This window comes from Bombina bombina, chromosome 3 (assembly GCF_027579735.1).
Source record: "Bombina bombina isolate aBomBom1 chromosome 3, aBomBom1.pri, whole genome shotgun sequence".
Taxonomy (NCBI): domain Eukaryota; kingdom Metazoa; phylum Chordata; class Amphibia; order Anura; family Bombinatoridae; genus Bombina; species Bombina bombina.
Window position 1 is genome coordinate 176,264,321 of NC_069501.1, and position 271,604 is coordinate 176,535,924.

General features: G+C 40.2%; 1 protein-coding gene across 1 annotated transcript; it reads left to right on the forward strand.

Annotated features, from left to right (window-relative positions):
- The first annotated feature begins 76,671 nt into the window (after positions 1-76,671).
- ZNF654 (zinc finger protein 654) lies at positions 76,672-230,492 on the forward strand. Its single transcript, XM_053706032.1, has 8 exons — positions 76,672-76,810; positions 91,978-92,123; positions 94,425-94,506; positions 139,734-139,869; positions 156,059-156,261; positions 157,221-157,360; positions 226,658-226,799; positions 227,921-230,492. The coding sequence occupies exons 1-8, from the start codon at positions 76,679-76,681 to the stop codon at positions 230,186-230,188; spliced, it is 3,249 nt and encodes a 1,082-aa protein (XP_053562007.1). The 5' UTR covers positions 76,672-76,678; the 3' UTR covers positions 230,189-230,492.
- The last annotated feature ends 41,112 nt before the right edge of the window (positions 230,493-271,604 follow it).

Sequence of the window (271,604 nt, forward strand, 5' to 3'; positions counted from 1 at the left end):
GTGTAACAGATTTTGGGTGTCAAAGTTAGAAAAAGTGTGTTTTTTTCCATTTTTTCATTATATTTTACTAAAACAAATTAAAAGTCCATTTAATGGCAAGAAAAATGGTATATAATATGTGTGGGTACAGTAAATGAGTATGAGGAAAATTAGAGCTAAACACAAACAATGCAGAAATGTAGAAATAGCCCTGGTGATTGAAAAATGTTCTGGTCCTTAAAAGGGACACTGAACCCAAATTTTTTCTTTCATGATTCAGATAGAACATGCAATTTTAAGCAACTTGATAATATAATTCTATTATCAATTTTTCTTCGTTTTCTTGATATCTTTATTTGAAAAAGAAGGCATCTAAGCTAAGGAGCCATCAAATTTGTGGTTCAGAACCATGGACAGCATTTGTTTATTGGTGCTGTCCAATCAGCAAGGACAACCCAGGTTGTTCACCAATAATGGGCCGGCATCTAAACTTAAATTCTTGCTTTTCAAATAAACATACCAAGAGAATGAAGAAAATTTGATAATAGGAGTAAATTAGAAAGTTGCTTAAAATTGCATGCTCTATCTGAATCACAAAAGAAAAAATTTGGGTTCCGTGTCCCTTTAACCCCTTAACCCCTTAATGACCGAGGACGTGCAGGGTACGTCCTCAAAAAAAAGGCAGTTAATGCCTGAGGACGTACCCTGCACGTCCTCGGTGTGGAAAGCAGCTGGAAGCGATCTTGCTCGCTTCCAGCTGCTTTCCGGTTATTGCAGTGATGCCTCGATATGGAGGCATCCTGCAATAACCTTACACGGCCATCCGATGCAGAGAGAGCCACTCTGTGGCCCTCTCTGCACCGGACATCGATGGCCGGTATCGTTGGTGGGTGGGAGCCGACTTGGGAGGCGGGTGGGCGGCCATCGGTGTTCCCTGTGTCGTCAAGGGGGGCGGGATCGGGGGCGGGCCGTTAGGGGGCGCGCACGGGCGCGCGCGCGTGCACGGAGGGTGGCGGGCGGGCGCGTGCACGGGGCGGGAGCGGGTGGGAACCGCTACACTATGGAAAAAATTTTTGGTAACAAATGGCCAAATCTTGTTTGTGCAAAAGCACAAAAAGAGATCATGGAGGGGTGGGGGGTTGGTTTTGTGTGGGGGGAAGCTACACTGCAGAAAAATTTAATAAAAACTAAAAAAAAAACATTTTTTCTGCTAAACTGGGTACTGGCAGACAGCTGCCAGTACCCAAAATGGCGCAGATTAAGTTAGAGTGGGAGGGTTATAGAGCTGTTTGGGGGGGATCAGTGAGGTTGGGGGCTAAGGGGGGGATAGTACACAGCAGCATATGTAAATATGCTTTTTAAAAAAAAAAAAAAAAAAAAACATAGCTTTTATTTTAGTACTGGCAGACTTTCTGCCAGTACTTAAGATGGCGGGGACAATTGTGGAGTGGGGGAGGGAAGAGAGCTGTTTGGGAGGGATCAGGGGGTCTGATGTTTCAGGTGGGAGGCTGAGCTCTACACTAAATGTGATATTAACCCTGCAAGCTCCCTACAAGCTACCTAATTAACCCCTTCACTGCTAGCCATAATACACGTGTGATGCGCAGCGGCATTTAGCGGCCTTCTAAATACCAAAAAGCAACGCCAAAGCCATATATGTCTGCTATTTCTGAACAAAGGGGATCCCAGAGAAGCATTTACAACCATTTGTGCCATAACTGCACAAGCTGTTTGTAAATGATTTCAGTGAGAAACCTAAAATTGTGAAAAATTTAACGTTTTTTTTAATTTGATCGCATTTGGCGGTGAAATGGTGGCATGAAATATACCAAAATGGGCCTAGATCAATACTTGGGGTTGTCTACTACACTACACTAAAGCTAAAATTACCCCAAAAAGCTCCCTACATGCTCCCTAATTAACCCCTTCACTGCTGGGCATAATACACGTGTGGTGCGCAGTGGCATTTAGTGGCATTCTAATTACCAAAAAGCAACACCAAAGCCATATAAGTCTGCTATTTCTGAACAAAGGGGATCCCAGAGAAGAATTTACAACCATTTATGCCATAATTGCACAAGCTGTTTGTAAATAATTTCAGTGAGAAACCTAAAGTTTGTGAAAAAATTTGTGAAAAAGTGAACAATTTTTTTTGTTTTAACGCATTTGGCGGTGAAATGGTGGCATGAAATATACCAAAATGGGCCTAGATCAATACTTTGGGTTGTCTACTAAAAAAAAATATATACATGTCAATGGATATTCAGAGATTCCTGAAAGATATCAGGGTTCTAATGTAACTAGCGCTAATTTTGAAAAAAAGGGGTTTGGAAATAGCAAAGTGCTACTTGTATTTATGGCCCTATAACTTGCAAAAAAAGTAAAGAACATGTAAACATTGGGTATTTCTAAACTCAGGACAAAATTTAGAAACTATTTAGCATAGGTGTTTTTTGGTGGTTGTAGATATGTAACAGATTTTGGGGGTCAAAGTTAGAAAAAGTGTATTTTTTTTCAATTTTTCCTCATATTTTATAATTTTTTTTATAGTAAATTATAAGATATGATGAAAATAATGGTATCTTTAGAAAGTCCATTTAATGGCGAGAAAAACGGTATATAATATGTGTGGGTACAGTAAATGAGTAAGAGGAAAATTACAGCTAAACACAAACACTGCAAAAATGTAAAAATAGCCTTGGTCCCAAACGGACAGAAAATGGAAAAGTGCTGCGGTCATTAAGGGGTTAACGACCGACGACGTATGCCATACGTCCTCAAAAAAAAAGCACTTAACGACCGAGGACGTATGGCATACGTCGTCGGTTTAACAGAGCACTGGAAGCGATCAAAATCGCTTCCAGCTGCTCTAACAGTATTGCAGGCTTGCCTTGAGGTCTAGGTATCCTGCAATACTGTTCCCGAGTGCCGGGACCGGATTGATCACTCCCCCACGTGGAGCCCGGCAGTGTTTCAGAGCATCGGAAGCGATCGGACACGCTTCCGATGCTCTGCTTGTGTGCTAGGTGCCTCGGTGGGTCGAGGCACTTAGATATTTGTAAAATAAAAGTAAAAAAAAAAAAAAAAAAAAAAACGAATAAAATAAAAAAAAGCCCTAAATAGCCCCCCCCCCTCCCCCTTCACTAGGCATCCAAGATGGCGATGCCCAGTGCATCATGGGGCCTCTGGGGGTGTCCCTAGCCTGCATCATCATAGGGGCAAGCTAGGGTCACCCAATCTGAGCCTCCCACCCTAAAAAAAAAAATAATAATAAAATACCCCATTTGTCTGATCATGTCAATATTTGTAAATATTGACTATGATCAGTGTGGATCTCCCTCCCTCTCCTCACTTGCCATTTTGTTGGAGAGAGAGAGAGACCTGTATTTAGCAGAGAGAGAGATTTATTTCTTTTATTTGTTAAAAAATATAGAACCAAAGGCTCTTTTCAGAGCCATTAACCCCTAGCTTGCCAGTGATCACTATATATCACTGGCAGTAACATAGGTGCACTTTTTTTTGCTGCATTTTGCTGTCTGTGCATTTTTTTAGGGGTTAATTTTGTTGTTGTAATTTTTTAAAAACCCAAAGGCTCTTTTCAGAAACATTTAGTTAATTTAATTTAATTTTCAGAGCCATTAACCCCTAGCTTGCCAGTGATCACTATATATCACTGGCAGTAGCATAGGTGCACTTTTTTTTGCTGCATTTTGCTGTCTGTGCATTTTTTTAGGGGTTAATTTTGTTGTTGTAATTTTTTAAAAACCCAAAGGCTCTTTTCAGAAACATTTAGTTAATTTAATTTAATTTTCAGAGCCATTAACCCCTAGCTTGCCAGTGATCGCTATAAATCACTGACAGTTGCATAGCTGTACTTTTTTGCTGTCTGCACATTTTTTTAGGGGTTAATTTTGTTGTTGTAATTTTTTAAAAACCCAAAGGCTCTTTTCAGAAACATTTAGTTAATTTAATTTAATTTTCAGAGCCATTAACCCCTAGCTTGCCAGTGATAGCTATAAATCACTGGCAGTTGCATAGCTGTACTTTTTTGCTGTCTGTGCATTTTTTTTAGGGGTTAATTTTGTTGTTGTAATTTTTTAAAAACCCAAAGGCTCTTTTCAGAAACATTTAGTTAATTTAATTTATTTTTCAGAGCCATTAACCCCTAGCTTGCCAGTGATCGCTATAAATCACTGGCAGTAGCATAGCTGTACTTTTTTGCTAGTTAATTAATTTAGTTAATTTAATTTAATTTTCAGAGCCATTAACCCCTAGCTTGCCAGTGATCGCTATAAATCACTGGCAGTTACATAGCTGTACTTTTTTGATGTCTGTGCATTTTTTTAGGGGTTAATTTTGTTGTTGTAATTTTTTAAAAACCCAAAGGCTCTTTTCAGAAACATTTAGTTAATTTAATTTAATTTTCAGAGCCATTAACCCCTAGCTTGCCAGTGATCGCTATAAATCACTGGCAGTAGCATAGCTGTACTTTTTTGCTAGTTAATTTAGTTAATTAATTTAGTTAATTTAATTTTTTTTAGTAATTGTTTTCTGTGACAGATACAAAAATGTCACAGAAAAGATATAGTGCTGAGGAGGCGTATGCCATCCTTGCGTCAGAGTCAGATGCCTCTATTTCTGACTCAGACCCCAATTTTGACCCTGCCATGTGCTCAGATACATCACTAGATGCAGTCTCAACTGATAGTGATGTATCTGTGGCTGCTAGCCCCCCTGCCAGCCCCCCTGCTACCCCCCCTGCCAGCCCCCCTGCTAGCCCCCCTGCCAGAAGGAGGCGTGTTGCTGCCATTGCTGCTGAAGAGTGGGTAACGCCTCATCTCCAGAGGCCAGATATCCCACCCTTCACAGCAAATGCTGGCATAAATATAGATGTGGCAGGTTTTAGCCCCCAGCAGTTTCTTAAAGTGTTTCTGGGCGATGATATATTGGGGAACATTGTCGCCCAAACTAATTTATATGCCCATCAGTTCCGTGCTGCAAAGCCTGAAACATATTTGGCAAAGTAGCAATGGGCCCCCATCAATGTGCCAGAATTCAAAAAATTCTGGGCATTGACTATGCTGATGGGCATCATAAAGAAACCCTCCATTCGCTCCTACTGGAGTACTAGCCCCATCTGCTCTACCCCCATTTTCTCCCAGACTATGTCGAGGAAGAGGTATGAAATGATTCTGCATTTCATGCACTTCAGCGACAATAGCCTGTGCCCCCCTAGGGAGCATCCCCAATTTGACAGGCTGTATAAAATCCGCCCCCTGATAACCCACTTTTCTGCCAGGTTTGCAGAGGCTTATACACCTGGAAGGAATATATGCGTTGATGAATCCCTAATGAAGTATAAGGGAAGGCTGGGATTCAAGCAGTATATTCCTTCCAAACGCTCCAGATATGGGGTAAAGGTGTATAAGCTCTGTGACAGCGAGACTGGGTATACTCAGGCCTTCCGGGTGTATGAGGGAAAGGATAGCCACCTTGACCCTCCAGGTTGCCCAGAACATATGGGAACCACTGGCAAGATTGTCTGGGACCTGATATTACCCCTAATGAACAAAGGGTATCACTTGTACTTAGAGAATTTTTATACAAGTGTCCTTTTGTTCAAGCTACTGTATTGCTTTGATACAGTAGCTTGCGGTACAATTAAAAAGAACCGCGCAGGTTTCCCAGGACAGCTTGTACGCACCCGGCTACGAAGGGGGGAGACCTCAGCTCTGCGCCAAGAGGAGCTGTTGGCACTGAAGTACAGAGACAAGAAGGATGTATACCTTCTTACCACCATCCACACAGAGAGGACGGTGGCGGTTTCTGTACGTGGCAGAGCTGAGATTATAAGGAAGCCAGTGTGCATCAAGTCTTATAACCGGCATATGGGTGGGGTTGATCTGGCTGATCAGCTGCTGCAGCCCTACCTAATTATGCGGAAGACAAGGGCCTGGTACAAAAAGGTTGCAATTTACCTAATGCAGATTGCAACCCACAACGCTTTTTTGTTGTTCAAAAAAGCAAACCCCAGAGTTAAAAAGACTTTTTTACAGTTTCAGCTCCAGATTATTACGGGGATTTTGTACCATGATGCACCTGCTCCCCGGGCGGTGATGGGAGAGAGCAGAGTTGGGGCTACCCATTTTATTTTTAAAATCCCCCCTACTGCCACAAAGCAGAAACCACAAAAAAAATGCAGAGTCTGTACCAAGAGGGGGAAGAGAAGGGACACCATATATCACTGTCCTGATTGCCCTGGGCAGCCTGCACTCTGCATTGGGGACTGCTTCAAGCGGTACCATACAATGGTCAATTTTTAAAAAAATAAATACATTTGCTGTTACATATATATATATATATATATATATATATATATATATATATATATATTTTTTTTTTTTTTTTGGTTATGTTTACAGTTAGATGTTTTTTTGTTTTTTTTACTTTTACTGTGCCAGATTTTTACATTTCACTACTCTATTTTTTTCTAAAATTGGGCCTGTTTTTTTTTAACCAAAACCCCTGTCAAACCTATGCATGGGGGACATAGGTGTTCTCAGGGTGCCTTGCAGAAAACAACCTGAAGTATGTTTTTGTAATAACTTACAACAGTCTCTCCTAAATTATAGTCAAAAAGCAATGTGTTTGTAAAAATGAAAATTGAAAAATTACCACCATACACTTTCTCCAATTTTTTGGGCTAAAACGGTTGATTCAAAGGCATCAAAGCACACCATATACAATACCTTGGGGTGTCAAAATTTAAAAAATATACACTTTGAATGCAATAAATAAAAGTGGGGTATGCGATAGGCCCCAAACTAAAGATAGGCCTATCAGAAGAAATACTCTCATTTTTAATAACTAAAATCACAAGTCATAAAATTGTAACATAACCTTCCCAAAATCCTGGCAAACCTATGCATGGGGGGCATAGGTGTACTCAGGGTGCCTTGCAGAAAACAACCTGAAGTATTCTTTTGCAATAACTTACAACAATCTCTCCTAAATCATAGTCAAAAAGCAATGTGTCTGTAAAAATGAAAATTGAAAAATTACCACCATATACTTTCTCCAATTTTTTGGGCTAAAACGGTTGCTTCAAAGGCATCAAAGCACACCATATACAATACCTTGGGGTGTCAACATTTAAAAAATATACACTTTGAATGCAATAAATAAAAGTGGGGTATGTGATAGGCCCCAAACTAAAGATAGGCCTATCAGAAGAAATACTCTCATTTTTAATAACTAAAATCATGTAACATAACCTTTCCAAAATCCTGGCAAACCTATGCATGGGGGGCATAGGTGTACTCAGGGTGCCTTGCAGAAAACAACCTGAAGTATTCTTTTGCAATAACTTACAACAGTCTCTCCTAAATCATAGTAAAAAAGCAATGTGTCTGTAACAATGAAAATTGAAAAATTACCACCATATACTTTCTCCAATTTTTTGGGCTAAAACGGTTGCATCAAAGTCATCAAACCACTCCATGTATAATACCTTGGGGGGTCAACTTTTTAAATATAATCACATTTATGGAAAACAAATAAATTGGGGTATGTTAAAAGACCCCCAAAAAAGACGATAGGCAAAGAAAATATGTTAAATGTGAAAAAAAATCACAAACACATGTCAGACATTTGGCATTGCACCGCCCAAACAAGCCACCAAGCCTATGCATAGGTGGTATCACTGAACTCAAGAGATGTTGGTGACCACATATTGGTGTCCTCTTTGGTAGTAACACATAACAGGAGCTGTGAATCCATGTCTAAAGTACAATGTATGTGAAAAATAACACAAAGAAATGAATGCCCAATAGTTTGACAAAGACTAGTGGTTGAATTAGTGTATGGAAAGTGTTAAAACACCTGCATTTGAAATACCCTAGGATGTCTACTTTTCAAAAATATATGGTTTTATGGGGGTAAATTACATAGGCCGGCTTCAGAAATGTCTTAAATAGAACATGGGTGAATGGGATGTGAAAATGGGAAGTGTAAAAAATGGAATGCGCTTCCTAAAAATAAGGCCTTCTAGCCCCCAGAGAACCCAACACACCTATACATGGGTGGTATCACTGTACTCAGGAGATGTTGTTGAACACATATTGAGGTGTTTTTTGGCAGTAACACATAACAGGAACTGAGAATCCATGCCTAAAGTACAATGTGTGTGAAAAACATAATTTATGCTTACCTGATAAATTTATTTCTCTTGTAGTGTATCCAGTCCACGGATCATCCATTACTTATGGGATATTAACTCCTCCCCAACAGGAAGTGCAAGAGGATTCACCCAGCAGAGCTGCTATATAGCTCCTCCCCTAACTGCCATTACCAGTCATTCGACCGAAAACATGCAGAGAAAGGAAAACCATAGGGTACAGTGGTGACTGTAGTTTAATGGAAAAATTACCTGCCTTAAAGTGACAGGGCGGGCCGTGGACTGGATACACTACAAGAGAAATAAATTTATCAGGTAAGCATAAATTATGTTTTCTCTTGTTAAGTGTATCCAGTCCACGGATCATCCATTACTTATGGGATACCAATACCAAAGCTAAAGTACACGGATGACGGGAGGGACAGGCAGGCTCTTTATACGGAAGGAACCACTGCCTGAAGAACCTTTCTCCCAAAAACAGCCTCCGAAGAAGCAAAAGTGTCAAATTTGTAAAATTTGGAAAAAGTATGAAGAGAAGACCAAGTTGCAGCCTTGCAAATCTGTTCAACAGAAGCCTCATTCTTAAAGACCCAAGTGGAAGCCACAGCTCTAGTAGAATGTGCTGTAATTCTTTCAGGAGGCTGCTGTCCAGCAGTCTCATAGGCTAACCGTATTATGCTACGAAGCCAAAAGGAGAGAGAGGTAGCCGAAGCTTTTTGACCTCTCCTCTGACCAGAATAAACGACAAACAGGGAAGACGTTTGTCGAAAATCCTTAGTTGCCTGTAGATAAAATTTCAGGGCACGGACTACATCTAGATTGTGTAGCAGACGTTCCTTTTTCGAAGAAGGATTAGGACACAAAGATGGAACCACAATCTCTTGATTGATATTCCTGTTAGTGACCACCTTAGGTAGGAACCCAGGTTTAGTACGCAGAACTACCTTGTCTGAATGAAAAATCAGATAAGGAGAATCACAATGTAAGGCAGATAACTCAGAGACTCTTCGAGCCGAGGAAATCGCCATTAAAAACAGAACTTTCCAAGATAACAACTTGATATCAATGGAATGAAGGGGTTCAAACGGAACCCCCTGTAAAACATTAAGAACTAAGTTCAAACTCCATGGTGGAGCAACAGTTTTAAACACAGGCTTGATCCTAGCTAAAGCCTGACAAAAAGCTTGAACGTCCGGAACTTCTGACAGACGTTTGTGTAAAAGAATGGACAGAGCTGAAATCTGTCCCTTTAAGGAACTAGCAGATAAACCCTTTTCTAAACCTTCTTGTAGAAAAGACAATATCCTCGGAATCCTAACCTTACTCCATGAGTAACTCTTGGATTCGCACCAATATAAGTATTTGCGCCATATCTTATGGTAAATCTTTCTGGTAACAGGCTTCCTAGCCTGTATTAAGGTATCAATAACTGACTCAGAAAAACCACGTTTTGATAAAATCAAGCGTTCAATTTCCAAGCAGTCAGCTTCAGAGAAATTAGATTTTGATGTTTGAAGGGACCCTGGATCAGAAGGTCCTGTTTCAGAGGTAGCGACCAAGGTGGACAGGATGACATGTCCACTAGATCTGCATACCAAGTCCTGCGTGGCCATGCAGGCGCTATTAGAATCACTGATGCTCTCTCCTGTTTGATTCTGGCAATCAATCGAGGAAGCATCGGGAAGGGTGGAAACACATAAGCCATCCCGAAGGTCCAAGGTGCTGTCAAAGCATCTATCAGAACCGCTCCCGGATCCCTGGATCTGGACCCGTAACAAGGAAGCTTGGCGTTCTGTCGAGACGCCATGAGATCTATCTCTGGTTTGCCCCAACGTCGAAGTATTTGGGCAAAGACCTCCGGATGAAGTTCCCACTCCCCCGGATGAAAAGTCTGACGACTTAAGAAATCCGCCTCCCAGTTCTCCACTCCCGGGATGTGGATTGCTGACAGGTGGCAAGAGTGAGACTCTGCCCAGCGAATTATCTTTGATACTTCCATCATTGCTAGGGAGCTTCTTGTCCCTCCCTGATGGTTGATGTAAGCTACAGTCGTGATGTTGTCCGACTGAAACCTGATGAACCCCCGAGTTGTTAACTGGGGCCAAGCCAGAAGGGCATTGAGAACTGCTCTCAATTCCAGAATGTTTATTGGTAGGAGACTCTCCTCCTGATTCCATTGTCCCTGAGCCTTCAGAGAATTCCAGACAGCGCCCCAACCTAGTAGGCTGGCGTCTGTTGTTACAATTGTCCAGTCCGGCCTGCTGAATGGCATCCCCCTGGACAGATGTGGCCGAGAAAGCCACCATAGAAGAGAATTTCTGGTCTCTTGATCCAGATTCAGAGTAGGGGACAAGTCTGAGTAATCCCCATTCCACTGACTTAGCATGCACAATTGCAGCGGTCTGAGATGTAGACGTGCAAAGGGTACTATGTCCATTGCTGCTACCATTAAGCCGATCACCTCCATGCATTGAGCTACTGACGGGTGTTGAATGGAATGAAGGACACGGCATGCATTTTGAAGCTTTGTTAACCTGTCTTCTGTCAGGTAAATCTTCATTTCTACAGAATCTATAAGAGTCCCCAAGAAGGGAACTCTTGTGAGTGGAAAGAGAGAACTCTTCTTTTCGTTCACCTTCCATCCATGCGACCTTAGAAATGCCAGTACTAACTCTGTATGAGACTTGGCAGTTTGAAAGCTTGAAGCTTGTATCAGAATGTCGTCTAGGTACGGAGCTACCGCAATTCCTTGCGGTCTTAGTACCGCCAGAAGAGCACCCAGAACCTTTGTGAAGATTCTCGGAGCCGTAGCCAATCCGAATGGAAGAGCTACAAACTGGTAATGCCTGTCTAGAAAGGCAAACCTTAGATACCGGTAATGATCTTTGTGAATCGGTATGTGAAGGTAAGCATCCTTTAAATCCACTGTGGTCATGTACTGACCCTTTTGGATCATGGGTAAAATTGTCCGAATAGTTTCCATTTTGAACGATGGAACTCTTAGGAATTTGTTTAGGATCTTTAAATCCAAGATTGGCCTGAAAGTTCCCTCTTTTTTGGGAACCACAAACAGATTTGAGTAAAACCCTTGTCCTTGTTCCGACCGCGGAACCGGGTGGATCACTCCCATTAATAAAAGATCTTGTACGCAGCGTAGAAACGCCTCTTTCTTTATTTGGTTTGTTGACAACCTTGACAGATGAAATCTCCCTCTTGGGGGAGAGAATTTGAAGTCTAGAAGGTATCCCTGAGATATGATCTCTAACGCCCAGGGATCCTGGACATCTCTTGCCCAAGCCTGGGCGAAGAGAGAAAGTCTGCCCCCCACTAGATCCGTTCCCGGATCGGGGGCCCTCGATTCATGCTGTCTTAGGGGCAGCAGCAGGTTTCCTGGCCTGCTTGCCCTTGTTCCAGGACTGGTTAGGTCTCCAGCCTTGTCTGTAGCGAGCAACAGCTCCTTCCTGTTTTGGTGCAGAGGAAGTTGATGCTGCTCCTGCTTTGAAATTACGAAAGGAACGAAAATTAGACTGTCTAGCCTTAGGTTTGGCTCTGTCTTGAGGCAGGGCATGGCCTTTACCTCCTGTAATGTCAGCGATAATTTCTTTCAACCCGGGCCCGAATAAGGTCTGCCCTTTGAAAGGTATATTAAGCAATTTAGATTTTGAAGTAACGTCAGCTGACCAGGATTTTAGCCACAGTGCTCTGCGTGCCTGAATGGCGAATCCGGAATTCTTAGCCGTAAGTTTAGTTAAATGTACTACGGCATCTGAAATAAATGAGTTAGCTAACTTAAGGGCTTTAAGCTTGTGTGTAATCTCATCTAATGGAGCTGATTCAAGTGTCTCTTCCAGAGACTCAAACCAAAATGCTGCTGCAGCCGTGACAGGCGCAATGCATGCAAGAGGTTGCAATATAAAACCTTGTTGAACAAACATTTTCTTAAGGTAACCCTCTAACTTTTTATCCATTGGATCTGAAAAGGCACAGCTATCCTCCACCGGGATAGTGGTACGCTTAGCTAAAGTAGAAACTGCTCCCTCCACCTTAGGGACCGTTTGCCATAAGTCCCGTGTGGTGGCGTCTATTGGAAACATCTTTCTAAATATCGGAGGGGGTGAGAACGGCACACCGGGTCTATCCCACTCCTTAGTAACAATTTCAGTAAGTCTCTTAGGTATAGGAAAAACGTCAGTACTCGCCGGTACCGCAAAATATTTATCCAACCTACACATTTTCTCTGGTATTGCAACTGTGTTACAATCATTCAGAGCCGCTAACACCTCCCCTAGTAATACACGGAGGTTTTCCAGCTTAAATTTAAAATTTGAAATATCTGAATCCAGTTTGTTTGGATCAGAACCGTCACCCGCAGAATGAAGCTCTCCGTCCTCATGTTCTGCAAATTGTGACGCAGTGTCTGACATGGCCCTAATATTATCAGCGCACTCTGTTCTCACCCCAGAGTGATCACGCTTACCTCTTAGTTCTGGTAATTTAGCCAAAACTTCAGTCATAACAGTAGCCATATCCTGTAATGTGATTTGTAATGGCCGCCCAGATGTACTCGGCGCTACAATATCACGCACCTCCCGAGCGGGAGATGCAGGTACTGACACGTGAGGCGAGTTAGTCGGCATAACTCTCCCCTCGTTGTTTGGTGAAATATGTTCAATTTGTACAGATTGACTTTTATTTAATGTAGCATCAATACAGTTAGTACATAAATTTCTATTGGGCTCCACTTTGGCTTTAGCACATATAGCACAGATATCTTCCTCTGAATCAGACATGTTTAACACACTAGCAAATAAACTAGCAACTTGGAAATACTTTTCAAGTAATTTACTATAATATGAAAACGTACTGTGCCTATAAGAAGCACAGAAAAAGTTATGACAGTTGAAAATTAATAAACTGAAAAGTTATAGCATCAAATCTTTGTAAAAAACACAATTTTAGCAAAGGATTGCTCCCATTAGCAAAGGATAACTAACCCTGATAGCAGAAAAAACATTTTTTCACCCAGTACCTCAGAAAATTAAACGATTTTACATGCCAGCAAAAAACGTTTAACATTAATAAATTGAGTGTTATTAAAAAGCCTGTTGCTAGTCCCTGCAAATTAGGCTAAAGTTTTATGCATACAGTATAATTCCAGTGAAGTGCCATTCCCCAGAATACTGAAGTGTAAAATATACATACATGACAGCCTGATACCAGTTGCTGCTACTGCATTTAAGGCTGAGTTTACATTATATCGGTATGGCAGAATTTTCTCATCAATTCCATTGTCAGAAAATAATAAGCTGCTACATACCTCTTTGCAGATTAATCTGCCCGCTGTCCCCTGATCTGAAGTTTACCTCTCCTCAGATGGCCGAGAAACAGCAATATGATCTTAACTACTCCGGCTAAAATCATAGAAAAACTCAGGTAGATTCTTCTTCAAATTCTACCAGAGAAGGAATAACACACTCCGGTGCTATTATAAAATAACAAACTTTTGATTGAAGGTATGAAACTAAGTATAATCACCACAGTCCTCTCACACATCCTATCTATTCGTTGGGTGCAAGAGAATGACTGGGAATGGCAGTTAGGGGAGGAGCTATATAGCAGCTCTGCTGGGTGAATCCTCTTGCACTTCCTGTTGGGGAGGAGTTAATATCCCATAAGTAATGGATGATCCGTGGACTGGATACACTTAACAAGAGAAAATAACACAAAAAAATGACTACCCAAAAGTTTGACAAAGACTGGTGGTTAAATAAGTTCATGGAAAGTGTGAAAATACCAGCATTTCAAATACCCTAGGGGGTCTACTTCTCAAAAATATATGGTTTTATGGGGGTAAATTTCATTGACCAGCTTCAGAAATGTCCCAAATAGGACATGGGTGCATGATGACCGATGTGAAAATTCCAAGTTGAAAAACTGGAATGCGCTTCCTAAAAATAAGGCCTTCTAGCCCCCAGAGAACCCAACACACCTATACATGGGTGGTATCACTGTACTCAGGAGATGTTGTTGAACACATATTGAGGTGTTTTTGGCAGTAACACATAACAGGAACTGAGAATCCATGCCTAAAGTACAATGTGTGTGAAAAATAACACAAAAAAATGACTACCCAAAGGTTTGACAAAGACTGGTGGTTAAATAAGTTCATGGAAAGTGTGAAAATACCAGCATTTCAAATACCCTAGGGGGTCTACTTCTCAAAAATATATGGTTTTATGGGGGTAAATTTCATTGACCGGCTTCAGAAATGTCCCAAATAGGACATGGGTGCATGATGACCGATGTGAAAATTCCAAGTTGAAAAACTGGAATGCGCTTCCTAAAAATAAGGCCTTCTAGCCCCCAGAGAACCCAACACACCTATACATGGGTGGTATCACTGTACTCAGGAGATGTTGTTGAACACATATTGAGGTGTTTTTTGGCAGTAACACATAACAGGAACTGAGAATCCATGCCTAAAGTGCAATGTGTGTGAAAAATAACACAAAAAAATGACTACCCAAAAGTTTGACAAAGACTGGTGGTTAAATAAGTTCATGGAAAGTGTGAAAATACCAGCATTTCAAATACCCTAGGGGGTCTACTTCTCAAAAATATATGGTTTTATGGGGGTAAATTTCATTGACCGGCTTCAGAAATGTCCCAAATAGGACATGGGTGCATGATGACCGATGTGAAAATTCCAAATTGAAAAACTGGAATGCGCTTCCTAAAAATAAGGCCTTCTAGCCCCCAGAGAACCCAACACACCTATACATAGGTGGTATCACTGTACTCAGGGGATGTTGTTGAACACATATTGAGGTGCTTTTTGGCAGTAACACATAACAGGAACTGAGAATCCATGCCTAAAGTACAATGTGTGTGAAAAATAACACAAAAAAATGACTACCCAAAAGTTTGACAAAGACTGGTGGTTGAATTAGTGCATGGAAAGTGTTAAAATACCAGCATTTGAAATACCCTAGGGTGTCTACTTTTCAAAAATATATGTTTTGATGGGGGTAAATTCCATTGGCCAGCTTCAGAAATGTCCCAAATAGGACATGGGTGCATGATGACCGATGTGAAAATTCCAAGTTGAAAAACTGGAATGCGCTTCCTAAAATTAAGGCCTTTTAGCCCCCAGAGAACCCGACACACCTATACATGGGTGGTATCACTGTACTCAGGAGATGTTGTTGAACACATATTGAGGTGTTTTTTGGCAGTAACACATAACAGGAACTGAGAATCCATGCCTAAAGTGCAATGTGTGTGAAAAATAACACAAAAAAAATGACTACCCAAAAGTTTGACAAAGACTGGTGGTTAAATAAGTTCATGGAAAGTGTGAAAATACCAGCATTTCAAATACCCTAGGGGGTCTACTTCTCAAAAATATATGGTTTTATGGGGGTAAATTTCATTGACCGGCTTCAGAAATGTCCCAAATAGGACATGGGTGCATGATGACCGATGTGAAAATTCCAAATTGAAAAACTGGAATGCGCTTCCTAAAAATAAGGCCTTCTAGCCCCCAGAGAACCCAACACACCTATACATAGGTGGTATCACTGTACTCAGGGGATGTTGTTGAACACATATTGAGGTGCTTTTTGGCAGTAACACATAACAGGAACTGAGAATCCATGCCTAAAGTACAATGTGTGTGAAAAATAACACAAAAAAATGACTACCCAAAAGTTTGACAAAGACTGGTGGTTGAATTAGTGCATGGAAAGTGTTAATATACCAGCATTTGAAATACCCTAGGGTGTCTACTTTTCAAAAATATATGGTTTGATGGGGGTAAATTCCATTGGCCAGCTTCAGAAATGTCCCAAATAGGACATGGGTGCATGATGACCGATGTGAAAATTCCAAGTTGAAAAACTGGAATGCGCTTCCTAAAATTAAGGCCTTTTAGCCCCCAGAGAACCCGACACACCTATACATGGGTGGTATCACTGAACTCAGGAGATGTTGTTGAACACATATTGAGGTGTTTTTTGGCAGTAACACATAACAGGAACTGAGAATCCATGCCTAAAGTACAATGTGTGTGAAAAATAACACAAAAAAATGACTACCCAAAAGTTTGACAAAGACTGGTGGTTGAATTAGTGCATGGAAAGTGTTAAAATACCAGCATTTGAAATACCCTAGGGTGTCTACTTTTCAAAAATATATGGTTTGATGGGGTAAATTCCATTGGCCAGCTTCAGAAATGTCCCAAATAGGACATGGGTGCATGATGACCGATGTGAAAATTCCAAGTTGAAAAACTGGAATGCGCTTCCTAAAATTAAGGCCTTTTAGCCCCCAGAGAACCCGACACACCTATACATGGGTGGTATCACTGTACTCAGGAGATGTTGTTGAACACATATTGAGGTGTTTTTTGGCAGTAACACATAACAGGAACTGAGAATCCATGCCTAAAGTACAATGTGTGTGAAAAATAACACAAAATAATGACTACCCAAAAGTTTGACAAAGACTGGTGGTTGAATTAGTGCATGGAAAGTGTTAAAATACAAGCATTTGAAATACCCTAGGGTGTCTACTTTTCAAAAATATATGGTTTGATGGGGGTAAATTCCATTGACCAGCTTCAGAAATGTCCCAAATAGGACATGGGTGCATGATGACCGATGTGAAAATTCCAAGTTGAAAAACTGGAATGCGCTTCCTAAAATTAAGGCCTTTTAGCCCCCAGAGAACCCGACACACCTATACATGGGTGGTATCACTGTACTCAGGAGATGTTGTTGAACACATATTGAGGTATTTTTTGGCAGTAACACATAACAGGAACTGAGAATCCATGCCTAAAGTACAATGTGTGTGAAAAATAACACAAAATAATGACTACCCAAAAGTTTGACAAAGACTGGTGGTTGAATTAGTGCATGGAAAGTGTTAAAATACAAGCATTTGAAATACCCTAGGGTGTCTACTTTTCAAAAATATATGGTTTGATGGGGGTAAATTCCATTGACCAGCTTCAGAAATGTCCCAAATAGGACATGGGTGCATGATGACCGATGTGAAAATTCCAAGTTGAAAAACTGGAATGCGCTCCCTAAAAATAAGAGCTTTTAGGCCCCCGAGAACCCGACACACCTATACATGCGTGGTATCACTGTACCCAGGAGATGCTGCTGAAGACATATGAGGGTGTTATTTGGCAGTAACCCTTAATATTATCAGTAAATGTATTCTTAAATTGCTATTTTGTCAAAAAATCAAATTATTTTTTTTTTCCCCCCAAACTTTGGCATAGATTGGTGGTAAAATGGTTGCATGAAAAAAGTCAAAATACCCCAAGTTTAATACCTTAGGTTGTCTTCTTTTAAAAAATATATACATTTGAAGGGTTATTCAGGGATTCATGACAGATATTGGTGTTACAATGTAACTATCGCCAATTTTGAAAAAACATGGTTTTGAAATAGCAAAGTGCTACTTGTACTTATTGCCCTATAACTTGCAAAACAAGCAAAGAACATGTAAACATTGGGTATTTATAAACTCAGGACAAAATTTAGAAACTGTTTAGCATTGGTATTTTATGGTGGTTGTAGATGTGTAAGAGATTTTGGGGCTCAAAGTTAGAAAAAGTGCATTTTTTTTCATTTTTTCCTCATATTTTATATATTTTTTTATAGTAAATTATAAGATATGATGAAAATAATCATATCTTTAGAAAGTCCATTTAATGGCGAGAAAAACAGTATATAATATGTGTGGGTACAGTAAATGAGTAAGAGGAAAATTACAGTTAAACACAAACATCGCAGAAATGCAAAAATAGCCTTGGTCCCAGATGGTCAACAAATTGAAAAGTGGTCTGGTCACTAAGGGGTTAAGGGGTTAAAAAAATTGTCAAACTGTTTCCAGTTATTTGTATGTTTCAAACAAAATACTTCTATTTTTCTTTTGGTTTAATAAAATGTGGCAATTTAAAATGTTGACTGTTGGGGGGTTTTGGTGGAAGAATAAGTATATTCAAGTGTTTTTAGAAGAGGTTTGAAGCGGACACAAATATTCTCAGTAAGAACACACATTTTAAGGGACTGAGCTTTAAATGTAATTTTAAAAGTTGTTTGGTGCTTATCTACAATACATGATATTATAGGTTACCAAGAGTCTTTGAAAGGAAAGTGTACTGTAAAATTGTATCCCCTTTAATTTCTTCCCAATTATCTATTTTACCTGCTAGAGTGTATTAAATTGTTTACACGTCGCTCTTTTAAACTTTATTTTGGCCTTTGAAATAGATGATTTTGCCTGTGGTAACCCACCTATAATCAAAATTTCAACTATAGGAAAACTATGTAAACATAGCCAGCAAAAGACATTAACACTCCAAGTGGAGGTAGGAGAGATAAGTAATAAAATGTTAATTTTCCGTTTTTCTCTAAGTACTCGGCTTTGGTATAAAGAAACAAGATAAGGAAGCATGTGTGTGTCAGTGATAAAATAAGGAAATCTTATTTACCTGAAAGATGGATATGTTACGTATATATATATATATATATATATATATATATATATATATATATATATACACACACACTATGAGTAAAGAAGGACTAAATGACATACATTACTGTCACTTTAAAGAAAGGGAAATTTGCACACAAAAACGTTTTAGAGAGAACAAAGTTCCTCTCATGTTTATTAGCTGCAACTTTCAGGTGTCAGAATTGGATATCATTTACAAGGATAAAAGTGATATATGTGACATACAAATAAGCAAACAGTATGGAAACAAAACAAACATATATACAAAAGAAATTGGAATAAATACAGGAGGATACTAACTCCCAGGGTAAAGAGGTTAATACGGTAAATATGTATACAAATGATAGCTAACTACCGTAAACAGACCAAACATGGGGGTACCACTTTTGGGAGGTACCCCCATGTTTGGTCTGTTTACGGTAGTTAGCTTCCTGAAAGCTTTGAAATTAAAATAAACAGCTTTAAATTAACCTTTGTCCATGCATTTATTTTTAATATATTAACCCCTTAACGACCGAGGACGTGCAGGGTACGTCCTCAAAAAAAAAGGCAGTTAGCGCCTGAGGACGTACCCTGCACGTCCTCAGTGTGGAAAGCAGCTGGAAGCGATCCTGCTCACTTCCAGCTGCTTTCCGGTTATTGCAGTGATGCCTCAATATCGAGGCATCCTGCAATAACCATTTTTAGCCATCCGATGCAGAGAGAGCCACTCTGTGGGCCTCTCTGCACCGGACATTAACGGCTAAGTTCGTTGGTGGGTGGGAGCTGGTGTGGGAGGAGGGTGGTGGCCATCGATGGCCTTTGTGATGCGGAGGGGGGTGGGATCGTGGGCGGGGACGACCGGGGGGGGGCGCGCTCGGACGCACGCACGTGCACGGGGAGGCCGGGCGGGCGCGTGCACGGGGAAGGAGCGGGTGGGAACCACTACGCTACAGAACATTTTTAGTTAGAAGTGGGGATAAAGGGGGGAATTTTATTTGATTTGGTGATTGGTTTGGCTGGTGGGATATTGGACTGTGGGGGGGAAGCTACACTACAGAAAAAAATAAAAAAAAATAATAAAAAACATTTTTATTTGCAAACTGGGTACTGGCAGACAGCTGCCAGTACCCAAGATGGCCCCCAATAAGGCAGAGGGGGAGGGTTAGGGAGCTATTTTGGGGGGATCAGGGAGGTTGGGGGCTAAGGGGGATCCTACATAGCAGCATATGTAAACATGCTAAAATGTTTTTTTTTTAATACTTTTTATTTTAGTACTGGCAGACTTTCTGCCAGTACTTTTTTTTTTTTTTTTTTTTATCAATTTTTATTAAAACATGATAGCTTTGTGCTTTTTATAAGCTTTACCAAATTGTGCTATGTGTGATCACATAAGTATACTCCATTTTCTCCTCTAAATGGAACACATTCGTTTTTGACATTATTGACAATGCACATTTTCACAAAAATTGCAGCATAAGCAGATTTGTATACAGTTATGGATATACCCCAGTCTGAAATTCTCTGGGCACACATTAAAGGGACAGTATACTGTAAAATTGTTTTTCCCTTAATGTATTACCAATGACTTGTTATACCAGCTGTAGAGTATAGAATGTATGAGAAATTGCATTTTCAGGTTTATTTGTGTATATGAAATTGCTCGTTTTGTGCTTTGAAACCACAACTTTATGAAATGGGTTGACCTTGCAAGCAAAATCAGATCTCATTATTTTATTACTTTGTGTACACACACTTGATTCCTTATCCTGTGTCTGTTTGTAAACAAAAGTCCAATACTTAAGAAAACAATGGAAAATTATAATTTTATTAGTTATCTTTTCTGCACCCCACTGGGAGTGTAATTTCTTCTGCTGGCTGTTTTTACATAGCCTGCCAATAGCCTGGACTTAGGTCCAGAAACTTTCAGCATAGGTGGGGATATCACAGGCTTAATTAGCTATTATAAGGGTAAATTAGTTACTTGTAAACAATTTAATACACTCTAGCAGGTAAAATGGATCATTGTGAACAAATTAAAGTGTAGAAAATATTTGGGTAAACTGTCCCTTTAATTAGTAAAATATTAATACTGGCAAAGGGAAGCAAATCTACTAAATAAATAAACTTGTCCCATCTCCTCTTATTGCTCCATATAACTGTTTAATACTTATTTTATTTTATTTTCGCGATTACAGTGATTATGAAACTTTTTGCAAAGTCTTAGCTGCACAGTGATAGTTTTCAGTGAAATCAAATAAAAAAACTCCCTCTAAATTTTCCAAGTTTAACATTATTGCATGTACTGTAGGAAATTTGTGAATAGATAATAAACTCCAGTTGTCAAGCCCTATAAAACAAGATTGAGATCCATTCGGATTCATAATATTGAGTAAAAACACTAATTAACTTAAACAAGAATACTTTTAAAATGTTACCTGTTGGAATACACAGTTTTTGTATGTTGCCACACTTGCTTTAAGGTCTCTGCTAGGGTTGCCACCTTTAGTTCAGGCCAAACCCGAACACTCTATACACTATGTATAAAAGCACAAACACAAACTTGCACATAGATATTCACACACTATCTCTCACACTAACTCACACTCTGACACACTCAAAGACACTAAAGCTAACACACACTCTGTCACAGACTAACACACACATTCTCTTTCACAAACACAAATACACTCACTCTTTCACACACAGAAAGAACCTGGCAAACACAAAGAGACAAACACACTCCCACACAGAGACACACTCAGACACACTCCCACAAGAGAAAAATAACTATTTCAGTAAGTTGCAAAAAGCACAATACCACCTTTTTTGGCTGTGGCTGTTTCCCACCAAACCCGTCTGACTCAGCTTATAACCCGGACATACAAAATGGAAACTAAAACTGTCCGGGCCATTACTGGACAAGTGGCAACCCTAGTCTCTGCATATACCTAATATGTCATAAATAAACCCTGCTTGTCCTCCACACAAAATCAAAAAAGTCTAAATTCTGTATCTTGGCTGCAGTTTCCACGGTAAAATAAAACAGGTCTGTAAGCACCATTCAGACTAGTCATAAATATTTTCTTTAATTCCTTATAGTCTAGGAATACTAAAGATCTCTGTGTGTTGTCACCTTGAATTTAATCAGTTAAGGCTTATTTAGGCAAAGCCTCTATAGTTTAGATTATATGGCACCAGGACCATCAAATTATTGAATGTTTGTTAAACTTTTTCGTATCTTCTCATCTATGACACTAAAATTATCCAGGATTCTTTCCTGTAACACTATAATGTGTAACATTCCTTAAGCCATTCCATGTGTGGATCAACACATCTATCACAGAACAGATCACAAAGTTAATGTATATGAATAATTGTAGATTTTCTGACTGGCCCCCAGACACACAAAATTCAATAATACCAACATAAATGATTGTAGACACTAAATGCCAAATAAAGTGTACATAAAAAGTCTTATTAGCTTGCTGAATACGGCATGGTTTATGCATTCCACTCAAAATATATCTCTTATGTCCAATCATAAATTTAACAAACCTGTCCACATAAGTGTGAAGTGATTTTTACAACTTCACTTCATAAGTAGATTCCTATGTCCACCTGGTAATTTACAAACCCATATCATCATCACTCTTAGACTATCACATGTAAACACCAATTCCCTTACCCTCATCAACAATTCGATCCACAAAATTTATACCACTAGAGTCAACTTTTCACTCTAGAAAACAGTTTTCATTTCCTTTATAGAATTATTTTCTTATTTTTCTAAATGTTTTCAGTTTTAGACTTGTGCTTTCATTGATTTCTGATAGTTTTGCTCCTTTATCTCCTTATAATTTTAGTTCCCATATGAACTCTTTCTATCCATGTTCCATTTTCTAATTATCCAAATAAAAAGATGTTTTATCCCCTGGCCTTATAATTCATTTTTGTATTTTTTTTTTATGCTGGATCAAATAAATAGGTTATTGAAATGGTCGCCCCAGATTCACATAACTAGTTTTCATGAACACCTGGCTTGCTCTTAAGATGTACTTAAGATGGCGGGGACAATTGTGGGGTGGGGGAGGGAAGAGAGCTGTTTGGGAGGGATCAGGGGGTGGGATGTGTCAGGTGGGAGGCTGATCTCTACACTAAAGCTAAAATTAAAGCTAAAATTAACCCTGCAAGCTCCCTACAAAGTACCTAATTAACCCCTTTGCTGCTGGCCATAATACACGTGTGATGCGCAGCGCATTTAGCGCCTTCTAATTACCAAAAAGCAACGCCAAAGCCATATATGTCTGCTATTTCTGAACAAAGGAGATCCCAGAGAAGCATTTACAACCATTTTTGCCATAATTGCACAAGCTGTTTGTAAGTAATTTTAGTGAGAAACCTAAAGTTTGAAAAAGTGAACAATTTTTTTTTATTTGATCGCTTTTGGCGGTGAAATGGTGGCATGAAATATACCAAAATGGGCCTAGATCAATACTTGGGGTTGTCTACTACACTACACTAGAGCTAAAATTAACCCTAGAAGCTCCCTACATGCTCCCTAATTAACCCATTCACTGCTGGGCATAATACACGTGTGGTGCGCAGTGGCATTTAGCAGCCTTCTAATTACCAAAAAGCAAAGCCAAAGCCATATATGTCTGCTATTTATGAACAAAGGGGATCCGAGAGAAGCATTTACAACCATTTATGCCATAATTTCATGAGTTGTTTGTAAATAATTTCAGTGAGAAACCTAAAGTTTGTGAAACAATTTGTGAAAAAGTGAAAACATTTTTTTATTTGATCGCATTTGGCGGTGAAATGGTGGCATGAAATATACCAAAATGGGCCTAGATCAATACTTTGGGATGCCTTCTAAAAAAAAAATATATACATGTCAATGGATATTCAGAGATTCCTGAAAGATATGTCAGTATATTTATGAAAATCTTAGCAGTATTTTCCAAACAATGTGTGAGTATATGGCAGGAATATATTTAACAATCTTCCTTTAGACTGAGCCCACAATCAATATACTTCTACTAAGACAACAAATAAAATTAATATAAATACCTGAACTCTTTTATTTAGATAATATCCATGAACATATTGAAGTATATTTGCAATAAAAGGAAATGAAATAACTTTTTATGCGCTTGAGAACTATTTAAATATGCTATTCAAAATTCATACATGCTTATCTTAAAAACCCACCTTATTTATAAATAACCTTTAACATCCAAGCAATACAATTTTAAACAGTGTTCTTAAACAATAGGATAATATATATATTCTGCTATTTAACTGCAATTTATCCTAATACAATATTGACTTAAAACACCAGAACTTTCACAGATAAATCACTTAGTCTACCAGATACAAATTTAAACAATACCTAGGCTGTGATTACCAATTTAAAATACAATTTATTTATTTGACTCTGCCAGGCCCAGCAATAGTAATTGTTTACTTTAAATGCTTGCATACAAATTGGTAGGCTAAGAGCTATCTAGGACAATGACACACAGTTTAAAAGTATAATCTGCTCTTTAAATCTATTAACTGTAAAGGCTATGCATATGACTTATCTTACAAAACCCAGAAAACTGTATCTTTAAACTGCAGTGACTTTAAAATATCACATGTAATTAGCAGCCCTTTTCTTATACTCTATATATACATTACCAAAATGATATCCAACTTCAAGATTTTTTCACACCTCATATAAAATAAGTGTAATTGCAATGGAATAGGAGAAGTATGGCCCACTTTGTTTTTATAGTTTGACTGTGTCCCACGCAAAACAGTTTCAGTCAGTTACAAAACTCTGCAGCCAGTGTCTGTCTTCTTCCTTCTGCATATAACTTATTGTCTAATCATAGGTGTGAAATATGGGTGGCCCTTCGAAACCTTGTCCCTCTATTGGATAACTTGAATATCCCATTTCCAACAGCCAAAAAGCTTTCTGGCTGTAGTTCTCTCATGGCAACACCGGGTGGCATCACAAACAGACACAGCAACATTTGAAACAACTTAAATCACTATTTCTATGAAATGGTTATTCATTTTATCATAATTTACTGCAACAACTATTCACAATATTTGTTTTGGATAAGTTATATCTTAATGAATTTTCTGATCATTTTGATATGAAACATCACATATATCTAACATTATATTAAAATAATTTATATTTCATTTAGCCTAACAAAAAAAATGTATATTTCATAGTCATATCACATCAAAGTAACTTCCATATCTTCATCTCACTATATTTTACAAGATGTATTTAAAACTTTATAAACATTTATTGCACATTCATATGATATGACATTTCATTTCATGCAGGCATTCCATCTGAAATAAAGTAATAAATGTCATTAATTATTTCTTTCCAGGTCCACAAGTATTTATTTATATTCTTAAAAAACACAGAGGTTAAGTAAGATCTTTTATGTTTTCAAAACATATATATCTTGTATTTATTTTCCTAGTATATTTTATTTGAAATCTAACTACAGTTGTTTTCAATTCATGTGCTGTTATCCTAACGTTCTAACTGCCCTTTCAGTAACTTCAGACTCCCTGTCTCCCACTCCACATGGGGTCCCCTGCACCAAAGGGCAAATGCTGAAAATCTCACATGACTTGTCACCTGAGCTAGATTCCTAGGTATATTGGGAGGGGTAAATAGATTTTATCTCACATTCCCAAGCAATCATACATATGGTTTTCTGAAACTGTGGCTACATTTTAATTAAACCAAATGTTGTATTGTCAAGCCTTTGGAGACATCCTGGAGATGTGTATTCAGAATTTTACCTGTGCTAATTGAAGAAGTGGGGGAGAACTCTTAGAAATAATCCTTTGTTTTACACACCATGTGCACATCCACAGCTTTATTAAATAAAGATAAATATACTTCTATATATTATTTAATAATATTTCAAATACCTTGACATAAATCCCCCTTTCCAATTCAAAAATAGGTATGACACATGTATTTGAATTGGATCAAAGTTAGTGGTATTTGGTGAGGATGTTGACCGTACACGTCATGGACAGTCTTCTATGTAGAAAGTTTGTTATTTTGAGCCTTCATGTTTATCAGTTAGGCATATTTAAACTACAGTATGTCTTTAGTTCATTTGGGGATATGACACTTCATTCTCCCTCTATGACTTGTAGTTGGGATCTAGGATGACATGCCCGCAATTGATTGATATGGACCCATTTATCTATGAAACTTTCATTTTTGGGGATCCTTATTTTATAGGCTACTGGAGATATTTTGTCAGTAATGACAAAAGGACCTTTCCATGAGGGAAGAAATTTCTTCTCCCTAACCTGATCTCTTCCAAAGTTATAAAGATAAACTTTATCATTTATTTCATATTCCTTTTTGGACGTTTTGAGATCATAGTATGTTTTAGTGGCAGTTGCGGCTCTTTCTAAATTCCTTTGAGCAAATGCAAATGCATATTGCAGGTGTTTTCTTAAGTTCTCCACATATTGATGTGTATTGGCAGCGTTTATCAAGTTTTGGTCTGATGTACGGTACAGCAGATGTTGAGGTAAAACCATTCTTCTACCAGTCATCAGCTCAAAAGGTGACATTTTGGTAGCACTACTTGGAGTTGCTCTTAATGCCATTAAGACTAGAGGTAGTTTTACATCCCAGTCTTTACCTGTTTCACTCACAAACTTTTTGAGGATTTTAACAATGGACTGGTTGTAACGCTCTACACCACCACTTGAGGCAGCTCTATAAGCAATATGGAGCTTTCTTTTAACCCCTAGTATTTTCCACATTTTGGTCATCACTTCGCTAGTGAAGTGGGTCCCCCTATCTGATTCGATTCTTTGGGGCAAACCAAATCTGGAAAACACATGGTTGATGAGCAATGCTGCACATGTTTCAGCATTATTGTTAGGTGCACTAATGCACTCTACCCATTAGTGAACAGGCATGTCACTGTTAACATGTACTTGTTACCTCTTGATGACCTTGTTACCGGACCAATAAAATCAATTTGTATATCTGACCATGGCATTACCCTCCCCCTTTTCTGCAATGGCGCTCTATGCGTTGGTGCAGTGGGTTGAAACTGTGGGCAGATTAAACACCCTTGACAGTAGGTTTGAACATCTTTCAACATGTGTGGCCAAAAAGCATAATCACGTAATATTTCATATGTGAGTTTGGCACCACGATGACCAGATGTGGGAGCACCATGGGCATGTTGAAGCATTAGACCTCTGAACTTGGTGGGTACTACCCACTGCTGGATGCCAGTTTTGGAAGTTCTAATTAACAAACCATCCTGTAACTTGAATTGTGATCTAGATTTTATTAAGATTCTAAGATCTTCCTTGCCAATACAATCATCTTTTGAGATGGGGTTGCTTTCAGGATCTTCTATGTGTTTATAGAAGATGCCTACAATGGGGTCTTCTTTTTGACTAGTGATCAGGTCCTCACTAGGAGAATCCTGACTCCATTGTACCAAGTTAGGCTCACTCTGTTGTTTTGCCTGGTTTCTGGTAATGGCTTCTACCTGGATTGCACCCATTAAGTGGTCAATATTAAGGAGTTCTCCAGTTATGGCTCCTTGTTTGGCTAACGAATCCGCAAGATCATTGCCTTCCTTATCAGGACCTAGAACTCTGGAATGACCCTTGGTCTTTTTCCAGTGTATGGTTAAATCATTGGATACCACCAGATTATCAATCTCACAGAACAACTTGCCATGCTTGACTGGTTTGTTATTGCTTTTCTGCATGCCATTTCTTTTCCAAGTTGGCAGGTATTCAACAAAGCTGTCACGCACATAATTCGAGTCAGTTATGATCACAAATTCATTAATACCATGTTCAATAGCCATTTCAATGGTTTTGAAAACAGCAGTTAGTTCAGCAACTTGACTGGATCTTTGTCCAATGTTGAAACCTATAGATATATTTGGGAATCCATTTGCCCCCGTTATACCAATGCCAGCGACTAATCTGCGTTCATTATCAATAGTGGCATGGTAAGAGCAACCATCAACATACACCCAAGGTAATGTTTGACAATGGTCCTCATTGTATATTTTATATGGGGAAAGCAATTGTTCCTCCAGAAAATCATCTCCTGATAATTCTTCCCCAGGATCTCTAGCAGTACAGTCGTGGAGCTCAGCAAGCCCCTGTGCAACTGGATTCTTTTTATTCTGCTTGTAGCGAATTTCTAATGGCCAGCCTTGTAAGGAAAGACTCCACGCTGTTATGCGGCTATTAGACAAATTCCCATCTCTTATTCTGTCACTTTGCAAATATAGCAAAGGCTGGTGGGCTGTTTCTACAATAATTTTCTCGCCCTGTATATAGCTGCGGAAATTTTGTAGAGCCCATACAGTAGATAAGAGGGCTTTTTCGCAATCGCTAAACTTTATTTCTACTGGGGATAGATTTTTGCTCGCATAAGCAATGGCTTTGTTCAAATTATTATGCTTCTGGTATAAAACAGCACTCATGCTTATATCTGTGTATCCTGTCTCTAAGAAGAAAGGTTTACCACCTTCAGGGTACGCTAAGCAAGGTGCTTGAGTGAGTTTTCTCTTCAGCTCTCTGATGGCTGTATCTTGAGACTCACTCCAGTGCCATTTCACATCCTTCTTTAGAAGAAGTAGTAGTGGTTTAGCTAATTCCGCATAATTATCAATGAATTTGCGAGAATAATTTGTCATACCCAGGAATGATCTCAATTCCTTTAAGTTAGTTGGGTTTTTAGAATTTACTATAGCTTCCACCTTTTTCTTTTGGGGATTTAATCCTTCAGAGGTAACTTCATGTCCCAAGAAGTTTACACGAGTGCGGCACTATTGAGCTTTTTGTAGGGATAATTTGACACCTGCCCTTTTAAGTTGGCTGAGGACGTGTTTAAGCTATGCGATGTGTTTTTCAAAGTCTGTGCTTTTGATTAAAACATCATCAACATAAGATAAGGTCCCCCTTTCCAGTGTGTCAGGCATAGCCTTATGCATGAATACAGCAAATTCATGTCCAGAATTTATGTATCCAAATGGAAGTCTCTGGAATGCATATTGGACCTTTTGGAAAGAGAACGCTAGCTTATATTGGTCCTCTTCATGTACCTTTATGATCCAGTATCCCTGTGCACAATCAATAGCAGTGAAAATTTTTGATCCCTGCATTTGTGCTAGGCACTGGTCAATGTATGGTACAGGCCAGCCAGACATGTATACTCATTTATTTAGCTGTCTTAAGTCAGCACACAAACGCCATTGTCCATTGGGCTTAAGGACACCAAGAATAGGATTATTATAAGAGCTGTGCACCTGTCTGATAATACCTCTTTCTTCCAAATTCCTTATGAACTCTGCAAGAGAATCATATGAGGCTAAGGGAAGTCTGTATTGTTTGACAAATACAGGTGGCGCATCGGGATCTGTTTGTATTCTTGCAATGTGCAAGTCTGTAGTACCACAGTCATAAGAATCCTTAGCGAAAATATCCTTGTATTCCATTAAGGAGTTCTCGCAGCTGTTGGCGTTCGTCATCGCTGGAACAGCCATTAGCTAAGGATATTTGCTCTTCGACTATTTGCTGAAATCCTGGAAAGATTTCAGGCTGTCCTATTTCATAGGCTTCTTCCAACCTAGAGGTGAGATCCCCTTGATTATAGTTTACATTGCTCCCATGACTCTGGGTATTGGGGTAATCTTGCTGTTTGATTGGCTGATCAAACACTAGAGAGGCTTCTTCAATTTTACAGATGCCTTCCTCTGAGCTGAAGGGATAAATAGACTGAACATTAAATAGACCCTCTGGCATAGATGCGAAGGATTGTTCTATTAATTGTTCTTCAGTTAGGTATCCTTCAGGTATTAGCCCAATTACATTATTCTGGAATCCAAAAGTGTAATAACTTGATTTCAGCTCATATCCTATGGTAGTTCCCTTGGATAATGTTATATCCTGTGGGGTCATGTTATGCACAATAATATGTATTGGAACAGTTCCAATATTCACCATAGGAGTGTAGGTTACTGTGACACCCAGATTTTGTATTCTATGGGAGAGGCAAATTAGTGTTTCAGAAGTTTTTAATTTCTGACCTCTCTTTACCTGTAAGGGTAAAAGAAATTTATCAGCCCCAGCAGGAATTATAACATCGCTAGATACCTGCATATTCACGGCATATGGCAATTGCTGGTTTGATTTCAGGGCTGCATTTTCATCCTGAAATACTTCAGGGTCCCCCTTTAACCTGCTCCAGAGGCAAGAATTAATCAAATCTATTTGTATGGCATATCTATGTAAGATATCATTGCCAATGTATATTTGATTATGGGGAGTATTTAAAACTAAAAACAGGTGCTTCACTGACTTATTACCAATAGAGATAGATAATAAGCACTTAGCTGTGATGTTATAGCTTTCAGACCTGTCATCCAGGCCGTTGACACTGTGGTCTTGGGGAGAAAGATATTTAATCACTTCAGGTTCAGCTATTTGCGTTAATAAACCTTCGCTTACATAGCTAGCTTCCTGTTTTAAGTTTATTTTAGCATTTTTGGTTTTACCAAGGTCATGCACTTGTATAGGGATAAATAGATCCTCTTTAACTCTCTCAATCCCTGTGAGGTATTGAGCGTGGCCTCCCCCCTTAGGGATTTTATGATCCCCATTGTGGAGTAATATGGTTAATACATTGCCATCTAGGGAAATATTCACTATCTTTCCAGGCGAAATTTTAAAAGTATTACCATCAGAGCCACTAAAAGGAGTCTGATCATCTATTTGTAGAATAGTGATTTCAGGTACAGAGTTATTCCTGAAATGAATCTCCACAGCATCTGGTTTCTCTTCCACCACGTGACAGCTATGTCGGGCGCGAGATATACCAGATTTTTCATAATTGATAGGCCGTTTAACTTGTGACCAAATTACATTATTTATGCAATCAATTATGGTGCTTAATCGCTTCAGGAGATCACTACCAATAATTAAACGATCAGTTGGCAGATCCACTATAATGACAGGGTGTCTTATGACCATGTTCCCCAATTTAAATTTTAACCAGGCAGTACCGTAGACTTTTAGGGAGTCACCCCCAACACCTATTAGAGAACCGTGAAATTCTTTTATTTTAGGTTTGTGGGGTGTTAGCTCATTTAGCTGTGTGTAGTACCTGTGGGATTAGATAGTTGCCTGTGACCCAGTGTCAATTAATCCCCTGATAGGGTTGGAGACTGAATCTTGCAGCTCAACTAATGCATAATATCTTCCTGCAGTTTCTACCATTTCACACATAAAGTTGGCGTTAGCATACATTTGTGGGCTTCGCCACGTGTTACCTGAGTTTGCCATGCTTTCTGATGCAGGAGAATCTTCATACCTACCTGTTTCCTCTATGACAGGTTCGGCTGGATTCTTGTGTACTGCATCTGTGGAGATAAGGTTAAGAGAGTGCTGCAAAGGAAGAGATTCGTTAGTTTTTTCCGGATGAGGTTGCCTGTCATCACAGCTAAATTGTCCGTTTTCGGTCTGTGGGGAGAGAACATGATTAGTATCATTGATATTTATTATTACATTTTGTATATCTCTCCCCTCCCCCTCAGGTGATGCTGCAATATTTATGACTGTGCCTGTGGTCCACTGCTGACCACTGGCTGTACCCCTAAAAAAATATTGTTCGGTTGCTGAGCCGTAGATTTTTGACTCATATTAGCGATTTGTTCGCTCAACCGATTTAACTGGGTAAACAGCATATCTACCTGATTGTACAAGTTACCTCTACCCCTGGGCCTATCTCTTGGTGCCCCATTGTACTGATTCTTGGACCATTGGGTTCCCTCAGAATCAGGGCCGTTATTTCTATCCTGGCGTGGTTGCCCCTGGGGTTCAGCTTGTTCAGCATTAGTACTTTGGGCAGCATTATATACCTGGGGTGTCTGGTTACCCTGAGAATATCTTCGCCGTCTATTGTATCTACCCTTGCGTGGATACCAATTATTTGGTGTGTATTCTCTTTGTGAGAAATGATTCACCTGATTATGTCCCCCACTTTGGTTATAGTCCCCCTGTGCCTCAACCTGTGTAATGGAGGGGGCAGAGTTAAACCTCTGTGGAGATGGCCTGTTTTGACTGGCCACCTCTGCATAGGTCTTCTTTTTAGACTCCAAATTGAGGGGGTTAGGTGACACCCTAGTTTCTGCTACAATTTGGGGTTTTGACTCCTTTTTCACCCCCTGTTCACTGGATTGCTGATTAGAGTATAATTTTGTACTCTCTTTGATCAGCCATTCCAATGAGCAGTCCTCATCAAAATCTCTAGCTAAGTTAATTTTGATGGGTGTAGGCAGTGCTTCAAAAAATAAATTTACAAATTCTGAGCCGTCAAATTTGGGATTATCTTCAGCCATACTGTACGCATTTTTCAATACAGAAAGGAATTCGATTAGACTCTGATTCGCACGACACTTTAAACCATATACCGCTATCTTCGCGGCAGTTTTAGTGCGATATTGCCCGAATTATTTTCTGCATTGTCGTTTTACCCCATTCCAGGAATGAATATTCATATCCTTTAGTGAAGCAAAGAATTGCTTACTGTCAAATACCCAAGGCAGAAATTCAATTTTCAATTTCTCACTTGTAACATTCATTATAGCGAACGCATTTTCAAAAGCCTGTAAATGATCAATTACAGATGTTGTTCCCTTATTGGAGAATATAGGTACTGCGCGTTGTACGAAGGTGATTATTTTATGGGAATCATAGACTTTATCAGACTTGTTTTGGGATTCTCTGTTAGATTTTCCCTCCCCCGCATAAGCTGCGCTACAGAAATCCTCTGGATTTACATCCTGGGGGGATTGTCTATTCGGGAAATCTATTTCTGACCCGTTAGGGGTCATTTGTCTATACTGTTCCATATGTTTTTGTACCTCGTCCCTGACGCGTTCGCTAAAGGAGTTAGCATTATCTGCATTATTCTCACTGCTAATATAGGGGTTTTCATTATGGCGATATGACCTTTTTACATCGCTTAATTCTCTCTGGCTTTGCGCAAGCTGTTTATTTAAATCTTGTATCTGCGCGATTAAGTCTGTATTATGCTTATCTAAGGTGGTTAGGTTTTGGGCAAATTCATCCATTTTATTTTTGGCTATTTTTAAACCCTCTTCGCGTCTGCGCGAGGAACGAATACTATTTTCTAGCTCCTGTATTTGCAATCGTTTGTCTGTGACACAAAACAACATTTTTTCAATAATGCATATTAAAAGGGGCCAGCATTTTAGTATTAGTTTGTCTCGCTTTTTGAGAGCCTTGCATTGATTAATCATGAATAATTCCTGGAAGAATTCATTCTCTTCATTCCACATATTATTATTAACGGTAATATTTTTAGCCCTAGTTTCAAAATTATCCACAAAATCACTTAATTCACCAGCAATATTTAACTTCCCTTTAATGTAACTTAAGATATCTTTCTTAAGGACCTGACCTTTAGTAATGGGTATTGTAATGGGACCAATTTCATCGCTATGTATAGAATTAAATGAGTCACTTCTGGCTACAGACATTATTGTATTGGTTTAGTATTTATTTAACTAAAACGCTAATACAATGTTTGCCAATAAAAAGAGAGAAGAAAAAAAAATTATATTTAAAAAAAATATATATATTATTAATTTTGAAATATGAAAAATTAATATTTCGAAATATGAAAAATTAATATTTTTGATTAACTTTGAAAATATGAAAAATTTATATTTTTGATTAATTTTGAAATATGAAAAATTAATATTTTTATTCATTTTTCAAAATTAATCTTTAATAATATTTCAAGATATTAATATCAATCTCGAAATATGAAATTCAATATTTCAACTCTTCAAAAATTATATCTTCAAAATATTAATATCGAAATATGATTATTTTTTTTTATAATAATTTCTATTTACTTACAAATATATTATATCAAATATGATGGAATATTAATAAATCTCAGCAGTGCCTCCAATTATTATGTCAGTATATTTATGAAAATCTTAGCAGTATTTTTCAAACAATGTGTGAGTATATGGCAGGAATATATTTAACAATCTTCCTTTAGACTGAGCCCACAATCAATATACTTCTACTAAGACAACAAATAAAATTAATATAAATACCTGAACTCTTTTATTTAGATAATATCCATGAACATATTGAAGTATATTTGCAATAAAAGGAAATGAAATAACTTTTTATGCACTTGAGAACTATTTAAATATGCTATGCAAAATTCATACACGCTTATCTTAAAAACCCACCTTATTTATAAATAACCTTTAACATCCAAGCAATACAATTTTAAACAGTGTTCTTAAACAATAGGATAATATATATATTCTGCTATTTAACTGCAATTTATCCTAATACAATATTGACTTAAAACACCAGAACTTTCACAGATAAATCACTTAGTCTACCAGATACAAATTTAAAATATAGCTGCAAGCAGCAATAGAGGTGGCCAGCGCATTATTTTTGCAATGCAATATAAGTAGTTATGTCACAAAATAAAGCTATATAACAACTGTTTACAGTTCTAACATAAGCATTTGGAAAAAAAAACACATTTTCGAAATGTTTGCGTTTTTTAAAATGGCTGCCACACCATATGACCTATACTTTCAACATGAACAAATGTAACTCTACGTGACAATATATGGTTATACAGCAAATTTCACAGTTTTAACATAAGCGGTTGGAAAGAAAACACAGTTTCAAAATATTTGCGTAAACCAATATGGCTGCAACAGCTTGTGACTAATTCCTTCATCATGAACAACTGTGAGTCTAGGTCACAATATAAGACTGTACAGCAAATTTCACAGTTCTTACATAAGCAGTTGCAGAGAAAATAGACTTTCGAAATTTTCGCGTAAACCAAGATGGCTGCCCGATCGTAAGATATACAGCCTCTATATTATGCACAATAGTGCTCACTATAGATGTCAATAAACATGGCAAAAATAAAGCATTTTTGTAAAACGGTTTTTGTTTTATTATGAATTTAAATATATTGTTAAGCAATTTTGAACAATTCAAAATGGCTGCCAAACCACATGACGTATCAACTTCTCTTGAACAAATCTGAATGTTAGTTATAAGATAACTCTATAAACAAAATTTCAAGTCTGTCCCATAAGCGGTTTCGGAGAAGAAGATTTTTATAGTTTTTAAAAATGGCGCATACGAAACAAAATGGCCACCAAGCTATGCAATGTATGGCTTTCAAATTGCACATACTAATGCTCATTATGACCTCTACAATTTGCAGAAGTTTCATGAAAATTTGCAAATGTTTTATTTCACGAAGGCGATTGCGCAATGCGAATTTTAACTGCAATATTGTCTTTAAGGGTTATGACTATGTGAAATCATGTGTCTATTACACTGTAATATTGTTAAATATTGTAAAACTAATGTATAAAGTGCAAAATTACTCAATTAAATGGCAATAAAAAGGTTAATGTCTTACAGCAGCCATGTTGATTATGGAAAAATCACAATTTTAACAATCTTGGTAGAGGACCTTGCAAGGAGCATACGTGCAAAATTGCGCTTTATTGCACTAAGCGGTTTAAGAGAATAAGATGTTTAAAGATTTTCGCAAAATGCAAGATGGTTGCTACATCATGTGACCAAGTCACTTCTGTTGAGCAATGGAAAATCTAGGTCATAGCATCTCTAAGCACAGCAAGTTTCAAAGTTGCAACATAAGCAGTTCCAGAGCTAAAGATTATTAAGCAGTTCTCGAAATTTGTCGCAAAAAACAATATGGCTGCGTAACCTTATGACCTATGTGTTAATTATTGCATGAGATGTAGCATTGCAATAGGCTGTACCAGCATACCTGATTTCAAGAGTTTAGCATAAGTAATTTGTGTTCTGTGAGCAATTGACTCAAAAGAGGAAGTATTGAATTACAAATAATTACCATAAACATAAAACCAATATTGCTGCCGCATCATGTGACTGATTCTCTCCTAATGAGCAATTATGAATATAGGTAACAATATAAGACTGTACAGCAAATTTCACAGATCTTATAAAAGCGGTTGCAGAGAAAATAGACTTTCAAAATTTTCGCGTAAACCAAGATGGCTGCCCGATCGTAAGATATACAGCCTCCATATTACGCACAATAGTGTTCACTATAGATGTCAATAAGCATGGCAAAAATAAAGCATTTTTGTAAAACGGTTTTTGTTTTATTATTAATTTAAATATATCGTTAAGCAATTTTGAACAATTAAAAATGGCTGCCAAACCACATGACCTATCAACTTCTCTTGAACAAATCTGAATGTTAGTCATAAGATAACTCTATAAACAAAATTTCAAGTCTGTCCCATAAGCGGTTTCGGAGAAGAAGATTTTTATAGTTTTTAAAAATGGCGCATACGAAACAAAATGGCTGCCAAGCTATGCAATGTATGGCTTTCAAATTGCACATACTAATGCTCACTATAGACCTCTACAATTTGCAGAAGTTTCATGAAAATTTGCAAATGTTTTATTTCACGAAGGCGATTGCGCAATGCGAATTTTAACTGCAATATTGCCTTTAAGGGTTATTACTATGTGTAATCATGTGTCTATTACACTGTAATATTGTTAAATATTGTAAAACTAATGTATAAAGTGCAAATTTACGCAATTAAATGACGATAAAAAGGTTAATGTCTCACAGCAGCCATGTTGATTATGGAAAAATCGCAGTTTGAACAAACTTGGTAGAGGACCTTACAAGGAGCATATGTGCAAAATTGCGCGTCATTGCACTAAGCGGTTTAGGAGAAGAAGATGTTTGAATATTTTCGCAAAATGCAAGATGGCTGCCACATCATGTGACCTAGGCACTTCTCTTGAGCAATAGCAATTTCAGGTCATAGTAGCACTAAGCACAGCGAGTTTCAAAGTTGTAACATAAGCAGTTCCAGAGCTAAAGATTTTTAAGCGTTTGTCGAAATTTGGCGCAAAAAGCAATATGGCTGCCAGAGCATGTGACCTATGAGTTCAATTTTGCATGAGATGTAGCACAGCAATAGGCTGTACCAGCATACCTGATTTTAAGAGCTTTGCAAAAACAGTTAAGCAGTTATGGGCAATTGAATACAAAGCTTGGCGGAATAAAAAGAATAATAATAATAATAATAATCCGAACAATAACAATAGGTTGTCCTGCAACTTTGTTGCTGGCCACCTAACAATACCTAGGCTGTGATTACCAATTTAAAATACAATTTATTTATTTGACTCTGCCAGGCCCAGCAATAGTAATTGTTTACTTTAAATGCTTGCATACAAATAGGTAGGCTAAGAGCTATCTAGGACAATGACACACAGTTTAAAAGTATAATCTGCTCTTTAAATCTATTAACTGTAAAGGCTATGCATATGACTTATCTTACAAAACCCAGAAAACTGTATCTTTAAACTGCAGTGACTTTAAAATATCACATGTAATTAGCAGCCCTTTTACCAAAATGATATCCAACTTCAAGATTTTTTCACACCTCATATAAAATAAGTGTAATTGCAATGGAATAGGAGAAGTATGGCCCACTTTGTTTTTATAGTTTGACTGTGTCCCACGCAAAACAGTTTCAGTCAGTTACAAAACTCTGCAGCCAGTGTCTGTCTTCTTCCTTCTGCATACAACTTATTGTCTAATCATAGGTGTGAAATATGGGTGGCCCTTCGAAACCTTGTCCCTCTATTGGATAACTTGAATATCCCATTTCCAACAGCCAAAAAGCTTTCTGGCTGTAGTTCTCTCATGGCAACACCGGGTGGCATCACAAACAGACACAGCAACATTTGAAACAACTTAAATCACTATTTCTATGAAATGGTTATTCATTTTATCATAATTTACTGCAACAACTATTCACAATATTTGTTTTGGATAAGTTATATCTTAATGAATTTTCTGATCATTTTGATATGAAACATCACATATATCTAACATTATATTAAAATAATTTATATTTCATTTAGCCTAACAAAAAAAATGTATATTTCATAGTCATATCAAAGTAACTTCCATATCTTCATCTCACTATATTTTACAAGATGTATTTAAAACTTTATAAACATTTATTGCACATTCATATGATATGACATTTCATTTCATGCAGGCATTCCATCTGAAATAAAGTAATAAGTGTCATTAATTATTTCTTTCCAGGTCCACAAGTATTTATTTATATTCTTAAAAAACACAGAGGTTAAGTAAGATCTTTTATGTTTTCAAAACATATATATCTTGTATTTATTTTCCTAGTATATTTTATTTGAAATCTAACTACAGTTGTTTTCAATTCATGTGCTGTTATCCTAACGTTCTAACTGCCCTTTCAGTAACTTCAGACTCCCTGTCTCCCACTCCACATGGGGCCCCCTGCACCAAAGGGCAAATGCTGAAAATCTCACATGACTTGTCACCTGAGCTAGATTCCTAGGTATATTGGGAGGGGTAAATAGATTTTATCTCACATTCCCAAGCAATCATACATAAGGTTTTCTGAAACTGTGGCTACATTTTAATTAAACCAAATGTTGTATTGTCAAGCCTTTGGAGACATCCTGGAGATGTGTATTCAGAATTTTACCTGTGTTAATTGAAGAAGTGGGGGAGAACTCTTAGAAATAATCCTTTGTTTTACAGACCATGTGCACATCCACAGCTTTATTAAATAAAGATAAATATACTTCTATATATTATTTAATAATATTTCAAATACCTTGACAGATATTAGTGTCCCAATGTAACTAGCGCTAATTTTGAAAAAAAGTGGTTTGGAAATGGCAAAGTGCTACTTGTATTTATTGCCCTATAACTTGCAAAAAAAGCAAAGAACATGTAAACATTGGGTATTTCTAAACTCAGGACAAAATTTAGAAACTATTTAGCATGGGTGTTTTTTGGTGGTTGTAGATGTGTAATAGATTTTGGGGGTCAAAATTAGAAAAAGTGTGTTTTTTTTCTATTTTTTCATCATATTTTGCATTTTTTTATAGTAAATTATAAGATATGATGAAAATAATTGTAGATTTTAAAAGTCCATTTAATGGCGAGAAAAACGGTATATAATATATGTGGGTACAGTAAATGAGTAAGAGGAGAATTACAGCTAAACACAAACACCGCAAAAATGTAAAAATAGCCTTGCTCCCAACGGACAGAAAATTGAAAAGTGCTGTGGTCATTAAGGGGTTAAAATGGTGCTCTTTCATATACATTATAGAAATGTTTATGGTTTCCAGTCATTTTAAAGGGACAGTCTAGGCCGAAATAAACTTTAATGATTGAGATAGGGCATGTAATTTTAAACAATTTTCCAATTTACTTTTCTCACCAATTTTGCTTTGTTCTCTTGGTATTCTTAGTTGAAAGCTTAACCTAGGAGGTTCATATGCTAATTTATTAGACCTTGAAGGTCACCTTCAGAATGCATTTTAACAGTTTTTCACCACTAGAGGGTGTTAGTTCATGTTTTTCATATAGATAACACTGTGCTCGTGCACGTGAAGTTATCTGGGAGCAGGCACTGATTGGCTAAACTGCAAGTCTGTCAAAAGAACTGAAATAAAGGAGCAGTTTGCAGAGGCTTAGATACAAGATAATCACAGAGGTTAAAAGTATATTAATATAACTGTGTTGATTATGCAAAACTGGGGAATGGGTAATAAAGGGATTATCTATCTTTTAAAACAATAAAAATTCTGGTGTAGACTGTCCCTTTAAGCAAATACATATATTTCTATAGAGACCCTATTATTTAGCAATACTTTCTAGGCAAAATGCAGAAACTACAGTGAGCTGGGACAATGCAAATGCTTTTCTATTGGCTTATTAGAATTTAGATTTGAAAAAGGTCTTGCTATTGGCTAATTCAAATCAGCTAATAGGGGTTGACTGATTTAAAATCAGCCAATCAGAATTAAGTGGTACCCTTATATAGGGCTAGATTACAAGTGGAGCACTATATTTGAAGTTAAAGGGACATTAAGCACTAAATACATGCTAGATAGAATGATGCATTCAAAGAAAAGATTAGTTCATGATTAACATGTAGATGTATTTTTTAAAGTTTCATTAGTTGTTTAACCCCTTAGTGACCAGACCACTTTTCAATTTGTTGACCATCTGGGACCAAGGCTATTTTTGCATTTCTGCGATGTTTGTGTTTAACTGTAATTTTCCTCTTACTCATTTACTGTACCCACACATATTATATACTGTTTTTCTCGCCATTAAATGGACTTTCTAAAGATATGTTTATTTTCATCATATCTTATAATTTACTATAAAAAAATATATAAAATATGAGGAAAAAATGAAAAAAATGCACTTTTTCTAACTTTGAGCCCCAAAATCTCTTACACATCTACAACCACCATAAAATACCAATGCTAAACAGTTTCTGAGTTTATAAATACCCAATGTTTACATGTTCTTTGCTTTTTTGCAAGTTATAGGGCAATAAGTACAAGTAGCACTTTGCTATTTCAAAACCATGTTTTTTCAAAATTGGCGATAGTTACATTGTAACACCAATATCTGTCAGGAATCCCTGAATAACCCTTCAAATGTATATATTTTTTAAAAGAAGACAACCTAAGGTATTAAACTTGGGGTATTTTAACTTTTTTCATGCAACCATTTTACCACCAATCTATGCCAAAGTTTGGGGGGGAAAAAAAATAATTAGATTTTTTGACAAAATAGCAATTTAAGAATACATTTACTGATAATGTTAAGGGTTACTGCCAAATAAAACCCTAATATGTCTTCAGCAGCATCTCTTGGGTACAGTGATACCACCCATGTATAGGTGTGTCGGGTTCTCGGGGGGCTAAAAGCCCTTATTTTTAGAGAGCGCATTCCAGTTTTTCAACTTGGAATTTTCACATCGGTCATCATGCACCCATGTCCTATTTGGGACATTTCTGAAGCTGGCCAATGGAATTTACCCCCATCAAACCATATATTTTTGAAAAGTAGACACCCTAGGGTATTTCAAATGCTGGTATTTTAACACTTTCCATGCACTAATTCAACCACCAGTCTTTGTCAAACTTTTGGGTAGTCATTTTTTTGTGTTATTTTTCACACACATTGTACGTTAGGCATGGATTCTCAGTTCCTGTTATGTGTTACTGCCAAAAAACACCTCAATATGTGTTCAACAACATCTCCTGAGTACAGTGATACCACCCATGTATAGGTGTGTCGGGTTCTCTGGGGGCTAAAAGGCCTTAATTTTAGGAAGCGCATTCCAGTTTTTCAACTTGGAATTTTCACATCGGTCATCATGCTCCCATGTCCTATTTGGGACATTTCTGAAGCTGGCCAATGGAATTTACCCCCATCAAACCATATATTTTTGAAAAGTAGACACCCTAGGGTATTTCAAATGCTGGTATTTTAACACTTTCCATGCACTAATTCAACCACCAGTCTTTGTCAAACTTTTGGGTAGTCATTTTTTTTGTGTTATTTTTCACACACATTGTACTTTAGGCATGGAGTCTCAGTTCCTGTTATGTGTTACTGCCAAAAAACACCTCAATATGTGTTCAACAACATCTCCTAAGTACATTGATACCACCCATGTATAGGTGTGTCAGGTTCTCTGGGGGCTAAAAGGCGTTATTTTTAGGAAGCGCATTCCAGTTTTTCAACTTGGAATTTTCACATCGGTCATCATGCACCCATGTCCTATTTGGGACATTTCTGAAGCCGGCCAATGAAATTTACCCCCATAAAACCATATATTTTTGAGAAGTAGACCCCCTAGGGTATTTGAAATGCTGGTATTTTCACACTTTCCATGAACTTATTTAACCACCAGTCTTTTTCAAATTTTTGGGTAGTCATTTTTTTGTGTTATTTTTCACACACATTGTACTTTAGGCATGGATTCTCGGTTCCTGTTATGTGTTACTGCCAAAAAACACCTCAATATGTGCTCAACAACATCTCCTGAGTACAGTGATACCACCCATGTATAGGTGTGTTGGGTTCTCTGGGGGCTAGAAGGCCTTATTTTTAGGAAGCGCATTCCAGTTTTTCAACTTGGAATTTTCACATCGGTCATCATGCACCCATGTCCTATTTGGGACATTTCTGAAGCCGGCCAATGAAATTTACCCCCATTAAACCATATATTTTTGAGAAGTAGACCCCCTAGGGTATTTGAAATGCTGGTATTTTCACACTTTCCATGAACTTATTTAACCACCAGTCTTTGTCAAACTTTTGGGTAGTCATTTTTTTGTGTTATTTTTCACACACATTGTACTTTAGGCATAGATTCTCAGTTCCTGTTATGTGTTACTGCCAAAAAACACCTCAATATGTGTTCAACAACATCTCCTGAGTACAGTGATACCACCCATGTATAGGTGTGTTGGGTTCTCTGGGGGCTAAAAGGCCTTATTTTTAGGAAGCGCATTACATTTTTTACACTTCCCATTTTCACATCCCAAGCACCCATGTTCTATTTAAGACATTTCTGAAGCCGGCCAATGTAATTTACCCCCATCAAACCATATATTTTTGAAAAGTAGACATCCTAGGGTATTTCAAATGCAGGTATTTTAACACTTTCCATACACTAATTCAACCACTAGTCTTTGTCAAACTATTGGGCATTCATTTTTTTGTGTTATTTTTCACATACATTGTACTTTAGACATGGATTCACAGCTCCTGTTATGTGTTACTACCAAAGAAGACACCAATATGTGGTCACCAACATCTCCTGAGTTCAGTGATACCACCTATGCATAGGTTTGGTGGCTTGTTTGGGCGGTGCAATGCCAAATGTCTGACATGTGTTTGTGATTTTTTTTCACATTTTCTTTGCCTATCGTCTTTTTTGGGGGTCTTTTAACATACCCCAATTTATTTGTTTTCCATAAATGTGATTATATTTAAAAAGTTGACACCCCAAGGTATTATACATGGAGTGGTTTGATGACTTTGATGCAACCGTTTTAGCCCAAAAAATTGGAGAAAGTATATGGTGGTAATTATTCAATTTTCATTGTTACAGACACATTGCTTTTTTACTATGATTTAGGAGAGACTGTTGTAAGTTATTGCAAAAGAATACTTCAGGTTGTTTTCTGCAAGGCACCCTGAGTACACCTATGCCCCCCATGCATAGGTTTGCCAGGATTTTGGGAAGGTTATGTTACAATTTTATGACTTGTGATTTTAGTTATTAAAAATGAGAGTATTTCTTCTGATAGGCCTATCTTTAGTTTAGGGCCTATCGCATACCCCACTTTTATTTATTGCATTCAAAGTGTATATTTTTTAAATGTTGACACCCCAAGGTATTGTATATGGTGTGCTTTGATGCCTTTGAAGCAACCATTTTAGCCCAAAAAATTGGAGAAAATGTATGGTGGTAATTTTTCAATTTTCATTTTTACAGACACATTGCTTTTTGACTATGATTTAGGAGAGACTGTTGTAAGTTATTACAAAAACATACTTCAGGTTGTTTTCTGCAAGGCACCCTGAGAACACCTATGTCCCCCATGCATAGGTTTGACAGGGGTTTTGGTTAAAAAAAAAACAGGCCCAATTTTAGAAAAAAATAGAGTAGTGAAATGTAAAAATCTGGCACAGTAAAAGTAAAAAAACCCAAAAAAACATCTAACAGTAAACATAACCAAAAAAATATATATATATAACAGCAAATGTATTTATTTTTTTAAAAATTGACCATTGTATGGTACCGCTTGAAGCAGTCCCCAATGCAGAGTGCAGGCTGTCCAGGGCAATCAGGACAGTGATATATGGTGTCCCTTCTCTTCCCCCTCTTGGTACAGACTCTGCATTTTTTTTGTGGTTTCTGCTTTGCGGCAGTAGGGGGGATTTTAAAAATAAAATGGGTAGCCCCAGGGGGGATGCTTCCGGGCAGCGACCAAGATGGCCGACTTACTTTAGCACTCTGAGGACTCACTGATTAATCCGCTGTAAATCAGTGTATAGAATTCTCATCTACAACTCAGAACAACGAGGACTACCTAATAATAGCACAAGGAATATCTAGATCTGCCTATAAGTCTTTCACTCAAGTGCTGAGGTACTGGAACGGTGGGTCTGCAGTGGCAACGTGTGTGTTTTTGAGGCCTTCACCTAACTCCCCCGGTGAATCCGGGTACAGCAGCTGATGTGAGCTGCATAACAAACATTGTCCAAAACCGGCATTAAGGATACTGAGCTAAAATTACTTGGTGCAGGATAATGACTACTATGGCAATAAGAATCGACCTGCTTCTGGAGGAATTGTGTATCAGTATGGAGGAGCACTTCCACAGCCTCCTTAGAGACATTGAGACCTCATTTGCTCCATTGCGGGCAAACCATGCAAGCAGCAGCATAGAGACCCTACCCGCTGTGATGGCGTTCCCGCGGGAGGTCGACTCTGCAGTTAATAACACGCTACCTACCCCTGAGACGTCTTCCGAGTGTTGTCTCCCGATGAGGGAGATCGGACATGTGGAGCGGCTGCGGCAGCTAGAGAGAGCGGAACAGGTGGGGATTTCCAAGTTCCGGAGGGAGTTAGGGGTAGAGAATCCCCTTATCTACGAATGTGATAACAGCGGTGCAGCCGCGAAGATTGATGGCTTTCAAGTCTATATGGTGGAGCAGACGGTCGTGAAATTATCTGGTGAACATCCCATGGGCCTTGGTCTGTGTTCCAGCGGGAAGGCCCGCTCACCGAACTGGGACATTAATCCTATCTCCACCTTTCACTTCAAAACAGGAGTGGGATGATAGCCACGTAAGGAACATATTTCAGTGCAGTGGAGTTTTACTTATTCCCCTAACGATTAAAACATCTTCCTCCATGCAACTAGGGGCCTATTGACCTTTTGCTGACTGCAGAATTATGGTCTTACTACAACTGCTAGATGTTTTAGACCACCAGACTGTATGCATATGTTAAAGTTAGGGTAACTTTGGACACTGATTTCACGCAACCATTGGCCTACACAATTAGTCAGTTATTTGCTTTTACTTTTAGTTTTTATGCTTTACACTGATCACCAGGTTTGTAAATATGTTTCCTTGTGATAGACGCGAGGTGATGCTGCACAATATCCCATTTTTTGCTTAATCTGCTTTAGGGACCCCCAGCTATCCAATCTGTTGAGTTTGCTCATGTTATATAGCGCCTTACTAGGTGGTCTGATATCAGGGGTTGATTATTCACAAACGGCAAATTTTGAATACCCCTTGAGTTTTGCTTCCCCCCCATAGTCATAGTAAAATTGGCTTTCTTATTAATATAACCTATGTTTTAATTAACATGCTAGACATCTACTTAACAGATGAGTGGAAGTGCACCCCATGACTACTCTACCTAACTCTTTCTCCTAATACTTATACCATGAGATTGTGGCTGAGTAGTATAACAGCCGCTAGCCAACCCCTAGTAGTTCATTATAACTTTGCAGGTCTCCAGATTCAGTTCTACACTTTGCGCCATGCTCCAATATCCTAGGTGTACTTGTTGCCATATTCATGCATTGTTTCATGATCTCCTAATTGCAGTCAGTTATTTCTTGCAAATCTTTTATTTTGATTTGCACAACTAGCTACATCTGCTTCTCAGTATCTGTATATAATATTTACAGTCCATTGCAGGTAAATACTAAGGGTCCAAACGCAACCCTTTAAGTTTGATACTTGATTCAAATCCCCTATATGTCTTCCCCACAAGTCTGTATTGATACTAGGCTTATAAGAGAGATCATTATTTTATTGCTTTGGTATATTCTGTTTGCTATGGGGAATTCCTGTTAATAAGTTTTATTCAGTTATAGGGGTTAATATCTATAAGCTGTGTATTATCCTAAAAAAGATTAAAAACAGAGATTCCTCATTTGGGATCCAAAAGTGGTCCCTCACGGCTGTAGATTGCCCTCTTAGTGTTGTATCTTTTCTATGACCATGAGAGGTCCAAGAGTGGCCTCATAAGTTAATCTGAGGGCTGATAGTGGGAATGGGCAAAGAAAAAAGAAAAAAAAAAAAAGAGAAGGAAAAGGAAAAGGAAAAAAAAATGGGAAAAAAAAAATGTGTCTTCTAATTCTGCAATTGCCTTATATTCATGTTATGTTTTTCTGGTTTGTCTCCTTTTTCTTGGACATATGAATCTGACTTATCTGTATAAACTGAACTGATATTTTTGCTTTGTATGCCCTGAATTGAATCTCAATAAAAATGTATTAAAAAAAAAAAAAAAAAAAAAAATGGGTAGCCCCAACTCTGCTCTCTCCCATCACCGCCCGGGGAGCAGGTGCATCATGGTACAAAATCCCCGTAATAATCTGGAGCTGAAACTGTAAAAAAGTCTTTTTAACTCTGGGGTTTGCTTTTTTGAACAACAAAAAAGCGTTGTGGGTTGCAATCTGCATTAGGTAAATTGCAACCTTTTTGTACCAGGCCCTTGTCTTCCGCATAATTAGGTAGGGCTGCAGCAGCTGATCAGCCAGATCAACCCCACCCATATGCCGGTTATAAGACTTGATGCACACTAGCTTCCTTATGATCTCAGCTCTGCCACGTACAGAAACCGCCACCGTCCTCTCTGTGTGGATGGTGGTAAGAAGGTATACATCCTTCTTGTCTCTGTACTTAAGTGCCAACAGCTCCTCTTGGCGCAGAGCTGAGGTCTCCCCCCTTCGTAGCCGGGTGCGTACAAGCTGTCCTGGGAAACCTGCACGGTTCTTTTTAATTGTACCGCAAGCTACTGTATCAAAGCAATACAGTAGCTTGAACAAAAGGACACTTGTATAAAAATTGTCTAAGTACAAGTGATACCCTTTGTTCATTAGGGGTAATATCAGGTCCCAGACAATCTTGCCAGTGGTTCCCATATGTTCTGGGCAACCTGGAGGGTCAAGGTGGCTATCCTTTCCCTCATACACCCGGAAGGCCTGAGTATACCCATTCTCGCTGTCACAGAGCTTATACACCTTTACCCCATATCTGGAGCGCTTGGAAGGAATAAACTGCTTGAATCCCAGCCTTCCCTTATACTTCATTAGGGATTCATCAACGCATATATTCCTTCCAGGTGTATAAGCCTCTGCAAACCTGGCAGAAAGTGGGTTATCAGGGGGCGGATTTTATACAGCCTGTCAAATTGGGGATGCTCCCTAGGGGGGCACAGGCTGTTGTCGCTGAAGTGCATGAAATGCAGAATCATTTCATACCTCTTCCTCAACATAGTCTGGGAGAAAATGGGGGTAGAGCAGATGGGGCTAGTACTCCAGTAGGAGCGAATGGAGGGTTTCTTTATGATGCTCATCAGCATGGTCAATGCCCAGAATTTTTTGAATTATGGCACATTGATGGGGGCCCATTGCTGCTTTGCCAAATATGTTCCAGGCTTTGCAGCACGGAACTGATGGGCATATAAATTAGTTTGGGCGACAATGTTCCCCAATACATCATCGCCCAGAAACACTTCCAGAAACTGCTGGGGGCTAAAACCTGCCACATCTATATTTATGCCAGCATTTGCTGTGAAGGGTGGGATATCTGGCCTCTGGAGATGAGGTGTTACCCACTCTTCAGCAGCAATGGCAGCAACACGCCTCCTTCTGGCAGGGGGGCTAGCAGGGGGGCTGGTAGGGGGTCTAGCAGCCACAGATACATCACTATCAGTTCAGACTGCATCTAGTGATGTATCTGAGCATATGGCAGGGTCAAAATTGGGGTCTGAGTCAGACATAGAGGCATCTGACTCTGACGCAAGGATGGCATACGCCTCCTCAGCACTATATATTTTCTGTGACATTTTTGTATCTGTCACAGAAAAAATGTACTAAATTTTTTTAAATTAAATTAATTAACTAAATTACTTAACTAAATTAACTAGCAAAAAAGTACAGCTATGCTACTGCCAGTGATTTATAGCGATCACTGGCAAGCTAGGGGTTAATGGCTCTGAAAAGAGCCTTTGGTTCTATATTTTTTAACAAATAAAAGAATTAAATCTCTCTCTGCAAAAAAACAGGTCTCTCTCTCTCTCCAACAAAATCGCAAGTGAGGAGAAGGAGGGAGATCCACACTGATCAGTGTCAATATTTACAAATATTGACATGATCAGACAAATGGGGTATTTTATTTATTTTTTATTTTTTTGGGTGGGAGGCTCAGATTTGGTGACCCTAGCTTGCCCTATGATGAGGCAGGCTAGGGACACCCCCAGAGGCCCCATGATGCACTGGGCATCGCCATCTTGGATGCCTAGTGAAGGGGGAGGGGGGGGCTATTTAGGGCTTTTTTTTTTTTAACATTTTTTTTTTTTACTTTTAACTTTTTATTTTATAACTAACTAAGTGCCTAGACCCACCGAGGCACTTAGCACACAAGCAGAGCATCGGAAGCGTGTCCGATCGCTTCCGATGCTCTGAAACACTGCCGGGCTCCACGTGGAGCAAAACCGGAAGTGATCACTCGTGGGGGAGTGATCAATCCGGTCCCGGCACTCTGGAACAGTATTGCAGGATGCCTAGACATCAAGGCAAGCCTGCAATACTGTTAGAGCAGCTGGAAGCGATTTTGATCGCTTCCAGTGCTCTGTTTAACCGACGACGTATGCCATACGTCCTCGGTCGTTAAGTGCTTTTTTTTTGAGGACGTATGGCATACGTCGTCGGTCGTTAAGGGGTTAAAAAGTGACAAAATAAGTGTAAAGTTTTAGTGTCTATAAAACACTGGGAGCTGCCATGTTGTAACTTGTGTTACCTTCTCTGCTGTGGCAAATTAGAGTCAGTTATAATAAATAGGTCACTAGAGTGTGCAGCCAATGGCTGTGTGGTATATAACAGTGTTCTGCGCTTCCATTTCTAACAGGAACTGAAAAGCTCACAATTTCAGAATGGAATTACAGGCAAAGAGGACAAAATAAATAATGAAAGTATATTGCAGAGTTGTTTTATTATATACAATTTATCATTTTATATTAAACATCTCAAAATGTTTAATGTCCCTTTAAGTGCAATGAGAAGACAACCTTGAATTTGCATTGCATGGAAGCTTAGCGCTCATAAGAGAGGCAATGGGAGCCTCATTCTGATGCCGATAGACACAACACAGAACCTAGAGCAGCAAAGGGGGTAAGACGTGCATCATTGGACAGCATATGAAAAATATATATGTACATAAATTTATACATATATATTTATGTTTTTATATGTGTATATAAACATATTAACACATAAATATATATGTTATGTATATAAGCATTTAGTTATGTAATACTACATTATAATGCAACTATCTTTTATAACACAAATATCTATTTTAAAAATATATACAGTAAACTCTCAGTTATTCAGAACACACGCAACCAGAACTCTCAAGCAACCAACCACACCTTCGTTTCTCTATAGTGGGCTCTCAAAGGTGAAAGCAAGCCCTTTTCATGCCACCAGACCCTACATAACTGCTCTTAAAAGTTGTGAGCACAAGGCAGTCTGAGAATTAGACATCGCGCTGCCACTGGGTGTCCGGGACTGAACGAAGGCAGGATTAATATTAATTAATAATTTGCTTTTTTTTTTTTTTACTGTATTTAGATATTAACATCAAGTAAATACAGTGTTTATAGTATGGGTTATACAACCTAGTTAGGCCTATTTTTAATAGTAACTCTCAAGCAACCAGAAACTACACTTATCCGGAATCTAACAATCCCCATGGGTGCTGGTTAACTGGGAGTTTACTGTATTTACAATAATAAATGCATCAAACAAGAATATCTATATTTTAATTTATATATTCAATACTTTACATACATGACCATGCATTTTATTTCAAAGATTGTAGATATAATGTAGTCAGCCCTTGCATTGCTATTCAATATTTAAATAGTTATGCGTGTATATTGCATAATGGTTTAAGTATTGCATATACATTAAAATGTATTTATGTTAGCTTGTGTTTATTTGGTGATAACATTGATATATATATTCATCAACAAACTACAAGAAGAGAACAAGGACCAACAAAAATGACTTATGGCCTTGAACAGATAGGGAATCAAGCACTCTTTTAAAAATTTAGAGATAGAGGAAATAATCTTACTCCAAAATCTATTTCTTAATGAAAATATATGAAATAAATCTCTGACCAGTATAATCACAGTAAACGTAGATAGTTTTATTAATAGTAAGAAAAATGTCTTAATATCCAATACGTAGCAGTAAGCTAAATGAAAACAGGCCTACGGTATATGTTAACATCACAAAGTGAAATATGTTGAACAACCAACTCGGTACATGTGGCCAAGTAAAAACCCTGAAGATGTGCACATCTTTATCACAACACTGGCAAGAATGCAATTCAAAGTTACCTAATAAATTACTACACCCAGGCTGTACACGGTACCCAAGATAATTCAAGGGATAGTTACCGGACAGGTAAATTATAGGGATCTAAGTAATAGTAGGTGCTTTGAAAAGAGATTAGGAACATCAATCATTGCAGTATATCAGCAATTACATAGAAATGCATATGAATATGAAGAAGAGTAATTGCAATAAATTTTTAGCAATAAGATAGAGAGTGGAACATATAAAATTAATCTTCCATATTGAATTGCCTAATATCCGCAATTACATAGAAATGCATGCACATGTATAAGGAGAATTCTTGCAAAGGATAACAAATGAATCTTGGAAAGTGCTGAAAAAACAAACAAATCACACCAGGATGACTTTCCACATATAGCGGTATTGCTTTCAGCATCAAACATAGCATACATCCATAGGCAAGCAAGATGGAATAAGCGCTGTCAAAGCTGCAATCAGGTTAGTAAAGCATAGAGTGTGTTAGAGCTGCAGGTATTGTATAATAAGCGGTAATCCAGCGGGATAAGCGACAAGAGTCAGTCCAGGCTAACCCCCCACACATTAAATAGATGAGCAGCTGTGTTCCTTTACTTAGCAATGTCAATGCACTTATCTGAATCAAAGAATGTATATATATATATATATATATATATATATATATGTTATAATATTCAGTGTCATTATATTTTTACATAACAGGCATGCAGTTATGTAGTGACAAAAGAAATGTATGCTTACCTGATAAATGTATTTCTTCTACGATATGACGAGTCCACGGATTTCATCCTTACTTGTGGGATTTATCCTCCTGCTTACAGGAAGTGGCAAAGAGCACCACAGCAGAGCTCTATATATAGCTCCTCCCTTCCCTCCACCCCCAGTCATTCGACCGAAGTTAGGAAGAGAAAGGAAAAGTCAAAGGTGCAGAGGTGACTGAAGTTTATAAAAAATATAATATAATCTAAACCTGTCTTAAAAATGACAGGGTGGGCTGTGGACTCATATCGTAGAATAAATAAATTTATCAGGTAAGTATAAATTTCCTTTTCTTCTACAAGATATGACGAGTCCAAGGATTTCATCCTTACTTGTGGGATACAATACCAAAGCAACAGGACACGGATGAAAGGGAGGGACAAGACAGGAACCTAAACAGAAGGCACCACTGCTTGAAGAACCTTTCTCCCAAAACCAGCCTCAGAAGAAGCAAAAGTATCAAATTTGGAAAAAGTGTGAAGAGACGACCAAGTCGCAGCCTTGCAAATCTGTTCAACAGAAGCATCGTTTTTAAATGCCCATGAGGAAGCCACAGCCCTAGTAGAATGAGCCTTAATTCTTTCAGGAGGCTGCTGTCCAGCAGTCTCATATGCCAGACGGATGATACTCTTCAGCCAAAAATAAAGAGAGGTAGCCATAGCTTTCTGACCCCTACGCTTTCCAGAAAAGACAATGAATAATGAAGATGATTGACGGAAGTCTTGAAGTCTTTAGTCGCCAGCAAGTGAAACTTCAGGGCACGGACCACGTCCAGGTTATGTAACATACGTTCCTTCTTAGAAGAAGGGTTAGTACATAATGAAGGAAGAACAACTTCCTGATTAATATTCTTATTAAAAACAACCTTAGGAAGGAAACCAAGGAAACCTTATCAGAATGAAAGATAAGATAAGGCGAATCACATTGTAATGCTGAAAGCTCAGAAACTCACGAGCAGAGGAAATAGCAACCAAAAACAAAACTTTCCAAGATAACAACTTAATATCTATGAAATGCATGGGATCAAACGGAACCCCTTGAAGAACATTAAGAACTAAATTTAAACTGCAGGGCGGGGCAATTGGTCTAAACACAGGCTTAATTCTGGTTAGAGCCTGACAAAAAGACTGAATGTCTGGAACCTCAGCCAAACGTTTGTGTAGCAAAATTTACAAAGCAGAATTTGGTCCCTTTAAGGAACTTGCTGATAACCCTTTCTCCAATCCTTCTTGGAGAAAAGATAGAATCCTGGGAATCCTAACCTTACTCCATGAGTAGCCCTTGGATTCACACCAAAAAAGATATTTACGCCATATCTTATGTAGAAAATGAAGGTAGCACACGATTTCTAAGGCAGAACCTTTTATTAGAGCAACGTTTCGGGGCTCCTGCCCCTTTCTAAAGCTATATCTTATGATAGATCTTTCTAGTGACAGGCTTACGTGCCTGAATCAAAGTATCGATGACTGAATCAGAGAATCCCCGCTTAGACAAAATCAAGCGTTCAATCTCCAGGCAGTTAGCTGCAGAGAGAGTAGATTTGGATGTTGGAAAGTACCTTGAATGAGAAAGTCCTGTCTCATTGGAAGTTTCCACGGAGGCAGAGAGGACATGTCCACTAGATTTGCATACCAAGTCCTGCGTGGCCACGCAGGCACAATTATAATTACTGAAGCCCTCTCCTGTTTGATCCGAGCAATGACCCGGGGAAGGAGAAGAAACGGTGGAAAGACATAAGATAGGTTGAACGACCAAGGCACTGCCAAGGCATCTATCAGTTCGGCCTGAGGGTCCCTCGACCTGGATCCGTATCTTGGGAGCTTGGCATTCTGTCGAGATGCCATTAGATTCAATTCCGGTCTGCCCCATCGGAGAACCAGAGAGGCAAATACCTCCGGATGGAGTTCCCACTCCCCCGGATGAAAAGCCTGTCGGCTTAAAAAGTCAGCTTCCCAGTTGTCCACTCCTGGGATGTAGATTGCTGACAGATAACAAGAGTGGGCCTCCGCCCATCGAATTATCTTGGATACTTCCGTCATTGCTAGGGAACTTCTCGTTCCTCCCTGATGATTGATGTAAGCCACAGTCGTGATGTTGTCCGACTGAAATATGATGAATTTGGCTAAAGCCAACTGAGACCACGCCTGAAGCGCATTGAATATTGCTCTCAATTCCAGAATATTGATTAGAAGTAGAGACTACACCTGAGTCCATACACCCTGAGCCCTCAGGGAATTCCAGACTGCACCCCAGCCTAGTAGACTGGCATCCATTGTCACTATCACCCATGAGGGTCTGCGGAAACACGTCCCTTGGGATAGATGATCCGGCGACAACCACCAAAGAAGAGTGTCTCTGGTCTCCTTGTCCAGATTTATCTGAGGAGATAAATTTGCATAATCCCCATTCCACTGTCCGAGCATGCACAGTTGCAGTGGTCTGAGATGAAATCGAGCAAACAGAATGATGTCCATTGCCGCCACCATCAATCCAATTACCTCCATGCACTGAGCCACTGATGGCCGAGGATTGGACTGAAGGGCTCAGCATGTAATTAGAATCTTTGACTTTCTGGCCTCCGTCAGAAAAATCTTCATGACTATAGAGTCTATCAGAATTCCCAAGAAGGGGACCCTTGTCTGTGGCATTAGTGAACTCTTTTCCAGATTCACCTTCCATCCGTGAGCTCTCAGAAAGGACAACACTGTGTCTGTATGAGATTTTGTTAGATGATAAGTCAACGCCTGAATCAGAATATCGTCCAGATAAGGTGCCACTGCTATGCCCCGCGGTCTGAGGACTGCCAGAAGAGATCCTAGAACCTTTGTGAAGATTCTGGATGTTGTGGCCAGCCCGAAGGGAAGAGCCACGAACTGAAAATGTTTGTCCAGGAAGGCAAACCTTAGGTACTGATGATGATCCTTGTGGATAAGAATATGAAGGTATGCATCCTTCTAGTCCACGGTAGTCATATATTGACCCTCCTGGATCATTGAAAAAATTGTTCGAATGGTCTCCATCTTGAAAGATGGGACTCTGAGAAACTTGTTTAGACTCTTGAGATCTAAAAATGGGTCTGAACGCTCCCTCTTTTTTGGGAACCATGAAAAGATTTGAGTAAAACCCCCATTCCTGTTCTAGTCTTGGAACCGGACGAATTACTCCCATAGTAGAGAGGTATTTTACACAACATAAGAACGCCTCTCTTTTTATCTGGTCTACAGACAATCGTGAAAGAAGAAATTTCCCTCTTGGGAGAAAATTTTTGAATTCCAGTTGATACCCGTGGGTCACGATTTCCAGTGTCCAGGGGTCCTGAATATCTCTCGACCAAGCCTGGGCAAAGAGAGAAAGTCTGCCCCCTACTAGATCCGGTCCCAGATCGGGGGCCGCCCCTTCATGCTGTATTGGTAGCAGCAGCGGGTTTTGTGGGTTGTTTACCTTTGTTCCAAGTCTGGTTGGGTCTCCAGACGGACTTGGTCTGAGTAAAATTCCCTTCCTGCTTGGTGGAAGATGAGGAAGAAGAGGGGACTCCTTTAAAGTTCCGAAAGGAACAAAAATTATTTTGTTTACCCCTCAGTTTAGAGGTTCTATCCTGAGGTAGGAGATGACCCTTACTTCACGTAATGTCAGAAATGATTTCCTTCAAGTCAGGCCCGAATAGGGTTTTCCCCTTGAAAGGAATAGCCAAAAGCTTTGACTTAGATGACACATCAGCAGACCAAGATTTTAACCATAACGCTCTACGCGCTAAAATAGCAAATCCAGCATTCTTAGCCGCCAATTTAGCAATCTGAAAGGCGGCATCTGTAATAAAAGAATTAGCCAGCTTAAGAGCCTTAATTCTATCTAAGATATCCTCTAAGGGAGTCTCAGTCTTAAGAGACTCTTCTAAAGCCTCAAACCAGAAGGCTGCCGCAGTGGTAACTGGAACAATACAGGCCGTTGGTTGTAAGAGGAAACCCTGATGAATAAACAATTTCTTTAGAAGATCCTCCAATTTCTTATCCATAGGGTCTTTAAAAGCACAACTGTCTTCAATAGGAATAGTTGTACGCTTCGCCAGGGTAGAGATAGCTCCCTCCACCTTAGGGACTGTTTGCCACGAGTCCCGAACAGTGTCAGATATGAGCTACATCTTCTTGAAATTAGGAGAGGGTGAGAACGGAATACCCGATCTGTCCCATTCCCTCTTAATAATCTCAGAGATTCTCTTAGGAACTGGAAAAACATCAGGGTAGGCAGGTACTTCTAAGTATTTGTCCATCTTACACAATTTCTCTGGTGGCACCACAATAGGGTCAGAGTCATCCAGAGTCGCTAAAACCCCCCGAAGTAACAGGCGGAGGTGTTCAAGCTTAAATTTAAAGGACATGGCATCCGAGTCTGTCTGAGGTACCGCACTTCCACAATCAGAAAGGTCCCCTCTCAGACAAAAGTTCCCTGACCCCCAAATCAGATCCCTGTGAGAGTAGATCGGAAATAGCTAATAAAGCATTAGAGGACTCAGTATTCACATTGGCTTCTGTCCTACTGCGTTTACCCTGTAACACTGGCAACTTAGATAATACCTCTGTAAGAGTAGTTGACATAACTGCAGCCATATCCTGCAGAGTAAAAGAATTAGACGCGGTTGAAGACCCAGTCGTCGTTTGGGTGGGCGTTAAAGGTTGTGATGCTTGGGGAGAAGTTAGCAGTATACCCTGATTCTCCTCAGACTGAGAATCATCGTTAAACACATTTTCTTTACATAAAATTTTTGCTTTGCACTGCAAGGCCCTCTCAGTACATCAGAGACAAAAAGTTTGAGGGGGTTCCACAGTGGCATCTAAACACATAGTTTCCTCCTCAGTGTCAGACATGTTAAACAGATTAGCAATCTTATAATAGACGTTCTTTTATTAAGAAAATTTTTCTCTGAATTCAATTATAGTCAAACGTTAATGCAGAAAAAATTACTGTACTGCGCCTTTAAATTTCAAAAGCGCCACTATTTTTCTGAGACGTTCAAAAACGTGTTCTTTTGCAGTAAATTTATTTGAAAATGATCAAAAACACTCTAACAATATTGCATCCACTTGCTGAAATATTGCAAACCAATAAAATAACGATGTTAACAATTAAAATATGTTTTATTTTTAATTGGGGCCCTGCATCACGCCACAGCTCTGCTGTGGCGCCTACCTGCCCCGGAATGCGACCGCTGCTGCTCAAGAAGCTTTTCAGGCCCCTTTGAAGTCCGGAAAACTTAGGCCTCACCAGAGAACAGGACTCTGTCGCCCATGCGATCCAGCTGAACTGCACGTCTGAGCACGCAAATAGGTCCCGTCCACCGTGGGCGTTTGCAAGTACGGTAAGACCCGCATGGGTCATAACAAAAAAATTAAACATGTCCCCTATAAGCCATGTGCCCTCTTATAACCACTCGATAAGTAAGTGAAAACGCTGCCCAATATGTCAGAACACTTCTTTAAAAGCACAACTGTCTTTTGATACAGAACCGCAACTCCCAGCATCAAAGCCCCTCTTTATCAGACAAAAATCTTTAATATACTTTGGTAATAAAGAGAAAGGGATTCCAGGTACATTTCTTTATATATGTGTATACTGCTTACCCCTCCCCATAAAGGGGAAATTATCAGCCTGTTCTGTGCATCAAGTCTCCCAGAAACAAAAAGACTGAACATACCTCAAAGGTGCTTGTAGCAACACACCGGTTTCTTACACTACCTTCAGCAGCTGTGGGAACCATCATGGATCTTAGAAAACGCTTGCTAAGATCATCAACATCAGGGCAGGAAGAATCCTCACTCTTCCTGAGAAAAATAGTACTCACTGGCACCATTTGAAAATAAAAAAAACTTCTTGATTGAAGAAACTAAACTACCACCTCACTTTACCTCTTCCTATTACTATACAGGCAAAGAGAATGACTGGGGGTGGAGGGAAGGGAGGAGCTATATATACAGCTCTGCTGTGGTGCTCTTTGCCACTTCCTGTTAGCAGGAGGATAAATCCCACAAGTAAGGATGAAAGCCGTGGACTTGTCATATCTTGTAGAAGAAAATGTGGAACAAGAGAGTTCCACTACAAGAATGCAATTCCAGCATTCTATGCCCAGATCAATAGGCAAGAAATTTCCAGTTTCAAAGATAAAAACATAATTTATGCTTACCTGATAAATTCCTTTCTCCTGTAGTGTAGTCAGTCCACGGGTCATCCATTACTTATGGGATTATATCTCCTCCATAACAGGAAGTGCAAGAGGATCACCCAAGCAGAGCTGCTATATAGCTCCTCCCCTCTACGTCATACCCAGTCATTCGACCGAAACAAACGAGAAAGGAGAAACTATAGGGTGCAGTGGTGACTGGAGTTTAAGTTAAATTTTTTTAGACCTGCCGTAAATAACAGGGCGGGCCGTGGACTGACTACACTACAGGAGAAAGGAATTTATCAGGTAAGCATAAATTATGTTTTCTCCTGTTAAGTGTAGTCAGTCCACGGGTCATCCATTACTTATGGGATACCAATACCAAAGCTAAAAGTACACGGATGACGGGAGGGAAAGGCAGGATCTTTACACGGAAGGAACCACTGCCTGTAGAACCTTTCTCCCAAAAACAGCCTCCGAAGAAGCAAAAGTGTCAAATTTGTAAAATTTTGAAAAAGTATGAAGTGAAGACCAAGTTGCAGCCTTGCAAATCTGTTCAACAGAAGCCTCATTCTTAAAGGCCCAAGTGGAAGCCACAGCTCTAGTAGAATGAGCTGTAATCCTTTCAGGAGGCTGCTGTCCAGCAGTCTCATATGCTAAACGTATTATGCTACGAAGCCAAAAAGAGAGAGAGGTAGCCAAAGCTTTTTGACCTCTCCTTTGTCCAGAATAAACGACAAACAGGGAAGAAGTTTGACGAAAATCCTTAGTTGCCTGCAAATAAAATTTCAGGGCACGGACGACGTCTAGATTGTGCAGAAGTCGTTCCTTCTTTGAAGAAGGGTTAGGGCACAATGATGGAACAACAATCTCTTGATTGATATTCCTGTTAGTGACTACCTTAGGTAAGAACCCAGGTTTAGTACGCAGAACTACCTTGTCTGAATGAAAAATCAGATAAGGAGAATCACAATGTAAGGCCGATAACTCAGAGACTCTTCGAGCCGAGGAAATAGCCATTAAAAACAGAACTTTCCAAGATAACAGCTTGATATCAATGGAATGAAGGGGTTCAAACGGAACACCTTGCAGAACGTTAAGAACTAAGTTTAAGCTCCACGGCGGAGCAACAGTCTTAAACACAGGCTTAATCCTAGCCAAAGCCTGACAAAAAGCCTGAACGTCTGGAACTTCTGACAGACCTTTGTGTAAAAGGATAGACAGAGCTGAGATCTGTCCCTTTAACGAACTAGCAGATAAACCCTTTTCTAAACCTTCTTGTAGAAAAGACAATATCCTGGGAATCCTAACCTTACTCAATGAGTAACTCTTGGATTCGCACCAATGTAAGTATTTACGCCATATTTTATGGTAAATTTTCCTGGTAACAGGTTTCCTAGCCTGTATTAAGGTATCAATCACTGACTCCGAGAATCCCCGCTTTGATAGAATCAAGCGTTCAATCTCCATGCAGTCAGCCTCAGAGAAATTAGATTTGGATGTTTGAAAGGACCCTGAATCAGAAGGTCCTGTCTCAGAGGCAGAGACCAAGGTGGACAGGACGACATGTCCACTAGATCTGCATACCAGGTCCTGCGTGGCCACGCAGGCGCTATTAGAATTATCAATGCTCTCTCCTGTTTGATCCTGGCAATCAATCGAGGAAGCATCGGGAAGGGTGGAAACACATAAGCCATGTTGAAAACCCAAGGTGCTGTCAGAGCATCTATCAGTACCGCTCCCGGGTCCCTGGACCTGGATCCGTAACAAGGAAGCTTGGCGTTCTGGCGAGACGCCATGAGATCCAGATCTGGTTTGCCCCAATGCTGAAGCAGTTGGGCAAACACCTCCGGATGAAGTTCCCACTCCCCCGGATGAAAAGTCTGGCGACTTAGGAAATCCGCCTCCCAGTTCTCCACGCCTGGGATGTGGATCGCTGACAGGTGGCAAGAGTGAGACTCTGCCCAGCGAATTATCTTTGAGACTTCCATCATCGCTAGGGAACTCCTTGTCCCTCCCTGATGGTTGATGTAAGCCACAGTCGTGATGTTGTCCGACTGAAACCTGATGAACCTCAGAGTTGCTAACTGAGGCCAAGCTAGAAGGGCATTGAAAACTGCTCTTAATTCCAGAATGTTTATTGGAAGGAGTCTCTCCTCCTGAGTCCATGATCCCTGAGCCTTCAGGGAATTCCAGACAGCGCCCCAACCTAGCAGGCTGGCGTCTGTTGTTACAATCGTCCAATCTGGCCTGCTGAAGGGCATCCCCCTGGACAGATGTGGCCGAGAAAGCCACCATAGAAGAGAATCTCTGGTCTCTTGATCCAGATTTAGCATAGGGGACAAATCTGAGTAATCCCCATTCCACTGACTTAGCATGCACAATTGCAGCGGTCTGAGATGCAGGCGTGCAAAAGGTACTATGTCCATTGCCGCTACCATTAAGCCGATTACCTCCATGCATTGAGCCACTGACGGGTGTTGAATGGAATGAAGGACACGGCAAGCATTTAGAAGTTTTGATAACCTGTCCTCTGTCAGGTAAATTTTCATTTCTACAGAATCTATAAGAGTCCCCAAGAAGGGAACTCTTGTGAGTGGCAATAGAGAACTCTTTTCTACGTTCACCTTCCACCCATGCGACCTTAGAAATGCCAGAACTAACTCTGTATGAGACTTGGCAGTTTGGAAACTTGACGCTTGTATCAGAATGTCGTCTAGGTACGGAGCTACCGCTATTCCTCGCGGTCTTAGTACCGCCAGAAGAGAGCCCAGAACCTTTGTAAAGATTCTTGGAGCTGTAGCTAACCCGAAGGGAAGAGCTACAAACTGGTAATGCCTGTTTAGGAAGGCAAACCTTAGATACCGGTAATGATCCTTGTGAATTGGTATGTGAAGGTAGGCATCCTTTAAATCCACTGTGGTCATGTACTGACCCTTTTGGATCATAGGTAAGATGGTCCGAATAGTTTCCATTTTGAACGATGGAACTCTTAGGAATTTGTTTAGGATCTTTAAGTCCAAGATTGGTCTGAAGGTTCCCTCTTTTTTGGGAACCACAAACAGATTTGAGTAAAACCCTTGTCCGTGTTCCGACCGCGGAACTGGGTGGATCACTCCCATTAGTAAAAGGTCTTGTACACAGCGTAGAAACGCCTCTTTCTTTATCTGGTTTGCTGACAACCTTGAAAGATGAAATCTCCCTTTTGGAGGAGAAGCTTTGAAGTCCAGAAGATATCCCTGAGATATGATCTCTAACGCCCAGGGATCCTGGACATCTCTTGCCCAAGCCTGGGCGAAGAGAGAAAGTCTGCCCCCCACTAGATCCGTTTCCGGATCGGGGGCCCTCACTTCATGCTGTCTTAGGGGCAGCAGCAGGCTTTCTGGCCTGCTTGCCCTTGTTCCAGGACTGGTTAGGTTTCCAGCCCTGTCTGTAGCGAGCAACAGTTCCTTCCTGTCTTGGAGCGGAGGAAGTTGATGCTGCTCCTGCCTTGGAGTTACGAAAGGCACGAAAATTAGACTGTTTAGCCCTGTCTTGAGGCAGGGCATGGCCCTTACCTCCAGTAATGTCAGCGATAATTTCTTTCAAACCGGGCCCGAATAATGTCTGCCCTTTGAAAGGTATGTTAAGCAATTTAGATATAGAAGTCACATCGGCTGACCAGGATTTAAGCCACAGCGCTCTACGCGCTTGAATGGCGAATCCGGAGTTCTTAGCCGTAAGCTTAGTTAAGTGTACTATGGCATCAGAAATAAATGAATTAGCTAGCTTAAGGACTTTAAGCTTGTCTATAATCTCATCCAATGGAGCTGAGCTAAGGGTCTCTTCCAGAGACTCAAACCAGAATGCCGCCGCAGCCGTGACAGGCGCAATGCATGCAAGGGGTTGTAATATAAAACCTTGTTGAACAAACATTTTCTTAAGGTAACCCTCTAACTTTTTATCCATTGGGTCTGAAAAAGCACAGCTATCCTCCACCGGGATAGTGGTGCGCTTAGCCAGAGTAGAAACTGCTCCCTCCACCTTAGGGATCGTCTGCCATAAGTCCCGTGTGGTGGCGTCTATTGGAAACATTTTTCTAAATATAGGAGGGGGGGAAAAGGGCACACCGGGCCTATCCCACTCCTTGCTAATAATCTCTGTAAGCCTCTTAGGTATAGGAAAAACGTCAGTACACACCGGTACCGCATAGTATCTATCCAGCCTACATAATTTCTCTGGAATTGCAACCGTGTTACAATCATTCAGAGCCGCTAATACCTCCCCTAGTAATACACGGAGGTTCTCAAGCTTAAATTTAAAATTTGAAATGTCTGAGTCCAGTTTACTTGGATCAGATCCGTCACCCACAGAATGAAGCTCTCCGTCCTCATGTTCTGCAAATTGTGACGCAGTATCAGACATGGCTCTATTATTATCAGCACACTCTGTTCTTACCCCAGAGTGATCGCGTTTACCCCTAAATTCTGGCAATTTAGATAGTACTTCAGTCATAACATTAGCCATGTCTTGCAAAGTGATTTGTATGGGCCGCCCTGATGTACTTGGCGCCACAATATCACGCACCTCCTGAGCGGGAGGCGAAGGTACTGACACGTGAGGAGAGTTAGTCGGCATAACTTCCCCCTCGTTGTCTGGTGAAATTTTCTTTACATGTACAGATTGGCTTTTATTTAAAGTAGCATCAATGCAATTAGTACACCAATTTCTATTGGGCTCCACATTGGCCTTTAAACATATTGAACAAAGAGATTCATCTGTGTCAGACATGTTTAAACAAACTAGCAATGAGACTAGCAAGCTTGGAAAATACTTTTCAAATAAATTTACAAGCAATATAAAAAACGTTACTGTGCCTTTAAGAAGCACAAAAAACTGTCACAGTTGAAATAACAATGAACCAAATTAGTTATAGCAACCAAATTTTCACAGTAAATGCATTAAGTTAGCAAAGGATTGCACCCACCAGCAAATGGATGATTAACCCCTTAGTACCCAAAAACGGATAACAATTTAATATAAACGTTTTTATCACAGTCAAAATACACTCTCACAGGTCTGCTGTGAGTGATTACCTCCCTCAAAACTAGTTTTGGAGACCCCTGGGCTCTGTAGAGACGTCCTGGATCATGGAGGAAGAAATAGGAAGACTGTGACTGAATTTTTACTGCGCAATAAAGCGCTAAAATAGGCCCCTCCCACTCATAATACAACAGTGGGGAAGCTCAGTAAACTGATTTTATTCAGAAACAAACGACAGCCATGTGGTAAAAATCATGCCCATAAAGTTTTATCACCAAGTACCTCAGAAAAAAACGATTAACATGCCAGTAAACGTTTTAAAAATAAAATTATGAAATGTTATTAATAAGCCTGCTGCTAGTCGCTTTCACTGCAGTGGAGGCTCAAATATTACTTAAATGTATACAGTATTTTCTTAGTGAAGTTCCATTCCCCAGAAATACCTCAGTGTAAACATGCATACATATCAGCCTGATACCAGTCGCTACTACTGCATTTAAGGCTGCACTTACATTACATCGGTATTAGCAGTATTTTCTCAGTCAATTCCATTCCTTAGAAAATAATATACTGCAACATACCTCCTTGCAGGTGAACCCTGCCTGCTGTCCCCTGTTCTGAAGTTACCTCACTCCTCAGAATGGCCGAGAACAGCAAGTGGATCTTAGTTACGACCGCTAAGATCATACACAAACTCAGGTAGATTCTTCTTCTAATGCTGCCTGAGAAAAAACAACACACTCCGGTGCTGTTTAAAATAACAAACTTTTGATTGAAGAAATAAAAACTAAGTTTAACAACCACAGTCCTCTCACACGTCCTATCTATTAGTTAGGTGCAAGAGAATGACTGGGTATGACGTAGAGGGGAGGAGCTATATAGCAGCTCTGCTTGGGTGATCCTCTTGCACTTCCTGTTAGGGAGGAGATATAATCCCATAAGTAATGGATGACCCGTGGACTGACTACACTTAACAGGAGAAAATATAACTTTTATTGAATAAACAAAATAGTTAATCGTAAACACATACAATGTTAAAAACCGCAATGTGAGATCTTGCCTCATAACAAGTGGTGCGGTGATCTCAATTATTCATATACCGTTGCCTTTATCATATGATATTGGGAGTCACCACCTACCAATAATAAATTGTATGAGCTATTACCCTGGGTGGTTTAGGTTGGCGAGAGATCAAGGTACTTATTTCACCTGTGTCCCCCAATGTTTACTTCTAGTAATATGCAAGATGTAAACAAATAACGTAGCATATACACCCTGTTCCAAATTATTATGCCAATGATATCTTTCTCATTTACCTAAATAATTGATGTAAACAACAGTCAGCATAATTCTCATGTTATCAACTATTAAGAGTACAATTCAAATTTTATTGAACAAACCTCCTAATGTTAACAGTATTTTTTTTTCAAAATAAAAAACTTACAAAGCACTGTTCCAACTTATTAGGCACTGTAAGTTTCAAAACACTTTATAGGTTGTAAAAAACCTTGAAATTGTCATTTCTTGTGTTTGCAGCATATTTACTGAAATCAAAAGCTATTTCAATCAAACTTTGAACAACATTTTAACTTTTTAAACATTTTAACAGGTCACGTTACATTTTAACATAGGACCCCTTATTTGATAGCAGCTTCACAAGTCTTGCATCCATTGAACTTGTGAGTTTTTGGACAGTTTCTGCTTGAATTTGTTTGCAAGATGTCAGAATAGACTCCCAGAGCTGCTGTTTGGATGTAAACTGCCCCCCACCCTCATAAATCTTTGCTTGAGGATGCTCCAAAGGTTCTCAATAGGATTGAGGTCAGGGGAGGATGGAGGCCACACCATGACTTTCTCTCCTTTTATCCCCATAGGAGCCATTGATGCAGAGGTATTCTTTGCAGCATGAGATGGTGCATTGTCATGCATGAAGATGATTTTATAATGGAAAGCATAGTTCTTCCTTCTGTACCAGGGAAGGAAATGTTCAGTCAGGAACTCCACATACTTTGCAGAGGTCATCTTTACACCTTCGGGGACCCTAAAGGGGCCGACCAGCACTCTTCCCATGATTCCAGCCCAAAACATGACTCCACCACCGCCTTGCTGACGTTGCAGCCTTGTTGGAACAGGGTGGCCGTCCACCAACCATCCACTACTCCGTTCATCTGGAACATCTAGGGTTGCACGGCACTCATCAGTGAACAGGACTGTTTGAAAATAAGTCTTCATGTATTTTTCTGCCCAATGCAGCCATTTCTGCTTGTGAGCATTGGTTAGTGGTCGCCGAATGGAAGGTTTATGCACAGTTGCAAGACTCTGGAGGAATCTACACTTTGATCTCCGTGGGACTCTAGAGGCACCAGCAGCTTCAAATATCTGTTTGCTGCTATGTAATGGTATTTTAGCAGCTGCTCTCTTGATCCGATGCATGGATCTGGCAGAAATCTTCCTCAATATGCCTTTATCTGCACAAACCCGTCTGTGCTCTGAATCAGCCACAAATCTCTTAATAGTGCGATGATCACGCTTAAGTTTTTGTGAAATATCTAATGTTTTCATACCTCGTCCAAGGCATTGAACTATTTCACTCTTTTCGGCAGCAGAGAGATCATTTTTCTTCCCCATATTGCTTGAAAATGGTGCTCTGCTTAATAATGTGGAACACCCTCCTTTAGTAGTTTTTCCTTTAATTGGGCTCACCTGGCAATCTAATTATCACAGGTGTCCGAGATTGTTTTCAGTGATCAAAAGAGCCCTGAGACACAATGCCATCCATGGGTTAAACTGAAGAAAAAAAATATTTAATCTTTGTGACACTGAAATAGAATTTGCATAATAATTTGGAACAGGGTGTACTGAGGTTAAGGCAGTGTTGCACACTCCGGATGTTGATACTGCGTTGAAATATACTTATTATAGTTCACAATCAACTCTCAATGTGTTGATCCGCAACTAGCCATGTTGGCCTAAAGCAGTATAGCATAGAGAATAAATTAGGTAAGGGTCTAAAAGTTAAGGTTGTGTTATGCTTTTACACGTGTATTTGTGACCCTTGTGTGTGAGACCGAGTGATATGGTACTTAGTTAACATCCATTAGGTTCCTTCTAATCTCTGTATTACTCACACTCCAGCAGAGTTAAAATATTGTGAAATTGCTAATTAGTTACTTTGTACCTCTCTGCTTATCCTTATAGCTCACTCAATTTCACATATGTGAATCTTACACGGCCTAATTTCTACTAGTGCAGTTAGGTTACTTCAATGTATCGGATGTCAGTCCTAAGTAATTGCAACTTTGTTGCCAAACTGTAAATAGCCAGTCTTACATGAGTTAAGGTAATGCTATATTACCATATATCTTAAATTCGTAATTGTGATAAAGTAAGTTGTAATATCAGGAGGTAAGTATTCAACGTTTATCACATAGGGTAGGATTTTGCTAATAATTACCAAACGCACATCTTGCAGATTGCTTTTTAGTAATGACCATTCTCATTTATATTTTTCAAGCGCACATCTTGCAGCTTGATTTTATAATAATAACGGTTCTTTTTAAATACTACTTCATTAGTGATCATTGGGGTTCCATGTACATGTATACAGTTCCAACTTGAGTTTAAACACACGGTTATGCATTCACATTAAGTGCCCAGCTTTACATTTAAATAACCCAAGTTGAATTAAATAGTTACCCAACGCACATATTGCAGTTGCGGTAACATCACTGCGTTATATTTAGTCTGATGTATAATCCGTAACTACTGCTCATAGGAGCTAAACTCTGTCAACTTTGTTATTTTATAGCTAGCTGCTATGCTGGTACTGTCTGCATTTAGCTGGCTGTTCGTATCACACCACAATATTGTTCTTGGACCACCTCTATTATTATTTAGACTATAGTATATCTGTTAATAGGGTAAGCTCAATGGTAAATCTCTACAATGCACACATAAATTGAAAAAGAGCGTCCTTTGATACTGCACTGATGCGTTTCGCCCATTATGGCTTTCTCAAAGGCAGCGAGCCGCCCATGGTGCCGGAATTTAACTATCGTTAAACTGGAAGTCCCGCCTTTTGTGGTTGCTTATTGGATCCCTGGGATGTCCGTCATTCTCGGTTTATACTCTAAAGGTGGTATATACCTTCTTTGTTTATCAATTAAGTTATCCTTGTAATAAATGTGCTTCGTGGTATAGATCTATCATTCAAATTACGTATTGTACAGCAGTTGTTAAAGTGTGTCTTGTTAATAATATTTCTAAATAAAATTAGTTATTGTTGGGTGTATTTATCAAGTACTATTACCGCAGCTCACTCATTTTGTCATATTCCCATCTTGTTTAATGGTCCACTAGTTATTTAGGAGTATGTTTGCATATATACCTGTCAAAAAATCGGTTGGTACCTATGCATTTTATTTGTTATATCATCCGAGTTATAGGTGCCAGTTTAACACTACAGATTTGTGTTCCCCTAAATATATGTGCTAGACTTGTGAGTTAAATAATGTGAAGCATCTTTTAACCATACTTATCTGGTTAAGTGAACATTTTCTAGTGCCTGTATACATAAATGCAGCGTGATGCTTTGTGATGTTAGATGTGTTTAATTGATCTTTCGTCAATTATATTTGAGCGTTTCAAACATTTGTCCTCAAGTGTTCTGTGTAAATGAGGGCACTCTGCTGGTGACAAATAATAAGGATATATATATATATATATTTAAACATGGATTAATAAATTTTTGAACTTTTATTTAACACCGGTCTGAAGAGGTATCTCCAGCAAATACCTGAGAATGCTGCATCTACACTGACCGGATATACTCACTCTCCATTGTGCCGTACCTACTGAGGTCAGAATCTGGAGCGGAAGCACGCTAAGACGCCGGGGAACAAGGTGAGAGAGGATTAGTGGCGCTTTCTCTGAGACTTTGTATCAATATATAGATAGATAGATAGATAGATAGATATAAGGTTAGATTAGAAAAAGCCAGCACAATCTTGGTAAAAATTCAAAATTTTTATTCAATTAATCTAAAAAAAGGTTCAAAACAGCATCAAGAAAAATAGCTCTGTCTGATGTGTTTCGGCCAGCGGCCTTACTCATAGACATACTACAGTCAAAAAGAATCAACCTCAGCACTGTCAATATAGGCATATAACAAAGTCATGTAAGAAAGGCTCTGGATTTGAGCAATATTCTGTGTTAACGACAACTGGTCTGTATAGATGGAACATGTGTGAGTGTAACTCAGCTCTTACCCGTGTCTTCCTTCTGCGTCTCGGTTGCTCAGGTCGGTCCTAAGGAGAGTCGCTAGGTGGGTCTGCTTTCGATTCAGGTATCCGTTCTGCACCTCTGTGTCAAGCACCTTTGCTCGCTGTGCTCACCCGCTCGTCTCCCTCTTTCAACCGGCAACCGCTGATGACGTCTTTCAGCACTGTAAGTGTCCCTCTCACCCCGTTGTCTGTATGCAGCAAATCCTTCTGTAGCCTTTTAGGTCTGTATTGGATAACAGAAATAATAATAATATGTGCAACAGAATATGGCATTTAACTTTATCCATTTCTATGGAGAGCCATGAAATTAAGGAGCTATTTGTTTGTATCATTTAAAATATTAGTAAACTAACTAGATGTTACAAGTGTTTATTCACCCCGCATATGAGTGCAGTAAGGGGTTAAATGATCAAACATATGCTCCTTAATGAGGCGTGGATTGTTTAGGGAAGGTAGCTTGAAAACCAAGCAATCAGTGAGCAGGGTTCAATGTTTTAATTAACCTATCAAGAAAGAGAAGGTCTTTTAAAAGTGTGTGCAAGCTGTGTTCTCATTATGCTATGATTACGGCTCTTGCCGAAACATGTTAGCCATAAGGACATTGCATGTGCCACTGACTGGTGGTTTCTGATTATGTATGTAACTTTTTAAGCTGTTCAACTCCTTGAATAAAAGCTAAGTTTTATTACACCATTGGATGGACCGGTGATCCTTGTTTTCTTTAACTTAATAATAGACATACTAAACATGGCATACTAGTATGTCTATGAGTATGGCTGCTGGCTGAAACATGTCAGACAGAGCTATTTTTCTTGAAACTGTTTTGAACCTTTTTTAGATTAATTGAATAAATTTTTTGAATTTTTACGAAGATTGTGCTGGCTTTTTCAAATCTTACCTTTTGGAACTATTTCCCCATGATGCCGAGCACCTTTAGATTTTGAATGGTAACTTTCTGTGATCCTTCTATTTCCATTGGTGGACAAGTGGTCACATGTGAGTAAGGGGGCCGGGACTTACACGCAGATGGAGTCGGAGTGCAGACGGAGTCGGAGTTAACACAGGAGGTATTGTCCAGATGTGCAGCCGTACTGGATTCTGGATCAGCGTTCCCCCACAGAAGAGTTAGAGGTAACGTTCCGGACCGAGGACAGTTACTTACCAACGTGTGTACTGCAATATGCGGTAAATGCCAAGGGAGAGTTTCTTGTATCCAGTGTTTCCGGATATAAGTTTTTTCCTTTCTCTTGGGGGATTAAGGCTGTTAACAGAGGACGGCATTTGCATTCACTATAACGCTGTGACACAATGCAAGACAACCTTGTTACTCCTGTCGGAGATCCATAGTTTACCCCTCCTCATCTTGACCACCTGGAGATTGAGCACCAGCTCACTCTGGAACTTTTTTGCTTTATATATATATATATATATTATTTATTATTATTATTATACTTTATTTATTAAGCACCAACATATTCCGCAGCGCTGTCCATGGATACAATTCATTTAAATAAAACAATACAAGACTTGTAAGATACAGGACAAAATTTACAAACACATACAGGAGGGATTGAGAGCCCTATTCCCGTGGGAACTTACAATCTAGAAGGGAATGGTAGGAGGTTGAGAAACAGGAGATGAGGACTGCAAGATTGAAAAGGATGTTAATACAGAGTTAGATGAGGGAAATATTAGGTAAGTGAAATTATTGTATTATTGAGTTGGGTGGTAGGCTTCCCTGAACAGAAAAGTCTTCAGGGAGCATTTAAAGGAAGAAAGATTAGGGCAAAGCCTGACAGCACGAGGGAGAGTGTTCCAGAGGGTAGGTGCTGCACGACAGAAGTCCTGCAGTCTAGCATGAGAGGAGGTGATAGTTGCGGATGCAAGGAGAAGGTCATTGTTGGATCTTAGTGGACGGGCTGGAGTATACTTGTGTATTAGAGAGGATAGGTAGAGGGGAGCAGCATTGGTGAGAGCTTTGTATGTAAGGGTGAGAATTTTGAATTTAATTCTGCTGTGAATGGGGAGCCAATGAAGGGACTCACAGAGAGGTGCAGCAGATACAGATCGACGGGAAAGGTGGATCAGCCTGGCAGAGGCATTTAGGATCTATTGAAGGGGGGAGAGGCGGGAAAGAGGAAGGCCAGCAAGTAGGTTGTTGCAGTAGTCAAGTCGGGAGATAACAAGGGAGTGGATTATTTGCTTTGTGGTGTCAGCGCTCAGAAAAGGGCAAATTTTGGAAATATTGCGTAGATGATTGTGGCAGGATATAGAAAGCGATTGGATATGGGGGATGAAGGATAGGTTTGAGTCAAGTGTGACTCCGAGGCAGCGGACTTGGGGCGATGGGGAAATGGTGATGCCGTCAACAGGAATAGAGAAGTCAGAAGTCGGCGTAGAGCTTGAGGGGGGGGGATAAGAAGGAGCTCAGTCTTGGACATGTTAATCTTTAGGTGGTGAGAGGCCATCCAGGAAGAAATACCAGATAAGCAGTTGCTGACATGAGAGAGGACAGAGGGAGAGAGAGCAGGGGTGGAGAGGTAGATCTGGGTGTCATCAGCATAGAGGTGATATTTGAAACCATAACTGTTGATAAGTTTACCCAGCGAAGAGGTATAGATGGAGAAGAGTAGAGGACCCAGAACAGATCCTTGAGGTACTCCAACAGACAGAGGCATAGGAGAGGAGGAGTCGCCGGCAAATGACACAGAAAAAGACCTGTGAGAAAGATAGGAGTGAATCCAGGAAAGAGCTGTGTCACAGAGGACAAAAGAGCTAAGGGTCTGTAGGAGGAGGGGGTGGTATATATATATATATACACACATATACATATATATATATATATACACACACACACATATATATATATAAAACTCCTCCTTATGAGGTGTCCTGAATTTGAGTCTGGGAAATCTGGTCACCTTAGTTTAACCCCTTTGTGGGGATTAAACATATAGCAGCATTGCTATTGTGAAAATAACATGCTCAAAGGGATTAGGACGTGTCATTTTAACACTATAACGGTTCTTTAATGATATAAATAAGACTGGACTTTAATTAAGAGCTGCTTGTTTATACCCTTAAAGGGACATTAAACACTAACGGCTAGATTACAAGTTTTTGTCGGTAAGGCTTGAGAGGCTAACGAGCAGTTTCAGATCACCGCTCACCTACAAACAGTGCTGGAATTACGGGGTTTTTTAAACCCGGCGTTAGCCGCAGAAAAGTAAGCGTTGAGCAAAATTTAGCTCCACATCGCACCTCAATACCAGCGCTGCTTACGGTAGTGGTGAGCTGGTAAAACGAGCTCATGCACGATTTCCCCATCGGAATCAATGGGTCAGATTCGGCTGAAAAAAAACCTGAAACCTGCAAGAAAGCAGCGTTCAGCTCCTAACGCAGCCCCATTGATTCCTATGGGGAAATACTTTTATGTCTACACCTAACACCCTAACATGAACCCTGAGTCTAAACACCCCTAATCTTACACTTATTAACCCCTAATCCGCTGCCCCCGACACCTGCATAATATTATTAATCCCTAATCTGCCGCTCCGTACACCGCTGCCACTACATTATACTTATGAACCCCTAATCTGCTGCCCCCAAATCGCCGACACCTACATTTTATTTATTAACCCCTACTCTGCCACCCCCAATGTCACCGCAACCTAACTACAATTATTAACCCCTAATCTGCCGCCCCCAACGTCGCCGCTACTATATTAGTTATTAACCCCTAAACCTAAGTCTAACGCTAACCCTAACACCCCTCTAACTTAAATATAATTTAAATAAATCTAAATAAAATTACTACAATTAAATAAATAATTCCTATTTAAAACGAAATACCTATAAAATAAACTCAAAGCTAGCTACAATATAACTAATAGTTACATTGTAGCTAGCTTAGGGTTTATTTTTATTTTACAGGCAACTTTGTATTTATTTTAACTAGGTACAATAGTTACTAAATATTTATTAACTATTTAATAACTTCCTAGTTAAAATAAAGACAAATATACCTGTAAAATAAAACCTAACCTAAGTTACAATTACACCTAACACTACACTATAATTAAATAAATTAACTAAATTAACTACAATTAATTATAATTAAATAAACTAAAGTACGAAAAAACCCCACTAAATTACAGAAAATAATAAAATAATTAAAAAAAAATTAAACTAATTACACCTACTCTAATCCCCCCAAAATAATAAAAATCCCTACCCTATACTAAATTACAAATAGCCCTTAAAAGGGCCTTTTGCGGGGCATTGCCCCAAAGTAATCAGCTATTTTACCTGGAAAAAAAATACAATACCCCCCCAACATTAAAACCCACCACCCACACACCCAACCTTACTCTAAAACCCACCCAATACCCCCTTAATAAAACCTAACACTAAGCCCTTGAAGATCACCCTACCTTGAGACGTCTTCACCCAATCGGGCAGAAGTGGTCCTCCAGACGGTCAGAAGTCTTCATCCTATCCAGGCAGAAGAGGTCCTCCAGACGGGCAGAAGTCTTCATCCAGACGGCATCTTCTATCTTCATCCATCCGGAGCGGGTCCATCTTCAATACATCCGACGTGGAGCATCCTCTACTTTCCGACAACTAACACTAAATGACGGTACCTTTAAGTGACGTCATCCAAGATGGCGTCCCTTCAATTCCAATTGGCTAATAGAATTCTATCAGCCAATCGGAATCAAGGTAGAAAAAATCCTATTGGCTGATCCAATCAGCCAATAGGATTGAAGTTCAATCCCATTGGCTGATCCAATCAGCCAATAGGATTGAGCTTGCATTCTATTGGCTGATTGGAACAGCCAATAGAATGCGAGCTCAATCCTATTGGCTGATTGGATCAGCCAATAGGATTTTTTCGACCTTAATTCCGATTGGCTGATAGAATTCTATTAGCCAATTGGAATTGAAGGGACGCCATCTTGGATGACGTCACTTAAAGGTACCGTCATTTAGTGTTAGTCGTCGGAAAGAAGAGGATGCTCCGCGTCGGATGTCTTGAAGATGGACCTGCTCCGCTCCGGATGGATGAAGATAGAAGATGCCGTCTGGATGAAGACTTCTGCCCGTCTGGAGGACCTCTTCTGCCCGGATAGGATGAAGACTTCGGACCGTCTGGAGGACCACTTCTGTCCGGTTGGGTGAAGACGTCTCAAGGTAGGGTGATCTTCAAGGGGTTATGTTAGTTTTTTTTAAGGGGGTATTTGGTGGGTTTTAGAGTAGGGTTGGGTGTGTGGGTGGTGGGTTTTAATGTTGGAGCGGGGGTTTCCAGGTAAAAGAGCTGATTACTTTGGGGCAATGCCCCGCAAAAAGCCCTATTAAGGGCTATTTGTAATTTAGTATAGGGTAGGGATTTTTATTATTTGGGGGGGCTTTTTTATTTTATTAGGGGGATTAGATTAGGTGTAATTAGCTTAAAATACTTGGATTTATTTTATTATTTTCTGTAATTTAGTTGGTTTTTTTTTGTAATTTAGATCATTGTAGTTAATTGTATTTAATTGTAGTTAGTTTAGGGAAATAATTTAATTATAGTGTAGTGTTAGGTGTAATTGTAACTTAGGTTTATTTTTATTTTACAGGTAAATGTGTCTTTATTTTAACTAGGTAGCTATTAAATAGTTAATAACTATTTAATAACTATTCTACCTAGTTAAAATAAATACAAAGTTGCCTGTAAAATAAAAATAAACCCTAAGCTAGATACAAATGTAACTATTGGTTATATTGTAGCTAGCTTAGGGTTTATTTTATAGGTAAGTATTTAGTTTTAAATAGGAATAATTTAGTTAATTGTAGTCATTTTACTCATATTTATTTAAATTATATTTAAGTTAGGGGGGTGTTAGGGTTAGACTCAGGTTTAGGGGTTAATACATTTAATATAGTTGCAGCGACGTTGTGGCTTGTGGGCGGCAGATTAGGGGTTAATAAATGTAGGTAGGTGGCGGCGATGTTAGGGACGGCAGATTAGGGGTTAATAAAATTTAACTAGTGTTTGTGAGGCGGGAGTGCGGCGGTTTAGGGGTTAATATATTAATTAAGGTGGCGGTGATGTCCGATCGGCAGATTAGGGGTTAAAAATTAAATTTAAGCGTTTGCGATGTGGGGTGCTCAGTTTAGGGGTTAATAGGTAGTTTATGGGCGTTAGTGTACTTTTTAGCACTTTAGTTAAAGGGACACTGTACCCAAAATTTTTCTTTCGTGATTCAGATTGAGCATGAAATTTTAAGCAACTTTCTAATTTACTCTTATTATCAAATTTTCTTAATTCTCTTGGTATCTTTATTTGAAATGCAAGAATGTAAGTTTAGATGCCGGCCCATTTTTGGTGAACAACCTGGGTTGTCCTTGCTGATTGGTGGATAAATTCATCCACCAATAAAAAAGTGCTGTCCAGAGTACTGAAACCAAAAAAAAAGCTTAGATGCCTTCTTTTTCAACCCCCCCCCCCCAAAAAAGAAAAAAAGTGGTTTAATGTCCCTTTAAATTGTTACCTGGCCAAATTATATATTTAATTTTTTTATTATTATTATTTATTTTTTGGGTTTGACTAAACTAAATAGGGTATATGAGATTGAAATCCCAGGGTTTTTTTAATTTAAAAGTGAAATACATTTTAAGGCCTGAATTTTTTTTTTTTAAGATCTCTACATTGGTTTTATCTTCAAGTAAATAGCTGTTCATTTGACAGATTAATATAAACTTTAAAAATTTACTGATTTCACCCTCAATGCAACCTGAGTGGAAAAGGATAAGATGCGTATTTGGAATGGTTGTAGGTGTACACGTTATCTGACACACGGGGTATGATATCAATTTCAAGGCTCAGGGAAACAAGAGGCAATATTCAGCCATGAATTGAAGAAAAAAAAAGAAAAAATTGCTTTCTGAGAGACACATGTGAACTATGGGACAAGTGAATAAACACTCTGTAAATTGGGTGTCCCAGTAAAATACATATTGCAAGTTACAGCAATGCTGACATGATAAAAATGTGTGTAATTCTTGATGTTTACTTATATGGGACTTTAGATACTCTAAATTGCACCAAGCACACTCACCTTCTCTGGGTCACCAGCACTTACAAACCAGTCACCAGCACTTTAGTCATAGCAGCTAAGCTCTGTGCTCGCCCTGCGCGCTCTCTCCTCATTGGTGCGTTCTCAAACGGCTTCAGCGCATCACGTCCTGCTACCATGGTAACGGAGACAACTATCCCGGCACAGCCAACATCCGGGATATTGTATTTAATTTACGGGCTTCAGGGAGCCGCTATTGCAATGCATGAGACTCCCGAACTTCCGGGAGAGTTGGGATGTCTGTAAATAGGTCACTATAGTGTGCAGCCAATGGCTGTGTGGAATATAACAGTGTTCTGCACTTTCATTTCTAACAGGAATTTAAAAGATCACAATTTCAGAATGAAATTACAGGAAAAGGGGACAAAATAAATAATGAAACTTTATTGCAGCGTTTTTTTTATACATCTATGATTTATCATTTTATATTATCATCTCAAAGTGTTTGATGTCCCTTTAACTACATAACATTTACAACCCAATTCCCAAAGGGGGACTAAAAAGCAAACTGTCACCAATCTTTTTCTTATAAAGGGTAAAATATGTAAAACACACTTTTTACAACAATTAACCATTTACATGACATTGAAGGTATTAATACATTGTCACTTAATATTAAAGTGATGATAAACTTTTCCCTTTGTTTAATTATTATTATTATTGGTTATTTGTCGAGCTCCAACAGATTCTGCAGCGCTATGTATAAACAAATACGGAATGTTAGAGATATTTTAAATGGTGATTAATTCAAATTTCCTCGCGCTCTGGCCGCCCAATAACAAAAGGGCACTCACACATTTTTTTTTTAAATTGTAGCTAGATTTGCGATTGGAGAACAGTTCAAAACATTAGCTCACAAAAAAAAAATAAAAAAATTTCAAATAGGTGGCCGGAGCGCGGGGTATTCAAATTTCTGTGCTACATTAAAAAGTAAGTTACAGCACATCTTTATTACAACTGATGAATTAAACTCTGTCTAAAAAATACTGCTAATATTCCAGATCTGTTTATACAAAGGGGAAAGTTTTACCATCACTTTATCGACCAGCTTCGTATAGGGTACGGCACATGTCGTTAATGGGTTAATATTTGAATTAAAGGAAATATGTTTACATTTGGTTGCCACAGAGCAGTAACAAAGTTGCATCACTATTCTTTTCATGTACTTTACAGCAGTGATTTTCAACCTTTTTTTTGCTGTGTCACACATTTTTTTACATAAAAAAATCCTGTGGCACACCACCATCCCAAAATTTAAAAAAATCACATATTGTAGCCTAATACAGCATGCATACATTATATATATATATATATATATATATATATACACACATACTGTATGTATTGTGCTGTGATGCCATGCCTCCTATAAACTATACCTGACATTGACATTCATTCACAAACAATCATAATGATTGTCTGTGAATGAATGTCAATATGTCATGGTTGTAAATTATGCCTGATGAGCCTGTCACATACCTACCAATATTTCAAAATTTGAAAGAGGGACACCCGTCCACTGGGAAAAAAAACAAGCAAAATTTAAAAAATATGTCACACCGTTGTCAGTTTGCTGCGGCACACCTGAGGATCTCTCATGGCACACTCGTTGAAAAACACTGCTTTACAGAGTCCCTACACCCTTGGCTGCCTGAGTACACTGGGTCAGATTCATTTTCACACAGAACTATTTTATAACGTTTAAACAATCGTCTACCAGAAAGGGATAACCAATGTTGATTTTGCATTATATGGCGATAGGGTACTTTAAATATCATCTGGGAACCATAAACATCAAAAACAATTAGTCACGTGTACTACAGACCTGGAAACACATTGCATTCTCAGCCTAACCTATTAAACACCAGTCGCTTTTCAATTAGCTCACACATAAATAACTCAATACCCAGCTCCACCCACTAGAAGCATGTTTATGACAGGTAATTGTGGAAGGTAGTAATGACAGCTGAGAGCACAGCCAATAATAGGCGGCCATACCGTGATGTCACGTCTTCTGGATGCCGAATGTTGACGGATATTATAAACGTCCAATCAGTTATGAGCTCCTCTATTTCTTTCGCCAATCATTCAGATGATATTAATGATTGATGGCCTTGCTTACCAATAGCACAATGGAATGGGCGGAGCAGGAAGAGGAGGGGGTGGTGCGGTTGCCCAGTGGTAGCAGTACGCGCAGGTCGGAGATAGCAGCATGGCGGAAGATGAGAGTGATCAGGAGTCGGAGAGGCTAGTTGAGGAGCTTGAAGCCATCGTAGAAGAACAATATGATTTTTTTGGGGCTAGCGGATTGTGGAGTCGCGAATACTGCCGCCGCTTCTGCGAGGTGAGAGATGCCTGAGACAGAGAGACTGGTTATGGGCAGAGAGAATTGGCCAGTTCACTCTTATTTTTCATTTCTTACTATCCTGGAATGCCGAATAAGAAAATGGTGCAGGTACATGACAGGCATGTGCTGGGGCCTTATAAAGACAAAGCAAATTAATTAGTCTGAGTGCCAGTTTCTAGTCACTGAGCAAGTTACACAGCTCACCTGGGCCTCCCTAATAACAGTATAGTGGCTTACCTGGTGGTTTTCATTAATACGGCTGTTTGTGTTAAAAGGACATGGGGAACAAGCAGATTTCTGTCTCGCTTAAAAGCGTGCAATTAGCTCATTAATAGCTAATGAATAACTGGCCTTTCTAGCTTTATTTTACTCAAACATATTTTTCTGCCATGCATAGCAAAATACTGAAAAAAACGTTCATTTGCTTTGTCTTTTCTTGGGAAAACGTTATTTAAAAGATGCAATTTATATTGAAGCGAACACATGAACTACTTCCTACTAATTCTCACTGGAAACAACTCCTCCCACAGTTACATTGGTAGAAAAGGAGACACCCCAGCAAGCTTGAGAAGAAAGTATTCATTGATTGATTAAATGGGCATGAATCCCAAAATTAGTCTTTCATGATTCAGTTAGAGAATATAATTTCAAATAACTTTCTAATTTACTTCTATTATCTAATTTGTTTCATTCTCTTGTTGTTTGTTGAAGGAGCAGCAATGCACTACTGGTTTCTAACTTAACACATGGGTGAGCCAATGACAATCGTTGTATATCTGCAGGCACCAATAAGCTGCTAGAACCTATGTTCTTTGCTGCTCCCGAGCTTACTGAGATAAACCTAGCAAAGGATAACAAGAGAATGAAGTAAATTGGACAGTTGTTTAAAATTGTATTCACTATCTGAATCATGAGAGAAAAATGTTCCTTAAAAAAAAAAAAAGCCTTTAAAATGTTCTCTTTTAGAAAGGAAGGAAAAAAATATTGCATCCTCCAGTTTAAGGTCTTAACCAAGTTAACTTTTATTTTTCAAATAAAGATATACAGCTTAACACATTAAAGGGACACTAACCCCACATTTTTTCTTTCATGATTCAGATAGAGCATGCAATTTTAAGCATCTTTCTAATTTATTAATATTATCAATTTTTCTTTGTTCTCATGTTATCTTGATTTGAAAAAGCAGGTTAGGAGCCGACCCATTATTAATTCAGCACCTCAATAGCGCTTTCTGATTGGTTTGCTACATTTAGCTACAAATCAGCAAGTGCTATCCAGGTGCTGAACAAAAAATGGTTCGGCTCTAAAGCTTACAGTACTGCTTTTTCAAATCAAGATAACATGAGAACAAAGAAATTGATAATAGGAGTAAATTAGAAAGGTGCTTAAAATTGCATGCTCTATCTGAATCATGAAATAAATAAATTGGGTTTAGTATCCCTTTAACTATTTGCATGTAAAATAAGTGAAAGTAAGCTGTATGTTTGTGCACATCTAATACCTGGTGGGATAAAAACACAACATAGATGTATTTTGATGGTATAAGATAATCATAGGCTCACTAAGTTTCCCCATATTTCCTGTAAGTGAAAGCTTAAAATATCTTGCTTTTAAAGTCACTGGTGTATTCTTAAACTGTTGTCACTCCTCCCCCATGAAATGTTATTTTCTTTAGTGTAGTGACACATAGAGCTGTGCCACCCGCTCTATATGTTGATGTAAATGTGCGCTTCAGAGAGGGTAACATTCATTTCTGCTCTTAATACTCCCTTTGTAATATGCAGTACAGCCAGGGGAGTAGGGTGCAAATAAAAAGTGAAACTAATAAGAGCTCCAATTGTTTAATATTACGTCATTGGGACTCCCTTTGAACTGTATTGCACATGCGTTAATCCTTTAGGGCATTGTCTCACAAATGTGGTCCTCAAGTACCCCCCAACGGGCCAGGTTTTCATTATAGCTGAAACAGTGCACAGGTGAAGTAATCAGCTTATGGGTGAGAGCAGGTTAGTAACCATGGTGTTACTCATCAGCTGATTACTTCACCTATGCACTGCTTCAGCTTCAATAAAAACCTGGCCTGCTGGGGGTACTGGAGAAACACTGCTTTAGGGATCCAACTCTGGGAGAATGTTTAATTGATCACATGTTTGTTTAGACTTACCACATATAAGAGTGAGTTCTGTGGCTTATGATTGGGTGCCAGTGCAAAACACCAGAAAAGTAGACTAACACAGGTGGGGGGGGGGGGGGGTAACATTAGTAAGTTTTACTAACAAGTAATATATAACCGATTTTAAAAAGACAATCTTATAAATCTATGCAACAAACTTAATTCTCTCAGACTACATATAACAAACAGGCACACAATCCCTTTTAATTAGTTTTCAGATTAGCCTTATACTTATACAGAAAAAAAAGCACAAAATTGGAGACTTTTGCAAAAACTCTCCCAGATGGGCTATATAAATGGATCTACAAAACATTTATGCAAAGTAAAATCTAGTGTACAATTTCCCTTTAAATAGATGAGTTTTTCTAGACAATGTATCATTTCAGTAGCCCTTCTGGAGATGGACCATAGGCCTCATCTTGAGTATTGTGTACAGCTCTGGAGGTCCTAACTAGTAATCTGTAAAGTGGAATAAGAAACTTACTATTTTTTTCTGCAAATACCTATACAATCAAACATTCTACCAGCTGTGCTGCAGAACTACATTCTGTGTGTTTATTCGCTCATTGACCCTAGTGGAAAATTAAAAATGCAGATTAGAGATAGGAAAGTCAAAATGAAACTTGCAAGAATCAGAGCATACAAAATCAATTGTATTTTAAAATGTGCTTTGTTCTCTTGGTATTCATTGTTGAAAAGAATACACACATCCTACACTAGTTGGAGCTTGCTGGTGATTGGTTCCTGCACACATTTGTCTCTCGTGATTGGCTAACTAGATGTGTTCAGCTAGTTGCCAGTAGTACATTGGTGCTCTTTCAGTAAAGGATAACAAGAGAATGAAGCATATTTGATAATTAAGGTACATTATGTATGACTAACACCTCAATATTTTATCTGACTCCAAGGTTTTATATATATATATATATATATATATATATATATATATATATAATTTTTTTTTTTTTTTTTTTTATCAGCTACTATTTTAACATATTGGTCTAAAACATACCATACATTGATCAGTATTGCTGCTGTGCCTATAATTCATTGCCATTTAATAGCTTCATTGCATTGTTAAACTTTGGTTTGCCACAAATTTGAGTTTGTCATGGTGGCTGCATAAAAGACATGGATAAATTTTTTTTTAAATAGGCTTGGATTCTTGCAAAAAATGTTTTGTACAAGCCAAGTGCGAACACTTTCTTGATGTATATACAGTTTGCTCAAATATGGCTAGTTACTTACCTTTGTTGGATGGGCCAATCTAGACTTCTTACTGGAGTAGACCAAGGCTTGCCACTGTCGTATTTATTTCTTTTTTGCAATATCTTATCGCCTCTGCTTAGAGCATTTAGGGAGAGTTTTTTTTTTTTTTTTTTGGCAGGGCTAGACGACTAAGTGTGCAGTGTGTACCTCCAATTCTCAGAATAGAAAAACAAGAGTAATTTTAAAAGGAAGGAGTTTTTAGTTTGCATAATTCAACATTTTAAATTACAATTTCAGAGTGATTCAAATCCCTTTTATTTGTCGTTTATACTCGCACAATAAAGCTGTAAAGTTTCTTATTGTATCTGATTTTTTTTTTTTTTTGATTCCTTGACTTTTCTCTTATGTACTGCGCTTTTCTTTGAATAATTCCAATATTTATTACAACTGCCAAGAATTTAATCTGTTGATATATTTAACCCTTTGGCTGCTAAGCCATTTCCCACCTGGGTGCTAATATTTTATTTTTTATTTTTTTTTGTTTTTTTTTTTAGACCCCAAGACTTACACTGTTGGAAAGGTTAGGTGATTACCTTTCCAACAATGGGTCTTGGGGTCTGTAGCTGCTTAGATGCCTGAGATACAGGCTTCTAAGCAGCATGCCCCCTCCTATACTTAACATTGTTAAGTATAAATAAAGTTGCGCAGTGATGTCATCACGTAATTGTGCGTGACTTCACTGCGTATCACGTGAAGCCCCGGCGATGCCTGTCACTCTACAGGCACGATCGCCGGGGTAGGAGCAGTAAGGAGCCCCCAGATCTCCCTCAAGGTGGGAGAGTGCTCATGACGGCTCTGAGCTGTCATTAGCACCAGAGTGAGAAACTCTGTGACGGCTCAGAGACGTCATTAGCACTCAAAGGGTTAAAGGGACATTCAGGTCAAAGTTGAACTGTACATAGATTTATATCTTTGAAGAGAAACATTTATGCAATATGCATGTATTGGCAATAATGCTTCTAATAAATTATTACTTTTTTCTCTTTGTGCATGTGAAGCATGGCTAGATATTCTCGGTGCTCCAGCATTTTATAGACTGCAGTGGCTCAGCTTGAATGTCAGCAATTAACGAACAGAGCCGTTACTGGATGGTTTAAGCACCTTAGACTCGCTGAGTAATAGCTTTTATTAGAAGCATGTTTGCTAATACATGTATATTACGAAAATTCTTCTATTCAAAACTGAAATGCATCCATGTGGATTCCATTTTTTTTGGCTGGAATGCCCCTTTAATGAATATTCCTGTGACAATTGTGCAGTTAGCTTAAAGGGATATGAAACCCAGAACATTTTGTTTTTGTGATTCAGACAAAGCATACAATTTTCAAAAAGTTTCCAGCATCAGATTTATGTATGTATTGGTAATAGAAGAAACATGGAAACTTTTTTTTAAATGTATTCTCTATCTGAATCGTGAAAGAAAACATTTTGGGTTTCATGTCCCTTTTTAAATGCACTTTTTTCTTTTTTGTTTGTCCCAAAGGGATACTAAACCCACATTTTTTTTATTTCATGATTCAGATGGAGCATGCAACTTTCTAATTTACTCCTATTCATTTTTCTTCATTCTCTTTCTATGTTTAAAAAAGAAGGCATCAAAGCTAAGGAGCCAGCCATTTCTTTGGTTCAGTACACGGACCTTGTTTAATGGTGGGTGTATTTAGCCACCAATCGGCAAGCACAACCCAGGTTGTGAACCAAAAATGGGCTGGCTTCTAAACTTACGTTAATGCTTTTCAAATAAAGATAGCAAGAGAATGAAGAAAAAATGATAATAGGAGTACATTAGAAAGTTGCTTAAAAACAAATGTTTTATCTGAATCATGAAAGAAAAAAAGTGGGTTCAGTTTCCCTTTAAAATCGCACGTTTAATTTCCTTTTTTTTTTTTTTTTTTTTTTTTTTTTTTTTTTTTTTTGTGGAAACTAAATTTTTGTAACCTTTAACTGTATAAACAAATGAAAAGGGTGGTTGTTCTGTTCGAAAATATGTTTGGTTTTTGGAAACTGCAGTGCATATTAATTTTAATATAGTAGCTATTCACTAATTAGTAAATGGCTCAGGTTTGTTTTGTTTTACATCCCAGATATTTTAAAGGCACAGAAAACTTAAAGGGATATGAAACACAAACAAAATTGTTTTGTGATTCAGACAGAGCATACCATTTTAAAAATGTTTCCAATTTACTGCTTTTATCAAATTTGCTTTGTTCCCATGATATTCTTTGTTGAAGAGTCCTCGTGGGTCATGACATGGGCTGGCGAGTGTGTATATAAAATGACAAATTCTATAACACCTGGATGTATTAATATTTATGTGGCCAAATATAGTTTGATAAATACCTGTGCTCTCTAACTAAACATTAAAGGGATTGAAAGATAAAATGTGCATGGGTGGATTTCAGTTTGAAATAGATGCATTTTTGCAATACACTTTAATTAGTTCCATTATCCTAATAAGTTGTTGTTTTTCTGCAGCATACGTACATATGCACCAGTCTTAAACATCCCACCTTCTCAGAGGGTCAGCAGTATGACGTGTCATGGGCTGCCTAGCCATGCTGTCTGTCCATTTTTTAATGTTTACCAATAATTTTTTTTGGTTTTAATACTTAGTAGTGTGTATTTTTTCATGACTTTCAGCAGTAGGCTTGTATGACACAAATTACTTTAGAAGCCAAACACACCACAGCCATCTCTCTGAGCAAGAATGATGTAGGGACTCACAGGATATGTGCGTAAGCTGCTGAACAAGGGATTTATTTTTTTCCTTTAAGCACATTTTTACAAAAATGTTTACATTTCAAATTGAAATGCACCCATGCAGATTTCAATTTTGACCTTTTTATCCCATTACAATTTAGGATCCTTAGAAACCGAATTAACGGTATTAGCAGTATATTGCAATTTCGGTGGCTATGTCAGCTGACCAGAACTACATAAATGATCTCCAGTATAGTTAGTGAAGAAAAAGCTCTGAATTTGTACAATTAATAGTAAGGATTTTCTGTTTGTATGAGGACAGCACATAACATAAAATACATATGTTATATTACTTAAATTACTTATATTTAAAAAAAAAAAAGAGTTGAGCGCAGTCTTACTGTTGCATAGATAAATATCGCTTTATTGCATGTACTGTGACTGAAGCCAAGCACGGAGACTTTCTAATTTACTTTTGTTACCAAAATTGATTCACTCTTTAATATCCTACTGCATTACAGGGAGCAAGCTGAACACATCACATGAGGCAATCATAACACCCATAGGTGTGCAGCTACTAAGCAGCTAGCTCACAGTAGTGCGTTGCTTTTATTGAACCTACAAATACCAAGAGAACAAAGCAGATTAGATAATAGAAGTTGATTAAAATGACATGCTCTGTCTGACTTTACTGTACCTAAAGAAGCTCACATGTGAATGGGGAAAAAGAGACAAGCTATCCTTAAAAGGACATTATACAGTAAATGTTAGCTTGAATAGTGCATTCAAGGAAAAGATTAGTCTGAGAATAACCTGTAGATGTATCTTTTTAGCCCCTTAAAGACCAGCAACGTATCCTGTACGTCGCTGGCCTTTCTATAGGGGTGTGATTTTAAATATTTTGGCAAGCTTGCAGGAGGGAAGGAGGGTCTAATAGCACGGTCTTACCTGCACTATAGCAACCAGGTAAACCCTTAAAGGGATAGTAAACCAAAAAATTTCTTTTATGATTCAGATAGAACATACAGTTTTAAACAACTTTCCAATTTACTTCTGTTATCAAATTTGCTTCCTTTTCTTGTTATCCATTGCTGAAGGAACAGCATTGCACTACTGGCAGTTAGCTGAACACATCTAGTTAGCCAATCACAAGAGACAAATGAGAGCAGGCACCAATTAGCAGCAGCTCCCACTGCTGTATATGTGCGTATTCTTTTTCAACAAGGGATACCAAGAGAACGAAGCATTTGAAAATAGAAGTGAATTTAAGTGTCTATATGAATCAGGCAAACTTAATTTTGACTTTCCTATCCCTTTAACTACTGGCGTCGTACAGAGTACGTCGTGGTCATTAAGGGGTTAACGCTGACATGTTGTAACTTAGAGTGTGCAGCCAATAGCTGTGTGGAAGGTGTTCTGCACTTTCATTTCTAACGGAATGAAAAGCTCGGAATTTCAGGAAAAGGAAACAAAAGTATATTGCAGCGTTTTTTATATGTACAATGTATCGTTTTATATTACCATCTTAAAGTGTTTAATGTCCCTATTAATAAAGGATGTGTAAATAACAAGTATACCACAAACTCCACCTATAGACAGAGATGGTTAATAATCAAGATTTTTATTGAATAAATATGCACACTTTTTATGATTCAGATAGAACATGCAGTTTCAAAGTACTTCTGTTATATCATTTGCTACATTCTCTTGTTTTCCTTTGTTGAAAAGCATACCTATAAAGGCTCAGGAGCACCAAAGCACTACTGGGAGCTAGATGCTGATTTGTGGCTACACATAAATGCCTGTTGTCACTGGCTTACCCAATGTGTTGAGCTAGCCCCCAGTATTGCATTGCTGCTCCTTCAACGAAGGATACAAAGCGACTGATCAAATGTATTAGTAAACTGGAAATTTGTTTAAAATTGTATCGTCTATCTGAATCATAAAATAAAAAAAATGTGGTTTATGCCCCCTTATATCTCTACTTTCTATGTTTTTTTTTTTTTTTATTTTAGAAAATGTTTGCTGTGAAGAGGAGGCATGCTGTTTCTGCAGACACAAATTCACAATTGTGAGAACTACAAAACCAAGTATATTTGATAATATCTTCTAGTTAGAAAAAAAATGTCAAATAATCTTGAGCTGCAACCAATAAACAATATAATTTATTGTGAAAATCATTGTTCTCAACTAATCTCATTCGATTAGTTGGTCTCTGCACTGCAAAAGCTGTTTCCGATAAACTCCTGCACATTGTATTGTGTTTTTATGGTTGTGTCCTTCGCTTAAAGGATGTTTACTTTTCACCTTTTCAGGACCATATAAGTTTGTTTCAGCTTAGAAGTACTCCTGGCTTATGTGGGTCAGATCACCTGTGCAACCCAGAAATAATAGGAGTCGTCATTTGGATTTATATTAAATTACAGACCTGCCAAATCACAAAGACAGGCCTTTTGGTACACAATTTTTCTCCCGGTGATCTACATATATCACACGGTGTGCTGAAGACCAGTGAGAACAGCGAGGAAGAGACTAAAGAGGCGCTGCATGAGGACATCAACATAAACCTCAAATTAGAAATAAAGTCCAGGCTTACTTTGTTGAGGCCCCTTGCCAAGGAGGAAAACCCTTTGCATTGTTGGAGAGCTAACAAAAGATAAATATCCTACTTAAACACCCCAGGCACCTTCTCTGCTGCAGGTGTTCTATCAGATTTTGCTACCTTATCAGAATTTGCTACCTTTCAGTGTGCATGCTCTGTATTACGTAATCGCACTTCACATATGTTTAAAAGGAATGTGTGCAATGCGATTGTTATCGGCAGCATGCACACTGAGTGGTAGCAAATTCTGTCCTGTCGGATTTTGCTTCGGCCAATAAATGCACGCATGCCTAGTTCCATCACTTGTCACAGTGGAATATGTGCCCTGCGCACAAGATATAAATAAAAAATTACACATAAAAATGTATTTCTTTGTGCACATAGTCTGAAGTTTATATTTGTAACAGTTTGTGGATTTTATGTTAAGCATAGGAAAAATGGTATTAAATTTTTTTTTTTTTTTTTTTTTTTTTTTTTATCCCATTCATCAAAATTTTTTTGCAGATTAATAGAACATGAAATTGTTGGTTGCTGTCCTAAAATAATCTTACAGAAACTTCTGGTAGAGGATAACATTGGATAACATTGAGAATGGATTAATATAATTCATTAACAATAAAAAGAATACAGCCATGAATATATAGCATTGCATCTTAAATAGAAAGCTATCTTTACATTGGTTTTTTTTCCTCAGCATTTTATTTTTATAAAATGATTTAAATATAAAAAGTATCCTCCCTGCTTTACACTAATCGTATACCATTATATTTGGAGCAGTAGAGCGCCCTTATAGTAATTTCTGTCCTGTAGTTAAAGGCATATTAAACCCCAAATTTTTCTTTTATGATTCATATAGAAAACGTATTTAAACAACTTTCTATTTTTCTTCTATTATAAATTTTCCTTATTTTTCATGGTATCTTTAGTTGAAAAGCAGAGACTTATACTGAAGAGCCGGCCCATTTCTGGAGCTCTAAATAAAAACAGTTTTGCAAGAACACTAGAGGGCAGCACTATTTTCTGCCAAAATGTGCTCCAGGTGCCTACCTACTAGGTATCCAACACAGAATATCATGGGAATGAAGAACATTTTAATAGAAGTAAATTGGAAATGTCTAAAATGTTATGCTCTGTCTGAATCACAAAAGTATAGTTTTGGGTTTCTTATCCCCTTTTTAAATGATTATTACATTTATATTTCTATCCTGCATGTGAAAGAAGCAATTAGTTACTTTTTGATATTGAAAAATCTAAGAACATGGAGCATGATTTTGTACTTAAAGGGACAGTCTACATTTAAAATTGTTTTTGTTTAAAAAGTTAGATAACTCCTTTTACTACCCATTCCCCAGCTCTGCACAACCAACATTGTTAGATTAATATACTGCATAACATTTAAACCTCTAAATTTCTGCCTGTGTCAAAGGCTCTATTTACAGCCTCTTAATCAGATGCTCTTGTATTTGCTTTTCACAACAGAAGACTGCTAGTTCATGTGGGCTATATAGATAACATTGTATTCACGCCCGATAAGTTATTGAAGATTTAGCACAACACAGTACTAACTGCAACTCAATAGATAAGTCATGTGATCAGGGGGCTGTCAGAAGATGCTTAGATACAAGGTAATCGGAGGTAAAAAGTATATTAATAAAACTGTTAGTTATGCAAAACTGGGGAATGGGTAAAAAAGGGATTATCTAGCTTTTTAAAACAATAATTCTATTGTAGACTGTCCCTTTAAAATATATAAAGCTTAACAGTACATTCTGTTGCTGCATTTAAATGGGCATTGCACTCAACACACACAGGCCTAGGTTACAAGTAGAGTGTAAATATGGTGTCCTAAAATCACTAAAGCGCAATCCATAGCACTCAGTTTTTACTTCCATATTACAAGTTAAATGTTCGCACTCAAGCGAAAGCCTTGGGCGTGCCAACATTTGGAGATTGGTAGTGCGGCGGTGCTAAATCCCTCACTTAATGGACTATTATGGGGTATGCTGCAAAACTCAGATCCCTATATGTCAATGTTAAAGTGAATCTTAGCGTTTTACAAATGCTAGGATTTACTATTGAAACAAAGGGCACTTTCATTCATGAAGTATAAGATACTTCATGTAGAAGGCTCCTTTATTTGATTCAATCCATCGCCGTTTTTAGCTGCTACAGCAGCCCACGGCTAAAAAATGTTTTGCCCAAGAGGTGACGTTTTCACCTTTTAGCCAATATCTGTGCGGTAAATCAGGCTTGGCGCCCATGGGAGCCGGATTTACCGCAATGCTATTAGCTTTGAGTTGAAAACGTCAGCTCTTAGCCAAGTTTTTTTGGTTTTTTTTTAGCTGTGCTCTGCTGTAGGAGCTAAGAGTGGCTATCGATTTAATCAATTAAAGGAGCTTTCTACATGAAGTATCTTATACTTCATGAATGAAAGTGCCCTTTATTTCTTTCAATAGTAAATCCTAGCGTTTGTAAAACACTAGGATTTACCTTAATTTTAAAACATTTATTTTTATAAGAAACTTAACATTAATATTATTATTTATAAATGAGTGTAATACTTTTAATATATATTTTTTTTTTTACATCAGTTTTGCGATATTATTCCCCCCCCCCCCAACACTTTACTTCATGTCTCCAGTCACTCCAAACTTTTAGTGCTACTATGGGTTGCACTTGATATTGTCGTGTCCTTGCTCTCTCTAAATAAAGGACACAGTAAATGTCAGTCACACTAATATTCTCTGGTAAAACTGTTTATAATTCACGTGTAATACCAGATTGTGTTCTACAGGGAGTGCAGAATTATTAGGCAAGTTGTATTTTTGAGGATTAATTTTATTATTGAACACGAACCATGTTCTCAATGAACCCAAAAAACTCATTAATATCAAAGCTGAATAGTTTTGGAAGTAGTTTTTAGTTTGTTTTTAGTTATAGCTATTTTAGGGGGATATCTGTGTGTGCAGGTGACTATTACTGTGCATAATTATTAGGCAACTTAACAAAAAACAAATATATACCCATTTCAATTATTTATTTTTACCAGTGAAACCAATATAACATCTCAACATTCACAAATATACATTTCTGACATTCAAAAACAAAACAAAAACAAATCAGTGACCAATATAGCCACCTTTCTTTGCAAGGACACTCAAAAGCCTGCCATCCATGGATTCTGTCAGTGTTTTGATCTGTTCACCATCAACATTGCGTGCAGCAGCAACCACAGCCTCCCAGACACTGTTCAGAGAGGTGTACTGTTTTCCCTCCTTGTAAATCTCACATTTGATGATGGACCACAGGTTCTCAATGGGGTTCAGATCAGGTGAACAAGGAGGCCATGTCATTAGATTTTCTTCTTTTATACCCTTTCTTGCCAGCCACGCTGTGGAGTACTTGGACGCGTGTGATGGAGCATTGTCCTGCATGAAAATCATGTTTTTCTTGAAGGATGCAGACTTCTTCCTGTACCACTGCTTGAAGAAGGTGTCTTCCAGAAACTGGCAGTAGGACTGGGAGTTGAGCTTGACTCCATCCTCAACCCGAAAAGGCCCCACAAGCTCATCTTTGATGATACCAGCCCAAACCAGTACTCCACCTCCACCTTGCTGGCGTCTGAGTCGGACTGGAGCTCTCTGCCCTTTACCAATCCAGCCACGGGCCCATCCATCTGGCCCATCAAGACTCACTCTTATTTCATCAGTCCATAAAACCTTAGAAAAATCAGTCTTGAGATATTTCTTGGCCCAGTCTTGACGTTTCAGCTTGTGTGTCTTGTTCAGTGGTGGTCGTCTTTCAGCCTTTCTTACCTTGGCCATGTCTCTGAGTATTGCACACCTTGTGCTTTTGGGCACTCCAGTGATGTTGCAGCTCTGAAATATGGCCAAACTGGTGGCAAGTGGCATCTTGGCAGCTGCACGCTTGACTTTTCTCAGTTCATGGGCAGTTATTTTGCGCCTTGGTTTTTCCACACGCTTCTTGCAACCCTGTTGACTAGTTTGAATGAAACGCTTGATTGTTCGATGATCACGCTTCAGAAGCTTTGCAATTTTAAGAGTGCTGCATCCCTCTGCAAGATATCTCACTATTTTTGTGTCAAGTCCTTCTTTTGACCCATTTTGCCAAAGGAAAGGAAGTTGCCTAATAATTATGCACACCTGATATAGGGTGTTGATGTCATTAGACCACACCCCTTCTCATTACAGAGATGCACATCACCTAATATGCTTAATTGGTAGTAGGCTTTCGAGCCTATACAGCTTGGAGTAAGACAACATGCATAAAGAGGATGATGTGGTCAAAATACTCATTTTCTAATAATTCTGCACTCCCTGTATTGTTAGTGCAGGGCTGCAATATAGGCCACAATGTGGAAAATAAAATTTAAATTATAAGTAAAGGATAAATGTTTATCAGTCTATTTTGACAGTACTTTGAATACCTGTATAACCTCTCGTGAGCATGTATGCTTGTAATTAAAGTTTTATTTACTGTAAACAAGGGTATGACAACAAGTCTTTGTGTTTTAGTCCTTTTGTTTTTTTGGTTATTATGTAAAAGAAATATATGTACAGTATACTAAAGGTTTTTTCCATTTCTTAAAGGGACATAGTACTCTAAAACTTTCTCCACTTCAATGTGTTTCTAGTGGTCTATTTTATATTTGCTGGAGTGTTTTTAATAGTTTGCAATCAACCCCCTTATCTTTATTTGTTGTTTGAAATGGCTGTTTTGCCTGTAGACATTATTGCCTACATTGAAAATATGAATAATGTATTCTCTGTAGAAAAGTAATGTTAAAAGGGCCAAATAGCTACAATAAATCTTACAGTAGGGGTAGGAGTGAGACTGTTTGTTTGTTTTATTTGAATTTCTTTGTGCCAAGCATTATTAGGATTTTCAATACCCAGGTATGTTTAGACATAGATAACATTAGCAGGTCTGCTTTACCTGCAAGTTCTTCACAATGACATACCCATACAAATGTTTTGCAACGCTTGTTGAGCATTTGCCAGATAAGTTAGCAGGTGATAATTACCTTCATAACAGAAACCTGATATGTATTAGCATGCCACACTTGCATAACATATGATAGTTGCTTCTACTCTGCGTGGCAGCACGAGAATTATTACACTTTTTTTTTTTTTTTTTTTTTTTTTTTTACCCAGGTAGCAATTGTGAATATACAGGCTGTATCCACTTAGCCTCTACCTTCAGCACAGGAGTTTGGGAGTGACAGTGTAACCTCATGTGTACAAGCACTACATACTTTGCAACACTTGTTGAATAATTGCTCTCACTAGTTTAAAACACTATAGATGTTGAACACATCATATGACTTTACAGCTATACCTAAAAATACAAGCCACACATCCCAGTTCTATACCTACATAGTGGCAGTACATACTGGCGTGGTTTTTAGTGGAATTGTTACCACCCAGTCTTGATCTTCATGTTTCAACACACCCTTGTTACCCACTTTGTCTAGAGATTTGTGGGCGCTTTGATACTTAAACATTAAAGGCAATAATATTATCAAGTACCACACTTGCCCGTTACCAGGATGTTGTCTCGCATTGTTTTTTTAATTCTTTTTGTGTGTTCTCTTATTTTAACCAACATAAAAAGTTACATTTTAAACAATCAGAAATTTCCTTGCCTCTTACGTCTGGGCACAGAGTGCTGTAATTGCATTCCTTCTGTGGATTTCTTCTTTGTGATGAAATATCTTCCTTGTTTACATAGAGCTGTTCAGGTGATACTTGTCAGCTATTTACAGTTACACTGCATTACTTTTATGTGATTTAGAATATGGGTATCATGTCCCTTCAATTTCTTGCTTTTGGCAAATTAAAGGGACAGTAAACACCAGAATTTTTGTTTTTTAAAAAGGTAGATAATCCCTTTATTACCCATTCCCCAATTTTGCATAACCAACACAGTTATAATAATATACTTTTTACCTCTGTGATTACCTTGTATCTAAGCCTTTGCAAACTGCCTCCTTATTTCAGTTCTTTTGACAGACTTGTGTTTTTAGCCAATCAGTGCTTGCTCTTAGGAGCTTCACGTGCCAGAGCTCGGTTATCTATATGAAACACATGAACTAACACCCTCTAGTGGTGAAAACTGTCAAAATGCTTTCCGATTAGAGGCAGTCTTCAAGGTCTAAGAAATTAGCACATGAACCTCCTAGATTTAGTTTTAACTAAGAATACCAAGAGAACGAAGCAATATTGGTAATAAAAGTAAATTGGAAAGTTGTTTAAAATTACATGCCCTATTTAAATCATGAAAGTTTTTTTGTGACTTTACTGTCCCTTTAATGTGCTCAATGAGCCCTATATAGGTAGTCCCACTATGTTTGCTTTCACTTTTTTCTTTCATTATTATTTGTTTTTATTTGTTTGTCAGGTTGTTGAAGACTATACTGCAAGATGGCAGGTCCCTTTACCCCAACTTCAAGTACTTCAGACAGCTCTCTGTTGCTTCACATCTGCCAGTGTGTCTTTCCCAGCTGAATGTGAGCACACACAGTGTGTTTTGAGTAGACTAGCTTTGTAAGTACGGTTTTCTATTATAACTTGTGCCTAGAGCCATCATTATGCATGTATTGCATTACATTATTCAAGTGTAATTTTTTTTTGTGTAATCAGAAAAAAATTAATTGGTGTTTATGGTACATTCACAACCTTTTTTTAATTTTTTTTTTTGTCATTCAATGTTAAATTTAAAAATATTAGTTCAAGTGATGAACACTCAAATGTAAAACTTACTTTAGTAACTTATATATTTTTTTTTCTTCTTTCCCCTGACGTTTTGCCATTGTCAAAATCATGGCATTTTTCAATGTAAATAAAAGCATTATATTTTGCTTTTGATGTTGGTAACGCATGTTCAAAAGATCCTGTGTGGGTTTTTTTTTTATTTTTTTTCATTGAAACATGCCAAAATGCCAGGATTTTGATTAGACAATGGTGAAAACGTCAGTGTGGGGGGGGAAAAAGGTCTTAAAGGGACACTATACCCAAACATTTTCTTTCATGATTAAGGTAGAGAATACAATTTTAAACAACATTCCAATTTACTTCTATTACCTAATTTGCTTCATTCTTTAGATATACTGTAATGAAGAAATAGCAATGCACACGGTGAACCAATCACAGGAGGCATCTATGTGCAGCTACCAATCAGAAGCTACTAAGCATATCTAGATATGCTTTTCAGCAAAGAATATCAAGAGAATGAAGCAAATTAGATAATAGAAGTAAATTAGAAAGTTGTTTATAATTGTATGCTCTTTCTAAATCATGAAAGAAAAAATTTGGGTTTCATGTCCCTTTAATGTCTGGGCTGCCGGAGCTTGCAATAGCAAAGTAGCAGTTGTATATGTTACTAAAGTAAGTTATAAAACTATTTTTAGATTTTAAATCGAACGTAAAAAAATAAAGGTTTTAAATTCACAATTACTTTAAAGGGACAGTCAACACCAGAATCTTTGTTTATAAAGAAAGATAATCCCTTTATAACACATTCCCCAGTTTTGCATAACCAAGTTATAATACACGCTTTACCTCTGTAATTACCTTGTGTCTAAGCTTATGTTTACTGCCCTCTTATTTTATTTCTTTTGACAGACTTGCATTTTAGCCAATCAGTGCTCACTCCTAGGTCACTTCACGTGCATGAGCTCAGTGTTATCTATATGAAACACATAAACTAATGCCCTCTAGTGGTCAAAATGCATTCAGATTAGAGGCAGTCTTCAATGTCTAAGAAATTAGCATATGAACCTCCTAGGTTTAGCTTTCAACTAAGAATACCAAGAGAACAAAGCAAAATTGCTGATAAAAGTAAATTGGGAAGTTGTTTAAAATTACATGCCCTATTTAAATCCTGAACGTTTTTTTGGACTTGACCTTTTTAACATTCTGGTGCAAAATGGTTATAGTTGGATTTTAGTTTCTGGACCCTCTTTAGCTGAAACTGTATCTGCTTTAGTGTTTATATTTTTTAGATAGAGAGATTTCTTTGTGTAAAAGTGCAATACAAAGATCTGTACAAATCTCGATGTTTGTGTCTTGCACTTTCACACAAAGAAATGATAGATTTGATTTTATGTTTAAGCATCCTTTGCCAAGCTTTTTTTTTGCATCTTTCCTATTTTCTATCACAAGTCAAATTAGGGATACCTATAAATTTGATTACATTGATCAAATAAACAGTGTATAGAATGTTCGTGGGAAAAATCAACATTTTTATTTAAATTTTATGGAAAAGGCAAAATAAACAAATGCAATTTTTGTCTTGTAAAAAATAGTATGAGATATTAAATTTAAAGGTCAAAATTGAAACGTGCATGGGTACAAATAGAAGTCTTTTTGCAATTAACAAAAATGCTTCTAGTAAAAGTTATAACAGTTGCACTAGTATTCAAACACCACACCTTCTCAGAAAGTCAGTGGTGACTTGTTTGACACATTACGCTTCCATAGAAGCAATACACACAGTCTCTAGCTCTGAGCTTTAATACTGGTGCACGGGATCTCACAGGATATGTACATATGCCGCAGAAAAAAATAAACTTCCTTGATGAATTTTTGCTAATGATGTATATGTATATATATATATATATATATATATATATATATATATATATATATATATATATATATATATATATATATATATATATATATATATATATATATATATATATATATATATATATATATGAGCTTCTATTTAAAATAGCATAAATATTTCTTCTTTCTATAGTAACGGTATGAACAGGTCACCTTGGCAACGTTGTTCATTTAAAGCTGCGCATTGACTTTTTTTATTTATTTTTTTATTTTAAGGAGTCTATTTGAGTTGCTGCTGTTTTTTGGGAAAGATGAATTCTACGAAGTTCCTTTAAAAGAGATCCTGGGTTCAGTTCAGGTAATTCTTGGGATAGTTGCACACTTATATTTTACTTTTTCTTTCTAAAAAATATGGTTGTCCAACGTAAAGTCCCACATGCTATAGTGGAATTTTTCTTTTGGAATGTCTTATCTAACCTTTCCAATTTATTACGTTGGTGAAAGAGTGAAAAATGTCACCTGAAAATTCAGTACATAACTTATTCATAGTCCTGTAATCTGGTATATTGTTTGAATTATGTACATATCAGAAGAAAAACTTGCATTGGTTGTTAAAATAACACAGCATATTTCTGCTCTCATACACCTGTTATTGTGTCTAGCATTTTTTATTGCATTTCTTGTTCTTGCCATCTCGCTTGTAGCAAGTGAAATGATTCCCTGCATATTCATATTTTTATATTTTTGTACAACAAATGCCAAATATGGCTGCTGGCAGCGGTATTTTTGCTGATTTCGAGGCTGTATTTCTTTGTGTGAAAGTGCAAAACACGAAAATCTGTATTTGCACAGGTCTCTTTTACACAAATCTGGCTCTGAGAAGAGCAGAATGCTCTCCTTCTCTTTCTCTTCTCTCTCGTGGTTTTTTTATATTTGTGAACCTTTCCTACTCTACCTTTACCTGCTCTGCCTATGGACACTATTAATTATGTCCTTCTGTTCACTCTTAATTCCTTTACAAAAAACACAAAGTATTCTCCTGCTTTCCCTATTTTAGTGCCCTGTGCCTCCTTTTAAAATATCCTCGGTAATCTTTCTCTGCCTGTGCCATCTTTCTTTCATGTAATTGGCAAGAGTCCATGAGCTAGTGACGTATGGGATATACAATCCTACCAGGAGGGGCAAATTTTCCCAAAATCAAAATGCCTATAAATACACCCCTCACCACACCCACAATTCAGTTTTTACAAACTTTGCCTCCTATGGAGGTGGGGAAGTAAGTTTGTGCTAAGATTTCTACATTGATATGCGCTTCTCAGCATTTTGAATCCTGATTCCTCTCAGAGTACAGTGAATGTTAGAGGGATGTGAAGGGAGCATCACCTTTTGAATGCAATTCCTCACGAGAGAGATCTATTTCATAGGTTCTCTGTTATGGTCGTAGATTCATCTCCTACCTTCCTCTTCAGATCGACGATATACTCTCATATTCCATTACCTCTACTGATAACCGTTTCAGTACTGGTTTGGCTATCTGCTATATGTGGATAGGTGTCTTTTGGTAAGTATGTTTTCATTACTTAAGACACTCTCAGCTATGGTTTGGCACTTTATGTATTTATATAAAGTTCTAAATATATGTATTGTACTTATATTTGCCATGATTCAGGTTTCAGTATATTTCCTTTTGCAGACTGTCAGTTTCATATCTGGGAAATGCATTTTTTAGGAAAATGTATTTCTTACGTGGGGTTTAGTCTTTTTTTTTCAATTGACTGTCATTTTAAAGTCACGGGCAGAATTAGGCTCCTGAGGGCGCAAAATGCCAAACTATATTGCGTCATTTTTGGTGCGAAGTTACATACGATGACGCAAATTCGTCATTTCCGGCGTCTTTGTCGACGCCGAGTCCTTTCACAAGGTTTCGTCTTCAATGACATGAGTGTGTAATTTCTGGATGTTAGCGCCAAAATTTTTTTTGGTGGGTCATACTTGCCGCTAAATATTTTCATTATTTTAAACCCCATTCCTAAATACCTCTTGCCTGTTTCTCTATCCGAGGGCTATGCTGTTTGCATTTTTTTCCCATTCCTGAAACTGCCATATAAGGAAATTGATAATTTTGCTTTATATGTTGTTTTTTCTCTTACATTTGCAAGATGTTTTAATCTGATCCTCTCTCAGAAATCACTGTTGGAATCCTGCTGACTGATATCAGTTCTACCAAAGCTAAGTACATTTGTTGTAATCTTGTGAAGATTATATCTCCAGCTGTGGTTTGTAATAAGTTTTCATGATAAACTTTTACATGCAGAGAATGTGTCCATCAGTAATAGTACATTGGAGAAGTAGGATAAACCTAAAAAAGATGTGTAACTAGAAAAGCACTCTGCATCTCTTATTGAGCCAAAATGGGTTACTGATTGCTAGAATATAGGTACTTGAGTTGTGTGTGTGTATATATATATATATATATATATATATATATATCTCCAGCATAAAAAGGCACTCACTGGTTAGGTAAAACATAACATTTAATTAGTTACATTTAAAAAACATGACGTTTCGGAAGCATTTCGCCCCCTTTATCAAATGTATGATACAGCTTGAAAGTGTTACAAAAGCAGTATGTCCCCTTATTAATCCCATCACCTTATATACCCATGTGTTGTTCCATTAGACGCCGAGCCACGAGTGCGGCCCGTGTACCATGCCAGGCGGAAGTGACGTCATCAGCGTGAATTACGCTCAGACGTCCGTTGCCTAGGGGATATACAGACGCGGTGAGAACGGCCAATAGCATGGCTCAGATACCTGTTAGTAAACAAAAACATAACAATCAGTTTAGGTGCCGCATTAAATCTGTATATACCCGGTGGCGCATAATGGACACAAACATTAAAAACATATATGATTTACAATTTACAATTTAAAATTTAAAACAGATCCATCGATCCAACTATACAAATGGAGGACAGAAACAGGATATGAATAGTTTGATGTGTACTCTGTCATCAAATAACAATTATTGCTGGAATTAAGGCTAGATTGACTTCCACTTACATGCAGTGTACCTATCTAACTACTATAGAGGTAAACAGATCCCCAGAGGTTTTAGGGTTAAAAATATTCCCACTATTGGGCGATCCAATCCTGAGTTCTGTCGCAAATGGTGCTCAATACTCAATAAATGTTCATACGATTTGGTTTTATTAGTTATTGAAGAGGTTACCAGGTTAGAGAACAAAATGAAAGTAGAGATTGAGATTATTGAATCTCGTGGTTATGAGACCATGGTTTAAATACAAAACTCAGGATTGGGTCACCAAGCTGGACACACAAGTCAAAAAATATAAGAATGATCTTATTTCCTTTAAAAATAGAAAACTGGCTTCTGTGGAGTGTGATTACAGAGAAAAACGGGTCTATAGATGGCTCTACGGCAAGGATCAGGATGCACCTAGAACTAGACGCAGATATATTAAACCAAAAAATATCGCTGGTACTATTGACACCAGTGGTGGGGACTCCTCTGAAGGGGACGCAGCTGATGATGTAAACATCACACAGGCCCCCAAGTCTAATACGGCTTCTTTTTCTGGGGTTATGACCAGAGCAGCCGCAAAACCACCACTGATGCCAAATGTAGACAGAGAAATAAGAGACCCCATATCAGAAGGGGTGGGTACAACAAAAAAGCGAAATTACAAGAGGAAATAGACATTGTGTTCAACCTCAGTGATAGGCGTCTCACTGAGATTGAACATAGTGTACTCAATCGTGGTCTGTCCTTCATACCAACTCCTAACCATGACAAATTTCATAAGATTGTTGATGTTCACAATCTACAGAGAAAGTTGAAATTGAAAGATTTTTTCAAAGATAGAGTACAGGACAATTCCACTGAACATACGTTTAGACCTAGATCCACTTTTGAACCTGCCACCACACACTCTTCTATTAAAGGATATACCCGTATGATTTGCCATGATATCGATAAGGATAATGATAAACCCCACTTTCCCAATTTGACACCTAAAGAATTCAGGGCTATCAAGGACCTCAGTGATGATCAAACTATCATCATACGTCCTGCGGATAAAGGTGGCGGAATCGTCATTATGAATTATGACGATTACCGTCAAGAAGCCAAACGCCAACTTGCTGACAAGAATGTATACACACGCCTTAGAGGTAATCCTACCATAATGTTTAAAAAACTAGTTGATCAGTCCCTGAGATCTGCAGGTGAAGCCTGCATTCTGAATGAGAATGAAGTAGCATTCCTTACGGTTGATTTTCCAATAACACCAGTCCTGTATTTGTTGCCCAAGGTTCATAAGACACTAATTAATCCCCCTGGCAGACCAATTGTTTCTGCTAGGGGTTCATTGTTTTCAAATATTGCTAAATACATTGATCATCACTTACAGCCAGTGGTAAAGGATACTTTTGCATATTTGAAAGACTCACCTAGTCTTATAAAATTTCTCACCACATTTGATCAGTTACAGGTTGGCGACATCCTGGTTACCATGGATGTTGACAGTCTGTATACCTCCATTCCTCATGTGGGAGGTGTGCAGGCTGTCAGGTCTGGTGGTGGGATCCCAGCATTATGATGGCCCCCCCATTGAGTTTCTTTTGGAACTCTTACAAATTTGTTTGGAGAAAAACTATTTTAAATTTGAAAAGTATTTTTACCTGCAGATCTCAGGGACCGCTATGGGGTCTAATATGGCCCCTACATATGCCAACCTTTACATGTCCTGGTACGAACGGTTTGTTATGCGACCCCAGGACATGGTAGAGGTGGCATATTACACCAGATATATAGATGATGTTTTCCTTATCTGGCGGGGCACTGCTGACAGTTTGAGATCTTGGGTTGATGGACTAAATAGCTTGACACTTCCAATCAAATTTAAAATGGAATATGATGTTGATTTGGTCCATTTTTTGGACCTCAACATCTTCAAAGTGATCAGTGAAGGGGTCTGTAGATTTGGTACATCTTTATATACCAAGCCTACAGACAGAAACTCCCTATTGGAAGCTCATAGCTATCACCCAACACATCAAAAAAATGGGATAATCGCCTCTCAGCTCACTCGAGTCCTACGCAACAATACCGAGGCATGTTATAGAGAGACACAATTGGACGAGATGTCAAATAAGCTAATTGCACGCGGATATGATGATGAGCTGGTTAAGGAGATTAAGGATAAAGTGGTGAAACGCTCAGAGGGTGCAGTAGTCACCATGAAGAACAATACCATACCAGATGAGAGTCTCAATTTTATCACCACCTTTGATCCTATGCACCAAGATGTAAAAAATATGGTTTCCAAACACTGGGACTTGATCAACACCGACAAAACATTACCATTTCTGCATAAACAGCCCCCTAGGGTTGTGTATCGTCGAGCGAAAAATCTGAGAGACCTATTGGTTAAAACTGACCCCATTAGGTGTTATGAAGGGACCACCTGGTTGAAATCAAATAAGAAGGGTTGCTTTAAATGTGGGGACTGTGTAACCTGTGACAGCATGCTGAAAGGAGCAACATTCCAACACCCACACACCAACAAGCGATATAAAATCAACTATAGACTGTCGTGTATGAGCACCTATGTAATTTACATGTTGATTTGCCCATGCTCCCTTGTTTATATAGGCAAAACGGTCACTACTTTTCGGGAACGGATGGCCAATCACCGCTGTGCGATTAGAGATGCCCTCGATAAGGGTAACTCCGATCAGCCAGTTGCGCGCCACTTTGCCCGTTGCAAGCATAGTGTCTCAAGTCTTAGAACTATGCTTATAGACCATGTGCCACCATTGACAAGGGGGGGCAATAGGGGCAATCGACTGCTCAGACTGGAGACCAGGTGGATTTACATGCTGGATACCCTGGCACCGAAGGGGTTGAACACCATGCTGGACTTTTCACCATTTTATACGGAATCTTAAATGTCCCACTAATGTGACTTTGGACTTCTGACATTGACCTGATGCCTATATCCGTGCTTATTGTATGCCTCAAATTGATATGTCTTATAGGTCTCTGATACATGTCCTCTGGTATCAGGGTTTCTGCCATACTCTGGGATACATGACTATAGTGGATGTGTACTAGTGAAGCAGCTATGCATATTTATTGTCTGATAGCAGAATATGTTGTATATGCTATATTAGACATGCTAGCCTTAATTCCAGCAATAATTGTTATTTGATGACAGAGTACACATCAAACTATTCATATCCTGTTTCTGTCCTCCATTTGTATAGTTGGATCGATGGATCTGTTTTAAATTGTAAATTGTAAATCATATATGTTTTTAATGTTTGTGTCCATTATGCGCCACCGGGTATATACAGATTTAATGCGGCACCTAAACTGATTGTTATGTTTTTGTTTACTAACAGGTATCTGAGCCATGCTATTGGCCGTTCTCACCGCGTCTGTATATCCCCTAGGCAACGGACGTCTGAGCGTAATTCACGCTGATGACGTCACTTCCGCCTGGCATGATACACGGGCCGCACTCGTGGCTCGGCGTCTAATGGAACAACACATGGGTATATAAGGTGATGGGATTAACCCCTTAGTGACCAGAGCACTTTTCCATTTTCTGTCCGTTTGGGACCAAGGCTATTTTTACATTTTTGCGGTGTTTGTGTTTAGCTGTAATTTTCTTCTTACTCATTTACTGTACCCACACATATTATATACCGTTTTTCTCGCCATTAAATGGACTTTCTAAAGATACCATTATTTTCATCATATCTTATAATTTACTATAAAAAAAATGATAAAATATGAGGAAAAATGGAAAAAAACACACTTTTTCTAACTTTGACCCCCAAAATCTGTTACATATCTAAAACCACCAAAAAACACCCATGCTAAATAGTTTCTAAATTTTGTCCTGAGTTTAGAAATACCCAATGTTTACATGTTCTTTGCTTTTTTTGCAAGTTATAGGGCCATAAATACAAGTAGCACTTTGCTATTTCCAAACCATTTTTTTCCAAAATTAGCGCTAGTTACATTAGAACACTGATATCTTTCAGGAATACCTGAATATCCCTTGACATTTATATATTTTTTTTTAGTAGACATCCCAAAGTATTGATCTAGGCCAATTTTGGTATATTTCATGCCACCATTTCACCGCCAAATGCGATCAAATACAAAAAATTGTTCACTTTTTCACAAATTTTTTCACAAACTTTAGGTTTCTCACTGAAATTATTTACAAACAACTTGTGCAATTATGGCATAAATGGTTGTAAATTCTTCTCTGGGATCCCCTTTGTTCAGAAATAGCACACATATATGGCTTTGGCGTTGCTTTTTGGTAATTAGAAGGCCGCTAAATGCCACTGTGCACCACAAGTGTATCATGCCCAGCAGTTAAGGGGTTAATTAGGGAGCTTTTAGGGAGCTTGTAGGGTTAATTTTAGCTGTAGTGTAGTAGACAACCCCAAGTATTGATCTAGGCACATTTTGGTATATTTCATGCCACCATTTCACCGCCAAATGCGATCAAATTAAAAAAAACGTAAAATTTTTCACAATTTTAGGTTTCTCACTGAAATCATTTACAAACAGCTTGTGCAATTATGGCACAAATGGTTGTAAATGCTTGTCTGGGATACCCTTTGTTCAGAAATAGCAGACATATATGACTTTGGCGTTGCTTTCTGGTAATTAGAAGGCCACTAAATCCTGTTGCGCCTCACACGTGTATTATGGCTAGCAGTGAAAGGGTTAATTAGGGAGTTTGTAGTGAGCTTGCAGGGTTAATTTTAGCTTTAGTGTAGAGATCAGCCTCCCATCTGACACATCCCACCCCCTGATCCCTCCCAAACAGCTCCCTTCCCTCCCCCACCCCACAATTGTCCCCGCCATCTTAAGTACTGGCAGAAAGTCTGCCAGTACTAAAATAAAAGGGTTTTAAAAAAAAATGAATTTTTTTTTTTAGCATATTTACATATGCTACTGTGTAGGATCCCCCCCCAAAACCGCTCTCTAACCCTCCCCTCTGCCTTATTGGGGGCCATCTTGGGTACTGGCAGCTGTCTGCCAGTACCCAGTTTACAATAAAAAGTGGTTTTTTTTCTCTTTGTTTTTTTTTTTTCTGTAGTGTAGCTTCCCCCCCCCACTTTGCTGATTATTTTATTTTTCGATTTTTTAATCTTTTTTATTTGCACATTTTCTGCAGTGTAGCGGTTCCCACCCGCTCCCTCCCCGTGCACGCGCCCGCCCCCACCCTCCCGTGCACGCGCGCGCGCCCGTGCGCGCCCCCAGCCACCCCCGCCCACGATCCCGCCCCCCTTCACTTCCACAGGGCCATCGATGGCCGCCACCCGCCTCCCGGTCCGGCTCCCACCCACCAACGCAGGTAGCCACCGATCTCCGGTGCAGAGAGGGCCACAGAGTGGCTCTCTCTGCACCGGATTACTTAAAAAGGTTATTGCAGGATGCCTCCATATCGAGGCATCACTGCAATAACCGGAAAGCAGCTGGAAGCGAGCAGGATCGCTTCCAGCTGCTTTCCACACTGAGGACGTGCAGGGTACGTTCTCAGGCATTAACTGCCTTTTTTCTGAGGACGTACCCTGCACGTCCTCAGTCGTTAAGGGGTTAATAAGGGGACATACTGCTTTTGTAACACTTTCAAGCTGTATCATACATTTGATAAAGGGGGCGAAATGCTTCCGAAACGTCATGTTTTTTAAATGTAACTAATTAAATGTTAAGTTTTACCTAACCAGTGAGTGCCTTTTTATGCTGGAGATTTTTTGATATTTTTTGAAGTGCACCCTGGGAGCTGCTATTATTTATGGAGTGCCTTTTCTTTTGATCTCGGTGTGTGTATATATATATATATATATATATATATATATATATATATATATATATATATATATATATATATATATAATCTCTCTCTCTCTCTCTATATATATATCTTTCTATATCTCTATATCTTTCTCTATATCTCTATATCTTTCTCTATATCTCTATATCTTTCTCTATATCTCTATATCTTTCTCTATATCTCTATATCTTTCTCTATATCTCTATATCTTTCTCTATATCTCTATATCTCTATATCTTTCTCTATATCTCTATATCTTTCTCTATATATATATATCTATATATCTTTCTCTATATATATATTTTTTTTTAGTATCCCATTAAGGGAAAACATGGAGAGGTTAAAATTTCAATTTTATTGGTTTTCACTTAAAATTGGGAAAGACACCATTAAAAACAGTAGTGAGATCTAATCCACCAGGTCAGTGAAAGCTTCTTTGCTCGGTAGAGATTCGGCTGTGTGGTATTAACATTGAGTATAATAATTAAATCTGATATCAAATTTGACCAAGTAGGGTGGAATGTATATTAGGTCAACCTAGTACTCCATTAAAATCTAGTAGGATAGATGCTGGGTATCCAGTGATTATAAGTGTGGTGGTGTTATAGAGTTGCTTGAGTATAATAGTCAACTGAAACACCCAGCAATGACTGTCTCAAACTAATCGTTAATAATATATTGGGTAGAAAAGAGTACAGATTGGTCCAAAATACCAACTCCAGTTTAATCTACCTTTAACCTTGGGCAAACCGTGTTGCCTGTATTTGTAGCTCAACTGTATTATACAAATCCACTGTAATTATATTTGCATTATGGTACATTTACCCATTATAGTTCCAAAATAAAGTGTTTTATAATCCCTCCTATAAAATGGTTGCAACATATAAGGTCAGCCCTCTATGATTGAAGTGTTGCAGTTGTAACTTATATATTAAGAGAACACCTGTGTTACATGATGTTGGTCAATTTCTTACACTGTATGTTGTCTGCTGAATTAATAGTCAATTATCAAGTAACTTAATTCAAATAGTAAGACAAAATAGTTCTAAGTTTAGTCCTGTTGACTGTGTAAATCTGACACACTCTGCGTGACAGCTATTAACTGCACGTAATTGCTTAGAACCACTGAAGTTAAGAAATAATTATTTTTAAGGTACAACTTAATAGCTGCACTAGGTTAAGTAAAAGTGTTAGATCACTTGTGGTTCAGAGATATAGGTGTGTTCGATGATGTTATAATAGTGTACGATATCAATATATATCTAGATAAAATATGTTCACTATTGTCACAACAATATTGGATGTACACTCTTGTGCTTGGCTAAGTGACCAAAGTATCATACATTCCTTTCTTCTGTTATGTGTGATCAGTCCACGGGTCATCATTACTTCTGGGATATAACTCCTCCCCAACAGGAAATGCAAGAGGATTCACCCAGCAGAGCTGCATATAGCTCCTCCCCTCTACGTCAGTCCCAGTCATTCTCTTGCACCCAACGACTAGATAGGATGTGTGAGAGGACTATGGTGATTATACTTAGTTTTTATGACTTCAATCAAAAGTTTGTTATTTTACAATAGCACCGGAGCGTGTTATTACTTCTCTGGCAGAGTTTGAGGAAGAATCTGCCAGAGTTTTTTACTATGATTTTAACCGGAGTTGTTAAGATCATATTGCTGTTCTCGGCCATCTGAGGGAGGTAAAGGCTTCAGATCAGGGGACAGCGGGCAGATGAATCTGCATTGAGGTATGTAGCAGTTTTTATTTTCTGAATGGAATTGATGAGAAAATCCTGCCATACCGTTAAAATGACATGTATGTATACACTTCAGTATTCTGGGGATGGTATTTCACCGGAACTACTCTGTTAAAGGTCACTAATCCTTTTAATAACTATTTATCATGTTAAACGTTTTTGCTGGAATGTAGAATCGTTTACATTGCTGAGGTACTGTGTGAATAAATATTTGGGCATTATTTTCCACTTGGCAGCCTTTTTTGCTTTTATTTGTGACAGTTTCGTTTCTCTTCACTGCTGTGTGGGAGAGGGAGGGGCCGTTTTTGGCGCTCTTTGCTACGCATCAAAAAATTCCAGTCAGTTACTTTTATATTTCCTGCATGATCCGGTTCATCTCTGACAGATCTCAGGGGTCTTCAAACTTCTTTGAAGGGAGGTAAATTCTCTCAGCAGAGCTGTGAGAATTCTTATAGTGACTGTGAATAAAAACGTTGCTTTGTATTTTTTATGTCAAATTTAATTATTGTTATTTTACTAATGGGAACAAACCTTTGCTAAAAGTTGTGTTGTTTTAAAGTTTGATGCTATAACTGTTTTTCAGTTCATTATTTCAACTGTCATTTAATCGTTTAGTACCTCTTTGAGGCACAGTACGTTTTTGCTAAAAAAGATTATAACCAAGTTGTAAGTTTTTTTTGCTAGTGTGTTAAACATGTCTGACTCAGAGGAAGATATCTGTGTCATTTGTTCCAATGCCAAGGTGGAGCCCAATAGAAATTTATGTACTAACTGTATTGATGCTACTTTAAATAAAAGTCAATCTGTACAATGTGAACAAATTTCACCAAACAGCGAGGGGAGAGTTATGCCGACTAACTCGCCTCACGCGGCAGTACCTGCATCTCCCGCCCGGGAGGTGCGTGATATTATGGCGCCTAGTACATCTGGGCGGCCATTACAGATAACATTACAAGATATGGCTACTGTTATGACTGAAGTTTTGTCTAAATTACCAGAACTAAGAGGCAAGCGTGATCACTCTGGGGTGAGAACAGAGTGCGCTGACAATGCTAGGGCCATGTCTGATACTGCGTCACAGCTCGCAGAGCATGAGGACGGAGAGCTTCATTCTGTGGGTGACGGTTCTGATCCAAACAGATTGGACTCAGATATTTCAAATTTTAAATTTAAATTGGAGAACCTCCGTGTATTACTAGGGGAGGTCTTAGCAGCTCTCAACGATTGTAACACCGTTGCAATACCAGAGAAACTGTGCAGGTTGGATAAATACTTTGCGGTGCCGGCGAGTACTGAAGTTTTTCCTATACCTAAGAGACTAACTGAAATTGTTACTAAGGAGTGGGATAGACCCGGTGTGCCGTTCTCACCCCCTCCAATATTTAGAAAGATGTTTCCAATAGACGCCACCACTCGGGACTTATGGCAAACGGTCCCCAAGGTGGAGGGAGCAGTTTCTACTTTAGCTAAGCGTACCACTATCCCGGTGGAGGATAGCTGTGCTTTCTCAGATCCAATGGATAAAAAATTAGAGGGTTACCTTAAGAAAATGTTTGTTCAACAAGGTTTTATATTGCAACCCCTTGCATGTATCGCGCCGATTACGGCTGCGGCAGCATTTTGGATTGAGTCGCTGGAAGAGAACCTTAGTTCATCTACGCTAGACGACATTACGGACAGGCTTAGAGTCCTTAAACTAGCTAATTCTTTCATTTCGGAGGCCGTAGTACATTTGACCAAACTTACGGCTAAGAACTCAGGATTCGCCATACAGGCACGTAGGGCGCTGTGGCTAAAATCCTGGTCAGCAGATGTTACTTCTAAGTCCAAATTACTTAATATACCTTTCAAGGGGCAGTCTTTATTTGGGCCCGGTTTGAAAGAAATTATCGCTGACATTACAGGAGGTAAGGGCCACGCCCTACCCCAAGACAAAGCCAAAGCTAAGGCTAGACAGTCTAATTTTCGTCCCTTTCGGAATTTCAAAACAGGAGCAGCATCAACCTCCACTGCACCAAAACAGGAAGGAGCTGTTGCTCGTTACAGGCAAGGCTGGAAGCCTAACCAGGCCTGGAACAAGAGCAAGCAGGCCAGGAAACCTGCTGCTGCCCCAAAGACAGCATGAACCGAGAGCCCCCGATCCGGGACCGGATCTAGTGGGGGGCAGACTCTCTCTCTTCGCCCAGGCCTGGGCAAGAGATGTTCAGGATCCCTGGGCACTAGAGATCATATCTCAGGGATACCTTCTAGACTTCAAATTATCTCCCCCAAGAGGGAGATTTCATCTGTCAAGGTTGTCAACAAACCAGATAAAGAAAGAAGCGTTTCTACGCTGCGTACAAGATCTGTTATTAATGGGAGTGATCCATCCGGTTCCGCGGTCGGAACAAGGACAAGGGTTCTACTCAAACCTGTTTGTGGTTCCCAAAAAAGAGGGAACTTTCAGGCCAATCTTAGATTTAAAGATTCTAAACAAATTCCTAAGAGTTCCATCGTTCAAAATGGAAACTATTCGGACAATTTTACCCATGATCCAAGAGGGTCAGTACATGACCACTGTGGATTTAAAGGATGCTTACCTTCACATTCCGATCCACAAAGATCATCACCGGTATCTAAGGTTTGCCTTCTTAGACAGGCACTACCAGTTTGTAGCTCTTCCATTCGGATTGGCTACGGCTCCAAGAATCTTCACAAAGGTTCTGGGTGCCCTTCTGGCGGTACTAAGACCGCGAGGGATTTCGGTAGCTCCGTACCTAGACGACATTCTAATACAAGCTTCAAGCTTTCAAACTGCCAAGTCTCATACAGAGTTAGTTCTGGCATTTCTAAGGTCGCATGGATGGAAAGTGAACGAAAAGAAGAGTTCTCTCTTTCCTCTCACAAGAGTTCCATTCTTGGGGACTCTTATAGATTCTGTAGAAATGAAGATTTACCTGACAGAAGACAGGTTAACAAAGCTTCAAAATGCATGCCGTGTCCTTCATTCCATTCAACACCCGTCAGTAGCTCAATGCATGGAGGTGATCGGCTTAATGGTAGCGGCAATGGACATAGTACCTTTTGCACGCCTACATCTCAGACCGCTGCAATTATGCATGCTAAGTCAGTGGAATGGGGATTACTCAGATTTGTCCCCTACTCTGAATCTAAATCAAGAGTCCAGAAATTCTCTTCTATGGTGGCTTTATCGGCCACACCTGTCCAGGGGGATGCCATTCAGCAGGCCAGACTGGACAATTGTAACAACAGACGCCAGCCTACTAGGTTGGGGCGCTGTCTGGAATTCTCTGAAGGCTCAGGGACTATGGAATCAGGAGGAGAGTCTCCTGCCAATAAACATTCTGGAATTGAGAGCGGTTCTCAATGCCCTTCTGGCTTGGCCCCAGTTAACAACTCGGGGGTTCATCAGGTTTCAGTCGGACAACATCACGACTGTAGCTTACATCAACCATCAGGGAGGGACAAGAAGCTCCCTAGCAATGATGGAAGTATCAAAGATAATTCGCTGGGCAGAGTCTCACTCTTGCCACCTGTCAGCAATCCACATCCCGGGAGTGGAGAACTGGGAGGCGGATTTCTTGAGTCGCCAGACTTTTCATCCGGGGGAGTGGGAACTTCATCCGGAGGTCTTTGCCCAAATACTTCGACGTTGGGGCAAACCAGAGATAGATCTCATGGCGTCTCGCCAGAACGCCAAACTTCCTCGCTACGGGTCCAGATCCAGGGATCCGGAAGCAGTTCTGATAGATGCTTTGACAGCACCTTGGAATTTCGGGATGGCTTATGTGTTTCCACCCTTCCCGCTGCTTCCTCGATTGATTGCCAAAATCAAACAGGAGAGAGCATCAGTAATTCTAATAGCACCTGCATGGCCACGCAGGACTTGGTATGCAGATCTAGTGGACATGTCATCCTGTCCGCCTTGGTCTCTACCTCTAAGACAGGACCTTCTGATACAGGGTCCATTCAAACATCAAAATCTAACTTCTCTGAAGCTGACTGCTTGGAAATTGAACGCTTGATTTTATCAAAACGTGGTTTTTCTGAGTCGGTTATTGATACCCTGATTCAGGCTAGGAAGCCTGTTACCAGAAGGATTTACCATAAAATATGGCGGAAATACCTATACTGGTGCGAATCCAAAGGTTACTCCTGGAGTAAGGTTAGGATCGCTAGGATATTGTCTTTTCTACAAGAAGGTTTAGAAAAGGGTTTATCAGCTAGCTCATTAAAGGGACAGATTTCAGCTCTGTCCATCTTGTTACACAGGCGTCTGTCAGAAGATCCAGACGTCCAGGCTTTTTGTCAGGCTCTAGCTAGGATCAAGCCTGTGTTTAAGGCTGTTGCTCCGCCATGGAGTTTAAACTTAGTTCTTAGCGTTTTACAGGGTGTTCCGTTTGAACCCCTTCATTCCATTGATATAAAATTGTTATCTTGGAAAGTTCTGTTTTTAATGGCTATTTCCTCGGCTCGAAGAGTTTCTGAGTTATCAGCCTTACATTGTGATTCCCCTTATCTGATTTTTCACTCAGACAAGGTAGTTCTGCGTACTAAACCTGGGTTCTTACCTAAGGTAGTCACTAACAGGAACATCAATCAAGAGATTGTTGTTCCATCCCTGTGTCCAAATCCTTCTTCAAAGAAGGAACGTCTTCTACACAATCTGGATGTAGTTCGTGCCCTCAAGTTCTACTTGCAGGCAACTAAAGATTTTCGCCAAACTTCTTCCCTGTTTGTCGTTTATTCTGGACAGAGGAGAGGTCAAAAAGCTTCTGCTACCTCTCTCTCTTTTTGGCTTCGTAGCATAATACGTTTAGCCTATGAGACTGCTGGACAGCAGCCTCCTGAAAGAATTACAGCCCACTCCACTAGAGCTGTGGCTTCCACTTGGGCCTTTAAGAATGAGGCCTCTGTTGAACAGATTTGCAAGGCTGCAACTTGGTCTTCGCTTCATACTTTTTCCAAATTTTACAAATTTGACACTTTTGCTTCTTCGGAGGCTATTTTTGGGAGAAAGGTTCTTCAGGCAGTGGTTCCTTCTGTATAATGAGCCTGCCTATCCCTCCCGTCATCCGTGTACTTTTGCTTTGGTATTGGTATCCCAGAAGTAATGATGACCCGTGGACTGATCACACATAACAGAAGAAAACATAATTTATGCTTACCTGATAAATTCCTTTCTTCTGTTGTGTGATCAGTCCACGGCCCGCCCTGTTTTAAGGCAGGTAAATATTTTTTAAATTATACTCCAGTCACCACTTCACCCTTGGTTACTCCTTTCTCGTTGATTCTTGGTCGAATGACTGGGACTGACGTAGAGGGGAGGAGCTATATGCAGCTCTGCTGGGTGAATCCTCTTGCATTTCCTGTTGGGGAGGAGTTATATCCCAGAAGTAATGATGACCCGTGGACTGATCACACAACAGAAGAAAGGAATTTATCAGGTAAGCATAAATTATGTTTTTATCGATTACTGATTATTCAGGGATACCTAGAACAGCTAGAGCTATAGTACCATGATTGTTGTAGCACAATTGGCCAACTGTGTATAGTTAAATGCAAAACTTATTTTCGTTTTTTAGATTGTATTGTAACAAATTAGATATATCAAAGGTTAATGATGATTGAATTAGGTATAACTTATTGCGGTCTGATTAAATAAGCAAGTGGTTTGCACTCGAGAGCGCAAAATTGTCTAAACTCAGTGTTAAACAAAATATCGGAACCGCAGTTACACTGCTGTATTAGGTGCCAAGTATTTGCCCCGATATTATTACAAATTACTCTGAGCCCTCTACCCCTTAAGTTAAAGAACCATCAGTTAGATTAATTTGGATATCAAAATCACTATGATTAAAATTGAGGATCCCAAATCCTCCAACAACTACCTTGTAATAGTAATAGTGCATTGCCTGTTGCTGTTCCTTTAACATCTAATGTACAAGATATATCTGTGAATTTATAAGAATTTATTTCTGATTCTATTCAGGCGGCTTTGTCTGCCAATCCCGCCTTCTAATAAATGTAAAGGTCTTTTAAAACTTATCATAAAGTTGATGAAATTTCAAATGACTGATAACATACTGAATTATCCTCCTCTGATGAGGATCTATCTGATTCAGAAGATCCTTCCTCAGATATTGACACTTACAAATTTACTTATTTATTTAAATAAAGTACATTCGTTCTTTGTTGAAGTGTTAATTATATTGGATCTTGAGGAAACTAGTCCTCTTGATATTAAAACTAGTAAACGTTTAAATTCTGTTTATAAACCTCCTGTGGTTATTCCAGAGGTTTTTCCAGATCCTGATGTTATTTCTGATATGATTTATAAGGAATGGAATAGGCCTGGTGGTACTTTTATTCCTTCTTTAAGGTTTTTAAAAAAATTGTATCCTTTGCCAGCAGTTAGATTGGAGTTTTGGGAAAAGTTCCCCAAAGTTGATGGGGCTATCTCTACTCTTGCTAAACGTACTACTATTCCTATGGAAGGTAGTACTTCTTTTAAAGATCCTTTAGATAGGAAACTTAAATCTTATCTAAGGAAAGCTTATTAATTTTCAGATCTTCTTAAGCCTGCAATTTCTTTGGCTGATGTTGCAGCTGCTTCAACTTTTTGGTTGGAAACTTTAGCGCAACAAGTGTCGGATCATGATTTGTCTAGCAATTGTTAAGTTGATTCAACATGCTAATTTCATTTGTGATGCCATTTTTGATATCATCAAAATTTATGTTAAATCTATGTATATAGCTATTTTAGCTAGAAGAGCTTTGTGGCTCAAATCTTGGAATGTTGATATGACTTCTAAGTCCAGATTGCTATCTTTCTTTCCAAGGTAATGATTTGGTTCTCAGTTGGATTCAATAATTTCAACTGTCACTGGGGGAACGGAGTTTTTATGCCTCAGGATAAAAGACCTAAGGGCAAATCTAAAGCTTCTAACCGTTTTCATTCCTTTCGACAAAATAAGGAACAGAAACCTAATCCTTCCCCCAAAGAATCTGTTTCCAATCGGAAGCCTTCTTCAAATTGGAATAAATCCAAGCCATTTAAGAGATCAAAGCCAGCCCCCTAGTCTGCATGAAGTTGCGGCCCTCATTCCAGCTCAGCTGGTAGGGGGCAGATCAAACTTTTTCAAAGATGTTTGGATCAATTCGGTCCAAAATCATTGGTTTCAGAGTATTGTCTCTCAGGGGTACAGAATAGGATTCAGAGTAAGACCGCCTGTTAGAAGATTTTTTTTTTTTTTTCTCACACATTCCAGCAAACCCAGTAAAAGCTTAGGCTTTCCTGAAGTGTGTTTCAGACCTGGAGTTATCAGGGGTAATCTTGCCAGTTCCATTTCAGGAACAGGGTCTGGGGTTATATTCAAATCTATTCATTGTCCCAAAGAAAGTCCAGTTCTGGATCTAAAGATTTTGAATCAATATGTAAGAGTACCAACTTTCAAAATGGTGACAAAGGACTTTTCTGCCTTTTGTTCAGCAAGGGCCTTATATGTCCACAATAGACTTACAGGATGCATATCTTCATATTCCGATTCATCCGGATCACTATCAGTTCCTGAGATTCTCTTTTCTAGACCAGCATTACCAATTTGTTGCTCTTCCTTTTGGCCTAGCAACAGCTCCAAGAATCTTTTCAAAGGTTCTCGGTGCCCTACTCTCTGTAATCAGAGAGCGGGGTGTTGCAGTGTTTCCTTATTTTGACGATAGCTTGGTACTTGCTCAGTCTTTACGTTCTGCAGAATCTCACACAAATCAACTATTGTTTCTTTGAAGACATGGTTGGAGGATCAATTTACCAAAAAGTTATTTGATTTCTCAGACAAAGGTAACCTTTTTAGATTTCCAGAAAGATTCAGTGTCCATGACTTTGTTTCTAACCGACAAGAGAAGTTTGAAATTGGTTGCAGCCTATCGAAACCTTCAGTCTGTCATTACCTTCAGTAGCTTTGTTCATGGAAGTTCTAGGTCTTATGACTGCAGCATCGGACGCGTTCCCTTTTGCTCGTTTTCATATGAGACCTCTTCAGCTTTGTATGCTGAACCAATGGTGCAGGGATTATACAAGGATATCACAATTAATATCCTTAAATCCCAATGTTCGACTTTCTCTGACTTGGTGGTTAGATCACCATCCTATAATTCTAGGGGCCTCTTTCGTTAATCCAACCTGGACTGTGATCACAACAGATGCAAGTCTTTCAGGTTGGGGAGCGGTTTGGGGATCTCTGACTGCACAAGGGGTTTGGAAATCTCAAGAGGCGAGATTACCAATAAATATTTTGGAACTCTGTGCGATTCTCAGGGCTCTTCAATTCTGGCCTCTGTTGAAGAGAGAAACGTTCATTTGTTTTCAGACAGACAATATCACAACTATGACATGTCAATCATCAGTGTGGGACTCAGTCCTCAAGCTATGAAAGAAGTGTCTTGGTTACTTGTTTGGGCTGAATCCAGCTCCTGTCTAATTTCTGCGGTTCATATCCCAGGTATAGACAATTGGGAAGCGGATTACCTCAGTCATCAGATTTTACATCCGGGAGAATGGTCTCTCCACCCAGCTGTATTTTATCAAGTTGTTCAGATGTGGGGGCTTCCAGAAATAGATCAGATGGCATCTCATCTAAACAAGAAACTTCCCAGGTACCTGTCCAGGGATCCTCAGGCAGAAGCAGTGAATGCATTGACACTTCCTTGGTGTTATCAACCGGCTTATATTTTCCCGCCTCTAGTTCTTCTTCCAAGAGTGATCTCCAAAATCATCATGGAGCAATCGTTTGTGCTGCTGGTGACTCCAGCATGGCCTCACAAGTTTTGGTATGCGGATCTTGTTCGGATGTCCAGTTGCCAACCTTGGCCACTTCCATTAAAGCCAGTCCTTCTATCTCAAGGTCTGTTTCTCCTGTTAAATGTGGTCAGTCCACGGGTCATCATTACTTCTGGGATATTAACTCCTCCCCAACAGGAAGTGCAAGAGGATTCACCCAGCAGAGCTGCTATATAGCTCCTCCCCTCTACGTCACCCCCAGTCATTCTCTTGCACCCAACGAATAGATAGGATGTGTGAGAGGACTGTGGTGATTATACTTAGTTTCATACCTTCAATCAAAAGTTTGTTATTTTATAATAGCACCGGAGTGTGTTATTCCTTCTCTGGTAGAATTTGAAGAAGAATCTACCTGAGTTTTTTCTATGATTTTAGCCGGCGTAGTTAAGATCATATTGCTGTTTCTCGGCTATCTGAGGAGAGGTAAACTTGAGATCAGGGGACAGCGGGCAGATTAATCTGCAAAGAGGTATGTAGCAGCTTATTATTTTCTGACAATGGAATTGATGAGAAAATTCTGCCATACCGATATAATGTAAACTCAGCCTTAAATGCAGTAGCAGCAACTGGTATCAGGCTGTCATGTATGTATATTTTACACTTCAGTATTCTGGGGAATGGCACTTCACTGGAATTATACTGTATGTATAAGACTTTAGCCTAATTTGCAGGGACTAGCAACAGGCTTTTTAATAACACTTAATTTATTTAATGTTAAACGTTTTTTGCTGGCTTGTAAAATCGTTTAATTTTCTGAGGTACTGGGTGAAAAAATGTTTTGGGCACTATTTTTTTCCACTTGGCAGTCGTTTTATTTAATTTATGACAGTTTACTGATCTCTCTCACTGTTGTGTGTGAGGGGGAGGGGCCTTTTTTGGCGCTTTTGCTACGCATCAAAAAATTCAGTCAGAAGTTCACTGTCTTCCCTGCATGATCCGGTTCATCTCTACAGAACTCGGGGGTCTTCAAAACTTGTTTTGAGGGAGGTAATCACTCACAGCAGAGCTGTGAGATTGTAGTTGACTGTGATAAAAAACGTTTATTTCTGTATTTTTTTTCTGCTATCAGGGTTAGTTATCCTTTGCTAAGAGCAATCCTTTGCTAAAATTGTGTTTTTACAAAGATTTGATGCTATAACTTTCAACTGTCATAACTTTTTCTGTGCTTCTTATAGGCACAGTACGTTTTCATATTATAGTAAATTACTTGAAAAGTATTTCCAAGTTGCTAGTTTATTTGCTAGTGTGTTAAACATGTCTGATTCAGAGGAAGATATCTGTGCTATATGTGCTAAAGCCAAAGTGGAGCCCAATAGAAATTTATGTACTAACTGCATTGATGCTACTTTAAATAAAAGTCAATCTGTACAAATTGAACATATTTCACCAAACAACGAGGGGAGAGTTATGCCGACTAACTCGCCTCACGTGTCAGTACCTGCATCTCCCGCTCGGGAGGTGCGTGATATTGTAGCGCCGAGTACATCTGGGCGGCCATTACAAATCACATTACAGGATATGGCTACTGTTATGACTGAAGTTTTGGCTAAATTACCAGAACTAAGAGGTAAGCGTGATCACTCTGGGGTGAGAACAGAGTGCGCTGATAATATTAGGGCCATGTCAGACACTGCGTCACAATTTGCAGAACATGAGGACGGAGAGCTTCATTCTGCGGGTGACGGTTCTGATCCAAACAAACTGGATTCAGACATTTCAAATTTTAAATTTAAGCTGGAAAACCTCTGTGTATTACTAGGGGAGGTGTTAGCGGCTCTGAATGATTGTAACACAGTTGCAATACCAGAGAATGTGTAGGTTGGATAAATATTTTGCGGTACCGTCGAGTACTGACGTTTTTCCTATACCTAAGAGACTTACTGAAATTGTTACTAAGGAGTGGGATAGACCCGGTGTGCCGTTCTCACCCCCTCCGATATTTAGAAAGATGTTTCCAATAGACGCCACCACACGGGACTTATGGCAAACGGTCCCTAAGGTGGAGGGAGCAGTTTCTACTTTAGCTAAGCGTACCACTATCCCGGTGGAGGATAGCTGTGCCTTTTCAGATCCAATGGATAAAAAGTTAGAGGGTTACCTTAAGAAAATGTTTGTTCAACAAGGTTTTATATTGCAACCGCTTGCATGCATTGCGCCTGTCACGGCTGCAGCAGCATTTTGGTTTGAGTCTCTGGAAGAGACACTTGAATCAGCTCCATTAGATGAGATTACACACAAGCTTAAAGCCCTTAAGTTAGCTAACTCATTTATTTCGGATGCCGTAGTACATTTAACTAAACTTACGGCTAAGAATTCCGGATTCGCCATTCAGGCGCGCAGAGCACTGTGGCTAAAATCCTGGTCAGCTGACGTTACTTCTAAATCTAAATTGCTTAATATACCTTTCAAAGGGCAGACCTTATTCGGGCCCGGGTTGAAAGAAATTATCGCTGACATTACAGGAGGTAAAGGCCATGCCCTGCCTCAAGACAGAGCCAAACCTAAGGCTAGACAGTCTAATTTTCGTTCCTTTCGTAATTTCAAAGCAGGAGCAGCATCAACTTCCTCTGCACCAAAACAGGAAGGAGCTGTTGCTCGCTACAGACAAGGCTGGAGACCTAACCAGTCCTGGAACAAGGGCAAGCAGGCCAGGAAACCTGCTGCTGCCCCTAAGACAGCATGAATTGAGGGCCCCCGATCCGGGAACGGATCTAGTGGGGGGCAGACTTTCTCTCTTCGCCCAGGCTTGGGCAAGAGATGTCCAGGATCCCTGGGCGTTAGTGATCATATCTCAGGGATACCTTCTGGACTTCAAATCCTCTCCCCCAAGAGGGAGATTTCATCTGTCAAGGTTGTCAACAAACCAAATAAAGAAAGAGGCGTTTCTACGCTGCGTACAAGATCTTTTATTAATGGGAGTAATCCATCCGGTTCCGCGGTCGGAACAAGGACAAGGGTTTTACTCAAATCTGTTTGTGGTTCCCAAAAAAGAGGGAACTTTCAGGCCAATCTTGGATTTAAAGATCCTAAACAAATTCCTAAGAGTTCCATCGTTTAAAATGGAAACTATTCGGACAATTTTACCCATGATCCAAAAGGGTCAGTACATGACCACAGTGGATTTAAAGGATGCTTACCTTCACATACCGATTCACAAAGATCATTACCGGTATCTAAGGTTTGCCTTTCTAGACGGGCATTACCAGTTTTTAGCTCTTCCATTCGGATTGGCTACGGCTCCAAGAATCTTCACAAAGGTTCTGGGTGCTCTTCTGTCGGTACTAAGACCGCGAGGAATTTCGGTAGCTCCGTACCTAGACGACATTCTGATACAAGCTTCAAGCTTTCAAACTGCCAAGTCTCATACAGAGTTAGTACTGGCATTTCTAAGGTCGCATGGATGGAAGGTGAACGAAAAGAAGAGTTCTCTCTTTCCACTCACAAGAGTTCCCTTCTTGGGGACTCTTATAGATTCTGTAGAAATGAAGATTTACCTGACAGAAGACAGGTTAGCAAAGCTTCAAAATGCATGCCGTGTCCTTCATTCCATTCAACACCCGTCAGTAGCTCAATGCATGGAGGTGATCGGCTTAATGGTAGCGGCAATGGACATAGTACCCTTTGCACGCCTACATCTCAGACCGCTGCAATTGTGCATGCTAAGTCAGTGGAATGGGGATTACTCAGACTTGTCCCCTACTCTGAATCTGGATCAAGAGACCAGAAATTCTCTTCTATGGTGGCTTTCTCGGCCACATCTGTCCAGGGGGATGCCATTCAGCAGGCCGGACTGGACAATTGTAACAACAGACGCCAGCCTACTAGGTTGGGGCGCTGTCTGGAATTCTCTGAAGGCTCAGGGACAATGGAATCAGGAGGAGAGTCTCCTACCAATAAACATTCTGGAATTGAGAGCAGTTCTCAATGCCCTTCTGGCTTGGCCCCAGTTAACAACTCGGGGGTTCATCAGGTTTCAGTCGGACAACATCACGACTGTAGCTTACATCAACCATCAGGGAGGGACAAGAAGCTCCCTAGCAATGATGGAAGTATCAAAGATAATTCGCTGGGCAGAGTCTCACTCTTGCCACCTGTCAGCAATCCACATCCCGGGAGTGGAGAACTGGGAGGCGGATTTCCTAAGTCGTCAGACTTTTCATCCGGGGGAGTGGGAACTTCATCCGGAGGTCTTTGCCCAAATGCTTCGACGTTGGGGCAAACCAGAGATAGATCTCATGGCGTCTCGACAGAACGCCAAGCTTCCTCGTTACGGGTCCAGATCCAGGGATCCGGGAGCGGTTCTGATAGATGCTTTGACAGCACCTTGGACCTTCGGGATGGCTTATGTGTTTCCACCCTTTCCGATGCTTCCTCGATTGATTGCCAGAGTCAAACAGGAGAGAGCATCCGTGATTCTAATAGCGCCTGCATGGCCACGCAGGACTTGGTATGCAGATCTAGTGGACATGTCATCCTGTCCACCTTGGTCTCTACCTCTGAAACAGGACCTTCTGATCCAGGGTCCCTTCAAACATCAAAATCTAATTTCTCTGAAGCTGACTGCTTGGAAATTGAACGCTTGATTTTATCAAAACGTGGTTTTTCTGAGTCAGTTATTGATACCTTAATACAGGCTAGGAAGCCTGTTACCAGAAAGATTTACCATAAGATATGGCGCAAATACTTATATTGGTGCAAATCCAAGAGTTACTCATGGAGTAAGGTTAGGATTCCGAGGATATTGTCTTTTCTACAAGAAGGTTTAGAAAAGGGTTTATCCGCTAGTTCCTTAAAGGGACAGATTTCAGCTCTGTCCATTCTTTTACACAAACGTCTGTCAGAAGTTCCGGACGTTCAAGCTTTTTGTCAGGCTTTAGCTAGGATCAAGCCTGTGTTTAAAACTGTTGCTCCACCATGGAGTTTGAACTTAGTTCTTAATGTTTTACAGGGTGTTCCGTTTGAACCCCTTCATTCCATTGATATCAAGCTGTTATCTTGGAAAGTTCTGTTTTTAATGGCGATTTCCTCGGCTCGAAGAGTCTCTGAGTTATCTGCCTTACATTGTGATTCTCCTTATCTGATTTTTCATTCAGACAAGGTAGTTCTGCGTACTAAACCTGGGTTCCTACCTAAGGTGGTCACTAACAGGAATATCAATCAAGAGATTGTGGTTCCATCTTTGTGTCCTAATCCTTCTTCGAAGAAGGAACGTCTGCTACACAATCTAGATGTAGTCCGTGCCCTGAAATTTTATCTACAGGCAACTAAGGATTTTCGACAAACGTCTTCCCTGTTTGTCGTTTATTCTGGTCAGAGGAGAGGTCAAAAAGCTTCGGCTACCTCTCTCTCTTTTTGGCTTCGTAGCATAATACGGTTAGCCTATGAGACTGCTGGACAGCAGCCTCCTGAAAGAATTACAGCACATTCTACTAGAGCTGTGGCTTCCACTTGGGCCTTTAAGAATGAGGCTTCTGTTGAACAGATTTGCAAGGCTGCAACTTGGTCTTCTCTTCATACTTTTTCCAAATTTTACAAATTTGACACTTTTGCTTCTTCGGAGGCTGTTTTTGGAAGAAAGGTTCTTCAGGCAGTGGTTCCTTCCGTATAAAGAGCCTGCCTGTCCCTCCCGTCATCCGTGTACTTTAGCTTTGGTATTGGTATCCCAGAAGTAATGATGACCCGTGGACTGACCACACTTAACAGGAGAAAACAAAATTTATGCTTACCTGATAAATTCCTTTCTCCTGTAGTGTGGTCAGTCCACGGCCCGCCCTGTTTTTTATGGCAGGTAAAAAAAAAATTGAATTATACTCCAGTCACCACTACACCCTTTGGCTTCTCCTTTCTCGTTGGTCCTTGGTCGAATGACTGGAGGTGACGTAGAGGGGAGGAGCTATATAGCAGCTCTGCTGGGTGAATCCTCTTGCACTTCCTGTTGGGGAGGAGTTAATATCCCAGAAGTAATGATGACCCGTGGACTGACCACACTAAAGGAGAAAGGAATTTATCAGGTAAGCATAAATTTTGTTTCTCCAACATAGGTGTGTCCGGTCCACGGCGTCATCCTTACTTGTGGGATATTCTCTTCCCCAACAGGAAATGGCAAAGAGCCCAGCAAAGCTGGTCACATGATCCCTCCTAGGCTCCGCCTACCCCAGTCATTCTCTTTGCCGTTGTACAGGCAACATCTCCACGGAGATGGCTTAGAGTTTTTTAGTGTTTAACTGTAGTTTTTATTATTCAATCAAGAGTTTGTTATTTTGAAATAGTGCTGGTATGTACTATTTACTCAGAAACAGAAAAGAGATGAAGATTTCTGTTTGTATGAGGAAAATGATTTTAGCAACCGTCACTAAAATCCAGGGCTGTTCCACACAGGACTGTTGAGAGCAATTAACTTCAGTTGGGGGAACAGTGAGCAGTCTCTTGCTGCTTGAGGTATGACACATTCTAACAAGACGATGTAATGCTGGAAGCTGTCATTTTCCCTATGGGATCCGGTAAGCCATGTTTATTAAGATCGTAAATAAGGGCTTCACAAGGGCTTATTAAGACTGTAGACTTTTTCTGGGCTAAATCGATTCATTATTAACACATATTTAGCCTTGAGGAATCATTTATTCTGGGTATTTTGATATAATAATATCGGCAGGCACTGTTTTAGACACCTTATTCTTTAGGGGCTTTCCCAAATCATAGGCAGAGCCTCATTTTCGCGCCGGTGTTGCGCACTTGTTTTTGAGAGGCATGACATGCAGTCGCATGTGAGAGGAGCTCTGATACTTAGAAAAGACTTTCTGAAGGCGTCATTTGGTATCGTATTCCCCTTTGGGCTTGGTTGGGTCTCAGCAAAGCAGATACCAGGGACTGTAAAGGGGTTAAAGTTTAAAACGGCTCCGGTTCCGTTATTTTAAGGGTTAAAGCTTCCAAATTTGGTGTGCAATACTTTTAAGGCTTTAAGACACTGTGGTGAAAATTTGGTGAATTTTGAACAATTCCTTCATGTTTTTTCGCAATTGCAGTAATAAAGTGTGTTCAGTTTAAAATTTAAAGTGACAGTAACGGTTTTATTTTAAAACGTTTTTGTACTTTGTTATCAAGTTTATGCCTGTTTAACATGTCTGAACTACCAGATAGACTGTGTTCTGAATGTGGGGAAGCCAGAATTCCTATTCATTTAAATAAATGTGATTTATGTGATAATGACAATGATGCCCAAGATGATTCCTCAAGTGAGGGGAGTAAGCATGGTACTGCATCATTCCCTCCTTCGTCTACACGAGTCTTGCCCACTCAGGAGGCCCCTAGTACATCTAGCGCGCCAATACTCCTTACTATGCAACAATTAACGGCTGTAATGGATAATTCTGTCAAAAACATTTTAGCCAAAATGAACACTTGTCAGCGTAAGCGCGGCTGCTCTGTTTTAGATACTGAAGAGCATGACGACGCTGATATTAATATCTCTGAAGGGCCCCTAACCCAGTCTGATGGGGCCAGGGAGGTTTTGTCTGAGGGAGAAATTACTGATTCAGGGAACATTTCTCAACAGGCTGAACCTGATGTGATTGCATTTAAATTTAAGTTGGAACATCTCCGCATTCTGCTTAAGGAGGTATTATCCACTCTGGATGATTGTGACAAGTTGGTCATCCCAGAGAAACTATGTAAAATGGACAAGTTCCTAGAGGTGCCGGGGCTCCCAGAAGCTTTTCCTATACCCAAGCGGGTGGCGGACATTGTTAATAAAGAATGGGAAAGGCCCGGTATTCCTTTCGTCCCTCCCCCCATATTTAAAAAATTGTTTCCTATGGTCGACCCCAGAAAGGACTTATGGCAGACAGTCCCCAAGGTCGAGGGAGCGGTTTCCACTTTAAACAAACGCACCACTATACCCATAGAGGATAGTTGTGCTTTCAAAGATCCTATGGATAAAAAATTAGAAGGTTTGCTTAAAAAGATGTTTGTTCAGCAGGGTTACCTTCTACAACCAATTTCATGCATTGTCCCTGTCGCTACAGCCGCATGTTTCTGGTTCGATGAGCTGATAAAGGCGGTCGATAGTGATTCTCCTCCTTATGAGGAGATTATGGACAGAATCAATGCTCTCAAATTGGCTAATTCTTTCACCCTAGACGCCACTTTGCAATTGGCTAGGTTAGCGGCTAAGAATTCTGGGTTTGCTATTGTGGCGCGCAGAGCGCTTTGGTTGAAATCTTGGTCGGCTGATGCGTCTTCCAAGAACAAGCTACTTAACATTCCTTTCAAGGGGAAAACGCTGTTTGGCCCTGACTTGAAAGAGATTATCTCTGATATCACTGGGGGTAAGGGCCACGCCCTTCCTCAGGATCGGCCTTTCAAGGCAAAAAATAAACCTAATTTTCGTCCCTTTCGTAGAAACGGACCAGCCCAAGGTGCTACGTCCTCTAAGCAAGAGGGTAATACTTCTCAAGCCAAGCCAGCTTGGAGACCAATGCTAGGCTGGAACAAGGGAAAGCAGGCCAAGAAACCTGCCACTGCTACCAAAACTGCATGAAATGTTGGCCCCCGATCCGGGACCGGATCTGGTGGGGGGCAGACTCTCTCTCTTCGCTCAGGCTTGGGCAAGAGATGTTCTGGATCCTTGGGCGCTAGAAATAGTCTCCCAAGGTTATCTTCTGGAATTCAAGGGACTTCCCCCAAGGGGGAGGTTCCACAGGTCTCAGTTGTCTTCAGACCACATAAAAAGACAGGCATTCTTACATTGTGTAGAGACCTGTTAAAAATGGGAGTGATTCATCCTGTTCCATTAAGAGAACAAGGGATGGGGTTCTACTCCAATCTGTTCATAGTTCCCAAAAAAGAGGGAACGTTCAGACCAATCTTAGATCTCAAGATCTTAAACAAGTTTCTCAAGGTTCCATCGTTCAAGATGGAAACCATTCGAACTATTCTTCCTTCCATCCAGGAAGGTCAATTCATGACCACGGTGGATTTAAAGGATGCGTATCTACATATTCCTATCCACAGGGAACATCATCGGTTCCTAAGGTTCGCATTCCTGGACAAACATTACCAGTTCGTGGCGCTTCCTTTCGGATTAGCCACTGCTCCAAGGATTTTCACAAAGGTACTAGGGTCCCTTCTAGCTGTGCTAAGACCAAGGGGCATTGCTGTAGTACCTTACTTGGACGACATTCTGATTCAAGCGTCGTCCCTTCCCAAGCAAAGGCTCACACGGACATCGTCCTGGCCTTTCTCAGATCTCACGGATGGAAAGTGAACGTGGAAAAGAGTTCTCTATCCCCGTCAACAAGGGTTCCCTTCTTGGGAACAATTATAGACTCCTTAGAAATGAGGATTTTTCTAACAGAGGCCAGAAAAACAAAACTTCTAGACTCTTGTCGGATACTTCATTCCGTTCCTCTTCCTTCCATAGCTCAGTGCATGGAAGTGATCGGGTTGATGGTAGCGGCAATGGACATAGTTCCTTTTGCGCGCATTCATCTAAGACCATTACAACTGTGCATGCTCAGTCAGTGGAATGGGGACTATACAGACTTGTCTCCGAAGATACAAGTAAATCAGAGGACCAGAGACTCACTCCGTTGGTGGCTGTCCCTGGACAACCTGTCACAAGGGATGACATTCCGCAGACCAGAGTGGGTCATTGTCACGACCGACGCCAGTCTGATGGGCTGGGGCGCGGTCTGGGGATCCCTGAAAGCTCAGGGTCTTTGGTCTCGGGAAGAATCTCTTCTACCGATAAATATTCTGGAACTGAGAGCGATATTCAATGCTCTCAAGGCTTGGCCTCAGCTAGCGAGGGCCAAGTTCATACGGTTTCAATCAGACAACATGACAACTGTTGCGTACATCAACCATCAGGGGGGAACAAGGAGTTCCCTAGCGATGGAAGAAGTGACCAAAATCATTCTATGGGCGGAGTCTCACTCCTGCCTCCTGTCTGCTATCCACATCCCAGGAGTGGAAAATTGGGAAGCGGATTTTCTGAGTCGTCAGACATTGCATCCGGGGGAGTGGGAACTCCATCCGGAAATCTTTGCCCAAGTCACTCAGCTGTGGGGCATTCCAGACATGGATCTGATGGCCTCTCGTCAGAACTTCAAAGTTCCTTGCTACGGGTCCAGATCCAGGTATCCCAAGGCGGCTCTAGTGGATGCACTAGTAGCACCTTGGACCTTCAAACTAGCTTATGTGTTCCCGCCGTTTCCTCTCATCCCCAGGCTGGTAGCCAGGATCAATCAGGAGAGGGCGTCGGTGATCTTGATAGCTCCTGCGTGGCCACGCAGGACTTGGTATGCAGATCTGGTGAATATGTCATCGGCTCCACCTTGGAAGCTACCTTTGAGACGAGACCTTCTTGTTCAGGGTCCGTTCGAACATCCGAATCTGGTTTCACTCCAGCTGACTGCTTGGAGATTGAACGCTTGATTTTATCGAAGCGAGGGTTCTCAGATTCTGTTATCGATACTCTTGTTCAGGCCAGAAAGCCTGTAACTAGAAAGATTTACCACAAAATTTGGAAAAAAATATATCTGTTGGTGTGAATCTAAAGGATTCCCTTGGGACAAGGTTAAGATTCCTAGGATTCTATCCTTCCTTCAAGAAGGATTGGAAAAAGGATTATCTGCAAGTTCCCTGAAGGGACAGATTTCTGCCTTGTCGGTGTTACTTCACAAAAAACTGGCTGCTGTGCCAGATGTTCAAGCCTTTGTTCAGGCTCTGGTTAGAATTAAGCCTGTTTACAAACCTTTGACTCCTCCTTGGAGTCTCAATTTAGTTCTTTCAGTTCTTCAGGGGGTTCCGTTTGAACCCTTGCATTCCGTTGATATTAAATTATTATCTTGGAAAGTTTTGTTTTTAGTTGCAATTTCTTCTGCCAGAAGAGTTTCAGAATTATCTGCTCTGCAGTGTTCTCCTCCTTATCTGGTGTTCCATGCAGATAAGGTGGTTTTACGTACTAAACCTGGTTTTCTTCCAAAAGTTGTTTCTAACAAAAACATTAACCAGGAGATTATCATACCTTCTCTGTGTCCGAAACCAGTTTCAAAGAAGGAACGTTTGTTGCACAATTTGGATGTTGTTCGCGCTCTAAAATTCTATTTAGATGCTACAAAGGATTTTAGACAAACATCTTCCTTGTTTGTTGTTTATTCCGGTAAAAGGAGAGGTCAAAAAGCAACTTCTACCTCTCTCTCTTTTTGGATTAAAAGCATCATCAGATTGGCTTACGAGACTGCCGGACGGCAGCCTCCCGAAAGAATCACAGCTCATTCCACTAGGGCTGTGGCTTCCACATGGGCCTTCAAGAACGAGGCTTCTGTTGATCAGATATGTAGGGCAGCGACTTGGTCTTCACTGCACACTTTTACCAAATTTTACAAGTTTGATACTTTTGCTTCTTCTGAGGCTATTTTTGGGAGAAAGGTTTTGCAAGCCGTGGTGCCTTCCATTTAGGTGACCTGATTTGCTCCCTCCCTTCATCCGTGTCCTAAAGCTTTGGTATTGGTTCCCACAAGTAAGGATGACGCCGTGGACCGGACACACCTATGTTGGAGAAAACAGAATTTATGTTTACCTGATAAATTACTTTCTCCAACGGTGTGTCTGGTCCACGGCCCGCCCTGGTTTTTTAATCAGGTCTGATAATTTATTTTCTTTAACTACAGTCACCACGGTACCATATGGTTTCTCCTATGCAAATATTCCTCCTTAACGTCGGTCGAATGACTGGGGTAGGCGGAGCCTAGGAGGGATCATGTGACCAGCTTTGCTGGGCTCTTTGCCATTTCCTGTTGGGGAAGAGAATATCCCACAAGTAAGGATGACGCCGTGGACCGGACACACCGTTGGAGAAAGTAATTTATCAGGTAAACATAAATTCTGTTTTTTTCCATCAGGATCTCAAATCATTAAATTTGAAGGTATGGAAATTGAACACTTAGTGCTTAGTCATAGAGGTTTCTCTGACTCGGTGATTAATACTATGTTGCAGGCTTGTAAATCTCTTTCTAGAAAGATTTATTATCGAGTTTGGAAGACTTACATTTCATGGTGTTCTCATAAATTCTCTTGGCATTCATTTAGAATTCCTAGAATTTTACATTTTCTTCAGGATGGTTTGGATAAAAGTTTGTCTGCAAGTTCCTTGAAAGGACAAATCTCTACTCTTTCTGTTTTATTTCACAGAAAGATTGCTAAACTTCCTGATATTCATTGTTTTGTGCAGGCTTTGGTTCGTATCAAGTCTGTCATTAAATCAATCTCTCCTCCTTGGAGTCTTAATTTGGTTTTGAAGGCTTTACAGGCTCCTTCGTTTGAGCCTATGCATTCTTTGGACATTTAAACTACTTTCTTGGAAAGTTTTTTTTTTTTCTTTTGGCCATCTCTTCTGCTAGAAGAGTTTCTGAATTATCTCATGTGATTCTCCTTTTCTGTTTTTTCATCAGGATAAGGCAGTTTTGCAGACTTCATTTAAATTCTTACCCAAGGTTGTGAATTCTAACAACATTAATAGAGTAATTGTTGTTCCTTCCTTGTGTCCTAATCCTAAGATTTCTTTGGAGAGATCTTTGCATTCTTTGAATGTTATAAGAGCTCTGAAATATTATGTTGAAGCTACTAAAGATTTCAGGAAGACTTCTAGTCTATTTGTTATCTTTTCTGGTTCTAGGAAAGGTCAGAAGGTTTCTGCTGTTTCTTTAGTTTCGTGGTTAAAGCTTTTGATTCATCAAGCCTATTTTGAGTCGGGTCAAGCCCCGCTTCAGAGAATTACAGCTCATTCTACTAGATCAGTTTCCACTTCCTGGGCTTTTAAGAATGAAGCTTCAGTTGATCAGATTTGCAAAGCTGCTGCTTGGTCTTTGCATACATTTACTAAATTCTACCATTTTGATGTATTTGCTTCTTCGGAAGCAGTTTTTGGTAGAAAAGTTCTTCAGGCAGCTGTTTTAGTTTGATTCTTCTGCTTTTGATTTAAGTTTTTTCCTTTCATTTATGAGAATAAACCTGTATTTTGGGTTTTGAATTAATTTTTTCAGCGGAAAATGGCTGTTTTCATTTTAATCCCTCCCTCTCTAGTGACTCTTGCTTGGAGTTCCACATCTTGGGTATTGCTATCCCATACGTCACTAGCTCATGGACTCTTGCCAATTACATGAAAGAAAACATAATTTATGTAAGAACTTACCTGATAAATTAATTTCTTTCATATTGGCAAGAGTCCATGAGGCCCACCCCTTTTTATGGTAGTTATGATTTTTTTGTATAAAGCACAATTATTTCCAATTTCCTTTGTTGATGCTTTTACTCCTTTCTTTATCACCCCACTACTTGACTATTCCTTAAACTGAATTGTGGGTGTGGTGAGGGGGTGTATTTATAGGCATTTTAAGATTTGGGAAACTTTGCCCCTCCTGGTAGGATTGTATATCCCAGGGGTCAGCAACCTTCGGCTCCCAGATGTTTTGGAACTACATTTCCCACAATGCTCAGATAGCTTAAAGAGTGTCTCGGCATCGTGGGAAATGTAGTTCCAAAACATCTGGGAGCCGAAGGTTGCTGACCCCTGGATATCCCATACGTCATTAGCTCATGGACTCTTGCCAATATGAAATAAATTAATTTATCAGGTAAGTTCTTACATAAATAGTTTTTTGCTTTCACTTCCAGTAGGCATCTTCTTAAATTCTCTCCAGGTCCTCATTACACTCCACTGACATGGTATTCTCTTTTCTTTTACAAGATACGATGAGTCCACGGATTTCATCCTTACTTATGGGATATCGCCTCCTGGTCAGCAGGAGGAGGCAAAGAGCACCACAGCAGAGCTGTGTATATATAGCTCCTCCCTTCCCTCCCACTCCAGTCATTCTCTTTGCCTGTGTTAGTGATAGGAAGAGGTAAAGTGAGGTGTTAGTTTAGATTCTTCAATCAAGAGTTTATTATTTTTTAAACTGGTGCTACTTTATGCTAGGGTGTAGCCTAGACCAGATCAGTCTCTTCTGTAAAAAGAGAAGCATTTGGTGTCTTTAAAGCAATGGGAACTTGTGGGACATAATTCTCACTGCGCCTCCAATACTGTGATGCTGCCCTTTTGTGATGGCCTAAGCTGCATTTAACTCAGGCCTGAGGAAACAGCCTTTGTAGCTGAGAAACTAGTTGCAACTGTTTTTAAACAATTGTTTTTATATTGGGGTGTTGTCAATTCACATCCCTTGAATTTTTAAATAAATTGTTATTTTTATGGAAGTCTAAGTCTGATCGTTTGTTTGGAGATATTGGTGATCATCCTGCTGCAGGATCAGTGTAGCTGGGTCACTGTGATTCCCCAGCCTGCCTCAATCAGCACATAGGTGCTGCTCCCTTTGTGAGTATACAATCTTCAAGTTTGTCCATTTGTGCCATTTATATTACATTATTGCACTAGGAGGTGCTCCCCCATCTCTTTTGATTTCTTGTTCAGATTCTACATTTGTTTCCATTGAAGCTCCATCATCCAATTGCTGGATCAGTGTAGCTGGGTCACTGTGATTCCCAAGCCTGCCCCAATCAGCACATAGTTGATGCTTATTTTGTGAGTATTTTTCTTGCACAAATTCTATATTTTGTTTATTATATTGCACTAGGAGGCGCCCTCTTTTCTTTGTGATTAATTTCCACAGATGTTCGGTTGCTTTGTTTGTTATAAGAGGAGCTGCCCATCAAGCCTTCTATCAAGTGTGAATATCATACTACCATCCATACCTGGACTTTACCAAAAGAATTTCTTAAAGATTTCAGGACTATATTGAGTATCAGTACATGTTAAATAGCTGAGGCCAAGAATCCAGCTAAGTTATTTCCACTAGGTGTATGGTTTGAAATTTGTTTTGTTGCACATCAAATGTTGTTAACTAACTAATATATGTAAATAGCGCCCCCTACAGTTGGATACCTAGGTATCAACAGGTTTGGGTACTTCTAGGGGAATCAGGGGCTCTGTCTGTGAAGAGCTTTTTTCCCTGGTGACATTTAGTTGATGGGCCATGCTGGTATGGTGGGACTCCTCACAAGGCCGTCAGTGACCGCAACTTTATTGCAAGGGGTTAATATGGCTGTTATATAAATCGTAATGTGGCCCAATGGAATTTCAAAAGAAGACTACAGTGTGTTTCTTTCTCACAATGGGTTGAGAACTTATGACGCATACTCGGATTATATTTTAAAAACAAAGAAAAAAGCTTGATTTATTTCTCCCGGTGTCAATGAGTAATGGCGACCGGGAGCCCGAGTAAGGTGCCGCCCACGATGGACGGAGTTGGTTTTCCCGCCGTTGGTTGGGCTCTTTCCCCCTTACAAGGCACGTTCAATACGGAGTGCCGGGGGATGAAGTGCTACTTTCCTGGTCCAGTAGACCAGGAAAGTAGTTGCTCTGTTATGTCAATCGGTGCATACATATTGATAAGGGGACAGTTAGCAACTTGGGAGACAGCACACAAATAAAAAAAATTATGTTGCTTTTACCATTTAAAGGGACAGTAGACATAGTTTTTGTTTTATGAAGCTAATCTGTTATGTTTATCATAATATTTTCAGCTCTCTTGATTTAGCTCCTACTTTGTGTCTTAGGATGCTATATAGGGTACTTTAATATTTAAAGAAACAGTACCGTTTTTTATGTGTCAATTTATTCCCCTTCTAAGGCTTTTGCTCTTCAGGGTCTATTGACTCTGGTTAATCCATGCCACTTTTTATTGTGGGTCTAGGATTTTTATGGCTGCATGCAGTGCTTTGCGGTTCCTTTCAGATTTTATATGGAATTGTGTCACATGACATCGCTTGTTTCATGTTTTTAGCGATGTGTATTAACAGCAATGTTAGCTTTTTATTGGATTGTTTCTGCACAAGAAATAAGGAGTTTATTAAAAAAAAAAAAAAGAAAAGAAAACAGTGTTTTCCACTTTTTCTTAGCCCCTCTCCTCTTAAAGATATTTCTATTGGAGTATGATGACGATGGTCATTTTACCACATTCCTACAGTGCCCACGACATATTAGGGCCCACATGGTGTATTTTTGTGGTCTAGTTTGGGGACCTGCAACCTGGAGTGTTTGCATGTTCAATCCCACATGCTACTGCAGTGTCATTTTCTCCTGTCCCTCATGCATCCTGTGTTTTATTACAAGTGGAGGGCTCTGACTTTTTTCTAGTATGCAATTTTTTCATAAGATATACCCTTCTCAGCTAAGGAGGCTGGATAGTCATTCCTGGGGTTAGAATGGCTTCAGCTGGACTACGAGACTTGCTACTTCCTAAGAGGGTAGTTGCTTCTTTCAAAGATTCAGAAAGGGTTGTACTCCAGGGCTTCCAACCACTTTCAGCTGTGTCACTGTCACTAGATAGAAAGTCCTATGGATAAATCCAGGATATGATTAAAGTTTGTTTGCTAAATTCGACTTTTCTGCAGACCACTAAATTTTGCTGCCTTTCGAATTTTAAGGGAACCAACCCTTCCTCTCATTCTAAACTGGAAGATATCTATTCGCAAGCCAAACCTACCTGGAGACCTAATCAGTCTTGGCACAAGAGTAAACAATCCAAGAGACCCGCTGCTGTTCCCAAGTCAGCATGACGGGTTGGCCCTCGATCCGGGACCGGATCTCTAGTAGGGGGCAGACTGTATTTCTTCATCCGGACTTGGAAGAGAGATGTTCTGGATCCCTGGGAATTAAAGAGTGTCTCAGGGATACAAGCTGGAATTCGGAAATTCTTCCCCTAGAGGAAGTTTTCTTCTTTCTCGATTGTCTGTAGTCCAGATACAGAGAGAGGCGTTCTTATGCTGTGTAAGAGACCTATCCTTCATGGGAGTAATTTGTCCCGTTCCAATTCAGGAACAAGAGTTTTATTCAAATCTGTTCGTGGTTCCCAAAGAAGGAGGGACTTTTCAGTCCTATCTTAGATCTTGGGAGTCTAAACAAGTTTCTCAGAGTTCCATCATTGAAGATGGAAGCTATTCGTACAATTCTTCCATTGATCCAGGAGGGTCAATTTATGACTACTGTGGATCTAAAGGATGCATATCTTCATGCTCCTATCCACAGAGATCATCACAAGTTCCTGAGGTTTGCCTTTCTGGACAAACATTTCCAGTTTGTGGCTCTTCCTTTTGGTCTGGCCACGGCACCCAGACTTTTCACAAAGGTTCTGGGGTCGCTGCTGGCTGTTCTGAAACCGCGAGGCATTACAGTGGCGCCTTATCTGGAAGATATTCTGATCCAGGCGTTGTCTTATCAACTAACAAAGTCTCATACCGACATTGTTCTGTCCTTCCTGAGGACTCATGGGTGGAAGGTAAATTTGGAGAGGAGTTCTCTAGTTCCACAGACAAGGGTTCCTTTCTTGGGAACTCTAATCGACTCTCTATTCATGAAAATATTTTTGACGGAGGTCAGGAAATTAAAGATCCTGAACACATGCCGAGCCCTTCAGACAAATCCTAGGCCGTTAGTGGCTCTGCATGGAGGTAATTGGATTGATGGTGGCGGCAATGGACATCTTTCCATTTGCTCGGTTTCATCTCAGGCCTCTGCAACTGAACATGCTCAGACAGTGGAATGGAGATTATACAAATTTGTCTCCTCAAATATATCTGGATCAGGAGACAAGGGACTCTCTTCTATGGTGGTTGTCGCTGGATCATCTATCCCAGGGGACATGCTTTCGCCGACCCTCATGGGTGATAGTGACAACGGATGCCAGCCTGTTAGGGAATTCCAGACTGCTCCCCATCCTAAGAGCTCAGGGGGTCTGGACTCAGGCGGAGTCTCTCCTTCCCATCAATATCCTAGAGTTGAGAGCAATATTTAATGTGCTTCAGGCTTGATCTCAGTTGGCTTTGGCCCAATTCATCAGATTTCAGTCGGACAACGTAACGACGGCCTACATCAATCATCAGGAGGGAACAAGAAGTTCCTTAGCGATGACAGAAGTAGCCAGGATTATACAGTGGGCGGAGTCTCACTCTTGCCATTTGTCCGCAATACACATCCCAGGGGTGGAAAACTGGAAAGCAGATTTTTTGAGCAGCCAATCATTTCATCCAGGAGAGTGGGACCTCCATCCGGAGGTATTTGCCAACCTGATTCTCAGATGGGACAGGTCGGAGTTGGATCTCATGTCATCTCGCCAGAATGCCAAGCTTCCGAGATACGGGTCCAGGGATCCTCAGGCCGAGCTGATAGATGCCTTGGCAGTGCCTTGGTTTTTTAGCCTAGCCTATGTGTTCCCTCCATTTGCTCTCCTTCCCCGGGTGATTGCTCGAGTCAAACAGGAGAGAGCATCTGTGATACTCATAGCCCCTGCGTGGCCTCGCAGGACTTGGTATGCCGATCTGGTGGACATGTCATCCCAGTCCCTGTGGAAGCTTCTATTGAGGAAAGACCTCATTCAGGGACCCTTCCATCATCCGAATCTAGTTTCTCTGCAGCTCACTGCTTGGAGATTGAATGCTTCTTTTTATCTAAGCGAGGGTTTTCTGATTCGGTCATAGATACCTTGATTCAGGCACGTAAGCCTGTTACTAGAAAGATTTACCATAAGATATCGCGTAAATATCTTTACTGGTGCGAATCCAAGGGATACTCATGGAGCAGGGTTAGGATTCCCAGGATTTTGTCTTTTCTCCAAGATGCATTGGAGAAAGGGTTATCCGCAAGTTCCTTTAAAGGGACAGATTTCTGCTTTGTCTATTTTGTTATACAAGCGTCTGGCAGATGTTCCAGATGTTCAATCTTTTTGTCAGGCTCTGACTAGAATCAGGCCTGTGTTTAGACCGATTGCTCCTCCTTGGAGTTTGAATGTAGTTCTTAATGTTCTTCAAGGGGTTCCGTTTGAACCTATGCATTCCATAGATATTAAGTTATCATGGAAAGTTTTTTTTTTATTTTTGGTTGCTATGTCTTCTGCTCGAAGAGTATCTGAGCTTTGAGCATTACAATGTGATTCTCCTTATCTTATTTTCAATTCTGATAAGGTGGTGTTAGGTACTAAACCTGGTTTCCTTCCTAAGGTTGTTTCTAATAAGAATATTAATCAGGAAATTGTTCCTTCCTTGTGTCCTAATCCTTCTAAGAAGGAGCGGCTGTTACATAATTTGGACGTGGTCTGTGCCTTGAAGTTTTACTTACAGGCCACTAAGGATTTTCGTCAATCTTCTTCCCTGTTTGTTGTGTTTTCTGGGAAGCGTAGGGGTCAGAAAGCTACGGCTACCTCTTTCTTTGTGGCTGAAGAGTATTATCCGCTTTGCATATGAGTCTGCCGGACAGCAGCCTCCTGATCGAATTACTGCTTATTCCACTAGGGCTGTGGCTTCATCATGGGCATTCAAAAATTATGCTTTTGTTGAACAGATTTGCAAAGCTGCAACTTGGTCTTCTCTTCACACTTTTTCCAAAGTTTCCAAATTTGATACTTTTGCCTCGTCCGAGGCTGTTTTTGGGAGAAAAGTTTTTCAAGCAGTGGTTCCTTCTGTTTAGGTTCCCTGTCTTGTCCCTCCCTTTCATCCGTGTCCTATAGCTTTGGTATTGTATCCCATAAGTAAGGATGAAATCCGTGGACTCATCGTATCTTGTAAAAGGAAATTTATGTTTACCTGATGATAAATTTGTTTTTTACGATACGATGAGTCCACGGCCCACCCTGTTTTTTATATGACAGGTCTTTTATTTTGTTAAACTTCAGTCACTTCTGCACCTTGGCTTTTCCTTTCTCTTCCTAACTTCGGTCGAATGACTGGAGTGGGAGGGAAGGGAGGAGCTATATATATACAGCTCTGCTGTGGTGCTCTTTGCCTCCTCCTGCTGACCAGGCGGCGATATCCCATAAGTAAGGATGAAATCCGTGGACTCATCGTATCTTAAAAAAACAAATTTATCAGGTAAGCATAAATTTCCTTTTTTTTTTTTTGTCAGTTATATACTTATATTTACTTTGCCTATAGTGATCGTACAGCAAAAGCAGACACCCTTTATGGCAGTTTACTCTCTCCATACATCTTGTGGTCAGTCATCCTGTGCCTCTTCTTTTTCCATATGTTTGTCTACTGTGTGTACCACTTTTTTTTTTTAACCTTATGAGCAATATTTTTGCTATTTACCTTCTTTGGCATCTGTTTCTGCTTCCCTTTAGTTTACCACCTTTTCTATATTATCTTTCCATGTGCCACTATGCATTATCCTTATGCTATTTCCCTCGTTAAACTTTTCAAACTGCTTTTTTTTATTTTTATTTCATAGTGCTGTGTATCTTCTCATCCACTCTGTGCAAATAATGTACTACACTCCTCTTCTTACCAGCACATTGTGCTTTGGTAGCCACTTGGTATATATTTAGTAAAATATGTTAGTCATTGCCCCTGTTGGGAGACTTACTAGGCACTGCCATCTTTACTTTGGGAAAATGAAATGTAATGTTTCCATCTTAATGGGAGGAGAGTCCACTGCTTCATTCATTACGTGTGGCAATTAAGAACCTGGCCACCAGAAGGAGGCAAAGACACCCCAGCCAAAGGCTTAAATACCTCCCCCACTCCCCTCATCCCCTAGTCATTCTTTGCCTTTCATCACAAGAGGTTGGTAGAGAAGTATCTGAAGATTAGGAGTAGTCTCCTATAGAGGGTAGTACTCTTCACAATGGGGCTGGGGTTTTAAGTAGTCCTGTCAACCTCTCAGTGAGAGCATGGGTGAAAGTTAGAGTCCGGAGATGCAGGGAGTGTCTTTCTGTGAAACCATCCAGACTCAGATTAACAGCTCCATAAGCAATCCGCGTTGAGTTCGCTGCCTGCTTTTTGCTCTCAAGTCCATGTCAGGAGCGACACTACTAACCTGTCACACACTTGAAAAGCCGTGTACCTGTTCCACAACATAGATTCTGGTAAGATAGTTTCATTTATACATATATGAGAACTTAAAGAAGACAAGGTCACAGTGTGTCTCCTTTTATCTGTATAGAATTAAGGGTTAATACCCCCGGAAGGGAGGTTATTGAAGGGGGGGGGGGGGGAATTTGTGCACAATATGGTCTACTGTTTGATGCTGAGACATGTGAGATGAGGCTCTGTCATATGTGCAAACAGTTTTTTTTCCGGGAGATATGGTGCAGCCTTTTTTGGCACGTTTTCTCTTTAGTGCAGGGGCGGTCCTGCATGGCACTCCATGTGACTGGGTGTGGCCTCTTCAGCTTCCTCTACCGGTGGTTGCAGGAGACAAAGCGTGTGGGTTTTTTTTTTTTTTTTTTTCCTTTGATCTGGGTCATAGGAGGTGGTGAGTGCCTGGCCATTGGGTGTAAAGGTGCCGTTTAATTTATATCTAGTCCGTAATAAAGGCGCAAGTTATGGAGGATTTTGATATGTTAGAGGGTACACCCTCTTTAATTAAACCTAATAACTGTGTCTATTGTGAGGAGTTCCCCGGTGCTCCGCCTGCTCAACTCTGTTCCACATGCTTTGATAAGATTGCTATATCTAAAAAGATATTTAGTACAACTGAGCCGTCCACCTCTGAGGGCTCTCTTTCACGCTAGGTGCGTTCCCTACATTCATCTCCGATTGCACATGCAGCTCCCCAGGCTGATACTAATCCTCCTGCGGGAGGGGCCTTTTGGCCGCCAGATTTCGCGTAACAGTTGCAAACGGTTGTTTCTGCGGCCTTTAATGCCTTACCATGCCCTGCTAAGCGAAAGGTGAATCATATCTATACGTCCCAGGGGTCATCTTCTCCGCTGGATGTCTCTGATAGATTATTCGCTGATGGAGACTTCAACTCTTCGGAGGACGCTCTTTCTGGGTCAGAATCGGCAACATCTAGGCCTCCGTCTGCGGAGGAGCCAGATTTTAAATTTAAGATGGAGCATTTTTTTCGCTTCCTGGTAAAGGAGGTGCTAGCTACGTTAGAGGTCCCATAGGTGAAACTGCTGTAGGAACCTTCGATGCTTAAACTAGAAGGGGTTTACGAGGACAGGGTGGTACCACAGACCTTCCAGTCAAAATGGCTATTATTATGAATGTGAGAAACTTGGCCCGTCATTTTCCCCTCCCTTCTACTTCTTTTAAAAAGCTGTTCCCCGTCCCAGACTCTCAGCTCGAACTATAGGGGGGTCATTCCCACGCTTGCTAAGCATAAGACTATCCCGCTCGAGGATAGCTCTTTGTTTAAGGTGCCCATGGGTAAAAAAATTGTAGTCCATGCTAAGGAAGATTTTCCAACTCGCAGGGTTCCTTTTTCAACCAGCAGCGGCAGTCGCTGCGGTTGCTGGATCTGCTACCTATTGGTGTGACGCTCTGTCAGCTATGGTTGAGGTGGAGACCCCACTCAAAGAAATACAGGAACGAATTAAGGCCTTAAGGGTAGCTCATTTTTTCATCTGCGATGCAAATATGCAGATTATTCGCCTGAATGCCAACACATCAGGTTTTTCTGTTCTGGCCTGTTAGGGCTCTGTGGTTAGTCGTGATCTGTGGACATGACTTCCAAATCTAGATTACTTCCCCTTCCGTTTCAGGGGAAGGTTTTCTTTGTTCTAGGTCTGGACTTCATCATATCCACGGTCACAGGAGGCAAGGGGACATTCCTACCGCAGGATAAGAATAAATCTAAGGGGTCTACTTTTCGTCCCTTTCTTTCAGACAAGTCTCAATGCCAGCAGCCTACCACGATAACTAGCAGTCCAAGGAATCTTGGAAACCAGCTCACTCTTGAAACAGGTCCAAGCAGAGTAAGAAGCACGGAGAGACAAAATTGTCATGAAGGGGCAGCCCCTGATCAGTCTCTGGATCTTTTTGGGGGACAGACTATATCCTTTTTTCGGGGGCCTGGATAAGAGATCTTCAGGACCCTTGGTTTCTGGAGGTCATAGCCCAGGGCTACAGGATAGGATTCAAGACTCATCCACCCAGAGGCAGATTCCTCCTGTCAAACCTATCTTCAAGACCAGAGAAGAGCGATTCCTTCCTAGGTTGCGTGAGGGATCTCTCCTCTCTCTGAGTTATCGCCCCAGTCCCTCTAGCAGAGAGAGGTCTGGAGTATTATTCAAAACTTTTTGTTGTTCCAAAGGACATGTTTCGCCCAATTCTGGACCTTAAGTGCCTAAACAAGTTTCTGTCAGTCCCATCGTTCAAAATGAAGACCATCAGATTGATTCTGCCTCTAGTTCGAGAGACTATTTATGACAATACACCTGAAGGATGCTTACCTTCACGTGCCAATCCACAAGGACCACTTAAAGTTCATGAGATGCTCATTTCTGGACCAACACTACCAGTTTGTGGCCCTACCATTCGGTCTGGCGACTGCCACAAGGGTCTTTACGAAGGTTCTAAGAGCGCTGCTCACAATTGCGAGAGCCAGAGGTATTGCAGTGGCTCCTTATCTGGACGATATTCTGGTCCAGGCTCCGTCCTGCAGTCTTGTGGAGGATCAATTGATGGCTCTTCTCCTTCGATCCCATGGTTGGAAGATAAACTAAGGAAAGGGTTCTCTGGTCCCCAGCAACAGGGTGGAATTCCTGGGTACGATAAGATTCCATATCCATGAAGATTGTCTTTACGGGCCAGAGACGTTCCAAGATTGCGTCCAGCTGTCTTGCCCTTCCGACCTCCTCCAGGACATCTGGTCAGGTGTATGGAGGTGATTGGGCTCATGGTATCCAGCATAGATGTCAATCCATTTGCCAGGTTCCATCTCAGACCTCTTCAGTTATGCATGTTGAGACAATGGAACGGCGATCACTCAGACCTATTCCCAACAGATTTATCTGGACAGCCGAGTGACGGAATCCCTCTTGGTGGACCTGCCCGGGACAACCTTCTTGAGACCATCCTGGGAAATTGTTACCATGGACGCTAGTCTCAGGATGGGGTGCTGTTTGGGGTGCCAGAAGGGCACAGGGCAGGTGGACTTGAGTAGTCGACTCGGTCAATAAATATTCTGGAACTTCGGGCGATATTAAACTCTGAGGGCTTGGCCCCATCTGGGGTCGTCCCGATTCATCAGATTCCAGTCGGACATCATTACCTCAGTGGCTTACATCAACCATCAGGGGGGAACTAGAAGCTTCCTTGCCATGAGGGAAATATCTCAGATTCTGGAATGGGCAGAGACCCACAATTGTTCGCTCTCAGCAATCCACATTCCGGGTGTGGACAACTGGGAAGCAGGTTTTCTCAGCAGACAATAGTTTCATCCGGGGGAATGGTGTCTCCATCCCGAGATGTTTGCAGAGATCTGCAACAGATGGGGGACGCCGGAGATAGACCTCATGGTGTCCAGACTCAACTTCAAGCTACCCAGATAAGGGTCACGCTCCAGGGACCCCCAGGCAGAGCTGATAGACGCCTTGGCGGTGCCTTGTGTGTTCAACCTAATTTACATTTTTCCACCTTTTGCCACTCCTTCCTCAAGTGGGTGTCCCGCATCAAACGAGAGCAAGTGTCGACCATTCTGATTGCTCCATTATGGCCACGGAGGACGTGGTTTGCGGATCTGGTGGGGATGTCAAAGTCTCCTCCTTGGAGGTTACCCTGTCGCAGAGATCTGCTAGTTCAGGGTCCTTTTTCTTCACCAAAATCTAGATTCTCTGAGGCTGACTGCGTGGAGATTGAACGCCTAGTCTTGGCCAAGAGAGGCTTTTCTGAGAAAGTGATCGATACTCTCATCCAAGCCAGGAAACTGGTCAGCGCATCTATCATAAGGTTTGGAGGACCTTCTTATCCTGGTGTGAGGAACGTGTATATCCCTGGCACAAGGTTAGGGTATCCAAGATTCTGGCCTTTCTCCAGGATGGTCTGGCCTTTCTCCAGGATGGTCTGGACAAAGGTCTCGCCACCAGTTCCTTAAAGGGACAGATTTCGGCTTTATCGGTGCTCTTACACAAGAAGCTTGCGGAGCTTCCTGATATTCAGTCCTTGGTTCAGGCTCTGTTTAGAAATTTGGCTCCTCCTTGGAGCTTAATCTTGGTTCTTAAGATTTTGCAGGGGGCTCCGTTTGAGCCTATCCATTCGCTTAACATTAAGATTCTTTCCTGGAAGGTTCTATTTCTACTGGCTATCGCATCAGCTCGCAGAGTCTGAGTTAGCGGCTTTGCAATTTGAGCCACCATACTTGTTTTTTTCACCCTGATAAGGCTGTTCTTCGCATTGGTTTGGGGTTTCTCCCTAAGGTTGTGTCGAATCATAGCATCAATCAGAAAATAGTAGTTCCTTCTTTGTGTCCTAACTTTTCTTCGTCAAAGGAGAGGTTGCTTCATAATTTGGATGTGGTTTGAGCCTTGAAGTTTTATCTTCAGGCCACGAAGGAATTCAGACAGTCTAAGTCTTTGTTTGTTGTGTATTCAGGGAAGCGCAGAGGGCCTCTTCACTGTCTTTTTGGTTGAGGAGCATTATCCGTCTGGCCTATGAGACAGCGGGACATTAGCCTCCTCAGGATTACGGCTCATTCAGCTAGGGCTGTGGCCTCTACTTGGGCTTTTAAAAACGATGCTTCTATGGAGCAGATTTGTAAGGCGGCGACTTGGTCCTCTTTACAAATTTTTATGTTTGCTTCGGCGGAAACAGCTTTTGGGAGACGGGTTCTAAAGACTGTGGTGCCCTCAGTTTAGGGTCCGCCTCCTTTTACCCTCCCGTTTTTTTTTTTCACTCAGTGTCCTCTAGAGCTTGGGTATTTGTTCCCAAAAGTAATGAATGAAGCAGTGGACTCTCCTCTCACAGATGGAAATTAAATTATCAGGTAAGCATAATTTGTTTTTGTAGCCAGGTAGGAACAAAACAGTCAGCTATAATTCCAGCAAACTAAACATTAAGTAGTTGTTTGAAGGAGGCAATTTAGCAGCAGAGTGAAGGTCTAATCGAAGGGACTTTAGGACCCCCAATATTAGGGCACCTGGGAAAGTACAATGAATACGCAAAAAATATACAAAACATTAAAGTGATGTGAAGATTAAACTTTCCCAATTTAGATAAAGCATACAGTGTCATTTCGTACTTTGAATATCTAGAGTTAAGTTAGAATTCAGTTCAAATTAATCTGAATTTGAAAAATATGCTTTAACTCCCATTGTTTTTGTAGGAATGCCACAGCCTGCTTAAACGATATGACAACAAAGACCTGAGGTTGGTAGTTGGCATTATTAAAGATGGAGGACCATGGGAACAACCTGTATTACAAGCAATTCTCAAGGGAAAATCTGAACCACAAGATACAGGTTGGTTTTAATTGCAGCATGCCATTTGTTAAAGCTAAAAATATTGATTTAATATTGTGCAATGTTGTATCCTAGTCTATTTTTATACTTAAAAGGACAGGAAACCCACATTTTGTTTTCTTCCCTGATTTGGATAGAACATACACTTTTTTTTTTTTTTTTTTTTTTTTTTTTTTTTTATTGAAGAGAGCTTGGGCATACATCATGTAAACATTTACATACAGACAATTTGAAATTGTGTAAGAACACACTTAATACATTCACAATAGATATTGTAAGGAAAACAAATGATACTCAACAAATGAGAATAATAGACCTGGATTGCAGGAAAATAACCCTATGAGCTGGTTTGTTTCATGTCTGTATACGACTATGAAGCGGGCTTCCACAACATGAAATATATTGGGTTATAATAAAAGAATACATGAAAATTCATTCCAGACAGACATGGCAAGTATCGACTGTCATGTTCACCAAGATTTTCTCATTATCTGCTACCCGAGCTCTCTTATTTTTTTTTTTTTTAAATATATTTTTATTGAGGAGAATAGATAACATAACATACAAGATACATTTCAGACAATATAAAAGTAATGATCCAATATAATTTACAGTCGTCAATGATAAAAAAAAAAAAGGGGTCTCCACCGCCCTCCGCCCTCTCACTGGTATAGAAATCCCCACTCCCCTCTCAGTGAAGCAGTCAGCATAAGCTCAGTTTGAGCAAATGGCTTCAGAATCTGCTTTTGCTGATCAATATTCAACGTGCTAATTGATTCCCGCCATTTATTCAGAAAATGTCTGAGTCGTCTGTTCGTGTCTATTTTGGTGTCTAGCTGTTCTACCATTAGCTGATGGTGTATGCATCGTTTGAACACTGTAAACGATGGAGCCTCTGTCAGGGTCCATACTTTCAGAATGACTTTCCTAGCCACCAGAATTATTGTAGTGAGTAGCGGCCTCAGCCTGGGCCTTAGTTCTTCCCAGTCGAGAAGGCAAATTTGTTTGATTCCAATATCAGTTCTGACTGCTAAGGTATTGTTTATCCAGAAGACCACCCTGCCCCAGAACTGTCTCACTCGGGGGCATTTAAAAAAATAGTGAAGGAAGTCGGGGTCTCCCAATCTGCATTTGCTGCATTCATTTGCTATGTCAGTGTGCCACTTGGTCAGTCTGCGAGGCGTCAGATAGTCCCTATGCAACATTCTGACCTGTGATTCTCTAAACGTCATAGACAGTGTCGCCCTTCGTACTGTTTCTAAGCTGCCCTGAATCATGGTTGTTAAATCTTCTTCATCTACATCTTTACTCCATATGTTTACTAGGGTCTCTAAATTTTTAGTTTCGGTCTTCCCAATTAATGATTTGTATATACCTGAGATTGTAAATCTGCCTAACCTAAAGGAGACCACGGAGGGGTTGAGAGCATGGGATTCCCAAAAGTGTGGGTCCATGGTGATTAATTGATTGACATAGTGCCTCATCTGTAAATAGGCATAGAAATGAGTTTTAGGTATTTGAAATTGGTTCTGTAGGTCGGTAAACGATTTAATGCTCTTTGTATTCAGATCCAAGGAGTCTCCCACTGAGCGCAGGCCCACCGCCTCCCATAACGCAAAGGGAGAGGTGTTTATCCCCGGAGGGAAGTCAGCATTCCGCCTCAGCGGGATCATTCTGGATGACATATAGGTCCGGTCCATATGGCGCAGCGTTAGCTGCCAGGCCTTTAGCGTGTCTCTATAAAGAAAGTTGCCTTTTATTTCCAGTGGAATCTTGCTGAGTTGAGCATGTGATAGGTAGGTTAGACTGTGGTCACCTGTGGCAGAATCCTCTAGTGCAGTGTCATAAAAATGACAAGTGTTCAGTTGCCAATCTAACACTAGGCGGTCCAAGGCCGCCCAATTATATAGTCTAAGGTTGGGTAGTCCCAGTCCTCCCTGAGACGGGGATGCGTATAATTTTGCAATGGCTATTCTTGGTTTACCCCCTTTCCAAAGAAAACTCGTGACGGCTTTAGTATATAGAGCCAGGTCCTGCTTTGTTGATAGGAAGGGTAACATCAGGATGGGGTATAAAATTCGTGGTAGAATCACCATCTTGATCAGGCCCACTCGTCCCGATAGGGAAACAGGTAGCCGTTTCCGTCCTTCTAGCGTTTGTTGGATGTCCTTACAAACCCGGGAGAAGTTATTATGATATAAGGTATCAATGTCTGTCAATAAACGTATCCCCAGATAGGTCATATTGGGGGTGGCATCTTTAAATGGGTAGGCAGTAGTCTGCACAGGATGCTTTCGTAACCATAAAATCTCTGACTTGCCTTCATTTATTCGGTACCCCGAAAAAGATCCAAAGGCTTCTATTGTTGCTAAAATTTTCGGAATATGTTTTGCCGGGTGCTCTACAAACAGAAGCATATCATCCGCATAAATAGCTAAATGCAGGTTTGCTTCGCCTATGGCGATGCCAGGAAATACAGTTCGCAGTTTGATAGCCAGAGGCTCCAAAGCAAGATTGAAGAGGAGGGGAGAGAGGGGACATCCCTGACGAGTACCTCTCTGTAAAACAATGCGAGGAGAAAATAGACCATTTGCCATGACATGAATCCAGGGTGTCTCATAGACATTGCAGATAAATCTCAAAAAGGAGCCTGAGAAGCCAAAGCGCCGTAATGAGTCGAACAGGTGACTCCATACCACTCTGTCAAAGGCCTTCTCTGCGTCAAGTGACAGCAGGAAGGCCTCTGATTCATCCTGTGTTCTCTCCTTTATTGACCCACCCTTGAAATGTGCAATCGCATGTAAAACACGCCTGACATTGGTTACTGAGGATCTATTGCACATGAACCCAGTCTGATCGGGGTGTATGATCTCTGTAAGAATAAATTTTAGCCGGTCCGTCAAGATTTTCATCAAAATCTTGTAGTCGGAGTCGAGAAGGGAAATGGGGCGATAAGATTCAGGTAGTTCTGGGTTTTTTCCAGGTTTTGGTATCGGGGATACATGCGCCATGGTAAATAATTTTGAAGGGGGAGTCAACTCTTTGTAGTATGAGTTATACAACTTAGTCAGAGTAGGGGTGACTTGAGTTTTCAGTGTTTTGTAAAATTCTATGGGCAGCCCGTCTGGGCCTGCCGCTTTACCATTAGATAAAGAGGAGATTGTTTTCAGTATCTCCTCAGGAGAGATGGCTGCATTTAAAGCCTCTAAGTGTTCCTGATTAATCTGCGGTAAGTCTAGGCCTTCCCAGAAGGAAGAGATAAACTCCTCGGAAGGAACCCTCTGAGAAGAATATACATCAGTGAAGTATTTAGCCAGGACATCCACGATTGCTTGAGGAGACTTATGAGTTTTATTGCCGTATTTAAGAGCTGCAATAGGCTTGCGCGTTTCCCGTTGAGATGTCAGGGAGGCCAGTAGTTTGCCTGATCTGTCACCCCCTCGGTAATACTTGGCGTTAGTTTTGAGAAGCTGTGTCACTGCTTGATGATGCAAAAATGCATCCAATTCCCCTTTACAAGTAAGATATTTGTCTTTTGTTGAGGGATTAGGATCCCTGCAATAGGTCTGGTAGGACCCCGTCAAGTTCTCCTGTAAGCTTTGTAGTTTAGCCTGAAGTTTCCTACGTAATGTGGCAACATAGGAAATGACATTTCCCGTTAACACTGCTTTGGCTGTATTCCAAAACAATTCGGGTGTATCCAAATGGTTCTGATTATCCGTATAGTAATCGTTCCATGCATGGACCAAATATTTGATGAAGGCATCTGAGGTGCAGAGATAACTCGGAAATCTAAGCGTGTTCTTGTTCGTGACAATAGGGCCCACAGAGAATTCCAATTCGACTGGGGCGTGATCTGAGATCACCACGCTATGTATTTTGGTTCTAGTGACCTTCGGAATTATGTTGGGGGAGATCATAAAGAGGTCAATGCGAGAAAGTGTTGGGGTCGCTCTAGATATGCAAGTAAAATCCTTGCTTTCCGAGTTTCTCAACCTCCAAATGTCTACCAGTTGTAAGGAGTCAGTGAGTCTGGAAAACACTTTCTTTTCAAAGGTTCCCTTGCCGTTAGGCCTCTTTCCTGCCCTAGGGCGATCCGGGTCTTGCATTCTGTCGCATAAAGGGTTTGGGGCCAGATTGAAGTCCCCCCCTAATACCACATCCATGCCTACATATGGGGTCAAGTCCTGGACAAGTTTGGTCCAAAATGCGGCTGACTTGCAATTTGGTGCGTAGATATTGCAAAGTACCAATATTCTTTGGTGAATTTTAACCTGCACTATCAAGTATCGCCCCTCCGGGTCCTTGTGTGTAGTCAGTATCTCAGTCTGGCCTCTTTTTCCCAGTAAGATTGCTATGCCCCTGCTAGCTCTAGTGTGTGATACATATTCCACCGAGCCCACCCAATCTCTTTTCAATCTCTCGTGTTCCTCCTCGGAGAGGTGGGTCTCCTGTAGGAACGCAATATCCGTTCCTAAACGTCTCAAATGTGTCAGGATCATGCTCCTTTTAGTGGGGGAGTTAATCCCCCCCACATTCCAGGACATAAGTCTTACCGTCATTTAGTGATCAAGGGATAGTCCTAGGTCTCCGACTTCCTCCATATCCTGATCTGAGGGATAGAGGGCGGGGAGAAGGGGGATAGAGAGAAAGGGAAAAAAAAAAAAAATAAATAAAAAAAAAAAAATATATATTTCATCTCTTCCACAAACACAAAAAAAGTACTCTACATCAACCAATCCAGTTACACACAACCCAGCTTCGGGAGCTAATAAGGTATAACACCCTCTAGAATGGGGATTTTGTATCACATCTCTACTGTCATGAGCATTTAATCTAATGTATTCCGGACACGCCACATCCGGCTGTTGATTCAGTGTTCCATTCCTTGAGGTATAATTGACTAGCATGTCTATTTGAAAACTGGGCAATGAGTTCCAGACAATTCTATAGGTATAAGTGGGTATGTAACAATTGAATAAATATGATTGATATAAAATTGGGTGCTGTTGTTCCCTTGGTTGTAACAGTAGGGAAAAAATACTCTTAAGCTGTATATAATGTAACCCTAGGCTAAACAACTTGGAGTCAGTCCCTTCAAAGTGTAGAGCAAACAGTTCAATCTCACAGTGGCTAATAGTTGAATGAGTGACCGCATCACCAGTGACCAGTATAACATAAAATAAAAACATAACATGATAAACAATCTTAGCTGCATAACTAAACATATTGGTGCAATACATAGGCATGGTTAGTTTGGCTCAGAGTTAACCCTTTTCAGGGCCCTTGCAGTATTTGTATCCCAAACTTCTTCCCCTGCCCTTAGCATTTCACTACATCGTGTACCAGAAATCTGAAGCATCGTACCTGAGTACATTATAGTATACAGCTCTTTGGAGTGGGGGTTTCTTTTTCTATCTATATCATCATAAATATTTAAACTATTAGGTTCCAGGTACGCCACATCTGGGCATTGAGCTATAGTGCCACCCCTTAAATTGTCCTTAATTAGTTTAGCTATGATATAAAGAGTGGGTGGTGGGTTACAGCCAATTCTACAGGCGTAGATAGGTAAGCAGCAGCCATATGGGTGCGGCTGACGCAGGAGCAATTCCTGCTGTTCTATTGATAAACAAAGAAAAAGTAAACTCTGGGGTACCCCATAAGGAGGTTTTGAGCTCGGGGTCGGTATTCTAATTCTGTTAGGGAGCCCATCCAACGATCTTTCTTTTGGAGAACAATTAAAGGGAGTGGTCATCATTCTGAATGCAACCAATACTATACACAGAAAAATAGCAAAATAATCAAACTTATCTGTAAAAGTATACATAACAATATAACATTTAAAACCAGTGATCAGATTCAGGGCTAACTCCCCTTAGGGTGTAAGCTGTGATATTACTCTAGGTGTTCACTCCTGATTTTCATCCCGGATCTGAGCGGGGTGATCTAGGTGAGTTTGCTCCCTCTCCCTCCCTGCTGACTCTCAAATACTCTATGGCTTCTCTCGGGGAATCAAAGAACTTGGGGCCAGAGGAGGTCAAAAGCTTTAGTCTAGCTGGATACAAGAGGTACACCTTCCTACCTTTCCTGTTTAGCTCTGAGCAGATTGGGGAGAACTCCTTGCGTTTCCTCATAAGCTCAGAGGAGTAATCCTGAAAAATCAGGAGTCTAGTGCCTTCAAACAAAACTGGGGAGGTCTTTCTGTATGCACGCAGTAACTCTATTTTAAGCTGAAAATGTAACAGTTTAACCATGACCTGCCTAGGCTATGTATTTCCCCTCTCTTGTTGCCTTTCTGGGCCCACCCTGTGCGCCCGTTCCACACTACCCTTAAATATTGCTGGGGTCAGTTTGAGAAGCCTAGGCAAAGTGTCTTCCACAAAGCATATGAGGTCTTTAGGCTTAACGTTTTCAGGTACACCTATAATGCGCAGATTATTGCGGCGCGACCTATTCTCTAGATCCTCTAACCTCTGGTGTAAATTTATGTTTTGCTTCAACAAGGCGTCTAGCTGGGTGTCATGAGTTACTGAAGTGTCCTCTAGCCCTGAGACTCTATCCTCCATTTCTGTAAATCTAACTGAGAACTGCTTCATTTCCCCTGTCAGATGGTCCAGCCCTTTTTGCAAACTCTCTATTTTTGGAAGGAAGATGGAGGAGAGCTGCTGAACCACCACATGCGTGTCTATAGAACTTGTGTTGGGCTCCAGCACACTAGAAGGTGCTTCCTGTAGCTGGTCAGCAGCTCCCCTGCCCTTGCCTACATTTTTGTTTTTGCCCGACATTCTGCCACTAGACAGAAACCTATCCATGTACTGGCACAAAACAACACACTTTGTATTAGTAGCAGACAATTAGGGCAATGAGCAAGAGAAAGACAATAAACACAAAGAAATAAAAAGGAAAGTAAATGGACAAAGCGCAAAAATACAATATTCACTGTTCACAAGTTTCACAATTATTTGGTTTAGCTCTCCACCCTTTTGGGAGCTCCTGTACAAAGTCCCAACTTTAACTGTTCAGTGTTTCTTTGTGCCAAATCCTGGGCAGTTGAGATTATTAGGGTAATAAGCTAGTGTGACTTGGGCCTGATGTATGGCCTTATCCCCAAGAAGCAGCTAGGTTGTCAAAGTCACTCTCAGGCCAGAGCCGGTGTACTATTCCTGTACCCCGCTACACACCCAGTGTCCAGTATTCCCCTTATAGCACAAATTGGCTGAGGTTCCTCACTGTGCTGTATTAACACTGAGAGCAAGCTGTGATTCCCTGGCCCAGTGTCAGACAAACAAAGAGTTTTATAACTGCGTGTGTGGGACTCATGTGTGGGAGCGTGAGTGCTACGTTACCCTGCCTTCTCAGTTTGATGTCAGGAAGAGATCCTCCTGTGTGGGAGCCTGTCAGAAGCATTCGGTTGTGATCCTTCAGAGACTTCTTATGCGCCTCAGTTAATCCGCAACTTGTGGGGAGGGAGAGCACTCTGCTGGCTGCTGCCTGTCCGTTAAGATGGCGACCGGGCTTTTCGCGCCACTAACTTGCGCTTGGTGTGGCCATTAGAGATGGCTCCATTCGTCTCTCCCGGTCCCCCAGACTTGCCACTCTCCTCGGGGCTTCTCCGGTAAGTGTAGTAGGAGGCCGCAGGTCGTTCCGTTCAGCGCAGGCAGTTAAAGGGGCAATCCCACCGGTACCAATGGCCGGTGACTACCGGGCAGACAAGCCTTAGTCGTGTTGTTCTGTTTTTGCCCTATGTGTTGGGGGTCCGATCCTCAGTGTCCCAATTGCCTCCAGGGGTCAGTTCGGTTGTCTCCGCTGTCTTCCAAGACACCGCAAAGATATTTACAAATGCACTTCTCTGTGCTGTTGTGCTTGCGGTGGGGGTAGATGTGATTTACCAGCATCAAAAACGCCAGGCACCAGATGTACCAAGGCTAGTATGCATTTGGGCTTGTAAGGAGCAGCAATGTCACTTAGTTAGGTATATTTTTAATGGCAATGCCACTTTCAAAAGAATTCCAGCTCCGGAGCTCTTTCTCTAGGCTGCTCACTCTTCAGCCCGCCCACCGGAAGTCATCAGCTCTCTTATTTTTAACTTTCTAAACTAAACTAAACCTAAAACAAAACTGTAGATTAATATTAGTATGTATACCTGAATATGTTGCCCAGCACAAACCATTAAATTAAATATGGTTGCAGGTTGTAGAGACTCTATACTTTGCAAAGACATATGTGAGTCAAATATTCTTAGTAGGGATCATGTTATTAGTTGGCAACTCAAACTTAATGCGGTTATTCATCACAGTATATTAACTGCAACTGGATGTTTCTGATGAAGGCAGATTATGTTGTAATTTAAACACAACCGTAAAGACATAAATAAAAAGAACAACAATATGAACTGTTAAGCATAGCTACATAACTTTTTAATCTAAACTGAAAAAACTAAAGAAAACTGTAGCTTAATTAGTAAGTATACCTGAATATGTTGCCCAGCACAATAAATTAGATATGATTGCAGAGACTCTATACTTTGCAAAGACATATGTGAGTCAAGTATTCTTTGCAGGGATCATGTTATTAGCTGGCAACATGGTTTCCTGAGCAAATTACAATTGGTAAACTCACTACCCTACATCTCATCTCCACAAACGAAGGCAAGTCTGAATAAAACCATGTTAACATAAGCCATGTAGTTATCGTAGGTGTTCAGATGTTAGTGAACAACAGTCACAGCAGCAATAAAAATGCAGAAAGCTTTTGGCTCTACATAATAAAAGAAACAGAATAAAAGTGATATCCTCAGGGATGGAAGCCACTTAAATGTTCCTAACATATATGGTCATTAACATGCTAGTTTAACCTAAGCACTGTAGTAGGGCTATATTCTGTTCGTTATTCTGTAGGTTGAGATCCTGTAGGAGAGGTCTAGGGGGCCCCACTAATATAAGAACATACACTTTTAAACAACAATTTACTAATATTATCAAATTTGCTTAATTCTCTTATTATTTGCTGAGGGAACAGCATTGCACTACTGGCAACTAGATTAACATATCTAGTCAGCCAATCACAAGAGACAAATGTATGCAGGCACCAATCGGCAGCTAGCTCCCACTATGGTAGGATATGTGCATATTAATTTTCTTCAAGGAATACCAAGAGGAACAAAGCACATTTAAAAATAGAAGTGAATTTAAGTGTCTTAAAATGACTCTATGATTCTTGCAAGTTTCTTTTTGACTTTCCTATCCTTTTAAGCCACACACAGTATATTTTTATGACAAAGTAGATAAAAATGTTTTCTTTCATGTAATTAGCAAGAGTCCATGAGCTAGTGACGTATGGGATATACATTCCTACCAGGAGGGGCAAAGTTTCCCAAACCTTAAAATGCCTATAAATACACCCCTCACCCCACCCACAATTCAGTTTTACAAACTTTGCCTCCCATGGAGGTGGTGAAGTAAGTTTGTGCTAGATTCTACGTTGATATGCGCTTCGCAGCAGGCTGGAGCCCGGTTTTCCTCTCAGAGTGCAGTGAATGTCAGAGGGATGTGAAGAGAGTATTGCCTATTTGAATTCAATGGTCTCCTTCTACGGGATCTATTTCATAGGTTCTTTGTTATCGGTCGTAGAGATTCATCTCTTACCTCCCTTTTCAGATCGACGATATACTCTTATATACCATTACCTCTACTGATTCTCTGGTTTGGCTGTCTACTATATGTAGATGAGTGTCTTAGGGTAAGTAAGTCTTATTTTATTATGACACTCTAAGCTATGGTTGGGCACTTTCTATGTAAAGTTCTAAATATGTCTTTAAACTTATATTTGTCATGATTCAGGATAATCAGTATTCCTTTAAAATCCAGACTGTCAGTTTCATTATTTGGGATAATGCATTTTAATTCATTTTTTCTTTACCTTGAAAATTTTCAATTGATCATTTTTTCCTGTGTGCTGTTAGGCTCGTGGGGGCAGAAAATGTTTCTTTTTATTGCGTCATTCTTGGCGCAAAAATTTCGTCATTTCCGGCGCCGTAGTTGACGGCGGAAGTTGTATTCTGTTAAACGTCATTTTTGACGCATGTGTATTCAGACATTTTTTTGCACCAAAAAATGTGGGCGTCGGTTCTGGCGTCAGAGGATGTGGCGTCATACTTGGCGCCAAATATATGGGCGTTGTATTTAGCGCCAATAATGTGGGCGTCATATTTGGCGCCAAAAAATGTGGACATATTTTTTGTTTCACTTTTTTTCCTCACATTATTTAAACCTCACTTTTTTATTGCTTCTGGTTTCTAGAAGCTTATTATTTTGCATTCTTTTCCCATTCCTGAAACTGTCATTTAAGGAATTTGATAATTTTGCTTTAAATATTGTTTTTTTTCTATTACATATTGCAAGATTTCACTGTTCCTGATTCAAAACAATCTTAAGAGAATTCCTGTTGATTGAGTTCAGTCCTACCAAAGCTAAGTTCATTTATTTTAAATGTTATGAATGTTTCTTTAGCTATGGTTTGTAATAAGTTATCATGATAAACTTTTACATGCAGAATCCATTAGTATTTATGCTTTATATATTACCATTCTTTTTACATCTTATGTACAAGAAATATTTAGAAGATTTATAAGAAATATTTTTCTGATTCTATTTTAAAGGCTTTGTCTGACATCGTGCCTTCTAATAAAATTTTTAGGTCCTTTTCAAACTTCTTTTTTTAATTATTGAAGTTTCAATAACCAACAACATACTGATTTATCCTCTGATGATGTTTTTTCTCATTCAGAATTTTCTTCATCAGATATTGACACAAACAAATCTACTTTTTTATTTTATTTTTTTATTAAAGTACATTTGTTCTTTGTTGAAAAGGTGTTGATTATTTTGGATATTAAGGTAACTAGTTCTTTTTCTAGACTAGCTAACACTATTTCTGCTTATTCATTCTTCTGTGTTTTCAGAGGGGTTTTTTTTCCAATTCCTCATACTAGGGAATGGAATAGGCTGAGAATTTTCTTTTATTCCTTCTTCAAAGGTTTTAAACTATATTCTTTTCCGGCAGTTAAATTCAATTTGGAGGGTTCTCCAATTTATTGGGGCTATCTCTACTCCTACTAATTATGCTATTGTTTCTATAGCAAAATAGTATTTCTTCTGTTATGTGTGATCAGTCCACGGGTCATCATTACTTCTGGGATATAACTCCTCCCCAACAGGAAATGCAAGAGGATTCACCCAGCAGAGCTACATATAGCTCCTCCCCTCTACGTCACTCCCAGTCATTCTCTTGCACCCAACGACTAGATAGGATGTGTGAGAGGACTATGGTGATTATACTTAGTTTTTATAACTTCAATCAAAAGTTTGTTATTTTACAATAGCACCGGAGCGTGTTATTACCTCTCTGGCAGAGTTTGAAGAAGAATCTACCAGAGTTTTTTACTATGATTTTAACCGGAGTAGTTAAGATCATATTGCTGTTTCTCGGCCATCTGAGGGAGGTAAAAGCTTCAGATCAGGGGACAGCGGGCAGTTGAATCTGCATTGAGGTATGTAGCAGTTTTTATTTTCTGAATGGAATTGATGAGAAAATCCTGCCATACCGTTATAATGACATGTATGTATACTCTACACTTCAGTATTCTGGGGATGGTATCCACTGGAATTACTCTGTTAAAAGTACATTAAACCTTTTAATAGGTATTTATTATGTTAAACGTTTTTGCTGGAATGTAGAATCGTTTGCATTTTCTGAGGTACTGAGTGAATAAATGTTTGGGCATTATTTTTCCACTTGGCAGTTTGCTTGTTTTAATTGTGACAGTTTCGTTTCTCTCTCACTGCTGTGTGTGAGGGGGAGGGGCCGTTTTTGGCGCTCTTTGCTACGCATCAAAAATTTCCAGTCAGTTACTCTTGTATTTCCTACATGATCCGGTTCATCTCCTAAGGTCGCATGGATGGAAAGTGAACGAAAAGAAGAGTTCTCTCTTTCCTCTCACAAGAGTTCCATTCTTGGGGACTCTTATAGATTCTGTAGAAATGAAGATTTATCTGACAGAAGACAGATTAACAAAGCTTCTAAATGCATGCCGTGTCCTTCATTCCATTCAACTCCCGTCAGTAGCTCAATGCATGGAGGTGATCGGCTTAATGGTAGCAGCAATGGACATAGTACCCTTTGCACGCCTACATCTCAGACCGCTGCAATTGTGCATGCTGAGTCAGTGGAATGGGGATTACTCAGACTTGTCCCCTACTCTGAATCTGGATCAAGAGACCAGAAACTCTCTTCTATGGTGGCTTTCTCGGCCACATCTGTCCAGGGGGATGCCATTCAGCAGGCCGGACTGGACAATTGTAACAACAGACGCCAGCCTACTAGGTTGGGGCGCTGTCTGGAATTCTCTGAAGGCTCAGGGACAATGGAATCAGGAGGAAAGTCTCCTGCCAATAAACATTCTGGAATTGAGAGCAGTTCTCAATGCCCTTCTGGCTTGGCCCCAGTTAAAAACTCGGGGGTTCATCAGGTTTCAGTCGGACAACATCACGACTGTAGCTTACATCAACCATCAAGGAGGGACAAGAAGCTCCCTAGCAATGATGGAAGTATCAAAGATAATTCGCTGGGCAGAGTCCCACTCTTGCCACCTGTCAGCAATCCACATCCCGGGAGTGGAGAACTGGGAGGCGGATTTCCTGAGTCGCCAGACTTTTCATCCGGGGGAGTGGGAACTTCATCCGGAGGTCTTTGCCCAAATACTTCGAAGTTGGGGCAAACCAAAGATAGATCTCATGGCGTCTCGCCAGAACGCCAAACTTCCTCGCTACGGGTCCAGATCCAGGGATCCGGGAGCGGTTCTGATAGATGCTTTGACAGCACCTTGGAACTTCGGGATAGCTTATGTGTTTCCACCCTTCCCGCTGCTTCCTCGATTGATTGCCAAAATCAAACAGGAGAGAGCATCAGTGATTCTAATAGCGCCTGCATGGCCACGCAGGACTTGGTATGCAGATCTAGTGGACATGTCATCCTGTCCGCCTTGGTCTCTACCTCTAAGACAGGACCTTCTGATACAGGGTCCATTCAAACATCAAATTGATACCCTGATACAGGCTAGGAAGCCTGTTACCAGAAGGATTTACCATAAGATATGGCGTAAATACCTATACTGGTGCGAATCCAGAGGTTACTCCTGGAGTAAGGTTAGGATTCCTAGGATATTGTCCTTTCTACAAGAAGGTTTAGAAAAGGGTTTCTCGGCTAGTTCATTAAAGGGACAGATCTCAGCTCTGTCCATCTTGTTACACAGGCGTCTGTCAGAAAATCCAGACGTCCAGGCCTTTTGTCAGGCTTTAGCTAGGATCAAGCCTGTGTTTAAAACTGTTGCTCCGCCATGGAGTTTAAACCTTGTTCTTAACGTTCTACAAGGAGTTCCGTTTGAACCCCTTCATTCCATTGATATAAAGTTGTTATCTTGGAAAGTGTTATTTTTAATGGCTATTTCTTCGGCTCGGAGAGTCTCTGAGTTATCAGCTTTACATTGTGATTCTCCTTATTTGATTTTTCATTCAGATAAGGTAGTTCTGCGTACAAAACCTGGGTTCTTAACTAAGGTAGTCACTAACAGGAACATCAATCAAGAGATCGTAGTGCCTTCCCTGTGCCCGAATCCTTCTTCAAAGAAGGAACGTCTTCTACACAATCTGGATGTAGTTCGTGCCCTCAAGTTCTACTTGCAGGCAACTAAGGATTTTCGACAAACGTCTTCCCTGTTTGTCGTGTACTCTGGTCAGAGGAGAGGTCATAAGGCTTCGGCTACCTCTCTCTCCTTCTGGCTTCGTAGCATAATTCGTTTAGCCTATGAGACTGCTGGACAGCAGCCTCCTGAAAGAATTACAGCTCATTCTACTAGAGCTGTGGCTTCCACTTGGGCCTTTAAGAATGAGGCCTCTGTTGAACAGATTTGCAAGGCTGCAACTTGGTCTTCGCTTCATACTTTTTCCAAATTTTACAAATTTGACACTTTTGCTTCTTCGGAGGCTATTTTTGGGAGAAAGGTTCTTCAGGCAGTGGTTCCTTCTGTATAATGAGCCTGCCTATCCCTCCCGTCATCCGTGTACTTTTGCTTTGGTATTGGTATCCCAGAAGTAATGATGACCCGTGGACTGATCACACATAACAGAAGAAAACATAATTTATGCTTACCTGATAAATTCCTTTCTTCTGTTGTGTGATCAGTCCACGGCCCGCCCTGTTTTTTAAGGCAGGTAAATATCTTTTAAATTATACTCCAGTCACCACTTCACCCTTGGTTTCTCCTTTCTCGTTGATTCTTGGTCGAATGACTGGGAGTGACGTAGAGGGGAGGAGCTATATGTAGCTCTGCTGGGTGAATCCTCTTGCATTTCCTGTTGGGGAGGAGTTATATCCCAGAAGTAATGATGAACCGTGGACTGATCACACAACAGAAGAAAGGAATTTATCAGGTAAGCATAAATTATGTTTTTCCTTAGATGGTTGTATCTTATTTATGGAAAATTATTTAGTTTCAGGTACTTTTCTTGGACCTGTGATTTATTTGGATGATGTTGCAATTGCTTCATTTTTTTCTGTTTACTTTAAGTTCAAGTATCAGATAATGATTTATTTTAGCATTGTTAAAGGGACAAAATTTACTAGACTAGGTTGGAGTCTCAATTTGGTGCTGAGGGCTTTACAGGCTCCTCCGTTTGAAACTATGCATTCTCTGAACATTAATTACTTTCTTGGAAAAGTATTGTTCCTTTTGGTTATTTCTTCTGCTAGAAGAGTTTTTGAGTTATCTGCTCTTTTTTGTGAATATCCTTTTCTGATTTTTCATCAGGATAAGGCAGTGTTACTTCCTGATATTCATCATTTTGTTCAGGTTTTGATTTGTATCAAACCTGTCATTAAGCCAATTTCTCCTCCTTGGAGTCTTAATTTAGTTCTGAAGGTTTTTCAGGCTCTTCTATTTGAGCATATGCTTGCTCTGGACATTAATTAATTTCATGGAAGGTATTGTTCTTTTTGGACATCTCTTCAGCTAGAACAGTTTTTGAATTATCTGTTCTATCTTGTGAATCTTTTTTCTGTTTTTTTTTTTTTCATCACGATAAGGTGGTTTTTGCTGTCCTCATTTCAATTTTTACCTAAAGTTGTAAATTCTAACAAACATTAGGGAGGAATTATTGTTTTCCTAAGACTTCTTTGGTGAGATTCTTACTTTCTTTTGATATGGTAAGAGTTTTTGAAATTCTATGTTGAAGCTATTCAGATTTCAGAACGACTTCTAGTCTATTTTTTATCTTTTCTGGCTTTAGGAAGGTCAAAAAGCTTCTGCCATTTATTTTAAATTTTTGATTCATCATGCTTGCTTGGAGTCTGGTGGATTCCCGCCTCGGAGGATTACGGCTCATTCTACTAGGTAAGTTTCTACTTCCTGGGCTTTTTAAGAATGAAGCTTCTGTTGATCAGATTTGCAAAGCAATGACTTGGTCTTCTTTGCATACTTTTACTATGTTCTACCATTTTGATGTTTTCTATTCTTTAGAAGCAGTTTTTGGTAGAATGGTACTTCAGGCAGCTGTCTGTTTGATTCTTCTGCTTATAATTTCAGTTTTTTTCATTATAAAAATTTAAACTTTTTTTGATTTGGGTAGTGGATTAATTTTTCAGCGGAATTGGCTGTCTTTATTTTATCCCTCCCTCTCTAGTGACTCTTGCGTGGAAGTTCCACATCTTGGGTATTTATTATCCCATACGTCACTAGCTCATGGACTCTTGCTAATTACATGAAAGAAAACATAATTTATGTAAGAACTTACCTGATAAATTCATTTCTTTCATATTAGCAAGAGTCCATGAGGCCCACCCTTTTTTGTGGTGGTTATGATTTTTTTGTATAAAGCACAATTATTCCAATTCCTTTTTTTTTTTATGCTTTCGCTCCTTTCTTATCACCCCACTTCTTGGCTATTCGCTAAACTGAATTGTGGGTGTGGTGAGGGGTGTATTTATAGGCATTTTAAGGTTTGGGAAACTTTGCCCCTCCTGGTAGGAATGTATATCCCATACGTCACTAGCTCATGGACTCTTGCTAATATGAAAGAAATGATTTTATCAGGTAAGTTCTTACATAAATTATGTTGTTTTTTTTGTTTTGCAGTGGATAAATATCTAAAATCGGAACATCATCTCTTTATCGAATTGCGTGTCAGATACCTCATTGCGTGTGAGCGCATTCCAGAAGCAATGGCCCTAATCACAACTTGTTTAAGTCATCCTGAAGTCAGTAAAAATCTGTACTACCATCAAGCTTATTTTATGTGTCTTCATATTACTCGATTAACAGAGCAGCTACTGCAAGAGGTTTGATTTTATTGTTTGTGTTTCTAAAAACCTTAAGATTACAACAAGTGATGCACGTCATAACTAATAGATTAAATTCATTTCCCCATTAAATAAAATGTTGTTTGTATTCCAGTAGCCAGGCACTACTGCCTTTTCTGCAGGCTTCACCATATCTTTGAAGGTGTATGGCTGAAAATGTCATGATTCTTTCAGTAGTCTGCCAAACTAGAGATAAAAACATTATCATTGTGCAAAGATTGTTTTATACGCATACAGCTAATTGGTTTACCAGTGCTGGATACATTATTTGGATTCAAGAGAACATACTTTCCATTGTTGGGAAATAATAAAAGCTATCAAAACTATAGAGTTTTTAACTTTTCAAAAATAAAAATTGTAAAATATATATATCCATTTTAACATAGTACACAGTTTTGTTAGTTGAAGATGATTTGTCTGGATAGAAAATAGTGTTGTACACACATTAGGGCTGCATATTTGGGGATTGCTTTTCATTTTTATGGAGTATTTCCAATAAAGTGAAAATTAAATGTTCATGATTCAGATAGCGCATGCTGTTTTAAACAACTTTTCAATATACTTTTGATTAAATTAGCATTGTACTCCTTTTTTTTTTTTTTTTTTTTTTTTTTTTTTAATCCTTTGTTTAACAGCAAACCTATGTAGGCTGAGGAGCAAGAATGCATTGCTGGTGACTGCACATATATTCCTTTTCATTGACTTGTGCAGTGTGTTCAGCTACGTTTCAGTAGTGTAAAACTGCTTCAGAACCTACCTAGGTTTACTCTTCAACAAAAAAAAACACTTAAGAGAATTAATCAAATTTGACAGAAGTAAATTTTAAATTTGTTTAAAATTGCAAGCTTTGTCTTGATCATTAACGTTTAATTTGCATGATGGTCATTTTTAATTCTCATGAACATATTTACATTGTTTTTATCTTTGTTTTTTGTTAGCATGTGCTGAGAATAGACATTGGTGATGGAGTGAAAATTATCTGCAACACTGAAAATGAAGGAAAAACTGCTTTGGCATTACAGTTAAGTGAAGCATTCCTCATAACACAGTTACAAAGTGGAGACATGTATTGTGTTTGGTAAGTGTGTGACACTACACAAATGTATAAAGCCAGATCTGAACCTCATTCTTGCTAGTTATTTCCTATACTACTCTACAGATATCTTAAAGGGACCCTTAACACTTGTCTTCTAATAATCCCCAAAACCTACTTTTTCTTATAAATAAAAATAAAATAATCACTGTTGTTTATTTTATCTGTTCCTCTTACCCCAAACTTTTCAAAGGGATTGTTTTGAAATAGTGTTGAGCCAGTGCCAAATTTCCTATGTAAGCTGCCATATTGTAGCGTGCGTTACAGGGCTCAGTAGTCACATGACACAGCATATTGGCTGTTACATACAGTACTTAGAGAAATATAACATTTGCCTGCAGCGTGTGAGCTGCAGTGAGACACATTTATTTCTCAGTCAGGGTGTAAATAGATTTAATTTGCCAGTCTATTGTATATAATACACATTATGCAGCAAATGCTAAGTGCATTACTTATGTTTCTCTTGTAAGGTGTATCCAGTCCACGGATCATCCATTACTTGTGGGATATTCTCATTCCCAACAGGAAGTTGCAAGAGGACACCCACAGCAGAGCTGTAATATAGCTCCTCCCCTAACTGTCATAGCCAGTCATTCTCTTGCAACTCTCAACAAGCAAGGAGGTCGTAAGAGAGAGTGGTTAAATATAGCTAGTTTATTTTCTTCAATCAAAAGTTTATTTTTAAATAGTACCGTAGTTGTGCTATTTTATCTCAGGCAGTAAATAGAAGAAGAATCTGCCTGAGGTTTCTATGATCTTAGCAGGTTGTAACTAAGATCCATTGCTGTTCTCATATATGTCTGAGGGGATTACACAGATGAGGTAACTTCAGCGAGAGAATGGCGTGCAGTTTACTCTGCTATGAGGTATGTGCAGTTATAATTTTTTCTAGAGATGGAAAACACTAGAAAATGCTGCTGATACCGGATTAATGTAAGTTAAGCCTGAATACAGTGATTTAATAACGACTGGTATCATGCTTACTCCCAGGGGTAATACCCTTATGATATTGCAATATAAAATGTTTGCTGGCATGTTTAATCGTTTTTATATATGCTTTGGTGATAAGACTTTATTGGGGCCTAGTTTACATGGCTGGCTTAAATTTTGCATAGAAACAGTTTCCTGAGGCTTTCCACTGTTGTAGTATGAGTGGGAGGGGCCTATTTTAACTTTTTTTTTTTTTTGTGCAGTTAAAATTACAAACTAAGACATCCAGTACCCTCAAAGGCCCTCTGAATGCTATAGGACATCTCTAAAGGGCCCAAAGGCTTTCCAAAGTCGTTTATTGGGGAAGGTAGGGCCACAGAAAGCTGTGGCAGTTGGTTGTGACTGTTAAAAAAACTATTTCGTTTTTTTTTATCCGGTTTTGAACTAAGGGGTTAATCATCCATTTGCAAGTGGGTGCAATGCTCTGCTAGCCTATTACATACACTGTAAAAATTTAGTTTGATTTACTGCATTTTTTCACTGTTTTTCAAATTCTGACAAATTGTTTCTTTTAAAGGCACAGTACCGTTTTTTTTATATTTGCTTGTTAACTTGATTTAAAGTGTTTTCCAAGCTTGCTAGTCTCATTGCTAGTCTGTATAAACATGTCTGACATAGAGGAAACTCCTTGTTCATTATGTTTAAAAGCCATGGTGGAACCCCCTCTTAGAATGTGTACCAAATGTACTGATTTCACTTTATGCAATAAAGATCATATTCTGTCTTTAAAAAATTTATCACCAGAGGAATCTGACGAGGGGAAAGTTATGCCGACTAACTCTCCCCACGTGTCAGACCCTTTGACTCCCGCTCAAGGGACTCCCGCTCAAATGGCGCCAAGTACATCTAGGGCGCCCATAGCGTTTACTTTACAGGACATGGCGGCAGTCATGGATAATACACTGTCAGCGGTATTAGCCAGACTACCTGAATTTAGAGGTAAGCAAGATAGCTCTGGGGTGAGACGAGGTGCAGAGCATACTGACGCTTTAAGAACCATGTCTGATCTCCCTCACAATATGCAGAAGCTGAGGAAGGAGAGCTTCAGTCTGTGGGTGATGTTAATGACTCAGGAAAGATACCTGATTCTGATATTTCTACATTTAAATTTAAGCTGGAACACCTCTGCGTGTTGCTTAGGGAGGTTTTAGCTGCTCTGAATGACTGTGATACCATTGCAGTGCCAGAGAAATTGTGTAGACTGGATAAATACTTTGCAGTGCCGGTGTATACTGATGTTTTTCCAATACCTAAAAGGTTTACAGAAATTATTAATAAGGAATGGGATAGACCAGGTGTGCCGTTCTCTCCCCCTCCTATTTTTAGAAAAATGTTTCCAATAGACGCCACCACATGGGACTTATGGCAGACAGTCCCTAAGGTGGAGGGAGCAGTTTCTACTCTAGCAAAGCGTACTACTATCCCTAAACAACTAGAAAAACTAATTGTATAAGGAATACAATAGGATTCACAGCAGAGATTACCACTGATTTAGTATCATATAGACTCCAAATAGAGGATTCAGATAAGGATTATATCAAATATTTAAAATGTTCCATATCATTCATACCTTAATATCTTTATTAATATACCTAGGAAGCAACATTCACACAAAAGTAGCGAAGAAAAAGTTAAAAACACTTAAACCCAGTCTTAAATAATTAATATGCTGAGAGATCATATAGTTACCAAGTGCCTGCTGGCCAATATCTAAAGTAAGCTAAGCCCTTACAATCCGAGGGCTGATTAACTTTTAACTTATATTTTAAGCAGGCACCAAAAGAGCAATTATTTGAAAACAATGTCAGTTAGACAAGGGTAAGCAAGTTAAAAAACGGCAGACAGGAGAGACAGAGCTACTCCTGCTGGACCCCTGACGCGCGTTTCACAGAAGGGGTCAGGGGTCCAGCAGGAGTAGCTCTGTCTCTCCTGTCTGCCGTTTTTTAACTTGCTTACCCTTGTCTAACTGACATTGTTTTCAAATAATTGCTCTTTTGGTGCCTGCTTAGAATATAAGTTAAAAGTTAATCAGCCCTCGGATTGTAAGGGCTTAGCTTACTTTAGATATTGGCCAGCAGGCACTTGGTAACTATATGATCTCTCAGCATATTAATTATTTAAGACTGGGTTTAAGTGTTTTTAACTTTTTCTTTGCTACTTTTGTGTGAATGTTGGTTCCTAGGTATATTAATAAAGATATTAAGGTATGAATGATATGGAACATTTTAAATATTTGATATAATCCTTATCTGAATCCTCTATTTGGAGTCTATATGATTCTAAATCTGTGGTAATCTCTGCTGTGAATCCTATTGTATTCCTTATACAATTAGTTTTTCTAGTTGTTTAGTTCTGCTTCCTGAGATCCCACACCAGAAATGGATCCCATTTGGTAATATTTTATATAACATATAGGTACATATATATATGTTGTAATTCTAATATAAGGGACCATTTCTGTTATTTAACTCCAATTATCCCCCCATAACCTCTAATTCTAAAGTACTACTATCCCTGTCGAGGACAGTTGTGCTTTTTCAGATCCAATGGATAAAAAATTAGGTTACCTTAAGAAAATATTTATTCAACAAGGTTTTATCCTACAGCCCCTTGCATGCATTGCCCCTGTCACTGCTGCTGCGGCGTACTGGTTTGAGTCTCTGGAAGAGGCTTTACAGGTAGCGACTCCATTGGATGACATACTTGGCAAACTTAGAGCACTTAAGCTAGCCAATTCTTTTGTTTCTGATGCCATTGTTCATTTGACTAAACTAACGGCTAAGAATTCTGGTTTTGCTATACAGGCGCGCAGAGCGCTATGGCTTAAATCATGGTCAGCTGACGTGACTTCAAAATCTAAGCTGCTTAACATTCCCTTCAAGGGGCAGACCCTATTCGGGCCTGGTTTGAAGGAGATTATTGCTGATATCACTGGAGGAAAAGGTCATGCCTCAGGACAGGTCCAAATTTAGGGCCAAACAGTCTAATTTTCGTGCCTTTCAAAACTTCGAGGCAGGTGCGGCATCAACTTCCTCTAATGCTAAACAAGATGGAACTTTTGCTCAATCCAAGACTGTCTGGAGACCAAACCAGACCTGGAAAAAAGGTAAGCAGGCCAAAAAGCCTGCTGCGGCCTCTAAGACAGCATGAAGGAACGGCCCCCTATCCGGTAACGGATCTAGTAGGGGGCAGACTTTCACTCTTCGCCCAGGCATGGGCAAGAGATGTTCAGGATCCCTGGGCGTTGGAAATTATATCCCAGGGATATCTCCTGGACTTCAAAGCTTCCCCCCCAAAAGGGAGACTTCACCTTTCACAATTATCTGCAAACCAGATAAAGAGAGAGGCATTCTTACACTGTGTACGAGACCTCCTAGTTATGGGAGTGATCCATCCAGTTCCAAAGGAGGAACAGGGACAGGGTTTTTACTCACATCTGTCTGTGGTTCCCAAAAAAAGAGGGAACCTTCAGACCAATTTTGGATCTAAAGATCATCATCGGTTTCTCAGGTTTGCCTTTCTAGACAGGCATTACCAGTTTGTAGCTCTTCCCTTTGGATTAGCTACAGCCCCAAGAATCTTTACAACGGTTCTAGGGTCGCTTCTGGCGGTCCTAAGGCCGCGGGGCATAGCAGTAGCCCCTTATTTAGACGACATCCTGATACAGGCGTCAAACTTCCAAATTGCCAAGTCTCATACGGACGTAGTACTGGCATTTCTGAGGTCGCATGGGTGGAAAGTGAACGAGGAAAAGAGTTCTCTATCCCCACTCACAAGAGTTTCCTTTCTAGGGACTCTGATAGATTCTGTAAAAATGAAAATTTACCTGACTGAGTCCAGGTTATCAAGGCTTCTAAATTCCTGCCAGGTTCTTCATTCCATTCCGCGCCCTTCGGTGGCTCAGTGTATGGAAGTAATTGGCTTAATGGTAGCGGCAATGGACATAGTGCCGTTTGCACGCTTACATCTCAGACCGCTGCAACTATGCATGCTCAGTCAGTGGAACGGGGATTACACAGATTTGTCCCCTCAACTGAATCTGGACCAAGAGACCAGGGATTCTCTTCTCTGGTGGCTATCTCGGGTCCATCTGTCCAAAGGTATGACCTTTCGCAGGCCAGATTGGACAATTGTAACAGATGCCAGCCTTCTAGGTTGGGGTTCAGTCTGGAATTCCCTGAAGGCTCAGGGATCGTGGACTCAGGAGGAGTCTCTCCTTCCAATAAATATTCTGGAACTAAGAGCGATATTCAATGCTCTTCACGATTGGCCTCAGTTAGCAACTCTGAGGTACATCTGATATCAATCGGACAACATCACGACTGTAGCTTACATCAACCATCAAGAGGGAACAAGAAGTTCCCTAGCGATGTTGGAAGTTTCAAAAATAATTCGCTGGGCAGAGATTCACTCTTGCCACCTATCAGCTATCCATATCCCAGGTGTAGAGAACTGGGAGGCGGATTTTCTAAGTCGTCAGACTTTTCATCCGGGAGAGTGGGAACTCCATCCGGAGGTTTTTGCACAACTGATTCATCATTGGGGCAAACCAGAACTGGATCTCATGGCGTCTCGCCAGAACGCCAAGCTTCCGTGTTACGGATCCAGGTCCAGGGATCCCAAGGCGACACTGATAGATGCTCTAGCACCGCCCTGGTCTTTCAACCTGGCTTATGTGTTTCCACCGTTTCCTCTGCTCCCTCGACTGATTGCCAAGATCAAGCAGGAGAGAGCATTGGTGATTCTGATAGCACCTGCGTGGCCACGCAGGACCTGGTATGCAGATGTAGTGGACATGTCATCCTTTTCACCATGGTCTCTGCCTCTGAGACAGGACCTTCTCCTTCAGGGTCCTTTCAACCATCCAAATCTAATTTCTCTGAGGCTGAGTGCCTGGAGATTGAACGCTTGATTTTATCAAAACGTGGCTTGTCCGAGTAAGTTATTGATACCTTAATACAGGCACGAAAGCCTGTCACCAGGAAAATTTTCCATAAGATATGGCATAAATATCTTATTGGTGTGAATCCAAGGGTTACTCATGGAGTAAGGTCAGGATTCCCAGGATATTATCTTTTCTCCAAGAAGGTTTGGAAAAAGGATTGTCAGCTAGTTCCTTAAAGGGACAGATTTCTGCTCTGTCTATTCTTTTGCACAAGCGTCTGGCAGATGTTCCAGACGTTCAGGCATTTTGTCAGGCTTTAGTTAGAATCAAGCCTGTGTTTAAACCTGTTGCTCCACCATGGAGCTTAAATTTGGTTCTTCAAGGAGTTCCGTTTGAACCTCTTCATTCCATAGATATCAAACTTTTGTCTTGGAAAGTTCTTTTTTAGGTAGCTATTTCCGCGGCTCGTAGAGTCTCTGAGCTATCTGCCTTACAATGTGATTCTCCTTATCTGATTTTTCATACGGATAAGGTAGTCCTGCGTACCAAACCTGGGTTCTTACCTAAGGTGGTATCTAACAAGAATATCAATCAAGAGATTGTTGTTCCATCCTTGTGTCCTAATCCTTCTTTGAAGAAGGAACATCTATTACACAATCTGGACGTGGTCCGTGCTTTAAAGTTTTACTTACAAGCTACTAAAGATTTTCGTCAAACATCTGCTTTGTTTGTTGTCTACTTTGGACAGAGGAGAGGTCAAAAGGCTTCGGCAACCTCTTTCTTTTTGGCTAAGAAGCATAATCTGTTTAGCCTATGAGACTGCTGACCAGCAGCCTCCTGAAAGGATTACAGCTCATTCCACTAGAGCTGTGGCTTCCACTTGGGCTTTTAAAAATGAGGCTTCTGTTGAAACAGATTTGCAAGGCGGCGACTTGGTCTTCGCTTCATACTTTTTAAAAATTTTACAAATTTGATACTTTTGCTTCTTCGGAGGCTATATTTTGGAGACAGGTTTTACAGGCAGTGGTTCCTTCCATTTAAGTTCCTGCCTTGTCCCTCCCTTCATCCGTGTACTTTAGCTTTGGTATTGGTATCCCACAAGTAATGGATGATCCGTGGACTGGATACACCTTACAAGAGAAAACACAATTTATGCTTACCTGATAAATTTATTTCTCTTGTGGTGTATCCAATCCACGGCCCGCCCTGTCATTTTAGGGCAGGTAATTTTTAAATTTAAACTACAGTAACCACTGCACCCTATGGTTCCTCCTTTCTCGACTTGTTTTCGGTCGAATGACTGGCTATGACAGGGGAGGAGCTATATTACAGCTCTGCTGTGGGTGTCCTCTTGCAACTTCCTGTTGGGAATGAGAATATCCCACAAGTAATTGATGATCCGTGGACTGGATACACCACAAGAGAAATAAATTTATCAGGTAAGCATAAATTGTGTTTTTTAACTTCCCAACACACATTTATATTTTTTTGAAACTCCACAAGTTTTCTGCTCTAAGCAGTGCGTTCAGGCACTGTTATTGTCAATGTTATATTTCTCTAAGTACTGTATGTAACAGCCAATATGCTGTATCATGTGACTGCTGAGCCCTGTAAAGCACGCTACAATATGGCAGCTTGCATAGGAAATTTGACACTGGCTCAACACTGTATTTCAAAACAATCCCTTTGAAAAGTTTGGGGTAAGAGGAACAGATAAAATAAACAGCATTGATTATTTTATTTTTATTTATAAGAAAAAGTAGGTTTCAGCAATATTCATTAGGTGTTTAATGTCCCTTAATGTATGTCTATTTGTTGACTTTTTTTTAAAATTAATCTAGCTGGTTCCTGTGTTTGATTTATATTAACTCTTTCACTTGGTTTGTTGGGCATGTGTTTAATCAAGTAATATGAAAAGAGCAGAAAACCTTAAACATTTTACAAGTGTTTTGTTATAAAGCATACTCACACAAAAAACGACTAGCTATTGTGGACAAACACATTTTGATGTGTTACTTCCTAGGATGCATACGTTTTTTTTGTTTTTTTATTTATTTTTATCGAAGCATACTATATATCCATTACATTGTAAAAGATCTGCACTAAATTAATATTCTCTCAAGTCCATGTCAGAAGCGATGCTATCATCTGTCACACTTGAAGGGCCGTGTTCCTGTTGCATGGCATAGATTCCGGTAAGATCGTTTTGGTTTATTTTTTAATGTGGAAATGTAATGTATGAAGAAACAGACAGGGTCTCAGTGGGACTCCTTTTATCTTAATGGTTAATATCTCCTGAGGGGGGTTATTGAACGGCGGGAGGGACTTTAATCATGTTTGTGTTTCGGTCTGCTAATGTGTAGTGATATTTGGGCTTGTGGCTTTTTCAGAACATAGGCCTTTATTGAAGGCTGCGTGTTTTTTTGCGGACTGGCGTGCTTTTTCTTAGACTGCACGGTGCACCTTGTGACCAGGCTTCTGACTGTGTGGTGACAGGTAAGAGTCTGTTTTTGCTAGAGTCTGGGTCATAGTAGGTGGTGAGTGCCCCAGCCATTGGGGGGTGTAAGGTGCCGTTTATTTTCTGTCCATATTTACGATCTCCAAGTTATGGAGTATTCTGAATTATTATTTTTTTGGAGACAGATGTCTCTGAATCAGATTCTACTTCTTGCAAAGAATATGAAAGGGCCCGGGTGATCCATGCCCATCAGTTAAGTTCCGATTGCCGCTTTTTAGTGCTCTGCTCTCCGGAAATTGGTGAACTTAGAGTCCGCTGAGCAATCCACCCTTGGGGATTCAGTATCCCGCGAGGTGCGCGCCCTAGAACCTTCTGTTGCTACGCAATCAGGTTTCCCGAACACTGTTTATCCTTCTCCGGAAGGTGGCTTGTTTCCTCCATAGGTTACGGCACGATTCCACATGGCTATATCGATGGCGCTACCGCCTTTATATTTTCCATATTGTCTGCTGTTCAACCCTCGGGGCCAGGGTCAGTTGTTGCCCCGGCGGAGGTAAGTCTTGCTTTTCTTTAGACTGGCGCTCCTACGTGTTTTGCTAAGACCTGTTTTGGCAGTGCTGGGGGATCCCAGTCCTAATGGGTTGGTGGATCCTCGGGCTTCTGTTCAAGACGGCAAGCAGGGTTAGACTAAGGGGGATGAATCAATCTTTTTGTATATTTCTTTTGAGTATCTTCCAGTTCTGAGCTTTGGAAGAATTGGATATCTGACCGGCTGGTCCTGTCAGTATTTCGGTTCTTCTCGGGCGTTAACCTACGGGTGTTGCCCTCCTTTTTTTTTTCTTTTTTTTTTGATCCGGTTAGGATGTATTTTATTTGATTTTGAAAACTCATGTTGCCAGTAGGTTTAACCTTTTTTGGAAAAAAATGTCTTCTCTGGAATTTGATACTAGCGATTTTGTGGTTGCATTGGTGCTTCTGTGGAAGTTAACTTAAACACCAGACTAGTCCTCGTTTACTCTTCTGTGGGCATCGGAGGGGCTTGTGCTAAAGTCCTGCTTGTCCTATCCATGCTTATCTGGGGTTTCTGAGGTTCAGATCCTGATGCGACGTACTCTGTAGGCTCCTGTGTTCTATTTGTTCCGGTGCTAGTTTTTTTTATATCCTTTCCAGAGTGGGTTGGAGGTTCTGGGTTTTTCATGGAAATCCGTGGTTCCAGGTTCCTTTGGGATTGTCCTTATGGACTCTGTTCCTTGATGACTGAACCTCTTCCTTTGGGTCGAGGCTGTTTGGGGCTTTTGTCCCCTTTCCTTGGGGCTGGCCTTCTGGTCATCTGTTTCAGGAAGTTTGGACTTTTTTTTTTTTTTTTTTCTCCTGTTAAGTGTAGTCAGTCCACGGGTCATCCATTACTTATGGAATATATATCTCTTCCTAACAGGAAACTGCAAGAGAATTACCCAGCAGAGCTGCTATATAGCTCCTCCCCTCACCTATCATACTCAGTCATTCTCTTGCAGCCTAACTAAAAAGGAAGCTGTGAGAGATCTGTGGTGTTTTTTAACTTAGTTTATTTCTACAATCAAAAGTTTGTTATTTTTAAATGGCACCGGAGTGTGCTGTTTATTCTCAGGCAGCATTAGAAGAAGAATCTGCCTGGGTTTTTTTCTATGGTCTTAGCAGACGTAACTAAGATCCACTGGCTGTTTCTCATCTGAGGAGTGAGGTAACTTCAGAGAAGGGGAATAGCATGCAGGGCTCCCCTGCAACAAATGAGGTATGTGCAGTAATTTATTTTCTGAGGAATGGAATTGACTGAGAAAATACTGCTGATACCATTGTAAAGTAAGTTCAGCCTTAAATGCAGTGATAGCGACTGGTATCAGGCTGATGTGTGTGTGTGTACACTGAATGTATTTTTCTAAGGAATGGAATTGACTCTGAAAATACTGTTAATACTGAAATAATGTATGAGCCTTAACTGCAGTAAAAACGACTGGTAGCAGGCTTATTAATAATAATACATAACTTTCAAATGTATGTATAAAACGTTTACTGGCTTGTTAATCGTTTTTGTGAGGTACTTGGTGATAAAACTTATTAGGGCATGATTTTTACCACATGGCCATTTTTGTTTTCTGCATAGAAACAGTTTCTGAGCTTCCCCACTGTTGTAATATGAGTGGGAGGGGCCTATTTTAGCGCTTTTTTGCGCAGTAAAAATTCAGTCACAATCTGTCTACTTCATCCTCCATGATCCAGATCGTCTCTAGAGAGCTCAGGGGTCTTCAAAATCCATTTTGAGGGAGGTAATCAGGCACAGCAGTCCTGTGACAGTGTATTTGACTGTGAGAAAAACGTTAATTATATAATTGTTATCCGTTTTTTGGGTACTAAGGGGTTAATCATCCATTTGCTGGTGGGTGCAATCCTTTGCTAACTTAATACATTTACTGTGAAAATTTGGTTGCTATAACTATTTTGGTCATTGTTATTTCAACTGTGTCAGTTTTTCTGTGCTTCTTAAAGGCACAGTAACTTTTTTTTATATTGCTTGTAAATTAATTTTGAAAAGTATTTCCAAGTTTGCTAGTCTCATTGCTAGTTTGTTTAAACATGTCTGACTCAGATGAATCTTTTTGTTCACTATGTTTAAAGGCCAATGTGGAGCCCAATAGAAATTTGTGTACTAATTGCATTGATGCTACTTTAAATAAAAGTCAATCTTTACATGTAAAGAAATTATCGCCAGACGACGAGGGGGAAGTTATGCCGACTAACTCTCCTCACGTGTCAGTACCTTCGCCTCCCGCTCAGGAGGTGCGTGATTTTGTGGCGCCAAGTACATCAGGGAGGCCTTACAAATCACTTTGCAAGACATGGCTACTGTTATGACAGAAGTATTATCTAAGTTGCCAGAATTAAGAGGCAAGCGCGATAGCTCTGGGTTAAGGATAGAGCGCGCGGATGAGATGAGAGCCATGTCAGATACTGCGTCACAGTTTGCAGAACGTGAGGACGGAGAGCTTCATTCTGTGGGTGACGGATCTGATCCAGGGAGACTAGATTCAGAGATTTCCAATTTTAAATTTAAGCTAGAGAACCTCCGCACATTGCTAAGGGGAGGTATTAGCGGCTCTGAATGATTGTAACACGGTTGCAATTCCAGAGAAATTATGTACAGAGATTATTAGCAAGGAGTGGGATAGACCGGGTGTGCCTTTTACCCCATCTCCCATATTTAGGAAAATGTTTCCTATTGACGCCACCACACGAGACTTATGGCAGACGGTCCCTAAGGTGAGGGAGCAGTTTCTACTTTAGCTAAGCGTACCACTATCCCGGTGGAGGATAGTTGTGCCTTTTCAGATCCAATGGATAAAAAATTAGAGGGTTACCTTAAGAAATGTTTGTTCAACAAGGTTTTATTTTACAGCCCCTCGCATGCATTGCGCCTGTCACTGCTGCGGCAGCATTCTGGTTTGAGTCTCTGGAAGAGGCCATTCGCTCAGCTCCATTGGATGAAATAATCAACAAGCTTAAGACACTTAAGCTAGCTAACGCATTTGTTTCTGATGCCGTTGTGCATTTAACCAAACTTACGGCTAAGAACTCCGGATTCGCCATCCAAGCGCGCAGAGCGCTATGGCTTAAATCCTGGTCAGCTGACGTGACTTCTAAATCTAAATTGCTTAATATTCCTTTCAAAGGGCAGACCTTATTCGGGCCCGGCTTGAAAGAAATTATTGCTGACATTACGGGAGGTAAGGGCCATGCTCTACCTCAGGACAGGGCCAAATCAAAGGCCAAACAGTCTAATTTCTCCAACATAGGTGTGTCTGGTCCACGGCGTCATCCTTACTTGTGGGATATTCTCTTCCCCAACAGGAAATGGCAAAGAGCCCAGCAAAGCTGGTCACATGATCCCTCCTAGGCTCCGCCTACCCCAGTCATTCTCTTTGCCGTTGTACAGGCAACATCTCCACGGAGATGGCTTAGAGTTTTTTAGTGTTTAACTGTAGTTTCTTTCATGTAATTAACAAGAGTCCATGAGCTAGTGACGTATGGGATATACATTCCTACCAGGAGGGGCAAAGTTTCCCAAACCTTAAAATGCCTATAAATACACCCCTCACCACACCCACAAATCAGTTTTTACAAACTTTGCCTCCAAGGGAGGTGGTGAAGTAAGTTTGTGCTAGATTCTACGTTGATATGCGCTCCGCAGCAAGTTGGAGCCCGGTTTTCCTCTCAGCGTGCAGTGAATGTCAGAGGGATGTGAGGAGAGTATTGCCTATTGAATGCAGTGATCTCCTTCTACGGGGTCTATTTCATAAGGTTCTCTGTTATCGGTCGTAGAGATTCATCTCTTACCTCCCTTTTCAGATCGACGATATACTCTTATATTTACCATTTCCTCTACTGATTCTCGTTTCAGTACTGGTTTGGCTTTCTACAAACATGTAGATGAGTGTCCTGGGGTAAGTAAGTCTTATTTTCTGTGACACTCTAAGCTATGGTTGGGCACTTTATTTATAAAGTTCTAAATATATGTATTCAAACATTTATTTGCCTTGACTCAGAATGTTCAACTTTCCTTATTTCAGACAGTCAGTTTCATATTTGGGATTATGCTTTAAATTATCATATTTTGTCTTACCTCAAAAATTTGACTTTTTTCCCTGTGGGCTGTTAGGCTCGCGGGGGCTGAAAATGCTTCATTTTATTGCGTCATTTTTGGCGCGGATTTTTTTTTGGCGCAAAAATTCATTTCCGTTTCCGGCGTCATACGTGTCGCCGGAAGTTGCGTCATTTTTTGACGTTATTTTGCGCCAAAAATGTCGGCGTTCCGGATGTGGCGTCATTTTTGGCGCCAAAAGCATTTAGGCGCCAAATAATGTGGGCGTCTTATTTGGCGCCAAAAAATATGGGCGTCGCTTTTGTCTCCACATTATTTCAGTCTCATTTTCATTTGCTTCTGGTTGCTAGAAGCTTGATGTTTGGCATTTTTTTCCCATTCCTGAAACTGTCTTATAAGGAATTTGATTTATTTTGCTTTATATGTTGTTTTTTCTCTTACATATTGCAAGATGTCTCACGTTGCATCTGAGCCAGAAGATACTACAGGAAAACCACTGCCTGCTGGATCTACCAAAGCTAAGTGTATCTGCTGTAAACTTTTGGTAGCTATTTCTCCAGCTGTTGTTTGTATTAATTGTCATGACAAACTTGTTAAAGCAGATAATATTTCCTTTAGTGATGTACCATTGCCTGTTGCAGTTCCCTCAACATCTAAGGTGCAGAATGTTCCTGATAACATAAGAGATTTTGTTTCTGAATCCATAAAGAAGGCTTTGTCTGTTATTTCTCCTTCTAGTAAACGTAAAAAGTCTTTTAAATCTTCTCTCTCTACAGATGAATTTTTAAATGAACACCATCATTCTGATTCTTTGGACTCTTCTAGTTCAGAGGATTCTGTCTCAGAGATTGATGCTGATAAATCTTCATATTTATTTAAGATGGAATTTATTCGCTCTTTACTTAAAGAAGTACTAATTGCTTTAGAAATGGAGGATTCTAGTCCTCTTGATACTAATTCTATACGTTTGGATAAGGTTTTTAAAGCTCCTGCGGTTATTCCAGAAGTCTTTCCTGTTCCTAATGCTATTTCTGCAGTAATTGCTAAGGAATGGGATAAATTGGGTAATTCATTTACTCCTTCTAAACGTTTTAAGCAATTATATCCTGTTCCGCCTGACAGGTTAGAATTTTGGGACAAAATCCCTAAAGTTGATGGGGCTATTTCTACCCTTGCTAAACGTACTACCATTCCTACGTCAGATGGTACCTCGTTTAAGGATCCTTTAGATAGAAAAATTGAATCTTTTCTAAGAAAAGCTTATCTATGTTCAGGTAATCTTCTTAGACCTGCTATATCATTGGCTGATGTTGCTGCAGCTTCAACTTTTTGGTTGGAAACTCTAGCGCAACAAGTAACAAATCGTGATTCTCATGATATTATTATTCTTCTCCAGCATGCTAATAATTTCATCTGTGATGCCATTTTTTGATATTATTAGAGTTGATGTTAGATTTATGTCTCTGGCTATCTTAGCCAGAAGAGCTTTATGGCTTAAGACTTGGAATGCTGATATGGCTTCTAAATCAACTCTACTTTCCATTTCTTTTCAGGGAAACAAATTATTTGGTTCTCAGTTGGATTCTATTATTTCAACTGTTACTGGTGGGAAAGGAACTTTTTTACCACAGGATAAAAAATCTAAAGGTAAAAACAGGGCTAACAATCGTTTTCGTTCCTTTCGTTTCAACAAAGAACAAAAGCCTGATCCTTCGTCCTCAGGAGCAGTTTCAGTTTGGAAACCATCTCCAGTCTGGAATAAATCCAAGCCTGCTAGAAAGGCAAAGCCTGCTTCTAAGTTCACATGAAGGTACGGCCCTCATTCCAGTTCAGCTGGTAGGGGGCAGGTTACGTTTTTTCAAAGAAATTTGGATCAAATCTGTTCACAATCTTTGGATTCAGAACATTGTTTCAGAAGGGTACAGAATTGGTTTCAAGATGAGACCTCCTGCAAAGAGATTTTTTCTTTCCCATGTCCCAGTAAATCCAGTGAAAGCTCAAGCATTTCTGAATTGTGTTTCAGATCTAGAGTTGGCTGGAGTAATTATGCCAGTTCCAGTTCCGGAACAGGGGATGGGGTTTTATTCAAATCTCTTCATTGTACCAAAGAAGGAGAATTCCTTCAGACCAGTTCTGGATCTAAAATTATTGAATCGTTATGTAAGGATACCAACGTTCAAGATGGTAACTGTAAGGACTATATTGCCTTTTGTTCAGCAAGGGAATTATATGTCCACAATAGATTTACAGGATGCATATCTGCATATTCCGATTCATCCAGATCATTATCAGTTCCTGAGATTCTCTTTTCTAGACAAGCATTACCAATTTGTGGCTCTACCGTTTGGCCTTGCTACAGCTCCAAGAATTTTCACAAAGATTCTCGGTGCCCTTCTGTCTGTAATCAGAGAACAGGGTATTGTGGTATTTCCTTATTTGGACGATATCTTGGTACTTGCTCCGTCTTTACATTTAGCAGAGTCTCATACGAATCGACTTGTGTTGTTTCTTCAAGATCATGGTTGGAGGATCAATTTACCAAAAAGTTCTTTGATTCCTCAAACAAGGGTAACCTTTCTGGGTTTCCAGATAGATTCAGTGTCCATGACTCTGTCTTTAACAGACAAGAGACGTCTAAAATTGATTACAGCTTGTCGAAACCTTCAGTCACAATCATTCCCTTCGGTAGCCTTATGCATGGAAATTCTAGGTCTTATGACTGCTGCATCGGACGCGATCCCCTTTGCTCGTTTTCACATGCGACCTCTTCAGCTCTGTATGCTGAACCAATGGTGCAGGGATTACACGAAGATATCTCAATTAATATCTTTAAAACCGATTGTTCGACACTCTCTAACGTGGTGGACAAATCACCATCGTTTAATTCAGGGGGCTTCTTTTGTTCTTCCGACCTGGACTGTAATTTCAACAGATGCAAGTCTCACAGGTTGGGGAGCTGTGTGGGGATCTCTGACGGCACAAGGAGTTTGGGAATCTCAGGAGGTGAGATTACCGATCAATATTTTGGAACTCCGTGCAATTTTCAGAGCTCTTCAGTTTTGGCCTCTTCTGAAGAGAGAATCGTTCATTTGTTTTCAGACAGACAATGTCACAACTGTGGCATACATCAATCATCAAGGAGGGACTCACAGTCCTCTGGCTATGAAAGAAGTATCTCGAATTTTGGTTTGGGCGGAATCCAGCTCCTGTCTAATCTCTGCGGTTCATATCCCAGGTGTAGACAATTGGGAAGCGGATTATCTCAGTCGCCAAACGTTGCATCCGGGCGAATGGTCTCTTCACCCAGAGGTATTTCTTCAGATTGTTCAATTGTGGGGGCTCCCAGAGATAGATCTGATGGCCTCTCATCTAAACAAGAAACTTCCCAGGTATCTGTCCAGATCCCGGGATCCTCAGGCGGAGGCAGTGGATGCATTATCACTTCCTTGGAAGTATCATCCTGCCTATATCTTTCCGCCTCTAGTTCTTCTTCCAAGAGTAATCTCCAAGATTCTGAGGGAATGCTCGTTTGTTCTGCTAATAGCTCCGGCATGGCCTCACAGGTTTTGGTATGCGGATCTTGTCCGGATGGCATCTTGCCAGCCATGGACTCTTCCGTTAAGACCAGACCTTCTGTCACAAGGTCCTTTTTTCCATCCGGATCTGAAATCCTTAAATTTAAAGGTATGGAGATTGAACGCTTGATTCTTGGTCATAGAGGTTTCTCTGACTCCGTGATTAATACTATGTTACAGGCTCGTAAATCTGTATCTCGAGAGATATATTATAGAGTCTGGAAGACTTATATTTCATGGTGTCTTTCTCATCATTTTTCTTGGCATTCTTTTAGAATACCGAGAATTTTACAATTTCTTCAGGATGGTTTGGATAAGGGTTTGTCCGCAAGTTCTTTGAAAGGACAAATCTCTGCTCTTTCTGTTTTTCACAGAAAGATTGCTATTCTTCCTGATATTCATTGTTTTGTACAAGCTTTGGTTCGTATAAAACCTGTCATTAAGTCAATTTCTCCTCCTTGGAGTTTGAATTTGGTTCTGGGAGCTCTTCAAGCTCCTCCGTTTGAACCTATGCATTCATTGGACATTAAATTACTTTCTTGGAAAGTTTTGTTCCTTTTGGCCATCTCTTCTGCTAGAAGAGTTTCTGAATTATCTGCTCTTTCGTGTGAGTCTCCTTTTCTGATTTTTCATCAGGATAAGGCGGTGTTGCGAACTTCTTTTGAATTTTTACCTAAAGTTGTGAATTCCAACAACATTAGTAGAGAAATTGTGGTTCCTTCATTATGTCCTAATCCTAAGAATTCTAAGGAGAAATCATTGCATTCTTTGGATGTTGTTAGAGCTTTGAAATATTATGTTGAAGCTACGAAATCTTTCCGTAAGACTTCTAGTCTATTTGTTATCTTTTCCGGTTCTAGGAAAGGCCAGAAAGCTTCTGCCATTTCTTTGGCATCTTGGTTGAAATCTTTAATTCATCTTGCCTATGTTGAGTCGGGTAAAACTCCGCCTCAAAGAATTACAGCTCATTCTACTAGGTCAGTATCTACTTCCTGGGCGTTTAGGAATGAAGCTTCGGTTGACCAGATCTGCAAAGCAGCAACTTGGTCTTCTTTGCATACTTTTACTAAATTCTACCATTTTGATGTATTTTCTTCTTCTGAAGCAGTTTTTGGTAGAAAAGTTCTTCAGGCAGCGGTTTCAGTTTGAATCTTCTGCTTATGTTTTTTGTTAAACTTTATTTTGGGTGTGGATTATTTTCAGCAGGAATTGGCTGTCTTTATTTTATCCCTCCCTCTCTAGTGACTCTTGTGTGGAAAGATCCACATCTTGGGTAGTCATTATCCCATACGTCACTAGCTCATGGACTCTTGTTAATTACATGAAAGAAAACATAATTTATGTAAGAACTTACCTGATAAATTCATTTCTTTCATATTAACAAGAGTCCATGAGGCCCACCCTTTTTTGTGGTGGTTATGATTTTTTTGTATAAAGCACAATTATTCCAATTCCTTATTTTATATGCTTCGCACTTTTTCTTATCACCCCACTTCTTGGCTATTCGTTAAACTGATTTGTGGGTGTGGTGAGGGGTGTATTTATAGGCATTTTAAGGTTTGGGAAACTTTGCCCCTCCTGGTAGGAATGTATATCCCATACGTCACTAGCTCATGGACTCTTGTTAATATGAAAGAAATGAATTTATCAGGTAAGTTCTTACATAAATTATGTTTTTTCTTTATTCAATCAAGAGTTTGTTATTTTCAAATAGTGCTGGTACGTACTATTTACTCAGAAACAGAAAAGAGATGAAGAATTCTGTTTGTATGAGGAAAATGATTTTAGCAACCGTAACTAAAATCCATGGCTGTTCCACACAGGACTGTTGAGAGCAATTAACTTCAGTTGGGGGAACAGTTTGCAGTCCCTTGCTGCTTGAGGTATGACACATTCTAACAAGACGATGTAATGCTGGAAGCTGTCATTTTCCCTATGGGATCCGGTAAGCCATGTTTATTACGATTGTAAATAAGGGCTTCACAAGGGCTTATTTAAACTGTAGACTTTTTTTGGGCTAAATCGATTGATATTAACACTTATTTAGCCTTGAGGAATCATTTATTCTGGGTATTTTGATTTAATAATATCGGCAGGCACTGTTTTAGACACCTTATTCTTTAGGGGCTTTCCCAAAGCATAGGCAGAGTCTCATTTTCGCGCCGGTGTTGCGCACTTGTTTTTGAGAGGCATGGCATGCAGTCGCATGTGAGAGGAGCTCTGATACTTATAAAAGACCTCTGAAGGCGTCATTTGGTATCGTATTCCCCTTTGGGTTTGGTTGGGTCTCAGCAAAGCAGATACCAGGGACTGTAAAGGGGTTTAAAGCTTAAAACGGCTCCGGTTCCGTTATTTTAAGGGTTAAAGCTTCCAAAATTGGTGTGCAATATTTTCAAGGCTTTAAGACGCTGTGGTGAAAATTTGGTGAATTTTGAACAATTCCTTCATGTTTTTTCGCAATTGCAGTAATAAAGTGTGTTCAGTTTAAAATTTAAAGTGACAGTAACGGTTTTATTTTAAAACGTTTTTTGTACTTTCTTATCAAGTTTATGCCTGCTTAACATGTCTGAACTACCAGATAGACTGTGTTCTGAATGTGGGGAAGCCAGAATTCCTATTCATTTAAATAAATGTGATTTATGTGATAATGACAATGATGCCCAAGATGATTCCTCAAGTGAGGGGAGTAAGCATGGTACTGCATCATTCCCTCCTTCGTCTACACGAGTCTTGCCCACTCAGGAGGCCCCTAGTACATCTAGCGCGCCTGCAGATAAGGTGGTTTTACGTACTAAACCTGGTTTTCTTCCAAAAGTTGTTTCTAACAAAAACATTAACCAGGAGATTATCGTACCTTCTCTGTGTCCAAAACCAGTTTCAAAGAAGGAACGTTTGTTGCACAATTTGGATGTTGTTCGCGCTCTAAAATTCTATTTAGATGCTACAAAGGATTTCAGACAAACATCTTCCTTGTTTGTTGTTTATTCAGGTAAAAGGAGAGGTCAAAAAGCAACTTCTACCTCTCTCTCTTTTTGGATTAAAAGCATCATCAGATTGGCTTACGAGACTGCCGGACGGCAGCCTCCCGAAAGAATCACAGCTCATTCCACTAGGGCTGTGGCTTCCACATGGGCCTTCAAGAACGAGGCTTCTGTTGATCAGATATGTAGGGCAGCGACTTGGTCTTCACTGCACACTTTTACCAAATTTTACAAGTTTGATACTTTTGCTTCTTCTGAGGCTATTTTTGGGAGAAAGGTTTTGCAAGCCGTGGTGCCTTCCATTTAGGTGACCTGATTTGCTCCCTCCCTTCATCCGTGTCCTAAAGCTTTGGTATTGGTTCCCACAAGTAAGGATGACGCCGTGGACCGGACACACCTATGTTGGAGAAAACAGAATTTATGTTTACCTGATAAATTTCTTTCTCCAACGGTGTGTCCGGTCCACGGCCCGCCCTGGTTTTTTTAATCAGGTCTGATATTTTATTTTCTTTAACTACAGTCACCACGGTACCATATGGTTTCTCCTATGCAAATATTCCTCCTTAACGTCGGTCGAATGACTGGGGTAGGCGGAGCCTAGGAGGGATCATGTGACCAGCTTTGCTGGGCTCTTTGCCATTTCCTGTTGGGGAAGAGAATATCCCACAAGTAAGGATGACGCCGTGGACCGGACACACCGTTGGAGAAAGAAATTTATCAGGTAAACATAAATTCTGTTTTTCGTGCCTTTCGTAACTTCAAGGCAGGAGCAGCATCAACTTCCTCCGCTCCAAAACAGGAAGGAGCTGTTGCTCATTACAGACAGGGCTGGAAAGTTAACCAGTTCTGGAACAGGGGCAAGCAGGCCAAGAAACCTGCTGCTGCCCCCAAAACGGCATGAAGAGAGGGCCCCATATCCGGAAACGGATCTAGTGGGGGGCAGACTTTTTTTCTCTTCGCCCAGGCTTGGGCAAGAGATGTCCAGGATCCCTGGGCGTTGGAGATCATATCTCAGGGATATTTCCTGGACTTCAAAACTTCTCCTCCACGGGGGAGATTTCATCTTTCAAGGTTATCAGCAAACCATATAAAGAAAGAGGCGTTTCTACGCTGTGTACAAGACCTCTTACTAATGGGGGTAATCCACCCAGTTCCGCGGACGGAACACGGGCAGGGATTCTATTCAAACCTATTTGTGGTTCCCAAGAAAGAGGGAACCTTCAGGCCAATCTTGGACTTAAAAATCCTAAACAAATTTCTAAGAGTTCCATCATTCAAAATGGAAACTATTCGAACCATCCTTCCCATGATCCAAGAGGGTCAGTACATGACCACAGTGGATCTAAAGGATGCCTACCTTCACATACCGATTCACCATGATTCAAGGACCATTACCGGTATCTGAGATTTGCCTTCCTAGACAGGCATTACCAGTTTGTAGCTCTTCCCTTCGGATTAGCTACGGCTCCAAGAATCTTTACAAAAATTCTAGGATCACTTCTGGCGGTACTAAGACCGCGAGGCATAGCGGTGACTCCGTACCTAGACGACATTCTGATACAAGCGTCAAGTTTTCAAACTGCCAAGTCTCATACAGAGATAGTTCTGGCATTTCTGAGGTCGCATGGGTGGAAGGTGAACGTGGAAAAGAGTTCTCTATTACCACTTACAAGAGTTCCCTTTCTAGGGACTCTTATAGATTCTGTAGAGATGAAAATTTACCTGACAGAGGCCAGGTTATTAAAACTTCTAAATGCTTGCCGTGTCCTTCACTCCATTCCACACCCGTCAGTAGCTCAGTGCATGGAAGTAATCGGCTTAATGGTAGCGGCAATGGACATAGTACCATTTGCGCGCCTGCATCTCAGACCGCTGCAATTGTGCATGCTAAGTCAGTGGAACGGGGATTACTCAGATTTGTGCCCCCTACTAAATCTGGATCAAGAGACCAGAGATTCTCTTCTATGGTGGCTTTCTCGGCCACATATGTCCAAGGGGATGACCTTTCGCAGGCCAGATTGGACGATTGTAACAGACGCCAGCCTTCTAGGCTGGGGAGCAGTCTGGAATTCCCTGAAAGCTCAGGGATTATGGACTCAGGAGGAGAAACTCCTCCCAATAAATATTCTGGAGTTAAGAGCAATATTCAATGCTCTCCTAGCTTGACCTCAGTTAGCAACTCTGAGGTTCATCAGATTTCAGTCGGACAACATCACGACTGTGGATTACATCAACCATCGAGGGGGAACCAGAAGTTCCCTAGCGATGTTGGAAGTCTCAAAGATAATTCGCTGGGCAGAGTCTCACTCTTGCCACTTGTCAGCGATCTACATCCCAGGCGTGGAGAACTGGGAGGCGGATTTTCTAAGTCGCCAGACTTTTCATCCGGGGGAGTGGGAGCTTCATTCGGAGGTCTTTGCTCAACTGATTCGTCGTTGGGGCAAACCAGATCTGGATCTCATGGCGTCTCGTCAGAACGCCAAGCTTCCTTGTTACGGATCCAGGTCCAGGGACCCGGGAGCGGTGCTGATAGATGCTCTGACAGCCCCTTGGGTCTTCAACATGGCTTATGTGTTTCCACCATTCCCGATGCTTCCTCGTTTGATTGCCAAGATCAAACAGGAGAGAGCTTCGGTGATTCTGATAGCGCCTGCGTGGCCACGCAGGACCTGGTATGCAGACCTAGTGGACATGTCTTGTCCACCGTGGTCTCTGCCTCTGAGACAGGACCTTCTAATTCAGGGTCCTTTCAACCATCCAAATCTAATTTCTCTGAGGCTGACTGCATGGAGATTGAACGCTTGATTCTATCAAAGCGTGGCTTCTCTGAGTCGGTTATTGATACCTTAATACAGGCTAGGAAGCCTGTTACCAGAAAAATTTACCATAAGATATGGCGTAAATATTTACATTGGTGCGAATCCAAGAGTTACTCATGGAGTAAGGTTAGGATTCCTAGGATATTGTCCTTTCTACAAGAGGGTTTAGAAAAGGGCTTATCTACTAGTTCGTTAAAGGGACAGATTTCTGCTCTGTCTATTCTTCTACACAAACGTCTGGCTGAAGTTCCAGACGTTCAGGCTTTCTGTCAGGCTTTAACTAGGATTAAGCCTGTGTTTAAGTCTGTTGCTCCGCAGTGGAGCTTAAACTTAGTTCTTAATGTTCTTCAAGGCGTTCCATTTGAACCCCTTCATTCCATTGATATCAAGCTGTTATCTTTGAAAGTTCCGTTTTTGATGGCTATTTCCTCGGCTCGAAGAGTCTCTGAGTTATCTGCCTTACATTGTGATTCTCCTTATCTGATTTTTCATTCAGACAAGGTAGTCCTGCGTACTAAACCTGGGTTCTTACCTAAGGTAGTTACTAACAGGAATATCAATCAAGAGATTGTTGTTCCATCTCTGTATCCTAACCCTTCTTCAAAGAAGGAACGACTTTTGCATAATCTGGACGTAGTCCGTGCCCTGAAATTCTATTTGCAGGCAACTAAGGATTTTCGTCAAACTTCTTCCCTGTTTGTCGTTTACTCTGGACAGAGGAGAGGTCAAAAGGCTTCGGCTACCTCTCTCTTTTTGGCTTCGTAGCATAATACGCTTAGCCTATGAGACTGCTGGACAGCAGCCTCCTGAAAGGATTACAGCTCATTCTACTAGAGCTGTGGCTTCCACCTGGGCCTTTAAAAATGAGGCCTCTGTTGAACAGATTTGCAAGGCTGCGACTTGGTCTTCGCTTCACACTTTTTCAAAATTTTACAAATTTGACACTTTTGCTTCGTCGGAGGCTATTTTTGGGAGAAAGGTACTTCAGGCAGTTGTTCCTTCTGTTTAATGTTCCTGCCTTGTCCCTCCCTTCATCCGTGTACTTTAGCTTTGGTATTGGTATTCCATAAGTAATGGATGACCCGTGGACTGACTACACTTAACAGGAGAAAACATAATTTATGCTTAACTGATAAATTCCTTTCTCCTGTAGTGTAGTCAGTCCACGGCCCGCCCTGTTTTTACGGCAGGTCTAAATTTTAATTAAACTCCAGTCACCACTGTACCCTATGGTTCCTCCTTTCTCATCTGCTTTGGTCGAATGACTGAGTATGATAGGTGAGGGGAGGAGCTATATAGCAGCTCTGCTGGGTAATTCTCTTGCAGTTTCCTGTTAGGAAGAGATATATATTCCATAAGTAATGGATGACCCGTGGACTGACTACACTACAGGAGAAAGGAATTTATCAGGTAAGCATAAATTATGTTTTTTTCATATTCCGGATTCTTGGCTGCTCCCATGTTTTTGGAGCTCTGCAAATTATGTTGTCTCCTTTTTTCCCTGTGTCCGCCCCTGCTTAGGTGTCTTTGGTTTTCCTCCTCCAGGGGTTAGGATGCTTGTTCCTTCGTAATTTCCTCAAGCTGTAAAGGCTTTTGGGAAGTTAATCCTGGAAGGATCTTGGATTCCTAGGTTTTAGCTTTGTTCTCTTGAATGTTTACCTTAGTCTTTGGACTTAGGGGTGCTGTCCCTAGAGCCTTTAGGGGCTTATCAGGGTAGCTGGGGCATTCTTTATTGCCTAGCAGGAGTTTGTATCCTGCTATGGGTGTTTTTATAGCACTATGTGCCTGGGATACTTCCGTGAGAGTTCAGTGTCCAAGGTGCCTTGGTTTGACTGGTAGCATCGCCTGTAGTGCAAGGTCTGCTCCGACTGGGGTAACCCATGGGTTATTGGTTTAGTTTAAAGCCGGTTCCGGGTGTTGGTTTTTTTGTTCCTTGTCTTTGGTTGGACTGGTTTGGGATGGCCCAGTTTCTCGGTTCAGGGACATCTTCTGTTCCTATGGACAGATTTTCCCCTCTCTTCTCGGAGAGTTGGATAATTCTACTGTTGCGGCCGGATGGTTCCTTTATTCAGTGCTTGACCTTTTGGGTCCATATTAAGCTTCCACTCCATATCTGTGTGGGGTGAGCTGTTTGGTTTGGTTTTCATTTACCTTTCCTTTGGGGTGGAATTGGCATTCCACAGTCTCTGCCTGGTGCTTGGAGGTTATTTCCTCTGCTCAGTGGTGTGCATATGGGGAGCATATTCAGTTATTCTGATGCTGTTTTTTTAGCGGCTCCCCAGGGACGGTTTGTCTTTCGGTTGCTCTATCCTGGGGGCGAGTTAGCACTCTGCGTAGGGGAGGGGTAAACATAATTTAAGTTTTTCTAGCTTTCCGGCCCGGGCACAGCAGTTAAATCTATCCTAGAGAACAGGCTGGACCTGTTTTAGGTATTATCTTGGATGGGCGCTTGATTCTGGATCATATAGATCTAGGGGTCCTAGAGGCTTGAGCTTAAGATTCTTATTTTATGTCTCTTCCCTTTCTAAAGGTTTTTTTTTTTTTTTTTTTGTTTTTTCAGAATTAGGCCTTGCTGTTTCTTTTTAGACTATGGAGGCTTAGTTGCCTTCTTTATTTTAGTGGAGGGTTGTTTTGTTCGCTTGACCTAGGGGTCAGCGGGACACCTAGCCTTCTCAGAGGTTATGGCTCAGTTTGAGAACGGTGATGTCATCTTGGGTCTCTGGCATGAGACCTCTATGGTTCTGATTGTTTGGGCGGTTATCTGGTCCTCCTAGCATTCTTTTTCACTTCTGTCGAAGCAGCCTTCGGGAGAATGGGTTTGTTGCAGGCTGTGATGCCCTCTGATTTGGGACGCCTCTTTCTTTTGCAAGATGTTCCGAGTCCACGGATTCATCCTAGCGTGTGGGATATAGTCCTTCCTGACAGGAAGTAGCAAAGAGAGCACCACAGCAGAGCTGTCTATTTAGCTCTGCTTTTAACTCCACCCCCAGTCATTCTCTTTGCTGGCTCTAAGCAGGAAGGGTAAAGAGAAGAGGTGTTGATAAAGGTACTCTTGTCCCAGCTTACCACTTTTTAAGTGACGCTGAGCATGATATGCTACAAATTCCTAAAAGTCAACACATGCGGTGCTCTGCATTCCCTGTATTACCTTTTGGGGGCTATTTGGGTTTGGCAGCCGGCTGTGTGCATTGCTGCAGTCTCTAGTGCAGCAGCATATTGAGTTGATGCGCTATCCGAGGTCCTAGGGACTGAGACTTCTCTGGATGTGATCCAAGACCTGATAAAGGCTCTCAAATTTACTATTGCCTTTATTTCGGATGCTTCCCTTCAAATTCTCAAATTGAGAGCGAAGATCTTGAGTTTTTTTTTGTTATTTTTTTCCTATCTGGGGTCGCTGAGCTTTCTCGTTTAAGACCCGATCTGCGGATTTGTCTTCTGAGTCTCAGCTTCTAGCCATTCCATACAAGAGGATTAAAGGAGAAGAGTGACTTAACAATTTTCGTTTTTTTCATATAGTGTCCCACGATGGCTTAGTGGTAAACTTTGTTGCCTTCAAAGCTGAAGGTCAAGAGTTCGAATCCAGCTGTGGCTAGATGTTGCTTACAGCGAGTGCCCTTTCAGTGACTGGTTACAAATCGCCTCGCCTAAATCATGATTTGCAGGCGACCAAATTTGCATTGTTTCTAGAGAAACTTCCTCCTCCTCAGCAGGAACGGTCCAAATCTTCATGGAAGACCCAACTAGTTTTGGAACCAGGGAAAGCAGTCCAAGCAGTCGACTAGCGCTTCCAAGTCGGTAGGAAGGGTGTACCCCTGATCCGGGACCGGTTCTTGCAGGGGGCAGGTTACCTTCTTGGTTTAAAACCTGGGCTCGGAGATCCCTGGGCTATGGGATTTATGGCTCAGATACATTCTGGAATAAAAGGACGATTCCTTATTTTGAGTTTATCTACAGATCTGAGGACAAGAGAGGTGGTGTTATATTGTGTAAGTGACCTCTCTGCTCTAGGAATTATTGTTTTCCGTTCCAATTTTGGAGCAGGGACTGGGATGTTATTCCATTCTATTGTGGTCTCTAAAACGGAGGGTTCCTTTGGGCCCATTTTAGACTTCAAGAGAAATTGAAGTAGCCTGGTGGACTATCACAATAACATGATACTCATTTTAGGTCTTAACAGGTTCTCAGGGTACCACCCTTCTAATCGTACCATCCTGTCATTGATCCAAGAGGGTCAATTTGTGACCACGGTGGATTTCTAGGATGAATATCTGCATGTTCCCAGTCTCTGGGATTGTCAGGAGTTTTTTCCGGTTTGCTTGTCTGGATAATCTCTACCAGTTTGTGGTTCGTCCTTTCGGTCTTGCCACAGCCTCCGGAATCCTTACAAGGGTTCCGGGATCTCTATTGGCGGTGCTTTATTTATAGGGCATTATAGTGGTGTCTTATTTTGGCGACTTTTAGTTGAGGCTCCGTCCTTTTAACTAGAAGATCTCAAATAGAAAGAATTCCTCAGTTCCACACTTAGGAGCGATTTTCCTAGGAACCATTTATAGTCTTTCTGTCAAGATTATGGAAATCAAAGATTATCGATTCTTGTCTGACCCTTTAGTCCACTCCTCGTCCTTCAGTGGCTCGGTGCATGGAGGTAATTGGGCTAATGGTGGCAGCTATACTTGGCATTCTGTTTGCTAGCTTAGTTCTTAGAGCTCTGCAGTTGAGCATGCTGAGACAATGGGGTGGAAGGTATTCGGCCTTGTCCCCTAGGCTTTTACTGCAGGAGAAGACAAGGGCTTTTCAATGGTTATCTCTGGTTCACTCCTCCCAGGGAACTTGCTTTCGCAGGTTATAAGGAAGTTCCTGAGCGATGACGGAGGTTGCCGGATTGATTCCGTGAGCGGAGGCTCATTCTTGTTGTCTGTTGCTCCACGTCCCCGAGTTGGAACTTCTGGGAGGCGGTTTTTCTGAGCAGGCAGGCCTTTCATTGGCCAGACGCCGAGCTCTTGGGTTCCGGGTCGTGCTCCAGGGACTCCCAGGCAAACTGATAGATGCTCTGGGGGCCCCTTGGACTTTCAAACTTGCGTACCGGTTTCCTCAGTTTGTTTTTCCTTCTCGAGTTATTGCTCGGTTCATACAGGAAAGGGTCTCGGTTATACTGACTGCACCGGTCTGAGCTCGCAGGATTTGTGTATGCAGTTCCGGTGGAGATGTCATCTCTGCCACTTGGTGACTCCCGTCGTGGAATGCCCTTCTGTTTCAGGGGCACTTCCATCATCTGAATCTAGTTTCTCTGCAACTGTCTGCTTGGAGATTGAGCGCTTAGTTTTGTTTAAGCAAGGTTTTTCTGATCAGTTATTGATGCTTGATGCAGGCACGTAAGCCTGTTACTTGTAAATTTATCAAAATGATATGGCATAAATAACTTTATTGATGTGTATCCATGGGGTTACTCATGGAGTAGGGTTAGGATTCCCGTTTTTTTGGTCTTTCTCCAATGAGGAATTGGAGAAGGGTTTGTCGGCAAAGTCTTTAAAGGGACAGATTTCTGTCTTTTTTGTTACACAAGCGTCTGGCAGATGTTCCAGATGTACAATCTTTTTGTCAGGCTCTGGCTGGAGTCAGGCCTGTATTTAGACCATTTGCTCCTCCTTGGAGTTTCAATTTAGTTATTGTAGTTTTTTAGGGGGTTCCGTTTGAACCTATGCATTTCATAGATATTAAGTTATCTAGGACAGTTTTATTTCTTCTGTTCGAAGAGTGTCTGAGCTTTCAGCATTATGGTATGTTTCACCTTATCTTATTTCTTTCATGTAATTAGCAAGAGTCCATGAGCTAGTGACGTATGGGATATACATTCCTACCAGGAGGGGCAAAGTTTCCCAAACCTCAAAATGCCTATAAATACACCCCTCACCACACCCACAATTCAGTTTTTACAAACTTTGCCTCCGATGGAGGTGGTGAAGTAAGTTTGTGCTAGATTCTACGTTGATATGCGCTCCGCAGCAAGTTGGAGCCCGGTTTTCCTCTCAGCGTGCAGTGAATGTCAGAGGGATGTGAGGAGAGTATTGCCTATTTGAATGCAGTGATCTCCTTCTACGGGGTCTATTTCATAGGTTCTCTGTTATCGGTCGTAGAGATTCATCTCTTACCTCCCTTTTCAGATCGACGATATACTCTTATATATACCATTACCTCTGCTGATTCTCGTTTCAGTACTGGTTTGGCTTTCTACAAACATGTAGATGAGTGTCCTGGGGTAAGTAAATCTTATTTTCTGTGACACTCTAAGCTATGGTTGGGCACTTTGTTTATAAAGTTCTAAATATATGTATTCAAACATTTATTTGCCTTGACTCAGAATGTTCAACTTTCCTTATTTTTCAGGCAGTCAGTTTCATATTTGGGATAATGCATTTGAATTAATCATTTTTTCTTACCTTCAAAAATTTGACTCTTTTTTTCCTGTGGGCTGTTAGGCTCGCGGGGGCTGAAAATGCTTCATTTTATTGCGTCATTCTTGGCGCGGACTTTTTTGGCGCAAAAATTCTTTTCCGTTTCCGGCGTCATACGTGTCGCCGGAAGTTGCGTCATTTTTTGACGTTATTTTGCGCCAAAAATGTCGGCGTTCCGGATGTGGCGTCATTTTTGGCGCCAAAAGCATTTAGGCGCCAAATAATGTGGGCGTCTTATTTGGCGCTAAAAAATAAGGGCGTCGCTTTTGTCTCCACATTATTTAAGTCTTATTTTTTCAGTGCTTCTGGTTGCTAGAAGCTTGTTCTTTGGCATTTTTTTCCCATTCCTGAAACTGTCATTTAAGGAATTTGATCAATTTTGCTTTATATGTTGTTTTTTCTCTTACATATTGCAAGATGTCTCACGTTGCATCTGAGTCAGAAGATACTACAGGAAAATCGCTGTCTACTGCTGGAGCTACCAAGCTAAGTGTATCTGCTATAATTTTTGGTATCTGTTTCTCCAGCTGTTGTTTGTATTGCATGTCATGACAAACTTATTAATGCAGATAAAATTTCCTTTAGTACTGTTACATTACCTGTTGCTGTTCCGTCAACATCTAATTTTCAGAGTGTTCCTGATAAACATAAGAGATTTTATTTATTTTTTTTAAATCCATTAAGAAGGCTATGTCTGTTATTTCTCCTTCTAGTTTACATAAAAGTCTTTTAAAACTTCTCTTTTTTCAGATGAATTTTTAAATGAACATCATCATTCTGATACTGATAATGGTTCTTCTGGTTCAGAGGTTTCTGTCTCAGAGGTTGATGCTGATAAATCTTTGTATTTGTTCAAGATGGAATTTATTCGTTCTTTATTTAAAAAAGTATTAATTGCATTAGAAATAGAGGATTCTGGTCCTCTTGATTCTAAATCTAAACGTTTAAATAAGGTTTTTAAATCTCCTGTAGTTATTCCAGAAGTGTTTAATCTCCCTGATGCTATTTCTGAAGTAATTTCCAGGGAATGGAATAATTTGGGTAATTCTTTTACTCCTTCTAAACGTTTAAGCAATTATATCCTGTGCCATCTGACAGATTAGAGTTTTTTTGGGACAAAATCCCTAAGGTTATGGGGCTGTCTCTACTCCTGCTAAATGTGCTACTATTCCTACGGCAGATAGTAATTCATTTAAGGATCCTTTAGATAGGAAAATTGAATCCTTTCTAAGAAAAGCTTACTTATGTTCAGGTAATCTTCTTAGACTTGCTATATTTTTAGCGGATGTTGCTGCAGCTTCAACTTTTTGGTTAGAAGCTTTAGCGCAACAAGTAACAGATCATAATTTTATAGCATTATTATTATTCTATAACATGCTAATAATTTTATTGGTGATACCATCTTTTGATATCATTAGAGTTGATGTCAGGTATATGTCTCTAGCTATTTTAGCTAGAAAAGCTTTATGGATTAAACTTGGAATACTGATATGTCTTCTAAGTCAACTTTGCTTTCCCTTTCTTTCCAGGGTAATAAATTATTATTTCAACTGTTTCTGGAAGGAAGGGAACTTTTTTTCCAAAGGATAAAAAATCTAAGGTAAATTTAGGTCTAATAATCATTTCGTTCCTTTCCTCACAATAAGGAACAAAAGCCTGATCCTTCATTCTCAGGAGCGGTATCAGTTTGGTAACTATTTCCAGTTTGGAATATATCCAAGCCTTTTAGAAAACCTATAGCCAGCTCCTAAGTACCCATGAAGGTGCGGACCTTATTCCAGCTCAGCTGGTATGGGGCAGATTACGTTTTCTTCAAAGAAATTTTGATCAATTCCGTTCTCAATTTCTGGTTTCAGAACATTGTTTCAGAAAGGTACAGAATTGGCTTCAGTTAAGGCCTCCTGCTAAGAGATTTTTTTCTTTCCCGTGTCCCAGTTAACACAGCAAAGGCTCAGCATTTCTGAAATGTGTTTCAGATCTAGAGTTGGCTGGAGTAATTATGCCAGTTCCAGTTCTGGAACAGGGGCTGGGGTTTTATTTTATCTCTTCATTGTACCAAAGAAGGTCAATTCCTTCAGACCAGTTCCGGATCTATCAATATTGAATCGTTATGTAAGGATACCAACATTCAAGATGGTTACTGTAGGACTGTCCTGCCTTTTGTTTAGCAAGGGCATTATATGTCTACAATAGATTTACAGGATGTGTATCTACATATTCCGATTCATCCAGATCACTTTTAGTGTCTGAGATTCTCTTTTTAGACAAGCATTACCAGTTTTGTGGCTCTACCGTTTGGCCTAGCCTCAGTTCCAAGAATTTTTTTCAAAGGTTCTCGGTGCCCTTCTTTCTGTAATCAGAGAACAGGGTTTTTTGGTATTTCCTTATTGGACAATATCTGGGTACTTGCTCAGTCTTCTCATTTTCGAAGAATCTCATACGAATCGACTTGTGTTGTTTCTTCAAGTTCATGGTTGGAGAATCAATTTACCAATCAGTTCATTGATTCCTCAGACAAGTGTAACCTTTTTAGGTTTCTAGAATAGATTCAGTGTCTATGACTCTGTCCTTGTCAGACAAGAGAAGTTTAACATTGATATCAGCTTGTCAAAACCTTAAGTCACAATCATTCCCTTTGGTAGCCTTATGCATGGAAATTTTAGGTCTTAGGACTGCCGCATCAAATGCAATCTCCTTTGCTCGTTTTCACATGCGACCTCTTCAGCTCTGTATGCTGAACCAATGGTGCAGGGATTACTCAAAGATATCTCAATTAATATCTTTAAACCGATTATACGACACTCTCTGACATGGTGGGCAGATCACCATCGTTTAGTTCAGGGGGCTTCTTTGTTCTTCCGACCTGGACTATAATCTCAACAGATGCAAGTCTTACAGGTTGGGGAGCTGTGTGGGGGTATCTGACGGCACAAGGGGTTTGGGAATCTCAGGAGGTGAGATTTCCGATCAATATTTTGGAACTCCGTGCAATTTCAGAGCTCTTCAGTCTTGGCCTCTTCTGAAGAGAGAGTTGTTCATTTGTTTTCAGATAGACAATGTCACAACTGTGGCATACATCAATCATCAAGGAGGGACTCACAGTCCTCTGGCTATGAAAGAAGTATCTCGAATTTTGGTTTGGGCGGAATCCAGCTCCTGTCTAATCTCTGCGGTTCATATCCCAGGTATGGACACTTGGAAAGCGGATTATCTCAGTCGCCAAACGTTGCACCTGGGCGAATGGTCTTCACCCAGAGGTATTTCCTCAGATTGTTCAAATGTGGGAACTCTCAGAAATAGATCTGATGGCTTCTCATCTAAACAAGAAACTTCCCTGGTATCTGTCCGGATCCAGGGATCCTCGGGCGGAGGCATTTGATGCATTATCTCTTCCTTACAAGTGTCATCCTGCCTATATCTTTCCGCCTCTAGTTCTTCTTCCAAGGGTATTCTCTAATATTCTAAAGGAATGCTCGTTTGTCCTGCTGGTAGCTCCAGCATGGCCTCACAGGTTTTTGTATGCGGATCTTGTCCGGATGGCCTCTTGCCAGCTGTGGACTCTTCCGTTAAGACCAGTCTTTCTGTCTCAAGGTTCTTTTTTCCATCAGGATCTCAAAACCTTAATTTTAAGGTGTGGAGTTTGAACGCTTGATTCTTGGTCAAAGAGGTTTCTCTGACTCTGTGATTGATACTATGTGACAGGCTCGTAAATCTGTATCTAGAGAGATATATTATAGAGTCTGGAAGACTTATATTTCTTCAGGATGGTTTAGATAAAGGTTTGTCCGTAAGTTTCTTGAAAGACAAATCTCTGCTCTTTCTGTTCTTTTTCACAGAAGGATTGCTAATCTTCCTGATATTCATTGTTTTGTACAAGCTTTGGTTCGTATAAAACCTGTCATTAAGTCAATTTCTCCTCTTTGGAGTTTGAATTTGGTTCTGGGGGCTCTTCAAGCTTCTCCTTTTGAACCCATGCATTCTTTGGTCGTTATATTACTTTCTTGGAAAGTTTTGTTTCTTTTGGCCATCTCTTCTGCCAGAAGAGTCTCTGAATTATCTACTCTTTTTTGTGAGTCTCCTTTTCTGATTTTGCATCAGGATAAGGCGGTGCTGCGAACTTCTTTTGAATTTTTTACCTAAGGTTGTGAATTCTAACATTAGTAGAGAAATTGTGGTTCCTTCATTATGTCCTAATCCTATGAATTCTAAGGAGAAATCATTGCATTCTTTGGATGCTGTTAGAGCTCTGTAATATTATGTTGAAGCTACTAAGTCTTTCCGAAAGACTTCTAGTCTATTTGTCATCTTTTCCGGTTCTAGAAAAGACCAGAAAGCTTCTGCCATTTCTTTGGCATCTTGGTTGAAATCTTTATTTCATCATGCCTATGTTGAGTCTGGTAACACTCCGCCTCAAAGGATTACAGCTCATTCTACTAGGTCAGTTTCTACTTCCTGGGCATTTAAGAATGAAGCTTCGGTTGATCAGATTTGCAAAACAGCAACTTGGTCCTCTTTGCATACTTTTACTAAATTCTACCATTTTGATGTGTTTTCTTCTTCTGAAGCAGTTTTTGGTAGAAACGTACTTCAGGCAGTGGTTTCAGTTTGAATCTTCTGCTTATGTTTTTTCATTAAAATTTTATTCTGGGTGTGGATTATTTTCAGCAGGAATTGGCTGTCTTTATTTTATCCCTCCCTCTCTAGTGACTCTTGTGTGGAAAGATCCACATCTTGGGTAATCATTATCCCATACGTCACTAGCTCATGGACTCTTGCTAATTACATGAAAGAAAACGTAATTTATGTAAGAACTTACCTGATAAATTAATTTCTTTCATATTAACAAGAGTCCATGAGGCCCGCCCTTTTTTGTGGTGGTTTTGATTTTTTTGTATAAAGCACAATTATTCCAATTCCTTATTTTATATGCTTTCGCACTTTTTTCTTATCACCCCACTTCTTGGCTATTCGTTAAACTGAATTGTGGGTGTGGTGAGGGGTGTATTTATAGGCATTTTAAGGTTTGGGAAACTTTGCCCCTCCTGGTAGGAATGTATATCCCATACGTCACTAGCTCATGGACTCTTGCTAATATGAAAGAAATGAATTTATCAGGTAAGTTCTTACATAAATTATGTTTTTCCATTTGGATTAAGGTGGTGTTGCATACTAAACCTGGTTTTCTTTCTGAAGTTGTTTCAGTCAAGAATATTGGAGATTGTTGTTCCTTCCTTGGGTTCTAATCCTTCTTCTTCGAAGGGACGTCTGTTTCATACTTTAGATGTGGTCCTTGCTTTAAAGTTGTTCTTTCAAGCGCCAAGGGATTTTCGACAATCATCTTCTTTGTTTGTTATTCATGTGGGGGTCAGAAAGCTATGGCTACCTCTTTCTTTTTGGTTGACGAGTAATGTCCGTTTTTGCATATGAGACTGCTGGACAGCAGCCATCCTGAACGAATTACGGCTCATTCCACTAGGGCTGTGGCTTCTCCTGGGCTTTCAACAATGTTTCTGTTGAACGGATTTACAAGGCTGCGGCTTGCTTTTTTTCTCTTCCTGTTTTTGCTTGTTTTTTTCAAATTTGTTTCCTTTGCCTCAGCTGAGGCTGTTTTTTGGGAGAAAGGTTCTTCAAGCAGTGGTGCCTTCAGTTTAGGTTCCCTGTCTCGTCCCACCCATTTCATCCATGTACTATAGCTTTGGTATCGTTTCCCTCAAGTAAGGATGAAATCCGTGGACTCGTATCTTGAAAAGGAAATTTATGCTTACCTGATAAATTTATTTCTTTTTCGATACGATGAGTCCACGGCCCGCCCTGTTCTATGAGACAGGTTATTAATTTTTTGTTTCAACTTCAGGCACCTTGGCTTTTCCTTTCTCTTCCTAACTTCGGTCGAATGACTGGAGTGGGAGGGAAGAGAGGAGCTATTTATACAGCTCTGCTGTGGTGCTCTTTGCCTCCTCCTGCTGACCAGGAGGCGTAATCCCACAAGTAGGGATGAAATCCGTGGACTCATCGTATTGAAAAAGAAATAAATTTATCAGGTAAGCATAAATTTCCTTTTTTTGTCATAGTGTGTGACACGTTAAGTAGTACAACTATAACATAGAGCTTGTAAAAGCAGGGCCCATGAAGGAATCACAATGATTTTTTGTAATAGTAAATAATTTAGTAATATAGTATGTAATAAGAGAAGAACATAAATAAAATATATTATAACATTTAAAAATCGCATGGTTTTTAGACTTTAGATTAGTTAGGTGGTTTTTGGATACAAAAACCAACATCTGACTAGGACAGTACAGCTACAGTAGTACTGTAGTACCATTTTTTTTATTTTAAGCATTACTAGTGTTTTTAGTGGGTTAGGTTTCTGGCTAAAAAAACATATGTACCATTTCTGGCTTCAAGCATGAACGTTGACAGGTCACCACATTTCCTCCTGTGCTAAACACCCTCTCTGATGGTGAACTAGTTGCAGGAACACAAAGATATTTTTGTGCTAGCTTGCTCAATTTTGGAAAGTTAATCTGATGTAGTTTCCACCATTGCAGAGGATTATTCTCACTATCAATGGAGGGAGAAAGCAGGTAGCTGTTCAGCTCTGATTCCATGGCTTCTTCAAGTTGCAGAGATGGCGCAGCGGACCCAGTCTTGAAAAAACTTCCTAAAGACTTTCTTGATTTCTTTGCAGGAGGACGACCATCTGCTGCAGGTGCTTGCACTGTTTCTTCTTCTACATCTATAACTTTGCATGGTGGACTGCTGATTGCTTGACTTGCCTTCTGCGCAACTTGCTGCTCGTGCTCAGACACAATGGCCATATCAGACATCACCCTGGCCTTGATGCTTGTAATTTTATCCGCATTTATGAAGGTTGTTTTGAATCGTGGATCAAGGAATGATGCCATATCTAGCAGATCTGGAGTATCATCTTCATAATTTCTATTCATATATTCAAGAATTTTGGATTTCAGTGTCTTGGTAAGGTCAGAATCATCTACCTCCAGAGCTAGTACCATTGTGTTTAATAGATGCAGAACTGGTTTAACATATGATACACTGACGTAGTTTTCTCCAGGAAGGGCATCAGTAAAATCTTGAACTTGCCCCAGTGCCTTACTCACAGATTCAAGAACATCAGTGTCCTGCCATTGTGGAACCAGATGTCTGCTTTTCTGTCTGCAGAGAGAACCTGAGTCAATGCTCTCTGTTCTAAAACTCTCTCCATCATCTCTTGTCTTGAGCTCCACCTTGTTGGGCACTCTGTTATAAGTCAATGCTTTGGCAGTTGAAGTTCTTCCAGGGCTTGAGTTAATGCCACCTTTTTCCAGCTGTGTGAGAAATGGCAAACAATTTTCTTGCATAAGCCTGTGGCTCTAGAAATGCGAGGCTCATCTTTCACTGCATTTTCAATTGCAAGATGTAACCTGTGCCCAAAACACTGTAGTCGTCTCCATTTTATTCAAAGCAACAGCCTTGACGATGTTTGTGCCATTGTCTGTGGTGATTGATACTTGTTGATCCTCAGAGTCCCCATGAGGCCAAAGCTTCTCTCAAACCTTGTGCTACATTCTCTCCAGTGTGGTCAGAAGGAAAGTATGATGTTTGCAAACATAGACTTTTGATCTCAAAATCATCATTGATTGATGTCTTTGCATATATAATATGCGATAGCGTTGGTTATTTCTCTAAGCTTTTTTGAGGTCTTCCCATATGGTGCTGTGTTTGCAAATGCCTCTATGATTGATTGCTGCTGCTCAACTTTAGATTTACAGGTTGTTTGTGTTTTTTCTTTACCAAGTTTTTTTTTTGCCATACATTGTTCAAAGATTTCATTATGCCGCTGTTTAAGGTGCTGGAACAGGTTTGATGTGTTACTTCGTTTTGCTGCAACACTCGTTCCACAAGTTTTGCAGATTACTTGGTTCTGTTTCTCATCCGCTTTTCTGAATCTAAAATATTCCCAAACCACTGATGTTGAATTTTTCTTTGGCACCAACAATTCTGTAGCAACATCAACATTTTCATCATCATCATCGTCGGCATTGTTGGACACGGCCAGCTCTTCAGAAGTCATCTTAAATTTTATGTATTACGCACACAATACCAGTTGGCACAAATAGACTAGACCACAGTCTTGCACTTGAATACAAAGACAGATAACTATTGAATGCCCTTGATAATGCAGTTAGCTTAGCTCTGATGATGCTAGTATAGCTTCTTCAAGTTGCAGAGATGACGCAGCGGAAGTCTTAAAAAAGCTTATTAAAGATTTTTGATTAGAATCACACAATTTATTTTGATTAATAATTAAAGAATGGATGATATGCTTCTGTTGCAATTAAGACAAGAGAGAGACCACAGGCACTTTAAAGTCTTGAATATAAAGAGAGGACAACAATGTGCTATATGATGCAGTCACCTTGATTGAAGAGAGAACACAGGCTTGCTGCACTTTAAAGAAGAAAAAAAATAGGCTGATAGTGCTATGATGCAGGCACCTTGATTGAAGAGAAGTAGAGAACACAGTGGCTTGCTGCACTTGAATAGAAAGACAACAATGGGATTGATGATGCAGTCACCTTGATTGAAGAGAAAACAGGCTAGCTGCACTTGTAAATAAAGAATACAACGATGGGCTTGATTAAGCAGTCAGTGCACCTTGATTGAAGAGAGAACACAGCCTTGCTGCACTTTAAAGAAGAAAAAAATAGACTGATAGTGCTATGATGCAGTCACCTTGATTGAAGAGAACACAGGCTAGCTGCATTTGAATATAAAGAAAGAATACAGCAATGGACTTGATGATGCAGTGACATCACCTGGATTGAGACTAGAGATGAGACCACAGGCTTGTACTTGGTCTAGACTCTAGATCTAGAATATAAAGACAACAATGGGCTTGCTTAACTTAAAGGGACAGTCTAGTATAAATTAAACTTTCATTATTCAGATAGGACTTTTAATTTTGATCAACTTTCCAATTTAATTTTATCATCAAATTTGCTTTTTTCTCTTGGTATTCTTAGTTTAAACTAAACATAGGTAGGCTCATATGCTAATGTCTAAGCCTTTGAGGGCGGCCTCTTATCACATGCTTTTTAAATCTCTTTTCAACACAAAGAGACAAAGTACACATGGGCCATATAGATAACACTGTGTTCAGGCACAGGGGGTTATTTAAGATGTAGCACAAAGCAATGCTACATTTAAGACAATAGATAATAAACAGTCCGTCATGTGATCAGGGGGTTGGAAGAAGGTTCCTAGATACAAGGTAATCACAGAGGTAAATAGTATATTAATATAATTGTGTTGGTTATGCAAAACTGGGGAATGGGTAATAAAGGGATTGTCTATCTTTTAAAACAATAACAATTCTATGGTAGACTGTCCCTTTAATGATGATGCAGTCACCTTGATTGAGAAGAGACGAGACCACAGGCTTATACACTTGAAATGATTTAAATATAAACTTTAAAGACAACAATGGGGTTGCTCATATTCATGTTTATTTAGACTGAGGCAACATTGGCTTTCACTGGAGGAGACTGACCTTGCAGTTGTAGAATACACTGGCTCTGGAGGACTGACCTTTCTGTTGTAGAAGACACTGGCTTTGGATGACTGACCTTTCTGTTGTAGAAGACACTGGCTGAATGGCTGACCTAGCTGTTGAAGAAGACGGAGGCTTTCAGAGTTGCAGTGCACCTGCAGGATGACTTTGCTGTTGTAGAAGAAGAAACAGGCTGCACTAGGATGTCGATGACTTTGCTGTTGTAGCAGAAGAAACAGGCTGCAGGATGTGTGGATGAACTTGCTGTTGTAGAAGAAGAAATAGGCTGCACTAGGATGTGGATGACTTTGCTCTTGTAGAAGAAGAAATAGGCTGCAGGATGTGTGGATGAACTTGCTGTTGTAGAAGAAGAAGCAGGATGTGTGGATGAACTTGCTGTTGTAGAAGAAGAAACAGGATGCAATCTGGAACCACAGCTTTTGGCTGACTCTGGTGAACTTGAGTAGATGACACACAGGCACTGTCAGGCAGTATTTGCTGTTGGTTGAACAATGAACATAAAATATTTTTAGAAAAAGGTGGTGGTGGGAGGGAGACAAGTTCTACTTTTTGGAAAGCCAAAATAAGTTAATGAAAATTTGAAATGTATAAACAAATGTTTTTTGTTTCTCCAACATAGGTGTGTCCGGTCCACGGCGTCATCCTTACTTGTGGGATATTCTCTTCCCCAACAGGAAATGGCAAAGAGCCCAGCAAAGCTGGTCACATGATCCCTCCTAGGCTCCGCCTACCCCAGTCATTCTCTTTGCCGTTGCACAGGCAACATCTCCACGGAGATGGCTAAGAGTTTTTTGGTGTTTAAATGTAGTTTTTATTCTTCAATCAAGTGTTTGTTATTTTAAAGTAGTGCTGGTATGTACTATTTACTCTGAAACAGAAAAGAGAAGAAGATTTCTGTTTGTAAGAGGAAGATGATTTTAGCAAACGTTACTAAAATCGATTGCTGTTTCCACACAGGACTGTTGAGATGAAGTAACTTCAGTTGGGGGAAGCAGTTGGCAGACTTTTCTGCCTGAGGTATGACTGGCCACATTTCTAACAAGACTTTGTAATGCTGGAAGGCTGTCATTTTCCCTATGGGGACCGGTAAGCCATTTTCTTAGATTAAGTAAAAGAATAAAGGGCTTTATAAGGGCTTAAAAAACTGGTAGACATTTTTCTGGGCTAAAACGATTACTTTGCTAAGCATATTTGGCAGATTATAACTCTTTATAGTTATTATAATCTTGGGGATTGTTGTTAAAAAACGACAGGCACTGTATGGACACCTTTTTCAGATGGGGGCCTTCTCTAGTCATAGGCAGAGCCTCATTTTCGCGCCACTAATGCGCAGTTGTTTTTGGAAAGCAAGGCATGCAGATGCATGTGTGAGGAGCTAAGAACCACTGAAAAAGCTTATAGAAGGCGTCATTTGGTATCGTATTCCCCTCTGGGCTTGGTTGGGTCTCAGCAAAGCAGATACCTGGGACTGTATAGGGGTTAAATGTAAAAACGGCTCCGGTTCCATTATTTTAAGGGTTAAAGCTTTCAAATTTGGTGTGCAATACTTTTAAGGCTTTAAGACACTGTGGTGAAATTTTGGTGAATTTTGAACAATTGCTTCATGCTTTTTCGCATATTCAGTAATAAAGTGTGTTCTGTTTAAAATTTAAAGTGACAGTAACGGTTTTATTTTAAAACGTTTTTTGTGCTTTGTTGACAAGTTTAAGCCTGTTTAACATGTCTGAACCATCAGATAAGCGATGTTCTATATGTATGAAAGCCAATGTGTCTCCCCATTTAAATATATGTGATAATTGTGACATAGTGTCCAAACAAAGTAGGGACAATGATGCCACAGATAATATTGCCCAAGATGATTCTTCAGATGAGGGGAGTAAGCATGGTACTGCATCATCCCCTTCTGTGTCTACACCAGTTTTGCCCACACAAGAGGCCCCTAGTACATCTAGTGCGCCAATACTTATTACCATGCAACAATTAACGGCTGTTATGGATAATTCTATTGCAAATATTTTATCTAAAATGCCTACTTATCAGAGAAAGCGCGATTGCTCTGTTTTAAACACTGAAGAGCAAGAGGACGCTGATGATAACGTTTCTGACATACCCTCACACCAATCTGAAGGGGCCAGGAGGGAGGTTTTGTCTGAGGGAGAAATTTCAAATTCAGGAAAAATTTCTCAACAAGCTGAACCTGATGTTGTAACATTTAAATTTAAATTAGAACATCTCTGCGCACTGCTTAAGGAGGTATTATCTACTCTGGATGATTGTGACAATTTGGTCATTCCAGAGAAATTTATGTAAGATGGACAAGTTCCTAGAGGTTCCGGTGCCCCCCGATGCTTTTCCTATACCCAAGCGGGTGGCGGACATAGTAAATAAGGAATGGGAAAGGCCCGGCATACCTTTTGTTCCTCCCCCTATATTTAAGAAATTATTTCCTATAGTCGACCCCAGAAAGGACTTATGGCAGACAGTCCCTAAGGTCGAGGGGGCGGTCTCTACTCTAAACAAACGCACTACTATTCCCATAGAAGATAGTTGTGCTTTCAAAGATCCTATGGATAAAAAATTAGAGGGTTTGCTTAAAAAGATGTTTGTTCAGCAAGGTTACCTTCTACAACCAATTTCATGCATTGTTCCTGTCACTACGGCAGCGTGTTTCTGGTTCGAAGAACTAGAAAAGTCGCTCAATAAAGAATCTTCGTATGAGGAGGTTATGGACAGAGTTCAAGCACTTAAATTGGCTAACTCTTTTATTCTAGATGCCGCTTTGCAATTAGCTAGATTAGCGGCAAAAAATTCAGGGTTTGCTATCGTGGCGCGCAGAGCGCTTTGGCTAAAGTCTTGGTCAGCGGATGTGTCTTCCAAGACAAAATTGCTTAACATCCCTTTCAAGGGTAAAACACTGTTTGGTCCTGATTTGAAAGAGATTATTTCAGACATCACCGGGGGAAAGGGCCACGCCCTTCCTCAGGATAGGTCTTTTAAGGCTAGAAATAAGCCTAATTTTCGTCTCTTTCGCAGAAACGGACCAGCCTCTACTTCTACATCCTCTAAGCAAGAGGGTAATACTTCTCAACCCAAACCAGCCTGGAGACCGATGCAAGGCTGGAACAAGGGTAAGCAGGCCAAGAAGCCTGCCACTGCTACCAAAACAGCATGAAGGGATGGCCCCCGATCCGGGACCGGATCTGCTGGGGGGCAGACTTTCTCTCTTTGCTCAGGCCTGGGCAAGAGATGTTCAGGATCCTTGGGCACTAGAAATAGTTTCTCAAGGTTATCTCCTGGAATTCAAGGAACTACCCCCAAGGGGAAGGTTCCACAGGTCTCAATTATCTTCAAACCAAATAAAAAGACAGGCATTCTTACATTGTGTAGAAGACCTGTTAAAGATGGGAGTAATTCATCCAGTTCCAATAGGAGAACAAGGGATGGGGTTTTACTCCAACCTGTTCATAGTTCCCAAAAAAGAGGGAACATTCAGACCAATTTTAGATCTCAAGATCCTAAACAAATTTCTCAGGGTTCCATCGTTCAAAATGGAAACCATTCGAACGATCCTTCCTACCATCCAGGAAGGTCAATTTATGACCACAGTGGATTTAAAGGATGCGTACCTACATATTCCTATCCACAAGGTACATCATCAGTTCCTAAGGTTCGCTTTTCTGGACAAGCATTACCAGTTTGTGGCACTTCCATTCGGATTAGCCACTGCTCCGAGAATTTTCACAAAGGTACTAGGGTCCCTTCTAGCGGTTCTAAGACCAAGGGGCATTGCAGTAGTACCGTACTTGGACGACCTCCTGATTCAAGCGTCATCCCTGTCAAAAGCAAAGGCTCATACGGACATCGTCCTAGCCTTTCTCAGATCTCACGGATGGAAAGTGAACATAGAAAAAAGTTCTCTTTCCCCGTCAACAAGAGTTCCCTTCTTGGGAACAATAATAGACTCCTTAGAAATGAGGATTTTTCTGACAGAGGTCAGAAAATCAAAACTTCTAAGCTCTTGTCAAGTACTTCATTCTGTTCTTCGTCCTTCCATAGCGCAGTGCATGGAAGTAATAGGATTGATGGTTGCAGCAATGGACATAGTTCCTTTTGCACGAATTCATCTAAGACCATTACAACTGTGCATGCTCAGACAGTGGAATGGGGATTATACAGACTTGTCTCCGACGATTCAAGTAGATCAAAGGACCAGAGATTCACTCCGTTGGTGGCTGATCCTGGACAACCTGTCACAGGGAATGAGCTTCCGCAGACCAGAGTGGGTCATTGTCATGACCGACGCCAGTCTGGTGGGCTGGGGCGCGGTCTGGGAACCCCTGAAAGCTCAGGGTCTATGGTCTCGGGAAGAATCTCTTCTCCCGATAAACATTCTGGAACTGAGAGCGATATTCAATGCTCTCAAAGCTTGGCCTCATCTAGCAAAGGCCAAATTCATAAGGTTTCAATCAGACAACATGCCGACAGTTGCGTATATCAACCATCAGGGGGGAACAAGGAGTTCCCTGGCGATGGAGGAAGTGACCAAGATAATTCAATGGGCGGAGGATCACTCCTGCCACTTGTCTGCAATCCACATCCCAGGAGTGGAAAATTGGGAAGCGGATTTTCTGAGTCGTCAGACATTCCATCCGGGGGAGTGGGAACTCCATCCGGAAATCTTTGCCCAAATAACTCGATTATGGGGCATTCCAGACATGGATCTGATGGCCTCTCGTCAGAACTTCAAGGTTCCTTGTTACGGGTCCAGATCCAGGGATCCCAAGGCGACTCTAGTAGATGCACTAGTAGCACCTTGGACCTTCAACCTAGCTTATGTATTCCCACCGTTTCCTCTCATTCCCAGGCTGGTAGCCAGGATCAATCAGGAGAGGGCTTCGGTGATCTTGATAGCTCCTGCGTGGCCACGCAGGACTTGGTATGCAGACCTGGTGAATATGTCATCGGCTCCACCATGGAAGCTACCTTTGAGACAGGACCTTCTTGTTCAAGGTCCATTCGAACATCCGAATCTGGTTTCCCTCCAACTGACTGCTTGGAGATTGAACGCTTGATTTTATCAAAGCGTGGGTTTTCAGATTCTGTAATAGATACTCTGATTGAGGCTAGAAAGCCTGTAAATAGAAAAATTTACCATAAGATATGGAAAAAATATATCTGTTGGTGTGAATCTACAGGATTCCCATGGAACAAGATAAAAATTCCTAAGATTCTATCCTTTCTACAAGAAGGTTTGGAGAAAGGATTATCTGCAAGTTCTCTGAAGGGACAGATCTCTGCGTTATCTGTTTTACTTCACAAAAGGCTGGCAGCTGTGCCAGACGTTCAAGCGTTTGTTCAGGCTCTGGTTAGAATCAAGCCTGTTTACAGACCTTTGACTCCTCCCTGGAGTCTTAATCTAGTTCTTTCAGTTCTTCAAGGGGTTCCGTTTGAACCCTTACATTCCGTAGATATTAAGTTATTATCTTGGAAAGTTTTGTTTTTGGTTGCAATTTCTTCTGCTAGAAGAGTTTCTGAGTTATCTGCTCTGCAGTGTTCTCCGCCCTATCTGGTGTTCCATGCAGATAAGGTGGTTTTGCGTACTAAACCTGGTTTTCTTCCGAAAGTTGTTTCCAACAAGAATATTAACCAGGAGATAGTTGTACCTTCTTTGTGTCCGAATCCAGTTTCAAAGAAGGAACGTTTGTTACACAATTTGGACGTAGTCCGTGCTCTAAAATTCTATTTAGAGGCCACTAAAGATTTCAGACAAACATCTTCTTTGTTTGTTGTTTATTCTGGTAAAAGGAGAGGTCAAAAGGCAACTTCTACCTCTCTTTCTTTTTGGCTTAAAAGCATTATCCGATTGGCTTATGAGACTGCCGGACGGCAGCCTCCTGAAAGAATCACAGCTCATTCCACTAGGGCTGTGGCTTCCACATGGGCCTTCAAGAACGAGGCTTCTGTTGACCAGATATGTAAGGCAGCAACTTGGTCTTCACTGCACACTTTTGCCAAATTTTACAAATTTGATACTTTTGCTTCTTCAGAGGCTATTTTTGGGAGAAAGGTTTTGAAAGCCGTGGTGCCTTCCATTTAGGTGACCTGGTTTGCTCCCTCCCTTCATCCGTGTCCTAAAGCTTTGGTATTGGTTCCCACAAGTAAGGATGACGCCGTGGACCGGACACACCTATGTTGGAGAAAACAGAATTTATGCTTACCTGATAAATTACTTTCTCCAACGGTGTGTCCGGTCCACGGCCCGCCCTGGTTTTTTTAATCAGGTCTGATGAATTATTTTCTCTAACTACAGTCACCACGGTATCATATGGTTTCTCCTATGCATATTTCCTCCTGTACGTCGGTCGAATGACTGGGGTAGGCGGAGCCTAGGAGGGATCATGTGACCAGCTTTGCTGGGCTCTTTGCCATTTCCTGTTGGGGAAGAGAATATCCCACAAGTAAGGATGACGCCGTGGACCGGACACACCTTTGGAGAAAGTAATTTATCAGGTAAGCATAAATTCTGTTTTTTTTTACTTTGATGTCCCTCCCAGTCCATTACTGTTTCTGACTGTTGTGTGTGTTCATTGTTGTCAACACAGTCAGAAACAGTAATGGACTGGGAGGGACATAAAAAGTAAAAAAACATTTTTTTTCTACATTTAAAGGGACACTGTACCCAAAAATTTTCTTTTGTGATTCAGATAGAGCATGCAATTTCAAGCAACTTTCTAATTTACTCTATTTTTCTTCATTCTCTTGGTATGTTTATTTGAAAAGCAAGAATGTAAGTTTAGATGCCGGCCCATTTTTGGTGAACAACCTGGGTTGTCCTTGCTGATTGGACAGCACCAATAAACCAGTGCTGTCCATGGTTCTGAAACCAAACCTTTGCTGGCTCCTTAGCTTAGATGCCTTCTTTTTCAAATAAAGATAGCAAGAGAAGGAAGAAAAATTGATATTAGAAGTAAATTAGAAAGTTGCTTAAAAGTGCATGATCTATTAGAATCATGAAATAAAAAATTTGGGTTCAGTGTCCCTTTAATTTGTTTTGTGTTAAAGAGCAATAGAGCATGGCATTGCATCCTAAGCAACATTTAAAATTAAATTGACTTATATTTTATTAGCTTAGCTATTTTTTTTTTCTTAAACACAATTGGTTAGGCGTACTTAGCGTTGCTATTTTGTGGCTGCATAATGCACATGGACAGTTAATAGGGCATTGCAGACTTGACACAATGAATGCATTGCTTGCACATTTAAACATCATGCTAATTTTTATATTTTTGCTCACCAAAATGCATTAACCATTAATGATTTTTTATTGTTGCAGCACTAGCCTAGCATCAATCATAAAAATAAACAATCTGACTTGCATTAATTGCAGAGGCTGAGCTACAATAAAACGTTATTAGAATTTTATTTTTTTAAAATAAAAAAAAATATTACTTTATTTGCACTTGCTGCAGCAATGCATGCATCCATCCATAAATACAAAATAAACATATTAAAACCGATATAACTTATTTGGGAAGTGGAACATAAACTAATATAATAAGAGAATGAGATCTTCTTTTTTTTATTTATTAAAAATAATTTGTGTTATGGTTCACTACTGGACTGCAAAATGGTATAATAAGGGTAATGGTAATGTAAATAAAAAAATAAGTATTTAAAATGAGAGGAAAAATATTATACAAAACAAAAATATGTGCACTCACTGACTGCACCACTGTGTACTGTTTAGGAGATTGATGATCTATCTTCTGGGAATCTAAATCAGTAATTCTATTAAAAAGTAACTATCTCATTGTTATCTATATTATTATCATCCTCTATATATTCTGATGATGGAGTAGAGCTAGAGACTGTTCTGTAGTAGTAAAATATATTATATTTATATATTATTTTAACTGTAACATAAATAATATCAATTCACAAATTTCACAAAATACATCCTACAAGCAAATTGTAAAGTAGCAAGTGCAACCCTTAATGAACAAACATGTTATCTAAATCCCAATGTTTACATTCACAATTTCACATGCATCACAGAAAAAAGTGCACTTTAAAAGTTTTTTTTAAATTTTTTTTTTTTTTAATACTCACTTTATTGCTCACAGCTTTGAGCTGTCCCACCGCTTGACCACCGCCACACTACTCCCAGATTACTGCAGGTCAGGATGAAAGCCAGCTGCCACACACTCATAATTCTCTGCAAAAATGGCCGTTTTGCGGGCATTCTCGGGTCCGCCCACGGCCGCACCCTGGTCCGCTTCTCATCCTCCCTCTCCGCCTCCGTTTTCATGAAGATTAAAGGAACACTCAATCAAAATGAAACTTTTATTATTCAGATAGAGCATGCCATTTTAAACAACTTTCCAATTTACTTCTATTAACAAAATATGCACAGTATTTTTATATTTAAACTTTTTGAGTCACCAGCTCCTACTGAGCATGTGCAAGAATAAGTGTGTATGCATTTGTGAATGGCTGATGGCTGTCACATGGTACGTGTATGCATTTGTGATTGGCTGATGGCTGTCACATGGTACAGGGGGAGTGGAAAAAGACATAACTTTTAAAATTGTCAGAAAATAAATCTACTACTCATTTGAAGTTCAGACTACATGCTATTGCATTGTCTTGTTATCTTGCATTTGCTAATTATGCAAATCTACTGTGTTGACTGGTCCTTTAAAGCATTTTTTTTTTTCAAGAAAACCGCATACTCTTGCGGTTTTTAAACCGCGGTGATTAATCACGGTTTAAAACCGCATGTGTGGTTAATTGTGCAGCCCTAATAGAGATATAGATAGAGAGAGAGATACAGTATGTATATGTGTATGTGTTTTTAGCAAAAAATTGGTGTTTTACATCACATATGCGATTAATCGTGCAGCCCTAATATAAATATTGAGCCAGGGTGCCGGAAAAATAAGTATCTTCCTCTTATTGGGACATTAGAAACCACAGTAAAGTGGATAACAAGATAATTTCTCAGAACTAAAAAAGATGCATATTAAAAAGTAATTGAAAAAAGTGTAAATATACACCAGAAACACATATGAAAAGCCAGTTCCGCCTTATTTTGATTTCCTTCCTTTAGCAGTAAAAACTGTATTTCAAATAGTTAAGTGTGTTAAAATAATCAAATAGATTTACTGATTTAAAATGATCATGCAAGTATTTCAGCAGACATTTTTCTTCTTAAATGGGAAAGAGTCCACAGCTGCATTAATTAATTTTGGGAAATAAGAACCTGGCCACCAGGAGGAGGCAAAGAGACCCCAGCCAAAGGCTTAAATGCTCCTTCCACTCCCCTCATCCCCCATTCATTCTTTGCCTTTTCGTCCCAGGAGGTTGGCAGAGAAATGTCAGAATTTTTAATGTTTTTTGTTTCTTATAGAGGGTAGTACTCTTCGGCAAGGGACAAGAGTTTTAAGTAGTCCTGTCAATCTCTCAGTGAGGGCTTGGATGAAAGTTAGAGTCCGGAGATGCAGGAAACTATCCCAACTCAGATTAACAGCTCCTCAAGCAGTCAGAGTTGTCCAACTTCGCTCCGCTGCTTCCTTCTCAAGTCCATGGCGTAGGTGATGCTACTATCCGTCACACTTGAAAGGCATTTTACTTCATCAATGTACTGTAATGTGAATGTTTTTCCGAGAGGCTACCACCTTGCGAGTCTGATTTATCATAAGTGTCTCAGTGAGTCTCTTGTAGTATCTTGGAATCGAGGGTTAATATCTCCTGAGGGGGGTTATTGAACTGCTTATGTGTGATGTTTATGGGCTCGTGGTTTGGAACATTGAGGCCTTTGGAAGTGACGCTGCCTTTTGGTTGAGCACTCTTTTTTGGACTGTATCGTTCACCTTGTGTTCGGGTGTGGTTACGTTCCGTTTTCCATTTCTGCATTCCCGACCGTGTGGCGAAGGAAATTTTCTAGTCCGCAGGGGTCTGGTCATAGGTGGTGAGTGCCCCAGCCATTGGGCGTCTCAGGTGCTGTTTTTGTTTTTACAACTTTAGTGTGTGTATATGTATGTGTGTGTGTGTGTGTGTATGTGTGTATATATATATATATATATATATATATATATATATATATATATATTTATATTAAAAGGTAGAATCGGGTGTGTTCTAATAGCGCTTGCAGAAGATATTCCTCATAAGCAAGTAAGGGGGAGGTAAACAGAAATGGGAATATCCCCAGATGAGTGTTGAGTTATTGAGATAAAAATAAGTGATAATAAATGCTCACCTGTAGGATCACAGGGACTAGCGATCAGCGACGAGTGGAAATAAGTGGTGTGTGTTGACACCAAAACACGAACACCACATATGAGGGAGACAGGAGAATATGCACCCAAGATTATATATTTATGAGTATATATAAAATGATATGTAAATTGATAATGACGATTATAAATATACAGAACCAAGAGACAACCACATGGTTACTGTGGAAACGGAGGCTACTTGTGGGAATTTCCAGTTCTTACCACACTGTATTTGTGGACAGAGGGTAGAAATGAAGGAAGTTCCTATTTAGTATGAGCTGATAACAGAATAAAAAATAATACATTTTTTTATTTATATAGATATAAAAATGTATACGTGAGTGTGGATCAAAGGTATAGAAAGAATACAAAATGTTATATTTAAAAGCAATATTATTATTCCCATTAAAATATAAAATGTAAAAATATATAAATAACAAATAAAATAAAATATGTAAAAAATAGTATGCTGATATGCTAATAAGGGAGAAGTGGTACGAGAGTCAGTTGCCAAAAAAAAAGGTAAGTGGCCAAGCGGCACGGTAAAATAAGGCAACGTGCAGATGGCAGTTAACTTACTTGAGTGTAGTGCTGGGCAGGAGGACCACTGTAGGTATCCTAGGAATCAAAAAGTAGGAATATAGCTGAGAAAAAAAAATTTATCGCTGCACGGAGCAGCTTGTAAACGTGTTTCGTGAGTGTATCAGCTCACTTCATCAGAGGCTAATGGATCTGTTAGCATCCTGGTTGCCCTTAAATTAGCGTCAGGCTATTTAATCAGGGAAAGGGAGGAGTGTGTCCTGATATAATTAATCAGATGTATATCTTTATGCGCAAAAGATATTTTCGAAAACGGTGCTTTGCTCAAACATTGGTGTTTTAAAAAATATAAATATTTGGGTATTAAAAGAATATATAAGTATATATATGAGAGAGGGTCGCATCAAAACACTATCTGTATAAAAAAGGGGGGGGCATATAATAATTGAAGGATGTCGATTGGGATATTGCTAGGTATTAAAGTATAATGATATATATCAGAAAAAATATATATGTGTATATATACGGATATCTGGCCGAAGATGAGTTACCAAGGATAAAATACAGTACAATAAGTATTTGTGTAAGGTGTGGAAAAGAGGTTTATATGAAATATAAAATATGAGAATATGAAAATAAGAAAAATATGAAAAGAAATAACTAAACTAAAAATAAAATTAAAGTTAACTGGCATGTTCGAATGTAAGATAAAAATATGTATATGTGATTACGTCTATACATATTAATATGTAAGAATATAATAATCAATAGGAATAATAGAAACCAGATTTCTTTCATGTAATTAACAAGAGTCCATGAGCTAGTGACGTATGGGATATACATTCCTACCAGGAGGGGCAAAGTTTCCCAAACCTTAAAATGCCTATAAATACACCCCTCACCACACCCACAAATCAGTTTTACAAACTTTGCCTCCAAGGGAGGTGGTGAAGTAAGTTTGTGCTAGATTCTACGTTGATATGCGCTCCGCAGCAAGTTGGAGCCCGGTTTTCCTCTCAGCGTGCAGTGAATGTCAGAGGGATGTGAGGAGAGTATTGCCTATTGAATGCAGTGATCTCCTTCTACGGGGTCTATTTCATAAGGTTCTCTGTTATCGGTCGTAGAGATTCATCTCTTACCTCCCTTTTCAGATCGACGATATACTCTTATATTTACCATTTCCTCTACTGATTCTCGTTTCAGTACTGGTTTGGCTTTCTACAAACATGTAGATGAGTGTCCTGGGGTAAGTAAGTCTTATTTTCTGTGACACTCTAAGCTATGGTTGGGCACTTTATTTATAAAGTTCTAAATATATGTATTCAAACATTTATTTGCCTTGACTCAGAATGTTCAACTTTCCTTATTTCCAGACAGTCAGTTTCATATTTGGGATTATGCTTTAAATTATCATATTTTGTCTTACCTCAAAAATTTGACTTTTTTCCCTGTGGGCTGTTAGGCTCGCGGGGGCTGAAAATGCTTCATTTTATTGCGTCATTTTTGGCGCGGATTTTTTTGGCGCAAAAATTCATTTCCGTTTCCGGCGTCATACGTGTCGCCGGAAGTTGCGTCATTTTTTGACGTTATTTTGCGCCAAAAATGTCGGCGTTCCGGATGTGGCGTCATTTTTGGCGCCAAAAGCATTTAGGCGCCAAATAATGTGGGCGTCTTATTTGGCGCCAAAAAATATGGGCGTCGCTTTTGTCTCCACATTATTTCAGTCTCATTTTCATTTGCTTCTGGTTGCTAGAAGCTTGATGTTTGGCATTTTTTTCCCATTCCTGAAACTGTCTTATAAGGAATTTGATTTATTTTGCTTTATATGTTGTTTTTTCTCTTACATATTGCAAGATGTCTCACGTTGCATCTGAGCCAGAAGATACTACAGGAAAACCACTGCCTGCTGGATCTACCAAAGCTAAGTGTATCTGCTGTAAACTTTTGGTAGCTATTTCTCCAGCTGTTGTTTGTAATAATTGTCATGACAAACTTGTTAAAGCAGATAATATTTCCTTTAGTGATGTACCATTGCCTGTTGCAGTTCCCTCAACATCTAAGGTGCAGAATGTTCCTGATAACATAAGAGATTTTGTTTCTGAATCCATAAAGAAGGCTTTGTCTGTTATTTCTCCTTCTAGTAAACGTAAAAAGTCTTTTAAATCTTCTCTCTCTACAGATGAATTTTTAAATGAACACCATCATTCTGATTCTTTGGACTCTTCTAGTTCAGAGGATTCTGTCTCAGAGATTGATGCTGATAAATCTTCATATTTATTTAAGATGGAATTTATTCGCTCTTTACTTAAAGAAGTACTAATTGCTTTAGAAATAGAGGATTCTAGTCCTCTTGATACTAATTCTATACGTTTGGATAAGGTTTTTAAAGCTCCTGCGGTTATTCCAGAAGTCTTTCCTGTTCCTAATGCTATTTCTGCAGTAATTGCTAAGGAATGGGATAAATTGGGTAATTCATTTACTCCTTCTAAACGTTTTAAGCAATTATATCCTGTTCCGCCTGACAGGTTAGAATTTTGGGACAAAATCCCTAAAGTTGATGGGGCTATTTCTACCCTTGCTAAACGTACTACCATTCCTACGTCAGATGGTACCTCGTTTAAAGATCCTTTAGATAGAAAAATTGAATCTTTTCTAAGAAAAGCTTATCTATGTTCAGGTAATCTTCTTAGACCTGCTATATCATTGGCTGATGTTGCTGCAGCTTCAACTTTTTGGTTGGAAACTCTAGCGCAACAAGTAACAAATCGTGATTCTCATGATATTATTATTCTTCTCCAGCATGCTAATAATTTCATCTGTGATGCCATTTTTGATATTATTAGAGTTGATGTTAGATTTATGTCTCTGGCTATCTTAGCCAGAAGAGCTTTATGGCTTAAGACTTGGAATGCTGATATGGCTTCTAAATCAACTCTACTTTCCATTTCTTTCCAGGGAAACAAATTATTTGGTTCTCAGTTGGATTCTATTATTTCAACTGTTACTGGTGGGAAAGGAACTTTTTTACCACAGGATAAAAAGTCTAAAGGTAAAAACAGGGCTAACAATCGTTTTCGTTCCTTTCGTTTCAACAAAGAACAAAAGCCTGATCCTTCGTCCTCAGGAGCAGTTTCAGTTTGGAAACCATCTCCAGTCTGGAATAAATCCAAGCCTGCTAGAAAGGCAAAGCCTGCTTCTAAGTTCACATGAAGGTACGGCCCTCATTCCAGTTCAGCTGGTAGGGGGCAGGTTACGTTTTTTCAAAGAAATTTGGATCAAATCTGTTCACAATCTTTGGATTCAGAACATTGTTTCAGAAGGGTACAGAATTGGTTTCAAGATGAGACCTCCTGCAAAGAGATTTTTTCTTTCCCATGTCCCAGTAAATCCAGTGAAAGCTCAAGCATTTCTGAATTGTGTTTCAGATCTAGAGTTGGCTGGAGTAATTATGTCAGTTCCGGTTCCGGAACAGGGGATGGGGTTTTATTCAAATCTCTTCATTGTACCAAAGAAGGAGAATTCATTCAGACCAGTTCTGGATCTAAAATTATTGAATCGTTATGTAAGGATACCAACGTTCAAGATGGTAACTGTAAGGACTATATTGCCTTTTGTTCAGCAAGGGAATTATATGTCCACAATAGATTTACAGGATGCATATCTGCATATTCCGATTCATCCAGATCATTATCAGTTCCTGAGATTCTCTTTTCTAGACAAGCATTACCAATTTGTGGCTCTACCGTTTGGCCTTGCTACAGCTCCAAGAATTTTCACAAAGATTCTCGGTGCCCTTCTGTCTGTAATCAGAGAACAGGGTATTGTGGTATTTCCTTATTTGGACGATATCTTGGTACTTGCTCCGTCTTTACATTTAGCAGAGTCTCATACGAATCGACTTGTGTTGTTTCTTCAAGATCATGGTTGGAGGATCAATTTACCAAAAAGTTCTTTGATTCCTCAAACAAGGGTAACCTTTCTGGGTTTCCAGATAGATTCAGTGTCCATGACTCTGTCTTTAACAGACAAGAGACGTCTAAAATTGATTACAGCTTGTCGAAACCTTCAGTCACAATCATTCCCTTCGGTAGCCTTATGCATGGAAATTCTAGGTCTTATGACTGCTGCATCGGACGCGATCCCCTTTGCTCGTTTTCACATGCGACCTCTTCAGCTCTGTATGCTGAACCAATGGTGCAGGGATTACACGAAGATATCTCAATTAATATCTTTAAAACCGATTGTTCGACACTCTCTAACGTGGTGGACAAATCACCATCGTTTAATTCAGGGGGCTTCTTTTGTTCTTCCGACCTGGACTGTAATTTCAACAGATGCAAGTCTCACAGGTTGGGGAGCTGTGTGGGGATCTCTGACGGCACAAGGAGTTTGGGAATCTCAGGAGGTGAGATTACCGATCAATATTTTGGAACTCCGTGCAATTTTCAGAGCTCTTCAGTTTTGGCCTCTTCTGAAGAGAGAATCGTTCATTTGTTTTCAGACAGACAATGTCACAACTGTGGCATACATCAATCATCAAGGAGGGACTCACAGTCCTCTGGCTATGAAAGAAGTATCTCGAATTTTGGTTTGGGCGGAATCCAGCTCCTGTCTAATCTCTGCGGTTCATATCCCAGGTGTAGACAATTGGGAAGCGGATTATCTCAGTCGCCAAACGTTGCATCCGGGCGAATGGTCTCTTCACCCAGAGGTATTTCTTCAGATTGTTCAATTGTGGGGGCTCCCAGAGATAGATCTGATGGCCTCTCATCTAAACAAGAAACTTCCCAGGTATCTGTCCAGATCCCGGGATCCTCAGGCGGAGGCAGTGGATGCATTATCACTTCCTTGGAAGTATCATCCTGCCTATATCTTTCCGCCTCTAGTTCTTCTTCCAAGAGTAATCTCCAAGATTCTGAGGGAATGCTCGTTTGTTCTGCTAATAGCTCCGGCATGGCCTCACAGGTTTTGGTATGCGGATCTTGTCCGGATGGCATCTTGCCAGCCATGGACTCTTCCGTTAAGACCAGACCTTCTGTCACAAGGTCCTTTTTTCCATCCGGATCTGAAATCCTTAAATTTAAAGGTATGGAGATTGAACGCTTGATTCTTGGTCATAGAGGTTTCTCTGACTCCGTGATTAATACTATGTTACAGGCTCGTAAATCTGTATCTCGAGAGATATATTATAGAGTCTGGAAGACTTATATTTTATGGTGTCTTTCTCATCATTTTTCTTGGCATTCTTTTAGAATACCGAGAATTTTACAATTTCTTCAGGACGGTTTGGATAAGGGTTTGTCCGCAAGTTCTTTGAAAGGACAAATCTCTGCTCTTTCTGTTCTTTTTCACAGAAAGATTGCTATTCTTCCTGATATTCATTGTTTTGTACAAGCTTTGGTTCGTATAAAACCTGTCATTAAGTCAATTTCTCCTCCTTGGAGTTTGAATTTGGTTCTGGGAGCTCTTCAAGCTCCTCCGTTTGAACCTATGCATTCATTGGACATTAAATTACTTTCTTGGAAAGTTTTGTTCCTTTTGGCCATCTCTTCTGCTAGAAGAGTTTCTGAATTATCTGCTCTTTCGTGTGAGTCTCCTTTTCTGATTTTTCATCAGGATAAGGCGGTGTTGCGAACTTCTTTTGAATTTTTACCTAAAGTTGTGAATTCCAACAACATTAGTAGAGAAATTGTGGTTCCTTCATTATGTCCTAATCCTAAGAATTCTAAGGAGAAATCATTGCATTCTTTGGATGTTGTTAGAGCTTTGAAATATTATGTTGAAGCTACGAAATCTTTCCGTAAGACTTCTAGTCTATTTGTTATCTTTTCCGGTTCTAGGAAAGGCCAGAAAGCTTCTGCCATTTCTTTGGCATCTTGGTTGAAATCTTTAATTCATCTTGCCTATGTTGAGTCGGGTAAAACTCCGCCTCAAAGAATTACAGCTCATTCTACTAGGTCAGTATCTACTTCCTGGGCGTTTAGGAATGAAGCTTCGGTTGACCAGATCTGCAAAGCAGCAACTTGGTCTTCTTTGCATACTTTTACTAAATTCTACCATTTTGATGTATTTTCTTCTTCTGAAGCAGTTTTTGGTAGAAAAGTTCTTCAGGCAGCGGTTTCAGTTTGAATCTTCTGCTTATGTTTTTTGTTAAACTTTATTTTGGGTGTGGATTATTTTCAGCAGGAATTGGCTGTCTTTATTTTATCCCTCCCTCTCTAGTGACTCTTGTGTGGAAAGATCCACATCTTGGGTAGTCATTATCCCATACGTCACTAGCTCATGGACTCTTGTTAATTACATGAAAGAAAACATAATTTATGTAAGAACTTACCTGATAAATTCATTTCTTTCATATTAACAAGAGTCCATGAGGCCCACCCTTTTTTGTGGTGGTTATGATTTTTTTGTATAAAGCACAATTATTCCAATTCCTTATTTTATATGCTTCGCACTTTTTCTTATCACCCCACTTCTTGGCTATTCGTTAAACTGATTTGTGGGTGTGGTGAGGGGTGTATTTATAGGCATTTTAAGGTTTGGGAAACTTTGCCCCTCCTGGTAGGAATGTATATCCCATACGTCACTAGCTCATGGACTCTTGTTAATATGAAAGAAATGAATTTATCAGGTAAGTTCTTACATAAATTATGTTTTATATTAATATAATTGGGTTCAAGGTGTGTATTTTATTCTTCAAAGGAAGGCTGCTAGATCTATATCTGTATTCAGGCCATATGGTTTCCTAGTTTTCAATTTGTGGATCCAGTATGTTTCTCTCTTTCTTAACTGGAGTAACCTATTTTCTCCTATTTTATATGGAATATGTTCGATGGCCTTAATCTTTAGGCCTTCCACACTTTTTTCGTGGAATTCCTCGAAGTGGGTACCAATGCCATATTCTGGTTTATCACTGGTGATGTTCTTTGCATGTTCTAAGAATCTGGTCTTCAGTGTTCTTTTCGTTCTACCTATATATATTTTATTACAACTACAAGTTAATTGGTAAACAACAAATTCGGATTTGCAGTTCATCAAACTATTGATTTCAAATTTGTTGTTTTCATTGTCTGTAATCCATTTGTTTTCTTCCTTGTTTTTACTGATATGTTCGCAACACACACAGTTTTTCCGGTTGCATTTATAGAAACCTTTAGTTTTGGTTTTTAGCCAATTTCCCTGAATTGGTCCTTTTTTAGTTTTTAGTTTAGTAGGAGCTAGTATGTTTTTAAGATTTGTATTTTTCTTGTAAGTAATTTTTGGTTTCTCCGGTAGTGTTTCCTTTAGAAAGGGGTCCTTTCTCAGCAGATGCCAGTGTTTATTCAATATTTTTTCAATGTTTTTGGCTCCACTATTGTATGTGGTAATAAACCTGGGACAAATAGTGTAATCATTATCTGTATTATTTGTATTTACTGTTTTTTTCAAGTTTAGTAGATTATCTCGGTCTATTTTGCTTACTCTCTCATAAGCCTTATCTACTATTTTCCTGTTTATATTTTTTGTTATAAAACTTTTGTTTGAGGACACTTGCTGTTTCTTCAAAATCTTGTTTTCTAGAGCAATTTCTTTTTATTCGCTGAAACTGACCGTACGGAATATTACTGATCCATTTCATGTGATGGTTGCTCGTGGCGTGCAAATAGCCATTTGTGTCAGTGTCTTTGGTGTAAATTTTTTTTTCTATCTGTTCGTTTTCAATAAATATAGTGATATCTAGAAAATGTATTTCTCTCTTGCTCCATGTATTAGTGAATTTCAGATTCCAGTTATTTTGATTGATATGATGGACAAATTTTTCAAAGTGCTTTCTCCAACATTGGTGTGTCCGGTCCACGGCGTCATCCTTACTTGTGGGATATTCTCTTCCCCAACAGGAAATGGCAAAGAGTCCCAGCAAAGCTGGCCATATAGTCCCTCCTAGGCTCCGCCCACCCCAGTCATTCTCTTTGCCGTTGCACAGGCAACATCTCCTCCACGGAGATGGTTAAGAGTTTTTTGGTGTTTAAATGTAGTTTTTATTCTTCTATCAAGTGTTTGTTATTTTAAAATAGTGCTGGTATGTACTATTTACTCTGAAACAGAAAAGGATGAAGATTTCTGTTTGTGAGAGGAAGATGATTTTAGCAGACAGTAACTAAAATCTATTGCTGTTTCCACATAGGACTGTTGAGATGAAGTAACTTCAGTTGGGGGAAACAGCAGACTTTTCTGCTTAAGGTATGACTAGCCATATTTCTAACAAGACCATGTAATCCTGGAAGGCTGTCATTCCCCCTCATGGGGACCGGTAAGCCATTCTCTTAGTCAAACAAACAGAATAAAGGGCTTATTATGGGCTAAAAAACTGGTAGACATTTTTATGGGCTAAATCGATTGCTTTATTTGGGCATTTTATTCATATTTAGGCTGACAATTTGCATTTATAAACTTGGGGAACGTTTATTAAACGGCAGGCACTGTGTTAGACACCTTTTCCAGTCAGGGGGCCTTCCTAGTTATAGACTGAGCCTCATTTTCGCGCCATTACTGCGCAGTTGTTTTTTGAGAGCAGGGCATGCAGATGCATGTGTGAGGATCTAAAAATTGCTGGAAAAGCTTCTAGAAGGCGTCAATTGGTATCGTATTCCCCTCTGGGCTTGGTTGGGTCTCAGCAAAGACTATAGCTGGGACTGTATAGGGGTTAAATTTATAAACGGCTCTGGTTCCGTTATTTTAAGGGTTAATTTGGTGTGCAATACTATTAATGCTTTAAGACACTGTGGTGAAATTTTGGTAATTGTTGAACAATTCCTTCATACTTTTTCACATATTCAGTAATAAAGTGTTTTCTGTTTAAAATTTAAAGAGACAGTAACGGTTTTGTTTTAAAACGTTTTTTGTGCTTTGTTGACAAGTTTAAGCCTGTTTAACATGTCTGTACCTTCAGATAAGCTATGTTCTATATGTATGAAAGCCAATGTGTCTCCCCATTTAAATTTATGTGATAATTGTGCCATAGCGTCCAAACAAAGTAAGGACAGTACTGCCACAGATTATGAAATTGCCCAAGATGATTCCTCAGATGAGGGGAGTAAACATACTACATCATCTCCTACTGTGTCTACACCAGTTTTGCCCACGCAGGAGGCCCCTAGTACATCTAGTGCGCCAATGCTTATTACCATGCAACAATTAACGGCTGTAATGGATAACTCCATAGCAAATATTTTATCCAAAATGCCTACTTATCAGAGAAAGCGCGATTGCTCTGTTTTAAACACTGAAGAGCAGGAAGGCGCTGATGATAATTGTTCTGTCATACCCTCACACCAATCTGAAGGGGCCATGAGGGAGGTTTTGTCAGATGGAGAAATCTCAGATTCTGGAAAAATTTCTTATCAAGCTGAACCTGATGTTGTGACATTTAAATTTAAATTAGAACATCTCCGCGCACTGCTTAAGGAGGTGTTATCTACTCTGGATGATTGTGACAACTTGGTCATTCCAGAGAAATTATGCAAGATGGACAAGTTCCTAGAGGTTCCGGTGCACCCCGACGCTTTTCCTATACCCAAGCGGGTGGCGGACATAGTAAATAAGGAGTGGGAAAAGCCCGGCATACCTTTTTGTTCCCCCCCCCCCTATATTTAAGAAATTATTTCCTATGGTCGACCCCAGAAAGGACTTATGGCAGACAGTCCCTAAGGTCGAGGGGGCAGTTTCTACTCTAAACAAACGCACTACTATTCCTATCGAAGATAGTTGTGCTTTCAAAGATCCTATGGATAAAAAATTGGAAGGTTTGCTTAAAAAGATTTTTGTACAGCAAGGTTACCTTCTACAACCAATTTCGTGCATTGTTCCTGTCACTACAGCAGCGTGGTTCTGGTTCGAGGAACTAGAAAAGTCGCTCAGTAGAGAGACTCCATATGAGGAGGTTATGGACAGAGTTCACGCACTTAAATTGGCTAACTCTTTTATTTTAGATGCCGCTTTGCAATTAGCTAGATTAGCGGCGAAAAATTCATGGTTTGCTATCGTGGCGCGCAGAGCGCTTTGGCTAAAGTCTTGGTCAGCGGATGTGTCATCCAAGACAAAATTGCTTAACATCCCTTTCAAAGGTAAAACTCTATTTGGACCAGAATTGAAAGAGATTATTTCAGACATCACTGGGGGAAAGGGCCACGCCCTTCCACAAGATAGGTCTTTTAAGGCTAAAAATAAGTCTAATTTTCGTCCCTTTTGCAATTTCAGGAACGGACCGGCCTCTAATTCTGCATCCTCTAAGCAAGAGGGTAATGCCTCACAACCCAAACCAGCCTGGAAACCGATGCAAGGCTGGAACAAGGGTAAGCAGGCCAAGAAGCCTGCCGATGCTAACAAAACAGCATGAAGGAGTAGCCCCCGATCCGGGACCGGATCTAGTGGGGGGCAGACTCTCTCTCTTTGCTCAGGCTTGGGCAAGAGATGTTCAGGATCCCTGGGCGCTAGAAATAGTTTCTCAAGGTTATCTCCTGGAATTCAAGGAACTACCCCCAAGGGGAAGGTTCCACATGTCTCACTTATCCTCAAACCAAATAAAGAGACAGGCATTCTTACATTGTGTAGAAGACCTGTTAAAGATGGGAGTGATACACCCAGTTCCAATAAAGGAACAAGGAATGGGATTTTATTCCAATCTGTTCGTAGTTCCCAAAAAAGAGGGAACTTTCAGACCAATTTTGGATTTGAAGATCCTAAACAAATTTCTCAGGGTACCATCGTTCAAGATGGAAACCATTTGAACGATTCTACCCACTATCCAGGAAAGTCAATTTATGACTACCGTGGATCTAAAGGATGCGTACCTACATATTCCTATCCACAAAGAAAATCATCAGTTCCTAAGGTTCGCTTTTCTGGGCAAGCATTACCAGTTTGTGGCCCTCCCATTCGGGTTAGCCACTGCTCCAAGGATTTTCACAAAGGTGCTAGGGTCCCTTCTAGCGGTTCTAAGACCGAGGGGCATTGCAGTAGTACCTTACTTCGACGACATTCTAATACAAGCGTCGTCCCTGTCAAAAGCAAAGGCTCATACGGACATCGTTCTAGCCTTTCTCAGATCACACGGATGGAAGGTGAACATAGAAAAAAGTTCTCTGTCTCCGTCGACAAGAGTTCCCTTCTTGGGAACAATAATAGATTGCTTAGAAATGAGGATTTTTCTGACAGAGGTCAGAAAATCAAAACTTCTAAGCTCTTGTCAAGTGCTTCATTCTGTTCCTCGTCCTTCCATAGCGCAGTGCATGGAAGTAGTAGGGTTGATGGTTGCAACAATGGACATAGTTCCTTTTGCACGAATCCATCTAAGACCATTACAACTGTGCATGCTCAAACAGTGGAATGGGGATTATACAGACTTGTCTCCAATGATTCAAAGACCAGAGATTCACTCCGTTGGTGGCTGACCCTGGACCATCTGTCCCAGGGAATGAGCTTCCGCAGACCAGAGTGGGTCATTGTCACGACCGACGCCAGTCTAGTGGGCTGGGGCGCGGTCGGGGAATCCCTAAAAGCTCAGGGTCTATGGTCTCGGGAAGAGTCTCTTCTCCCGATAAACATTCTGGAACTGAGAGGGATATTCAATGCTCTCAGGGCTTGGCCTCAGCTAGCAAAGGCCAGATTCATAAGGTTCCAATCAGACAGCATGACGACCGTTGCGTATATCAATCATCAGGGGGGAACAAGGAGTTCCCTGGCGATGAAAGAAGTAACCAAAATAATTAAATGTGCGGAGGATCACTCCTGCCACCTGTCTGTGATCCACATCCCAGGTGTGAAAAACTGGGAGGCGGATTTTCTGAGTCGTCAGACATTCCATCCGGGGGAGTGGGAACTCCACCCGGAGATCTTTGCCCAAATAACTCAATTATGGGGCATTCCAGACATGGATCTGATGGCGTCTCGTCAGAACTTTCAAGGTTCCTTGCTACGGGTCCAGATCCAGGGATCCCAAGGCGACTCTAGTAGATGCACTAGTAGCACCTTGGACCTTCAACCTAGCTTATGTATTTCCACCGTTTCCTCTCATTTCCAGGCTGGTAGCCAGGATCAATCAGGAGAGGGCCTCGGTGATCTTGATAGCTCCTGCGTGGCCACGCAGGACTTGGTATGCAGACCTGGTGAATATGTCATCGGCTCCACCATGGAAGCTACCTTTGAGACAGGACCTTCTTGTTCAGGGTCCATTCGAACATCCAAATCTGGTCTCCCTCCAGCTGACGGCTTGGAGATTGAACGCTTGATTCTATCGAAGCGTGGGTTTTCAGATTCTGTGATAGATACTCTGGTTCAGGCCAGAAAACCGGTAACTAGAAAGATTTACCATAAAATATGGAAAAAATATATCTGTTGGTGTGAATCCAAAGGATTCCCATGGAATAAGATAAAAATTCCTAAGATTCTCTCCTTTCTACAAGAAGGTTTGGAGAAAGGATCATCTGCAAGTTCTCTAAAGGGACAGATCTCTGCTTTATCTGTCTTACTACACAAAAGACTGGCAGCTGTGCCAGATGTTCAAGCATTTGTTCAGGCTCTGGTTAGGATCAAGCCTGTTTACAGACCTTTGACTCCTCCCTGGAGTCTAAATCTAGTTCTTTCAGTTCTTCAAGGGGTTCCGTTTGAACCTTTACATTCCATAGATATCAAGTTACTATCTTGGAAAGTTTTGTTTTTGGTTGCAATTTCTTCTGCTAGAAGAGTTTCAGAGTTATCTGCTCTGCAGTGTTCTCCGCCCTATCTGGTGTTCCATGCAGATAAGGTGGTTTTGCGTACTAAGCCTGGTTTTCTTCCTAAGGTTGTTTCTAACAAAAATATTAACCAGCAGATAGTTGTACCTTCTTTGTGTCCGAATCCAGTTTCAAAGAAGGAACGTTTGTTACACAATTTGGACGTAGTCCGTGCTCTAAAATTCTATTTAGAGGCTACAAAAGATTTCAGACAAACATCTTCCTTGTTTGTTGTTTATTCTGGTAAAAGGAGAGGTCAAAAAGCGACTTCTACCTCTTTCCTTTTGGCTTAAAAGCATCATCCGATTGGCTTATGAGACTGCCGGACGGCAGCCTCCTGAAAGAATCACAGCTCACTCCACTAGGGCTGTGGCTTCCACATGGGCCTTCAAGAACGAGACTTCTGTTGACCAGATATGTAAGGCAGCAACTTGGTCTTCACTGCACACTTTTGCCAAATTTTACAAATTTGATACTTTTGCTTCTTCGGAGGCTATTTTTGGGAGAAAGGTTTTGCAAGCTGTGGTGCCTTCCGTTTAGGTAACCTGATTTGCTCCCTCCCTTCATCCGTGTCCTAAAGCTTTGGTATTGGTTCCCACAAGTAAGGATGACGCCGTGGACTGGACACACCAATGTTGGAGAAAACAGAATTTATGCTTACCTGATAAATTACTTTCTCCAACGGTGTGTCCGGTCCACGGCCCGCCCTGGTTTTTTAATCAGGTCTGATGAATTATTTTCTCTAACTACAGTCAACACGGTACCATATGGTTTCTCCTATATATTTTTTCTCCTGTCCGTCGTTCGAATGACTGGGGTGGGCGGAGCCTAGGAGGGACTATATGGCCAGCTTTGCTGGGACTCTTTGCCATTTCCTGTTGGGGAAGAGAATATTCCACAAGTAAGGATGACGCCGTGGACCGGACACACCGTTGGAGAAAGTAATTTATCAGGTAAGCATAAATTCTGTTTTTCATCTCCGTTCCAGATGATTATGATATCATCAATGAACCTTTTCCATGTGATTATATGTTTCAAGAATGTGTTATTTTTCCATATGTGTTGGTCCTCAAAAGCTCCCATGTACATATTGGCAAAACTAGGGGCAAATTTGGTGCCCATTGCCGTGCCAAATTTTTGGAGGAAAATTTTATTTTCAAATGCAAAGTAATTCTTGGTGAGAATAATGTTAATTGCTTCCCCAATGAAGGAAATTTGTTCTTTTTTGATATTTGTATCTGTTTTAAGAATTTGGTCCACTGCACTTATACCTTTACTGTGTGGTATAGATAGGGAAGCCTGATGAAACAGACAGCAGTCTGAGAAACGCGTTGCTTGTTCTTTTAATATCTAGTGTCAGACACTGAGATTTTTATTTTATTAATAAAATTTGGTTTTATGTAAACCTCTTTGTGAGAGTCTGAGCTCTGTCAGTCCGGCAAGACATTGGAGAAACCAGTTTCCTTGCAGTGTCAGTGAGCTGGGACACTGTGAGATCCCAGTCTGTTTGATTTAGCACAATTGGGTGCTGCTCCACTTGTGAGTACCTTTTTGATTACCTATCAAATCTCTTTCACCAACTGTATTACACTAGGAGGCGCCTTTGTCTTTTTGTGATTTTTTTCACAGAGAAAACTTGCTCTTAGATCCTGATTTCCCTGACAAAGCAGCTGACTCCAGTCATCATCTGTGTTCCTGATCATTGATCATCCTGGTATTTGATCACATTCATCATTTGGGACTATACCCACCCCAATTGGGACATTTACCATCTATATAACATTGCAGAAGAAGACAGCATTTCCAGATAAGAACCTTTCAGGAATTTCTTATTACTGTATTTGTTATTATTTGTGTTGTATCCTATGTTTCTCATAGTCCCATATTTATAAGAATTGTTTCATTTTTGTTTACATTATTCCGTATAGTATATTTTATTATAGTTATTATATGTAATATCTTGTTCTCTTCTCTCTTAGCCTATTTACATAATAATCATATAAGGTCCTGTGCGCCCCCTAGTAGTAACACACCCTTAGTGTTACTGATTGTTTCTTTAGATGTATATAGTGCAGTTACATCCAATGTTGCAAGTGAGTAATTGTTATCCCAATGAGTATCTTTCAATAATGTGAGTAGGTGTGGAGTGTCCCTTAAGTATGACTTAATTGTTGGTACCACGGGCTGTAAGAAATGATCTACATATTCTGATAAATTACTAGTTAGACTGTTTATACCAGAAATGATTGGGCGTCCTGGCGGATTATTAGTGTCCTTATGCACTTTTGGTAAGTGGTAGAATACTGCGGTCTTTATCATGTCTGTCGATAAGAATTTATATTCATCATCGTCCAAAATGTTTTCTTTATTAGCATTTCTTAATAATTGAGCATATTCATCTGAGAATTGGCTGGTGGGGTCTTTTGATAGTACTTCATAGGTCTCTGTATCTGACAGTATCCTATTTGCTTCGCTAATATAATCTCCTTTGTTTTGTATTACTATAGAACCACCTTTATCAGCCTCTCTAAAGACCAGTGTTGCATCTTTACTTAGGTTCTTTAGGATTCTTTCTTCCTTACTTGTAAGATTTTTGTTGTCCAGTTTGAATGATTTACACATTGACTCTAAATCGTTGAGTACTAGGTCTTCAAACAATGATATATTGTCCCTTGGCCTGAGTGGGATAAAATATTGATCTAGGTTTGAACCCACTGTGTTTCATGATTCTATTTGTTTCTAATTGTTCTGATGTTTCCATATCTAGCAATTCCAAGAAATTCAACGTTGGAATATCACTTTGTGTAAGGGTAACTTCATTTGGTAGGCTTACATTTGTCATAGGTTCACAGGTATCTTTTTGGTCTTTGTTTTTCTTTTTGAAATAACGTTGTAAGGTCAGTTTTTTTATATATTTGTTACAGTCCACGAACAGTGAGAAGGGATCTGGTTTCTTACTAGGGGCGAAGAAGAGGCCTTTTTTAAGAACATTCTCTTCTTCCCTAGTCAGAATTCTATCTGACAAGTTGAAGATTTTTACTAGGTCACTTTCATCAGGGTTTATACTGATTGTTGCCTTGAGTGCCAGTTTTCTCTTCTTAGTTTGTTTCTGTTTACCTGCTCTGCATCCTCTTCCCCGCTTTCTTTTCTTCTTTTTTGTGGGGTTGATCTTTGTAGTATTTGAAAATGCTTCTCCTGATTTTCCACTCGGAGTCTCGGGGGGGATGTATGGTCTCTGAAAGGACTCTTTTCTTTCTTTCTAAAAAATGGGTATGTCCTTGCTCCATATTTTGTTGAGTTTTTGTTCTCCAATGTTCTCCAATGTATTGTTTGTCTGCAGAGTCCAGACGTTTATTTGAAATGTGCTCGTGCCCTATTGTCCCTGGCCTTCCGCCTTGGGGAGGGCCTCTACAGTTCCCCGCGGGTATAACTGTCCCTGAGTGTTGTGCCTTTCGTTACAGGATTGCGCGCCTTTGTGTATTGCTCAGACATATTCAGTTATTGAACAACCACATCGTTACCAGAAACGGGGATTTTCAGTCTGCTAATTCGACTGGTGCCCCTCATTAGACATGAGGTAATCTGATTGTCATTTTTTTTTTTTTTTTTTTTATTTAATATCTTTCCCAGTTTTTGAAGGATAGGGCTGGTCCTGTGGGTAGGCCTGTGTCTTTTTGAGCGTTACCCTCCGGGTTGCCTTATATTCTATTTATATCCGATTGGATGTCTTATTTCCTTCGGGAACCTTCTGGGATTGATACTCTTTATTACTACTTCGGAAGTTGTTTTGGTCATGTTAGTCCTATGTTAAAAATGTCTTTTTTCTGCTTTTTCCTCTGAGGGAGAATTTATGCAGCTTGCCGGTTAGGACCCTAGGTGCAGGCTGGTCCTGTCGGATTTGTTCGGTCTAGCGGCTGTTGTAGCGCTGTTCTGCTCGGCTGGTTTGGTAGAAGCGCTGAGTGCTCATGTTATTGGTTTTTCATGTTCAACTAAGCATTCGAGAGGACCTGTGGGTCTGTGAGACGGGAAGGATTGTTTCAGTCCTTATAGCCTTCAGTCATAGATGGCCGGGCAGGGGAGTTTTCTGCTGCATCACTCTATCTGACGTCTGATTTCATCAGAACCTAGAGTTTTCCTCCCCCATGTGGTGGAGGGTTGGAAGGCTTAACGCCCCTTAACGCTGTTGAGCGGTTTGGCCTTCATTTTTAGGCCTCTGTATTTGGGCTTGATCCAACAGCTTGTACAGGATAGCTGTCTAGCATGCGGAAGGTTTGCAGTTTGAAACCAGTTGCAGCTTTTGACACCTTGCAGGTGTACGCATAAACTGTTTATAGTGTATCTAGACGCAGCTCTTACTCTTTGACGTGTACTGTCTGTCTGACGTGTACGTTGGGTCTTTTTCCATTGTCTCAGAGTGAGTTGGATCTCCTTTTAGGGATCTATGTTTCCAAGTAATGTTTGTTCTCTGCGGGGACTTTGTTTAGCTCAGGGTTTTCCGGAGCTGGGTTGGCTTAGTGCCTTTCTCTTCCTTGTGTCCTCTGCTTATGCGGAGGTGATAGGGAGATTAGTCCTGCTAGTAGGATTTTTTTTTTACCTCTAGGTATCTCTTGCTTGTCCTGAGGCTTCGAGAAGTATCTACATATGACTTCTAGCCTTGCTCATTGGAACGTTGGACTTTAGCTAGGGGTGGTTCCTTCCTTTGGGCGGGGCTTTCGAGTTAATCTAGCTATCCAGATTCTCTGGATATGCATCCATATCCCTTGTGTCTGGCTTGCCAGTGTTCCCATGGATTCCCTGATCTGCAGGCGAATGGGTTGGCTGTGCCTCTGCTTGGCAAGCTACTTGTAGGGGGGTCCATTTCTAAGACATCTGTGTTGGTAATTTTATCTTCCCATTAGCCGGTGACTTGGGCCTTGAGGACAGTTGTTGCTCTTCCGGCATCATCCCTTTTTTCTTTAGGGGATATTCTCCTCCCTATGGAGATAGAGTCCTTGCTGGGGCTTCTCCTGGATGGGAGGCGGTAAGGTGGGATTGATTCCCCCTGGGGTCTTGCTGGCTCCATGTCAGACTTGTTGGGCCTTTATTTTAATAGATCCTTAGGTCTATGGCCGCCTTTGTTTTCAGAGTCGGGTTGTACTTGTACTCTGTGGGGATGGCTATGCTATCTATCCTTATGCTCATTCCTGGACCTAGAACAGGATATGTGTGCAACAGAGTGACACACAACCGGGCGCTAACTTAAAATAAAATAAGGAAAAAATCAATCCTGGATATCAAATAGTACTAAATGACACAATATGCATACCCTTAGTACATAAAAAATTACAATCATGTAAATAATTCAATGGATTTTTTTGAAATAAATACTTCAGTCCATCCTATGTAGAAAAGATCTTATATAAATATATAGTCCGTTTCAATGAATTACTTACAGTCTTTGCATGTCAAGAGTATCAAATAATATAATATCAAATGAAGTAAACAGTCGCTGCTCCTCCAAAATAGGGGTAGACTCCAGGGTCCCCAACAAGACAAACTGTAAACGATAAAAGGGAAAGAGCGCAGACTCAAGTGCAGTATTTAAAGTTTATTCAAACAACAAACGAATAACAAATTGAACACTCACAAGATGGTGCATAAATCTATGCATATAGTAGCCGACTGCTATGTCCCAAAAGCAGTCGGCTACTATATGCATAGATTTATGCACCATCTTGTGAGTGTTCAATTTGTTATTAGTTTGTTGTTTGATTAAACTTTAAATACTGCACTTGAGTCTGCGCTCTTTCCCTTTTATCGTTTACAGTTCATTCCTGGACCTATTTCGGGATTCTTTTGTTCCCCTGTCTTGGATTCTTGAGACTGGGTTGGTCCGGCTGGGTGTGGGTCTGCAGGTCAGGATGGCCGAGATGTCTCAAAGGCGCTGCGTTCGTGTCGCAGTCTCCTCCTGGATGTGTGAGCTTTGTTGAGTCTATCCTGTTAGCTCAGTCTTCTAGGGTATAGATTTTCCTTTCAACTTGCTCCATTGATTTCAGAAGAAGGTTTACTCTTCCTTCGGGTTCTAAAGGGTATACTGTCCTTCTCTGGGGGCCTCGTTTGAGGTTTTGTGTTCCCCTTTTTAGGGACCTGTGTGTAGGTTCAACGACTTAGGTTGCCTGGGACGTGCCCTCTGTCTAGGGGTTGCTTTTGCGGTATGTTTCTTGCTTGACTGCTTCTTCTTCCTCGCAAGTACCCTCTGTGTCGTCCTGTTATGGACTGTGTTCTCAAACTTGGGGTTTTTCACCTGGGTGTATTGCACACTTTTTCATGGTCGAATGCTTTGGTATTCTATGGTCAGGCACTGGGAGGCCTCTTCAGTTGCATTCCGTGCTTGCAGGATGTTGGAGAGACGTCTGTTCTGTCTCTGTGCCCAGTCTTATCCCAGGTTTTGATTGGTATAGGCGTGGCCTCCTTTCCCTGTTTGGGCCCCTTTGGGTCTCCTGTGAGCTGGTCTCACTCTTGGAGGTGTTTTTTGTATTAGGGGACCTTTCAGTTTCCTTTGTTATCCTTTGCCTTGTCCCCTTGGGGGTTTCAGCTGGTTTCTCCTTCATTTGTGGGGGGTGAGCGGTGGGGGGGCTGTCTGTTGGGCGATGGTGTCTCCTGGTGGACTGTTGGCTCAGTTGTGTCCGTTTGCAGTCTTTGGTTTGGCTTCTGGACTAACTGCGAGTCTGTCATTGGGGCTTTTCTTCTTAAAATGTTCTCGGCTTCGGACGAAGCGTTTATTTTTTTTATTTGGTAGAGGTTCAGGCCTGGTGCCCTCAGTATGGGCCGCCTATTGTACCCTCCTGTCTTGGCATTCAGTGTCCTCTATAGCTTGGGTATTTGTTTTCCCAAAAGTAATGAATGCAGCTGTGGACTCTTTCCATTTAAGAAGAAAAACATAAATTGTTTACCTGATAATTTCCTTTTCTTCTGATGGAAAGAGTCCACAGCTCCCCACCCGTACTTTTATGTGGGGCGTCATTATTCTTCTGACACCTTTCACCCTGATATTTCTTCTACTGTTCCTGTTCCACTGAAGAATGACTGGGGGATGAGGAGTGTGGGAGGAGTATTTAAGCCTTTGGCTGGGGTGTCTGACTCCTCCTGGTGGCCAGGTTCTTATTTCCCAAAAGTACTGAATGCAACTCTTTCCATCAAAACAAAAGGAAACTATCAGGTAAGCATAATTTTATGTTTTTTCCACTCATGATAAGTCCAATATGTGAAGTAACTAATGCAGATGTAATTTTATTTTTTGTTTCTTTTTTCTTAATAAAATGATAGCTTCTTCATTATAAACATTTTTTATTTTGTCATTTTAGGGATTTAATTTTTCTTTGGAGCAAACTTCAGCTGAAACTAAACCATTCCAAGCAGCTCTTCATAGAAAGGTGCTATAACATGCTGAGGATTGCCACAAACTTAAAAGGGATCTTCCCTTTCATGAAAGCAATCATAAATGAAGTAAGTTCTTTTTTTTTTTTTTTTTTTTTTTTTTTTTTAAATAGATTAGCACATTTAAATTTATAAATAGTTGTTGATTTTATAGAATTTGTTGTGAAGGATTCATATATTTGGGTCATAAATTGACTTTAAATACAAATGTTCTATCGTAGTAAAGAGTAGCTGTTTAATGGGATCATATACAGAGTGGAGTATTTATACAGGAAGAATTGGCTGAAAATACATAAATGCCCACTCTGTGTATATCTTTACATTGGTACATAGATTCTGTTTAATAAGATTTATTTACTAGAAAAGAGCTTGCTTCTCCTAGCGAAAAATATAAGCCAATAGATTTGCTCATGCTTAGTAGGCTCTGTTGCCTCAGAGTACATGTATAGAAAGCTTGATATTTGAAGTAAATTGTAAGGGGGGGGGTTGATTTTGTTTTTTGTCTTTGTTTTTATTTTTTTACTTTCATGTCCCTTTTTAAATGTTCCTGTTGCAATAAGATTTATTTTTACTAGTTAGACCCATTAACCCCTTCCGCCATTTGGATGTGGGTATTACATCACATAGCACTATGCCTTTTATATTACTTTAGACAATTTGCATATACATCTATATCGCAAAATAATTGCATGTTGATTAAATATTCCTTCAGTATCCATATAAATAAAATTTAGTATCAGTTGTTTAACATTGTAGTCTTAAATGTTAAAATATTTTTCAGACCTAATGAGATTTTTGTGTGTGTATATAGATGGATGGATAGATATATCTATCTCAAGTAGAAGGCACTCTCTGGTCTTTTCAAGTGTACTTTATTTGAAAAAGCATGACGTTTCTGGGAGACACTCTCCTTCCTCATTGTCCCCCCGAAACGTCACACTTTTTCAAATAAAATACACTTAAAAAGACCATAATGTGCCACCTTCTGCTTGGTGTTCTATTTAATCTTTTGGCATGCTGGCAGCTGATCTTAAGGTGAGAGTGCTCTTTCTTGACCTCTGTATGTATGATGTATGTATTATATAGATAGATATAGATATATCTATATCTATCTATATCTATCTATATCTATATCCCTCCAATTTGATTATGCATCGTGTATATACTCGTTTATAAATTTTATTTTGCAGATCGGAGAGGCTGGTGTTCAGTTATCTGTGGAGCTGTGTGGCTGCGCTTTGCAGCTTGACCTTAATCATGATCCAGAAACAAAATCTTTAATTTATAAGACAATTGCATGTCTGCTACCCACTGACCTGGAGATTTGCAGGATCTGTGTTTTATCAGTTTTCTTTTTGGAGAGGACCATGGAAACTTATTATGCTGTGGAACGTTTATATAAATGCTCAGATGAGGATTACAATGAGTTTACAAGCTATGTAGAGAATCGTGTTCGGTTTGAGTTGCTTCCAATTCTAAAAAGGGGTTTAATATTTGATCCAGAGTTTTGGAGCTTCTCAATGATACAAGAAAACTGCTTTGCTTTCCTTCAAAATAAAACCTCTTTGGATAATGTAACAAACAAAGAAATTGTTACGCAGGCTTTGCCCATGGAAGCCACTAAATCTGTTAAAGACTTGATAAATGGGGTATTGGAGCTAGAACATTCAACAAATGTTAAGAGCTCTACAATCTTTGCTTCATATAAGATGGACCATAATAATGTTCCCAGGCATCTTTGTACTTTATGCAACAAAGAATTTCTTGGTGGTCATATATTTAGACATGCACAGGCTCATCAAAAAAGGGGTTGTTTTTCTTGTGTAATATGTGCACGAAAATTCAGAAATAGGTTTATTATGCTTAAGCATTTAAAGAGCCACATAAATAAAATACAGAGACGTCACATGGCTGCTCTTGCTGCTATTTCCAATGACACTCTTAATGAAACCCCAAATACAAATGAAGTGCATCTATCAGATGCTTCATCTCTGTGTATAGAAAATGAAAACTCCAGTAGTTCTACAAAAGAAGTATTGTCTGATGTATTGGTTGCTACCCATCAAGAATCTTCCCCTGAATCCTTAGTTCCTGTTGAAAATCATGTGATTGAAAATAATAATAATGACAAGCCTAATAATTTAACAGACTTAATTATTTCAGAAAATAATCTTGAGTTAATTGATAAGCAATTATTAGAGGAAAACTTAGATAGCAACATGCCTGATCTAGTTAAAATAAATGGATCTTTGTGTTCTATGAATGAAGATCCTGCTATCAAAGATAATGTCCTAAATCACCAAGATGTTTTCGAGTGTCCGGCTCAGGGATGTGATCGAACTTTCAAAAGGATATGTAACCTTAATAAGCATGCAAGGAAGACACATCCTACAGATTTAAAAGTACAGCAGCATATATTGACATGGAATAAGGGCAAGTGCCGTTTTTGTCAAAGGCTGTTTACAGATTCAAAACATTTTATAGAGCATCTCCAGAGACACGTGTATCCAAATGTCTACTTTTGTCCGTTTGTAAACTGCAATGAAAGCTTCAAGCTATCAGGTCAACTGACAGAACACAAGGCAAGTCACACAAAATGTATAGTTCAGTGTTCTTATATAAACTGTTGTGAACTTTTTGAAGACTTTTCGATGCTTTATAAACATGAAGCTCAGCACTATGAACAAACTGCCCTCAAGGCTGTTAATCCCTTAACTGCACTAGAGCCAAAATGCAATGCTACAGATTTTTTAGAACCTTTCAAACAAATACCAGCAGTCCCTAAAGAAAGCATGGATAAAATCAGAAAGCCGAAAGTTGTGGATTTCCCTGTTCCTATATGGAAGTCAAAGAAGGATTTAGCTGAACCAAAGACTTACACACAAACAGAGAAAAAAATGAATGGTTACGTTATTAGTCAGAACTCTCTTTTGGATAGTTCTACAACATCAGAAGTTAAGAATAATCCATCTCTGGTTTTGGAAGCAAATGTTGAAAGCCCCACAGATGAGGAAAAAAATATCAATGGATACAGTGTACGGGAAAAAACTCATGCTAACGATATCCACTTCAACTGTGCACACAGTACACAAAAACCTTTAGAAAATGTTTCAGATACTGTATTAGAGGGCCCCCAAGAAAGTTCTGCAGACCAGGAGCAAAATCCTTCTAAACCAAAATCAAATACTGGTATAGTGTCATGTGGTAAAGTGTGGCCTTTTTCTAGGCCATTGCCCTCAGCCTATCTAGATGAACAGTACATCAGTATGCCAAAACGGAGAAAAGCTGATGAGGAACACAAATTTGAAATAGATACTAATTGTACAAAATCAGTGGAGATGTTCAGATGTGGAAAGTGCCTAACAAATTACTGTAGCTCTGAAGCACTTGAGAAACACAGAGCACAAAATAAGTGTCAGCAGTATTTTGGGTTTGATTCAGATGATGAAAGTAAGTAAACAAATGATGTATAACTGTATCTCCGTTCTCCGGTATTGTGTTGTAGTTTTGTAAAACTGCTGAGGTATATAGATACTCAATGTTATTTATGGCACACTCCTTCCTGGCTGCTAATTTTTGGAATTCTACATGATACTGGCTTTTCAGTATGTCCTTGCTCTTATGTTTGATATTAAGTTGAGGTTTGTGTAAGTCGGTGCAAAAATCTTTTATAATGCAGCCAAAAGAAACACTTATCTGGCATTTACTAAAACAACTATAATTGTAAGGGATTTATTATCAGGGCTTATACTTTTTTTTTTTTTTTTTTTAAGGGACATTATACACCCCACAAAAATATGGGCTATTTAAATAAAGCACCAAAAGAAGATAGTTTGTAATTGACATGCTTTACAATTTTGCAATTTACAAGCTAAAGCTTGTAAAAAAACATGATAAACCTTGGAGGGATTTCACAAACTAAGAATACGTACATAATACACACAGCTAGATAGCAAGGTTTTTTTCACCTCACTCCTTAGCTAGTGTCCTTACAGCCAGCCCCCCTCTGTGTAATTGCTAATGCATGTCAATTACAATCCCCTCACCTAGCACCTTTTCTCTCCCTGACTGCTCCATGGCATTCTGCAGATACAAGCAGAATATTTCACAAACCGCTCTGTGAAATATGTTCCTGTGATGTTTTACAGAGCTGTTTGGAAAATATTTAGAGGGAGGACAGAGGCTGGATCGGCTGAAACCTTCAGTAGGCAGATCTGCCACTAACATCTCATACAATGTATATTTCTTTCATGTAATTGGCAAGAGTCCGTGAGCTAGTGACGTATGGGATATACAATCCTACCAGGAGGGGCAACGTTTCCCAAACCTCAAAATGCCTATAAATACACCCCTCACCACACTCACAATTCAGTTTTACAAACTTTGTCTCCTATGGCGGTGGTGAAGTAAGTTTGTGCTAAGATTTCTACGTTGATATGCGCCTCTCAGCATTTTGAAGCCTGATTCCTCAGAGTACAGTGAATGTCAGAGGGATGTAAAGGCAGTATCACCTTTTGAATGCAATGGTTTTCCTCACGGGAGATCTATTTCATAGGTTTTCTGTTATCGGTCGTAGATTCATCTCCTACCTCCCTTTTCAGATCGACGATATACTCTAATTCCATTACCTCTACTGATAACCGTTTCAGTACTGGTTTTGCCATCTGCTATATGTGTATGGGCGTCTTTTGGTAAGTATGTTTTCATTACTTAAGACACTCTCAGCTATGGTTTGGCACTTTTATGTATTTATATAAAGTTCTAAATATGTGTTGTACTTATATTTGCCATGTTTCAGGTTTCAGTATATTTCCTTTTGCAGACTGTCGTTTCATATCTGGGAAATGCATTTTTTAGGAAAATTTATTTCTTACCTGGGGTATAGTCTTTTTTTCAATTGACTGTCATTTTAAATTTGCGGGCAGAATTATGCTCGCTGGGTGCAAAATGCCAAAGTATATTGCGTCATTTTTTGCGCAAGATTATTTTTTGGCGCCAAGTTACGTTCGATGATGCAAATTCGTCATTTCCGGGCGTCTTTGTCGGCGCAGAGTCCTTTCACAAGGTTGCGTCTTCTATGACGCGAGTGTCATTTCCAAATGTTGTTAGCGCCAAAAAATTCTCTGTTTGTGCGTCATACTTGGCGCCAAATATTTTCATTATTTTAACCCCTTAATGACAACTGACGTACCAGGTACGTCATGCAAAAACTGTTAATGACAATAGACGTACCTGGTACGTCAGTTGTCTAACAGAGTGCTGGAAGTGATCACAATCGCTTCCAGCAGCTCTGAGGGTATTGCAGTGATGCCTCGATATGGAGGCATCCTGCAATACCCCTTTACAAGCCTCCGATGCAGAGAGAGCCACTCTGTGGCCCTCTCTGCACAGGTAGTGATGGTGCCGTTGTCCGGGTGGGAGGAGGGAGCGTGTGCGCGCGTGCACGATGCGCGCGCACGTGCATGTGTGTGCGCGGGCATGTGCGCGTGTGTGCACGGGGGCGCATTAGCCACACTGACACCAATGAAGGAAGGAAGGGGAAAAAAAAGTAATTTTTTTTTTTTTTTTACATATAAAAGGATCGGGGAGGGGGTGGGGGTATTGTGGGGGGGCTGCTACACTACAGAAATAATTAAAAAAAAAAGAAAAGTTATAAATAAAATTAAAATAATTTGGTTTGTGGGGCCAAACTGGGTACTGGCAGACAGCTGCCAGTACCCAAGATGGCGGGAATTAGGTAGGGGAGAGGGTTAGAGAGCTGGAGGGGGGATCAGGGAGGTTGGTGCTAAGGCAGGGGTCCATCACAACTAAAATATGTTATTATTTTTATTTAAAAAAAAACAAAAAACTCTTATTTCTTCTGTTAAGTGTGATCAGTCCACGGGTCATCATTACTTCTGGGATATTACTCCTCCCCAACAGGAAGTGCAAGAGGATTCACCCAGCAGAGCTGCATATAGCTCCTCCCCTCTACGTCACTCCCAGTCATTCTCTTGCACCCAACGACTAGATAGGATGTGTGAGAGGACTATGGTGATTTTATTTAGTTTTATTTCTTCAATCAAAAGTTTGTTATTTTTTAATAGCACCGGAGTGTGTTATTCCTTCTCTGGTGGAGTTTGAAGAAGAATCTACCAGAGTTTTTACTATGATTTTAGCCAGAGTTGTTAAGATCATATTGCTGTTTCTCGGCCATCTGAGGAGAGGTAAACTTCAGATCAGGGGACAGCGGGCAGTTTAATCTGCAAAGAGGTATGTAGCAGTTTTTATTTTCTGACAATGGAATTGATGAGAAAATCCTGCCATACCGACATAATATCATGTATGTATATTTAATATTTGAGTATTCTGGGGAATGGTACTTCACTGGAATTACACTGTGTATTTAAGACTTTAGCCTAATTGCTAAGCAACAGGTTTTTTAATAACTCTTAATTTATGCTAAACGTTTTTGCTGGAATGTAAAATCGTTTTCATTTTCTGAGGTACTGGGTGAATAAAATGTTTGGGCACTATTTTTCCACTTGGCAGTTGCTTGATCTAATTATGACAGTTTACTGATCTCTCTCACTGTTGTGTGTGAGGGGGAGGGACCTTTTTTGGCGCTTTTACTACGCATCAGAAATTTCAGTCAGAAGCTCATTGTTTTTTCCTGCATGTTCCGGTTTATCCCTACAGAACTCAGGGGTCTTCAAAGCTTGCTTGAGGGAAGTAATCTAACAGAGCTGTGAGATTATTGTTGACTGTGATAAAAAACGTTTATTCGTTAACTTTTTTATGCCATCAGGGTTAGTTTTTCTTTGCTAATGGGAACAAACCTTTGCTAAATTGTGTTTTGTTTTTCAAAGTTTATTGATTTCAACTGTTATATATCTTTCAGTGCTTCTTAAAGCACAGTACGTTTTCATTGTGTTTTACTTGAATAATATTCCAAGTTGCAAGTTTATTTGCTAGTGTGTTAAACATGTCTGATTCAGAGGATGAGACCTGTACTATTTGTGCCAACGCCAAAGTGGAGCCCAATAGAAATTTATGTACTAACTGTATTGATGCTACTTTAAATAAAAGTCAATCTGTACAAATTGAACAAATTTCACCAAACAACGAGGGGAGAGTTATGCCGACTAACTCGCCTCACGTGACAGTACCTGCATCTCCCGCTCGGGAGGTGCGCGATATGGTGGCGCCCAGTACATCTGGGCGGCCATTACAAATAACATTACAAGATATGGCTACTGTTATGACTGAGGTTTTGGCTAAATTACCAGAACTAAGAGGCAAGCGTGATCACTCTGGGGTGAGAACAGAGTGCGCTGATAATGCTAGGGCCATGTCAGATACTGCGTCACAACTTGCAGAACATGAGGACGGAGAGCTTCATTCTGCGGCTGACGGTTCTGATCCAAACAGATTGGATTCAGATATTTCAAATTTTAAATTTAAGCTGGAAAACCTCCGTGTATTACTAGGGGAGGTGTTAGCGGCTCTGAATGATTGTAACACAGTTGCAATACCAGAGAAAATGTGTAGGTTGGATAAATATTTTGCCGTACCAACAAGTACTGACGTTTTTCCTATACCTAAGAGATTAACTGAAATTATTACTAAGGAGTGGGATAGACCCGGTGTGCCGTTCTCACCCCCTCCGATATTTAGAAAGATGTTTCCAATAGACACCGTCACACGGGACTTATGGCAAACGGTCCCTAAGGTGGAGGGAGCAGTTTCTACTTTAGCTAAGCGTACCACTATCCCGGTAGAGGATAGCTGTGCCTTTTCAGATCCAATGGATAAAAAGTTAGAGGGTTACCTTAAGAAAATGTTTGTTCAACAAGGTTTTATATTGCAACCCCTTGCATGCATTGCGCCGGTCACGGCTGCAGCGGCATTCTGGATTGAGTCTCTAGAAGAGAACATTAGTTCAGCTACGCTGGACGACATTTTGGACAGGCTTAGAATACTTAAGCTAGCTAATTCATTCATTTCGGAAGCCGTAGTACATTTAACTAAACTTACGGCTAAGAATTCCGGATTCGCCATTCAGGCGCGTAGAGCACTGTGGCTAAAATCCTGGTCAGCTGATGTAAGTCTAAATTACTTAATATACCTTTCAAGGGACAGACCTTATTCGGGCCCGGTTTGAAAGAAATTATCGCTGACATTACAGGAGGTAAGGGCCACGCCCTGCCTCAAGACAAAGCCAAATCTAATGCTAGACAGTCTAATTTTCGTTCCTTTCGGAATTTCAAAGCAGGAGCAGCATCAACTTCCACTGCTCCAAAACAAGAAGGATCTGGTGCTCGCTACAGACAAGGCTGGAGACCTAACCAGTCCTGGAACAAGGGCAAGCAGGCCAGGAAACCTGCTGCTGCCCCTAAAACAGCATGAATTGAGGGCCCCCGATCCGGGATCGGATCTAGTGGGGGGCAGACTTTCTCTCTTCGCCCAGGCTTGGGCAAGAGATGTCCAGGATCCCTGGGCGCTAGAGATAATATCTCAGTGATACCTTCTGGACTTCAAATACTCTCCTCCAAGAGAGAGATTTCATCTGTCAAGGTTGTCGACAAACCAAACAAAGAAAGAAGCGTTTCTACGCTGCATACAAGAACTATTGTTAATGGGAGTAATCCATCCAGTTCCACGGTCGGAACAGGGACAGGGGTTTTACTCAAATCTGTTTGTGGTTCCCAAAAAAGAGGGAACTTTCAGACCAATCCTGGATTTAAAGATCCTAAACCAATTCCTAAGAGTTCCATCATTCAAAATGGAGACTATTCGGACAATTTTACCCATGATCCAAGAAGGTCAGTACATGACCACAGTGGATTTAAAGGATGCTTACCTTCACATACCGATTCACAAAGATCATTACCGGTATCTAAGGTTTGCCTTTCTAGACAGGCATTACCAGTTTGTAGCTCTTCCATTCGGATTGGCTACAGCTCCGAGAATCTTCACAAAGGTTCTAGGTGCTCTTCTGGCGGTACTAAGACCGCGGGGAATTTCGGTAGCTCCGTACCTAGACGACATTCTGATACAAGCTTCAAGCTTTCAAACTGCCAAGTCTCATACAGAGTTAGTACTGGCTTTTCTAAGGTCACATGGATGGAAGGTGAACGAAAAGAAAAGTTCACTCGTTCCACTCACAAGAGTTCCCTTCCTGGGAACTCTTATAGATTCTGTAGAAATGAAGATTTACCTGACAGAGGACAGGTTAACAAGACTTCAAAGTGCTTGCCGCACCCTCCATTCCATTGAACACCCGTCAGTGGCTCAATGCATGGAGATAATCGGCTTAATGGTAGCGGCAATGGACATAGTGCCATTTGCTCGCTTCCACCTCAGACCACTGCAACTATGCATGCTAAGTCAGTGGAATGGGGATTACTCAGACTTGTCCCCTTCTCTGAATCTGGATCAAGAGACCAGAAATTCTCTTCTATGGTGGCTTTCTCGGCCACATCTGTCCAGGGGGATGCCATTCAGCAGACCAGACTGGACAATTGTAACAACAGACGCCAGCCTTCTAGGTTGGGGTGCCGTCTGGAATTCTCTGAAGGCTCAGGGACAATGGAGTCAGGAGGAGAGTCTCCTGCCAATAAACATTCTGGAATTGAGAGCAGTTCTCAATGCCCTCCTGGCTTGGCCCCAGTTGACATCTCGGGGGTTCATCAGGTTTCAGTCGGACAACATCACGACTGTAGCTTACATCAACCATCAGGGAGGGACAAGGAGCTCCCTAGCAATGATGGAAGTATCAAAGATAGTTCGCTGGGCAGAGTCTCACTCTTGCCACCTGTCAGCAATCCACATCCCGGGAGTGGAGAACTGGGAGGCGGATTTCTTAAGTCGTCAGACTTTCCATCCGGGGGAGTGGGAACTTCATCCGGAGGTCTTTGCCCAAATACTTCGACGTTGGGGCAAACCAGAGATAGATCTCATGGCGTCTCGACAGAACGCCAAGCTTCCTCGTTACGGGTCCAGATCCAGGAGCAGTCCTAATAGATGCCCTGACTGCACCTTGGGACTTCACGATGGCTTATGTGTTTCCACCCTTCCCGATGCTTCCTCGATTGATTGCCAGAATCAAACAGGAGAGAGCATCAGTGATTCTAATAGCACCTGCATGGCCACGCAGGACTTGGTATGCAGACCTGGTGGACATGTCATCCTGTCCACCTTGGTCTCTACCTCTGAAACAGGATCTCCTGATATAGGATCCTTTCAAACATCAAAATCTAACTTCTCTGAAGCTGACTGCTTGGAAATTGAACGTTTGATTTTATCAAGACGTGGGTTTTCTGAGTCAGTTATTGACACCTTAATACAGGCTAGGAAGCCTGTTACCAGAAAGATTTACCATAAGATATGGCGTAAATACCTATATTGGTGTGAATCCAAAGGTTACTCTTGGAGTAAGGTTAGGATTCCTAGGATTTTGTCTTTTCTACAAGAAGGTTTAGAAAAGGGTTTATCTGCTAGTTCATTAAAGGGACAGATCTCAGCTCTGTCCATTCTGTTACACAAACGTCTGTCAGAAGTGCCAGACGTTCAGGCTTTTTGTCAGGCTTTGGCCAGGATTAAGCCTGTGTTTAAAACTGTTGCTCCGCCATGGAGTTTAAACCTTGTTCTTAACGTTTTACAGGGTGTTCCGTTTGAACCCCTCCATTCCATTGATATAAAGTTGTTATCTTGGAAAGTTCTATTTTTAATGGCTATTTCCTCGGCTCGAAGAGTCTCTGAATTATCAGCCTTACATTGTGATTCTCCTTATTTGATTTTTCATTCGGATAAGGTAGTTCTGCGCACTAAACCTGGGTTCTTACCTAAGGTAGTCACTAACAGGAATATCAATCAAGAGATTGTTGTTCCTTCTTTGTGTCCAAATCCTTCTTCAAAGAAGGAACGTCTTCTGCACAATCTGGATGTAGTTCGTGCCCTAAAGTTTTACTTACAGGCAACTAAGGAATTTCGACAAACGTCTTCCCTGTTTGTCGTTTACTCTGGTCAGAGGAGAGGTCAAAAGGCTTCTGCTACCTCTCTTTCTTTTTGGCTTCGTAGCATAATTCGTTTAGCCTATGAGACTGCTGGACAGCAGCCTCCTGAAAGAATTACAGCTCATTCTACTAGAGCCGTAGCTTCCACTTGGGCCTTTAAGAATGAGGCCTCTGTTGAACAGATTTGCAAGGCTGCAACTTGGTCTTCGCTTCATTCTTTTTCCAAATTTTACAAATTTGACACTTTTGCTTCCTCGGAGGCTATTTTTCGGAGAAAGGTTCTTCAGGCAGTGGTTCCTTCTGTATAAAGAGCCTGCCTATCCCTCCCGTCATCCGTGTACTTTTGCTTTGGTATTGGTATCCCAGAAGTAATGATGACCCGTGGACTGATCACACTTAACAGAAGAAAACATAATTTATGCTTACCTGATAAATTCCTTTCTTCTGTAGTGTGATCAGTCCACGGCCCGCCCTGTTTTTTAAGGCAGGTAAATATTTTTTAAATTATACTCCAGTCACCACTACACCCTTGGTTTCTCCTTTCTCGTTGGTCCTTGGTCGAATGACTGGGAGTGACGTAGAGGGGAGGAGCTATATGCAGCTCTGCTGGGTGAATCCTCTTGCACTTCCTGTTGGGGAGGAGTAATATCCCAGAAGTAATGATGACCCGTGGACTGATCACACTACAGAAGAAAGGAATTTATCAGGTAAGCATAAATTATGTTTTAGTACTGGCAGACTTTCTGCCAGTACTTAAGATGGCGGGAACAATTGTGGGGTGGGGGAGGGAAGAGAGCTGTTTGGGAGGGATCAGGGGGTGGGATGTGTCAGGTGGGAGGCTGATCTCTAAAATTAACCCTGCAAGCTCCCTACAAGCTACCTAATTTAACCCCTTCACTGCTGGGCATAATTCACGTGTGGTGCACAGCAGCATTTAGCGGCCTTCTAATTACCAAAAAGCAACGCCAAAGCCATATAAGTCTATTTCTGAACAAAGGGGATCCCAGAGAAGCTTTTACAACAATTTCTGCCATAATAGCACAAGCTGTTTGTAAATAATTTCAGTGAGAAACCTAAAATTGTGAAAAATGTAAAGTTTTTTTTTTTTTTTATTTGCTCGCATTTGGCGGTGAAATGGTGGCATAAAATATACCAAAATGGGCCTAGATCAATACTTGGGGTTGTCTACTACACTAAAGCTAAAATTAACCCTACAAGCTCCCTAATTAACCCCTTCACTCCTGGGCATAAAACACGTGTGGTGCGCAGCGACATTTAGCGGCCTTCTAATTACCAAAAAGCAACCACAAAGCAATATGTCTGTTATTTCTGGAAAAGGGGATCCCAGAGAAGTATTTACAACCATTTGTGCCATAATTGCAGAAGCTGTTTGGAAATAATTTCAGTGGGAAACCTAAAGTTTGTGAAAAAGTGAACTTTTTTTTTTTTTTTATCGCATTTGGTGGTGAAATGGTGGCATGAAATATACCAAAATGGGCCTAGATCAATACTTTGGGATGTCTTCTAAAAAAAAAATATATACATGTCAAGGGATATTCAGGTATTCCTGACAGATATCAGGGTTCCAAAGTAACTAGCGCTAATTTTGAAAAAAAGTGGTTTGGAAATAGCAAAGTGCTACTTGTATTTATTGCCCCATAAATTGCAAAAAAAGCAAAGAACGTGTAAACATTGGGTATTTCTAAACTCAGGACAAAATTTATAAACTATTTAGCCTGGTTGTTTTTTGGTGATTGTAGATGTGTAACAGATTTTGGGGGTCAAAGTTAGAAAAAGTGTGTTTTTTTTTCCATTTTTTCCTCATATTTTATCATTTTATTTTTAGTAAATTATAAGATATGATGAAAATAATGGTATTTTTAGAAAGTCCATTTAATGACGAGAAAAACTGTATATAATATGTGTGGGTACAGTAAACGAGTAAGAGGAAAATTACAGCTAAACGCAAGCACTGCAAAAATGTAAAAATAGCCATTGTCATTAAGGGTAAGAAAATTGAAAAATGGTCCGGTCATTAAGGGGTTAAACCCCATTCCTATATGCCTCTTGCCTTTTTTCTCTTTCAGAGTGCTATTCCTGAAACTGCCATATAAGGAAATTGATAATTTTGCTTTATATGTTTTTTCTCTTACATTTGCAAGATGTCTCAATCTGATCCTGTCTCAGAAATCACTGTTGGAACCCTGCTGACTGATAACAGTTCTACCAAAGCTAAATTCATTTGTTGTAATCTTGTGGAGATTATATCTCCAGCTGTGGTTTGTAATAAGTTGTCATGATAAACTTTTACATGCAGAGAATGTGTCCATCAGTAATAGTACATTGCCTTTTGCTGTTCCTTTAACATTTAATGTACAAGATATATCTGTGAATTTATAATAATTTATTTCTGATTCTATTCAGAAGGCCATTCCGCCTTCTAATGAATGTAAAGGTCTTGTAAAACTTCTCATAAAGTTGATGAAATTTCAAATGACTGATAACATACTGAATTATCCTCCTCTGATGAGGATCTATCTGATTCAGAAGATCCTTCCTCAGATATTGACACTTACAAATCTACTTATTTATTTTTGGAGTACATTCGTTCTTTGTTAAAGAAGTGTTGATTAATTAGGTTATTGAGGCTTAAATACAAGATAATCACAGAGGTTATAAGTATATTATTATAACTGTGTTGGTTATGCCTAACTGGGGAATGGGTAATAAAGGGATTATCTATCTTTTAAAACAATAAAAATTCTGGTGTAGGAGGGGGCGGAGCCGGCTGCTGCCATGAGTGCAGCGTAAATCCGGAGCTCCGTGTTGGCTTTCCATAAAACCACAATAATTCCACTATAAATATGCCCAAATTAGCTCAGACATGCCTATAAATGCTATTACAGAGCTGGAGCTGACGGACATTGCTGTAATCCGGGACCATAAGTTAAAGAACAGCACAAGATAACTGCTTAATCCTAGCTGGCAGCATACCTGAACAGATCTCCTTCCGTTGCTAAACGGAACAAGCCGACCTCTAAGCAGAACACAACAGGAGGCTTATCGGCACCAGAACGTACCGGACAGTCTCGGGGAGCGGCAGACTAATTTCCACTCCGGGACCACTAAGAGTGGCGCAAGCATCTCTCCAAAGGCGCAACAACCGCCATTACAGCCGCAACGCACCAGCGGCTAAAGGTACTCACTTCACATAACTACCCCTAACGCAGCCCTATCCCACAAGACGATCCCCGGTCACTTACCCAAGGGGACTCCAAAAGGGGGAACATTACCTAATACAGGCCACGGCTTCTGAGAGGTTACGGGGGAGGAGCGCCTTCGCGGAAGTGCGCTGGCCGCCATAGCAGCTCCTACAACAAACCGCGCCACAAGTGTCAGCGGCACCCTCACGGAATAATCCCAACTAACAGTGTTCAGTTATAATGAACAGTACACGCTACTCACAATAAAATCACACAGAAATTGATAAGACCCAGCTACTGGAAATAAACACCCAAAGCCAGCCGCTGGTAGATCACAAACAGCTAAACCTAACAAAAGGGCTGGCTTGAAGGTAGGGAGATGTATATAATCTAAAACAGCTATTAACCCTTTCACACTAATAGGGGCACCTGAAATACTGACTTTAACGTATACCAGAACAGAAAGAAAAGTATCTGCACGGTCAGAAGCACACAACAACTACATTTACAAAGCCTTTTACCCTATTTCTATTATCTCTTCTATCAGTGGCAATACATCATTCAGTGGGGGTTCTGCTATAGCACGTCAAATAGTGACGACACTGTCTTGGGGCCCAATCCAGAGAGGACCTACACTCCACATCACATCCCACATTTTGCAACGAACCTGTTTTATCCACTGAACAATTCTTAAGGGGACGCCTGCTGAAACATACATTTGAATCTCTTCTGACCATCACCCGCTAGAGACAGCACTATAATACCCTATCTTAAAAAGATCTCCTATATCCCGCTCCCCACTAAGCCCGCCATCATGGCATCGAGGAGGGTAAAACAAGACAAACCCCTAAAAACACTTGCATTAAAAACAGCTACTATCTCCTCCTATATGCAAACAGAAATATCCGAAACAAGAGACAAGAGGCTTTCTACAGACCACCAAGCCTCCAACATGCCCACGTCGCAAGATGAGGACACCAACCTTACTTCTACAATTCTTCAAGGCCTACCTTCTAAGCAGGACATAGCGGACATTGTCCGTATGTGCATCCGCGAAGAGCTAGCGGGCATGAAACAAGACATCCACACTATCGGACTCCAGGTAGACTCTCTTGAAACCAATCAAGACGAGATTAAAGAAGATGTTCAGTCTCTCACCGATCAAGTAACCTCACATCAAGAAACCATCACTCTACTCCAAGAAAAACTTGATGAGCTGGAGAACAGGAGCCGCCGAAAAAATATAAGGATTAGAGGTGTTCCCGAGAGCATCCTCCCACGCGACTACCCTGTCTATCTCCAGTCGCTATTTCAACAAATAAAGGAGTCTGCCTGCACCACGGATATTCAGTGGGTGCGAGCCCACAGATCCCTCAGACCAAAGCCCCCGGACACAGCACCCCCAAGAGACATAATAATTCGCTTTAAAATTTTTCTAGAAAAGGAGATGCTCCTGAACCAATCAAGAAAGCTGCAACCAATTAGATTTCGAGGCAATGTTTTACAATTCTATCAGGATCTAGCCTCACAAACCTTACAGCGAAGAAAGGAGTTCAGCCCATTGACCACTCTCCTCCGTAACAAAAAAATTCCATACAGATGGGGCTTCCCCACCCAGGTCTGGGTCCTAAGAAATAACACCCGGCTGACATGCAGATCCCCAGAAGAGTCAGACTCCTTTTGCAAACAATTGGGGATAGACCTTCCATCTGATTCCACTATACAGAACAGGCCAGGACCCTCAACATCCAGGGATAACAGAGATCCGCTCACACCAGAGAGGACCGCCTCTAACAGACAGAGCAAAAACTACACCCAACCACAGTCCCCTCATGCCCACACGGGGACATTATCTGCCCCAAAACAAGGCCACGATACCTATAGAGACTCAACCCAATGAACTTTCGTATGCCTTACCACTTGGACTTAAGTTTAGATAAGTATATAGAGACTGCCTCTATGTTTGTTTGTCTGTTGAATATTGTTATACACTGCTTTGCATAGGTTAGGCAATTTTATTCAATTTTATTAATGTTGTTGTATGATAACCCTATATCCTGGTGCCAACCACCCAAGTAGGCCAACGGTGAAAATGCCCTTGGCCCACATATCCTGTGAATGAGGATGGCTCCAACCCACAAATGATTGTACTCTGTAAATATAAATCTAAGCTCGACCTCCAGCGGAGGCACAGTGCCTCCCCACCCATCCCCCCACCTATTGCACCTACAGAACATATAGAAATTGCAGTGCACTGTTACAACTAGAGTAGCCAATCCTAGAGCCATAAACATTGAGTGCACTTACCAGCGCTCAAGGGCATAAGCCCCATATCATGGAGAAATAACTTCCGGATGTACAAGACTACGCTATGCCCAAATACTTCCAAGCTCCGCCAAATAAAGAAATAATTAAGCACCTGAGTTATAAGATCAATAAAATCTTTTAAATAACTTTACACCGTGGAATAGATAACCACGAGTATATCCCCTAGGATTAGCCAATTATTTCCTCCTTCACGAATGCTCTCAAAAATGACCTACATTAGGCAGAGAGCCAACTGTTTGTTTATTTTGTTTACTATGTTTAATATGTTTGTTATGTTATGTTTTCAGGAAAAATGCTTTTACTGTTACAAGATACGTGTCTATCTCTTTGCAACTTCACCACTAATTACAGTGACTACAACCATGCACATCACTCTCGAGTCTAGTACCAATCCATGCCCCAATATTCAAATATATCATAAACACTCACAGCAGGGCAATGTCAACACAGACACATAGCCCAGCCCCTCAACTGACCCTCCTGACTCAGAATGTAAAAGGGTTCAACTCGCCGATAAAGCGATCCAAAGCCTTATCCGATTTAACAAAGCGACACATAGATATTCTTTTCCTCCAAGAAACGCACTTTAAAACACACCACATACCTAAGTACTTCGGAAAGCACTTCACCACACATTTCCACAGCACAGGTCCTAATAAAAAAAACGGCGGGAGCATTTTAATACATAAATCCACCCCTTTCACCATTATCAAAAGAGTCGCAGACCAGGAAGGCCGTTTCCTAGGCCTGATGGGCCTCCTGTATGGGAGACCTATAACCCTAATAAATATATATGCTCCGAACACTCAACAGCTCCCATTTTTCCGCACCATGTTCACGAGGATCTTGGACCTAGCCAAGGGCCCAATCTTTTTATCTGGTGATTTTAACGTACCTCTACAGCCCACTATTGATAGTACCAACACAAACATCCAAGTCCCTCGAAAACTTTCTAGAACCATTTGGCAGGGAATGAAGGACATGACTCTTTTTGACACCTGGAGATATATGCACAGAGAGAGAAGGGACTACACCTTCTTCTCTCACCCCAACAAATCTTACAGCAGACTAGACTACATCTTTACTAACCAGAACGGTCTTTCCCATATAAACAGATGCGACATAATTCCCACCTTTTGGTCGGACCATTCTTCGGTCCAACTTAAATTCACCTGGCCCAACACTCCCCTCACCCCCTATCAGTGGAAAATGGATGATAGCCTCTTAGATCATCCGGACTTAATCCCTAAATTAACTAAACATATCGAGGAATATTTTGTTGTGAATTCACAATCAATCGAAGATAAATTTGCTATTTGGGAGGCACATAAATGTGTAATCCGGGGGGAATTAATCAAAATAAGAGCCCATTATACACAGACCCACCGCAAACGGTACCAAGCACTCACAACAAGATATGCACAACTTGAGTACGCACATAAGAAATCTCCGGCTAACACAGATATTCTAAGAGAGATCCAGACAGCTAGAGATGAACTAGATAATTTCTTAGAGATGGAATACCTATTGCAACGTAGAAAAACCAATAGCATGTTCCATTTCGAGAACAACAGGGCAGGTAAACTTTTAGCTAGAGCGCTAAAGAAAAAAAGATTTAAGTCACACATTCATGAATTACAAAACCCAAAAGGGAATCCACTCCAATCCACCCCAGAGATCCTTCGGGCCTTTCACGAATACTATACATCACTATATAACCTCCAGAAAGACACTTCTGCCATAGAACACTCTGCCAAACTCGTAGAATATATCACAAAATACCCAACACCAGAATTGACAAATGATCAAAAGAATCAACTTAACCAGCCAATATCCCCACAGGAAATCCAATTAGCTATTAAATCCTTGAAAATCGGGAAGAGCCCTGGACCAGATGGCTTTACAGCCAAATACTATAAGACCTTCTCATCCACATTAATACCCCACCTCACTGTAATGTTCAATGAAGTAACAGACGACAATCCCTTCCCATCTTCTATGCTGGAAGCCTTAGTGGTAGTACTCCCGAAACCAGGAAAACCCCCAGAGACACCTGCAAATTTCCGCCCCATTTCTCTCCTAAACTTCGACGTAAAACTTTTCGCAAAGATTATAGCCACAAGAATAAACCTAATCTTACCCTCTATCATACACATTAACCAAGCAGGCTTCACGCCTTCCAGAGAAGCAAGAGACAACACCACCAAAATATTAGACCTCATGGAATACACATCCACCCAAAAGATCCCGTCAATATTCCTCGCCATGGACGCAGAAAAAGCCTTTGACAGGCTAGACTGGTCTTTTTTAAAACAAACCATGTGCACATTCGGCTTTCCCCAAGATATAATAGGTAAAATATTTACCCTCTACAATAACCCACAGGCTACAATCAAATTAAATGACTCCATCTCACCCCCCTTTAAAATTCAAAACGGCACCAGGCAGGGCTGCCCACTCTCGCCTCTCCTATTCATACTAGCAATGGAAGTATTGGCTATACATATCAGGCACAACACCGACATTCACGGCATAGAGATAGGACCCACAACATACAAAATAACCCTGTATGCAGACGATATCTTCTTAACGTTAACAGATATCGAGTCGTCGTTACCCCCTCTGATTAAAACATTACAAACATACGGTAAATATTCCAACTTCAAAATTAACAACACAAAATCAGAACTATTGGCCATTCACATACACCCAGAGGTGATAAAAAATACAGAGCAACGTTTCCACTTCCATATACAGCCCAAAGCTATTAAATATCTAGGGGTCTATATCTCACCATCTGTTGACACCATAATATCCCTGAATTATAAAACCCTTAACCCGACATTTCAAACCACTCTCGGTGCATGGAACCGCAAACCTCTTTCCTGGCTTGGGAAAATCAACGCTTTTAAAATGATCATCCTACCCAAAATTCTATACCTCCTACAAACTCTCCCAGTTCCCATCCCAGAACACCTCCTTTTCTCCCTGCAAAAACAAATCAACTGCTTTATCTGGTCACACAAAAGGCCCCGTATTGCCACTTCCACTCTATACCGCCCAAAAGAATCGGGAGGGATTGGAGCACCAAATCTAACGCGGTACAGACAGGCAACTTTTCTCACACGGGTGGTAGACTGGTGCAAACACAGCGTGAACAAAGAATGGATCCAATTAGAGCAGACACTTTCAGATACATATTGTCTGTGCGGGAACTGCTGGATCCCCAAAGCCCAGCGCAAACTATTACACACAACTCCTAGGTTAGTGCACGAAACCTTTAGACAGTGGGACAAAATTCTCCGGAAACACCCCAAAATCTCCACTACATGCTCTCCCCTGACTCCGGTCAGCAAAAATACACCGTTCTCATCAAAGATAAAAGTAGTGGGCACTACCCATCCCACCCCCTCCCTACAAAACTCAATCCCGCATCACCTTCTATACAAGGGCAGAGAGATTCAATCACAACAAGCAACATGCGACATTCTAGGGACGCGCTTCCAAAATTGGTATATCTATACACAACTGAAACACTACCTAACCACGCACCCCCTCAAATCTCAGCTACAAAAGCATCTTTCTCAATTCGAGGGATTATGCTTCCATCTTCACCCACAAAAGGGAATATTATCTTTAACATACAAAATCTTATCACAGGTATCCCATCTGACACCCCCCACATATGTAGCTAAATGGGAGGCGGATTTAGAAACTACTCTAGACATACCCGAATGGACAATCATCTTCCAACAGATGACGAAAGCCTCTTCGTCCATCTCGACTCTAGAGATGAACATCAAGCTACTGAGTCGATGGTACTACACACCTGTTAGACTGCACTATTTGTTTCCCAATACAACAACCATGTGTTGGAGGGAGTGCGGGGAGACAGCAACTTTTGCACATATATGGTGGACATGCCCAAAAGCAGCATCCTATTGGGGTTCTCTCAAACCAGAAATCGAAAAAGCGCTAGGCGCATCGCTCCCGTTCACACCATGGGTCTTCCTTTTCAACAAATTCCCTAAGATCACCTGCAAGTTGAAACAAGCACTCCTTACCGCCATGGTAAATTCTGCAAAAAGGCTAATCCCACTCAGTTGGAAAAAAACTGATTTACCATCTCTGGCTGTCTGGAAAACTAAAGTCACCCATTACCTCCAACTGGAGAAATACCATTATACCCGCACCAAACGAGCAGAAGAATTTCAAAACATAACCTTCCTTTGGGAGGAATATGTAAATAGCTCATAGAAATCCTTCCCCCTCCCCCTTCCCCACCTGCAATCTTCCAAATATCAGACTACACAACCGGACCTACACCTTTGACATTCACAGACTTATCTTACGTGATATATACACACAGCAGGGTCAATCCACAATAGAAAAGAGGGCGATAATGTCATTCCATTCATAGCTACCTCCTATTATTAGGCATGGGAAGATTGGTACTACTAACCTAATCCACTTACAATAACCAACCTCGAGTCTTACTAGCATGAACCTAATCACTGTAAACTTAACTGCACAATTGTAAAGATGTTTTATTTCTTATTCCTCTTGTAACAAAAGATGTTGATTTGAACGTTTTCTTATTGTTTTTCTATGTATATCCTTTAAAACTCTCAATAAAGCATTTGATAATTTAAAAAAAAAAAAAAAAAAAAATTCTGGTGTAGACTGTCCCTTTAAAGGTTTTTTTAAAAATGAATTGTATCCTTTGCCAGCAGTTACATTGGAGTTTTGGGAAAAGATTCCCAACGTTGTTGGGCTATCTCTACTCTTGTTTAGCGTACTACTATTCCTATGGAAGATACTACTTCTTTTTTTAAGATCCTTTAGATAGGAACTTTAATCTTATCTAAAGAAAGCCTATTTATATTCAGGTCATCTTCTCAGGCCTGCATTTTCTTTGGCTGATGTAGCTGCATCAACTTTTTGGTTGGAAAATTAGCGCAACAAGAATTGGATTATGATTTGTCTAGCATTGTTCGCTTGCTTCAACATGCTATTCAGTTTATTTGTGATGCCATTTTTTTTTTTTTTTTTTCAATCAAAATTGATGTTAAATCTGTTTCTTTTACAAAGATATGACAAGTCCACGGATTTCATCCTTACTTGTTGGATATTACCCTCCTGCTAACAGGAAGTGACAAAGAGCACCACAGCAGAGCTATATATATAGCCCCTCCCCTTCCCCTCCACCCTCAGTTATTCTCTTTGCCTGTGTTATACTAGGAAGAAGTAAAGTGAGGTGCTAGTTTTAGATTCTTCAATCAAGAAGTTTTTTATTTTAAATGTTACCGGTGTGTACGATTTTCCTCGGGGTTATGGAAGAAGATTTCTGCCCTGAGGTTGATGATCTTAGCAGTTGTAACTAAGATCCACGCTGGTTCCCACAAGACTTCTGAAGGTAGCACATGAGACATCTTCAGTGTGGAGACCGGTTTCATGCTACAAGCAGCATTAAGGTATGTGCAGCCTTTTATTTCTGAAGAGACTTGATATATCAGAACTGGGTGGCATTTATTTTCCTATATGGGAATGGGGTAAGCAGTAGGCCTGTTTCACAGAAGGGTGTTACTGGAATCCCTTTTATTATTTTGAAATAAGGGCATGATATGACACTCTGGGAGAGGCATAAGGACTTTATATCGTTAAGCAGTTTAACGATTGTGTAGTTTTTTTTTTTTATATATACAGCATGACTTGCTGGGATGTGTTTGGGGTGTGTTTGTGTTCCACTTGGTTGTATGATAAACCGCTTCCCATGCGGTTGTGTTTGGGCCTACTCCAACTTCGGCCATAAAGGGTGGGGCTTGTCTTCGTGCGCTCAGATGCGCACTTCCTTCTGACAGAGGAGCAGCAAGCAGTAACTCAATTTTGCTCCTGGACAGTAGTCTCTGGCTTGGAGTGTTGGCTATTCATTTTGAAGTACCCTGGGGGCAGGTAGTCGCCACAGCAGTGCTGTGGCGAGGTGCAGAGGGTGTTTTTGTGTAAACTGATATATTTTTCACTTTAGAGTTTTATTTTTCACCTTTCTCATAGGGTGCAATATTTTTTGGGTATACTAATTAGTTTTAGTTAATTTTGATAGCAAATTAATGTTATTTAAGCAGTTTTGGAAAAATTGTTCACTTTTTCTTTCTTAAAGGCGCAGTACACGTTTTTCAAAGTTTTATTTTAAGCAATAAGGTGTTTAAACTACTTTTGTGGCTATTATTAGTCTGTTCAACATGTCTGACATTGAGGATTCTCATTGTTCTATGTGTTTAGAAGCTATTGTGGAACCCCCTCTTACACTGTGTACCTCTTGTACTAAAAGGGCCTTACATTGTAAAGACCATATTTTAGGTCAAGATAGTGTGCCTAAGGATGATTCTCAATCTGAAGAGAATCAGGTTATGCCATCCAATTCTCCCCAAGTGTCACAACCTTTAACGCCCACACAAGCGACGCCAAGTACCTCTAGTGCGTCTAATTCCTTTACTCTGCAGGAGATGGCTGCATTTATGTCAACTACCCTTACAGAGGTATTATCTAAATTTCCAGTGTTGCAGGGTAAAACGCAGTAGGTCAGGTATTAATGTAAATACTGAATCCTCTGATATTTTATTAGCTATTTCTGATGTACACTCACAGTGTTCTGAGTTGGGGGTCAGGGAATTGCTGTCTGAGGGAGAAATTTCAGATTCTGGGAATGTTACCTCAGACAGATTCGGATGTTATGTCCTTTAAATTTAAGCTTGAACACCTCCGTCTGTTAGGGAGGTCTTAGCGACTCTGGATGATTGTGATCCTATTATGATACCACCAAAGAAATTGTGTCAAATGGACAAATATCTAGAAGTGCCTACTTATACTGATGTTTTTCCGGTTCCTAAAAGAATTTCGGAAATTATTAAGAAGGGATGGGATAGACCAGGTATACCATTTTCTCCCCCTCCTACTTTTAATAAAATGTTTCCCATATCGGACACCATTCGGGACTTGTGGCAAACGGTCCCTAAGGTGGAGGGAGCTATATCTACCCTGGCTAAGCGTACAACTATACCCATTGAGGACAGTTGTGCTTTCAAAGACCATATGGATAAAAAATTAGAGGGTCTCCTAAAGAAACTGTTTATTAATCAGGGTTTTCTTTTACAACCTACTGCTTGCATTGTTCCAGTAACTACTGCAGCAGCTTTTTGGTTTGAAGCTCTGGAAGAGTCCCTGAAGGTTGAGACTCTGTTAGATGATATTTTGGATAGAATTAAGGCTCTCAAGTTAGCTAATTCTTTTATTACTGATGCCGCTTTTCAAATTGCTAAATTAGCAGCGAAAAATGCAGGATTTGCTTTTTTAGAGTGTTGTGGCTCAAATCTTGGTCTGCTGATGTGTCATCAAAGCATAAGCTTTTAGCTATTCCTTTTAAAGGTTAGACCCTTTTCGTGCCAGAATTGAAGCGAATAATTTCTGACATTACAGGAGGTAAAGGCCATGCTCTACCTCAGGATAAGTCTGTTAAGATGAGGGGTAAACAGAATAATTTTCGTTCTTTCGGAATTTTTTTTTTTTTTTTTTTTTTGAGGTTGTACATAAAAATAACAATAAAGAATTCAGTAGGCAATACATTAGACAAATCTTAAATTGGTTTGACCATGCCACTTAGACCTGAAAGGAAAAAAAATAAAACAAGGTACTACAAAACTAGCAAAGTGGAAAAGGTCAGAGCATCGCAATACAATAGATTACCAAACTGGATAAAAGAAACCTCATTTTACATTTATATAAAGGATGGTTACATCTCCATTGTTTCAACAGGCCACTCATGGACCCATGCAGGTTGGAAGACTTAAGGAGATGCTCTAATGGTCAGCACGGTCTCTCTTGGACCTGGAACTATATATGTATATAAATAATACACAATAAAGCTCTGATATAGTAACGGATATTATCTGCTAGGAGTGTTGATAAGAGCTATAAGAATAAATGTAAAGTACTAGTATATATAAAAGGTGCAAGTGAATATGACACTGAAGGGAACACCTCTATTCTATCAATTTAAGTATCATACAGGCTATGCAGCCTCAAGTGTCTAAACAAATTTCTCAAGATGGAGACTATAAAATTTTACCAATGATCCAGGAGGATCAATATATGACTACCGTGGACTTGAAGGATGCTTACCTTCATATTCCTATCCACAAGGATCATCAGTTTCTAAGGTTTGCCTTCCTGGACAAACAGCATCAATTTGTAGCTCTTCCCTTCGGGTTGGCCACAGCACCCAGAATCTTCACAAAGGTTCTAGGGTCTCTTTTGGCGGTTCTCAGACCGCGAGGCATAGCAGTGGCGCCTTATCTGGACGATATTTTAATTCAGGTATCAACTGACAAAATCTCACACTGACATAGTGTTGTCTTTTCTGAGAACTCACGATTGGAAGGTGAACATAGAGATAAGTTCACTTGTTCCACAGACAAGGGTTCCTTTCTTGGGAACTCTAATAGACTCGGTAGCCGTGAAAATATTTCTGACAGAGGTCAGAAAATCAAAGATTCTAAATACTTGCCGAGCACTTCAGTTCATTCGTCGGCCATCAGTGGCTCAGTGTATGGAGGTAATTGGATTAATGGTAGCGGCAATGGACATCGTTCCGTTTGCTCGCTTTCATCTCAGACCACTGCAACTGTGCATGCTCGGACAGTGGAATGGGGAATATGCAGATTTATCTCCTTAGATAAATCTGGATCAAGAGACCAGAAACTCTCTTCTTTGGTGGTTGTCGCTGGATCATCTGTCCCAGGGGACTTGTTTCCGCAGACACTTGTGGGTGATAGTGACAACGGATGCCAGCCTTCTGGGCTGGGGTGCAGTTTGGAACTCCTTCAGGGTGTTTGGACTCAGGTGGAGTCTCTACTTCCAATCAATATTTTGGAACTGAGAGCAATATTCAATGCTCTTCAGGCGTGGCCTCAGTTGGCTTCGGCCAAATTCATCAGATTCCAGTCGGACAGCATCACGACTGTGGCTTATGTCAATCATCAGGGGGAACAAGGAGTTCCTTAGCGACGATAGAAGTATCCAAGATAATCCGTTGGGCGGAGGCCCACATCAACTGGGAAGCGGATTTTCTAAGTCGACAGAATTTTCGTCTGGGGTAGTGGGAACTTCACCCGGAGGTATTTGCCTCATTGATTCTCAGATGGGGCAGACCGGAATTGGATGTGATGGCATCTTGGCAGAATGCCAAGCTTCCAAAATACGGATCCCGGTCAAGGGATCCTCAGGCCAAACTGATAGATGCTTTGGCAGTTCCTTGGTTGTTCAGCCTAGCTTATGTGTTTCCACTGTTTCCTCTCCTCCCACGCGTGATTGCTCGAATCACAGGAGAGAGCTTCAGTGATCCTGATAGCGCCTGCGTGGCCACGCAGGACTTGGTATGCGGATCTAGTGCACATGTCCTCTTTGCCACCGTGGAAACTTCCATTGAGGCAGGACCTTCTCATTCAAGGTCCTTTCCAACATCAAAATCTCATTTCTCAGCAGCTGACTGCGTAGAGATTGAACGCTGGATTTTCTGATTCGGTCATCGATACTTTGATACAGGCTAGAAAGCCTGTCACTAGAAAAATCTATCATAAGATATGACGTAAATATCTTTATTGGTGTGAATCCAAGGGTTACTCATGGAGTAAAGTTAGGATTCCTAGGATTCTGTGTCTTCTCCAAGAAGGATTGGAGAAAGGGTTATCAGCAAGTTCCTTAAAGGGACAAATTTCAGCTTTGTCAATTCTGTTTCACAAACGTTTGGCAGATGCGCCAGATGTTCAGTCTTTTTGTCAGGCTCTTTCTAGAATTAAGACTGTATTTAGACCCATTACTCCTCCCTGGAGTTTGAATTTAGTTCTTTGAGTTCTTCAAGGGGTTCCGTTTGAACCCATGCATTCCATGGATATCAAATTGTTATCTTGGAAAGTTCTGTTTTAGTTGCTATTTCTTCTGCTCGAAGAGTTTCTGAGCTTTCAGCGCTACAGTGTGATTCTCCTTATCTAATTTTTCATTCTGATAAGGTGGTGTTACGTACCAAACCTGGATTTCTTCCTAAGGTTGTTTCAAATAAGAATATTAATCAGGAAATTGTTGTTCCTTCCTTATGTCCCAACCCTTCTTCTAAGAAGGAGCGTATGTTGCATAATTTGGATGTGGTCCGTGCCTTAAAGTTTTACTTACAGGCAACTAAGGATTTCCGTCAATCATCTTCATTATTCATTGTTTGTTTATTCTGGAAAGCGTAAGGGTCAGAAAGCTACGGCTACCTCTTTCTTTTTGGCTGAGGAGTATCATCCGCCTGGCATATGAGACTGCTGGACAGAAGCCTCCTGAAAGAATTACGGCTCATTCTACTAGGGCTGCATCTGTTGAACAGATTTGTAAGGCTGCGACTTGGTCGTCCCTTCACACTTTTTCCAAATTTGATACTTTTGCTTCTTCTGAGGCTATTTTTGGGAGAGAGGTTCTTCAAGCAGTGGTGCCTTCTGTTTAGGTTCCTGTCTTGTTCCTCCCTTTCATCCGTGTCCTTTTGCTTTGGTATTGGTTTCCCACAAGTAAGGATGAAATCCGTGTACTGGTCATATCTTTGTAAAATAAAAGTAAATTTATGCTTACCTGATTAATTTCTTTTACGATATGACGAGTTGACGGCCCACCCTGGTTTTTTTCAAACAGTTTTTCTTTATTTTTTGTAAACTTCAGTCACCTCTGCACCTTTTAGCCTTTGCTTTTTCTCTTCCTATACCTTCAGCCGAATGACTGAGGGTGGAGGGGAAGGGGAGGGGCTATATATACAGCTCTGCTGTGGTGCTCTTTGCCACTTCCTGTTAGCAGGAGGTTAATATCCCACAAGTAAGGATGAAATCCGTGGACTCGTCATATCGTAAAAGAAATTAATTTATCAGGTAAGCATAAATTTACTTTTTTAGCTAGAAGAGTTTTGTGGCTTAAATCTTGGAATTCTGACATGACTTCTAAGTCCAGATTGCTATCTTTCTTTCCAAGGTAATAAGTTATTTGGTTCTCAGTTGAATTTGATTATCTCAACTGTCACTGGGGGAAGACTTAAGAGTAAATCTAAAGCTTCTAACCGTTTTTGTTCCTTAAAACTAAATAATTAACAGAAACATAGTCCCTCCCCCAAGGAATCTGTGTCCAATTGGAAATTTTCTTCAAATTGGATTAAATCCAAGCGTTTTAATGAACCAAAGCCAGCCCCTAAGTCCGCATGTAGGTGCGGTCCTCATTCCAGCTCAGCTGGGAGGGGGCAGATTAAGTTCTATCAGGGGTACCGAATAGGATTCAGAGTAAGACCACCTGTGATGAGATTTTCTCACGCATTCCAGCATATCCAGTAAAGGCTCAGGCTTTCCTGAAGTGTGTTTCAGGGGTAACCATGCCAGTTCCGTTTCAGGAACAGGGTTTGGGGTTTTATTCAAATCTATTCATTGTCCCAAAGAAAGAAATTTCATTCAGGCCAGTTCTGGATCTGAAAATTTTTTGAATCATTATGTAAGAGTAACAACTTTAAAAATGGTGATTTTATGTCTTTTGTTCAGTAAGGGCATTATATGTCCACCATAGACTTACAGAGTGCATATCTTCATATTCTGATTCATCCAGTTAAAAGATTCTCTTTTCTAGACAGCTTTACCTATTTTTCGCTCTCCCTTTTGGCCTAGCGACAGCTATAAGAATCTTTTCTAAGGTTCTTGGTGCCCTACTCTCTAATCAGAGAGTGGGATATTGCGGTGTTTCCTTATTTGGACGATTTCTTGGTATTAGCTCAGTCTTCAAATTCTGCAGAATCTTACACGAATCAATTAGTGTTTCTTCGAAAACATGGTTGGAGTATCAATTTACTAAAAAGTTCTATGTTTCCTCAGAAGAGGGTCACCTTTTTAGGTTTCCAGATAGATTCAGTGTCCATGTCTCTAACAGACAAAATACGTTTTAAATTGGTTGCAGCCTGTCGGAAACTAAAGTCTCAGTCATTCCCTTCAGTAGCTATGTGCATAGAAGTTTTAGGTCTCATGACTGCAGCATTGGATGCGATCCCCTTTTGCTCGTTTTCATGAGACCTCTCCAGCTTTGTATGCTGAATCAATGGTGCAGGGATTATACAAGGATATCACAATTAATATCCTTAAATCCCAATGTTCGACTATATCATCTGACTTGGTGGTAAAATCACCATTGTATAGTTCTAGGGGCCTCTTGTTCATCCAACCTGGACTGTGATCTCAACAGATGCGAATCTTTCAGGTTGGGGAGCGGTCTGGGGATCTCTGACAGCACAAGGAGTTTGGAAATCTCAAGAGGCGAGATTACCAATCAATATTTTTGAACTCTGTGCGATTTTCAGAGCTCTTCAGATTTGGCCTCTGTTGAAGAGAGAACCGTTCATTTGTTTTCAGACAGACAATATCACAACTGTGGCATTTGTCAATCATCAGGATGGGACTCGGTCCTTAAGCTATGAAAGAAGTATCCCGGATACTTGCTTGAGCGGATTCCAGCTCCTGTCTAATTTCTGTGGTTCATATCCCAGGTATAGACAATTGGGAAGCGGATTATTTCAGCCGTCAGACTTTTTACATCCGGGGGAGTAGTCCCTCCATCCAGATGTGTTTTCTCAGGTTGTTCAGATGTGGGGTCTTTCAGAAATAGATCTGATGGCCTCTCATCTAAACAAGGAACTTCCCAGGTACCTGTTCAGGTCCAGGGATCCTCAAGCAGAAGCAGTGGATGCGTTGACACTTCCTTGGTGTTATCATCTTGCTTATATTTTCCGGCCTCTAGTTCTTCTTCCAAGAGTGATCTCCAAAATCATCATGGAGCAATTGTTTGTGTTGCTGGTGGCTCCAGCATGGCCTCACAGGTTTTGGTATGCGGATCTTGTTTGGATGTCCAGTTGCCAACCTTGGCCACTTCCATTAAGGCTAGAACTTCTGTCTCAAGGTCAGTTTTTCCATCAGGATCTCAAATCATTAAATTTGAAGGTATGGAAATTGAACGCTTAGTGCTTAGTCATAGAGGTTTTCTCCGATTCTGGGATTAATACTATGTTGCAGGCTCGTAAATCTGTTTCTAGAAAGATTTATTATCGAGTTTGGAAGACTTACATTTCATGGTGTTCCTCTCATAATTTCTCTTGGCATTCTTTTAGAATTCCAAAAATTTTAGTTTCTTCAGGATGGTTTGGATAAGGGTTTGTCTGCAAGTTTCTTGAAGGGACATATCTCTGCTCTTTCTGTTTTATTTCACAGAAAGATTGCTAAGCTTCCAGATATTCACTATTTTGTTCAGGCTTTGGTTCGTATCAAGCCTGTCATTAAATCAATCTCTCCTCCTTGGAGTCTTAATTTGGTTTTGAAGGCTTTAGAGGCTCCTCCATTTGAGCCTATGCATTCTTTGGACATTAAACTTCTTTCTTGGAAAGTGTTTTCTTTTGGCCATCTCTTCTGCTAGAAGCGTTTCTGAATTATCCGCTCTCTTGTGAATCTCCTTTTCAGATTTTTCATCAGGATAAGGCAGTTTTGCGGACCTAATGTTAGAATTCACAACCTTAGGTAAGAATTTAAATGAATAGAGAAATAGTTGTCCCTTCCTTGTGTCCTAATCCTAAGAATTATTTGGAGAGATCTTTACATTCTTTGGATATGGTGAGAACTCTGAAATATTATGTTTAAGCTACTAAAGATTTCAGGAAGACTTCTAGTTTTATCTTTTCTGGTCCTAGAAGGTCAGAAGGCTTCTGCCATTTTCTTGGCATCGTGGTTAAAGCTTTTGATTCATCAAGCTTATTTGGAGTTGGGTCAAGCCCTGACTCAGAGAATTTCAGCTCATTCTACTAGATCAGTTTCCACTTCGTGGGCTTTTAGGAATGAAGCTTCAGTTGATCAGATTTGCAAAGCAGCAACTTTGTCTTCTTTGCATACATTTACTAATTTCTACCGTTTGTATGTATTTGCTTCTTCAGAAGCAGATTTTGGTAGAAAAGTTCTTCAGGCAGCTGTTTCAGTTTGATTCTTCTGCTTATGTTTTAAGTTTTTCCTTTCATTTATGAGAATAAATTTATATTTTGGGTTGTAGATTAACTTTCTTCAGTGGAAAATGGCTGTTTTTATTTTATCCCTCCCTCTCTAGTGACTCTTGCGTGGTGTTCCACTTCTTCTGTATCGCTATCCCATATGTCACTAGCTCATGGACTCTTGTCAATTACATGAAAGAAAACATAATTTATGTAAGAACTTACCTGATAAATTCATTTCTTTCATATTGGCAAGAGTCCATGAGGACCATCCTTTTTTATGGTGGTTATGTTTTGGGTTTTTTGGGGGGTTTTTTTTTGTAGAAAGCACAATTATTTCCAAATTCCTTTGATGCTTTCGACTCCTTTCTTTTTCACCCCGCTACTTGGCTATTAGTTAAACTGAATTGTGGGTGTGGTGAAGGGTGTATTTATAGGCATTTTGAGGTTTGGGAAACTTTACCCCTCCTGGTAGGATTGTATATCCCATACGTCACTAGCTCATGGACTCTTGCCAATATGAAAGAAATGAATTTATCAGGTAAGTTCTTACATAAATTATGTTTTCATAGAGCTGTGAGTGTGTTCATGTCTGGTGCCCTAAACACTGAAGAGGGGAGAGGGGTAATATTCAACCGCATTACAAACACTCCCACCAAAGCAGCATAAAAATGTGGAATCTCAGCCGCACACTGCTTAGAGACAATGGGACAAAAACAGGTGTTGGCAATGACATTAGTGTTCCATTCAATTTAGGTTTATAAGAGCCAGGTTCCTGCTAATACTTAAGTATAAGGGGAGGTCACACTAAATACTTGCCACTTTAGCCTATAAGAAGCTTTTTTTTTTTTTTTAAATAATGCATACGAATATCCTGTATTTTCTGGCTGTGTTCTAATAAAGAAATTGTAACACACACATACACATATACAACGTATTGAGTATTCATACATAGTGCCAGTCTTGGAGCATATGGAAAAACAATATTTGTTGGGTGAATGTATACGCTTTAATGGAAACGTAGAGCCTATTTGTTATCATATATGTAGGCTATTAGGGACTTGAGATGATATTTTAAGTAGTTTATTTTGTTCCTATTTATCTATTATATATGTTCATATTTGTATATATAAAGATAGAGCTAAACTTATTTTGATTATTTTGCCAATCAAAGGATAGAAAAGTATTATACTAAGTTTAGGAATCCACTTTTTTAATTGTGCTAATTATAGCATTATTATTTAGAAACAAAATGCTTTGTATCAGTTTAGCAAAGCTACAAATATGTAGTTAAACTGTATTCATATATCTAGTTAAAACTATTTATTTCGTACAATGATGGTCCACAGTCCTCCATAACATATGGGATATATTTCCCACCACTAGGAGGTGGTCAAGAACCCATACAAAACCCCCTCATCTCTCAGTTTTTGTTCTTTGCCTTGTAGGAGATGGTTGAGAATAGAGGTTGTTCCAGCTACTTGCTAATGGATTACACATTGGGAGGTCAGACTTATGTGAGACCCAAAGTTCTTGTGGAGTATAATTTACAAAACAAAGACATAAGACTCTTCACTTCAGCTAAATGATATAGGAATACCCTGTTATGAGCACAGCATTTCCCTAACGGGGCTTCAGCCATATCTACCCTCAGGTGTCGCAAGGACTCATCCCTAGCCTCCCCCTGAGGGTATTTCCTCCTGCAATCTTTTGCGGTACTTGATACCTGCAGTGGATGGGCTCTCTGCTGGATTTTCAAGAGTTCAGTAACTTTTTATCAGGGTACATGCTTTATAAATGATATTTGGCTTGTTTGGAGAGCGCACTTTTTCTCAGAGGGATAGAGATACTGCTGCACAATTTTATTGAACTTGCCTGTAAATTTTCTGTGGTGGCAGAATCTAGCTACCTTTGCAGCTTTTACGTTCACCTTCATCCTGTTTTTAATGTATCTACAGGCTTATGTACATTTTCATTGAACTCTCTCTGGGCAACTGGAATGAAGCGTGATATTAGCAATTTCGCGCTTCATTTCCAGCTGATGCCTGTCTCCGCTTCCTTTCTTGTGAAGGAGTACGGTGCCATTTTGCGGCTCTCATCTGGTCATGTGGCCTTCAGTGTCTCTGAGATCGGAACTGCAGCTAATAGCAGTTAGGTCTCAAAGTTTATCGTAATATTTTAGTACAAGAGAACTCCCACAATCTCCCTGAAAGACCAATGTGTCAGTGTATTTTTATTCAAGGATTTAATAAATTAAGCTTGTTTTTATTTTCTATTGTGTTAAAGATAAGTATTCCACTGCAGTATAGTGGTAAGTGTCTTAGAGGGGTTTCGTATCAATCTGGACTAGGATGTGTTTCGACCTCAAGATTTATGTTCTAGTTTTAAAGCAGAGGTCTGTCTCTTTTTTTTTTTTAATGCGTTTATGATGTTTTTTAGGTGACAGTATCCACTAATTTAATCATTTATTGTTCAGGGTTGGAACAATGGTCTGCTCCTATTAAATGTATTGAGAAACAATTTGTTTTTACTCAGCATCTTTCCCTCATATTTGTATATATCTTTTTAAATAGATATTTTTCGTCTCCAAGGATAAGTTTAGACAAATTAAAATGTCTAAAAAAAATTTTTTTGTCTGTTGCTTTCTTTTACAAAGTCCACGGATTTCATCCTTGTGGGATATTAACCTCCTGCTAACAGGCAGTGGCAAAGAGCACCAGAGCAGAGCTGTATATATAGCCCCTCCCTTCCCCTCCTAGCCTTTCCTTTTCTCTTCCTATACCTTCGGCCGAATGACAGAGGGTGGAGGGGAAGGGAGAGGCTATATATATACATCTCTGCTGTGGTGCTCTTTGCCACTTCCTGGTAGCAGGAGGTTAATATCCCACAACTAAGGATGAAATCTGTGTACTCATATCGTAAAAGAAATTAGTTTATCAGGTAAGCATAAATTTACTTTTTTTAGCAAGAGCTATCGAGTACAGATAAATCTGAGCCTTATGTCTCCCTGGATGATGCTGTTCAGGCAATTCAACAGCTTCTCTTTAAATGTCCCTTGCCTCTATGACGTCACATGCAGTGCCCTGTGGTTCTTCTCAATCTTCTGGTGGTGTGTGCTTTTTTACAGATTTTGCAGCTCGGGTATCCTCTACGATACTTGAGGCTTTGACTGACTGTTTTTCCTTATCTACAGGGAAAATGCAAGAAGACATTAAAATTTCAGATAGCAAGGTTTCTGTTTCATTTCTACTACCCAGGTTGATCTCCCTCCCAGGTTTTGGTGAGGTGGATTCGCTGGTAGCTTCTGAGGGTGAAGTCTCAGATTTAGACAGTATAATTCCTTTATCTGACGCTGAAGGGATTTCCTTCAGATGTATGCTGGAATACCTTGTGTACTGTTAAAGGAGGTTTTGACTTTTAGGATGACATACTAACGACCACTGTCGTTGTCAACCTTTGAAAGTTTTGTGATTTTTAGCATTTCTATTATGTCCTTCCTATGAAGAAGTGCTTTTACGTGCCTAGACCTTTACTGGTCCATGGATAGGTTTAACTGTTCTGTCTGAGCTATTCCTTGCCTTATTAGGCTTGCTATACTAACCGCCACGCATTGTGGCTGATAGCTTGGTCAACTGAGAAACCTACCTGTGGCTTAGTAGTAAAGCCTAGGCTTTATAGTTCATTTTATGTTTCCTTTCAAGGATGAGACCTTGTTTGGACTGACTGAATTATCCTCTGACTTTATGGGAAGATGTTTCTCCCACTCGTCAAGAGAGTAGGACTACAAGAGACTTTCCTTTTTCCTCTTTCTACGAGGTCAGTCATGTCTTTGGAAGGGCCGTGAGGTAGCTCAGTTGGTAAATGCCCTGAATACAAAAAGCCTGTTGAAAAGATACATGGTCACTGGTTCAGATCCCAGCAGGGCCGACTCCGCCCTTCATCCTTCAGAGGTCGATAAAATGAATACCATTAAATTGGGTATTAATATCTGTTAAATAACTAATCTTGGTCCAGTCTAAGATTTTTCCTTTAGTTCCTGTCCCAGTCTGGGAACGGGATCCAGATTTTTACCTCTAGTTTTTCAGGGTCTGACCTTCAAAGCAGTATCCTTATCCTTTAGATCAAGAGGACATGGTCATGAACATAGACCTAAAGGATTTGAATTTACTATTTATTGCTCTCAAGATTCAAGATATTCTCAAGTTTATATATCTCATCATCCTAGAAAGACTTTTGGGTCTTGGGATATGGCAATGGTGCCTTTCTGGACAATATATGGTTCAGGTGTTTTCCTTCCTTCGAGCATTTTCTCTTTCGAGAGATCTTGCCCTATCTTTTTTCCATAAATGGGGCATACTTTTGTGGCCTAGTGGCTAGCTCTGATGCTTCTGGAATGGAAGGTTGCGAGTTTGAATCCGGCTTGGTATGTCTGCTTTGCATACATGACCGTCTATTTTAAAAATAAATCTGGATAAGAGTTCCCTTGTTCCATTCACAAGGGTGAATTTTTTTTTTGGAGTACCTTAATAGATTCTCTATATTGGAAAATATTCTAGAGGTCAGCTAATAAAGGATTTATTCCTTTTCCTCTCGCTGCTGACTTTGGTCCGATTGATAGCTTGACCATCCTGCAAGGGTTCAGATTTTGAATCTTAACTGCAGTTGATTTTCCCTTCACCTTTCAGCGACTCTATGTATGGAAGGAATGGACATCATTCACCTTTTGCTTTTTCCATACAGTGGAGATCCTTCAGATCTGTCTCAGGAGATTGATCTAGATCTATTGAGATTTTCTTCCTTTGTCGATTTTTCAGGAATATCTGTCTCAGGGCGCGTGCTTCTAGAGACATTCCTGGTGATATGATTACGGACGCCAGCCTACTGGGCTGGGAAGTAGTCTGGAACTCATTTAGGGCATGAAAGTGTCTGCCTTCCTCTAAGTTTTTGGAGTTTAAAGAGATTCGCTTTGCTCTGAGAGCTTGTCCTCAGTTTTCTTTAAAGTGAATGTTAACTTTCATGAATGAGTGCCCGGTTTTTAAAAATACTATTAAATACTATTAAAAACAGGGGCACTTTCATTCATGAAAGTTTACATTTTACCCGTTTTCTTTAAATACTTACCCTTTTCTTCTTGAAGTCGCTCCAGCGCTTCACCAGCCCGTCGCAAGCCTCTTCATAAGTCAGCAATGACGATTCTGGCATCCTCCAATCACAGATTGGAAGAAGCCGGTTTTGTCATTGCTGGGTAAGTTTACCAGGAAGAAGCAGACGGGGCATCGGCGATTCAGCGTTTCAGAAGTAAAAGGTAAGTATTTTTAAAATCTGGTGCAATGTCAATTTTCATGAATGAAAGTGCCCCTGTTTTTTAATAGTTTTTTTTTTTTATTTATTTAAAAAAACGGGCACTTTCACATGAAAACTGACCTTCACTTTAACTTGGTTCAAGTCGGACTAGGTCTCCTCAGTGGCTTAAGTCGGTGACCGTGCTGTCTAAAGCACTGTATTAAGCCTTCATTCTTTTTGGAGGTGTGGGCTTGTTTTCCCTCCACTCCAGAATCCAGTTAACTGTGGTGCATGGATATTATTTATTACAGAGGGACTCAGAGTTCCTTAGTCATAGGAGGTGACGACTTGGATTGTCTGTCAACGGGAGCTCATGATAGTGGTTTTTCATTCACTTTCTAGGGGTGGACAACTGGGATTTGGATTCTAAACAGACGGATATTTCATTCGGGGAGTGGGACTCTCCTCTTGGATGGGGTTCTCAGGGCAAACCTTTAGATGGTGGGTTCCCGGAATGAGCTTTTGAGGGCGTTTCGGCAGAACGCCAAGCTTCCAAGTTACGGTTCAAGATCTAGTGATCCGCAGGCTGTTCTGATAGCTGTTCTGGTGGTGTTCCTGGGATTTCAATCTGGCATCCCTGTTTCCTCCATTTGCTTCCTTTCACAAGTTATTGCTTGTGTCGAAAAGGAGAGTATCAGTAATTCTAATCCTGCGTGGCCTCGCAGGATTGGATAGGCAGTCCTAGCGGAGATATTGTCTCTCACCTTGGAGATTTCTTCTGAGGAAGGATCTTAATAATTCAGGGTCTTTTCCTTCTCCCAAATATAATTTCTCGGAAACGGACTGTTTGGAGTTTGGGCGCTTAGTACGGTTTAAGCGGTCTTTGAGAACAGGTTTCTGACTTGTAGACTGTTTCTTGAAACATTTACCATAGGATATGGCGTAAATTTCTTTATGGTGTGAATCTGTAGACTACTTTAGGAGTAGGGTCAGGATTCTTGGTATTTGCCCTTTCTGCGGGACGATCTGGAGTTTCGCCAGTCAGTTTTCTGAAGGGTCAGATTTCTGCATTATCTTTCTTGCTGCATAAGTGTCTGGTGGGCTTGCTAGATGTGAATTTTTTTTTGTCAGGCCTGTGTTTTAAGTATGTTGCTCTTCCTGGGAGCCTTATCTTTTGTTCTAGTTTTGCAGCAAGCTATGTTGGGACTATTGCATTCCATAGATATTGATTATCTTGGAAAGTTTTATGTTTTTGCTATCACTTCTGATCGGAGAGTGTCGGAACTCTTAGCTTTGCAGTGTGATTCGCCTTTCTTGCTGATAAGGCGGTCCTTTGAACTAAGTTAGGTTCCTTTCTAAAGTAACATTGTTGTTCCTTCTCTTTGTCATAGTTCTTCTTTTTTGAACGTTTGTTGCACAACTTGGTGGTTGTGCGTGCTTTACAATTTTATTTACAGACAACTAAAGGATTTCTCCAGTCTTCTGTCCTAATTGTTTCTCTGGGAAACATGAAGGTCAGAAAGCTTCTGTGACTTTTTTTTTTCTTTCCCTCTGGTTGAGAAGTATAATTGGCTTTGCTTATGAGACTGCTGGGCAGCAGTCTCCTGAGAGAATTACAACTCTTTCCACTAGGGCTGTCTCTTCTTCGGTTTTCAAAATTGAAGCTTCTGTGGAATGGATTTGCAAGACTGCAACTTGGTCTTGTCTGCATTCCCTATCAACATTTTACAACTGAGGTTTTTGGCAGAAAGGTTCTTCAAGCAGTGGTGTCTTCTGTTTAGGTTACCTGTCTTGTCCCTCCCTAACCATCTGTGTCCTCTAGCTTGGGTATTGATTCCAAACAGTAATTGATGATTCTGTGGACTCAGTGTCTTAAGAGAGAGAACAAAATTTATGCTTACCTGATGAATGTATTTATTTCTTGACATGGTGAGTCCACAGCCCTCCCTGTTTTTCAGCCAGCTTTTTATATATATATACACATATACATACATATTTCGTGGACTCACCGTGTCAAGAAATAAATACATTTATCGGGTAAGCATAAATTTTGTTTTTCATTAACTATGCACAATGTATATTTACATTGTGAGTATACACAGTCTCTGCTTACTCTAGACATGGATTTACAAGTATCTTATGTGTACCTGTTGGTCTTTAGTCAGCAGGGCCAGATAACAGTCTATGTGCAAATACTTAAAGGGATACTAAACCCATTTTTTTTTTTATTTCATGATTCGGATAGAGCATGCAATTTTAAGCAGCTTTCTAATTTACTTCTATTAATTTTTCTTTGTTTTCTTGCTATTTTTATTTGAAAAAGCAGGAATAAAAGCTTTGGAGCCGGCCCATTTTAGGTTGAGAACCTTGGTTGCGCTTGCTGATTGGATGGCCAAATGCAGGCAACAATCAAGCCCTATTCAGGGTACTGAACAAAAAATAGACTGACTCCAAAGCTTTCATTCCTGCCTTTTCAAATAGATAGCAAGAGAACGAAGAAAAATTGATAATCTGAATAAATTAGAAAGTTGCTTAAAATTGCATGCTCTATCTGAATAATGAAAGACAGAGAAAAAAATGTGGGTTCACTATCCCTTTAAAGGGACACTGAACCCTATTTTTTTTTCCCGTGATTCAGATAGAGCATGAAATTTTAAGCAACTTTCTAATTTACTCCTATTATCTTTTCTTCTTTCTCTTGCTATCTTTTTATTTTAAAAGCAGGAATGTAATCTTGGCAGCCAGCCCATTTTAGGTTCAGCACCATGGATTGCGCTTACTTATTGGAGGCTTACATTTACCCACCAATAAGCAAGCATAACTCAGGTTCTCAACCAAAAATGGGCCGGCTCCTATGCATCACATTCCTGCTTTTTAAATAAAGATATCAAGAGAACGAAGAAAAATTGATATTAGGAGTAAATTAGAAAGTTGCTTAAAACTTGGATTTAGTATCCCTTTAAGTAGGTACATGTATACTATATCGGATGTTTGTCATATACAGATTTCTCCTACATTGGTGTGTCCGGTCCACGGCTTCATCCTTACTTGTGGGATATTCTCTTCCCCTACAGGAAATGGCAAAGAGAGCACACAACAAGAGCTGTCCATATAGTCCCCCCTCTGGCTCCGCCCCCCAGTCATTCTCTTTGCCGCTCTGAACAAGTAGCATCTCCACGGGGATGGTAAAGAGTATGTGGTGTTAGTTGTAGTTTTTATTTCTTCTATCAAGAGTTTATTATTTTAAAATAGTGCCGGTTTGTACTATTTACTCTACAACAGAAAGTGAAGAAGATTTCTGTTAAAAGAAGAGTGTGATTTTAGCAACAGTAACTAAAATCCATTGCTGTTCCCACGCAGGACTGTTGAAACCAGAGAACTTCAGTTGGGGGGAACAGTTTGCAGACTTTTCTGCTCCAGGTATGACTAGTCTCTTTTCTAACAAGACATGGTAATGCTAGAAGACTGTCATTTTCCCTCATGGGACCGGTAAGACTCATAACAGAATGAAGGCTTATAAATGGGATCTATACTGGTTGACACTATTGTGGGCTAAATCGATTGATTTATATAATATTTATATGATTTTTGGAGTGTTTTTGTGATTGAAACACTTTTGGGAACGTTTTTATTACGCCAGACAATTGGTTAGACAGCTAATCTAGTCAGGAAGGCCCCTTCACTCTGGTATGCAGAGGGAGGAGGCCTCATTTTCGCGCCTCAGTTGCCCAGTTACTTCTGAAAGCAGTGCATGCAGCTTCATGTGAGAAGGTCCTGTGGACATAAACGATTTCAAAAGGCTTATTTCTGTGGTGAATAATCCCCAAGGAAGATAAAGGCTGCAGCAAAGGCTGTGGCAGGGACTGTAGTGGGTTCAAACTGGTAAATTAAACAATTAGCTCCGGTTTGCTCATTTAAGGGGTTAGAGACTTGAAATTTGGTGTGCAATACTTTCAAAGCATTAAGACACTAGGGTGCAAATTTTGTAAAGATCGGATTCATAGTTTTTCAAGCATTCAGAAATAAAGTGTACTCTTTTTTTATTATTTAAAGAGACAGTAACGGTTTTGTTTAAAAACGATTTTATTGCATTAATAGCCTGCCAAAGTCTGTCTAACATGTCTATACCTTCAGATAGCATATGTTCTGTGTGTATAGAGGCCAAGGTGGTTCCCCCTTTAAATGTATGTTCAAATTGTGCCATGGCGTCCATACAAAGTAAGGACAGTACTGTCACATTTAATAAGGTTGCCCAAGATGATTCTTCAAATGAAGGTAGTGGGGATAGTTCATCATCCTCTCCTTCTGTGTCAACACCAGTTATGCCCGCGCAGGCGACACCTAGTACATCTAGCGCGAAAATGCTTGTTACTATGCAGCAATTAACTGCAGTAATGGATAATTCTATAGCAAATCTTTTATCCAAGCTGCCAACTTTTCCCAGAAAGCGTGATTGCTCAGTTTTAAATACAGAGGATGAGCAAGTGGGCGCTAACGATAATTTATCTGTTATACCCTCAAACCAGTCTGAATTGGCAGTGAGGGAGGGTCTGTCTGAGGGAGAAATTTCTGATTCAGGAAAAGTTTCTCAGCAGGCAGAACTTGATATTGTGGCATTTAAATTTAAGTTAGAACATCTCCGCGCCCTGCTTAAGGAGGTGCTAACTACGCTTGATGATTGTAACTCTTTGGTGATTCCAGAGAAATTGTGCAAAATTGACAAATTCCTAGAGGTCCCTGTGCACGCTGATGCCTTTCCGATACCCAAGAGGGTGGCGGACATAGTGACCAAGGAGTGGGAGAAGCCAGGTATACCTTTTGTCCCACCTCCTATATTTAAGAAAATGTTCCCCATTGTCGACCCCAGAAGGGACGCATGGCAAACAGTCCCGAAGGTGGAGGGGGCAGTTTCTACATTGGCTAAGCGCACGACTATTCCAATTGAGGACAGTAGTACTTTCAAAGATCCTATGGATAAAAAATTGGAAGGATTGCTTAAAAAGATATTTGTTCAGCAAGGTTTCCTTCTCCAACCAATTTCGTGCATTATTCCTCTCACCACGGCGGCGTATTTTTGGTTCGAGGAACTAGAAAATTCGCTCCATAAGGAGACTCCATATGAGAAAGTCATGGACAGAGTTCACGCACTAAAGTTGGCTAATTCTTTTATTTTAGATGCCGCTTTTCAATTAGCTAAATTAGCGGCAAAAAATTCAGGTTTTGCAATAGTGGCGCGCAGAGCGCTTTGGCTAAAATCTTGGTCAGCGGATGTGTCGTCCAAGACAAAACTGCTTAATATTCCTTTCAAAGGTAAGACCCTTTTCGGTCCAGAATTGAAGGAGATTATTTCAGACATCACTGGGGGAAAGGGCCATGCCCTCCCACAGGATAAGCCTTTCAAGGCTAAGAACAAATCTAATTTTCGTTCCTTTCGCAATTTCAGGAACGGACCATCTCCTAACTCTGCAGCCTCTAGACAAGAGGGTAACGCTTCCCAGCCTAAACCAGCGTGGAAACCAATGCAAGGCTGGAACAAGGGTAAACAGGCCAAGAATCCTGCTGCTGCTACCAAGACAGCATGAAGGGGTAGCCCCCGATCCGGGACCGGATCTAGTAGGGGGCAGACTTTCTCTCTTTGCTCAGGCTTGGGCAAGAGATGTTCCGGATCCCTGGGCACTAGAAATAGTCTCTCAGGGGTATCTTCTAGAGTTCAAGGAACTTCCTCCAAGGGGAAGGTTCCACATGTCTCGCTTATCTTCAGACCAGATAAAGAGACAGGCATTCCTACATTGCTTAGGAGACCTATTAAAGATTGGAGTGATACACCCAGTTCCAACAGCGGAACAAGGTCTGGGTTTTTACTCAAACCTGTTTGTAGTTCCCAAAAAAGAGGGAACTTTCAGGCCAATTCTGGATTTAAAAATTCTAAACAAATTCCTCAGAGTTCCATCATTCAAAATGGAAACCATTCGGACGATCTTACCAACAATCCAGGAGGGTCAATATATGACTACCGTGGACTTAAAGGATGCATACCTGCATATTCCTATCCACAAAGATCATCATCAGTTCCTGAGGTTCGCCTTCCTGGACAAACATTACCAGTTCGTGGCCCTTCCATTCGGTCTAGCCACTGCTCCCAGAATTTTCACAAAGGTGCTAGGGTCCCTTCTAGCGGTTCTAAGGCCGAGGGGCATTGCTGTAGCACCTTACCTAGACAACATCCTAATCCAAGCGTCGTCTCTTTCCAAAGCAAGGGCTCATACAGACATTGTTTTAGCCTTTCTCAGGTCTCACGGGTGGAAGGTGAACGTAGAAAAAAGTTCCCTTTCCCCGTCCACAAGGGTTCCTTTTCTAGGAACAATAATAGATTCTGTAGAAATTAAGATTTTTCTGACAGAGGTCAGAAAGTTAAAGCTTCTAAACGCTTGTCAAGTTCTTCAATCTATTCCTCAGCCTTCCATAGCTCAGTGCATGGAGGTAATAGGTTTAATGGTTGCAGCAATGGACGTGGTTCCTTTTGCTCGAATTCATCTAAGACCATTACAACTGTGCATGCTCAAACAGTGGAATGGGGGTTATGCAGACTTGTCTCCTCAGATTCAAGTAGACCAGTTAACCAGAGACTCACTCCGTTGGTGGTTGACTCAAGATCACCTGTCTCAGGGAATGAGTTTCCGCAGACCAGAGTGGGTCATTGTCACGACCGACGCCAGTCTTTTAGGCTGGGGCGCGGTCTGGGACTCCCTGAAAGCTCAGGGTTTATGGTCTCGGGAAGATTCTCTTCTCCCGACAAACATTCTGGAACTGAGAGCGATATTCAATGCGCTCCTGGCTTGGCCTCAACTAGCGAAGGCCAGATTCATAAGATTTCAGTCGGACAACATGACGACTGTAGCGTACATCAATCATCAGGGGGGAACAAAGAGTTCCTTGGCGATGAGAGAGGTATCCAAGATCATCAAATGGGCGGAGGATCACTCCTGCCATCTATCTGCAATTCACATCCCAGGAGTAGACAACTGGGAGGCGGATTATTTGAGTCGTCAGACTTTCCATCCGGGGGAGTGGGAACTCCACCCGGAGGTCTTTGCCCAGTTGACTCAACTATGGGGCATTCCAGACATGGATCTGATCGCGTCTCTTCAGAACTATAAAGGTTCCTCGCTACGGGTCCAGATCCAGGGATCCCAAGGCGACACTAGTGGATGCATTGGTGGCGCCTTGGTCGTTCAACCTAGCTTATGTGTTTCCACCGTTTCCTCTCCTTCCCAGGCTTGTAGCCAGGATCAAACAGGAGAAGGCCTCAGTGATTCTGATAGCTCCTGCGTGGCCACTCAGGACTTGGTATGCAGACCTGGTGAATATGTCATCGGCTCCACCATGGAAGCTACCTTTGAGACAGGATCTTCTAGGTCCATTCGAACATCCAAATCTAGTCTCTCTGCAACTGACTGCTTGGAAATTGAACGCTTGATTTTATCTAAGCGTGGGTTTTCAGATTCAGTTATAGATACTCTGGTCCAAGCCAGAAAACCTGTGACTAGGAAAATTTACCATAAGATATGGAAAAAATATATGTTGGTGCGAATCCAAGGGATTCTCTTGGAGTAAAATTAAAATTCCTAGGATACTTTCCTTTCTCCAAGAGGGTTTGGATAAAGGGTTGTCAGCGAGTTCTCTAAAAGGACAGATATCTGCTCTGTCTGTTTTGTTACACAAACGTCTGGCAGCAGTGCCAGATGTACAGGCATTTGTACAGGCCTTAGTCAGAATCAAGCCAGTCTACAGACCCATGACTCCTCCATGGAGTCTAAACTTAGTTCTTTCAGTTCTTCAAGGGGTTCCGTTTGAACCTTTACATTCCATAGATAGTAAGTTACTATCTTGGAAAGTTCTGTTTTTGGTTGCTATTTCTTCTGCTAGAAGAGTTTCTGAATTGTCTGCTTTGCAGTGTACTTCACCCTATCTGGTATTCCATACAGATAAGGTTGTTTTGCGTACCAAACCTGGTTTTCTTTCATGTAATTAGCAAGAGTCCATGAGCTAGTGACGTATGGGATATACATTCCTACTAGGAGGGGCAAAGTTTCCCAAACCTCAAAATGCCTATAAATACACCCCTCACCACACCCACAAATCAGTTTTACAAACTTTGCCTCCCGTGGAGGTGGTGAAGTAAGTTTGTGCTAGATTCTTCGTTGATATGCGCTTTGCAGCAGGCTGGAGCCTGGTTTTCCTCTCAGTGTGCAGTGAATGTCAGAGGGATGTGAAGAGAGTATTGCCTATTTGGATTCATCTCTTACCTCCCTTTTCAGATCGACGATATACTCTTATATATACCATTACCTCTACGGATTCTCGTTTCAGTACTGGTTTGGCTTTCTACTACATGTAGATGAGTGTCCTGGGGTAAGTAAGTCTTATTTTTGTGACACTCTAAGCTATGGTTGGGCACTTTAAACACATATATTTAGAACTTTATATAAACATTTATTTGCCTTGATTCAGGATGTTCAATATTCCTTATTTCAGACAGTCAGTTTCATATTTGGGATAATGCATTTGAATAATCAATTTTTTTCTTACCTTAAAATTTGACTTTTTTTCCTGTGGGCTGTTAGGCTCGCGGGGGCTGAAAATGCTTCATTTTATTGCGTCATTCTTGGCTCGGACTTTTTTGGCGCAAAAATTTTTCTTCGTTATTTCCAGCGTCATACTTGTCACCGGAAGTTGCGTCATTTTTTGAAGTTTTTGCGCCAAAAGTGTCGGCGTTACCGGATGTGGCGTCATTTTTGGCGCTAAAAGCATTTAGGCGCCAAATAATGTGGGCGTCTTTTTTGGCGCTAAAAAATATGGGCGTCATTATTGTCTCCACATTATTTAAGTCTCATTGTTTATTTGCTTCTGGTTGCTAGAAGCTTGTTCACTGGCATTTTTTCCCATTCCTGAAACTGTTATTTAAGGAATTTGATCAATTTTGCTTTAT

Bases quoted from the DNA above. Each gene is read 5' to 3' on its own strand.
- ZNF654 (XM_053706032.1), top strand. From the start codon at position 76,679: ATGGCGGAAGATGAGAGTGATCAGGAGTCGGAGAGGCTAGTTGAGGAG. The intron at 76,811-91,977 runs GTGAGAGATGCC...TTTGTTTGTCAG, and splicing joins ACTGCCGCCGCTTCTGCGAG to GTTGTTGAAGACTATACTGC. The intron at 226,800-227,920 runs GTAAGTTCTTTT...TTTATTTTGCAG, and splicing joins TGAAAGCAATCATAAATGAA to ATCGGAGAGGCTGGTGTTCA.